The 203,665-nt window shown below is 37.5% G+C and overlaps 4 protein-coding genes, 2 long non-coding RNA genes and 1 pseudogene across 19 annotated transcripts; 3 read left to right on the top strand and 4 right to left on the bottom strand.

Moving 5' to 3' along the window:
- Positions 1-805: 805 nt before the first annotated feature.
- On the bottom strand, positions 806-23,985 carry COPS2 (COP9 signalosome subunit 2). Of its 2 annotated transcripts, none has more exons than XM_061446897.1 (13): positions 23,758-23,985; positions 13,718-13,831; positions 12,596-12,673; positions 11,919-12,044; positions 10,367-10,477; positions 10,150-10,227; positions 9,099-9,273; positions 7,878-8,056; positions 7,707-7,759; positions 5,306-5,403; positions 3,509-3,591; positions 2,343-2,401; positions 806-1,562 (listed from the first exon to the last, which is right to left on the bottom strand). In XM_061446897.1, exons 1-13 carry the CDS (start codon positions 23,809-23,811, stop codon positions 1,418-1,420), a joined length of 1,353 nt encoding a protein of 450 aa, XP_061302881.1. In that variant the 5' UTR covers positions 23,812-23,985; the 3' UTR covers positions 806-1,417. The 2 variants fall into 2 exon arrangements, with proteins under 2 accessions (XP_061302881.1, XP_061302883.1); XM_061446899.1 differs by having other exon boundaries at positions 10,367-10,456; positions 23,758-23,983.
- Positions 23,986-24,843: 858 nt separating this feature from the next.
- Positions 24,844-73,988, top strand: GALK2 (galactokinase 2). Its single transcript, XM_061446896.1, has 10 exons — positions 24,844-25,520; positions 27,993-28,081; positions 29,419-29,542; positions 34,329-34,419; positions 37,270-37,416; positions 50,170-50,268; positions 52,952-53,104; positions 57,990-58,200; positions 67,332-67,533; positions 73,622-73,988. The coding sequence occupies exons 1-10, from the start codon at positions 25,213-25,215 to the stop codon at positions 73,824-73,826; spliced, it is 1,629 nt and encodes a 542-aa protein (XP_061302880.1). The 5' UTR covers positions 24,844-25,212; the 3' UTR covers positions 73,827-73,988.
- LOC133265956 (uncharacterized) lies at positions 34,441-154,102 on the bottom strand. Of its 8 annotated transcripts, XR_009742195.1 has the most exons (6): positions 152,318-154,102; positions 151,734-151,780; positions 149,133-149,232; positions 147,521-147,652; positions 51,312-51,366; positions 34,441-35,295 (listed from the first exon to the last, which is right to left on the bottom strand). It is a non-coding gene; the product is annotated as an uncharacterized LOC133265956 (long non-coding RNA). The 8 variants fall into 8 exon arrangements; XR_009742197.1 differs by lacking the exons at positions 34,441-35,295; positions 51,312-51,366 and adding an exon at positions 63,055-64,622 and having other exon boundaries at positions 151,734-154,102; XR_009742193.1 differs by lacking the exons at positions 34,441-35,295; positions 51,312-51,366 and adding an exon at positions 72,751-73,140 and having other exon boundaries at positions 151,734-154,102.
- Positions 107,215-139,821, top strand: FGF7 (fibroblast growth factor 7). Of its 4 annotated transcripts, none has more exons than XM_061446916.1 (4): positions 107,215-110,076; positions 110,983-111,177; positions 138,250-138,353; positions 138,736-139,821. In XM_061446916.1, the coding sequence occupies exons 1-4, from the start codon at positions 110,037-110,039 to the stop codon at positions 138,928-138,930; spliced, it is 534 nt and encodes a 177-aa protein (XP_061302900.1). In that variant the 5' UTR covers positions 107,215-110,036; the 3' UTR covers positions 138,931-139,821. The 4 variants fall into 4 exon arrangements, with proteins under 4 accessions (XP_061302900.1, XP_061302897.1, XP_061302899.1 ...); XM_061446913.1 differs by having other exon boundaries at positions 110,939-111,177; XM_061446915.1 differs by having other exon boundaries at positions 110,608-111,177.
- Positions 154,103-157,047: 2,945 nt separating the features above from the next.
- Positions 157,048-166,658, top strand: DTWD1 (DTW domain containing 1). 2 transcript variants are annotated; one of them, XM_061446912.1, is made up of 5 exons: positions 157,048-157,199; positions 159,557-159,838; positions 160,886-161,029; positions 162,217-162,493; positions 165,166-166,658. In XM_061446912.1, the coding sequence occupies exons 2-5, from the start codon at positions 159,563-159,565 to the stop codon at positions 165,393-165,395; spliced, it is 927 nt and encodes a 308-aa protein (XP_061302896.1). In that variant the 5' UTR covers positions 157,048-157,199; positions 159,557-159,562; the 3' UTR covers positions 165,396-166,658. The 2 variants fall into 2 exon arrangements, with proteins under 2 accessions (XP_061302896.1, XP_061302895.1); XM_061446911.1 differs by lacking the exon at positions 157,048-157,199 and adding an exon at positions 157,821-157,873.
- A 10,350-nt stretch (positions 166,659-177,008) lies between these two features.
- On the bottom strand, positions 177,009-183,817 carry LOC133265955 (uncharacterized). Of its 2 annotated transcripts, XR_009742190.1 has the most exons (4): positions 183,734-183,817; positions 183,260-183,384; positions 178,327-178,495; positions 177,009-177,153 (listed from the first exon to the last, which is right to left on the bottom strand). It is a non-coding gene; the product is annotated as an uncharacterized LOC133265955 (long non-coding RNA). The 2 variants fall into 2 exon arrangements; XR_009742191.1 differs by lacking the exon at positions 183,260-183,384.
- Positions 183,818-184,333: 516 nt separating this feature from the next.
- LOC133266217 (NAD(P) transhydrogenase, mitochondrial-like) lies at positions 184,334-202,250 on the bottom strand (annotated as a pseudogene).
- Between the last annotated feature and the right edge of the window lie 1,415 nt (positions 202,251-203,665).

The raw sequence follows: 203,665 nt of genomic DNA, 5'->3' as shown, positions 1-203,665 counted from the left end.
TTTTTTTCCTTCTACTGTACCAGTGACTGTGTGTGGCACTGCACTGTGCACCATTACACCATACCCTCAGCTTTAAAACGGAGTAGTTGCAGTTATGGAAGAAGTGACCCTAAAAAATTGCTTCTACATTTCTGAGACCTGCAGGAGAATTTCTGCCAGCTCCAGAAAACCTGCTACAGGAAGGTAAGTGTTGCTGGGGTCAACACTGCAGCTCTATATTTTAAATGGATCTGATGACCCCAAAAACCTTCGGACATGAAAGGCTTGTGCCTACTATGTGACAGGACTTCAGGACTTGAATAGCAGCTCTGAAGGGACTACATTACAATTAAGCATTTGACACAGATGTGTCTCCACACTATACACAGTGTCATTTTATATACACTGAATTTGGTCAAAACCACCACAGATTAGGGAAAAAGATAACAATCAGAGTCTGCATTTCTATTCCCAGGGTATTGCTTGGCAAACCTGTATTCTTGAAGTACTGAAATAAATACCAAGCATATTCCTGAGAAACACCAAATACCCACCAACATCATCTAGACAGGACTCATAATGGTTGGGTGTCTTGCAAGATACCTACCAGCTTTTAAACTCTTAAATATTTATGTTTAACTACTTCCAGGAGGGAAGGGGAGTGGAGAAAAAAAAAAATAACAATCAACAGCACACATACCAAGGTTTAGGCTTAAAAATCTCCATATTGTCCTTTGTAAGTGGGGTGAAGATGAAGTAATACCTATTTTCTTTTAAAAATAACAAAAGTAAAAAGTATAGCGAAAGCACATCAAGAAACAAACTGTACAATTTCTGAACTGCACTGTTTATTTTGCTGCTTGAAACCTAAGTGACAGTATGCCACTATAATTATGGGGTTTCTTCTAAACCTTTACTACACTGCAGGTACAGAAATATACGGACACATTTTTTGAGAATTGACATTTTGCAAAATGCAGCAAACATTTCAATTTATACATGAGAAAAGGAAGTGTTCCAAAGGGTATGCATTTCAAGTTATTGCAGGTTATTTCTGTGAGAGAATTTCTGTAGGTAAAACATGTTTAAAATTAACCAACGGTAATGTGTCAGTGTATTTAAAATCATGACAAAAATCTTCTCTCTGGTCATTAATTGCCCCTTTGACAAATTACTATGATGTTGTATGTTTAGGGCAAGATGTCAATACAGCATAAATCCCGTGGCATTTTGGTTTTCTTCTGGAGATTAAAGCTGTTTTTTTCTTGGGATAAATGCAGCAGCAAAACACAAACCAGCTGATCAAAAAAGCACTTCTGCCATAACTCCAATAATTTCAGGGCACACCAACCGACAGTAGTTTTGCCATTCCCAGTTCTTTTAAGGTTTACATCACTGCACTGTTGCCTTAAGTACGTTTGTGAAAGCTTGTTTTCTGTTAAGCCAGCTTGCTGACTACAGCCTGGTTGAGAGAATTTAGTTGGTTGGTCCATTTATCTAACGCAGTATACCGTGCACCACCTCTCTTCTGATGATCCAGTTCTAGGAGCTGGTTGACTTGATCAATTCGGCCATGTATAGTGCTGGAAGTAAGTAAGTAAATAAAATAAATCTCTAATGCACATGGAAATAGGAGCTAGCAATAAATCAGAAGTAAAATAAGAGGTCATCTTATGCAAGACAGACATAAAAGTCCATTTCAAAATCCAACACTTCTATAATATATTGACTTGGGTAGTCCTGCCTGTTTAGTTGTCATCATGACTGGAAATCAAATTAACTAATTCATTGGGCAATGCATATTTCATCTGCCAAGCTACAACCCACATAAGAGTCTGAAGCAATACAAGGTAAACAGTCCTTGAAAGTCAAGAAATCGTGGAAAATAGTGATTTATGTAAAAAGAAATTAAACCCACATATGGATTATATTTTCCTAGTAGCTATAACAAGTTATCCTCCAAAAAAAGACTTTATAAATTGTAATGAAGCTTTTAAAGTCAAACAGAGCAGACTGCTAATCTGTCAACCTGAAAACATACTCAAACATACATGGGTATAAGCAGCAATTACTAAGAATAATATTTTTTGTAATTTCATAATATTCAAGTAAACGATTATGTAAATCAAAATTAAAGTATGGACACACTGCTCAATCTCTCCGTTTAATTTTCTTGGCTCATGCCTTACAAATATGCTTTACTGGTTATAAGCCAAGCAAATCCAAAGTCAGCATCATTATCTTTTGGTTCTAGAATCAACTACTATTGTCATGACGACACAAAAATACTGTTTTGTTGCTTAGCATATGCTTTGATTATTTTAAAGTAATCAAATATCAGTGATCAAGAATAAAGTACATACTTATCCAATATGCACTGCACAAGCAAGCTTTCCACATCAGCTACATCTATGTTTAACTCCTAAAAGAAAAAGAAAACTCATTATGCTGCTACTTAGTTTTGCAACATTAAATCCTTCCAGTCTTTATTTTTATATACAGGATTTAATTTGTTTGTGTTCGAAAGAGTCAATTAAGTAATAAACTATTAAGCAAAGGAACTCCACCCAAAATATACAAAGCCAATGACCAAGAAGAGATCAGTAACTTCTCAGAAAAGGCTGAAAAGCCTAAAGCAAAACTCTTGCAAGCTCCAGAAATGAGTTCCTTTGCTGACTTACTGGAAAACAAAGAAACAAAAAACCACCACCATCACCACACCACCTCCCCTCCAAACCTCACACACACACAAGAAATAAAAACCCCAAAACCAAAATCCCTCCACCAAAACCCAGGAAATAAAAAGAAATGATTTTCAGAAAATAACTGGTTTGCACTCAAAACCATTTAAGGGGCTACTTGCATCTTCTAGCTCAGGCAGGTTCTACAAATCGTAGGTTATCTTAAAAAAAGGCATACAGAGTTCTAAAGAGAATTTAAGCATAAAACCCAGGCATCTCTAATACTTCATGACATATTGTGGAATGCTGTGAATTTTTGCAAGAAAAATCACGGACTCACAGGAGATGGAAATAGTCATCTATTGTCACTGGGTTTTGATTTTGTTCTTTCCAGATTAGGGAATGAAATCAGAGATTCTAGTATAATAGTTGGTTTGTTCTATTACCACAGTTCCGTAATTCATACAACACAGACATCTGATGATATCTTTTGAACAAAAGGAATTAAAATTTGGATTTTTATGTTCACAACATTTACATTCATAATTACATTTTGAGTTACACAAATTTCACTTTTTATGGTTCTCTTTGGAAAACTGCTTTTCTATACAAAGTACAACATGGTAATTGAGTATTTTAGAAATGTATCATAGTACCTATTATAAAAAACATTGGGATGACACTTGCAATTTACATATTCGCACTGCAAAGCTGCCAGCAGTGCTTCAGTATTACTTCATGGTTTATATTTTAGATGTTCTATTTCTGGAAGCACTGTATTTACTTAAGAGCTTTTATTCATAATTAATCATTTACTTAAGCAAATGAAAGGCTCCACTGACACATACCTTAGAAATAAAAGGAATATGTATTCTTGTGTAAGGCTTAATTAATTTTATAAGCACTTGTGTTCTGATGTTTCGTAAAAGCTCTGTAAGAGAAAATAAATACCGTAAAAACAACAGTACTGAAATAAAGATGCGATACAGATCCATAGAGAAAGATATCCTAAATACCATGATCTTTTAAGGTAGTAATTCATTGAGGAGGGGAAGATAACAAAGTAAAGGGACCCTTTTTTTCCAGGCAACATGTAATTCTGAAGATGGACAGGCAGAGTTGAAAACTGTTTAAACACTGAGCAACATATTCCCTAATAAAAGTTTGTATTATTCAAACTGGATAAATCCTACAGATTATTGCACAATATATCTGCCCCTGTAATTGATGGCTGGAAAGCTTGTCTTGTCCAGAAGTGAAAAGAGGTACTCTTAAGGCTCTGGAACTTAACGTCTGCGTGCACATAACTTCATGGGGAAAAGTCAGATTTTAAGTTAAAAGATCAGGGCATAATGGTATAATTTTGAGGTGGAATTGAAGTATAAGAGTCTCCATGAAGTGCCTGATTTTGCTTTGATAAGATAGTACAGCCATTGTTTTAGAAATTTCTACATTGTTAAATTTAGATAAAATGAAAGCATAAATTACAATTGTAAATTAACAGAAAAAGAGCTAGATCTATTTTTACCTAACTAGTTATACAAGCACTGTTTATATAATGAAAAATAACACTGAAGTCCAGCTCATGTATCTCAACAAAACTAAGGAGAGTAAAATAATGAGGCAAAGTATGTAAACATTATAACTGTGAATGTACATTCTGTATCATTACAGAGTGAAAACAATGAGAAATCACTAGGCATGTGAGGGGGGAAACTCAAATTCTCTTCAAACATTTGATTCAACTGTCCTCCATCACTTGCTTTCCAGTTCTGTTACACTTTCTTCCTTAAGCATCCGTCTCTGTAATCTTACAGAATCTCCCTGCAAGACTTTGAAGCTTACCAGTAGTCGACACGTAGCAGCAGTAGAGGGGTTATATTTAGTTTCCCCTGCTGTTTGCCATGTTCTCTTTTACAAACAAGAAGTGTAAGAAAACCACGTCTCTGCTCTTTTCTTTCATGTAAATATCCAGGTAAATGACCTTGCTATGCCACAGTAAGCCCTATTCTTGATGAAAACAGTAGTTATCTGAGAAACTGGACACTACATTCAAGTGAAGAGACTTAAATTATCAGATACATGGTAAATGCAGGGGTAACTGTATTTTCTTATGTTAATGGAATGAAAGAGCATTATAGTGTGTTCCCCTTGTATTTTAAGTACTAGAAAATCCAAACATTGTTTTCTATATTAGAATTATGTGTCTTGTTACCTATTTTATTACCACACATTTATTAATACAACCTTCATTACACTGTTTACATAATTTGTCTTTAATCTGAAGAAGAAAAATAACCTTATGAACTATTAAACATCTAACTGTTGAGACTGGCACAAACCACCTTTACAAGTAAGGCCTGCCCTTCTTTCATCGTTTCAATGGAAAAAAAAAGCCACTACTCAAAATATTTAGTGCATAACAGCACCGTAGATACTATCTTAGAATATCCACTCTTGCTAGAATTTTCCCATTCATTCCTGCAATTCTTCATGGTCATTCTACATGCCTGAATGCATGTTGGCCTTGATCAACTTCTAAAGAACTTGGAAACAGTAAAGGAACCATCCACAAGTAATTACAAAGAATTCTTATTCTACCAAGTAATGAAAACAAAAAGGATTAAAATAGCCTGCAAAAATACCTTCAATGTGCTCCCTTATGAAGGGATCGTCCATGATGTTGCTGTGATTTGTTTTCAGAATCTTCTCAAATTCCGTGATGTCGTTATTCTGATAGGCACTGCACGAAACCCAAGAGACTGAATTATTATTTTTAAAAGCTAAACAGACTCCTAAGAGTGTGCTCTATGCTTCTAAAAAACCCCTTGTAGGAAGTGTTGGTGGCAAATAATTTTATTTAGAACCTTTATAAGGAAAAGCTATTTCAACATGAGGTGCAACAGAAATGCTCTGTCTCCCATTTCCATTGGAGCAGTATTTACAAGAGTTCAGTACGAGCATTCGGTTATTCCACAAGTGCACACTAGTTTCAAAACCTCTGTAGTTTAAAAAGTTATTCTTTAAATAAGCCTAGGCCCTAAAAATAGCCAATTTTGAAAAGTATCACTACTTGAATTTTGGCTTCATGAAGCTATACTTTATATAACAAATGTGAGCTAAAAGGAGTCTAGAGGGTTGTTGCTGTTTGCAGAATGTCCATTTTAAGCTGATTTCTAAAAATATGAGAAAATGGAAGAAATCCTGACTGCTAGGATCAACCATCAGTAATTCTGGTGTAGTATTACTTTTTAGGTTTTTATTTACAGCTAATTTTTAGTTTATATATCATTAAACTAGTCAATCTTGTTATCTGAGAGCAGATTACGAAAAGGAGGTGGGTTCAGACACCTGTTGTTCAGTAGTGGCACCACAGCATTAGTTAAGAGCATTAGGGTAAAAGCTGTAACCACTGAAACAAGACTTTTTTCTTCAAATATATTGGTTTTACAATTCAAATCTATCATCTTTGCTTACAAGAACGATCAGCTATAATAGGAACTACCTACTAACTAATTAAACTTACACAGTAATTTAGTTATACTAAGCTACAGGCTATCAATGTTTAACCTGGAAGACACAGTGTCCAATGCACGCTTTCAACTTCTGTTTAATATTAAAATAAACATTTTAAGAACAACATTATTTTTCCTTCCTAGTCTCTGTATGTTTTTAAACTGGTTTTTAAGCTGGTTAAAAAAAATAAAAAATCATCCTTTAATATCAGTAAAACGGGCAAGAAAAAGGCCTGTTAAATTTAATGTGGAACTCGATGAGATTATAAAGAATTATATGAGTGGAATGGACATGAAACCAGTAAATTTTCCTCCATAATTAAAAGGAAATTCAGTCAAGTCTATTTCATTGCTTATTCCTCAAGTCTCTTTTTAACATACATAAAACATTCAAGTTCCCAAAGTAGAATATAGGAAGAATTAAAAACATAATTGTAATCTTTGGAATTCATTTTATCTTCTGCGTATTTCTTATCTACAGTGCTTTAATTGCATTATTAATTTTAAAGAAGTTACACTCAAATGTCAAGATAAAAGACATAAACAAGGAATATGAAGAAAATCAGATTGGGTAAGGCCATCTGGAGTTCCTTCTGCCTCAAATTCACATGGAACTATGACAGTGAAGTAGGAAAGACATGTCTAAAGTGCAGCTATTGGAAACAGTCTTGTAATAAGCTGCTAGATAATTTATTCATGATTATGTCAATAATGGATGAACAGTCTCACTTTCAGAAACAATTTGTATGCATACAGTAGTACACCACAGCAGTATCAGAGTAAGGGTTGTTCCAACACGAGATCAACGGTGTATTTCAAAGTGTGAGCAGACATTATTTCTTACGTAATGAAAAGGTGGGAAAAGTTTTCCTACATGTTGTTTTTACTTGTTCATAGTTTTTACTGATAAAGCAAAGGCAGGATGGGTGGATGGAACCGGTTGGCGTCAAAACACAGTATACAAAACCTGACTCAGTTCAATTTACTTTACCTAGTGATCTTAATATACTAAAGGTTCTCACATCACTGCTGCATCAAAGAGGTAATGAAGGCTTCTTTTGAATTTCACGTTTGAAAGACAGAGGGGATGACCTGACAGTTCAGCTTCATATTCCTAGATTATGAAACTCCTTTAGTAATCATGCCCATGCATCCAGTTAAGTCTGTTGGCTTTGGTATGAGAGGTCAATCTTACCTCAATTTCTCATCTATAACCAGCCAAACGCAAAGAACAGCTGCCATACAAGGTGGGACAATTTTTTTAAGGGAGAAATGAGGTTTTTGTCACTGCATAAGAAATGCAGCATAGTAGAAGATAACAGCACATTTCTGTATCCCTACCTGGTACAGTACATATATTCACTGGCATGTCACAGTAAATAAGTTTCTTAAGAAAAACAAACAGTGTACAAATATTTGCCCAATATTTATGAAATAACTATGGTAACTGCGTAGAGAAAAGCCAAATGCTCCATTTCTGGTTTGGACACTACATCTTATTTTTTGTTCTCCAGATAAATTAAAATCTTACCTTACTAAATTCGTCATTGCTAGAATTTCTGGATCATTTTTGTATGGTTTCGCCTAAGGAGAACAGAAAGCACAATATGCATGTTTACATTTTAAATATTTTTTGTCTTTTGAATAATTTCTCTCTCCACTGGGGGGGGGGGGGGGGGGAGATGAAAAATTTAAGAAATACCTCCTGAGAGTCAAATGGATTTATTCCAGACTTCATGAGCATGTTTGCTAAGACCAAGTATTTTAAGCAAGTGGTTCTTCTGGGGCTCCCTGATTCATCATAATTCTTGAACGCTTCAAAAAAATCAGTGTGTGCCTTTTCAAACTCTCCTTCTCTTAAGTGCATTTTGCCTCCACATTCTGAAAAGAAAAAACAGATTAAGAGCAAGGAACACTGTGTGCTTGCTGCTGACTACAATAATTGTATTCAGAAGTTCAATGCTATTTCTAAATAGATTACTAAAATATTTTCAGGAGTCTTTTCATTCTCTGAAATTGCTAGGGAAAAAAGAAAAGCATGAGGGCCTTCACATGCAGCATTGCCATTTGAATAAACCCATTCCACAGAAGAAAAAACAAAACCCAACCCACACCATAAATCTGAAAGAACACTAATCCTTACAGCCAATAATTAGTTTAACCTTATGTTAAAATACTAGAAAAACCAAAATGGAATTTATCTCCATTTCAGAGGTAACAGACTTCCTGTATTTATGGAACTCTTCCTATCTGTTGAGCAAAACCACACATTAAAAATGAGAAATTATCTGTCTCCTTTTATTTCTGAAGTACCCACTGCTGCCCAATTATCTATGCAAGTGCCTGCACCGGGGGAAGGGGAAAGGCACAGTATTCTGGAGAGTTTTTTTCAAGTCGAATGGCATGTTTCCACAATCATTCATCATTATGGTTAATAAATAATATTTTCAAGAACATCTTAAAGCCCTTCAGTTTCTGATTAATTTCACTGAGGTGAGACACCAAGCACAAATTTATGAAAGGGGACTGCAGAAATAGCTGTCCCTTCTGCTAGCAGTCCTGTCTAGCCTTTTTTTATCCTTTGCAAATGCCTTTGCATGTATCCTTTATTGCCTGCTGTGGTGTTAAACATTTAAGTTCAAGTCTTTTTGTTCTATTGCTTCTCTCCTACACTGTATGTAGCCACTGTCCTGCCCTTCTGACCTGTGCATCTGTTACTTAGGCACCAAGAACAGCAGAGCTGAAGTCCCACAAGAGGCTAACATTGAATAAGACTCTAGCCAATGCATGTGTAGTTTGTCTGCATCTCGACCTACAGCATCGCCTGTCTTTACAGCTGGAACTGGAAGGAACGTTAATTATCCAATTTTCATAAAACCCACCTATGCAACAGAAGTTAATGAAAAATTCAAGATTAACTTGCCTCTGATAACTCCCATGATCAGTGGATGAGGAATGGCTGACTTGATGTGCAATGACTGTTCATATAGTGCTTTAAGTTTTTTGTTATTTTTCTGTGCTGTATACATTTGAATTTCCAAAGCATAGATTTCCAGTAGCTGAGTACCTTTTTTTAGATCATCTTCCCCATCATCAGTCTAGGATAGATTAAGTAATAAATACTGTGAAATTTTAAGAGAACAGTGATTTCAGTTTTATACTAGTACCAAACACTCTCAGTAATTTCCTATAGAAATAAGGATATTCCTAAAGCTTAAAAAGTTTTGATATAGCAGTTAACACAAAGCGTAATGCTCAAAGAACTTATCACAGGCCCAGTTTTGAAGACTCTTATTTAAAAAGTCATTATTTTTATTTAATTAAATCTTTTCCTCAGAACTTTGCCCTTTATTTTCTGTTTTCCTTAAACCACACTCTCAGCATATAAATGCAATGACTGACACACATACATACATATATATATATATATATATATAAATACATACAACTCTCCTGCTGCCTATAACAGAACCATTTCCCAGATATTTGCAACCCATTTTTCATGCTGGAAGAAGAAAAGGGGACACAAACAGGCACAGCAGGCAGCATGGCAAATTTCCACCCCCCTTCCAAATGGAAAAGGGACAACTGTACTTTCAGTTTTTAGTAAAGCTCACTTGGAATCTGCAGTATATTTTAAAATAAGTGTCTGTGCATTACAGATTATTCATAATTATTCATATGTCCTTCTCATCCCTGCAGCTGACTAAAAAGAAACTTAATCAGCAATTGTGACTATCTTTAAAAAATCATCTTTAGGCAAGGCATAAAACATATCCTTTTCTTGTTCATGTTATCAAACAGATAAAATAAAGCAAGCACATTATTTCTTCCCTCTCTACTAAGGCCCAGCAACGGTGCCTCAAAGGCCAACAACAGATGTAAAAAAAACCCTAACAAACAAAACAAATAAAATACCCCTACAAACAACAATGCTGTTTACTAAGCTGCAGTGATTTGGAATATAAGCGTACCTGGCATGACTGATGCAGCTGACGCAAAATCTTTTGTAACTTTCCATATTCTTCTCGTTCTAAATATAATTTGCCAAGCTGTAATGAGAAAAAAAAACAACCAAAAAAAAAGCTGAAGTACTAAGGTCTACTAAGATTTCACAATTATAATTTATAAATAAGAGTCAGCTGAAGGTGTCACAAACAAAAGCGAAGAAGGGTAAGTTGTACATTTTACCTTTGTGTTTGTCTTAAACCACAATCTATCATTCTTAGCATCTTTCAGAGCTTCAAGTGTTGTTTCATAGAATTCCTGAAGCAAATCCATCTGACATAAAAAATCAGAATTCTATAATTGTAAACAGCAAATTTGTACCTGTTAATGAAGTTAATCTGAACAAACTAAAAATGCATGCTTGAACTTCAAAATAAGAAAGGTACCTGCATCTTACTGTCTGCTTTTAAATTATAAAGACCTTCTAAAGTAACAAAACTAAGTGCATTAGCTTCTCTCATATGAAATAGCTATCAATAAAGTATTCACATTTTAAGACTTTAACCATCTATCATCCTAGTGAAAATGAAAGCCAACTTATACAAGCCCATCTTATATAACCAAGCGATAACATTCTTATGTTGTGTAACAGAAGACTAACACTGGCAGCATTGCTCCTACTTAAAAGGAGAAAAACAAAAATAATTTCCATATCAAAAAGAAAATACAATTTACAAAGAGAGAAATGGTCAAAGGAAAAAAATGCTTTCTCCTTTCTACACTACCAATGCTGCATCAAAGAAAGCTTTTGAACACATCAATCATTTCTTTGCATAAAACCCCCAAAATGGAAATCAAGTTACTGAGTGTGACCTTTAACAAAGGTTCTACAGAAAATGCATTAGTATTGTTTATGGCTATTGTTCTGTGGGGGACAACAGATCTGTGCCTATACATCAGGTTCGGATTTTCGGACTGGCCCTCCAGGTCTGACTCCAACTGCATTTAAACCAAATACACTGACCTCTGCCAACAAGGTATAGTCTAAGACAATCCTTTAGACCTTAAGAGTAAACCATCATTCAACTATTAAACTTTCATTTACTAACAGTGGCAGGACAGGAAGGAATGTGATAATGACAGAGGAGTCATCACTAAAGACCGGTGGTCCTCCATATGCAGGTGCTACTTCACACAGTCAGTTAGGGGAGGTTTCTACTCTCCGTAAGGCTTCTACACCACCACAAAAGAGAAGGAGCTGGGCTGTATATCTATGAACATGTACCTAGCTTGCACAGTATACCCAAAGACAGGCAGTATTTAACACCAACAATTCATTGCAACATTCTTCTAAGGTTCCCTCCTCCCCTCAAAAGAAACAAAACAAAAAAACCCCACACACAACAAAAAAAAAAACACCCCCAAACCAAACAAAAAAAACCAGAAAAGGTATTGTTTAATTACAAATCATATTTCAGAAGGCACTTGCACGTGTAGATGCCTAAAAAACATGCTAAAAAAACAAAGCAGAAAACCCCACAAGAAACCACTAGCATTTACTTTACTTATTAGCATAAAGATACCAGGTAAATATTGCCAAAAAAACCTCAAATTTATGAAGAAGTTACTTGTGTTGACAGAATCCATAAAAGGGCACAGGACAGCAAATTAATACCGCAAATATTCCCTGTTAAGATCAAAAAACTCCAAACCAACAGAGCCCCATACACAAAAAAGTCCATAGTTAAAAAAACAAAATGGAAAACCACGAAGAAGAAAGAACTGATGATCTAACCTGCTTGGAAGTAGAGATATAATCAAGAATAGAATTGATGGATTTTTCAGAGTAATTCCTTGTAACTGCACTCCGTATGTAGGTCAATAGCTGTTTATATCTGTTCATCATTTCAGGAAAGTTAGTCTAAAAGAAAAACAAAACTATTTCACAGTTTTTGTTTTAATGATTAAAACCAGAATTATATCTTGCAAATAAACATACAAAAAAAAAAGCATAACAGAAAAGACTATGCAGCAATGGTTGCTATTAGGAGCTTTTACATCACCATTTTATTCATAAGCAGAATGACAAATAACCTCAGGAAGACTGCATAGAATAGGCATTTATCTCAATGAAGAATGCAGAATTGGCTATACAACTGTTTGGAATGGTTGCATACGTAGCATATAAATTTTTCACTGATTTGTTTTGGTGAAGTACACATATATAGAAACATTACTGGTTTCAGTGGTATGATATCTCAGAAGAGCAAGAACTACAGCAGCTATTTTGCATCCATTTTGTGTTCTGTCCTGGTTTAAGCACTACCTGTCTGTAGTAGCCATTAACAGATGCAGAATACAGGTTCTAGCAGATTCAGTTGTCACAGCCATAAATTATAGTAACTATATAAGATCTCTGGGTCAAATACATATTTATGCCATTTACTCTCAAGTGATAACTGTAATTCTTACCAATTTAAAGTTTATTTTAATCATCTGTTTCAGAGCTTTGAATCCCCATTCTCCTTTTTCACCTTCAAGCTCCAAAACCTGAAATAGAAGAATTTTTTAAATAATATTTATAAAAGCTTTATTCAAACCTAAATTGATTTGCAGCTTGTTTAAAATGCACATGTCGCATACATGCCTTTTCCCCCTCGGTTTGTTCCTTTCAAAGTAATGTTTCACTCTGCCCTGCTTTTCAATTTTACTCTTCCCTGATATTGAGAAAGCTAGTGAGAGGTATGTACCTTATTAGTTTTCACAAGCTGGCTCATACAGGGAGAGTCAATTGTTATTTATAGGCAACAGCAACAAAAACAAGTCTAACAGCAAACATTAAACTTAAATGCCACTCCATAAATGCACATACACAAGAAAGTTGGAACATCCCCTGCAACACTGACTCAACCCACCCCCCTGACTAAATTAATCACAAATTTACACTTCTGGGTTTCTCTATTTTCTTCACATATCAGAAAGGCACCTGGGCTTTAAAGTAACATAATTAAGGGAATGTCTTGTAAGTAAAAATTTTAGCAAGTTTTTGTTTAAGTCATGTATATAATATTGTTAGACACCATGAATAAGCCAAGAGATGCAAAGATCTACTTTTTGCTTTAAGAAGTTACATATAACATATTGCTTTCTGGTGACAGTGTGCAAACATTAAAAACTTCAAACTGACATGAAGGAAAGAAAACTCTGTGTCACTTAGTGTCTATACATTTAAAGCTTTGGAATTAGATAGCAAACTAAATATAATACATAAGACACTGGGGAAACACCATGTCATTTTAAAAAATAAATGTATCTGGCCTTCTATAGCTGACACATGAAAACACACTTAGGACTGTTTATTTAACTTAGTAAATCTTGAAGACTAAAAACTCAGTTCTTTGATAAAATAGGACTATTCCATGTCCTATTTATGCTCCCTAAGAATGATCCTGAAAGGCAGTCAGCCAGGAGTCTAAATTGTCAAGTGGTAAACTGAGCACATAGTAAGCTAAAATTGCAGAAAATAACCCAAATGATAACAAATATTTCTAAAATGTGAATTGTTATAAGAAAGAGAATATAAAGAAAGAAAACCTTCTGAAAACTGCTTAATGCTGCTTTGGGATCATCTTCCTTCAAAGCTTTGGAATTGTAGTATTGATTTTCCAGATCCACATTTGGCTCCGAATTGCTGTCCTCAGAATATTCCTACATTTTAAAGAAAAAAAAAAAGAAAAAAAAATTAACAAGAAGAAAAAGTTCAGACCATTTAATATTCTGTAAAAAAATATAGTAAGCTATGTTCCTCAAAATGCTTGTATATTAACAGAAATCTTCCAGTTTAGAGCATGTTAACAGGTATGGACTCTTATGATGGTTTCGCCTCTCTCCTATTACTAGGGCAGCCTCATCATCCACCAACACTTACCTGTCAACAGATTTCTTTCTGGACTGACAAACTCATAGCTCTATAACTTCACTGTTATGACAAGTACAGGTTGTATTACTAAAATTCTGCCAATTTTGGATTTTAAGGACAGATGCCTAATAGCATACATGATTTCTGTATGTGGATGCGAACATGCTGGCCACCAGTCTTCTGAAAGGCACTCAGTTATACGACCTTTGCTATCCACAGAAAAGACTCTGGCTGAGCTGTCACACAAGTAATGATTCAGCTACAGAGGATATAAAATGCTGCCATGAATCTCTCTCTAATCTGCCTTTTTATGCCGTAACAATTCATACTTGTCTAAGGAAATTTAAAAAAAAGAAAAAGAATAATGATGGTAACAGCAGCTGCTTCTGTGCTGAGAAGCAGGAGATGATTGAGAAAATGCTACAGATAGTGCCAAAGAGGGTGGGGTAGGGCATAGGCACAATAATTTAATCAAATAATTACTCATCATGTACCCCAGTGCCAAACAAATGGAATAATTTACTTCTACCAATTATTACTTCATTAAAAAAAGAAAGTACTCAGAGGCTTTTTCTGATTAAAAAAACCCTAAATAATTTAACTTCTTTTGCTGAAGGACAGTGTTGCATGTCTGAATGACAAAACACTAGCTAAGCTCAAATAATAATTTCATTTGAGGTTTACACGATTCAAAACCATTTCATACCTCTGCATTTTCTGAACAGATTGCTTAGCTATCAGGAGACAAACTGTTTTAACAGAATCTCTTAAATCTCAAAAGTTACTGTTGTCAGAGTAACCTCCCCTTTTAACAATTTAAACTGCATAGTCAGGTGCCCTTCTTTAAGTTTGAATTTCTTCTTTTACTGTCCTCCTTCACCATGCACTTCATTTATTTTTATTCATTCACGTATTTCTAGTATTAATGGACTCCTTCAAAACCATGAGAAGGAATGAAAAGGAGATGAGGCAAAAAAGCTCTTTTAAATTTAAACTAGCTCTCTCCTCCCTACAGTGTAAGCAAATCTTTCATAAGTTTAATTATTTTTTTAATTTCCAATGGAAAAACGAACTATGGGAGCTTACAGTTGGCTCAAATTTTATTAAAAGTGGTCCTTGAAATATTTATCCTTCAACCTGATAATATTTCTATTTGTTACAGGCAGGGAAGTTGCTCATGTATGTATGTATTTATACTCAGATGACATATCAGTATTTAGCGATAATGAAATGGACTTTCAAGCCTAGTGTGAATCCCGCAAACCAGTCTTCTAAATTCCCAGAGAACTACAAAGCTTGGTATTGAAAATTGCAAACAAAACGGGAAGCAAGTGTCTTATTCCATTGGGCAAACTTTAATTCTGGTTAGGCTGGTTTCAGTAATTCTTTACCCTATTGATCCAACACTGATGGAGCTGCTACAAAACCATGCACATGATGTTAACAGCTGTAAGCACACCAGGCACCTGAAGAAAATCCAGGCTGTCAAAGCTTAAACAACACAGCATTTAAGATACATGTAATCAGCTGATGTCTTGTTTATACTGAACTTGAGCAACAGGGAGTATTTTTGGCTTAAGTATCTATTTGTAAAGATAAAAGGAGAGCAAACTAAATTAATTCCTTTTAGGAAGCAATGTGCTCTGTTAGTCTAAAGCCAGAAACATCTGGATTTTCATCTTAGCTCTGGCAGTGATTCTGGAAGCCTTTTCTCAGATAATTTTTCTCAATGGTACTTAAATATCCCATAAAGCTATTTTTATAATAGTATTAATACATACTAGTGTTAAGTCTAGATACCTTGATTTTCTAATGGACACCCTTCAAAATGCATCAAAGGTAGTGTTCTATGTTCCCACAGCTGTATTTTTCCACCACTTGATGCCTATTTGCCTTACATCTAATTTAGAATGTTGATACAGACTCATGACTCTAAGGGAGACAGGGCTTTCCTACTTCCAGAAAATGTAATGTAAGGTGCTTACTTTAAAAGACATGTTTAGACTTAATGGCTGTGAAAAAAAATTCAACTACGAACTAAATAGGATATGATGCTGTGAATCTTTAAACAATTAAAAAAAACTCCAAACCTGCTATGTAGTAGATACTGCATCTTAATTTAAGCACCAGTGCTAACGATGCCGATGCTGATTGATTCAGAAGGACCAGCACTCCATCTTCTTTTGATGCAGAGATGGCTTAGTGCAGTATGATACAGATGTGAGATAATTCACAGAATCATAGAATAGTTAGGGTTGGAAAGGACCTTAAGATCATCTAGCTCCAAAGGAGGAAAGGAAAAGTGTGAAGCTGTATCCTCAAAGTTCAGACTAAGAAAAAGATGCATCTCCTTCCCACTACTGAAAACAGGAAAGTTCTTTTAACAATAAATTCAGATACCAAACACCTGACCTTTCTGCACCCTGTTTAACACCCATGCTTCCTTCCTGAACAACTTCCCTGGCTCAACCCTTTTAGGTGAGAAACTTTCTTGCATCAAACAATGCAGTAAAAGTGCACAGAAATTAGGCAGAATATCAGGTTTACAAAAAGGATTTCTACATTAGTCTAAGCATCTCTACTGTACCATCTAGACCTAATATTCTGCATAGTGAAGAGCACCCTTAATTATTAATGTATAAAAGCACCTGTGTGATATAATTTAGCTCCAGCTGACGTAAAAAAGCAAAAGGCCTAAGAACTTTCTTTAATAAGATGGTGGTGATATTTTTAAATGGACATCAACACTACCAGTTCAAATGAAAACAACAGAAGTCTGAGTACATAGAACTGATCTTTGAAACTCATTTAGATCTCCCTTCCTGAGAGGATCAAAACAAACAAGTGTTTTTTTTTATCATTACTCATTACATTAGAAAGCCCTGATACAGCTTTTTAAATATGTAGTTAAAAGACAGGTTAAATATTATTTAAACACTGCGCCACTGAAAATCTGAGTGTTCTAAATGCAGTCAGTTATAAACAATCCAATCCTACCACATAACTTTTGAAGGAAGAAAAACTACCATAGTAGCTAAACTGCAATGGAGACAGAACCTCTGATGTAGCTTACTCTGCCTGGAACACAGCTCTTTCAAATAATGTTAATAAGAGATAAATCAGTACCAAGGAACCAATTTAAGTCTTTATTATACTATGGATTATGTTTTCACAAAATTCATTTCAACTAGTAAACAGCTTTGAGACATTAAGCCTCAGCTTCTAAAATGAACATGCGCAGAAGACAACTCGCCCCAGTCAGCTTTAGTCATCCTTTTTATGGCACGGATCCATTTGCAGATCCTCCACTAGCAAAGGCAGGTTAAAGGCATCCAGTACTTCCTGACCCTCTAGTCCTAGCATCCTCTTTCCCCTTCACTGCAGCAATTCAACATTTTATGCTGTACGAGTCCTTCAGGATGGCGGATCCTGCTGGGGCTGAGAAAAGAGGCCTGCCAACGCTTACCCAAAGTCCTAAGGCTGGTGAGCAATGGAGCGGGCAACCAGGAAGGGTAAGAAAACCAGCTGTGGTTTTCTGTAGCAGGAGTCTTAGTCAATGTGGTCTTGAGATTATATTGTGCTCTTGAAGTATGGCAGAATAAGGTACATGAACTTGGAGACCGTTAACACTGTATCAGTGACATGTAACAGTAGATATGTGGCACTCTGGCAGATGACCAGGTTAATGTGCCACTCTAAAATTAAACATGTACGAAACCAAGATAAAACCATTTTGTGAAAACTATCCTTGTACTAACTTTCGTGTCCCCTCTCTTGCCTAAATCACTTCCCTAACCTCTATATGGAAAGTGGAGGGGTGGTCTGAACTTCTGCTTTACTCTATAGGAACCGAACTCCTATTCTGCAAACCTTTTTCCAAAGAAAGGAAAAGTAGCTAGAGAGAGGACAACTTTCAGACAAAAGACACAATAGAAAGGGTTCTATTTCTGTATAAATTTATCCTTCAAGGCCATTGTTAACAATACTTATTACTGTCCATTTTCAATTGCTGGTAGTTTTACCAAATTTCAACCGCTGGGGCTGATTCACACCATTCTTTTTTTGTTGAAGTGCAATTGTTTCTGAGAATAAGTCTGGTACAAATTTTATTTTACTTCAGGTAAGTTTGTTTCATAACCATGGCATTTAGGAGCTCTGCTAACTCTAAGATTTGGAGCAAAGACCTGGTATTTTGCAAAAACACTAGTGATGTGGGCTGGGGGAGAGGGGGCTCTTTGTTTGCTTTTAAAAACACAAAAATGCCCAAATGAGGCCAACAATAACAAAAGAAGACAGTAACTCCTCAAGATATTAATATACTAGCTTGCCAGATAAATTTCTTGAACATTTCACCTACAATAAACATGCACTATTTTCACATAGCTCATACGCACTGGCTGCCAAAGTAACCAACCAAACACCATCCCAGCAGCAAGTACAACTTGCATTTGCTCTTCCTGGACCATTGGCCCCAGGCACTCACACAAAAAGCAAGTAACAGTTTCTATGTGCATTTGCCACTGGTATTCAGGCACATGAATACAAAAAAAAGCAATCAGACTGGAATGCAAAAGAGCAAGGAGGAAAAGAACAGAGGCAAACCCTGAGAATAAAAACAAGAGTCTGATTTGTGTAAAAAGTCTGCAATCACTCAACCATGCACTGGGTATCCAGGTTTTCTTTTCCAACTTCCAGGTCTCTGCTCCTACTGACTAACACTACAAGTGATGTAGTGACTGCTGGCTCACACCAGGGCTGACACCAGGAATCAGTCTGTGAAGCCAGCAATCTGCAGTACAGTCCCGTGGAAGGCCATTGCTCTCTGCCTTTTATTTCTTTTAAATAGAAGTTGGAAGAGGCACATAAATGAGACAGAAAGCTGCAGAAATAAAACCTCTGGTATTATGACATGTGAGGAGTACTGCAAAGAAGTGCCTTTTCGTTCTACCTCTATCACACATATTGTTTGCTGTGTGCATCGTTTTCTACAAGTCAAGGTTTTAGCATACCTTAGATTAATTTACTTGTTTAACACCCAACTGTATATCAGATCTGGGGAACTCTGTTCTGAACACTCTCTCAAAATAACTCTCTCAAAAAAAACCCAAACCAACAAAAACCAGAACTTACTGATGCTTGTCAATATTCAGATGCAAAGAATTTACTAATTATTCTCATGCTTTTTGCCTCAATGCTTACTTCTTAGATGTTATTGTAATGAGCAAAATAAGCCCCAAATACATTAATGCCGTGTTTAAAAATGAGTCTGAAGAGAATGCACAAAATAAAATATCAGGACACACACTGAATCTATAAAAATATGAAGCAGTAATTAATTCACAGAACAAGATATCCTGTCCTCCTTAAGCTCACTTATTTATTTTTTAATCACATACCAGTGTAATTAAACCTAACAAAGAAACAGAAGAGGGTAAAGTGGATCTGCTCGACTTGGAATTGTTTGCAATATACATATATATGTATGCGGTTTTTTTAAATGATGGCAACACTAAAAGAGTTGGGAAAAGGTGACCATATCTGCATGAAACTTCAGTTCTACCTATTAAATGCATCCATATAATGTAGGAAAATCTCACTTACTATTGATGAGACTGCTTATCAAGATTGGTAACATACAGAAATTCCTTTTGAAATGGAGTGTATTTCTCCTTGTTGGAAAGAAAGAGTGAACCGATTCACATTTACTAAGCTACCACTCTGAGAGCTTGAAATAAAAAGTAACACTTTTTAAGTAAGAACTGCTATTTGTTAATATTAATGCAGCCTAAAAAAGGAAATCCTCAGTAATCTGAAGGCACGCTCCCATATTTGAGCTGTCTCCATGAACCTGTAGCCATCTCACTGGGGTGCAGACTGCTAGCTCTTCGCTGGAATTGCATACAGCTTTTCTACTGAAGTGACTGAAATAATACAACTCTGTAACATAAAAAGACAAGCTGCTCAGCAAACAAATTTGTCTATCCTCCGGAACACAATAAAATGTCTCATTAAGAGCACCACAGACAAATCCTCATTTATTTAAAACAAGGAAAAAAAAAGAATCAAGTAGATGTATTACAACAACTGTCAATGTGTTGTCATTGTGCCTGGAAGAATCAATTTCTGGAGAAAGGCCGAGTTTAGTCTCAAAGTCAATTCTAAACATAGCTTTTTGTTTGAGACTGAAAACAAAAGTGAAATTTACAATGGTCCTTCCCTTTCTCCTTCTCCACCCTTGAGCAGAAGCTAGTAAAAAGAACTTGGATGGAAACAAGGCACATACAAGGCACCTAACGGCACCAAACTAGAAATTAAAATTCAGTGGTTTTCATAATGACCAGTAAACATTACTCTGGTCATTGAAGCATAAAGTGGAATAATCCATATTATAATCAAGGCTGTCACTGTGCATTACCAGCAAATTGTGAATCTAGGTTCATCCACCCACAAATATAAATGGATTTTTTTCCTCATACCCAGATCTTACCAACTTCTATAGCAGTGGCTGAGGTCATTCACATGCAAAACCCTTGACTTTTAGCCCAATAAAAAAAAAAATAAACAGAAACAGTCAACCCTGATCATAGAACAGAATCATAGAATGGTTTGGGCTGGAAAGGACCTTAAGCTCATTCAGTTCCAATCCCCTCTGCCATGGGCAGAGACACCTTCCACTAGAGCAGGTTGCTCAAAGTCCCATCCAGCCAGATCTTGAACACTTCCAGGGATGGGGCAGCCACAGCTTCTCTGGGCAACCTTTGCCAGTGCCTCACCACCCTCACAATAAAGAATTTATTCCCTGTATCTAATCTAAATCTCCCATTTAAGTTTCATATGGGAGGTGTTCCAGCCCTCTAAGCATCCTCATGGCCCTATTGTATCTCATCTATAAAGTGGGTAGTCTTCAGCTGTTTAACAGTGTAGTAATTAATTATACAAAAATCTATGATGAAACTGGGAAAGAGCTGGGGCTTCAGAATATCTGTGCACATTTTGGTTCACGTGTAAAACATTTGCATACTTAAGGATATTTAACTGACTGGTTCTACATAATCAGCAGGTTCAAGAGCATGTTTAAAGAGGAACTGCTATAATCACCTTCCAGCAACAGCTGACAAAATGAAAACTTTTTGGGGAGTCTTCATTACTATCTTTATGCCAGTAGCTACCCTGAGAGACCTGAATCTAGTTTTGCCATGCTGTATTTTTAATAAATAGCTATATTTTCCTTTCATTATTTCTATAATTATTCGCTCTCCTCCAATCCAAAAGAAATATTCACTAACACTCAGATGTGCTCCTTTATTTTCAATTCTGTACTCACCTGGAGTACTTTGGTTTGTACTTTTTTTTTGTTGTTGTTGATTCAGACCCTTCTGCAGCAGCCTTTGACACTGAACTTGAGAACCACTGATCCCCTTATAGCCATTCCTTAATTTAACTAGATTTGTATCAACATGAAAGGAACAAATTGGGCCTTGTCTTCAGGGCCCCTAACTATTTTCCAAAACAATTTTGTGGTACACTGCTATTACAGTCTCAAGCACATTTGGAAACAACATCCAATCACGGCTGGTTTGTCCGAGAATGCTGAAACTAGTCTGGCTAGAATATTTTTATTCTTAAATTCTGTGTTATTTTGGGGTTTTTCCCCCCATCAGTTATAAACACAAATTAAATATAAATATCTTGTGTAAGTATTATTTGATGCTTTACAAAGAAATTACATACTGAAGAGAAAAAATTGACACACTTGTTATTACAAGCAGTATTTTTTTTCATTTTGGAAAGGTCTGGGCTAGTGGTAATTTATAACAATGAAAACGATCCAGGAAAAGTAACTTAGGAGCTGAAATTTGCCACAGGCAAGAAGTTTCAGAAAGGCTTTCCAATGAGGAAGAAAGCTCTTCAGAAAACAGATCCACAGGTAAAAGCATTAGACCAGTAATTATTCTAGGGGAAAACATTACAGACCATGAGCTGAGCTGCATCCTTACTCAGATTCATATGTAGAAAACTGCATTTAAAGACTGAAAAATGCAATTCCAAAGGTTTCTCTACATGTTCAGTTCTCATGCTGTGTATATTCACCATGAATTCATCTGTTTGTATTCTTTTGTATTGTATTCAATTGTATAACATGAAAAAATAAACACAGTATCTTAAATCACAACATGGATTTCAGTGTTAATGAAAGTGAATGGAAATTTACTGTGGAACAAACTGGATCAGTAACATATTTTTAATAGTCTCAGTGTATTTCCTCCAGAAACCTTGTTTCTAAAAGTTTGTGAATTCATTCATGGACTTAAGTAGGACACTTACAGTTCTTGTAATACTAACATAGGAAGCTCATAAGGTAAAGGTGATAATGCACATCAAACAAGCGCTCTTACATGAATTTCAGAAACTCAAAACCAGAGCTTTTATTCTATAGCCAATGTCATCAATGTCATCTAGCCCTTCTGGGCCGCTCTTAACAAGAATGGCTTGGAAATTATGTCAAAAAAAACCCAGACAAGTCTTTTAATTGAATCCTTAAATAACAGTGGTTATTAAGTGATCTGGTAGAAAGCAAATCTTCCAGAAGCAAGTGTCCAGGATTTTTCAGTGAAATTGCAGTACTGTACATGCAGGTTTAGCTGGAATGAATGAAATATCATTCAAAGCTCAACCAGACAGGTTTTTAAACATGCCTCTGTTAAAAAACCAAAACAACCCAAAACCCAACCAACTAAACCTCAAGCTCCAATATAAGATAATGGCAACAGAATTACAACTAATCAGAAAGCAGAGAAAACATTTTTTGTTTCAAAGATGACACCTACTTCGTTTACCAACATACCCCAAGATGGTTTTACTAATTGAAAAAAAATTTGGGGTTTAATAATTTAAAGGATACTCACTACATCAAAGCAATCCTATTACATTCCCAAATTCCCCCTGAAAAATTGGTCTGTTGCTAACGGCAAGCAGCGGGTTTTTTTTTTAACTGTAAAACCTCAGAGCAAAATCTGTTGTGAAAAATGTAACCCCGTACAACATGAAACCCCCAAAACACTGCAATTAACAAAAGAAGGGGGGTGGGGCGAGCAGCTTGCTAAGACTATAAAGACAAAAAGTTAAAACCGAGTGCACCCTTGGCATGTTGCATCAGAAACCGGCTGTGTGGCCATTTCCTCTCACTCTCCTTTCTCTTCCCCCCACTTTCCCCGCAGTTGGACGCTTAGGCAAGCACACGAATGACATCTACCCCCAAGGCCCCGCCGCAGCCACGGGCGGGGAGGAGGACAGACAACTTCGTGACTCCAGTTCGTGCCCGACACTCGGGCCAGAAGCAGGAGGAGAGAGGGAGGCAGGGGGTCGGTGCTTTCCCTTCCCCTGACTCCTGCGGAGGACAGCCGGGAGCCCAGGCTCTCCCGGGGCCTAGCTAGCTGTCCTGGGCCAAAGTTGGCCTTTTCTCTGCCAGAGGTGGCAGGGCGCCCTGCGGGGCGCGCTCCGAAAGCGGCACCCGTCCCTCACAGCCGCTGCCGGCTGCCACCCCCTCTCCTCCCCGGGAGGGAAGCTTCATCCTGTCAGTGCTCCTGCACGGGGCAGCACCCGGCGGGGCTGCGGCGAGCAGCGGACGCGCCGCGTTAACCCCGGCCCGGAGCCGCCACGCTCCCGCGAGACTCCTGTCCGCGCCGCTAAGCCGCCGCGCCTCCCCGCGCCCTACCAAGTCGTAGTCCTCCTCATCATCGCACATGAAATCATCCTCCATGTCAGACATCTTGGCCGGAGGACGGGCGGGGGGGGAGGAAGGAGGCACCGAAGACAACCCCTTCTCCCACAACCCCGCGCGGCGCTGCCCAATGTGGCTCCGCTTCGCCCGGAACCCGCAGCCGCCCGCCTCCCTCCCGCCCCCGTCCCGGAGCACACGGAACCCAATCCGCGCTGCACCACCGCCGGCTTCCTCTCCTTGCTAGCAACCAGCCCCTAGCAACCGCGGCCCGCTTCCCTCAATCCCTCCCGCCCTGTAGCGGATCCCTGCGGCTCCGCCTCGCCCCCTGACGCCAGAGGGGCCTCCCCGGCTGCGCCGCGCTTCGGTGGGGCGCTGGGCCTCGGCTCTGCCCGCCGCCCGCCGGGGCGGGCCGGAGCCGTGGGCGGGCCGCGATGGAGGGGCCGGTGTGTCCGTGTGTCCTGGTGCGAGCGGGCCGGGCCCGCAGCGAGTGCTGGGGCTGAGCGTCCCCGGGTGGCAAATTCAAACAGCCCGGCCGCGGGCCGATGCCGGCCGCGCTGCTCGGTCCTCAGGGCAGGCTGCGCGCCCCTTGGTGCCGCCGAACAACTTACCGGGACTGCGCTGCTATACACCAACAATACCGCAGCAGCAGTTTTGAACTGCCTAAATGTAAAAGCCACGGCCCTTACAAAACACCGGCTTTTACACAGTAATTTCTGCTGCCACCTTCAACTGGGGAAAAACACCCGGCAGACAAGCTCTGCCTCTCCACAAACACGAGGCCCCTGGTTCTTGTACGTTCACAGTGTTTTGTTGGGTGTTCAGATTGTTCTTTTGGTGGCCTTTTTATATTATTACAGGTTTTCTAATGGCGTGGGTTTTCTTTCGTCTTCCTGTGGCTACTAAGTTCTTTAAAAACCTGGTTTCTTCACCGTCAAACACACAAATCGGGAGAGGGTTTTACCTCAGAAAAACACATAAATCCACAGTGACATCTCAGTGTCACTATGCTTCTCTCAGTCCAAGCACTTAAAAGCTTCTTAAATTGAATTCTAGAGGCTTTAACATAGCAAAATACAATGAGCATTTGAAAAGCTTAGTTCTTCAGAGTAACTGCAGCCATTAACCTTGAGGGGTGAAGAGGAGCTGCGAGACTGCTTGTTTGAGGGAGGCTGGAAGAACCACGCACCAGAAAGATAAGAAAACCAAGGGGGTGGATACCGCCGCAGGGGACTGCACTGTCAGTTCATTGCTTCCATTATTATCGTGGTTTTCTGGGGAACAGACGCTGGTCGAGCGAGCGGCACTGAGGGCGATGCCAACCCGGGGCGGCTACACCTGGCCCCGCGCATCGGCTTTGAAGTCTCGCTGTTGCCTGCTGAATTCTGACAGGATTAAAGGAAAAACCCTTCCCTTCACGTGTCGAAGCGGCTTTCGTGTCACGCCTGGGCCATGGTGGGCGAGGAGCTGAAGGCTGAGCGGCCCCACAGCGTGTGCGCTGCGGGGTGCCGGTGTGCCTGCCAGCCGGGCCTGGGGCTGAGCGCTTCACCCGTGCCCTGCCACCGGCGCCGGGGCGGGGAGGAGGCCGGGCTGCCAGCTCTGCCGCCCGGAAGGACGGTGTCTGCCTGTCCCGTGACCGGGGTCCAGCCGGAGGCACCGCATCGTGCCGCTGCCCGCCTCAGCCGGGAGCCGGCGTGGGGAGCCGCCATGGCTGCGGAGGCTCCCGCCACCCTGCCGGTTCAGCTGGTGGAGCAGCCCAGGTGGGTGGGTCGCTACCCCGCGACCCCGGCCCCGCAGCGAGAGGCCACGTCTGCAGGCGGGACGCGGAAGTCCGCGGGTTTATGCCCGGGCGGGCGGTGTGCAGGCGGGCAGGGGAGGTGGAAGGGCAGGTGGGACGGTCCGTGCCCGTGCTCCTGGTCTGAGGTGACGGGGTTTTGACCTGTGCTGTTTTGTTTCGCCTCCACACAAACGGGGTGACGCTTGCATTCTGTGTGGCTCCGGGAGCATCCCTTCCGCAGCCACATTGGCCCGGGCGGACTTCGGTTTCTCGGCCGGCCGGGTCCTTTCTCCCGCCCCTTCCCCAGGGAACACGGCTCCCCGCAGCCCCTCGCACAGTGCCCCCGGGGCGGCAGGAGGCACGATTCACTCGGCTTTCCTTCGAGCATCTGTTATTTTTCCACATTTTTGGGGATACCGATTATCTTCTCAACCTGTTGGCTGTAAAAGAAATGTCCATGCCATTCCCTGGAACACCGTAGGTCTGCTTCTGCGTTGATACGCCCACAGCACGTGCCAACGCATGCACTTTCGCCATGGAGCTGCACTGGGTGCGTGGAAGTAGGATGCACAGATGGTTCAAATGAACCTTTTTACCTGTGTTAACACTGGTGATTTTTCCATTTGTGTCACTTCAGTGTGATTGCACGGTGACAGTCGCGAGGCAAGGATGAGTCCGGTAATTCCAGACGTGGATGTGTGAAGTTGGGAAGGATGCCTGCCATTGCTTAACACTTCTGATAATGATCTTTGATGTAGGTGCTTAAAATGCAGCGTGCCAGTTGCAGCATCAAGGCCAAAGTCTGTAAATAGCCTTTCATCAGGCCTGCTTGTAAAACCCACATTCAAAAGAGATCAATCGGCACTTAGATAAACATGCCCCTACGACTGCACTGTTTGTTCTTGGTCTCTTGGTACCAACACCACTATAAAAATATCTGTGAAACAAGGAAGTGTTCTAAATACTGACACAAAAAGGAATAAAGTTAACACCTAAAATTCTGCCAACAGATTTCCCCCTTGGACTATAATAGTATTAATGTGATCTAGAAAAGAGATTGTACAATGAAATGGCAGAAACTGCTTCTGCTAATTGGAATAGGGATAAACCAGTCAATACTAGGGGGGATTATAAGAAGGGGAAATTATAAAGGGACCTAATGCAGCTTTGTTACTGGGCACCACAATGGAAAAGTACTGAAAGATCTGTTGGAAAAAAAAATCACAACAAATAATATTTTGTAGTTTTCCATCTAACCCACCCCCCAAAAATACCCATTCAGATATATGCAGTTGGACAATAACACAGCTTTTACAAAGAAGTACAACTAAATAATTGACTGTGAAATGTTGTAACATCTGTTTCTTGTTGCTGTTTACTTACACTTTGCATTAACTAGACTTCCAGTTCAAGTTTTAGACTAAACGTAGAAACCTTAGCACGGTTCCTGTTACTAGATTCTTGTTCATAGCCTAAAACCCAAAAAAATAAATTTAGTTGGCTACATGCTTGAAAGCCAACAGCGTTTGCCAGTGAAATGTTGTAAGTCCCATTCTAAAGATTATTTTTCTTGTATTCTTAGTGCTTTTTCATCATTTTAGTCTGCTGCTTACAGTAATGAAAGTTAATGGGTTAGTGCGCAACCTAAATTGCTTTAAGGTAGTTTTGAAGTGAATCGCTATCGAATTTCTTATGCTTCACAAAGATAATGGCTCAGTCTCTTCCAGGTCTTTGTTCATCCCTGTTCCTGCATGACACACTAAACCATCCCAACTTTGCCAACACAGGGTGGAAGCTAGATACCTTTACAGTCTTAGGAAATACAGCAATATGCCGTGTTTTACTTTGCATTGGAACTTTTAGTTCACAGCATGTCCAGCACTTCCGAATGGAAAACCTGAAGAACTTTCTGGGAACTGCTGCTGTAAACCTGTAGAGTAAATACTAAGTAGCAGGGTTAATCTGAGGTTTGGAACTTTAGTTCTCTGTATACGCAGTTGTACAAAAACAGGGTAGTGTCTAATGTGGAAATTGATAAAAGTTAAAACTTAGAGGAAAATGAGTTTGCGCTGGCCTGGTACAGTCAGCTCTGACTCTGAAGGGAGTATTTGTGTGTGTGTGTGACAAATCCCAGTGCCACAGAGGAGCCACTGGTCCACACTGACAAATTCTTCCTCAATGGCTAACAGATTTACAGAGCTGAAGAGTTTTAAATAAGTCACCTTCCATCCTTTTCAAGTGAACATACATATTTCTTATTAATCTGAATATTCTAGTCTTCTTGGTCACAGTTAATGTAATCGAAGAGCAAAAATAAAGAGCTTAATGTAGCTCCTGATGTAACAGAAAACTGTGTATTTCAAAAAGTTAATTTGAATTTACTTTGAGAAACATTGAAACTTCCTGACTTTTATGCAAATACAGTCTTTCTAAATGTCTCTAATCCCTCTTTCAGATTGCAGAAGCTGAAGGAGATGTTTATATCAAAATTTGGATCAGCTCCCAAGTTTTATGTTCGTGCGCCAGGGCGAGTCAACTTAATAGGTAAAAGGGAAAAATTACTCTTATTTTATCTGCCATCATGGAAGTCTAGTAGTTAAAAACGTAGAATTCAAATATTATTAGGCTTAATTTTATAAGGTAAGATAAATGGAAAATACAATACTTCACTGGCTTTTACTACACCTTGTTATGAGCAACTGCACACTCAAATATCAGTTTTGGAAAAAAAATTATAGACAGTAGTGACAGTTTTGAAAATTGAAGTGACTTCTTGCCAGCTGATGGTTGGATACCTTTTTTTTTAAAGGCTTTGGAAATGTAACCTAAAGTAGTTGCTGAACAGGGCATCCACGAATGAACTTAGTACATTTTTTTTTTGTCCATTTAAGTTACCAAATATAACCAGCCACACAGCAATGCATATGATAAAGCATGGAATGATTCTATCATAATCTCTTCCTGACTCTTCTATAGAGATGTATCTACAGAACTTAGAATAGTTGGTTGTGATTCACTGGCAGACTAGAGAAACACAATTATTTTGTATTTAGGACTTGTATTTCTGTGGTAACCTTATTTTTGAGATTTCTCTATCCATGTTAGGACTGTGCTGTCCCTAGGGCTCAATTTCTTGTATACTCTTAAAGTAACCCTACGCATTTGAAGACATTTTAAGTAAAAGGATCCTGCAAAACAGAGTTTTAAAAATTAATTAGTCCATTGTGCAATTAATGATAATTTTTACCTTGGTGTTATGTGAACATACCATATAAGTAGACAGCATGTGCTAAGTGGGAATTATTCCCAAGAGGGAGGATGTTTACTACAATCCATGTGTGTTGTATGCACTTATATTAATGATTTTTTAAATATAATTTTTTTGGATAAAGGTCTAGAAATTCAATGGGGGTGGGAAAAATTCAGCCACAAACCTTATCTAGTGACTGGGGAATCATCCACATGAGCAGAGATCACATGAGGAGTCATATGCTGCCTTTATCTCTTCCAGTCATCAGTTAAATGCAATTGATTTGACTGAATTTTTGTACTGTCACAACAGTGCACAAATAATGTGTCTGTTCTCTTTACGGGACAATAATTTATGTAGTGTTGTTTGAGGGTTTCATTTTTTATTAGCCAGTATTAAAACATGCAGATCTACAAACAGATGCAGTAGATAAAATCACTAAAGCAAGAACCAAAGTTTTGTGCAATACTATGAAATAGGGGAAATACACTCCAATAAATAATAAAGAGTTGAGCCTCTACTCAAAAATTGTCTCATACAGCAACCAACACCGAAGCTCTGGAGCAGCCTTGTTACTGCTATTCTAGGAAGAATTATTCCAAAATATTTTAATTGTCTGTTTCTTTGGTAGGAGAACATATAGACTACTGTGGTTATGCTGTGCTCCCTATGGCTATAGAACAAGATATACTGATTGCAGTAGAGCCTGTAAAAACTCAAGTTGTGCACCTGGCAAATACCAATTCTCTTTATTTGTAAGTAATTACTTTGTTTATTCACTAATCCTGATGGATCTTCTTATGCAATTGAGATCTGACAAGCTTCCATTGCAATATAGAGTTTAATTGTGTAAAATGAACGATACAAGCAGATGGAATCCCACTGACTCTATGCTGTGCATATTAGTTTAGAGCAATAGGTTTGCTAGTTTTGTCTCTCACCTGTTCAGATTTCTCTTGTGAGGCCTCTGATTTTTCAGTCTTTGTAAAAGTGCAATCCTGTCTTCCCTTCTTTTAGCTCATCTTTCTTGATGTAATTCCTATAACTGGCACCAGTTCAGTTTCTCTTGGAGAAGGGATTGAAATGTTCTGTAATCAATTAGGGCATATGTAAGCTAACACTCCCCTGCTCTGGAGAACCTGGGGCTGTATTTTCACAATACAACAGCTTTAGCAACAGTCCTGGCTAAAAACCTCTGTATTCCATCTTTTCCACTTCCTCCACAGCTGCTTGTTTGCAGAATTGTAGACTAATTTAGGTTGGAAGGGACCTTTGGAGATCCTTTGTAACTGTCTTGATCGCCTTCTGCTGGACTCCCTGCAGTTTGCCGTGTCTTTCTTGTATTGGGAAACTCCAAAACTGGATGCAGTATTCCAGCTATGGTCTCACAAGTGCAGAACATAGGGAAATAATCCCACCATTCTTTTCAACTTCAGCCGCATTCTTCTGCCTCCTTCCTTGTAACAGACTGTTATTTGTGTAGTTGCATGGCAGTTCTGATGAGTTCACTCATCCACATGAACTTTTGTGGGCATTTTACAAAAATCAGAATCAGCATAAACATAGTTGAAGCTATTTTTCTTAAGCCAACTATTTGAGCATGTATTCCTGCTTAAAGCTCAATTTGTTATAAGAACATGTTCTGAGCTGCTGCCTGTGGCTAAGGCAGCTGATTTTTTACTTCTGTGATAAGTATAAATACTCAAATATTTTTCAATTACTTTGTGGTGTATGTTTTCCCATTATAGCTGGGCTGACTTCAGAGTTTGTCACTGCAAAAAGGCTTGCTTCTTTTACCCGTGGTCTCCCTTTCCCTGCTTCTAACACTGATTCACCCTTTGCCTTTTACCACATGTAGTACTTGTTTGATCTTACAGTAAAGTGCACTATTCACACTGTTTTTTTTTTGCCTGGTTAATTTCGTGTCATTTTAATGAATTGAATTGCCATGCACTCAGCACTAAAGCTGACTTAGGGTAAACAGTGGGAACATGCAGTGGTGAAATCGGGGAAAGGAATTGTAAGATGTGAGTGGGACCTTCCCCTTTCTTCAATAGCAGCTTCTCAACAGGCTTAAGCTGTATTGCAAAACCATTCTGCAAGAACAGTTCCAGAATTATAATAGCTTTGATTAGGAAAGGTTGTCATAATGGATACTAAATAAAGCAGTAACCAGTAATAAAGGTGAACATTTTTAGTTGAACTTTGAGCTCTGGCACACTACATTGCAATTGAAATGGCATTCTCCTAAGGTACATAGTTCATACTAGATCTAGAATTACAGCCTTTGAATTCAGGCTGCAGGCGTAGTCACTGTATTTTTGTATCTGCCCTTGTTTTCAGTTTGAAATCATATGTTTTAAACCATAAACCAAGCAGAGGTCTCAGAATACAGCATTAAGCATTTCTGTTTTGTTGAGACACTATTGCTTAAAAACAAAGCTGAAACATTCCCATAATTTCATAACAAAGAATATTTTTCAACACTTTGAATGCTACACCACATAACAATACTGTTGACAGTGTGTCTTCTTTCCGATCATGTTGCACTGGTAGATTTATGCTTGTGGTGAATGCATATATATAAGCCTTTGGTGACCAAGAACTATAAGCCTCCACAGAATCACTATTTCTTATTTCATTCATGTTTTGTGAACTGGTAAAATGTTTAACAGTTCTGTAGCCTTCTTCCACCTCAATAGTTTATATTAACTTTTACAAAAACCAGGACAGAGAACAGGTTGCAAGGAAAAGCACCCATGTGTTTTTCATGATAAATCACCCCAACTGATCAGATGCCTTTTATGTTATTTGGGCTAAAATGGTATTCAGAAGTTAGTCTTTTGAAGTTCCTGATACCTCTCCTTCACATGACATTTCTGTAATTGAGAAATACTTGTACAGAGAATATCAGACATGATACTTCTCAAAATACCTTCAGAAATACCAGAGGCTGGTAATGACCAATCAGTTTCCATCTTGTGGCAAAATAGGAAAATCTTTTTTTAAAAACCTCAGATTTATTTTATTTTTCCCCAGAGGACTTGAGCAGAGAAACCAAGTTGGAAAGACAATGAGGTTCTGTGAGAAAGAACCAAACTGTTCTCTCAAAAATAAGGAGCAGTGAATACCACCTCAGCCAGGTGGTTTTTCTTACACTACTCAAAAACGAATCTAATCATGGAGAATTGGAATGCTTACACCTAGCCTTAAAACAGGGGCAAGCTTTCCCAAGAATCCTTTAGAACAGTAAGGCTGGAACAGACAATATCTGAGATTTTTACTTTATGGATATGTTTTCCACAATTTTTTATTTTAGTATGAAGTCCTGAGAGCAAACTATCTACTTTCCAGTGGGAGGATTGAAGGCAAGCCTGAACATTTACAGATTAAGCATAAAGATCTGGGGATCTTGACAATTCCACAGTCTGTGCTTGTGTGAATGATGTCCATATGAAACATGCCAAAATCAAAGGCAATTTTTCTTTGATGTTCTACCAGAAGATTGCAGAAATGAGCAAATTGCATTTTAAGAAGTCATTATTTTATCTTGAGAACCAGCAAATACAATCGTAGTATACGTCCTCTTGTTCATTGCGGTTTTAGTTTGTCTGATCATACAAAAAGAATGACAAAGATAATATATTTTAGAACTTTCCTGGGGGAAAGGGGACTTCAAATTTGATTTGTATTAAGCACTTTTATGTATTGATTTCCATCAACCTTCCTTTTTTAAAATAATATAGAATTGTTGAAGAAAACAGTTGTAAGCAAACATAGGGTTTTTAAAATCTTTGTTACTTTTGACAAGTATTTTACAAGTACTTCCATGGGGTTTTGTTAATATTATATTTAAAAGCCATAAGCAAAATGTTGGTTTATTCTCTGGGATATTGTTCTAAATACACATGAATTTCCAATAGGTAGAATTTACAGCTATTCTCAAAACTTTCCTTGTACTGTAATCTCAAAACTCCCTTTCATATCTTTTGTGTTACTCTAAAAACCCCAGTAATGCCTGACACCAACTTTGCACAATTCTTTGATGCTGCATTGCCGATAAAATCTTGTAAGTGACATTATTTTGAACAGTTCAGATTGAAAGACAGCAATCTCTGCTATTTCTGCACAATATTGAATGTTGAAATTGAATGTATAACTGACAGAATGGTCATACTGAGTTGATACTTAGAGTGTATGATCTGTCACATAACACTGAGCTAGGAATACGTTATAGACTGGTAGTACAAGCGGAGTAACTCACTACAGCATAGCTAGCATTAGACCATAGGAAGAGGATGCAGGATTGTGGGGCTGTTTTTACAATGGTTGTTAGGTTTGGGGGTTGCATAACACAAAAATTTCAGCCTTTAATTGCACCAGAATAAAGTGAAGTTTTCACCCATAATTTGAAGACAATTATATTATTGTGAAGTTGCTTTATATATTATAATAAATAACTATTTCTTCATACCAATAAAAACATCCCACTAGTATTCATTACAGGTATTGACTTGCAATATTGCTTTGGATAAACATAAACCCACCACATTATTTACAGATATAGACTGGGACTAGCCAAAACCCGAAAAATTCCATCCTCTTACAAGTTGTAGACCGCCTAATTTCTTGAAAGTTTTTTATTCCCATTACACCTAAATATTCCCAGGGAATTCACCTGCCTCTGTTCATGCTGTTTGGCAGACCTTGCCTTGTAAAGCACAGCTTAGCCTGTAATTCTTAAATATTTTTTGTTAGCTTTTCTTGACTTTCTCAGTGCCTCTCCTCTTTGTGTGTTGAGCATCTGCTATAATGACATCAGGCAGATACAGTTATTGGGCATTCAACTATATAGACTTCTGAACAATCTACACTTCTTGGTGATGAACTCTTCAGAGGCCACTGTGCATCACTCCATTTTGGCAGCACCTGTCTTACCATTAGCTTTGTTAATAACACTCAGGCTTACCATTTTCGTAGTTTTGAAATGAAGATGGAGTAGAAAGAACACTATCAGAATTATCCTGAAAGAAGTAAACTATTTTAAACTAAATTATTTTATCATGTAACATAAATAATACAATTTTGCAGCATTAGGCCTGTTCTAGCGAAGTGCCATGCAGAGCAAAGGTAATAAAGATGAATTCCTGAGCAGGGATTACCAGAGAGCCTGAAGTGTATTTATCTCTTTCTAGGTTTGACAAATAGGATTATTTAGATACTCACTTCTCTTAAGGGATCAAGAGAACATACACACATGATGGAAAGCATGCTGCCTTAATTAAGGTTGCCAAAGGTAGCTGTCTTTCTGAATTTATTTAATTTTGCTTAATAGCTTAAGCAAAAAATTCTTATGCTTCCAGCTAAGATATCCTTACTGATTTGATTCATAAAGATCTGTAAAAAACCCTTGAAAAACATGGCACAGAAAAAATGCACATCGGAATGCTTTTGTTCATCAGCAGGTGGCAGTAATAAGCCATGTTTTTTAAACTAAATTTACTGACAAGTTAAAGCCTCAAGGTTTTTCTGTTTTTGCAGGGATTTCAGTACTAGTGTTAATAACATTCAGATTAACAAAACCAAACCTCAGTGGCATAACTACTTCCTGTGTGGACTGAAGGGTATTCAGGTAAGCCAAATCCATTTCACTTATGAAATTATGTGGAAGTAAAATACAACAAGCCTACCTATTCACCTTCAAAGTACTTCCCTGCATTCTATAGCTTTTCATGACATACAGTTAAGTATTTTAATGTTAACATTTGAAGAGGAACTATGAGTGGCTTTGTATTACAATATCTGCAGAGCACTATTTTTATTACATAAATTGCAATAACAATTATTTAGTACAGTCATTACCAAACTCATTATCAAGATGGTATTTTTGTAGTTTGAAGTTAAAAAGGATGCTTTCCAATTGAATCATTTAACTAGAATTTGTATTCAAAAAGGTTTGGGGGCTTAGTCTGTCCGGATACAAAGATCCTGTTTTAGTCTTTTTCTTCCTATGGAAGCATTTTAAAAAGCATAAATCTCCATTAATTTTGGAAATCTACAACTTGGGCACAACAACAGAGTGAAGGTGGTTCATACAGTAGGCAAAAGAAAGTGTAAAAAGTAGGTAAACAGCATAGAGAAGAAATATTCCAGTAAGAATCATTACTCATCCAGCATTTCAGTGTGTGGAATTTGAATGGGATTTTCAAAATTTCCTGAGTTAAGAGTGCAGCTATGCAGGAAACAGCACACTTACGGTAAGGGCAGGAACACTGAACAGACATTTTCCTGAGCTTTATCTTCTCCTTTATGAGCTAGCCTGTCTCCAGACTGACTTGAAAACTGAATGGCTTGTGAAAACCAAGTGCTGATGTTGCTGTTGTCCTGGGAGGCAGCCTGAACTCAATTGAGGCTTCCTATAAATCTCACCTGCTGTTTGCAGGTGATTCATGGCTCTTTGAGGAAAAATATGATGACTTCTGAGCTCCATGGCAATCCAGTGATTTTTCTGGAAGGGCAGTTGGGATAAACAGTGTGGGCTAGGTCAGGAACAGGTCACCATAGCCAGCCAAAATTGTGGGTAAATGTGCTTTTTAAAGCACATGAAGCTTGCCTGAGGATAGGCCATCTAGGTCACCTCACAGGGTGATACCACAGATAAGGACTGCGGGCAACCAACAAAGCCTGCCTCAAACCTGCCACAGGAGTCTTCAAAATACAATATGTGGAACAATCAGTGCCACAAATCACTTTATTACAATCCACAGTTCCTAAAGAGACCATCATCCATGTGTTTAGACCCCAGTAAATTACTTAGGTTTGCAGTAACATAAGTATTTTCAATTTTGTATTGCTCAGTAACACAGGCATTTAAATTGCATTGACTGTAGAGATATAGATTAGGTCTCTTTACAGTATATCCTTTCTTACATTAAGGCTAGCATGACCAATTGACTTTATTTATTTTGCAGTCTGCTACTGAGATTTGTTTCCTAAGGACAAGCTTTCATACTTGAAGGTTAATTTGCAGAGCAGGTTTGCAAACTCTAGCACTGGCAGAAAAGCAGCATAAATGTTACAGACTTAAGAAACACTGAAATACAAGTACTCAGAGGGTCCAGCGGGATAATCTGTTTATATTAAGTTGAACATGCTATCCTTTTGGGACAGAACTATTGCAGAAGTTGGCAAAGTCCATTTTCATTTTTGAAACTGAAGTACGTTTTCTATTTAAACATTGCGTGATAAGCTTGCAAGCCTGATTCACATTCAAGACGATCCAGAAACTGTGGATCAGTTTCTGGTTACTCAAGCATTTTCTGTTTTTGAACAAGCCTGTCTAGTGTTCTTCATGAAGGGGCATGGGCAGCAATAGTATTTTAGGTATGAATTCCCTTATACTTGGAGAAACGGAAATTTAAAATAATTCTAAATGATGGCAAAAGACTTTAAAGGAGGCTCTTTGTGTTTGCTGATCTCTACCATTGGTATTTACAGTTGAAGCTTTTCAGGGAAAGTAGTAGGAATTTTTTGGAAGGCAGGCATTTCTTTATGGAAGTACTGCTGACTTTTATGATTATTCACATTGCACATAGTTTATTGACATACAAATCTGTATCAGAATGTAGCTATTCATATACCCCCCATATACATTCAATGAGTTTCTAATAAGTACTGCATGTTTATTTCAAACTAACAACAGAGAGAAATTTATATTAAAGTGATTCTAAATACAAGGACAGAGCAACAAAAGAGTAATTAAAAGAGTATGTACACTAGGATTTATGACTTCAGATTAAATGTGTAATCTTTGATATCCATTATTATGTAAAAATATTTTCAACTTTATTCTAAAAATAGCACAACAGAGACCACTGCTGCTGGTAGGTATGTCTTTGTGCTTCCTAAGGCATAGTGTCCTTCAAGTACCATTGTGGTTTTCTCATTGTCAGTCCTGTGGGTGCTTCGTGAGATCAGAGGATCTGGATTTCAGTACAGCTGCATAGCTACTAGTTCCTCATCACTGTGATACGGCTCCCTGATACCACTAAGTGAAGCATAAAGTGGCCCTTCAGCTCTTTAGGATGCCTTAAGTGAAGAGCTGTGGAGAACAGGACAAAAGTAGGGTAGAAAGTGATTGGTAACCTCAGGTACTGTCACCATGGCAGTTTAGAGCAGAGCCCACCCACAAAGCTTCGTAAATTCTTGGGCGTTTAGCCCATACTGAATTCTGCTTGGGGTACAGTTCTGTTAGCTCATATATGTTTGTGTACAGGAATTGCAGACATATATTTGGCAAAGCCCTATCACTGGGTTTGCTCTTAAGGAATAGAATGAAAATTTTGCTTTATTTTGCTTATACCAGAAGCAGGTCCTTGGTTCCAGCAGCTCAGCTGAACGATTCTCTTTCTAAGTATCAGATAATTGCAAGCCTGAGCCTGTCTGTTCTTGAAACTGAGATTGTTTATTTTTTCATTGTTAGGAACATTTTGGTCTTAATAACCCAACTGGAATGAATTGTCTGCTAGATGGAACCATCCCTCCAAGTTCTGGTCTCTCTAGCTCCAGTGCTTTGGTGTGCTGTGCAGGACTCGTGACACTAAGAGCTAATGGAAAAACCCTCTCTAAGGTAATTTACTGTAAAACACGAGAGTGTCAGCAGTAAAATTCTACTTTAAATATTGTTAATGCCTGTAAACATTAAAAACACGATACAATTGTTTTTGCAAAGAGTTGTTGGATATAAACTTAAGATATTGCACAATTGAGCAAACATCTTTGGCTAAATTTTGGCAGGATTTGAATTTGGCAAGAAAACAGGCTTACATTAAAGCTGAAAAAAGGAGCATTATTGTAAGCCTGTATTTTGGCCAACCATCAGGTCCATGCCTAGACCAGATGTGCTATCTTGCAGGCCAGGACTGAGGATATATGTGCTGAAGCATGTGGACCACACCCCCGAGGCCTTTACCCTCTCCCTGAATGACTTTTCATGGCTTTAACAGCAGAGCATCTGCTGGAGGCCTGTGGAGCAATTTCTTGATAAATTATATAATCAGCACAAAGTAGAGTTAAAATTCTTCCATCTGACTCTCCTTATTCTCTTCACTTTTTGTTGTGTTTTTTTTTTTTTTCTGGATGAACATATTTACAATCCAAAATGTATTCCTCACTTTTTTAAACAAACATTAGTCTAAACACAGACCCCAAGTATGTGACCTGTTAGCAGTACAACTGTGAGGAGAATTTGGCTTGTGTAATACAAATTTCTGGAGGAGTCATGGTCCTTGAAGGTGCCACATGGGAGTGAAGTTCTCTCCAGTAAAAATATCTGGTTAAGTGAAACTAGGATCTTAAATTAGAACACTGTCAGGAAGAGAAAAGAACAGATCTAAATAGGACTGTTACACATACTTGTGCCTATTGTTTAAGGCAGACATTCCCCAGTTGTGGTAGAAGGCCAACTTAAAGTGGTACATGATGATGGCAGCTGTTAACTGGGCTTGTATACAAGCACTTATCTGAGCAATGAGGTAAACAGATCCACACAGAAAGTTTTTGCTGATCAGTTTGTGACTTGCTTCTCTATGTAGCTGCAGCAATCCGCTCATGAGTAAGTGCTCCATCTCACATTGTGCAGCTCACAGTGCTTGCTTCAGGAAGTTACCAAGCAGGGTTAAGACAGAAGGAAGCAGGGCTGGTGAGGCAGGGCACCATTTTTATGTAGGGGGATGTGGCTACAGTCACCGTCACACTGCTTTGTGTTGGTGTGGTACATGATCACAAGGTAAGTAAGGGACTGGACACTTAACAGAGGCTCTAGTTTGTGAGGTGAGACATATAGTGCAATGGTAGATTAAAACATGGAGTGGAGGATCCCACTTTGATGAATGAGGCTTTGCAGTAAGATGGTTGGAAGTGGCAGATGTGCTTTTTTATACATGTGTACCTGGCCTGGCAAGAAGTGTCTGGTTCTGCACGGATGATCTTACCACAGGTCACCACCATCTCTGATGGTGGTAACCAAATGAGCTAAGCTTGAGAACTACTGATCCAAATCACTGGAGTGCATGTGATCAGAAACTGGGTATCTGCAAGATACTTAAAACTGATAGAGGTCAGAAAGCCCAAATTTTACTAGATAGTAGAAATCTGTATTTGGAAAACCAGAAGCCAGGTTTTCATTATTCCAAGAAGTGCTGCACAGCTTTCTTCAGAGAATAAGTGATACAGCATGTATCTTGAGCTGAATATACACATGGCTTGGGAGTGCTGGCCAGCATTATGCCAGACCTGTTTAAAGAAAGGTGCAAAACTCCTTTTGGCATTTTCATAGAAACTTGTGGAGGAACAGAAGGAAGACAGAGACTCCACTGAATGTCTTTCCTTCTCATGTGTCCTGTTCAATCAGCCCAAAATCTCTTTTGCTTGCTGGTTGAAATGTGCTGAAAGTTAATCTTGTGTCTCAAATATACCCGGACAAATACAAGAGACACAGTTGCACATTTGTGTCAGGAAATCCTGCTGTCTGCAGCCAAATATTTTGCACTTGTGAAAAAAAAAAAAGAGCAATTAATGTACAGATGAGAATTTCCAATAGCCAATGTAGGAGCTGGTAAGAACACACCCGAGGATTTGTGTGCTTGCACAGATGGAGAGACCTGTTCGCGGTAGTTAAGACAAAGAATGACAGCTCCGAAGAGCAATTACTTTTGTCCAGGCTCTTAAATTTCCCCAAATCTTACAGGACAGTAAAACCAAGTTCAGTGTTCTTGGCTAATTTATGATTTAGCATTAGAGACCTCTTACATCTAGCTAAATCCAGATTCTCTGTTGCACTGAATTTATGCTTAGCCTTGCAGAACTGCCTCGGATAAGGCAGTGCTAGTCTGAGTATAAATTAGAACAATCTAGGCATGTGAGGCCTCAGAAGTATAAAACGTGCTCTGGCCACTTCTTTGCAGCTCCTAATGCATCCTGTGCTGGTGTCAAATGGTATCTGTGCAGGATCCAGTAATGCTGGCCGTGTATCAGCTGGGAGCTCCCGCATGGCAGGGGAATTCTTAGCTGACTAGAAATAGGGACTTTCCAGATCCTTTCTACTAGAAAGCAAATCAGGACCTTGCATTTTTAGGGCTCTGAATATTTATGTGTTTATTCTTAAGAAAGAAATACCGCTTTACGTCACCCCTCTGCCTTTTTTCTTCCCGAAATGTTTTAGTGTTGCAAAAACTGCACATGGTGGTATTTATAAGTAACAATATTTGGTCATAGTGGCAATTTTATGAGAAAAGAGATGCCCCTCATTAGTCTGATGGACTTTGCAAAATCTTAATGTGATGGTTTGTAGCAGCAAGACACAAACTTTTGGCTCTGGAATCAAATTTGGCTGAATTGTAGGGCTTCTGTAGCCAAAGTTATGAAAAAATGACCTTTCACTGAATAGAACATTTATCTGTTTTGTTTCTGTGAAACTATTTTTATGAGAATATTTTAGTTATATGCTCTTTTTCCTGATAAATGTAAGTTTAAAATAGTAGCTGTAGAGTACAAGTTTCTGAAATTCAGAGCTTTTATGAGATAACACTTCCAGTGTGAAGTTCGGGCCTATGAGATTAAGAGCCAAAACCAATAAAAATGAACAATATTGTAAAAGGATAGCTAGAATTTCTTGGTGGCTTACTTTAAAAATAGTATCTTTTTTGATGTTGAAAACAAAATCAGGAAAAAAACTGTGCTCTCACTAATTGCTGTGTGCAGCAGCCTGCAATGGGGCATTGTTTCAGTGTGCATACAGTCTTTTTTTCTAAAAACCCATCACACACATACACAATAGTTTAGGGAAAATACCAGTCCAAGACAATTCAGCCAGATGTGCAGTGCTAACTAGTTGCAGCAGTGCAATAGCATTCAAGTAACAAGATGGAAAATTTAGAATGCAGTCTTTAAAAAGAATCCATTTTTCTCCTCCAGAGTGGATGCCAGTCTAACACTGTGTTGGCACCACTCAAAGAACAGCAATGCTGAGTATTAGCTTTTGATTTTAAAATGATTTTTTATTTTGCTGTTACAAAATCAATCTTTTGTAGAACTTTTCATCAGGAGAAGATACATTTTGTAAAGGAAATATAATAATGTTCTAAATTGTCCCAGCTTTGTGTTTCATGGTAGGAATTAATGAGTACAGAAAATCACTTAGTACTTTTGAATAACTAGATTTACTTGAAAGATGTGATGATAGTGTTGCTGTCCAAATGTTAAATCTTGTGGTACTAAGTTATCTCCAGCCACCCTAACTTTTTTTTCTGTTGCTCAAAGGCAACTGTGCACACACTGGGAAAAATAGATCAAAGGCTAATAAGGTTTATTTAATTTAATGTGAATAGGAAGTTGAATTATATTTGGCTCTATCTAGACTAAGAAAAAATCTTAGGCAGAATGATAAAGGAGCCAAATCTAATCTGTAATGGCAGAGTGTCCATTGGCTTCAATTTTCTCAGAATATGGCTCAAATGAATTTGAGTGTGAGATTTGGAACTAGATGATCTTAAGGTCCTTTCCAACTCTAACTATTCTATGATTCTATGATTTAAACATTTAAACAGTTACGGTACCTGGTAATGTCACTGATTTCAGTGGGAGAACAGATAGGCTAACTGGGGCCCTTTCAGCTGAAGCCTGTATATAATAAGGAAAGAACTTTAATTGAATACTTTACCATTTTCTAATAATTTTTCTGCTGTGTAGTAGGACTTTAATATCTAGCTTTCCGGCAAGAAAATCTGTGAGTATTCATAATGATAGTATGACATTGAAATTAACAGTGCATGCTGGTAATGCAAGTTAGGATTGTTTTATAATATTGCTGCATCAAAAATGTTTGATAGATGCATGCTCAGGTTATGTATGTGCGAAACTCAAACTGCTTACACAAAAATTGGTACATAGATACTGTACGTTAAAGTACTGTTAATATTGAGAAATGTTAAAGTTCCTTTCTCCCTGTGGAATTAAAACCCAGGGGGTTTTAACTTGGTAAATTTGACTCTGTGTGTTTGTAATCAAGAAGAAACAGAGTACTTTGGAGCAGTGGTAATCAAAGACCATAATCTCTCATCAACCAAATTGATAACCTTCTATTTGAACATGTTAGAGGGCAGACAAAGTCAAGCTAAGATTGCTGTGCTTATGAGGACATCCAGATACTATCTGACAAATATTTTCCCATTTTGGAAAAAAGTAAGCATAATTACCTTGCAAAACATATATGAAGTTCAGCTAATTGGGATTTTGTATGCAAACTGGAAGCAGATGGCAACTTCCAGCAGTCTATTCCTAGTCAAGACCAGATATTAAAAATAAGGACATTCCTGGTGGTAAAAAATAACCTCAAAATTTGGGCATCATTTTATACTTTAATAAATAAAACACAGTGCCTTATAGTTCAGAAGTTATTTTTGCATGTCTATACATATGTATAAAATGTGCACAAATTGAAAAAAAAAATTACCATCTAACTAGACTCTAAATATTCCCTAAGTGATGGAGAATGTTTTCTTCTGAATGTCAAATGCACATCCTTATCTATAAATGTTTCTTCCCTGTGTGCTGTGAACCAAACCCTGTAGAATTTCGTAGAAAATCTACACTAAATTTGCCATAAAATGACCAACATTATTTGTTGTAAAGGGAAACAGTAGACTGAACCTGACTTTTTAGACTAAACTGGCCAGAATGTTCATGAATGTGCACTGGGAACCATTACTGTGTTGCTGTAGAGTGAACGTATGCATAGGACTTACGGCTCAGTAGATATTTAACTACTCCAGTTACTTAAATTTGCATACTGAAGAGACTTTTGGAGCACTGAAAATGACAGTCTAAAATTAGTTTGTATTTACAAATATGTTTTCTTCATGGAGCTTCCCTTCACAAACAACAAAACTTAAAACAGGAAGAAAATTGTGTTGTTTTTTTTTATTTTAAAGATTAGCTCCCACTACTTCTGCATTATTCCATACAGAAAATATAGCATGTTTAACTTGGGCCCAGATGAGCTTACATAAAACCACCAAGGCCGATGTAATTTAATACTATCATTTTATAGAGAAGGTTGCTTTATTTTGGCTGCTGTCATTACAGATTTGTATATATCAAGTTACTGGGTAATGCAGGGTGAACTGTTCCAAAAAAGTACTAAGCAACACTAATTCTGTTTTACTAACAGATATTTGCCTGTCTCCTACTCACTAATTGTCTTACTCTTTTAAGGGGTTTAATCTTACACAAGTTTACTTCTTTAAAGGTCTGTGTGAGATTGAAAGGGATTGATCACTGGGACAGAATATATTGACAGTGACAGTTATATAGGGACAAATTCTGTCACAGTTTACATACTGTCCAGACCCATTGCAGGAGTGAAAATCAGAACAGTTGGCCCTTGGCCTCTTAGTGAGCAAGGGGACTATTAAAGGTGAAACTCCTTTATCTGTTCTCACTCAGATAAATCTTCAGGTTTACATTTTTAGGATTTTTTTTTGTAAGTAACTGATCATCTGTTCACTGTCATTATTCCTCAGATACCTAAATACCTTTGTACATTTAGGCCTTCATATTCATTTTCAATACCATTAAACAGAGAGAAACTGAAATAAATGATGGGGCAACAGAGAATCAGACCTGTATTGGGCGGTTCATAATTTATCATGCTGCTGAAGTATTAGGGTATAGATGGCCAATTTAACAGAATCCTGGATTGTGCCTGGAAACAGTCAGAAAAATATTCTTTTATCAGTTCTTCAACATTTTTGGAAAGCCAAAAATACTTGGTTGAAAATCACAGCCTGAATTTTAGACATTTCATATTGAAGCATAAACAAGCAGAAAAACAATACATACTAGTGAAAAGTATCAATTTTCTGAAAACCCACTTTTTCCATTAAAAATCCCAAACAAGGTAACTTGATGCAGAGCTATTGATGAGTTCATATTACAAGAAATCTCTCCATCTAGAATAACTACACATAAGGCAACTAATAATAAAACATCACAACCCTTCTTTGTCAGACTAAATTGTATCTCCACTAATATGATTTCCCAGATTAGACTTTCTGCATGCTGGATAGGAAATCTTGTGGCTCAAAGATAAAACAGATTTAAGTGGTAGTAATTTCTTTCTTTGTAACCCAAGATTGACTTGCTCCTTATCAGGAAGAACCTTAAATTGCTTCAAACAAAAAGCAGAGGTAGTTAGTAGAGCTCTTAGATCAAAGGCTAGCCTAGGTCTGCACATGGGGGCCTGTTCCCTGGTAGAAAAACTGGTAGGTGCTGCCTCCTGCAATAGGGTACATTCAGAATCAAACTTCTGACAAGGAGCAGTCTGAAAACAAAACCATTTTGTACATTGCTTCAGATTTTTCCAAATGCTCCAACTAAAATTACCTAAACCTGAGAGTTCTGTTTTGAAATTTTGAGAGACAGCAGCTTCCTTAATCAATTACTTCACATAAATTTCTTAATGCTTCATTGCTTATAGGGCATGTGAGTGAATTGTATGCACTGAGATTTTACTCCTAATGTTGATGCTTTGTATTGTTTTCATTACAGATACTCTCATTTAATGTGTTGCATCTTCTCTTGCTGGATAAACAACAAAAACCCCTAATCATGCAACTTACTGATACTGAATATGTCCCAGTGAAGCACAGCCAACCTGGCCTGTGTACTTGCCAACAGCTATAAAAGTACTGTTTGCATTTGTACGTATCATATTGGGTATGGCATTCAAGAGCTGCAATATTTAGTATTTCTTGACAGATCACCAGAGAGACATCAAGGTTTAACTCACCTACCAGCTACTACTGCTGTCATGTTAAGCTTGTCCCTCTCCCATGTTCAGAGGCTGAACTGATTAATTGTACAAAATAGCTCAGGGTATTGCTAGATTAGGTTTAGATACTTAACTTTCCATCCCAGCTTCTCTGCTTACTATTGCTTATGTTTGCAGACCTCACTACAGTCAGCAGAAAGGAACAGTTTGTTTTAGCCATGCCACTGCAAAGCAGGTTTAAACAAAGGGACTTTGCACAAGGGTGGCCAACATGGTCACGTAATCTTTCCTGTTGACTGAATGTGGTGTCAGGACGGTAACCTCAATGAAACACATGGAATACTAGTGCTGAACTGGTTGAGATGTCATCACCATATGTCTATATCAACACTAATTAACACACATTTTATGTGGCTCATTTGCCACATAAAAATAGCAAAAGATACAGTGACATTTTCTCTAAGGTAGTTTTAAGAAAGGATGTAAGTCTGCCTCTCTTCTTTCTGATCAACCGAGATAGTTAAACTGGGAAAGATTCAGGGAAAAGCCATGTGGATGATCAAAGGTACAGAATGACCTCTATAAGTCAGCTAGGACTCTTTGGAAAAAGGCACTTGAAGGAGGAAGTGATAGCGGCTCATAAAATGATGAATGGAGTGGATGGAGTGGATAGGAATCAATTCTTCATTGCCCTCACATTATAAAAACTAAAAAGTATTAAATGAAGCTAGTCAGGTGCATGGTAGTAATCAACAAAAGGAGATGATTCTTCACCTGATGAGTTGTAGAAGTCCTTATTGCTGGATGTTCTACTCGTTAAAAGTTTGAATGAGTTGAAAGGGAGTCTGGACAAGTTCATACATAAGAAATCCATTGTTGAGAACTAAGTGTGCAAAATTTGCATTCAGCTCAGGAAAGCTCTTTTATCAAAAAATAACGTTCTGGGGAAATACCCCGAATACTTGTCCTTTGGTCCATACTAAGCCCACTTTCAGGTACAAGATGCAGAACTAGAATTTGCATTGGTCTGACCCACAAAGGCTGCTTTTATCTTAATCTATATTTTTATTCTAACCCAAGTCTTTTAATAAATTTTAGCTAGGTGACACCCCCTTACTAACAGGCATTATATGCACTTCCCTTCTTGGGTAGGGTTTATTTTTTTGCCAGGGTGGGCAAAATCCAAGGAAACATCTCCTGATGTTTGAGCTTTACTTTTTTAATAACTACATTAAATACATAACTTTGATTACTTAATAGTGTAGGTGACAGCTCTGGACTTACTGTCTACATGATAGTTTTTATTAACAAACGATGACCTGATCTAGCCAGTCCTGTTGGAACAACTTTGTGAAACAATAATATAGAAATGCAGAGGGCAGCAGCATATGTGGATCACAGAACAGTAGGATAAGGAAATTTGTGCTTCATCTGGTTAAGTAATTTTTTTCCGGAGTCATAATGCTACTGTTCAGACCCATTTTTACTTTGATTTTAGTATCTTTTTGTTTCCACTTTTCATTACCATCATCTTAAAAAGACCTTAAACTCTCCCTGCAAAGGTTTCCCTGAGACCAAATATTCTTTAGAGAAATAAGCCTCAATATGGGAAATAGGGAGGATTCTGAATTCTCAGTTCAGCTTTATGACTAATTCATGTGACTTTGAACAAATCATGTAGATATCTGTGCTATCTCTAAATTGAAGGTAACAGCAGCCTTATAGGAATGCTTTTAAAGTATGTTTAAATTATGATTTATTAGCATTTCTGAAATACTGCTTTAGGGATGGAAAAACATGCTGATGAATCTTGGGTGTGAAGAACTAGTTATATTTTGTGGTTGGCTTGAAGTGATCTCTCCACAGATCGGAGTACATGGGATGAAGTGTAGTCTGTGTGCACATGGGGTTTATTCTTGCTACATATTTCTCATGGTGCTTCATGAAGAGCAAATGTCTATTTTCACCTAGCTGTACAAGAAAGCCTGTTTAAGGCTCCTGCAGAAGAACTCAGTAGGGGTGACATTGTTTATTTGATATGCATAACAGTTTACTTTGGACCCTACCAAGGAGGGGCTGGCCCCCTCTGACCTGCCTGCCTGGCAGGTGCTGTATCTCCTGCAGCATGGTCCCCCTAAATGTGGCTGTGAGAATGCTCGAAGTTACTTTGCTGCAGGAACTGCAGTGCAGCCAGGAGGAAGGTGGGGATGTAGGAATCGTTTAGACATACATTTGAGATGTTGCCAAATTGTGCAGTGAAATCTGGGCTCTGGGAAGCTCTGTATTTTTACAGGTGAGACATACACTAGGGATCGAGATAAATAACAGATGATTCAAACAGTCCCTGCCCTAAAGAGCTTCTGAGTGTTGCAAGCTGAACGGAAATAAGGCGTTTCTCTGGAATAGGCAGAAGTTACTTCCTTTGCCTACATGGTTCTAACAGTTTTCTTCCTTACAGATATTTTCTGTGAAAGCCTAAAGTCAGAGAACTTGTGTAGCAAAGTAAGTTTTTTCCCGTCCCGAGTAATGAAGTCACACATATTTATAGCACTGTCTTCTAAGAACCCCAAGTAGGAATTAATAATTACAGAGGGGGAGGATACTCATTTTACTGAGGAAATGGAGCCATGGTGAATTAAAGGGAATTTCCCAGAATCACAGGAAACAATGTAGAGCTAGAAATGGATTCAATTCGGTTCACTGTTTCAGTCACAGGACCATCCTTTTCCGAGTACGAGATACGTACACAATGCTCTCCAGTTTAGTCTTCACATTAGTTTCCAGTGCTACAATTCAGTTCCTCTGAACTTTGCCCTTTCACTCGTTTTAGCAAAAAGGCAAACATCTGCCCATTTGTCTCAATAGTAAGTAGAAACTGCTTGCTATACAGATGACGATTTCCTCTCCATTCACATGCTTCTAATCCTAGTATTGGAAGGCCAGCCTGTGTCAGCCAGGGCCTGTTTAAATTAGAAACCAAATAATGTTTCAGGGATGCCTTGGGCTGTCTTGTGGAGAGGGCTCTTCTCAACCCTTGCCAGTTACTACTTGGTGGTCCTGCCAATCCTTGCTAAGTTTCAAAACAAAAGTTGCTCAAGCTCGAACAGCGCTGTTAGCCCAGCATACGCAGCTGGACGGCTGGTGAGCTGGGACGCAGCGAGGCCCAGTGCTTAACCAGGCACAATTCACCACACCATGTAAAGGGACTGGGGAGTGGCACTGTCCTAATTGTTAACATTCCTCCTCTGCAAGACTTCTCCTGATATTTATTTAATAAGCCCAGGATCATAAAATCTCAACGATTTAAGCAGTCAAGTGGTAGCTGATGTGTATATGGAGATGACATGCAGCCAGACTAAGTGAAGGGTGAAATGCTTGATTTCGGACTTTGCAAAGCTTTATCTGGCCATTGCAGATGAAGTAATACCTCAGGCATCTGTGTCCAGGAGTGCGGTATACACTGTGAGTACCTCAGGAACTGTACTTCGGGCCAGGTTTGCACAGCCACAGCTCCTATTTAAGTGTGCATGACCAGTGTGCTGGCATAGTCTTCTCAGTCAGTGTAGAGAAGTTTCTGCTGCTGCCAGTGAGTAATATTCATGAACTCCAGTCTGATGTCTTCTGCCAATGGATACAAAAGTCAGGGATGTGGTATTGCTCTGTTCTCTGAGGGGTGAAAGGCAGGTTCAGCAGAACTGGGTGAAACATGCCAGCACTTCCACATCCCAGCAACAGATGTTTGTAAATAGTAACGCCTTCACATGTAGAAAGGAGGTGTGGAGGTTTGTGCTTTCTCTTCTTTGGAGCTGTTGCTGAGTATTTAGCATTAAATGGGTGAAAGAAAGGCATCACTACATTCATTAGCATTTCATTCAGAATCATTTTCAGCTTGTAATGGAGCAGGGACATACGGTGATTGGACGTTAAACACGGGACCAAGAGGCCTAAGGTTCAAATTGGAAATCGGACTGCTTGGAGTGGACATGGGGCAAAGGAAGAAAAATGAATTTTGGTGAACCTGATCTTCAGGGAAAGTCAGGCACTAGGAGATGGTTTTTATTCAAAAGAAGGAACACCAAAATGTGTGATGTTCCTGTATTTTCTCAAGAAAAAATAAAAGAAGCTTTATCTCTATTTCAGCTCATCTTTAAAATGCACAAAGGGAAAGCAGTGCAGAAAGGGAGAGTCCTTTTGCTGATTGTACTTTCTGTGTTCTCTCATTAACGGTCTTTTTCTTGGGAGTGGTCATTTACCATGTTTGATTCAAAGAGATCCAGTCTGCATAGTTTTGGAGTAACTTTGTTAATGTTCTTTTGGTAATGTCTGGTTATCAGCCTGAGGCTTATTGGCTTTAAATGCATTGTGAGCTGAGTAAATTGGTTGTTAGTGCATTTGCAAACAGTTCAGCCTGATTATATTGATCTAAGCACCAATTTTACAGCTTTGCCTGTGGTGCCATTACAGAAATTGAGGAGGAAGCAGGCAGGCACCCTGCACATACCTCTCTCTTAGCATGGTGATTTACTGCCTCTGTCTGCTGCCTTTTACAGCTGTGTGCTGGCTAATGTCCCTGTCTTGCTGGTTAGTTTGTTTCAGTCCTCTGATGCTACATCCTTAAGTGTGGAATCTGAATCTGACTTCGCCACCAGACACCAGGACTATGGCTTTTCTAAAGTACTTCTCCCATCTTGCCTGTGGTTACCTTGTCTTATAAAAAATAGTAGGGGTCACAGTAGGTGGACACGGATGCTTTCCTTTTGACTTTTTTTTTTTACTAGCCTGTGTTCTTTGACCATTTTCCAAGGCTTCTCTTGTGTATGTTTTGACATGGCTTGATGGCTGAAAGCATTACTGTAAATTATTGGTTTTGACAGTTACATAGTGATATTCCACCCTCCCATAGTATCCTCTGACCTGCTGATATCAGAATGCACAAAGATATGCCTAAAATGTCACAAAAGAATTCAAATCACATCTAGTTACAAATTAGTTCAGATAAACAGTGTAAGCAGAGTACGATATCTCAAGCAGAAATGACAAGCACCACTGATTAGAGTATTTATATTGAGAAAGGGTTTCTGAGTTAGGTTTAATAGGTGAATTCTGATTATGGAGCCAGTGCAGTTAAACAGTAAAATGTTAACAACTTGTTGTTATTCTGTAAGCTACCAAGGTGCATATATAGATGGATTCAACTAATACATCAACAAAATAATGGCTATTGGGATGGAAGGGTGTGAAGGGAATGAGGAAGGTGGGAAGAGGACAGCTGCAAGAGTTCAGCGTCTAAACAGAGATCCCCTGAAAAGCATCTGGCTATGGTGGGTCCAGTGCAGGCTGAATAGTGAATTCTTTTTTGCTTCACAACAAAAGGAAAAAGGGGCCATGTGGCATCCTGGTTGATACCAGCTTACACTAGTTGGTGTGTGGGAGACAGTGGTTTCAGAGCTGTATCATCATCTCCTTTGTTTTCTCACTAGTTCATATGTAAGCAGTATAAAAATACCATCTTTAACCTTGGCTGAAGGTTTATGTTAATGTTTTTTTTTTCAGGTGGAACTTGCAGAAATTTGCACAAAGAGTGAACGTTATATTGGCACAGAAGGTGGAGGAATGGACCAGTCAATCTCTTTCCTGGCAGAAGAAGGAACTGTATGTGGATCTTTGTAATCTAAACTAACAACGTAATATTAATTTATGTTCACAAAAATACCGTCATATGTATCTGGCAGAAAGACAAGAAACTGGAATACCTCAGTATTGGTATGTGAATGAAACAGGAATTGTATAAACTTGTGTACAATGGAATATGACAAGTTTGAGAGAGTAAGGTGATGAAAATGAAAAAAGACAAGAAGGAGGAAAGAAAAGCTGTGGGGAAAGCTGTACTCAAGAAGACCACTAGGCTCCACACTATTTGGCTGATTGATCACTGAACTTAGAATGTTTGAGATGTAATGAAGTCTGAATGGTCGGTATGTCTTGTATTCAGTGCAAATGGGATAATTATTACAAAAATGCTTTCTTGAAATGTCTTATAACCAAGAAGTTCTAGGAAGTTTTGCCAGGTTCAGTTGCAAAGACAATGGGGATTTTTTTTCCCCAGTTTTGCTAATTCCAGACAATTCTGTGGCTGGATTCTGATGTAGAAGGCATTTAGCTGTCTTAAACGTGGTGACAGAAGGTGGACTAGCAATGATAAACAGGACCTGCCAAGTTATGCATGAGTGCTTGCAGTGGAATTTACCATGGAGTTCATCCACTGTCCCAGAAGGTGCACAGGACTGTGACTGTTCAAACCTAAAACTTGCCAAAATAATTGTATTGAAATCAGTGTAGCGTTTCATGACAACATTTACTTACTTTCCTTATAACTGTGCCATTCAACATCTACAGCTTTCATTCCTTAATGCCAGATCTTATATGAAATAAGCTATTTCCCAGATTTACACCAAACATTTAATTCTATCACGAGACATACGTTGTATTCAGTTTCACATCTCCTGTACCTACTTTAGACCTTTCCTTCGTACTTTATACTGTTAATAGTAGACACACAGCTACATAAAACCTGAAGGAAGCAGTGTGTTTTCCTGGCATACACAGAGTTGATCATAAAGTGGAGGCTTTTCTGATATATCGAGGTGGGGATCAAAAAGGCAAAGAAAATGTTAGAAAAGAAATTGTGAACACACCTGAAAGTGTCCTTGTTCCAGTATACTTGCAGCTGAATTACTTCTGGCCTCCCATCTGAAAAATAAAAGGAAAAGAATGTGAAAAGTACATTCAAGGACACTGAGCTTGATCAAAGCTGGTTTTTTATATGAGCATTGACTAAATAATTTAAAACTTTTCAGCTTGGAAAGCAAGTATCGTTGCAGGTGATATTCTGAAGCTCTATAAAACCCCTGAATGGTCAAGAGAAGGTAAATTGAGAATTCAGTGTTTTTCGTAGTGGAAGAACTAATAGAAACACAATGACATTAGCAAACAGCTTGTTAAAAACAAACAAGGAAGTTTGGGTTTTTTTTCCCCAAAAGCATTCATTGTTAAATTGGGAAATACTGTATATCATGGAAAGCAAAAGGGTTCAAAAAAGACCTTTCTGGATACTCTGGTAGAGTTCTAGCCTCTTTGTAGCTGCTAAACAGAAGTCTGATGTTTCTTCCAGTGTGAGTGTAACCACCATAATCTTTACTTATGGGAAGCTGGAAAAATATACCTCAAGAAAAAGATTGCTTTGTATCTGTCCCATTTTTATATTCCCCCTAAATATCCATTTATGGCTTCTGTCAGAAACAGGACACTTGACCAGCTTAGTGGTACATTCTGATCTAATGTAGCAATTCTTAAAGGGTATATTTAAATGTAAGCAAGCTTGTCTGTCTTGATAGTAGTTTTGTGACGTGGTCCAGAATCTCAGTGGCAGGGACTAACACACATGCTGTACATAATGTACAAGCGGATTTGTCATTGTTTATTTAGCACTCTAGCTGCTCAAGGAACTCTCTGGGGGTGAACAATGCCAAAACCAGTAAGACATCCGTGCTTGCAGAGTTACAGTCTATTCTAAGAAGCCAAAGCAGGGCACATGATTTACAATTTATCCCAATGAAAAACCAGATGTGAATTTAATCTCTTGATTACATTACATCCTGAAATATTTAATTAATGGATGCCTAGCTTATTCCATGAAAAGGTCGCAAATGTTGGGAACATCTTACGCAGCCATTGTAAGGCATCTGTGAGGCAAGGCAGTCTCATGTCAGAAGGAAGGAGACTAACTACAGTTTGCTATATAGTTTTATTTCACTTCTCTGTTTGACTGCCCATATGTAACATGATTACTGTCTCCAGTCAGTCTTAAAATTTTGGTACTGTACTGTACCTCAGTGGCCTAATCTTGATTTAGTGGAAAGCCAGAAAGCTAAGGGGAAGATGGACATTGGGAAAGGGAATGTGAAGCCCCGTGTTTCTAGTGGCATGCACATTAGCTTCAGCCAGGCCTGGTACTCTTCTGTAGATCAAAGAAAAACTGTTGTCTTGAACAGGCAAGAAAAATAGGTTGGGTGGGGTTCTGTGAAATGCTGAAAAAACCCAAAGACTTAATGGAAACATTTTAAAATCCAGCTACGAGGGGAAGGTTTGAAATGTATGTGTAACTTGGCCAGTGAGGTTAGAGCTCTTTTCTCACTGTTTCATGTCAGTTTTCTTGCCTTAACTGTCCCTGGATTCTCAAGAGAAAAAACATGCAAATTTGCATTTGATTTATAGAACTAAGTGCACTGTTAGCTAGTACTAAATTAAAACTAACCATTCATTTTTCTTTCAATAGGCCAAGTTGATAAAGTTCAGTCCTCTGAGGGCAACTGATGTTAGACTTCCAAGTGGAGCAGCGTTTGTTATTGCTAACAGTTGTGTTGAAATGAACAAAGCAGCAACTTCTCATTACAATATTAGGGTAATGGAGTGTCGTCTGGCTACAAAGGTAACATATGGTTTATGTCAAACTCTAATGAAACCTTCATCTAAAAAGCGCCTTTTTTCACTTCTGACCGATCATATCTTTAACACCTGGCTAGGTGCTACTTTAAGTAGCATTTTTCTTTCCAGAACCAGACATGTCCATCTCTGCAGAAACAGAACTCCTGCTGAGTTTAATGGAAGTGTAGAGACTGTGCCCTTATATAGAAGATTATGCAATTTAGCTCTATTAAATATATTTTGTATTATATGTCAATGGACAAAGTAAGTCTATTTTTCAGCAAAAAATATTCTCAGTTAAGAAGATAGACTGTTTCTAATTAAAGCTGAATAATGACAAATAATGGAAAGCAACCAGTGTGGTCACACGTTTATATATGGCAATAGATGTGTATTTTCTAGGATTTAGAAGACATCAAAGCTGCTAGTTGGAGGCCTGGAAGTAATATTGGAAATACTGAATAGCAGCATGTATGTCAGTGCAAACTTTAAAACCCGGCTTGAATCAAACCCCAACATTTAGATTGTGCTGCCAGTTTACAGCTTGCAATTAGCTCTAAAATGAACGGAATTTGAACATGAAAAATTTAAGTTCCACTTTATTCTGTAGATTCTGTAGACCATACTGTTAGGAATATGCAGATGTAGTGTTTATTTGAATTTGTTACAGGAATATGGTGGATTTTCCTTTGATTAGATTAAGTGAGGAGCAAGCATAAAGATTCAGTGCAGTTATACCCAAAATAGAACAGGATTGGGTCACAAAGTCTAGATTAAAGTTTTAAACACTGCAGCTTGGCACTCCTTGCCACAAAACACTTGGCCAAAATTGAAGCAATACTCAAAAGTACTTTGAGCATCTGGTGGCATCATAATTCTATGAAAAATTACTGGAGTTAATGCTAAAAGAAAAGAGTTAAGGTGCTCAGATACTGACAAAATGTAATATAAAATATCATGTTGAGGTATTTTTTGAGGATGGAAGCTAAACTTCAGATGACTTTTTAAATGGGCTTTAAGAACAAGTATAAAGAACGTAGCTGCATTGTAGGTGTATGTAAGATACAACACAAATAATAGCACCAGTGACCAGAGTTAAAGCTGTCACTGAAGTTCATAAAAAGATTCTTACACCATTAAGAAAGATAAGGACGTGTCTGTGTGTTGGTTCTGGTGTAACTGATAAGCCTCTAATTTAGGAGAGTTAATTGACTAAGTAGGTATTTTAGCAAGAGCTTCTTTTGGAAGTTTTTTTTTTACATAAGAACTACAGAGCCTTCACGGAAGATTTATTCTAAACAAAAAAGCAAACTAGAACAATACATGGAGCTGGAAAACGTTTTGAAGTATTGCTCCATAGGCCACACTTTGTGAATTGAATCAGTTTTCTAAATTGCTTGAAATGATTGGTTCCATGCAATAAACTGAAAAGGTGGTATGGAAAGATAATTGGTTTTTAACATTCCTGCTAGCTATGATGCAATCTCCAAAGAAGTGCCTTTAGCAGATGCTTGATTTTAAGGAAACTAACAACATACACCTGCCTATTTTTATACATATGCTACCCAGATGGAAAGCTGCACACACTATAAAAATACATTGAGCCAGGAAAAAACCCTCTGTTTAGGAACAGGTCACAGTGGGGTGAAAGAGGGCAGGTATGTAAGTGGAAGCAGGGAAGTTTTTTAAGCACCATTAAGTTAATGGAACTATGAAATAACCTGCTGGGCCTCGCAGTAATGCTTTAAAAGAAATTCTCATTGGTAAGTGGACTTTTTTCCCCTTTCTGCTTTAGGTCATTCTAGAATTTCATACTGTTTGCAGGAAGCTCCATGTAAGTAAAGATGCCAGCCAACACAACATATCCCTGCTGGCATTAATGTAGAATATTTTGATGTTACTCTGCCCTAGAGCAAGTAAGCTCTTGATCATCCTCACAGAATTATCTTTCTCCGGTTCTATTCCTTCCCCTTCCCTTCTGGATAATCATTCTTTTCATTATTAGGATTTGTTTCTTTCTCTGTTGTTGTAGCCTCCAAGTGCTTTCGTGTGCTTAAAGGAAACAGTGCGTTTAAAGACATTTATGTTCTGCAGAACACTCACTATTCCAAAGGAAATTAACTTGTACTTCAGAAAACTCTCACAGTAGGTGCTGCAGGATGAACACGAACATTAGCGAACGCTGTGCTCTCCCCTGCTTCACTGTGTGTGGTTCGCTTCACTGTCAGCTACAGAGTAGTGCCAAGAATGTCTGCAACTGCAATGCCATATTGTTAATCAACTTACGTTTGTTAAATGCAGAAAGATGCTCTTATGTAGAAATGTCAAGTGTAAGAAAGATGTTGCTATATAAGTATTCCTATACGTACTTCTAGTCAAATTTTATTTATATTTGTCCCATCATTTATGAGGCTTGTTTTCCTCTCAGCTACTAACAGTTCTACAGTGTGCCTGTGTTGAACAACAAAGCATACAGATGCTATATTCTGGCAGTTAAGAGCCAGCTGCATGATGTCCACGTCTTTAATCTACATGGTCAGAGATCATCAAGAAAATATCCATCTGTGGGATCAGTATTGGGATTACTCCTGTTCATTAAATAGATGGGATTTTTTCCCATTTCTGATCTGTGTCCATTACAATTTGAGCCACTGCAGCTAGACTGTTTTCACAAACCATTTCTGTTTGCCCGTAACACTTTTCCAGGTGCTGCTATAAGCAGGATAGACCTTTCCAGCTAAGCCCTGTCCACTGGCCTGATGGGGTCAGTTTCCATTTGGAACATTTGGCCTGTAAATGCCCAGCATAGTTACTTCATCTAAGATAACAGCATCTCCCTTGAAATACAGAAACAGGAACAGATGTGACAATACCTGTGACAGATTTCTACATGGGATTATTTATTTTAAGAAGTATAAAAATTTTTCTTGACTTATAAACCAGTTTATTTGTAAATTCTTAGTTATGTCTTACTACTGGTAATAATGTCTACAGGATGCTGAGTATTAGGATTAAAGTATGAGGAAAAAAAAAATCCATTCATTTAGCACCTTGAAGCAGATTTAAGAGCATGTCACAAACATGCATCAACATAAGAGATAGTATTTAAGTAAAACAAAAAAAGCTGTAATTGTTATTCTAACTTACCAGTAAGTAAGCTAAAATACAATTACATAAAGGCTATGGAAGTTACTCAAAGCCTTTAAAAAGCAGACCAGAAGTGACTTAAGCAGTCTTTACAAGAATATTTTCTCCCCCTGCTTTCTGCATTTGCCACTAGTGCTTCTTCCTCTACCACTGAATATACAAAACTGTGTTTTAGATGGCGACAGAGTCATATGATTAGGATTTTGATTGGATTTTGTTTGTTCTGCTCTAAGCCTCACATAAATCTTAGCAAGTCACTAGATGGCACCAAAAGTAGTTAATTTTTATATACTGTAGTAAAGCAAAACTGGAAGAGCTCCTTCAAAAGCACCATTGGAGGACAGCAGGAGAGTGAGAACCATAGCAGATAGTTGGGCAGCAGATCTTCTTAAGTTTCACGCTTTAACTTTGCACAAAGCCAAGCAAAACCTTTTCAGATGTGTAAATCACATGAGGTTTTTTAACCTAGGGAGTTAAGTAGCTTTGCTGAATTCAGATGTAAGTTATTTCAAACCAATCTCAAAACCAGTGTTTATTGGAAAGAATAACAAAACACACTGGATGAAATATTGGCCCTGTTGATGAGAGGTTTTAAAACCGCCTTGAACAGAAAAGGATTGCCTTCATGGGTATTAGTGCTCTGGTTTAAACTGTCTGCAATCATACAGCCTGATCTGGCACATTTGGAGGCTTTAATCTCAAACGGTGCGGAACTGGAGGTACGTCATGTGCCTATGAATACACTAAAACCACATTGGCCTATCTGGGTCTTACTTTGTAGTGATCTGTTACAATTAAAGGTGGATCCCACAATGACCACTTAATATGTAAGTCATAGCATTAAAAATATTCCACATTATGAGGAAAACTACTTTACTCAACCATTTTCATTAGGCACATGAGAGCATCAAGATATGGAACACCCTTCCAGAATAAAGCCTATTTGACATATTTCCTTTTAGGATTCTAGTGTGTTGAAGTAACTGCTGTCAATTGCCAAAACACCACAAATATACACAAAGCATAACATAGTTGTCTGGAGTGGGAAAAACAGATACAGCTATAACCAGTTGGCATCATAGCAATCACATAGGAACAGAGCAGACTCCAACTAACACATCATAACCTTCCTGCAAGGCTCACAACTTCCTTTAAGTTGGATGTTAAAAGAACGTACTCTAAAGACTGAGAAAAGCTACAGTTTATTCACACCCTTACAGCCTTAATCCCACACAAAACGTATGCCTGTTTTCATATTTTTAAGGCTATTATGAGAAAGGATTTTAATGACAACCTTGAATGTTCATCAGAAAACTCCAGGAGCATATTGGAAAGGTTGAACTGAGTTTTAAATGTTAGCGCAAACTCTTAACAGTACAGAAACAGACTTCGTAGGGACTTCTAGTGTTACAGTATCATAGCATTTGCATAAGCAATTGTCTGTGGTTGCAAAAGGTTTGTAAGTAAGTGCTCTGACATCCATGGAAAAGGATAAATCGCTGATTTGATACCACACAAATAATACCAAGTAGGGCTTTCACAGACAACACCTGATCTGGGAGAAGAATTTCTGTCATTCACAGACCTTTTATAAATAATGATTATCTGCTGTGTACTTACAGCAGGTAGCTTCTGATGGTTCCCAAGTAAGGAGTGAAAAGAGCAAATGGGTCTTAATGGTGCTGATGGACAATTAAATAAACAGGAAGGCTCAATATTTTCTTTTATTTTCTGAATTTTAGCTTCTTTCAAAGTCTAAAGGCTTGGACTGGGAAAAAACGTTGAGACTCCACGACGTGCAAACCAGGCTAGGAGTTAGCCTGGAGGAAATGCTGACCATTGTCGAGGAGGTATTACATCCTGAGCCTTACAGCACAGAGGAAATTTGTAAATGCCTGGGAATTAGCCTGGAGGAGCTCCGCTCTCAGATCCTGAGTCAAAACACGCAAGACGGTAAGCACATATGAAATGGTGGGGTTTAGTGCGCGACGTGTGTGTTACATAAAAAGTTTATGTATTAATAAGTAGTGCAAGCGGAAGTCTTGCCAGAATACTTCCCCAAAATTTTGGGTGGCCAGTGACAGAGACTTGACATCATGATTTTCATTCTAGTTTTTAACTTGGTGCAAAACTGGGATTTTGATTGAACTGTTTCTAAAATAGCAGAAGTAGCATCACTTACTGTTTCAGATGAGCCTGTGCTGACTGAGAGTTGTCTCTAAATAACCCAGGTTTTATTCTAGGGAAAGGTCTAAATTAGGCTTCCTTTTTTAGGTGATAGCTCTAATAGAGCCAAACATTTTGGATAGTTACAGCGTCGTTAAAATGACTCCTGTTTGTTCTCCCTTAACTGGTGTTAGAAACCAGCATAGATGGGCTTGTGTTTCTGTTTTTGAATTGATAACTACATGATCACTTCATAAGCCATGCTCTGGGTAGCAAGTCTCTCCTAGAGAGAGAAGTTCCTGTCACTCTCTGTATTGTTTCTTCTTTAAGAAAGACACTGGTGGAGATGAACAACTTACTATTTAAAAAGTATTTCCCATGGATTACTGCTTATGATTATACCATGCATTGGTATGGAATAATCATGAGCATTGGCACATGTGGAATGGATCCTGGATGCATATAGTAGGGTTGCTAAGATTACTGAATAATAGAGCATTTATGAAATAATTAATTTACATTCGCAACAGGTTTCCAGTTCTGACCAGAATCTTTCTTTAAGAATTTAAAATAACCCTTACTTCCTTGTTTCCATTCTGTAACCTTAATACCTCCACTGTTTTGCAGGTGAATTATATCCTTGCCAGTCCTTCCCAAGACCACTTTCAGGGACACATGTTTTTTGAAGCATATAAATCAGTAACATATCTATGTGTACTTGTGTTTATATTTAAATAATCTGTATATCTGGAACAATTGTAAACTACATATAGACCAAGACCAGGTCCTGAATCTAAAATGCATTTTGGATCTTGGTGGTATCAGAGAGTATCAAACTATCTTAATGGCCTAATTACACTGCCAGAGGGTACCAGGATAGAAAATGATGTCTTAATCCAGCCTTTTATCTCTGTAGAAAGAGTTACGGTAACTCTGTGCTGCATGTACATGAGGAATATACTGAACCATGTACCTGCATGCTGCAGTGTTTTCATGGGAAGCTACAAGGTTGTATATCTTTTACGCTGTCCCCTTACACTCCCCTTCACGAATCAGTGCGAGACTATTAACTTACAGTTGTTTATAATCCTTATACCTGGTTTATAAAACAAAATTCTACAGTTCTGTAGAATTGAATTGTTTATATAGGTGGGTTTTTTTGTTTTTTTCCCAAAACCCAAAGTCTGGATAAAAAATTTAAACATAAAAGCTATAGGAGAAACTCAAACGGAATTTCATACTGTGGCTCTGAATAGCATTTGCAGATGTTTGCTGAATGGAATTTCTTAAACCTGCATGACGCTGATTCCAGTTGATAAGACCAATTAAAATGGGTTATGCCAAAGTCTCTTTGCATGTACAATATAGAATTAAGTACCAGATTTCTGTAAAACTATATGCAAAAAAGAAACAAGACACAGAAAGGAGGACTCTAGATCCAGTGTTTTTGTTACACACCAAACCAATTACACGTTATGTTGTCTTTGGGAAACTAGAGGCTGTCTGACGAAAATATTTTTCCTATTTCCCCTCTACTTTCCCACTATATTTTAATGACAATGCCTGGCTGCTTCATGTGAGAGAAACATACTGACAACTAGAGAATCTCTGCAGAGAATTTCGGAATGCTGTTGAACCGCTTTGTTCAACATGAAGAAAGAACCATAACATTTAGAGTATCTTTCTTCCTTTGTATACCTTTTATCACCTTTTGTTACCATTTTATCAACTTTTCTGATAAAATATTATAACATTAAGGGTAAAGTGTTTGCATGAGAATTACTGTTTAGATGATTTACTGGATTCTCAGTGGCTGAATATAAATTGTCAGTAGGTTTAATTTTTTGTATTATTGAAAGCTCAATGATAGCTACAGATAATGTTTTGTACTGGTATTGTCTCACGTTTAAGGATCTGAAAATGCTACATAAATACTATTTTAGCCTTAAGTCTAGCTTCCCTTCGTCTATTCCTCCAGTCATGGTACTGTACACTTATATTTTATAAATGTATAAGGCTAAAACTCCCCATCCCAAGGAAAAATGGCATGGACAGGCTTTGGGTAAGTCTCAGGCCAGCTCTGTATCCCTTTTATAGACAAGTACTTGAGGATTTCTGCAGTTCCCTACTGTACAGGCCACTTGTTCCCCAGGTCTGGAGAAGTACAGATAGTGCATAAAGCCTCTCTAAACTTTGTGCAGTTGTTCCTTGGCCAACTCAAAATCCTGAGTTTCAATCTCCATTGAAAATGTTTACACATGGATTGCACTTGTGGCTTCTGAACATCTCTAGAAAAATAATATTTATTACTTTCTAAGGTGCACTGTGCCATAATTTTGGCTTGGACTTGAGTGCTTCACAGAACATTTAGTGTGTGGTGACTGTGGGACATTAAGTATTTATAAGCTTCACCGCAAAAGGATATTCTTCTGTAAAACACTGTATTCCTTTAACCATGAAGTGGTTTTTTTCCTTCTTAAATGAGATATTTTTAAACCCATTTTTCCTTTTCATGTATAAAACTGTAATCTAATTTTTGACATTTGAACCTGGGAATGAAATCGCCATGGGAGGAGCAGGCATCCATTTGCTGTGCGGATTTGGCTGTTTAACTGCTCTCCTATCTCTGCCCTGGAAAAAGAACTCTAAATCTCTGCTGTAGCCTCAGTGAGTGGTGCTTGAGTAGCCTTTCATTCCCACTGCCAAGTAATTTGTATTAATGGTGAGCTCAGGGCAAGAACAGTTTCCACTCTGTTTGCACAGACAGGCATACATGAAGGTGGACTCTCAAATGTTCTGTCAGGCTGCTCGGTGATACATAAAGCTCTGTTGTGTGCATTAGTAGAGTGTCCTTGTCTTACATAAACAGAAGTTACCTTCAAACTATTAGACCTTAGAGCACTTCCCAGCTTGAAGGTCTAGGTGCCTACTCCAGCCTCAACCATGCCCTTCCATAACAACATGGTTTACTAGGGATAAGCCCCAGAGAGGTGGCTGCTCTAAGCAGATCCCGTACAGCTACCTGAAGGCTGCCTGCCACAGGTGGGTGAGCCACAGGTTAGGCATAGGCACTGACTGGTTTAGGTTAGTTGCAAAAGTCTTGCTGGAGCTAGGATTCCTCTGGATGAAAAATCACTTTAAACCAGTAGTTACCATAATCTCAAAGCAGGTGTCTGCTAAATGGGTCACTGAATCCAGCAATGACTCGTCTCCTGGTTTATTTTCAGAAAGCCAGATTGCAAACAGTTACTTGAGCAGTCCCAGCAGAGTAACTGTTCCCCACTTCAAGTAGGGGGTTCACAATCTGGCTCAAATTAAAGCCATCTGGCAGCATTTTCTTATATACGTTATGAGCCAGAAACCTTCACCCTCATCATGTTCAATCAGCAGGATGCCTAACAGAGAAGGGTACTATTCCACATGAGTAATGGTGGTAGAAACTGTCCCCTACATGATTTTGCGTCGGTGAGTTTTTCCTGTTGTAAATTTCTAACAGTCCCATCAGCCATGTGTAGCTCATTAATCTACAGTGAAACACATCTTTAGCTGCCAAAGCAACTAGAAAACAAAATATATAGCCTGAAGAGGTTGGTCTTTAGCTAAAGGTCAGATAGAATTGTACAGGAAGCCTCTAAAGAAAGGAATCTGCTGAAGTTGAAGTTGTAACAAATAGTATGAGTTGCTGAGAAGCCACAATGCTTAATTATAAAGAAAAAAGTCCCTGTAAATGGAGTGGACAGGTTTGCACATTTTTTGTAAAGCTAAAATTAAAAATATGACCATACATTTGAAAACCCACAGTAAAACTTGTCTGTAATATTTAATTAACCCACAGTTACTTAGGACTAATGGCACAGGATTTTTGTTTGTTTTTGAGAGATTTTTATACAGATTTTGGACAAACTTTCATTAATTTTAGCCTGCTGTATCTTAGCAACTTGGAAAGCTCTTGCTACAATGTGAGCTATTAGGGCACTAGAAAATGTCACCGTTTCTTTTAAGGGCATGTGGTGGTTTGTAAGTGAACTGAATCTGCCTGTCTGTGGATGACATTACAGACCCTCTGCAGAACAGCAAAGCTAGGCAAAGGGTCAGCAAGAGTTACCGACATGCTCTGAAAAATAGGTGAGAACTGGTAATACAAAGCAGTTAACAGTGGAGGAGATTCCTTGTAGAAGATTCATTGTGTCCTCTTTGAAACTTCAGAAACACAGTTATTGAGGCTGTGACCTGGAAGGTGGATTAGATGCTCCTGAATAGAATCATAGAATCATAGAATAGTTAAGGTTGGAAAGGACCTTAAGATCATCTAGTTCCAACCCCCCTGCCATGGGCAGGGACACCTCACACTAAACCATCTCACCCAAGGCTTTGTCTAACCTGGCCTTGAACACTGCCAGGGATGGAGCATTCACAACCTCCCTGGGCAACCCATTCCAGTGCCTCACCACCCAAACAGGAAAGAATTTCCTCCTTATATCCAACCTAAACTTCCCCTGTTTAAGTTTTAACCCGTTACCCTTTGTCCTGTCACTACAGTCCCTAATGAAGAGTCCCTCCCCAACATCCCTATAGGCCCCCTTCAGATACTGGAAGGCTGCTCTGAGGTCACCACGCAGCCTTCTCTTCCCCAGGCTGAATACAGGTGAAACATGTTAAAACCCAGTGATATAATGTCAGTAAGAGCAGGTCCAGGTATAGGATTCCTTGTTCTCCTTAAAATTTTCTTTGGTCTCATTTTGACTTTTCAGGTTGACTTTAATTTCTTCTGATCTGTGTCTGTTTCAATCCATAAATGGTGTTACTCACTATCACTTGAGTACATAAGAAACTTTTTCTGTGTGCAGCTGATACCATACAAAATAAATTCCTATCTCCCTACCTTCTTTTGGGGAGGGGACAAAAGAGACCCTGAGATTCTGACTGTGTGTGTCTAGGTCTAAAGTTAAAGGGTTTATTCCTGCATGGCAGTGAGCTGTGCAGAACATGGCAGAGAGGAAATGCATAATGATTTTCAAAGAACAGTTTTTGAGAGCGTGATTCTGGTCAGAGACCAGATCCTAGCTAATACAACTCTCCACGAGTCCAAATAGCACTACATCATTTTAAACAAGCAGAGCACCTCCACTGGGTATCACATGGATCCACTTAGAGAGGAAACAATACTTCAGCCATGCCCTAGAACAACTGCTCTTACCTCAGTGTGGCAGCCAGCTACTTTCATTACACCAGAGCTTTTAGGTTCCTCTCTAATCACCAGAGCAATCTAGGTCTCATGAGGGATAAATGGTTCCCTAGTCTACCCTTTTCACTGACAGAAGATGGATTTGAGGGTACCTATACCCCCTAATTCAGAAATAAATTTAAGGGGGAGAAACCAAGCCTTTAAAGTTTACTGGATTAGGAAAGTATATTTTATTGCCCAGAGAAGCTGTGGCTACCCCATCCCTGGCAGTATTCAAGGCCAGGCTGGACAGGGCTTGGAGCAACCTGATCTAGTGAAACCAAAGTTTCAACCCCCAGGTGCCCATGGCAGGGAGTTGGAATTAGATGATCCCTAAGGTCCCTTCCAACCCAAACCATTCTTTGACTCACATTTTCAGATGGATTAAGTACCTAATTTACATACACTACAATAGGTTTAAGGATTGACATGCTTTTAAGAATCTGGCATTAGTTCCCTACACCCTGCTTTTTTCGCTCCTTTGAATACCACAGAGGGTTGACACCATATAACCCAGTCCTGTGCAACACTGGAAAGTTTACTTTGAGGGCTTCAGTTTGCTTCTTTCAGCGCACTCCTGCCCTAGCTCAGATATAAACTAATCAGTTGTGTGCACTTTGGTTTTGTTTCTTTTAACTGTGACAAAGTATGGCTTAAGAATTCAGTCCTTTTTACTTGTATGCTCTTTGGCATGTTCTATTAGTTCAGATTTTACTTATGTGGAGCTAATATACAGGCTGTGATGTAGCAAGGAGATTCCAATATAGGTGTAATTCTTGGAAATACAATGCTATCTTTTATTATATAGAGATGGTTAACTGGACTTCTCGTCCAAACAGAAGAGATAAAAGAAGGTTTTTCTATTACCAGAGACATTTAAGCATTGAAAGCCAAAAACATGTGAACCATTTCATTATTTTAGAATAGTACTTAGAGAGTACAGAGGTGTTTGCTGTCCTGACAGTAATTTTGCCTCAAGAGTCTACTGCCAGAGAGGAAAAGCTAGCTATAAAAAAGGCTTTTTAAACACAAATGGAATTTCCTGAAATAATACACAGCTGATAACCAACCAATAGCTAAGGTATGGATACCAGCCTTTAACTGATACATATTCGGTGAACATCCACAAAGGAGTCTGGAAATAACGTACAGCTTCACTTTCTTGCTCAAGAGCTGCCTGAAAGGATTGTTAGCCAGAGAAAGCTGGCGTCAAGGTAGCATGTTCTCCCCTCCACAGGGCGCTCTCCAGGGAGCTAGTGCCATCAAGGACATGGCTCAGATCTTCTGGCTCGCAGCCAGTCACTGGAGCGCCCTTTCGGGTTGCCAGTTCCCAGCATGACGAGCACAACACAACCCCAGCAGTTTTTAAGGTAATCTGGCCAGTGGAGCATTGCTTTACCAAAGGGTGGTCTCCGAATCAATCACAGCCTTTGGCAAGTCTGTTGCCTGACAATTGAAACCAGACATGTTTTCAGTTCATTCTTTGGGTTACTACTGTTCAATGGTGATTTACAAGAGAGTGTGAGCTATGGCAATCTCTCACGCAACGTTAGATATTCCCTAAACGAATGCACATTTAGAAATCTCCTTGCTCTAAAACAATGGCTTATAAGAAAAGAAAATTTAAAGAGAAACCATCCTTAAAAATAGGCCAAGCTGCCTTTCTTCAACATTCAAAAACAGCAAAGCGGTGCTCTGCAAAACAGAGTGCAAATGGCTGCAGCAGAAACACATTCAGTGGAGTAAAACAGACCTCTAAATGGGAACTGAAGTCTGCTCTTCCCGTGTGATACTCTCACGGCGATGTTTCTTGAGGGCACTCAGTTTTCCCTTTTCCGTCCTAGTTTGAAATGCACTCAGAAGGCCTGCTCAAAGACAGCAACACAGGGCTTCTCAGTAGCAGGCTGTATCAGATTACAAAATAAATATCACCAGTAGCAGAACACTGCTATGTTCAGTGTTTATCATTTTAGACTGCTTGTGTCTCAGCACTGTATTTTCAGCATTTACAGCTGTGAATTACACTTGATAATGGAGAAATAAAAAGGGATTATACAGGTGCTGATGAAGTTTTAGTTTTTGGGTTGCAGTCTGGAGTACACATATGAGAGACTTGGTACTGGACACAGTTTTATTTCCAGTGTCTCAAGGAAGATTTCTGCATACACTTGCAATTGTAGATTGCTGAAGTCATCAGAAGTGGTTCCAGAACTTTGCTGTCTCCACAAAGCAATCAAGTAGGAACTCCATGTGTCTGGGTCAGATCATGAGCTCTGTTTTGGATACAGGGCTCGTCTCTCTTCTTTTACCTCTATGCGAGTGTTTCATCTGCCATTTCAGAAAGCAAAAGAGAACAGAAACTGAAATGAGGAGAGAAACCTCGATCTAAAGGAGAATTTGTGTGTAGAAAGAAAATGAGAGATGCTCTGTGCTGTGATGAAATAAGGCAACATACTGCAATGGGTGTCCCCATAGAGAATAAAGCGCTCTTATCTAATATTTACGGCCCAAACAGCTCAAGCAAATCAATTTAATCATAAATTATGTCACACATGCTTCTGGTGAACAGTACTTCCTCAATAGTAGCCATGGTACTAAACCAAACAGAACTATATTGGGAGAACATAAACAATGAACTGCAACATGAGCTTGAGAAAGGCACATCAGTTCTTGGGTCACAAACCAAACCCTCCTGTAAATAGGAGCAGCTGGAGGAGCCTTTAACCACAGCCATCCCCTTCCTACTGTTCAGGCTTGGTGGAGGGGTCTCTACCCCTGATGGGCATGTAGGTTCAGGTACACCCTATGGTATCCCTATGCTCACTCTTCCCAGACGAATTACTTTTTCATGACACAACTGAAGTATTTTTGCCCAAATCCTTGCACTAGGATTTGATCTCAGCAGGTAAATACTAAGCAATACCTGTGCGGGCTCAACATCTCTTCACCTCCACACAGGCAGCGCTGACACTCCGGCTGGTAATACACACCAAAAATAAACCCTGAAAACCAACCTGAAAGCACCTGTGCTCTGCACTGTACCTGTAATCTCGTGTTATTTACAGTCAGGGTGAGCCTGCATCATTGTGAAAATATTTGAGAGGGCTTCCTTATGAATGCCCCAGGAAACAGGGATAATAGCAGTTTTGTTAACCTCGGCTTCAAGAAACAAAGAAAGAAGTGTTTGATGTTTCTGTGGTTTGGTGGTTGATTTTTCAAGAAAAGGTCCATTGGCACAGTTACATAATTGATGTAGACTTGGCCTGGAGCAGTCACACACAGCACCCTGGTGCTGGGGGCCTTTCTGGTGATCTCATGACTCAGTTTTGCTGGTATTTGGAAACCTGAAAGCTTTAGATTAATGCCCCAGTGCATGTCACTGCTAAGTCGAACTTGTGGCTTGCCTCTGCAAAATCAGAGGAGAGACTGGGTCTCTTTGATGATTCAGCAAGTAACACAAGCGTGTGCATGAAGTTATGAACATGCAAAAAAATGTGTACAGTGTATTTAGATGACCTCTAAAGGGCTTTGAAAGAAGATGTAGGTGAGCTTTTGCAGAAGACTTTCAGCCCAGAGAGTTCTAATATAGAGTACGAATTACTAAAAAAATACAATTCTGCTATGCTTTTGTATGTTCCTTTTGTAGAGAATATTAACGGATAACTGTGATACTTTGTGTTTTCATTTTGCTTAGTTTCCCCCTTTAAGTTGTACCAGCGTGCAAAGCATGTGTACAGCGAGGCTGCGAGAGTGCTGGAATTCAAGAAGATATGCAGCGAAGCACCTGCCAATGCGCTCCAGCTGCTGGGAGAATTAATGAATCAGAGCTATATCAGCTGCAGGGAGATGTATGAGTGCAGCTGTCCTGAACTGGATCGCCTGGTAGACATCTGCCTGTAAGTTCTGACCACAAGGAAGAGTAATCGCCTATTGAGAATATTGTTTGAACTGATGAGAAAACATGACATCGCTGGCTATTGCAATTTTAAAATGAAAGTATTCTTGTCTCTTATTACAAAATTAATCTCCTGCAGGGACATTACATGGTCAATTGTTTCCTTACTGACATGTGTGTAATATTTTCAGATGAAAGCTGCAGTTTATGGCTTTATTACAGACTCTGCTTTTGGGCTGACTCATCGTCACAAGTGTTACGTTAGACTGTTGGCTCTTCTTTTTTTAAGCTGTAGAAGTCATGACTGGTTTTCTTAAAACATTATCTTAGTTGTTCTATTTGAACACTGGTACTTTCGGGGTATTTCTTAACCATTTCAGAACTGTCACCATGGGAAGAGCAGAAACTGTTCCACATTCTGAGGTTGCCTTGAACTCATATTGTGAAATGCTATTGCATTTTTTTTCTATTAGAAACATACGTTGTCCAGGGTATCAGGTTGGACAGTATTTCACCATTCAAAAGGTGTATGAGCTGTTGTAATGGCCAACACTCTACTTCTGCTTTCCACATTGTGTGTCTGAGCTTTCCCCACATTATTCAGCCTCCACCTCTGCACAAACCTCATTCTTTTAGCTGGGTACCTTAACTCTGTTCATAGCAAAACAAGCCCTCTAAACTCCCAAACACATTCACTGGGTGTCATTTTCTCCCTTCTCTTCTGCCTGTATTCCTCCTCAGTTTCATATCCTCTAGCCAGAATCAGCTGAGTTTGAGAAATGGCATGAGGTGAGCTTGAAGTCACAGGTGGTTGTGTGTAGCTCCTCATGATTCCAGTTTCATACTTCAGCTTATCTGCTACAATTCCTGCTTCTCCTTGGAGAAGAGTGCACTTGGTTTAGGAAGCTCTGCCCCAAGCAAGAGCGTTACTGCCCTGCCAGAAGGGAAACACAGGGTGCCAGAAGTGTTTTCAGGCCTGAGGTCAAAAGACATTGTTTCACTGTCTTTTAGAAGCAAATATCCCATCCTCTATCTTTCAGTCTTGACCAAAACAGAAACTGTTTTGACTTGAAGCTGAAAAAAATGAATACCTTACCCCCTGAAAATGAAAGTTACAAAATACTCGTTCTTTACCAGCAACTGGCTTTTCTTTTTTTATAAACTATAAGTGTGGATTGTTATGAAAATAGGAATTTAACAATTATGCCATTTGCCATGTGCTTCTTACTTCTGTACTGCTGTGGATTTTGTAAGCTGTAACTCCCATTTACCAGGTTTGTAAATTGGTAAGAGTATGATACAAATGATTATTTAGGTTAGTCTGATTTCTTCAGCAGGCAAGACAGAATGGCCTCTGAGCCAGAAAACTACAAACTTAAAATCCAAACAGGAGACTTTTGGACATCTACAGATTATCTTGCGTATGGGAAACACATGCTGTTTCTAAGATAACACACAGAGGACCTCTGACAGCCATTGGACACCCTGATAGTAATTTAGCAATACAGGTTTTTTTCCTTCTCTTGGTAACCAATCCCATAGGTAACTCACAGGCTATGTTCAGCTTATTGTATCACATAATGATCACATAGCAGAACAAGCTATGATGGTCACTCAGCAGGGCAATTCCACCATGGTCATCCCAGCTACTGACTGCGTGTGAGAAGTGAGAACTGTCCCCACAGTCTCAGCTGAAGACAGAAACTATAGTCCACTGAATTATCAAAACTATTGGGCTACAAATTCGTGATCCAGTGCAAGGTATCAGCACTGCCTGTTCTGTGACACCACTGACAGAGGAAGAGCCTTGAAACTTCCCATCTGCGTTATTTTTAGGTACAGTAACTACCCAGTGTTGGGTGTTGTCAGTCAATAGCGCCTGGTGACTGACCTTTGCAGAAGTAACTAGTGTCTTCACTCAGGGTATCCAGCTTGAATCGCATTGATGGGGGCTGTTCTCAGATATGCTGGGAGAAAACTATCCTGTTCCAAATCAGGAGAAACAAGTAAAAAAAGGGGAGAACCGGTAAGATCTGCACTGCAGCATGGAGGTACCTGTGCTACATTGAAATAAAACTACCATGGATGCTAGCAACTGCCTATTGCAGCACGAAGCTCGACATGGAGATGGAAATTCTGTTTCTCATTTCTGCTGAGCTCTGTGCTTTCACGGCTAGACAGCTGCTGCTCTTGGAGCTAGCTTGGGTATCGTGACACTGGCTTGCAGGCAGTAGCATAGACCCAGCCACAGAACCCAAAAGAAAGGAGTACGCAGTTAGGATTTTACCAAATTAAATTAAAATTAATCAGAGCATTTCAGTTCCAGGGACCAAAATAGCGAAGGAAAAAAATTGATGCATTTGCCCATGTTACATCAGATTTGTAACTTACCAACAGAAGAGCCCACAGCTAGTATGATGGGCATAGCTAAGCACCACAGCAGTGTCATTTGTGTGAAATGATTTCTAACTGGCATATTAAAATTACTTAATCTGGGATTTTTTTTTATTACGTTCATTGCACAGAAACAAGTAAATTATTTGTTCATTATAATTTAGGCTTATTCCACCAAGAGAATTTCCACAGAAATGTATCTTTCTCCTTTAGAATTTTGATATCCTTCAGTGCTTTTCTGATTCTGTAAGTATGAGCTTAAGGTTCTTTCCAACCCTAACTATTCTGTGATTAACTCTCTAAAAGTGTATCGCTGTTCTAGATGAATACAGCTAAAGCCAGAATCTAACTTTTGGAGACTACTGGAAAAAGCCTTAATTTTTCTCAAGTTGTACATTAAAAAAAAGGACATACAATCACTAGTCACTCTAGGAAGGCTTGGCTGATGTGATTATAGAAATGGCCAGGAACTACATAAATTACATTCTTTACTTACGATGCTATACAGCTGCCCTGTAACTTTAAAAAGCCTTTCCAAAAATACATTCCACAGAATTGCCTGAGTCTACTGCTGCTCTCTCCTTACAAGGTTTAAACTGTGAAGAATAATCTGCATATCCAGATGTTTTCTGTTTTGCCTAGATCTTTATGTCTTACTCTACAACTTCTGCCAAGAAAGGGATCCATACTTGCTGTGGTTTGTAGTGCTGAAAACTGTAACCACGAGCTGGTCAGTTGTTTTTTTCCCTTTTGCAAAGACAGAAGACTTGTACTTTCTCTAACCTATGTCATGCTGTTAAAAGCTGTTTTACCTGTTAGACTTAAAGTAAGCAACACAAAAAATTTACAAAACAAATAAAGAACAAAAACTTGGATCTGAGCTCCTGAGCTCAGTAGATACTTCTGAAAATCCCTCAGAATCCTTGAGTGCTGCAGATGAGTTACTTTCATTCTCTTATTCTCCATCTTTTGGTGGTATAAATCCTGATAATTTTGGTGTTATCAGCCATCCCCCTTGCAGCTGAAGACGTGATCAGAGAGGATTTGGCTAAAAGATACAATTTTTACATTACATCAAATGCCTTATGGTAGCCAAAACACCTCTGCATTTTATCAAGACTCTTACCACTGATGATTCTCCTAGTACTGCAAAGCCTGCATTCATGGCACAGTGTGGAAATTCAACAAAACAAACAGAACACCCTACAGAAAGAAGCTGGCAGCTCTTTCAGAGCCGGAAAGGCCCAGAGACGCTATTCAAATGCACACTAAGCTCATTTACACACCACACCCCTTTCCTTGTAAGATAATTCTCTGTTTATCCAGTGAATACTGGGAGCTGAGTGCCTCAGACTTCTGGGCTACAGACATGTTCTCTTCCTCACATGCTCTGACTCTTCCTCCATTACTTATCCGGACGGCTGCAGCACAGCCCAGGCAGTGCACAGGGCACTTCCTCACATGTTAAATCCACATCATCTGCTGAGTGGGGGAGCACTCCATCCACAAGATTATTGTCCGTTCATATTCCTCTTCATAAACACATGATTTGGATGCTAGTGAACAAGAAGAGTTGGCTCTCAAATCCCACTTCACCAGAGGGGTCTAGCATAGGACTGAACTGATGAAGACTTGAAAGAGAATTTCAGGCCTGTTCCAAAGTTAACTTCCTTGTGTTTGATGTTTAACATTGCACCCATGAACCACATCTCCACTTGACGTGGAATGAGGTGCTCCCTTCTGAACTCATGTGGTATCAGATACCTGGGTTTCAGATGTTGCAGCACTGCCCATCAAAACACCAAGTTCCTCAGCATTAAGCCCCAAGTGTCTCATCACATCCCCACATTTGAAACTGTTAGCCACAGTATTTTGAAACACAGTGACTTCAGCTCTGAGACAGGCATATTTTCTGTCTACATTATGTTTTATTTCAGCTAAGTATTTTAAAATGACTCAGTAAAAATGAGGCATGAGCATGACCACAGAGAATTATGAAATCAATAAAAGGTTCAGAAAAATTCTGAAGGGATTTCAGTTGCCTACCAAAATAAAAGCCAGACACTATCTGCAATACAAAGTTCTGATTGAGGTAACAGACCAAGTGAGTACAGACAGTTGATTCAGCTAACTCTGGAAAGTGGATTGGGCCTTATGAGGTCGATGGGAATTTCCCTATTGATTGCAATCAAGACTGAATTGGCTCCTGCACATTTTAGGAGGTTGCTCCATTGACCAGAAACTACAAAAATTGCATCAGAGGATGAGTGGCTTACAGGAATAACAATAAGTAAAATAAAACACCAACAGGAAATAAAGAATGAACATAAAATCGAGTCAATATGAAGGGTGGCACCACACAGACACACTGAAGAAAGTGTTTCTGTTCAAGAAGAGATGCAAGCATGTTGAGAATCAAGCACATATGTAAGTACTTGCTTGAAATATGACCTAAACCTCTATTAACCCAGCAGTATACCAGATTCATTTAACATAAAATGCACATATGAAAAACCACCACAGCCTACTCAGAATGAGCTGTCATTTTCCAGTGTTACTCAAATGATGCTGTCTCCCCTCTAACACATTTGAAGACTGGTAAATCTCCGTGCCTGGCTATTGGAAATGTATCAAAAGTATCTGTTTGCAAATCAGATTAGATCTCTCCTGCAAATAAGGTTTTAAATGAGTTTTCTAAGTCATCCTGTTCTGACTGAGTTAAAAAAGCCCCAAAGAAGGTTATTACACAGTATTTTCCTACTTTTTCTTAATTTAGGTAAAGTTCAGGAACACAGATAAGCAAACTAATGAAATTCCACTACATGATACTGAGAGGGTACCTGAATCTTGCAGAGTAATGGTGTGGGGTTTGCTGTAGAACACTCCTAGCAGGCCAGCATCTTCAGGCTGGGAATGGTTTATATTTTGGATGTCATTTATTTGTCATTGTTCTTTCTATTCACCCTCCTCAGTAAGAGCTTTTTTTTTTGTCTTTTGGAACTAAACTTGTTTTACCTCTACTGCTGAAAATCTGTGAAGTTCATGAGGTTCCTCTGGAGAGAGAAGCCCAGCTCTGTCCATTGGGCATGAACAGATGTTTGAGTGCAATGGCTCTGTAGGACTTTTGAAGGGTTTCTGAACTCTCCTTTTCTTGACTGGCATGCTCGGCAGCCTTGTAGAAGCCTGTGAATCTTCAGCGTGTTTTAGATCTGTCCTGGAAGAATAGAGCTATTTGTCTTTGCCACATTAGAAAATGGCTTGCATGCCTACATCCTGTGCAATTAGTTTATGAACCCTCTTTTGTTATTTTTGTCATGTATTTCTGTTTTCACTTCTGATGCCTTATGAATGTTGCTAACGCAATTCCTTTCTTCTCCTGCTTTCTTCATCTTGGCTGTGCTGTGATCCTCCAAACAGCTGATGCTGAAGCATTATAAAAGAGGGTGACTCCCAGAATTGACAGAAATGACTAATGACGATAGTACAGTTTAAAGAGTCAGCATGGGTTTTTTTCCTCCAAAATGGTAACTTCAAATTGCTGTAATGTCACATATAACCAAGTATACTTCAGAAAAATCAGATGATGTAGATGTGTTTTAAGTATGCACGTTTCCTATAGGGATTTGCTATATGACAAATTACCCCTTTATGGTTTATTTTACACGATTTTTTTTCTTCTTGTTATTTCATTTTAGGCAATCTGGGGCCATTGGGTCACGTCTGACTGGAGCTGGATGGGGTGGCTGCACTGTGTCAATGGTGCCTACTGACAAGCTGAACGCTTTCCTAAAAGATGTAAAAAAAGCTTATTACCAAAGTGATGTCCAAAGGTTAGCACTGGAGAACAGTCTGTTTGCCACCAAACCTGGAAGAGGAGCTTTGGTTTTTGTTGAGGCCTGAAGAACGTAGAAACTCTGAAAGCATGTAGGGCATTTGGAACTGGCAGTACTTCCCATGCCACAGCAAATGAATGCTTTTGCTAGTTTTTATTGTAACGAGCAGTTTCTATTATCAAAGTATATTCCTAAAGAAGCTATTAAACAAACACTCTTTGATTATGAAGTCTTTTCTTTTTTCTTCCATACTAAAACTATCTTTCAGTATAAACTTTGATTTGCCAAAACCTATTGATAAGGAAAACTGAAACTGAAATAAAGATGATATTTGGTTACAGTGGATCTCTTCTCCATTTACTGTCACAAAAGTAAGACCAGGGGGAGCAATGAGCTTTTTCATTGCAGGGCAGGAGCCCTGCAACGCCTGCAGGCCTGTGCGGTGCTAATTCTCTTTGGGTGCCGGGTATTCTTTTGTTCAGAGGCCTGTAAAAATGGAAGATTAAACTGAAGCATTCAAAAAACTGGGAGGACTTTGCTAAACATGAGAAGTTTTATACTCTCCTCAAATAGGATTATTAATGTTGCAATTAAGTATAATACTGGAAGAACACCTACAGGCCAAGGAAAACATTAGGAATACATTATTCTAAGCGAGAAAACTTTCCTTCCAGCTACATGTCTGACGTATCTTTGTGCAAGGGTGACTTGTTAGGAAAGTTTCAACAAAAACAAATGCTGTGAACTGTGCAGGATGAGAACATATTCCCCTAAGTGAATGAACAAATAATGAGGTGGAGTTTGCTTTTGAGTTCTCCAGACACAGTGTTCTGATGGTTGCGCCCTAGCTGTGCTTGTACAGGGTAGAGCATTTGCATTTTCATGAAGAATTTACAAAGGACTAATATAACCCACTGAGGATCTAAAGAAGCAACTAAAATCAGTAAGGAATAATTAAGGAGATAATTCAGTTGCACCAAGCAAAAGTAAATAGGCAAGACCAAGAGCAAATGTCATTGACACGTTACTGACAAGTCTCAATCCCACTTCACACTCCTTAATCTCAAGGTTGTAGCTGCAGAGCACTGGAATTCAGTGCCTGCAATTCATGACACATCTCTTCAGCAGGGGGAATGATGGTGATTACAGAAAGGTGACTGTACCTCAAGATACCCAGCAATGCCCAAACCCTGTTTCCAAGGGGAAGGTTAGGGACCTGTGCCCTCTCCCACAGCCAAACAATTTCCACTTCTCTGATATCCAACATGAAAACCAAAGAGAAGTTGTACGAGTGTCACAACCCTTGCAGTCATTAAAGACACAGCAAAATTTGTCCCTCTGCACATTTTTGTGATGCTAAGCACAAGCTAATGTTCAGAAGTCTGCATCAAATTAGAGATCTCTCAGCAGAGATCTTCTGTACATTACCCACGCTCATACCGGCCAAAACCAAATTCTTAGAGGCTACTAATTCTGCAAGAGGACTCTGCCAAATCTGAGCACAGCAGATGAACAACAGCCAACACAAACTGCCAGATCTTTTCAGGAACCTCAGAGGGGACATGTAATGGCAACACTATCACTAGAGAAGATTCCTGTTGTCTGACAGCCAGGAAAAGTGGAACAGTGAGTGCTGTAGATAAGCAAATCAAGTCCTCAGGAGAGGAAAAGTATAGGGTCTAGGCATAGACACAGGGAGAGATGAGAAGGATTTGGAGGGGAGACAGTTAAAGGATGCATTTGAGAAGGGGAAAGCAAAGGATAAGCAAGACAGTTAAGAACAAGAGGTGTAATTATAGGAAGGTTTACTCTCAGATCATTCATTATTGCTATCTGTGGAAACTCAACATCTTGTGACCCTTTTGTAACGTATAGTAGATATGCCGCAAGTTCAAATAAACCTGTAATCACAGAACTCTAACAAAATCAAACAAGAAGAAGTAAATATTTTCAACAATCTCAAAGATAACATTAGAGATTGTAAGTAAAATAATGCCATGGTTTTGTTACAAATGGCCTTATTAAATATAATCTTCAGCTTAATTGAGTTCCTGTTTATTACCAGAACACACAGCCATGGAATCTTCCCCAGCACATGCAGGCTGCAGTACCTTTCCGAATTTTTCTGTCAATAAATGTTATAAATAGATAATTCTCATACACAAAGAAAAGGAAAACAGAAAACTGGCACAGTGTAAAAGAATCATACAGAACATTCTAAATGTCTGATTAATTTCTTTCCTTTTTTATTGCTTGAATGCCTTCAATGTCTCTTGTATTGCTTCAATTAAATGAATCTGTGTTAGTTTTTTGTTTGGTTGGTTTGTTTGCTTTTTAAACCTTTGAAGAAGTTTTCTACATAATGGTAAAATCCCTGATAATCAGAGCATGAGAAAAACACACCAACAGTGTGTAAGGTAAGCAGCAAGGCTATTAGTAGTACTCCTAACAATAAAGCAAGATGACCTTGGTTTGGATGAAAACTTCTGTGTGTAAAGCAGGAACTCCTAAGTGTATTTCCTGAGGTAGTCTTTGCAGATCTGTATTTTTAATAGCTTTCTCTAACTATATTTTCAAACTTTCTTCTGTAGCTAAAATAATGCTAATTGGTATATAGAACCATAGATAGCATTGTTTAGGTTGGAAAAGACCTTTAAGATCATTAAGCCCAACCACTAACCCAGCACTGCCAAGTCCACAACTAAACCATGTCCCTAAGCATCACATCTACATAATCTTTTATGTATCTTCAATACTTCCAGGGATGGCGACTTTACCACTTCCCTGGGCAGCCTGTTCCAATGCTTGACAGCGCTTCTGGTGAGGAAATGTTTCCTAATCTCCAGTCTAAACCTCCCCTGGCACAAGCTGAGGCCATTTCCTCTTCACTTGTTACTTGGGAGAACAGAACAACACTCCCCTCACTACAGCCTTCTTCCAGGTAGTTGTAGAAAGCAACAAAGTCTCACCTAAGCCTCCTTTCTCCAGACTCAACACCCCCAGTTTTCCCTCAGGTGCTCCTCAAGAGAATTCTTCTCTAGACCCTTCACCAGCTTCACTGTCCTCTGAACACAGTCCAGCATCTTCGTGCCTTTCTTGGAGCGAGGGGCCCTTGTTACTTCTCCGAGAATCAAAAGCTCTTACCATTTTGTGATTGCTATGCCCAAGACAGCCTCCAGCCATCACGACACCCACAAGCCCTTCTCTGTTCATAAAGAACAGGTCCCATCCCTAGTTGGCTCTCTTGCCAGCAATGTCAGGGGTTCTCTGGCATGCTTCAGGAACCTCCTGGACTGTTTCCCCACTGCTGTATTGTATTTCCAGCAGGCAGCTGGTAAAGTGAAGTCCCCCATGAGAGCACGGGCTAGCGATTGAGAGACTTCTCCCAGCTGCTTATAGAATATTTCATCTGCCTCGTCATCCTGGTTGGGTGGTCTGTGACAGCCCCACCATGATACCTGCCTTGTCGGCCTTCCCCTGATTCTTATGCATAACTCAATCCTATCATCATCTTCATTGAGCTCCAGACAGCCAAAACACTCCCTAATACACAGTGCAGACCCACCGCTTCTCCCTCCTTGCCTATCCCTCCACAAAAGTTTACAGCCATCCATTGCAGCACATGCACACACATGTATATTTGGAAAACTAACAACATTAAATGTCAGAACATATGCAGAGGCAATGCATCCAGTCAGCATGACCTATTATCATCAGTGGAGTGTGATTTTATCTTACTATAATGTCTGATCGTAAGTCATTCAATCATGATTTTAATCTTATTGTGCAGTAAATGGGTTCTAAATCTTTCCAAAAGGTATTTGGAATGGAGATACTGTTAGACATCTAAGTGCAGCAACATCGCCTGGTGCCATATTAATACTCTGTATTATCTTAATCCCATTGACATGTAGTCTTCATCACTGTACTTGATGACTGTGTATCTTGTACGCAGGAACATGCTCATACTCCAAAATAGAATGAGAGTAATTTTACCATTCACCTGACAGAAGAGGATCACTACTGTATATTTGACATTTGCTGTCTTGGACACAGTGCACATACACACACAGACACACACATATGGCAACCTAATATATAGTAGTTACTTACATAACATCTTCAGGAATATGGGTTTCTCATTCATATGATCTGAATGCCAGATTTTATTTTAGTAACTGCTGTGCACTTACTCAGTATAAACCTTCTGAAATTCCTCTCTGAGTCCATGTGTCTCTTCAATAACATTTTGATATGTTGGAGCAACTGCTGTGCCACAGATCCAGGCAAGTGAAAGATTTGTGTCTTCAGCTAACTACAGTTTATTTGTGTCCTAAATCCCAATCAGATACAGTTAAACAAAGATAGATGCAGAGTAAGATTCACAAAAAGCTATCTAGGTGGTTCTAAAAAAACGATACTTTGTAAACCATAGCTGTTATGGGCAGGACTGAATTAGTGCTTTCTGAGTCTTGTGATTGTATGCTTCATCCAGAAAAATGAACTCTGTAAAATGACTTACACTGCAAAGTAACAATAGCATGAAAACAGACTGGTAAGGCTTAACATTGTGAAACCTGTGAATCATGCCTCATATGAAATTATATTTTAAATGCTAATTTCGAGATGGAAGGCTAGCTATTGGTAACAGACCAGTTCACAATGTAGAAAGGAGCACACTGGGGAACATAAAACTGTAACTGAAAATCACTCCCTGTGATACAGCCTTGTTTGACAGATTTTTCCCAGCGCACACAAGATTGGCAGAGGAAGCGCTGCCAAGCAATATTGCTGTCAATCTGTCCTACCTCAGCTCTTCAGTTTGGCCAGCTTTTTCATTGAGCACTCTTCTGATAGTCAATATCCCATAAAATAGAGACAAAAGATTAATTCTGTTCTTGATCTTATCTCTTATTCTCTGCCCTCTGCTTTTAGACTTGTGTCAGAAGTAATTAACTATGAGATTCTGCAAGATACCACATCATAGCCTCCAAAAACAAAACCGTGTTTACCAGGAGACAGAATCTGCCAAGGTGCTGATGGTGGAGAGAACCTAACCTCCTCTGTAATCTCTCATACTTCAGTAGGACTGCAATACTCAGTCTAACTAAGGTAGTGGGACCAAGCTGTAATTAATGAACAGCTTTTGGAGCCCCTACATCCTCTGCAGATTTGGTCACCAAGTTGATCAGAACACGGAGTTACCTTGAGTGAGAGTTTGCACATAAAACTGATGCACCCAAAATCTCACACATAATTAAAGCACTCATGCCAAGTTTGTCATAAGGTAAGATCTAGTAATGGAAAAACTACAGAGGAGTAAAAAATACTGAAGCTAATCAGATGAGAAGACACTAAGGAGCTTTCAGAATTAATTAACCTATAAAATGTTTGAGATTGTTTTCCAACAGCAATGATTCTGCAGAACTGGATGAGGATCTATACAAAAGGGTTTAGTATATTCACTGGATTTTAAGTGTAATGCATTTTGAGAATTGCAATTGTCTCCTAAGCACTGCACTGTTGGCCAAAATCACACATTAATATTAAAAGGAAAAAAATATAAAACTCCTCTCCCACAAAAGCACGTCTTTCTGCACCTGGCACATGAGACTCAAATAACTCAGCAAAGATTAGATGTACTTCAAACTGAAACACAGCAGTGCCCAGGCAGCTGTCTCCCTTCCAGCCAAGCTGTGTGTGATTTGGGGTGGGAATAAAAATATGTTCTACTAGCAAATGATCAAGCCAAATGTGCGGGATGGTGGGGTTTTTAATTCAAATTAATTTCTGAAGGGACACTGAAGCAGGTTTGAATGAAACTCTTACAGCAGTTCCTGAGGATTATTATTAAATGCCTTACTTTGCCAAATTTCATATAATGGAGGGTTTTACTCGTGTTGTTCTATGTTTTCTGGTTTCTTATCTGTCCCTCGTGTGACAAATATATATATTTATTTTTGTTGGCTAAGCTGTTCCAACTTAAAAGAACAAGTGGGATTTTTGCTCATGTTTCTATTGATCAATTATCAGCAGAATTAAATTGTACTCACTAATGCTGAAGGGTTTTCTGCTGGCTTTCTCCCAGTGAACATCTTTTCTTGTAACTGTGTCCTTCCTGTCCAGACTTCTGTCTAGGGAAGAGTTAAGACAAGAAGACCCTGTCCTTGAGGAAAAACTCACTGAGAAACTTTTAAGCAGCAGTAACAGCTGCAGGAATAATCAGGTTTTTTGATGAAGGTCTGAACCTAATTATATGCTAGAAACATAAAGCTCTAACTTTCATGACTGAATTTAAAACTCTAACAAAGAGGAGCTAAAAGCAGAACCAAAAGAGTGTAGCAAGGATTTACAGAACTTCTGTCAGATGAAGTTAAAGCTTTACAGTAGAATTATAAATTTAATCAGAGCCAAATACCAACACTGAATGGAAAGATTTGAGGATAAAGGGTTAAAGATCAAGGGAAAAAAATACCTATTGTGCTGTTTTTATAGGCAGTTATTGTCAGGCAGTGACCTTAAGATTCTATCCAGTTAAACTGCTGTGCAATGCTTTCTACAGCCAATCCAAGGCTATCAGCAGCAAAACAGATGCTGAACTTTCACAAGCCTTGACTTTTTAAAATTTCTTTTCAGGATACCATTTGCAAGAATGAGAGGAGGCCTGGACAGCTTTTGTTTCTGAAGATCTATAACTTGATGATGGCGAACGGGGAGAGAGTGGGACACTCTTACAAATGATTTTCAGTATTTCCTCTAGAGGGAATACATGGCTAGTGTAAGCTGCTTCAACAGATGACTTACAGGCCACTTGCTATTGTTGAAAAACTCCAAAATTTGTCTTGTCTGAAATTCATAAAATATTTACCTTTCTTGGTTATGAGATTTCGGGGGTTTGCCTTCACAAAGCTTATTTTTGGTAAAACAAATTAAATGGTTAAAGGAGTAAAATTTTATTAACAGAAAAAATAGAGTGATTTGTGTGATTTCTTGGTATTGTACTAAACTAGCAGCCTCTTGTACACAACGTGCTGTCAGTGACCTTGTTTCTCCCTGTCTTAGCTGTGCTCATTTAGCAAGAAAAATCTGGTCAGATCCTTGAAAAGTGAGGGCACGACCATGCCAAGGAATGCACATCAACTCCTGCAGCACCCCTGAGTTCAGGGCACTGAGATGCTGCTGCACATTTTATACTTCTGTTCCATCACTAAGAAAGTGGCAGCGACTGTAGACTCTTTCAAGCAAGCCTAAGGGGCTCAGTTAAGAGTCTGAATCTCAACTTCAGCTCCACTAATGAGATTTATTTTATTTCTATGTAGGTGGCCTCTTATTTCTTAAATGCAATTAGCATACAGTTGTTGCCTGATGGTTTTATTTATTTTTTGAAAGTGCCGACTACTGGACTTGCTTTCATAGTTCTGGAGTTTCCAGAACTGACTTTTGTGCTCCACAAGCCTATTTTCAGGAAATATTTTGTAAGAGGCATGATATTTTGACCTCTACTTTTATGGCTGCGAAGGCTTCTCCTTTTTATGTTTCCTTTGTCTGTTCATTAGGGGCCATCTTTAATTCCTAGATGTGTTTTTGGAGACAAATTCCTTTCCTTTGAAATACATACCATTAAAACAAAACATTAAAATACTTAAAGTCTCTAGACAAATTTATGTGTTTATTTTATGAGGTTCTATTCTGTGTGATGGCCTGAGCAGCGCACTGAAATTTACATATTTGTCCATTTTTAGGTTCTCCCTAGACATTTCCTGACATGTTAATTAGATTCCTTTTGCTCATTATATAATTGCACAAAACCCCATCCATCTCACCCTGTCTTAGCTATAAAATGAATAGAAGGTTTTAGGCTTTTAATCAAACTATGAAAAATTTCAACATCCTGTTTTTTGAGGGTGACATAGATGAGTGCTATGGAGTGTTTCTAACTTTTAAGCTTTATTACAGCTTTGCTTTCTCTAATTCATGAATTTATAATTCATACTCTCAAAAAAGGGAACACTTCTGAAACTCAACATCATGCACGTTGCGCATTACAATAAACATGTCAGCAAAAGTGCACATACTAACAGTTCCTGGCAGCTAATTTGTTAATTTATTCTTTTTATATAAATGGACAAATTACAACTGCCCATTGTGGTTACATTAAAGGGAGAATGGTGTGGAAATTTCTGTTCTCAATAAACCCATAAAGAAGTGGACACAACTTATTTTTAGACAGAATTCTGCTCATAATGTGAACAATCACCTAAAATCTGCTGAGAAAATCATAATCAGTTTCACAAGAAGTCTGAAGTTTTCTTTTTATCCCATTAGTCAGCCTAACAACAAGTTTTACAATTTTTCCTTGTAAAGTTCATAAAAACAATATGACAAATAAAAATACCACACTGAAAGCTGAAAAAAAAGAGTTTTCCACTCTTCTATATGATGTTGCGAAACTTGTTGAAGCCGCTGAAGTTAAACTACCATAACACAGAATCTGACACTTAAATATACTGAGTAAGAGTTGCCCTGTTGTAACAAGAGCTGCCGAGATTTGACAGTTTTCCTTACCAGTCAGCAGTCCGTCCCTATGCTGAGTACTCTACATCAAAAGCCAGTTACAATCTAGTTTGTCTTTAATGTGTTGTGTGCAAACACTTCAATAAACAGAAGATCAAAATTCTACTTTCCATCAGAAAATGTTTCAGGGGAACTCCAAAGCCAGCCTAGCTAGAGCAATTTTATATATATCAGGAAAAGAACAGAATTAAGTAGGAAATACTACCTTCTGAAACCCTTTTAAGATATAAACAGAAAGGGCTCCGAATATCTGTCCTACAAAACAAATAAATCCTCCCTACATTCAGAAAGGTACATGTCAGGCAGAAATACATGTCCAAATTCAGAAAATACTCTAAAGCTCTTCAAGATTTATAGGTGTTTGGATTGGAAGAGTATAGTTCAGAGCCGCAGTAGAACCAAGTCAATATATAAAGCTAGAATCCAAAAACGATAGGAGTTTCATTACATTTTGTGAGGTTTGATTTACATTTCTCATTCAGCCTTATTCCCCCAAAATCTAACAGAACTAAAGTAACCAAGCTGAAGTGCAGCCTTACTTAAGACATCTTAAGTCATGTGTTAGGTTAAAGGATAACAAGATGAAGGACCAATCAAATCTTTCTTTCTGTATTTCGAAGTTTCTCTCTTTTAGGCAAACCACTTGCTGAGATTGTCTGCATTACTGTGGTCTGTCTCAGTCTAGAAAAGAGAAAACCGTCCCAACTATTGTGGATCATAGCAGAAAAAGGAAACAAAGTAAATGGGTGAGACTTTAGCAATGCATTCTTCTCCCTGCCCCGGCTGGTTTAAACCACCTAGGCAAAAAGTTTTGAATAAAAAAGGTTTTAAACACAACACAGGTTGGGGCTCAAAAAGGATATGGCTGTTTGGAAACCTCAGTACAATTAGTCCTACAATTCATGAATATGACACAGCATTATCTATTTAATGTGCCTTAAGACAGGAGACCAAATGGCTTTGGCCACAGAAGTCTGAAGAGCACACACTTGCATTCTGGATCTGAACTGATACAAGAGGACTGTACAAATGGAAGCAGTGTCAATAAAGGATATTATCAAATTAACTGCCTGAAAATAGTAACAGAACAGACAGGGAACTTTTACATACATATTATTAAAAAATATTTATGCTCAGATTTTACTTTTTTTTTAACTAAGTTCTACCCCTCCCTCCCCCCAAAACAAAGAACAAAAACCAAAGCACTGTACTGCATAATGGTGAGAGGAGTATAAGAAGGGATCAGAATTTCTGACAAAGACTGATGGCAGTGATCTAGTAATACAGGAGACCATTCTCCATTGCAAGCAGGAAAACTGCAGACTGTAATAGATATAAATCCAAGTCTTTGGCGTGGAATACAAACACCTGCAAGTAAGCAGGAGTGAATTTAAAAATCAATGCAGTATTTTATGCAGAGTAAATTAAAAGAAAAAGAAAAAAAAAGAAAAGGTGTGTGATAAATTAAAGTTTTATAAAGAAAGAAGCTGCTGAATCCCATTCTAAACTGCAGTTTATCAGAATCATGCTCTTACCTTAATCTAAATCTAGGTCTAAAGCACTTTCCTTTTCTCAACATCGAAAGCATTAAAATACAGTATAGAGGACCACTGGAAAAAAATCGTAAAAACCATATGAGAACAACCACTACAAGTACAGGTTATAAATATCTAACTTAAATGCAGTACTATTCAAAACCACTGAGCGTAATTTACACAATAAACACACAGATTACATTTATGTCTTTTTTGTCTACTTGAAAAGTCCCCCCACACCTAAAATTACTGCACCTGCAGATCACTAGAGTTTTTTTCAGTTTATTTTCTCCAATTACATGGGTCGCTCTTTTCTCACCATAATCCTCTATATTCTACTATGTAGAAAACTTTGCTCTGCAGAGCATTTCAGTACCATAGTTTATAAATATTAACAGAAGCATGGCTTTTGTTCCTGAGCTACGCACAGTATGCTCCTTTTAATATCAGTACATAAAGCAAACTTCTGTTATGGTTTCGGATTCCTTTGGCATATATATTATATTCATAATCTTCACCTATTTCTTCATCTGCTATATATTTCTTATCTTCAAGTAGATTTTTGCAAATTTTATGCTAACAAAAATATAAAGATCATACAGTTTCTCTTACATGCAATACACAAACTTTGCCATAAATGATCTGTTGATTCACTGGAAACTAGACATCATCTTGCTAATACTAGTGATAAAATACAGATCCTTGGCTCTGTGTATCTCGGATGTTTTTAAAAGGCTGCTATTAATAATCCTAGATTCCTAGGGTGGTAGAAAGTAGAGGGTAAATATCCAGTCTCACAGGACTGGCATCTTTCTGCCTGCCTGTCCCATCCCACCTGTCTACAGAAGAGAAAAATAAACTGTAAAACACATGCAAGTATCCAACTTTGTGCAGTCTGAGCAGGAAGCAGGCTGATGGGATTTTGCCTGTGTGCCACACAGAAACATTACACTTTATGCAGTGCACACATCCATGCATGCGTTGTCCAAGTGCAAGCCTTATGTTCTACGAGGCTCCCCCTGTAACTCTGTTACTGTAACAAATGAATAAAGTGATTACTGGACAGAGGGAGTATGCAAGCATGACATGCTGCTTTTTTAGACAGATCTTTGGTAACCTCATGTCCATTCCGAAAAACTGTAAAAGAAAGTTGTTCCCTTCTTGAAACAAACAAGCGAGAGTTCCAACTTGCAGTTTTATGGTAACTTGTCAGGCATCCATGAAAACAAAGCCAGATCTTAACTGGGCAAGTGCATCTTAGCCACAGGTTATAAAGCAGACACAGATGTACAAAAGTATCGAGACAGGAAAACAAAACTTTGGAAGAACAGTGAAAAAAGCTTTACATTTCTGCATAACAGGAAATCCACTGGAAAAAAAAAAAATAATTACAAATAACCACTAACATGCCTCATTTGCCTTAAAGAAATAGAAGAGCTCCTAAAATGAGAAATAACATCACTGAAAAAGAACCACAAAGTGAAGACTTTATTTCAAAAAATGCCTTTGAACACAGCGGCTCAGTGCACAGAGAAGATGATGAAGTGGAAGACAAAGAACTGCTAAAATAGAACTGAAATGGAAGCCAAGATGAAATAACCTCCTCAAGTTCTGATGCTGGCAGACAAACGCCATTCAAAAGAAGTTTTCCAGCAATGACATCCCATAGGACTTCAAAATAATTTATATACTCACAAGAAGAATGTGTGAGAATGTTTCAGAATGCTGAAAACTAGTGAAAAGGGTAAGGAGGTACCAAGCACTTCCAGATCAGTTAATTTGAATTCTTAGAAAGATGTTAGAATAAAAGTAGGAAGAAAGGTTACTTAATACTGAAATGTGCTCGTTCAGAGCAAACATCTACGCCAGCAGCCTGCATCTCACAACTTTTCCTTTTGCCTTAGCAGCACACACAGGTTACGCAGTCATCAATTTTTTTCAAGCCCTGCTATGTGCACAGTCAAAGGGATATGCAGTTCTTCACAGTTTCAGAAGCATTTAAGAAAAGAGAAGGATCTGTGACAGTGAACATACGTTTGGGCAACATATATAAATTACGCAGTCACTGGAAAGCACTCTTCCTTGTTTTCACTTGTCCTTTTGTTTACACTGTAACTGCGAAGGCAGTACTCCCCTCCAGAAGCTCAATAATAACGTCAAAGTGTGTCTGAGAGTTTTCTTAGCAAAGCAATGACTCAAGGAGCACAAATAAGGTATTTTATTCAAGCACAGAGCTTCAGAAAAACGATGTGTGTAGTCACATGTCTCCGCAATAAAACCAAACGAAGACAGCATTAAAGAGACTTGGTTTTTCAGACATAGCTCATGACTTTGTGAAATCAAGGAGCATGGAAACTCTTTAGCCCTAAGAAAACAAAGACAAAGCAATGTCCCAACTCGAACTGTATTATAATCTAGCCTTGTTCACAATGTGGTGCTTAGAAACCTGCTGTCTGAAAGTAATGCCCTTTTTGAACGGAAAGGTGTGGGGCAGCAAGCAGGTGGACAAGGACCTGAAAAGCTGATCAACAGGAATAACAAGTTTAGATGTCACTGGTGCAAAACAGAGAAGATGGAGAGCACCTCTGCTAGGGTATTGAAGGCAGAAATGATATTGCCTGTTAAAATCAGGAGTGGTCTCAAATCCTTGAAGTGCTTTCCTGCTGTAGAGTTCCCACTGGAAAGAAGAAAATGGACAGTAGAGCAGAATTGGTAACCAACAACAGGGCTAAAGAAAACCTAATGTCAAAGATGGTGCCAGATAATCAGAGGGAGGAGGGGGGAGGAGAAAAGAATCCCAAAGAACATGAACACTTTCTCTTCCTCCTTCATTTCCCAAAGGATCTTAATATCCCAGGGCTGAGCAAGACGGGGAGAGGCAGCATCCAGCCCAGTTGGCCAGCCTAGTGAAAATATCAATGGAGAAGTCACCTCTCAGAACACGGCTGAGGCCTGCAGCCTGACAAGTCAGTAACGAGGTCTTGATGAGATCTGAGGGCAACTTGCATCACTGAATATCTGTCAAAGCGAAGGGATGCAGGATTAACACTGATATCCCTTCTTTTACTGAAACCACCAAGCTCAGTGGCGCTGCCATAAAAGCACTGTCAGAGGCCATACATCAGTGCATCTCAACATTTCCTCAATTGCTGGCTCTGTCTCTGGTAACATGATTACAATTGGATCTAAAGAAGGACCTGAATGTCTGAAAGCTGACGTTTTCCAAATTGCATCATTTGGTTTAATTAAAACACTACTTCTTCCCACAGATTTCTCATTTGTATTACACATGAACACTAGATACTCAAATCCTCAAAGAAATTTAAACTTAGCAAGATGGTCAGTATCTCAACAGGACTTCTTTTATAACTCCTATGACCTCACCCATCAATCCTCATGAGCAAGGCAAAAATAATAGCTCTGAGGTTTATTCCTCTTCCTCTCGCATTCCTCCACAGTAGGTAAGTCCAGAAACTATTTAAACAGACATAAGTGTTTAAAAAGAGTTAATAAGACTTCATTAATAAAGACTTAATCAATAATAACCAGGACTTGACAAATCCTTACTTTGACGAGCTTCTCATCAACAGAATTAACATTCATTTACAGTCCACTGATGGACAGTTTAACAAAAGACACAATATACCCCAAAGAACCTTTTTACTGCTGACAGTAATACTTGGATTAAAATTAACACAGCATGATTTTTAAATCCCAAATTGAGTCTGCAGAGAAGGCAGTTAAAAAAAGGGTTGTTTTTTTTACTTGTGAACTGAGCAAACTTGATCTGGAAGTCATTAACAGATAATAAACATAACCTTCCCTCACTCACTCCCAAGATGCCATCTCTACAGTCACATTTTAGAATACAGTTGTATTTTTACAACATGTCATCCTACAGAAAAGAGCCTCACAGGCTTTCATTTTATCCAGTTTCTCCCTTACTGCTAAGGAATTAGTGCCTTCTCTTCAACAGAACTCAGCTCCTCATTAGGAGAAAGAAGTGGAGTGAAAGAAGGAAAAGCTGGTTTGCTTGGTGAAATATGTTACTAAATTCAGACTGGCTTTTGTCATCCTAAAGAGAAAAGAGAGCAAGAAATTACAGCAGCTCAACTTTAAAGTGTGCTGCAACAATCTGCCTCAAACAGATACCCAATATACCTAAGCCCATTATCAAACAGACTCAACAATAAGCAAAGAGACCAGCCGCTACTTCTCATAAAACCTTTTCTTAAAGACATGCTTAAAAGTAGCTTTGGAGATTTTTAAACTGTTCTTGTCACGTGATGTATCTGCACCCTTTTGGTGTTTAAAATCAGCTAGCTTATTTTTCATGACATCTTGCAATCTAAGTTGCAATCTGTTTTTCTGCACAGCCTACTGTCACCAGACTAGGCTGAGATGCACATTTTTCGATCCTTGCTTTTCAAATATAAGAATAGTTTAAAAACACCAGCATTGGTGAGCTAATTAGAGATATTTACAATTAAAATCTAGGATTACTCTGTTAACCACTGCAAGAAATCTAATTTAGTGTCTCAAATCTGTGTGACTTCTTTACAGCCAAGGCAACGTGGGAAAAGGCTAAAGCAACCTTTGTCACTAAAATGAGAAATGCTACCTCTGATTACCTGAACAGAGCATTGCTGTATAAAGTGCTGTAACTTCTAACTTTTGAAATTTCATTTTGCAGATATACAAGAATTATGAAAATGCTTTTCAAAATAGGACCTCGATGTTAAAAGAAAGAAACAGGAGATCTTTATCTGAGTGGTGCTATTGCCATCTTATTCCAGAGACATGAGGAAAGGTTTCTATGGAGGCGAATCTACTTTAGCACATTAAGATCCATGAAGTTTTATTTTGACATCGAAGACTGATGAACAGCTTATCCTCCTTCCTCACTGTGTAAGGGACTCAAAATTAGACATGGTGCAAACATCATGTCACCTGCTTCTCCAATTTGAAAATATCTACATTACAAGTCCTACGAGTCTTGGAGAAAAAGGGATTTGCTAAAAGAAGTAAGAATCAGTGACCCAAGCAAGATTAAAGGGAAAGACATTCAGTACTAGAACGACTAAGTTCAGGGTAAGTAAACCACAAAACCAGATGTCAGAGACTGGACATTCCAAGTTTTATGTTCAAGAACAGGTCAGGGATAGATATGTCAAAATGTGACCAACATATCATTCTAACAACAAAGCGTAAGAACAACCTTGACAACCATCAGATACCACTTAATTCTTCTGAATCTTCTCAAAATCTTGGGGAGGGGAGTAAGAGAAGGAAAGAGATGGCTTTTTAAGCAAGCCTGTGGAGCTAAGGTGTGCAGGCTCTGAGTAAGAGTGAAATGAAGTAATCTAAAAATATCAAGACTTGCCATCAGTTCCATGCTATCTAAATATAGAATCTATAGATTAGGTTCTCTCCTCATCTGGATGAGAAGACTTTAAAAATCAAAATGAACACACTGAGAGTTTCTGGGACTAAAAGTCACCAGAGCTATATGCTGCATCTGCTTCACTATACTTGACAAATCTGACTTCTCTCCATAGGAAAAACCACGGCATATCTGGATTGTTTCCTGTTAAAACCAAAGAATACAAGAATAGCTGTACTCAATCAAACCAAAGGTACATACAGCACAGTATCCAATTTCCAGCTCTGACCAATGTCAGATGCCTAAGGAAGACTAAACCCGTGGCAAGCACATAGTGACATTTCCACAGAAATCTCTCTTGGCCACAAGCATTTTGTGGCTCAGTAACCAGAGGTAGCCACTCCAACAGCTTTGTACAAGTTTCTTCTAGCTAGTTCAGTAATCTTTGGAACTTTAAAAAATATAGCATTCTTTGGTGCTTAACAATATTGTATGAATAGCTATTTCTATTTTATTTTAGTTCAATCTGATATTCTAATAGTCTCATTTGTGTTAGAATTAGGAAATAATCAGAGAACTCGCAACATGAAATCCGCAGTAGACAGTGAAGATTTTATATATTAAGACATCTTGCAAACAAAAAGCTCTTCTCCCAAAATGTCCTCTGGCAGAAGGAACTGAGATTCCTTTTCCTGATTCTGCCCATTTAATATTCCCAAACTACTGGATAAGATTTTCTATTTTCTGAATTCAGTATTTTCAACTTCTTATAGCATAACCAAAAATTTAATAGCAGTTTTGTAAAGCATTCTAACATTAGACTGTTTTTCTGGCAGATTATTTTACACCACTATTTTTCCAGATGCAGATCAGTTATTCTCTCTTTTTATAAATGACGTTGTCCTCAGACCAAGACACAAAGATGCACAGTTGTTAAAGTGTACCTCGCTTATCTCAGTCCTTAAACAAAGCTATCACACCTCACTTAACTCAGTCCTTAAGCAAAACAAATAGCTTAAACGTTAAAGTAAACAGCTTTTCCCAGTAGCTATTCACTAAGGCACTGTCAGTACATAGCAATTTAAATTCTAGTCTTCTGAACAGCCTTAGTGGAAGGAAAAGAGGCAGAAAGAGCAAACTCGATGAGAAGAGCGGAGTAGCTCTGCTCTACAGCGATTTTTCAGGATTCACCAGGATTCGCTCCTAGCAGAACTCTTCCTTTATTGGAATTGTTAGCTTTATGCAGACGTTCTTTCAAGAAAATGTCGGACATTCACAATTCTGTCTAGGAAAACTAGACAATATATTCTGTATACTAACTTACACAGAAATGCACTAACCTGAAAACAAAGCCCACATAACGGAGTGACAAACTAGTTTGCTGCCCAAGGTGTTGCCAAGGATTTATTCCCTTCCTCCCCCCCCCCCCCCCCCCCTTTTTTTTTTAGTTAGTTTCTAGAAGCAAATTTTCCTGTACAAGATACAATGAACTCATAAAAAACACTTGGAGATAAGTGATCACCTTGATCCTTGAAAAAATTTCTGCTTCCCAGCAAGTATAGGAAATCTTTCACACCGAGCTATTTTAGATGTGGCACATCATAGTGAAACAGCTATCGCATTGCTCCCAAGTTCTGTAAGCTTAAAGCCTTCAGAGACCACTGCAAATTAAATAGTGCAGATGAGCAAATTATATCAGATCAGCAATCTATACAACTTATCTCTTTTATGAATGTCTAAGTAGATACATATCTATCATGGTCCTTTCATCACACCGGAAGTATGAGCAATAGTTAGAAGCACATACAAAGTCTGCAGTTAGCATCCAGTACTTTGAATCAGCTGCATCTGGTGAACAACTGGGTGTTCGTGCACTTTCAACATTATTACTTTTATATCGCCTTTAGTGTTATCTCCCATAGACAATTAGGAAATAGTATGGAAACTCGCCAAACAGCTATTTATGCCCTAACCAAATAAAGCACTAAAAAAATTAAAACAAATCTGACTGTATTAGCCTTTCTTGAGATCTTACCCACATTTTATTTCACCAAAATCTTAACATGCGGTGGGAAGGAATGAAAAGTGTTGCTAGCTGATTGACCTGAAAGTGTCTTCAGTAATATTCAGAATAGATGACTTGAAGAGAAGACAAGCAGGCCACCCAGAAAACCAAATGTCACGACTGGCCTACAGGATATCTTTCCTCTCTTGCAGTGCAAGGTAGTACTAAACCAGAGTTCAGCTTTAACATCTGCTGCTGGTTGATATCTCTGACTGGCTTTTCCAGCTTCTATACGAGATACAGTTTGAACATTATTAATTCCCATGACCCAGTGTCAAAGTCTGATGGAGAAAGTGATCTGGTTGCGTTATCTTCCAGTATTTAATATCAGTTCTGGGTAGAAACAGCTGGAAACAATATCATATTTGCTACAATAAATTTTCAGAAGAATTTGTTGAATATCTCTCATATCTACAAAGAGCTGATTTAGAAAATAGACTTACAAGTTGAAGGTGTGTAGAGGAAAAGCCACATGAGCAAATTGCTCAAGATGAGTCCCTAATAAGGTTATAGAGGACATACTCAGAAAACAGTCAATAAACTCACATGGAAGTCTGGGTATAATTTTATCCCAAATTCTGAATACACATTTTTTCAATTAACATGAAGAAGAGTCAGATTATCTCATATTTACTATTCAGTAATAATACCTGTGGAATGGGTTCTGCAATACCTCTTGTGCAGCTGCCATGGAGAAACTCAGAATGAACTCTGAGCTTGTTGAAGCATCATACAGAAATTGAACTACTTAAGCTTTTATGGTGCTGGGGTTTTTCCATCTTAAATGAAATAATTTAACTCTTAAAAATGTTTTCTATTATTTTTGCTTAAAAAACCAGAGTATCTAGACTGTCATTCGTTGTTGTAGCATGACATGTAATACCCATAAATGAAAAGGACATGAAGAACAGTTAACAACTGAAAATAAGGCTTTATTGATAATTACCTAATCAACGAAAGTATGACACGAGATCTCCTCTCCCCTGTTTTACGAGATGAGGCCAATGACTGTTGCACATGTATCTAAGAAAGTGTTTGCACATATATCTAAGCAGTATTTGTGCTGTCAGGGAGATTACATAGGGATGAATGCTTCCAGAACCTCTCTGAGTAGTATTTGCATGCTGGAAGAAAAAGATGTATCTCTATTTTCAGCTAGGGAAACACTAACAAAACATTTCAACCATCTAGAGCAGCAGATTTTAGGGTAAAGTGGACTCAGTCCATAATTAAAAAAATTTGCTGTCTTTTTTATATTTATTGGCCACAAAATAATCTATATAAAGGGGTTTGCATATTTTGTCATGAGAGAAGAATAAGAGGAGTAGAAATATGGATATGCTTTCTTTCTGATTAAGAACTGCACGTAACCCTGTGACTAACAGCAGGAACCGTATTAGGAAGAAAAAGCTGATGCATTTTTATCATGGCAGCAAACTTTTATATGCAAGTCTTGAAAAACAGCCATTCAAATCTGCATGCACACAAAAGATACCACCCCAAAAAACAGGCACAGAAGTTCTGTTCCCCAGTACTGCCATTCAGATTTCATGATACTTTTGACTAAAAAAGCAACCTCCAACAGCCTTTAGGAATTCAGCTTGGTTCTATTTTTTCAGTAAATGTTGAAACACTCCAAGGCCGTTCTATTCTCTGAGGCTATTTGAGGCTTAGAAAGAGGAAGGAGCTAAGATTCTGGTTCTAATTATTATTGTAATTTTGAATGAACAACTATCAGGTGATGAGAACCTGGTAGCACTTTAATACATTCCCTGATTTTTGAGATGGTGCTGTAGGTGGAACCCAAATGTTTGGGGTCTATTTTTTATAGTGTAAATACCTAAAAACTGTTCCTTTCCTGAAAGTGTTTATGTAAGCCTAGAGATTTTGATCTTTTATATAATTTCCTCTTTTACACTAATGGAAATCCTGCTTTTATTAATTTTTGTCTTCTTGACATTATAAGATATTAGAAGATATAATTCCTAATTAATTAATTACTCCCACTTATACAGTAATCCAAGTGCTTTTAGATCCCCATCAGAGAAAAAAATTATTAAAAATATGCACCCTTAGGATGCCTCCAAGTTGAACACTACAAATTTATTCATATTTTGAGGGTCTGACACTTCAGTTCATACGTAATTATTTCTTGAGTACAGACATCAACATTTGAGCAATATAATTCTGTATCTGTACTACTGTGTCTCATGACTGAAAATAGCGTTAGGTGTCAAATATTGATCATGCTTGTCTTCAGCGTCAAAGTATATGAAAAACATTGTGATAAACTTGAAAGATTTATATTCTTACAAATGACAGCATCTCTGGCTCTGACAATTAGCAGTTTCATTAGTGCAGTTATTGCTGCTTCTCAGTTGAGTGGAAACCTAGAGTTGCTCTCGCCCCAAAGATGGACAAGAAACCACAGACCACCTTTTTCTTTTTTTTTTTTTCATGTAAAACTGCATCTCACTTTTAATCACCTAAAATACAGAAAGCTGGGTCTGGCTAGGAAAAATTAGTATCTAAAATGAGGGTTATGAATGAGAAATCATTTAAGCTTTGCTCCTTATCTCTAGTACTGCTCACTAAACTGCACTATCAATTTATAGATTAGAACATCTGAACACCCAAATCCTTTTAGGCTGAAACGGTAATAACAGTGAAGGGAAGAATGACTGACTTTTATTTTAATCATGACTGGGAAAGCACCATGCTATCCAAGTCTCTGAATGCTGTTGCCCAGAAGGCACTAGAAATGCATCTCCATTTAAAAAGCAGACTAGTTGCCACACACACAGATGTATTCTCAGAATAGCAAAAAGCCTGAACAGGTGCAGCTGGGCAGGGAACTGCATGTGTACACAGGCATGTGGCAGAGGATCTATCAGGAGTCCAGCTCTATGACATCAGGCACTCTCTGACAGTTTGAAACTTTATCTCCAAATATTTAATTTACACATTTATCTGTTTGCAATTAACAAAATAATAATAAAAAAAAGAAAAAAGCGAGAGAGACTAGGTCAAAGTCCCAAACTGACTCATCGCTTCAAGAAGGTGCCAGAATAATTTATCTCGGAAAGCAATACAACTGACAGAATCCATACCAGCCCTGATTCATTTGTCACCCTTGTGATTAGATTAAAACCACCAGAAAAAAAAAGAAACAGAAAAGCCGCATTACATAGTCCTTACACTGTGATCAAAGACAAAAATCAGCTTTTTGACTTGGATTACAAACAATTTCTCATATTATGAAATGAATGGGATGAAATATATATATCTATATATGGGATGAAATATACAACGAATTCTGAATTAGCTTACAGGTCCTTAGACCAAGCATGAAAACAATACACTGATGTTAGGACCTCATTCTGTGATAGTGTTTAATTTAAAAAATAAAATTAATAAAAAAAACCCTGGCCTACTCCAAGGGCAGTTAATCACAAGGGACTGATTTCTGACAGCTGTTCTTGCTTGAAAAGTTAGTATCTAGGAATTTTGTATTAGTTTGAAAAGGCATCTGTTTCTAGAACGTGTAAAGCTTTGATAAAGTAGAGATAATTTATCTGCTTTCATTTTGCACAATAAAGCTGCTCTTAATATTCTTATCTTATAATATTGGATGTTGACTAGAGTGACTTTATCATGCCATCAGTTTTTAACCAAAATGATTGAAGTCAGGTGGGTTTTCTGTTCCAAAATACAGGAATGATATGATCCAGTATCATCTTACTTGTAGTGAGAAAGTGAAAGAAAACTAATGACGTTTAATCGTATAAAATGAAACAGAAGAGGCTTGGGTGACATGGTTTAGTGTGAGGTGTCCCTGCCCATGGCAGGGGGGTTGGAACGTGATGATCTTAAAGTCCTTTCCAACCCTAACTATTCAATGATTTTATATTATGCCACTGATTTATAAATAGTTTGACCATTGAAAAAATAACACATTTTACTTTATAAACTATACCTACATTTATATTTCATTCTATCAAAGATTTATGAAAATTTTTTTACTTGCTTGACTAACCTCTTGAAGAAAGACAGTTCATGTCAAATATTTTTCAGCCTCTCTCCTGCCCATCCTGCACCTTATTTTCTCACTTACTCAGCAAAAAACCAAACTGGCACTATGTACACAGAAAAAATTATTTTAGCAAACCAGCTGTTTCTCAGGACAAAAGATAAAAAAATATCAAACTCACTCCCATAATCAAGACAGCAGCATCTTCCAGAATAGATGGGAAGGTGATGATTTTTAGTGGGGAGAGAGGGAGGGGAAGTGTTCAGATAAAGTCTGGGGAAAAGAGCATCTATTCTGGTAGTGAAGATAAGGGGAGAGTTGTGAAAAACTACATGCTTGAGCTGCAACTAGCTCAGGAATATGTGGCGTAGGGGGGGCATGGAAAAATATTTCTCCAAAGTCACAGATGTTGCATGACTTCATCATTTACCAAACCTTTATCCCATTCTGGGAAAACTAGAAAGCAAAATGCATACACCAAGATAAAGCCCCCCAGGTGGTTGCTCTCCTTCTGATAGCTCCTGCATTGTGGCTCCCTCATTTCATAGCCTCAGAAAATGTACGTCTCTTCTTTACACCTCACTTTCCCCAGCTTTGATCCCAAGTTACAAGGACTGACTCTCTTCTTTCTTCATATGACTGCTGCTTCCATGTGCCTCCTGGGATGGAGTTTGCAAACCTTTTTCTGAAGAAAGTTGCCAGGTTTCAGAAATCATACCTATTGGGAAGCTTTTTTTCCTTTTTATTATTTATTATTTTATTTTTATTATATAGTATTTTATTATTTACATAGTGCTCCCCAAGTATCCTGAAAGCATTTATACAACTCATGTGGAAGTTAAATTGTGATACATATGAGAAAAATATGAGAGGAAATGATTTGAAGTTAGACCACAGAGATCTAGAAATTAAACCAAGGATCTGGAAAAACAAATCTGGGTTGTAATCAGGGCTTAATCTGAACATCAGAAACATTAGCCAATGTACAGCATCTCTGACTTGAGAAGCATCCCAGGCTGGAAACTTTTTTCAGCACCCACAGCTTGAAATTTGCTGCTAGGGAAATTAAAAGTGCCAAATGGACTTTGAGTGATTCTCCTCCCCCTTCTTCAGTAGAAAAATTTTTTGACTTATTAAAGTCCTTTCAAAGCAGAACACTCTAAAGATGAGAACGATTTATAAAATACAGCTGAAATTACATAGTGTCAAAATAGGAATAAAAGTCAAATAACAAAATTCAGTTCACCGAAGTAACTTTTAAGACTCTTCCATCTTTCCATTCTTTTTGATTCTATAATTCCCTCAAGCAAAGTATTTCTTGAAGCTTTCTATAACATCTGGTAGAGAAATATATTATCTCCACAATATGATGAGGGTTCCAAAGTACTTTTGCACATAGTAGGTAGTAATATTTCCATGTATGTACCACTGAAGTGCATCTGTGTCTACTAGGAATGTAGCACAATCTTATGGAGATACTTTCTTGTATATGGGTTGTTGAAAACACAACATTTCACCAATTTAACCAACTCCATGTTTCAAGATGATGGAACAAAGCTATTCAAGATATTTCCTCTGCCTACATAGGGCTGTGATACTATATACACCATGCACTTGTTCCTGGTTTATTTAAAAATGCAAAATAAAAACTTTAGTGATGAGAGAGATTGTGGCTCCCCTGCTTTAACATGGAGTCATTGGATATCCCTGACCTGATATTCTGACCTCAAGAAGAGATTATTTACAGAAGTTCAGACACAGCATTTCCAAAGCTTAGATTCCCTAACATTTGCATTGCTTTGCTCTGACATTTTATAAAATTCACTGTTAGAGCTGTGAGAAAGAATAGCTTATTTTATTCCAAAGAACAAAATCATGAAGTGCTAAGATATTAATCCATTAATTGGTTGTCTCAAGATAGGAAAGTGAGCTAATAATACAAATGAAACCTACTGCTGCATTTAATTTCTGTACCTCCTTCATGCTCTCCTGCCAAGAACACAGACCTTTAGGAGAATTCCACTAATGGCGACTGCAGTTTCAGTGCTCTAAAACACCACCATTCCTGTCTAAAAACTGCACTTTCAAAATTTTAATTTTTCTTTTTATTTCAGACTTTAGTTTTTCCTAAAAAAGATATTGGAGTCTGTTGCTTTTCTGGACTACTGCAAACTCACATGAAAATTGCAGAGATCTCATGTTTCAATTTTACATAATTGCTGGAGTACGTATGTATGCATTAGTCAGAGAAATGATAGCAGTCTTTCCTCTATTGCTGGCTCAAACCAAGACAAGAAATGTAAGTCCTATCACTTAAGGTGGTTTGGTAACCTATTTGAAATGGCAGGTCTCGGTTTAGCTGCTAGCACAGAGTTTTGTAATAAAATAACCCTTGTTGCTTTCTGGCAGTCTTGGCGTATATGCCAAGTACTGAACCAGCTAACGAAGTAAAGAAAAACAAGAGAAAGACCTCCAGCCCTATCACCTCTAGGTGCAGGACTGGAACAAATAAAAGGCAGAACATGTAAACTAGCACCAGGGCTGCTTTACCCAATCTCCGTCAACTGATTACTTTGGCTTCCACAACTATGAGTTTTGCACCTTCCGTAAGTACTAAAATGCTCAGACACTTCAGAAAAAAAAAAAAAAAAAAAAAAAAGGAATTCCTCACAGTTCAAGGGATTTGCCTATGTGGATGTCAGCTATTTCTCTATTATAAGGACCCAGAGTGAGTTTAATCTACAAAGAGATCAGTTGGCCTACATCAACACGCTTCTACAAACAGTGGATAAAACAGTTTTAAATTACCAGAAGTTGCATCATTATGGATTATTATTTTAGCATTGTTAGCCTTCTATAATATGATGTTGCTCCCACTGGAATACTGATTAAAATAGGAACCAGATGTGCTTTTCACGACCAGATTGAAAAAGATAAACAACCAGAAAATCAATTCAAATAAAAAGGATGCCCTGGGGGTGTTTCTCAAAACTGAAGAGGGAGAGTGTATGTATCTTTTAGAAGGGTGGGATAGGAACTGAAACACACACAAATCCATAATTCTCACAAAAAAAAAAAATCCTAAGAAACACAAAACAACCTAGTTCTTCAGACACCTATTTTGAGTATACTCCAGTGCACCATTACCTTAAAATTGGGTGCACCAGCCAACACCATAATGAAGAAAAATCACTACTTTCAGCTTTGCTTATAAATCCACAAGAGATAAAGCTCATAGGAAAAAAACCCTAATTTACATTTCGACCTCAGCATTTTACAGGAATACCACTTTGGATTACTGGCCTGTAAGCATGATACAAAGGTTCCAAAAAAATTATCTATCTTCACCTCCAGAAAGCCAGTAAATGGAAGCCTTATCTTCAAGTCAACCCTTATGGCAGCTCTTTTTGTGCTAATTGCAGACTAGTATCTGCAATCTTGAAGACTGAGTATAACTTAATGGTGCCATTTCACAAAGTAGAACAACTGTGTTTTTACAAGCATTAGAAAATAGCAGCATTTCCATCCACAAAGGAACAAATCATAAAAGAAATTACAGGACCAATCCTCAACACCACAGCTTCTTCTGCAGATATCAGTGCGGCCCACCTGAGGCCATACGTTTTCCCCTGCACCTTCACATCTAGGCCAAGAAGCAGAGACCACTGAGGAGGGTGGCAGTCTCCTCTGACAAGCTTTAGAAGAACGGATTTCTTCACTTGCAGAGAAAAACTACCAATTTAAAAAAAACAAACAAACCAATCAATCAAAAAAAAAAAAAGCCAACTTTCTCACCCACTTGACTTAATTTCATAAGACCTAGAAGAAAGAAGCAGGGTTGGCCCTGCTGAGCACCAACTGTAATGATTACTGTCCCACTTGCACCAGGTCACCAGATCATTTTGCTACAGCTGTCACCTCCAGTGGGAGAGGCATAAGCCACACAATCACGCCTGCAAAATTTGACTTGAAATAGCACACCATATAAAGGTAGAAGAGAGAACTTAGTTCTAGTTTTCATGAACATGACCTAGTTTTCATGAACAAACTCTTTTGGGTATCGGCATCTTATTTTTTGTCACCGTGTGGTAAAGTACTCCATCCCTAGAAGTCCTTCACTGCAGATTACCAAAACTAAAATACACTGAATACGAAATATATTTACGCAGAACTCAAAAATGGAAAATTCCGTGCCATACAGCCTAACACACATTGATGTTACTTCTCTTAGATACGTTTTGAAAAAGCATCAGAGAGAAGAAGAGGGAATTTATATGAGAAATTCCTTGATCTCTCCCTGCACCTTCCTAGAATGACCCCAGGATGACACAGTTTACCTCTGTGGGCTCTCCTATTTTCCAATTCCTATTTCCTCTGACATACTTCATAGATTAGGACCTCATTAGTCTCCTCTGTTCCTCCCCAGGTCTCATACGTGTCTTCCTTTTTCTGGGCATTCCCCAAATGTTTCAGCTATTTCTCCTCTTTCAAGGTTTTTAATGTTCCTAATTTCCCTTGTCCCATAGCTGGTTCTCCACTCTCTTCCACATGCCAGCACCTGCCTGCACATTAACAGGCTCCTTGGGCCAACCATCACTACCCTCATGCAAAGGTTTATCAAGCCTGCATACCCAGGCAATAGCCACCATGAGAAGCAGTATTTGTGGATGTTCAAAGACCGTTATTGAATCGAAGTTCCATTCTCTCAGACATCTTCCTCTATGTTTGAGATACTGGTGCTTAAAATTGTAACAATGAACCTTAGAAGAGTATTAAGTAAAATTCTTCGCCCCTTGCATTGAAAAAAAGAGGCAGAAGTACCTTGAGTTGACATTGCAAGCATTCCTCTGGAGGAGTAAGAAACAGTATGTCCACAGAGCAAAACATCTCTAATGGAATTTGTAATGGAAGCTTTGGGGTTCTTGTATAAATTCTGTGATCCTATACTTCCTCCTCCTCATGCTACAAACTGCGCAAATCAACAACTATAATTAACAACTATCCCAATATAAGAATGTCCTGCGTTCAGCAGTAGCAGTCATTTTTTCTCCTTAGTAGCTGGTGCAGCGCTGTGCTTTTGACTTTCAGCCTGGAAACAGAGCTGATAACACCGATGTTTTTAGTTACTGCTCAAATGTTTAGTCTGACCAAGGATTTTCTGAGCCTCATGCTCTGCCAGGGAGGAGGAGAAGCCGGGAGGAAGCAGAGACAGGACACCTAACCCAAACTAGCCAAAGAGGTATTCCATACCACAGCACATCAAGCCCAGGATGTAACTGAGAGTTACCCGGTAACTGCCAGAGTCGGGCTGGGTATTATCAGTTGGTGGGTGGTATTGTAGTCTCCTCCAAGCTAAAGAGTCCCAGCTCCCTCAGCCTCTCCTCATAAGGGAAATGTTCCACTCCCTTAATCACCTTTGTGGCTCTGCGCTGGACTCTTTCAAGCAATTCCCTGTCCTTCTTGAACTGAGGGGCCCAGAACTGGACACAATAATCCAGATGCGGCCTCACCAAGGCAGAGTAGAAGGGGAGGAAAACCTCTCTTGACCTACTAACCACACTCTTTCTAATGCACCCTAGGTTGCCATTGGCCTTCTTGGCCACAAGGGCACATTGCTGGCTCATGGTCATCCTCCTATCCACCAGGACCCCCCAGGTCCCTTTCCCCTTCACTACTGTCCAGCAGGTCAGCCCCCAACCTGTACTGGTACATGGGGTTGTTCTTCCCCAGGTGCAAATGCAAGACTCTACACTTGCCCTTGTTGAATTTCATCAAATCCTCATAGAAGAGTCAGAATTGTAACAAGCCCCCAGTTTTCAGGATAATTTAAGACAGCTGTCTTGTCTCTTCCAAAGGCTTCTCAATCAAGAGAAGATACTGAAAGTTTTAGTCACCAGCAGGAACAATCAGAAAGGGCAAAGCCCATTTTTTCAAGCAGGAAAACTAATCTGCAACTCCAGATTATGGAATACATGTTAAGTTTGATAAACTATTCACTAGAGACTTTTTAGAGACTCAGAATTTGTACCAGGCACTGCCAATGTATTGTTCATGTCTAACAATGCTATGAAACAAACAAATAAACAGCATGCTCTTCAGAGAGGAATTATATTGAAATGTGGTTAATGAGCAAAAACCTGCATATCAGAATTCCCAGTAACTTTTCTTAGATATTTATACCTTCTTATTCTGTGGCTTTCAGTCAACTGGATTAAAAAAAATTAAAATTAAATAAAATCGCTTCCCCCAAAAATCCAAAAAACAAAAACCAAACCAAACAAACAAAAAAAACCCAAACCCAAACCAACAACAAAAACCAAAACCAGCAAAAAGCCCCAAAAAAACACCCCCAAACCCCAAATTTGTTCAGTTGACTGCCATGTTAAGGGACTGCCACATTCTGCACCTCAGCATGATGTAGTTCAGTATGTTAACTTCAGCACTCCAGCTGATACACTCCTACTCTCTGTGAAAAAAAGTTTTCACAAAACGTTTTGTTTCTAGGGAAGAAAAAGGGTGGGCTTTATTTTCATTTAGAAAGTATCTGGAAAAATCAACGTGGTGTATGTATATTTATGGAACAGATCTGAAAAGCAATTTTCAGAGTATTAGTTATTTATGAATTGTTTTATGGACTTGTTATTTGTGGTCAAAAGCCTCCAAAATCACATTATTTCTACTGCCTAAGTGAATACCTAACATTCTTACGACACCTATTCCTCAGAATTGTTTTTCACGTACCTGCCGCAGTTTTTCACCCATAAGGTACAGGGACAGGCAATCTGTACCATTTAAATCTTTGAAGCAAGAGGGTTGACAAAGTAAGATCAAAAAAGTTTTTCTCTCTCCTACAGAAAAGGTCTCTGTTGCACTATCAAGTATGGCCGAGCCAACAGAGATGCAAAAGATACAAACTAGACAGATGCTGCAAATGCATTTAACCCAGTATCATAAAAAGGTGATAAGGAGAAATTACCACTACACTAGACAAATTCCTATCAGGCGATCAAGTTTTCCCTCCTTTTTTATAGGATTAAAAAGCTGTCTCCCATGGGGAGAAAGAAATACGCAAATCCCTTATTGTCCTAGCTTGTCCCTCTCTCCTCCTCCCCCCCCCCCCCCCCCCCCCCAAATATTCTGCATTCCAGCTTCACATAACAGCAATATTTAGGTTTGGGTGGAGAATATTTTAGATGCAACAGATAGACTTTGTCAAAAGTAAGTGTGAAAAACCAGCAACTGGAATTAATGTTAAAAGGGTAAAAATTATTTTAGTAATGTGATAGTCATGATAAGCAAAGTAAGCCAGGAGTAAAGAGGCACATCAGTACAACATCAATTCTGATTAAGATCTGTTTCAAAGCCTGACCTTCATCAGTTGCTGACAAAACTCAATCCTTGCTGATGCCACAAGCTAGACAAATAACCATCTAACAGAGCAACAGCTGCAGCAGGAGACATTTAAACTCTTGGAAGTACAGCTGTTCACAGACAGAAGAGATCACTCCTTCGATCTACAAAGCTACATGTACAGAGGAGAACGATGGTGCTTTTTTACTCACAATATCAACTATCTGGTAATTCTCAGTGTAGGCATCTTTAAATTACAGTCAATTTGAAATCAAGTGTCATATGTTGCTTAATTCTCTTGCATGAGCTCTGAAAAAAACTCTGCAGTTTTGGCAGTCTCAATTTTACCCTGCTACTTTGAATGCAAAGGTACTTCAACACTTTCTTTTTTTCTTTTTATAATTAGAAAATCTGTCTCACCAGTCCATGCTCACACTAGGTACCTCAGGAATAATGCTGACATGCTTGTTCTAACCATGCACTTGATATGAACTCAGATCCCTAGCACTTTACCTCCTCCTTTCACACCCTTACTAGATTATCAAATTATTATTCTGGCCTGAATTCACACAGATTTATTAGGAGATCATGGACTTCATTACCAGTAAGTGAGGAAACATGGTGGAGCTCATCATAGTAATTGCAAACTAATTACAAATGCAGATTCTCTAGTAAAGACACTTTTATTGGATTTCCTCAATTCAGCAAATGCTTATCTATAATTAAAATAGTAAACAACTGGAAAACCTTACACTTTTGTGACTAAGTGGTGTTTCTGTCAGATGGGTAATAAATAATGTAGTCATTACAGAGAATTGTTCTTTTTCTGAATCTGCTGGTGAATTTTTAACTCTCTGAAAACTGCACAGCTTTGGACAGGAACAGGGCATTTTTTCCCTATGTTATTTTGCTTTTAGAACACGTGTAATAGTAGACCATACAATTAGCTGAAGGTTAGGAAAGGTCTTACTCCAGCTGCTTCCTAAAACCAAGTATTAAGTACACTGTAGAAATCCAGTAGCACTTCTGCCGCATACAGTCTCTCATTCTGTTATTTTATATTTGTTTGTACTGACTGTACCAACCTGCTTTATTGCCTACTTTATATAGAAAAGAGCCAGTCACTGAAAAAAACGTCTAGGTAAATCTCAAGACCTAAACTACTTGCAAATAACAGAATCATAAAGAAGAAATTCATGCTAAAGCTCACATGAAATCCTGGACTTGTTGAAGTAGATGGCAATGCCAGAAGCTTACTTTGGTAACGCTGGTTTGGTTGTGTCCGAGTATGCATAGACTAATTTTTGTCATCATCATTTTCTTCACAAGTTCCCTCCCTGATTTAATGGACGAGATTGAAAACTTGCATTTTGTGCTGTTGGAGTATTTTACATCACAGCATTAATAAATTTTCAACATAGAGCATACATATGTGTGAGCTTAGATTTTTAAAATTCCTTCACAGGAGCATTTTTACAGTGAGAGTATGCAATAGGGGCAGTATGTATTGCATCTATCACACCTGTTTAATTGGAGAAACTCACAGCTGTAGAAAGCAGCTGTAAGTATACAGAGGCACATAACATTTGGGGCCATGGCAAAAGATTTGCAATGTAGGCCCAAGGGCAGCTGAAGAAACTGCTTTTCTGCAAAGCTTCATTTCACTTAAGGATTTTGGAAGTGTTCCTGTTTTTTTTCCTTGTCTACTGACTCACAACCTCCATACTGAGGTCCCTGTCCTTTCCTCACATTTTCCCCGTTCCCTTTCTGAACTTTCTCCCTTCAGTGCTGGCTTTTCTCTTCCTCTGCACATTCCTGGGAGTGCTCAGTCCCAATCTTCTCATGAAATCCTAGTGCACTTCCAGCCAAAACATTTTCCCCCAAATTCTGAGCAATTACTATCTCTTTGCCCACCCAGCTCACTCTCAAATGAGTCATAGACTACCTTACACAGACACATGTAAGGTTACCTACTACTAGGTGATACTCCAAGTCTTTTCATCATGTACAGGTCTATATCTATATAAGATGTTAAGCCATGTGCCATTATACTTGCTGTACTTTTTTACTAATCCTTTTAACAGTTTTTTATTTCTTACTTTAACTGGTAGCATCTTTGTATCAGAAAATGCAGTGCTTCATGCACAGCCATCTAACTAGATGCCAACAGGTAGTTACTGGAAGCCTGCTAGTAATTTCAGCTTTATTGTGGATTAATCAAAGAGTGCAACCTGTGGTGCAGGTCAAAGAGAGGACTGTGTAATTTGCACAGTCTAGCTATTTTCCATGACTAGGTTTTAATTAGAGATATAAACAAATATTTGAATAAGAGAATATTTTTTCACTCTCAATCAACGTTTGTTTAACAAGATTTCAAAACAATTAACAAAAAAGCTGAAATCTGTCCTCCAATATCTGCCTTCAGGTGGGCTCCCATTAGAAAAAACTGAAACAGTTTTCTAGGATTAAAAGAACAGCAGACAGGCATGGTAATAATGGATATATATTTTCATGGCAATAAAGCTTAATTCTTGACTTAGAGGTTATTAGTAAATTGTTTTTATATGGTCCATAAAATGTTTAGCCACCAAGTTACACTTCTAGTTATGCTTTATATGGACCTAGGTGAAGGGTTAAAAGTGGCTAAATTAAAAAAAAACAACACATAAATAATTCAAGATTTGATTGTGCAAATTACATGCCATACTTGTACCTATATATAGCTACACTCTGAATTAGAAACTAAATATGAATACCTTATATTTATTGCTACTAATATAAAATTTAATGATTGCATGGAAAGTCATAGTTTTCTGCAAAGTTTCACAGATCTAGGGCTTAAAGCTGATACTGATCCAACCATCTGTGTATATAAAAAGATGCTGCACATTTGGGCTCTGGGTTTTCGGTCTGGTTTTGTTTTTTTGGTGTTTTGTTTTTTTTTTTAATCTCCACCAAAAATGCACAGTTACAATTCAATTCTGTGGCATTTTAGGTTAGGATAACCACAGTCTGAGTGCCCCAATATCACCACAAATAGGATTACCTGAAGTTGAGGGTTATCAAACTATGAAAAATAAGGACACTTATCATAGCCCCACACTGTACAAGCTCCATTCTGAAAGGAAGGATTCATCCGACTGCCCCTGCATTCTTTTTTTATTCTTCTTCAAAAAATCACTATCATGATACTCCATTGTCCTAGTGAAAAAAGCCTGCATGGCTTTAACCTTTTAAGTTTCTTACTGACTGAGCTACAGTATTCCCAGCCTTTGTTTATCTAAAATAAGCTGTATAAAACACATTTGCTATCACTAACTAACAAAAAAATAGGAAGCTGCTACATAGATGTCAACTATTTGATAGTTTAGTGGGTTTTTTCTTGGAGTTTTTTTTTAGTATCTATTGTATCCCATTCCAATTTTCCTGTAGATTTAAATCAGCTCAATATGATCTGGATGAATAGGAGGAAACAAAGAAATGAATGATGTTTCAGGGATCTTTTTTGAAAATTGCAAGGAAAAACTTATTTTTGTCTTTTCAATATGATTTTAATAACCCATTACCAGTTACCAAAACCAGAAAGACATTCTTATAGCCAGGCAGACAAAGGATTCATAACTACATTTTTTTAATCTGAAATTTACTTTTAAGTTTACAACCTGAAAAGACAAACCTGAACCGAAGTGCCATATTATTCATCTCTCTTGTTTTTACCGCCTTGTTATACAAGTTTATTTTGGACATGTGTTGCAGTGTTTTTCACAGATCAATGTTGACAGAAGAAATGCACAAGCAGTAGCACTGTTTTGTATCTTTTGCATGCAGCAAAGATCAACCTTGATCTAAGCCTGATTTCCGAGATCAGTGAACTAAGGATAAGGATTTAACCATGGGAACATTTAGCATCATCACATCTGCGGAATTTTTTCCATAGGACCTTCCAATCCCATTTTAGCTATTGCCACGGGGCAATAAAACCCAACATCTCAGGTTTAAGGTCCAATACAGAGAGTTTTATCTTCCTACTGTCTTAAATTCTGGAAGTTCTGAAAGATGTTCTAAAGCAAATTTGAACTGGATCAGGGAACAAGGAGCAACAGAATGAGTTTCTTAGCAGATATGTGTTGCCCTGAGGGCAAGCTAGACAAAATGTTTGGTTTTTTTTTAAGGTTGCATTCATGACACAATGCCAGACTTGGGCTGTACTTATCTCAACAGGCCTGCCTTGAGATGAGGAAAGCATGGATCCCTATAGTCCTGTTTCCATCTAAAAGGACAAAAACTCATTTCCTATGTGAGGGAAAAGGGAACAGATTTTATTAAGCTGTTTCTATTTGAACTGGAGGCCTATGCATAATCTTCATAACTGGAAGAAAAGTGCTTGCAATTAATTTCTATTTTTTTCTTTTCAGGAAGTTCACTGTAGCAATGCTGTGGACAACTGTCTATTAACTAGGGAGCAGGAACCGATGCATGGGTTAACGTAAGAGAAGCAGCTTTAAATATTAAAGCATGTGTACTTTGCACGTTTCATCTGGTCCTGATAGCTTAGCACAAATCTTCAAATACAATTGTGACAAAGAAATGCAAAATCATTAGAATTTTAGGTGGACAACTTCTACATATCATTAAAGACTTGCTTGGGATTGGATTTGCAGAGCCTTGGGCATGTATAGTTGTAAGAAGATAAGAGGAAGACATACCAGTCAAGCTAAATCTTCCATAAAACTAAACCAGTTCAATTTGTGAAGATATCAGTTATGCTTGGGTTTAAACAGAAGTGGGTTGGATCATTCAAGGGATCAGGGATTTATGCAAAGAATCCTGACTTGTATATGCAGATCAAGATGGCATTTAATTAAAAAATACACAGCTGTACTTGTTGTATAGCCCAATATAAAACTTTGTGATTAAACAAAACTGCAGTTAAAGCATTGTGAAAAAAGTTATTCTATAATTACAAAATGTGAGGTTATGAATGTAATCAGCAGTAATTAAAGATTGACTTCATTGTTCACTGACTAAGAGCTAGAGCCTTATTTAAATTGATTTTCATTTATTCTAAATATAAAATTTCTTAAAGATCTGAACTGAGTCACCGCTTAAAAAACACACAGCAAGTGATTTTTTTTTTTCCAGAGCCAAGAGAAATACATGCCTATGCCTGGACCACGAGTAGCTCCAGCTTTCTGGAGCCAAATCCTCAGGTATGTATTTTTTCTCCTGTTACTAACTGTCAGAAACAATAAGTTAGCAATGAAAAAGAAAAATTAAAACCAGTGTGGACTGAAAGTGAAAGTTGGTATTGCACATTAAAGACCCAGAATATTTACAGTAACATTTCTACTTGCATCCCACTTTGCCGAGTAAAACACAGATCACTTTTCATCCTTGGTTGCTTTCTTTGTAATATACAACAGATAAGCCTTTTGAATACCAAGAATTTTTTTCATTGCTATCATTCTGAATTCTGACTGTGGAATGGATCAGAGAGCACTGAAATAAAGCCAGTACATGTACTGGCAAAATCCACAACTGGGATAAATCACTTCAGTCCCCAGTTTTTGTCAGGATAGTGGTCATGGGTTGACAAGATACAAGTCAAACTGGAAATAGCTGGAATCACAGTTTACAAGAGTTAACTTCATAAAAGCTGCTTCTCTGTGTGGCTACTGCAGCCTTTGAGAGCTGAAGCGCCATACCTTCCATATCAGGAAGGTGCATATATTGAGCCTTTTGCTGAGCTAGGAAAAGTAGGCTGAGCCACAAATTATATGGAACAGCCCAATATGCTGAAATAGAGACAATCATAAGAAAAGTTTATCAACTTTGGACTTTGAGAGAAAATGGTAAAAAGATGAATGCAAAGTGAGTGACAAATGGGATTAATCCAAGTGAGAGCTGAGAATGAAGTTGAGAATGTTAAGGAAGGACATGATGCATTCTGTGTTTGTGTATAAGAAAGGCTGAGTAATAAAAGGTTGCCTGGTGCCGTACACCTTCATGCTCATTTTGGATCCTTCCTGTGAAAAAGCCCGATTCACCTATGTCCTCCTCACCACAAGGTGGCACATATGTACTCCCTATGATTTTTAACTGTCTCTACAGTTTACTTCATTCTTACATTACTTCAATTTTTACACAGAGGAAGGAGTGAGAGAATAAATGCAGGGAATGATAAACTGCATTATATTATCAAGCACAGACTACTAAAGGTAAGCAAACTACTCTTAATATGTGGGTTAATTCCAAACTTTCCTTGTTGCTATTATTTACAAAAGGGTCTGAGGTGTATGCACATCAAAAATGTGGGAAACAAACAGGATAAGGAGGTACTGAAAAATTAGCTCCATTGTGTTTTATAAATACATTCACTGGAAATTCAACAGAATTTAAGGGTGAAATGGACCATAGACTTTGGGTAGCAGACTGGTGCCAAAGATCGAAATAAGCGTATAGAAGCAGAAAATCAGGAATATCTACCCATTATTTTGATTCCCTGTATTTTAAGTCTGCAGCTCAGCCAGTGGTTGATATACAGCATAAGAGTTTTTCTTGCATTGTGGCCACTTCTAGGGAACTAGACTGTTACGTAGAAGTAATTTTTCCTTCATGCTGATAAAGACTGTGTTTGAACAGGTCTTTGAACATCCAAATATACAGTCTCATTTTCACCTAGTGGCTGATGAAATAAAAATCTCATGCTATAAAGATCTATTGCATGATCTATAAATGGCCCCAGCACACCCTTTTCCACAGTACATAATGGACCCACATGCTTCATATCCATCAGAAAGGCACTAAGCAGACTATGAATCCACCGAACTGCAGAAGGGATTTGAAAGCAAATGGAGATAAATGTGTGAGTACAAAAGAGAGGAAGGAGGAATTTCTTAAGGACAGATAACTGCTGACCTAAACCAAGCACAGAAACACTGGCTAGTATGTGAAGCAGTTCTGTCCACATACCACAGAATATATGTTTTTAGAAAGTAGATTCTTGGAGATTTAAAGTATAAACTATGTACACAGCTCCCTCTGATGACCACTGGACACGATACAATGCGAGTCTCCTTTTATTTTTGTTCGTGCATTCAACTGACAGCTGACTGGTTAAATTCTAATTGCTTCCAAGTGAGGTCAGCAAAGGTATTTATCGAAAAGGACTGAACAACAGGCTCAACACACACATGCACGCGCACGCATAAGCACATACACACCATCGCTCCAGCGTGTTGATTTATGGAAACAATTATAATTCTGGTGGAGTCTTTCTGAGCTGAGAAAGTTTGTAGCTACAGTAGAGTGTCTCATGTTGCAAAAAGCAGACAACAGAAATGGAGTACTTGTGTATCCAGCTCTTATCAACAGGAACAAGTAAGTTATCTGTCCTTTACAAGAACGTTTAACAGTTTCTAAAGGCTAATAACTTTTATCTTCATCTGTATATGCTAGATGTTAAAAAAGCATTCAGAAAACTGTTTCTATTAATAAGCTGAAAAGGGTAGGAATAAAAAAAATCCAGAGCTAAGACTATGAGGTCTGTTGAAATTTGAACTAGAGAAAAGTTAAGTGATAAATTGTGCTAATAGTGAATATATAGGTATGAAGTAATCAGCAGAATTATACCATGCATGAGAAAGTAGTTCAACTGCATTAATAGCGGACTTTTGCAAGGACTTAAAACTGAAGGCAGAACTATGTTTACAATCAGTTTAAATGTCTGTTTATGTAAAAATTTGTGTGAGATATCTATTGTATAGACATCTGCATATTTTTAAAGTCAGCTCAGCATGTCATACATTTATGTATAGTAACTTTCAGTAGCATAATGTATCCTTGCAAGTTTGTAACAATTGAGCATAAAACTTATACATGCACCTTTTCTCACAGATCTTTTACTTTCAGTGCAAGCAGCAAATTCAAGTAGTACAGAAGGTCACGACAACAAAGGTTTTTATAACTTGTGTCTTTAAAGGATATTCTGACTGAAGAGATATTTAAGAAGCTCTTCTATTTCACCACTAACTATTAAGGAATAACGATCAGAATTCTAGAAGAGGGAACAATCTCATTTAAGTGAATCTGTAACTCGTAAAGACAGAAGGCAGGTCGGTGACCTAAGAGCAACAGTCTACTTGAGATTTAATTTTCATTATGTTGTTCATGAACACCCAGAACACTGCACTATAATGCACAAATGGATACTGACATGGATCCTGCCAATTTTGCTCTACAGATCATACTTTTACATTATCTTTCTAATGGGCACTATATCTTTAGCTTGCAATGACATGACTCCAGAGCAAATGGCTACAAATGTGAACTGTTCCAGCCCTGAGCGACACACCAGAAGCTATGATTATATGGAAGGGGGGGATGTAAGAGTGAGAAGACTTTTCTGTCGAACTCAGTGGTATATGAGGATTGATAAGCGAGGCAAAGTAAAAGGGACAAGAGAAGCAAACAACAACTACAGTAAGTAATATTTTTGCTTTTCCTATATCTAAGTTTTTAGAAAGTTATACATCATTTTCTCCTATTCCTTGATTTATCCTAATTTCAAAAGAATTTTGTACAGTGTACTGAGCATTGTATAAGACAAGTTTTCCAATTGGTCCTACAGCAGGACATTTGTTATTGATTTTGAAATGCGTCATTTTAAATACTACATTGTAGATCTGCTAATGTATTAGTTACAGCTGGTAACTATTAGCAAACACAGAGCCTATTTTAACAAGTGAATTAAGGTTGTAAGTATGAAAATGTATAACCACAAATTCTGCTTATAAAATACTTATGAAACATTAAATCACGTTTATATAGTCTACAAACTACCTTGGTGTGTTAGAGTTAACAATTAAAACATATGCAATACTAGAAAGTTAAATGGAAAGAATTATGTAAACTCTCTTGCAAAATCTTTTAGATAGTTTGCCAAGCCAGGAACAAAATCTATTATAGTTTCTGCAGTTCATTATTACAATGATCATGATGCTGAAAAAAATATTCTTTCCCCTTTCTTCCAAAACCATGACTCATCTAGAGAGAATGGACATACAATAGTTTGCAAAGCTTTACCAAATACAAGTTTTGAACTGGTACAAGAATTGTTGTACTGATCTGTGTTTTTCACACAAACATTTATCTTCCATTTTAAGGCATCAATTCTACAGTCACTTTTTTTGCCACTTTGGCTTTCATGTTATTACAAATATAATGTTTACTTAGAAAACATGACATCCACTTGAAATATCATTATTAAGATACAACAGGAAAATATATAGGATTATATTGCATATTTCAAAACAAAATTGTAAGGAAAAGGAGGCAGAGACATGCTGGTCTAGTGTTTACAGCCAACTGAAAAGACAAGTATATTTCCAAGGATGCTATTAAAACCAGTTTTCGTGTAGGTTGTATGTATTATTTGTCTTTTGTAACAGCAGCAGCAAAAAGAATCAATAAATCAAACTTCAATAACTGTTAGTGTAATTCAGCTTTCAACTGAAGCTGACTGATTATTTTCTGTAAGAACAGCACTTTTGCATGCTAAACGTCTGACTAGTGGTCTTCATAATTTATTTCTTGCCTTCATGACTACATTAAGTGCTTGGCAACTTGCATGGCTAAAACCTCATTGACTGATGTTACTGTTTCTTTTAAAATTTATTTCCATATGTCTCCTTTCTTCCTGCACTATTACGTAGTGAATAACCATATTCCTCTGAAAGAAAACACATGGCCAGCAGCCAAATAATTTATTTGGTCCATATTCAAGAAGACTCCCATTGAGTTTCAGGACATTGCTACAATAGAGATCTATAGGGCTAGTTGTGAAGTGAAATGTTGTTCCCATAAAAATCACTGGGAAAACAGATGCTAACTATTGAAATTGTTTCTTCTAAATTTTTAGAGATAAATGAATACCAACAGTACCTTTTTTTTTGTTGTTTCTGTTATTATTTACAAACACTTCACAGAGATATGACAGCACAGGGGAATGAATAAGTACAAATTTGCTTTTTTTTAGTTCCATGATGCTGAAGTAAAAGCATTGTTAGTAAAGTAAAGGTTCTCAGTTCTCTGTAGGATGCTGGAGCACACTAATGACACCATGAAATGTTCTGTAGTGAAACCGTTAGAGGATATCAGATTATCTTGTGCTAATGGCAATCCATTTTCCTGTATTTTTCTGAACAGTTTATGAATATTTAGTCATGGTAATTAACTATTACAAATTACAGAAAGACAACCTAGTGTTGTTAAACCTTTCCATTTATATTGCAGTGAAAACAGTTTTGAATTCTTTTTCTGATAAATGCAACAAGTATCAGGAGAAAAAACAATCAATACTTGCATGGTTTATCTGGTAACTGATGTGTGCTATGATGATTTGCCTCCACTACATTTAGCTAAAGTATGTGGGAAGTCTCCCACCATCTTAAGTTTATGTCTCTTGATGTAATTTATCTATTGTATACTAGGAAATAATATCCAAATGATTTTTGTTGGACAAGTAGAATAGGAAAATCTAGACAAGGAGGACTGGAAAAATGTGAACACTGATAACTTGGATTTTCTGAGAAACTAAAAAAACAAATAGTGTTCTGAGAAACATTTTTTGTCATACTCTCTATTCAAAAGGGCATGTGAGCAACCTGCCTGAAGATGTGTTTATGGCTTTCTACTAAAATACTTATAAAGAAAATAATTTATTCTGTAAGGGAAAAACCAAAACAAAACTAAAACACACACACCCCCCCCAACCCACCTGGAATGATACACTCTCCCTAAGCAGAATTTTTAACGTTAGAAGACTAAACAGGATACTTGTATCCAGGGGCTCTGAAAAGCATGATTTAAAAATCATAACCTTTACAAAGATGTATTAACCTGGGTGTTCAAATGTTCTTGTTCTCTAATTTCTAGTTCTGAAAGTTAGTAAAAGGGAAATCATACCTGTTTCCCAGGATGGAATCCTAGAACAGTTGCAGTCAAATTAATCAATGGGTACAAAAAGTGTTGCTCCAAGAAGTGTCTTCTTATTTTGCCCTCATTTTCCACTTACATAATAAACAAAATGAATCCTTTTCCCTTCTGTATCACTAACATGTGATACTAACAAGAAAAAAAATTAAAATCATATTTTTAACTATCATAACTTAGCTTCATAAAGGAAGCTCCATTGACAGCTTTGCAGGCAGAGTCAACTACTTGTTTTCAGCCCATGAATTGTGAACATGAATAATGTGAAGAGCAATCTTCACATTGAGAAATGTCTGTAGAATATCATCATCATAATTCTAGCAAGTGCCAGAATTCACAGAGCTTCTCTCATCAGTCAAGACTATAAATGTGAGACTGCCAAGATGGTGAGGAATTAGGGTCTTTGTATTTCAAACTTCTCTAGCAAGTTACAGAACATATATACACATCCTATGAAAGGAGAAGCAAAAATAAAGTGTTAAAATTTCTTAAGATTTTAATTCAAAAGCTGGTGTATTATATATATGTAGCCTGAAATTCCGTGACAAAATTAAACATTGAACCAAATCCTCACTCACCAATTGCAATTACTCTGTATTTATAATTCACTTGTTTCAAAATGCATTAGAAGTTAACTGCTTAATCCAATGTACAGTTTCAGTGAAAGCAAGTTGTTGAATTCCATTTACAACAGTGATGCCCTTGTTAGGCATCCAAAGAATATTTTTCTGGGCACATTTCAGAGAGCAGTAGAGCCTTATGGTGTACATAAAGGTGGTAACTCAGGAGAAAGGTAAGCAAATTAGAGCACAGTGCTCTCCACTAAGCAGAGGAAATCACTTTGTACCTGACAGCTTTGCTTTCATTCTGAACACTAAAAGGCAGAGTGAGAACTGAGAATCACATACTGAGAAACTAAAGCAAGAATTAAGAAGCTCCCAAGAGAATAGGTCACCCCAAAAAAAAACCTGTCTGCCATTATTCATAAATAGTTTTCTCTCTGACAATCACTTACTATCCTCTGTCCAAGCCTAAACTACATGCTTTTTATTAAAAAACAAGAAAAAAATTATCTTGTTCATGTAAAATATTCTAACACACAAAACAGACTTCTTGAATTCATGATTATAAAAAGTGAGAGTGACTGAACAAATCTTGGGAGATAATGAAGCAATTTGTTAACTCCATCTTTGAGAGAAAATAAATCTCTCCTTATTACTGCTTGCTTACTCCTTTCAGTTTGTGCTTATGAATTTTGACAGATTTTATTTAATTTTGTTCAGAAAAAAAAAGGGCAGCAAAAAATCAGAGTTTGTTTTGACTCTATCAAGAGGATTTACAACTAGCACTAGATGATGCTTTAGGACTTTCCACGCTCTGCTGCCTTTGGAATCTCATTTTAAAGACTTCAAAGAGTCTCTAAGTTACTAGAAAAGCCTTCCTGGAACCTGAATCCTAAGATGTCTGATCCTATCACGATCCATGTGTGCTCTAAAGGCAGAAAGTGCCTATTTCCTCTTCTTTTCAGTGGATAAAACCAACCATAAAAAAAAAGGGGGGGGGGGGGGAGGGGGTGAAGGGAGGGGAAGAGAGAGAAAAAAAAAACAAGTCTACTGACATCTTGGGCAAAATCTTGATTTCAATTTTTTTCTCTGGGCAAAATACTTCTACTTTGATCAAAATCCAACAAGTCAGTTTTCAGCAATACTAAAGCAACTGTTTTATTCAAACCTAAACTCTAAATCATGACAAAATAAACTTTATATGCATCTTAGTAGTTGAATACTCAAACTTGCTTAGAAATCAAAATTATTTCCAGGAGCATTTTATACATACTTCTTCGAGTAAAACAGATATTGGACTATGCATGCTATGCCACTATATAAATTTTTATTTCTGTTGCTTAAATATATATTACTTAGAGGAGCAAAAATATTCAGTATCTGAAAATCAGCTATTTCAAGGCAGGTATTGATATTCAGTTAGGGATTCAGTTAGGGTGTGTTCCAACCAAACAGGAAGTCTGCCTTTGCAACTGCATTCTTGATTTTTCAAGAGGCTGCTGGTTCAACCAATACGGTGGCTCCAGAAGAAAACCTTCACTAATGTGAAAGTGCCTTTGCTTCACATTAGTATTCTGCTAATCTTTTCAATTATAAGGGATTTAATTCTCTGGCAATTTATGTGTAACCTCTCAAAACTTAGCCTACAGTGCCAAGGATTACTTTCTCTCTATAGTGATTAATTAGATCTAAATATAACAGATCTCTCTAGCTCTTTGTCCAGCACTGGTTGCAGATCTAGCACTCCTCAAGATTCAGCACAAGAGACTCTCTGCCTATATTTTAATCACAAATCCCAGCCTTTCACCATCAACTGCTGACAAAGATGGGTTTTAGCAAAGATACAGACAACAGAAGCAGCTGAGTTGTACCTGTCTTACAGCTTCTGTTGACTTTTTCAATAAGGGTACTCTCTGGGAGAAGTGCGGAAAAGAACCAAGTGAGTAAAGTCTTGAACCGCTGCAGCAAGACTCTTCAGATCTCACACATCAATGTCCAGATCAGTGCTCAACTGACACAGTCTGACAGGGGTACCACAAAACACAATTAAAACTATTCATCACTTTGTCTGTTCCATGGCATTTACCAACTGAAAAATATGTGTAAAGTCAGAACAGTAGCAGTTTATACTTTCTTTCTTCTCACCATGAATACAAAATGATTGCGTAAGCTCTGTGAGGGGAGAATCAAACCTCTGGGCACAGGCAGCAGACTCACAACATACACCAACAGGGTATGTCATCTTCCTGTCTGTGCTTCAAAACTGGGGTAAGAGCTAAACTCAATACGAGCTGTGAAAAACATTGAGATTGATCAGAAATGAGAAAGGGAACCATCAATCAAGTTCAGCAGTCAACTGCAAAAGCAGTTACAGGATACATTAAAAAAGATAAATTGCAGCCCCTTCTCCCGCACAGCTTTTTCTTCCCCCCATTGTTTAGAACTTCTGAATGTAAGAAAAACAAAAATAAAAAAAATCAGTATTGTATCATTAAGCAGTTATTGCTCCATCCTGAAGAAATGTGCTGAAGTGGTCCTGACCTGAGACTCAAGAGATTTGAGGCTAATCCAAAGTTTTAAGCAATTTGCTTACAGACTTTGGGAAAATTCTTCAAACTCTCTGTGCATCTATGAAAAATAATTATTCAGCTCTGGGTAAAAAGCTTTAAAAATTGTTAGTGAAAAAGCTTCCAAACCTACAAAAGAACTGTGTGCTAATGTTGAAGATATTAGATACTTTTATCATAGAATATCAATTGACTAATAGAATATAACTAATATAACTGACGTCAGTAGCAAGGAAAAGAAAAAAAGAAAAACTAAACACAGAGCTCAGACGAAATTTAAAGCAGCGACTTTTCATAGAGGCACACAGTTTGGCAAAAAAAACCCTAATTCCTTATACAGTCTTGCAAAACAAAACCAATATCTCCCTTTCCAGCTTCCAGCTTTCTGTATTGTTTGAGTATCTGAAAGTGATTCTTTCAGATTTCTAGAATCCCAGAGTACAAACAAACCTGGTTTTCCTCTCTATGTTCCTTAATGCTTAGATGACAAAGACATCTTAATGCATATAATTATACTTTTCCACACTACAAGATGTATCAACTAGTAGTATATTTTGGAGCACTTTCCTCATCAAAACAGAGTAAGTTTAGGCAAATGAAGGCTGTTACTCTTCTTGGGTGGCACACGGCTTTCATTGCATAATTGACTGTCTATGACTATATTTGGCAAATGCATTTCAATTGTCTTTTTCGACCTTTGACTTTATTTTTAATTTTTATTCTGAATAGGAGCTGATGGAAAGGTCAAGTTAGCCTTCTGGTGTATGTAATTTAGAAACGTCAGTAAGAAAAAGTTAACAGTGAAAATTCCTATGGCAATAACATAATAGAGGTTAACAATCATAGCACTGAATTGTCACACTTTAAAACTTTCATAACACATGACATCATTTATACAAACGGAAAAAATCTTCTGTAACAATTGGTGCTGAAAAGTTGGACGTGAATATTCACAGCTGTGGCCCACAACTTCAAGCAAACACACCAAAACCCTATAAAAATACCAATGCAATCAATACGCTGTCTTGACTGTTATTTAGCTTTTGAAACAAAGTACAAAATGAGGATTTTACGTTAATCTAGTACCTGCACAGTTTATTAACAGAAGACTAATATTCTAAACGGGCTGAATCAGACAATCAACTAAATTTCAGTTAACATCAGCAAAGCTACATCAACTTATTCCAACTGAGCATTTGTTCTTTTAAATTTATAATGGGAATCTGGCAATTCAAAACCGGGGTGAAATGATTAAAAGGTCTAGATATTCTGTTAATACCAGTAAATTTTTCCTTCACTATGCAGTCTTTCAAAATTAAGCACAGTCAGAACACTGATAAATCAATGTAAAGGAAAGCACAGAAACATGAACCCTTTCATAGCATTTATAACCACAATAACTTCAACAGGGGACTAACAAACACCGCTTGTCTCCGTCACTTGAATCAAAACACTTCTGAGTGCCCACGTTACCTGTGGGGTTTTCTTCTGAAGGAGCTTCCTAGCATTAGCACTTCTACCTTTAATAGCATACATGCCTTATCTCCCCTTTTTTGTAAGCTGGCTTGCTTTCCTTTAAACGTGTTAATAGACACTGGGAGGTGCTATAGACTATAAAAAGAAACTGATCGGACTTGTCCTTAGCCATTTTGATACCTCAGAATTTTGATATTTTTCTAACTAGAAGGTAATGTATTTTAAAACAGAAAACCCCCACACCTGCTAACAAGCAGCATATTTTCATTAATAGCCTGTGCTAATTTTAGAAGTTTTTATTATGACCTTTATATGTCAAGTGGAATTTGATATTTCAATTAGAAGTAACTGTTTGAAGCAAAATAAAATAACAAAATAAACAACTTTTTTATTGTTAAAGACAGAAACTATTCTAGATGAACATACTTATTATCTAGAGCTGAAGATACTGGGGTTGAGAGGTATTTTGAAAGGCTGCGACTCTGCAGAACTTCCAGAGCTGCTTAAGTGACTTGATCTTGTAGTTCTGTGGGCTGTTTGTGTGCACAGCAGCTGTAACCAATGTAGTGGCAAATGTGAAGTTTTAGATGCTTGCCAGGTGTGTGAAGATGCTTGCTGCAAGAGCCTTCTAGCTTCTTCCAGAACACATGCACTGCATCGCATTGTAATGACAGATCTTCCCTTTGCGTGGTCCACATGAACTCCTGAGGTGGCAACGTTCAGGCTCCCCAGCTAGCCACTAAGAGGATGGATTTGGGAAAGCCATGGCTCTAGCTAAGTGCTTACATAGTTTCTGCAGAAAAGCCATTGTGAAAAGAAGAGTTGTACTCCCTGACAGAATTCTGAAGTAAAGTAGGAAGGATAGCTGAATCCTAGAGAGTGCAGCCAGTACTAGTACAATTGGAAAGTGCAGCTCTCACCAGCAAAAGCAACTTCAATTCTACCATGCTGATTTATTTCCTTTGGAATAGCCTACGCAGCTGAGGGACTGCACATAATGTGTAAGATAATACAAAGAAATCCAAGCAGTTCTTGAGAGCTTATTGGTGAGATCTTACAAGGATTTAGACAACTAGCTATGTATACGCAGCACAAAATTATTCAAATAACAAGACTTGCTTATTATGGCCACCTTGCAACAAGAAACTGATTTCTGCTGTGGGAAAAGCCAGTACAAGATCTTCCTTTACATTTGCTTATGCAGGGAAACTGCATCTGAGAATCCTTGAAGTCATCACAGCCATATCACTTTCCAATGCTACAGCAAAAAAATTGTTATATTACCTTTACATAAGGACAGGAATAAATACCTGTGCCTAAAGTGAGATTCCTCCCAACCGAATTCCCCACCCAGCACTATTGCCTGTATTGGTTTAGCACCATCTTACCAAAACCACATTCTACCAGTACAAAACAAAATCTCTGCCATGTACTAAGCGCATCTCTGACAACATATTGGAACTACAAGTATGACAAATACTAAACCAGTACTCTGATTATAAATGTTGTTTGTAATCAAAAGCTAAATTAGTTACAACTTCAAGGGACTATTTTTAAACTAAGTAGGTATAAAATGCCATTCTTCCAATTAAAGTTAAGATCCATTCTTCTAACGTAACCTTTCATAATTTTTACTGAGCATGAAGATCCTGGTGAATATTTCCAACAAGGACGGAAACCCCAAACCAAATAAAAAGGTACATAACTTCCAGGGCAAGTTAGTTTTCTTTAGAGCACTCTCAACCACTGTATACAAGTTAGAACAAAGAAATAAACTTTTTTATACCTTATGTCCAAATTATGATTCCAAGAAGACAATTCATCCACTCAGGAAACAAATTCTACCACCTACCTCATGAGGTAAGTGACATGATAGAAAATGTGGAGAAAATCACAGTGGGGGAAACAGATGGAGAGCCTCTTCCCTCTAATGAACCCTCTGCTCTCACTGCTAGCCAGCTACAAGGGGCTGTGCCCTTCTTCCTCCCACTTACTAATGTAATCAACTACACAGGTGTGCCAAACTTCTCGCTCTCTTTTACATCCTACAGTACCACTACAGTACAGGGATTACATTTTGAAGTGCTGAGCACTCTGTCTAAGCATCTGTTTCAGCAGTCAGGAAGGAAGTTTTCTTATTGAGGCTGTAAAAGACAAACAGTCTGGCATGTTTTCTTACATTACCAACAGTGCAACAGCCATATATTTGGGTGAATTGGTACTGGCGTTTGTAGTAGTTAATATTTATTAATTCAAAGAAAGTCAAACGTTTCATGAATTTTGAGAGTAGCCTTAGGAGAGCGGGGTCAAATTATACAGTAAATGGCAAGAGTCCTAGGCCTCACGCTTACCCCTTTAAATGCGTTTGGAGTTAAGGAATGAAAATAATACAGCTATTAATAAACCCAATCTTTTAAATTCTTATACACCAATTTCAATCAGAACATTCTAATTAACAAAGTGGTACTCAGGCTAGTTGATTGTAAATACCAAGCTAAAATTACTTAATATACCTTCATTTCTGACTGCATCTTTGTGTGACTTGAGAAATTCAATCTATATTACTAAACGTAAGAAAATTAAAAGGAAAAAGAAAAAAAGATTACCACATCTTTCTAGGAAACTATTACCACATCTTTTGAGGAAATCATGCTCTGCAATTTTTTTTCTTTAGCTAAGTAATGCAGAGTTTTGAATTTGAATTCCTGTATTTTAATCATACTGTTCTAAGAAAGACACGTTCTGAATGATGATCTTAAGGTCCTTTCCAACCCTAACTATTCTATGATTCTATGATTCTATGAATTATTTAATAAGAATTCTTGAACTGCTGGTTTCCTCCAGAAGGAACACTGGAAGCAAAACTGGTCTATTCCAAAATCCTAAAACTAACATTAGAGCAAACTAGACCAAAAGTAGGATTTTTCAGGTGATTCATAACATATGAACTCCCTAATTTAGTAAGGTGGTGAATAGCCAAGCTCTGATCTATCCAGATTATATAAGCAAGTTCCAATGGCTATAGCATTTAAGCAGAAAATGATCTAGTGATAGAAGATATATTTACTATAATTATTGGGAGGAAATTATTGGAGGAATTATTCTGAACTGTTTAACATTTGCAATGCAACAAACACCTCTATTTGCCAAAATAACACGAAATATTAATCCCGCTTTTTCTTCTTAGAGAACAAAATATTCCATAAACACGAGTACGTATTCTGTGCACTGTTCTTTCCACACAGGATCTGTAGACATCCCAGACACAATTTTCTAGAAGTGCTGACAAGTACTCTAGGGACGTTTCAAGAGACATTTCAAAAAGCACTACTTAAGGCTAAACCCCATTGCATATATATGGTACTCTCATTTCGAAATCCCTTCAGATGATATTTTAAAAATGTGCAAGTAGCCACTGTTATGCAACTGTGTGAGACAAAATAAATAATAGAAACCATATTTCCTGACTTTCTCCTAATCACTTGCAAGTGATCATCTTGTATCCATAAGATACACAATTTTTTCTTTCCTGCTAGGGCTAAGTTAAAATGCATGACTTCCATTACAGAAATCTTTTTTCCTTTTCTCCCTCTTCACATTACCTATTCACTTTTTTCTGTCTGTGTTACCATTTTATTTGGGGTTTCCTTACCCATATATGACAAAATTCAACAAACTTTAGTTTTGTACAAATTGCACATGAAAGAATCCTCCTTATTTCCTGAATTACATGCGCAGATTCCAAAACTGAAATGCAGGTGATCACCCCTTTGTGGGTGATGCAGGAAAATGCAGGATATTTCTGCCTGTATACAGCACTGTAAATATTGAAGATTTTGGATCACAGCTTGTTATAGTGTCTGCTTGTTCATACTTCAACAGTGCAGCTATGGGCACTTTCAGTTTAACTCAGCTTAGCAAAGTAGAACTGCTAGTTATAGCTCCTGTTTTGAGAGTTAAAGACCCATCCAGACCCATCACAGTGGGATGGTTTCTTTCTTTGATTTCCTCCTAACAGCTATCTGACAGCTGCATCCCAAACTAGCCTCTATTAGTGGATCCCTAAAGAAGTAATATATATCATCCTCTGTAATCACATGTGCTGCAATTCACCTCACAGGTGGTGGTGTACAAAAAAGTCCAATTTGAGCCCTGTCAGACTGTGCCATATTTATTTCATTAATACAGATCTCTATAGGAAAAAAATATTTCTTTTTCTGTGAGCATGGTGTCTGATTCAAACTTTCTCAATAGCACAGAGATGTAAGGAACATAAGAAAGTAATTATTAAGAAGTACAGCATTAGCTCTCTTCAACAGTAAAAATATGACTGCTCTATTCATATTGACTTACTGATGAACTATAGAGAACTATCAGTAATAGTCTAAATAGTTGCTGTTGAAAGTAAAAAATATTGCCCAGCTGTGGAGGAGTTAAGTTACTGACTAGTGGAAAAGATATCTAACCCTGTGATTCATTAGGAAAAGTTTGCTCAAGAGCTGAAAGACCCATATTAGGAAAGGGACAAATACATGCCTTTTGTAAAAGCCTGGCTCTACTAAAATAAGTTATTTTGTTACTGATGCCTATCAATAGCTTGAGGAGTTAATTTAAAAAGATGCCAAATAATAACTATTGCTTCTGCAAATCCATGTGCTTTTACTTTAAGATATGGTTTTACAACATCAATAATACAGACTGGGCACAAATTCCTGATCCACTATTAATGTCTTCCTGAATTTCAAGTCAGAATGATTTATCTGTATCTTACCAATATCTGTCTAGTAGTAATGTTGCTCTCTATTTATTGTACTGAAGATACAGGATTAAGAGCGCAAACACATCAAAATATCCCAATTTAAGGTATCCAACTTAGTTATTACTTTTCAAGTATAAGTGAAAATTCATATTTTGTATGGAATAAATAATTGGAATGGTTTTTGAGCTATATTAAAACCACAGATCCACATTTCTATACTCAAAAGAAGCTAATTGCATTATTTACATTAAATAGATAATTTCATTGGAGAAATATATTTTTGCATCTTCTGTTCTAACAAAAACATTTGCATTCATATATGAATCAAGAATACATTGATAGTCACAGAGGAATTAAGGCAGCAGAAAAAGACCAAGTTAGGAACAGCAGAAGCACTTTGTTTTGGTTTGTGTGGTAAAAAACAATCATCTTCTCAGTCAACTTTGGTACTTTCTCTCCAGTTTCTGTTGCAGTACAGCTGACGTCACAAGTATTTTATGCAAAGAAAAGATTTCTTCACCACTTTAGCCTTAATTGTTTCAGTCAGAGCAAAAAAACATAGCAAATTCTTTACTAAGATCAGGGGGTTTGTATGTATTTTAGAACATACCATTATGGGTACAGCCAATCTTGGTGCTGTTCTAACTTCATGATCTTCAAGGCAGTTCTAAAATTTCCTGCTGAGTTCAATGTTCCACAGTAACTTTTATGTTACAAATATTAAGAGAGAACAGCACCATCAAGAGTAGAAATTATCATAAACTCAATGCAGAATAAAAAAAAAAAAAGGCTTGCAAACTGAGTCTGCCTATCACAATATTACACAACCTAATGTAAAGCCTCCACAAAAATAAAAAAGAGCTGCAAACCCTTTATTTGCACATACAGCTTCTGCTACCCAGCCCATAGTCTAATATTAAAACCCCCACTAATCTTTATCTGAGTGCCCTACCTCTATGAACCTATAGAAGAAATCTCTACCTTGGTACTCTGCCTCCTTACAGGGAACACTATTCTTCCGTAAACAAGGTCATTGTTTAAGCCCATTAGATGATATACATGTTTTCAAACATCTATAAATCACAGACTAGCTGTTTCCAGATTTTGAAGGGGTCCACATATTCTGCTATAGGTTGCTGATGTATTTTACTTCTATGGAGCTCATCAAAACCTCATGACACCAATACGTATAAAAGCGAAATAAGAATTATGTGAACTGTAGCAGAGAAATTGGAAAGTGAAGCATTCCCAAAGGCCCCTATCTGATGCTGTTATCAAATACTTAAGTGGTATGAAATCTTCCATTTGTCTCAAGATCAAGAGAAAAGTATGACTTTATGCTTATGCCAGTGCAATGCACTGTAGTCTATCAAACAGGTTGTTGAATTACTGTCACAGATGGAAATTTAGAACTGTGCCAATATAATAATTTGCCAGGATGGATCTGAATTTGAGATATTAAATCTTTGAATGGACTGGTCACAGACAACCTTATTATAAACAGTCACCATATAGTGATATAATAGTACCTGTGTGCTCTGGGAGCCAAGAAAACTAACTACTGCAATTTTACAGGCACAGGAGAGCTCACATACTCCCTTATGCAGTTCACGGCCGCAGGAAGCTTTCCTTATCTGGTAAAGGACGTGAAGTAGTTTCTATCAGATTTTAAATACTTTCCTCCAGTTAGTTGAGGGATGAGTATTATGGCATACCAATTTTACTAATATGTTACAATTTACTTTAATTCTTTGAGGGCAATTTCTATCAAAGTGATTAAAGAATCTTTTTAAGAGACTTCTTCTAAGTTACTAAGGGCTAGGTTTTTAAGAATGTTTCGGTAACTAAAGGTGGAATTAAGCAGCACTGGATATATATGAAAATCCTTCTTTTAAACTAGCCTGTCGGTGGGGTTATTGGTAATACTCATAGAATCATAGAATGGTTTGGATTAGAAAGGACCTTCAGCTCATCAAGTTCCAACCCCCCTGCCATGGGCAGGGACACCTCACACTAAACCATGTTGCCCAAGGCTCTGTCCAACCTGGCCTTGAACAATGCCAGGGATGCAGTATTTGCCACTTCTTTGGGCAACCTGTTCCAGTGCCTCACCACCCTCGCATTAAAGAATTTCTTCCTTATGTCTAACCTGAACTTCCCAGTGGGTAACAACCCAAGGCAGCTTTGTAACTTCATAGTTTCCCTTTTATATGTCCCCTGTATATTTCTTCAGCTGATATAAACAATGATAATTTAACTGAAATAAACTTAACTGCTATGATTCACACATGGGGATATAAAAATGAGAACAAAGGCGATGGGAAATTGGGTTTTGTACAAACCAATAACACATAATAAAAACGTGTTAAAGTGAATAAAAAAGTTGAAAGAAACCTTTCACGCTATTTGGCTAGTCCTTTGCTCTGTTAACTTTTCAGTACTGCTACCTTTATTCTATGACTTTTTACATTTTAGCTATGACTGATAACTTCTCTTTGAAAGATAACATCTTCTCTTTGAAAGATAACATCAGAATAGTAATTCTATCACAACACACCAGAATATGTGCAGCCCTTAGTTCTAGAGTCCTTCTTTCTACTTTTAGGGTGCAAGTAACTTTCCCTAAAAAGCTCTGACACCATTTCTATGTAAAGCTTGAGAAAAGCAAAGCCCAGAAATGCTGTGGCCTCTAGACAATATTTACATGACACCAGTTACAGTAGTTTTCTCACTGACTTCCTGATATTATGCACGTGGGCAAAACTCAGTGTGTGCATGGATATTTATACCATCAGACTCAAAATCATTTATACCTTATTTCCCTACATCCTAGCATTTGAAGTTCAATCAGAAAAAAAACACCACAAAACATGATTTTCAAACTGAGTAATTCAGCTCAATTTTAAAAGGCAGATTAAAAAATTACAGAAATAAATACAAACATAAAAGAGAAATGTGGCTACAGCTTCCATAATACATTTGCTCTGGTAATAGCAACTGGTCCTGAATCAGAGGGATAATTTTCTCCACTGCTGCTGCTGCTGCTGTTTTTCTCAGTTTTGCTATGGAATTGTAAAGCCAGAAGACAATTACAGATTAAGTGGACGACAGTCAGACATTTATAAGTATCTGATCATGTAAAGAAAGAGACAGATTTTGAAGTGCTGCCTGTGTGTAATGGCATATATTCTACTGCCAAAATCTAAAGCCTGATTTCCCTAAAGTCAGGCTTTCATCTTAGGCAAAAATTTTAGACTGGTAAAACCAGTATGTAGTTACAAGTAAATGAATGAGATTATGCAAAATTAAAACAATGAAGTATTAAGCTACTTGGGGAAGGAGGAGGAAGATTGTTGGGTAATTGACATATTTTGCTCCATATCCTGAGCAAGATAGGATAAATATCAGGTACAAAAATCCTGATTTATTTATCATAATTGGATTAAATTTTTAGATTGGTTAGATTGAGGGGTTTTAATTTTCTCCTTCTATTAGTTTGTATTTCAGTGTTTGGTCTAATATAGATCTTGAAAGTTCAACTAAATATAAATTATTTGTCAGCAGCAAAACAGAACAATTTGAGAGACCATATCATATAAATACGTCCAGTAATGTTTTGAAGGCAGAAAGAGTGAGCCAGATGGTTTCTATCAATTCCCACTCTGCGGTGCAGCAAGGGGTTAGGATGATTTTCTTAGCAGCTTCTTGCATTTTGTACCTTGGAAGGAATTACGCGTTGCCTGCTTGTGTTCTTGTAGACGCTGTAATTGATATATTTAGACGTCTGGATTGAGCTGTTCCTGTACCAAGTAGCAGATCTGATTTGGAAATGGCACTAAAATATATTTAGTTGGCTAGTGCTTGCCCTGCTTTTTATATTACTACTTAGAGTGAGTAAAGATCTCTCTCTCGCAACAGAGATTGCAGTGTTTATGAATGAAGTGCTCTCTTAACTGTGTGAAACAAAATGTCACTGTCCAAAATTTCAAACCATTTACAAGTATTTGGTGCTATGCCAGAGGCCCCTAAGTATACATTCAAGTTCTGGAACACTGCACAGCCTTCTTTCTTATGTGTCCAGTTTCTGAATTTTACTTATTTCAATTAAGTAAGCTACATCTGGGAACATTTTTACTATTAAAAATGCATTTTAATTTATATTTAAATTGATAATACAGTTTTCAGCACCAAGAATGTCATTATGATCATTCTACAAGCATGTAGTAACAGCTTTTAGTAATGTTTCTCAATAATGTATAATTCTGAATTATCCTGAAAGAACAGGAACACAGTTCTCAGATTCAGTTTTCAGAATATGGCTTTCCTATTCCTTCTGTCAAGCCTGTTTCAGGGACCAGAAAAGCTGCTACAGGAATGGCTGAAGACAGTACAATACACAGGACAAAACAGCTAGACCTTGAGGGTGCTGGAATACTTCCTATAAACCCCCCCCAGGTTCTTGAATGTGCTTTTACTCCTTTAACTAAGTCCAGCATACAGTACCATGTTATATTTATGCCACCCTTGCAACCGTTTGCAGATTATACAGGTGATAAGCCATAACAGCACACAAAATGCTCCTGGAACTGAAATTCTTCAGAAAACCATTCAGATAATGAATCATTTGATTTCTTATACACAGAAAAGGTATGTGAATATGCACTCCTGTTTTCCATACAAAAATGGAAAAAAAAGTCTTCCATAGAAATGACATGGCTAATTTTATGTCAGCTACGATTACTAATTCTACCCAGGAAAGGGGAAGGAAATCTAATCCACAGTGATGCTGGGGCAAGACACCACCAGCTCTTTACTAGATGAAAAGACAACATAGCATAGTAAGAAATATCAAAGAACAAATACGTATATTTAAAGATTTTTGCATAATGGAAGAATTTGGAGAAACAAGAGGCTCTGGTCCTATGTGGAACTTTCCAAGCTTCAAATAAAATAGCATTAGACACTGAAACTCTAAATTTGGGAAGTTTTGCACCACTGAACAGATGTATCTCATTTTGCTGTGAGAAGATTAATTAGCAGTGGTTTACATTTACTTTTGCTATTCTGAAGCTAGATCCTAAAAGTCTGCAAAGCTTGAAAAGATCATTTATTCTAGTGAAATCAGCACAAAAGATTTGAATACTAGAAATATCCTTCATCTGAGCTGTGGAAAAGTATTTGTTGTACAGGTTTAACTCTAAACTATTAAATCATTAATTTTCTTACTGCTTGGAAACAATTATATTTTGCAAATGCTCATTCCACCCTTTTTTTCCATTTTTCATATCAGTACATTATTAATGTTGTAATAAGAGAGTACTTTTTCAGACTGAGAATTAAGACTTGGCTTTTACATGACACTATTAATTCTAAAAAATAATATTATTTTTTATTATAACCACATGTTTAGCTCCAAGGCAATTTTTATTGGAAATGTAGTTTCCTGCAAAAATGAGAAATGACTACGTGCTGTGTAAGAGGCTGAACAAGAAAATACTTATATGAAATGCAGACTGAAGTTCAGCAAAGTGAAGGGTTTTTACAAGTTTAATGAGAAGTTCAACTTCACATCTTAAGGTCCTTTCCAACCCTAACTATTCTTTGATTCTATGATTTTATGATTCACAAGTGAATTACTGCCTTAGGCAGCATGTTGTTACTCAGTTGTTACTATATACTGCTGTTTGCAAGTCAGACCTCTAAATTGAGAAATACTTTCATAATCTACTTCAGTGAAAACTGTCAAACCCTCTTGGTTCTGAAGATCAAATCAAGAGAAATATTGGAGAGACAGTGGTTCAAAATGCTAAAGTTCCAGATTCATATACAGAAGGAGAAAAGGCAATTTAGAGCCAGAATATCCTAGACTAAATCCTATTACGCTACCATTTTCAATGAAGAATGAAACATTTGATTTACAAATCTAACTCATCAACATTAGCAAAGAGTTTATATAAAACTGAGGCCAAACATGTTGTACAATAAGGAAGGATACTGAGAAATTCAAAGCTATTTCTCTTCAGCAGTAATTCATTGCAATACGGTCACTGAAATCCTGACTACTATAATTTGTGGAGGTGCGCTTTACTGAGTGTTGTAAACTGATGAACACTGCTTTACATCTATTCACTTCGAAAAATAACTAGAAAAGGTATTATAGCTTTTAATGTTTCCCAGTGCAGATCAAATATGATAAGTTTGTAAGTAAAAAAGTGTGTTTCCTAGACATCAATCTGGAAGATTCAAACCAGACTCTCCTTTCCATGCTGTGGTACCAGGAACACATATTCAGAAAGCCAGATTATACATTTGATGATGCATGTGAGACTGTGTACATACTTCGAACAATGCAGACTTAAGAGTGGAACTCAACTTACTCCTTCTTTTCTGTCATAAAGGAAAACATCCACAAGTCCAAGTACACATGCAAAGAATAGATCTTGTAAGTAAAATAACAGCATTTCTAAAGAATCATTTTAGTTCCCTGTTGTATCTTCTCTCTTCTGTTCGGTTCTCATCTTGTGGTTTTTTATGCTATCTTCACACAATTATTCAGTTAGCAGTTTCTTTCAGAAACCTTGAATTGGCTCGGATTCTGTAACTAACTTATCTGTCAGCTATCGAATACCACCTGGAGAGTGCTTTATTATAAAGTTATTCTACCTAGCAATGCATGTATTAATCAGTTTGTAGAACTGGCAGAGTGGAGAAATGTATGGGTAATGTAATGTCAACTAAGGAATCTTCTAAATTATCAATAAATTAAAATCCTCAGAAGCACAAAAAATACTTTGCTGGACTTCTGGTTAGCAATTAGTTGATTTTTTAAAATTCAGCATGCCTACTGGTTTGTGCCAGTGAATTGCAAAAGGTAATTAAACATCAGCTACTTATGCCTAATCAAACATGTTCTGCTCACAGACTAAATCTTACAAGCAAATTCTGCTACTTGAGGATGCTTGAACAATATACTGCATCAAGCCCTCAAGGAATATCCCTCTATCATTAATCATGTTTCCTCAGACAGCTACCATTTTTCCTGCTTGGAAATTACACACTGGACAAGCCCCGGAGTTTTGCGTGCTTTGAATATTTGTCCATGGTATCCAGATGTCTGGCACCTCACTGAAGCAGTAGCTTCAACTGCTCTATGCAAAATCCTTGACAGATCTGTTGTTTATGTGTAGATCATTTTTGCAGTCATATTCATATCTGGAGTGCTTCAGATTGTCTACACAGGCACAGCAAATGCACGCATGGATATAGCACAAAGCCTCCAAATAAAAGCTTGTTTAGCCTTTTGCATTGGCCTGTGCTGTAAATAACAATATATTTTGTATGGTTTTATGCTATAAATCAAAATTCTGAGTACCACAAGGAGAAGCAATATATGACAGTTTAGAAAAGAAAGTGACAGTGAATCTCTGAACCAGCTTGTTTTCTGTTACCATAATTACCGTGTTTATGAAAATCATATCCATAGACAGAAAATTCCTGGGGTGGAAACAATCTCATGTCTGCTTTGAAAACCATTATAGCATGTAGTTGTATATCTATTTGTACTTACACACCTTATGAAAATGATTTCTATGAGGTACAACCTGGGAAACTCTTCCAATCTCTTGCTAAGGAAAGTACAAAATACAAATGCAAATTCTACTTTCTGTCAAATGTAATTTAATAATGGGGAAAGGTTAAAAAAAAAAATATTAAAATATCTGTTTAATTAAAATTTTTTATTTACTCCTTACCATTAGAGTATATCTGAGAGAGAATGAGCACAGAAATTACTCTACCTGAAAATGAGCTTTAGGCCGCATCCATTTAAGAATCTTATTAAGAATCACAATAACTTCAGCACAAGCAAATACTTCACGATATACACACTGTGCTTTTAAAAGAGATATAAAGGGGTAATGCTTCCTGAAACCAGTGACTTAGAAAACTATCCAATGAAAGTATTTATTTACTTTCAGGAAACAAATACTGACAGACTCCTTTGCAAAAACATTTAAGTCTAACAAGCCAGCTAACGAATGTATTCACTGTGCTAGCTTACCAGTGCCCTGATGTGCTAATAACACTGTGGAGGTCTCCAAAATACTGTATGATTGAGCATCGCAGTTTGCATTTTCTTGCTTTAAACAGCACAAACATTAACTTACTAAATCCCAGAACAAAAGAACAAATTACACTAAATACTGTTAAACACTGTTTTGTAATCAACTACAATGAGAGCATTCCTCTTGGCTTTGAATCGTCTGCAAAGGTCATTTGAATTCATAAATACGTGCTCCAAATTTAATTACTTAGAAATACAAGTTAGAGAAATTCAGAAGTTTCAGTTCGTTTTGATAATTCTCCATCCAAGTATTTTCTGCCCCCTCTTTCACTATTTGAGATTCTACATATTTCATCTCAAACCAACTCTGCCAAAAAAAGGGTGTTTCACAAACGTTTCTCACAAGTGCTTAACTGTCATTGCCAGCCTCCCTACCCCTAAAAATCAGCAACAGACTGTTTTTTTAACTTCAGTGCACAGAGGGGCCTCAAGCAATAAAGTGCTGTAAATATCACATAAAAGTTGGTATTGTAAAGCATTTAAATTTTTTTTAAAAGCAGCATTAAATATATTATCTATTAGCTATTTTTAAAAAACTTAAATAATGAGAATGCAACATAACAATTAGCTTCATAACATTTGCTTTTCTTCTCTTAAAACCCATATTTTTCCTTCTTCTTCCCTTCTTTCCTGCATTTAGAAGACTACAGAATTCTTCTTAGCAGTTTTCATGTTACCCTTAAACATATTCTCATAATGTATGTTCCTAACAGAACTGAAAAAAATGGGATGAAATTGCTGTCGGCCTTGCTGAAAAAATGCAATGGATGCCAAAATTTTCCTTTGAATTAATGTCTACAGAAACTCTGATACTAAGAAATCAAGAAGTGACCAGAAACATCATATGATAGATATTGATGGGATATTGGCAACATATGAAATGTTTGGAAAAAGAGCCAGCTTATGAGGCACTGAGCACAATGCGTACTTTAAAACTTCTTCCAAAGTCTTCCTGAACAATCTTATAACCTGATCTATTTGGGCAGTTTCTAGCATTTAAAAAGCTATGTAGCTCCACGGTTCTGTTCTCATCTTCCAAAGACCTATGAGACAGGTCATTACCACTTGCTGGATCTTCAATAATGTGCTGCACTTACTAGCTTTCTTGCAGCTCTCAGGAGCAAGAATCACAACCGCTGTTTCAGCCTCTTGGCTGCAAAATGATTAAAGAGAAAAAGCACTAATTTTGCTAAAATGCAAAGCTCTCACTACTTTGTTAAAGATAGGATATTATTATTTGAGGATGTTATGGACTAGCACTATACACTAAACTGCCTATACAGCTATGACTGCACACAGTTAGAAATCAGTTCAATATAATCTGGAAACAGATTGTGTAGCGATAAAAGCAAAGATTTGTTAAAACAAATAGAATTTCACAGTGTAATTTGTTGTAAAAGCAAAACAGTTTAACAAAAAAGAAGAGAAATATGTGAAAATATTTACTAAATCAGATAAAGATTCTTCGTATCAGGTGATTAAAACCAAAATTCTCAAATACCACTTGCCAAGAATGAATTCTCTCACATGAGAATGCCCAATTTTGTATCACCAATGTAGCTATTTGCCATTTTTTTCTACGTAAACTTGCAGCCTGAGGTACCGTTCTGTCTTCCAGGCCACAGTCATGGATTAAGGCCAGACATAAAGTGTCTGCTTGTAAGGAACTGAGCAACTGTCATTCTAGACCAGAATGCCAGGAAACCCACCTCATTTATTATGTAAATTGTCTCCAAAATCTAATACATATTTCACCCACTAAAATTGTTTTGATTCTTTGCGTTTTTTTTTTTTCTACTTAATTTTATTTCAACTTTCTCTTACCTAATTTGCACCAAGTGGTTAAAAAGACTGCTGCCAGCATCCATGGTCATCTTCTGCCAAAGAGAACCTATAGCCCATCTTAGCTTAGCGTCTTTTATGTACAGAGGACGGAATTTCAGCTCCTAAGGAAACTTCATTCACTACAGAAATTTTAAGCTATGCTTGATACACTGACCATGCGACCATATAAAATTGTTTGGAATTTCATGCTGATTTTATAGAAATTACAGTTGTTTTCAATTTTGCATTCTCATTTTCAGTTGTTTGGTTTTTTCTTTTTCTCTCTCTTTCTGGCTTTAATTTGATTTCTTTCCCCGTTACTTTGTGGTATATTCAAGTTTTCTTTTAAAACTCCTTTGAACTTTTATGGGGATGCTTAGATAAAGTAGCTGAAAAACATAGTTTACATTTTCATTTTTAAACTGAGGACATTTAAGTCCTCTTTGAAGTCTGGCCTTCTGAACTTACCATCATCATCATCTTATTAATTTAAGCATGTCTTTAAAGTAATTTTGGTTATTAGAGTATTAAAAGACTATTTAAATTAAACAACCTACATATGAGAATTTTCTCTTTCCCATCCTACCTTGGTGGCTTTCTCCTTTCCATGAATAGACATTGAAAGGATTAGAGCTTTTTACTTCAAAAGCAAGCACGTAAGAATAGACTTACTAATATATGACATGGAATGGTCTACTTTTAGGCTGAGGACAACATTCTTTCCTTAGTAGAATTTTTAACTGTAGATTTTAGTCCTTTCTAACCTCTCTGAAGTATCTGGTGCTACATAAACTAACAATTAAAAAGTGGCAAATGTCACATGTGTGCCTGTTCTGGATTCCTCTATTTCTGTGTGGTTTTTGTGTGAAAAGATTTTAGCTTACTACGCCTCTCCTGCCTCACTGAAGGAACTAACCGATAAAATTCTGGCTCTACTGAGTCAGCAGAAATCCTACTGTTGTCTTTAGTGAGGACAGAATCATTGCCTTTATTGCCTTTTTGTATAAAATGGCCTACAAACATAACACAACATAGTAGGGTTACTTCTATTACAACTTTTCTACGGATGTAGAGGTTTACCTCCTTCCAATGAATCAGCTAACAAGAATTAGCATGAACACTGAAGCCCAGCTAGACTTAGGTTCCCAGTAGAGGAGCAATGAAACTGAAACATTTTAATTCAGTTCATGTCTTAAAAGGCAGTCAAAAATGGTATAATGGAAAAGACACTCTTTAGCTTTTGCTGATTTTTGCTTAACTCAAGTTACCATCCTTACAAAGCTAATCTTTAGAGTATATTACTGTTTATCGGGTTATTTTCCAGTACACCAAATGTCCCTGGCTAGCCTATTAAAGACACTGCAACAGTGCAGAATTTCAAAATGAAAGAGCAGAGAAAAAAAAAAAGGGGGTTTGAGTTTTGGCTTTTGTTTGTTTTTTTTTAGAAATGAACAAACTAAAAAGATCACATTCACAGACTTGGATGAATTTACCAGTCACAACTGTATAACAGACCATATACACTAACACCATAAGGATAACCAGCTCAGATCCAAATTTAAGTCAGCCAGCATCCTGTTGGCAAGAATCACCAGTAGTAGATCAGTACAGAAAGTATAGAAGAAATAGGAAATAGCTGCAGTTGGTGAAAATTTTGGTTGAACAGTTTTATTATCTCTTGACACCTACTGATGGATTAGATTCCTATGTGCAACAACCTTACAGTGACTGAATACCAAGAGCACATACACAGTAAAGACAGACCAATATGACTATAATATCATATAGTGTAATATAATGTTATAACTTAGTAGAGATGCTGACAGGAAACAGAAAAAACAGGGAAAAATACAACTTATTTTCTCTATTTTATGGATTTGATATTTTCTTCTTTTGGATATCCTTTAGAAATGTCCTGCTTTTGTAGTTAAGAAAACGAGTTCCATACAAAAGCCTATGTACTGAAAGATCATTAATCAAATTCTCAGCTAAAATTAGCTGAGATCACAATTCTAACTACACAGTGAAGTGTTACTTTTCCCAGCTTGCTAAAAATCATGCTTCCATTTCCTCAAAATTTATGTCATTTAAAGAAAAAAAATATGCAATGATTTGCAGCAGTACTACATTTCTGAGATGAGCAGAAAAATCATTAAGGCACAGCCACCAGGAGAGGAAAAGAGAGCTTACAGGGTGCTTACTGCTTAAGGAACTTGTGTCATGTGCCTTAAAATAGAGGAACTCAGTAATGAATCACTGGCACATCAAATAGAAAAGTGCACATGAGATGCTGCTTCAGAGTTCTAAATCACATAGATTTCAGCAAAGGGAAAAAATCATGCTTTGTTTTCCCTTCAGGGATATATTAAGACACATCAGAAGAGATAAGACATTATCTAGAACTGGGAACAGAAAAACAAGCACATTCAGTTGATGATAGGCCGTTTAATTCTGATGTTCTGAGCAAAGAATCAAGAATACACAAGTTACTTCCACTGAATTCTCTGTGGTCTTTTTCCTTCTTTTTAACATTGCTAATACTGCAATATTTTTAATGTGACATAGTTATTGGAGAGTTCATGTGCTGTTCACTCACTAACCTTTATGGAGAGTATCTTTAGGAAAGTGCCATTCAAAGATCTGAAACATTCTTTGGATTTCATATCACCTCTGAGTCAGGGTTTCAAAAGTTATTTATGCAAGTGCTAGCCCTAATTTGGAGAGTACATAATTGCTTAAAATTGTGTAAGCTACATAATAACATAGAAAATAGCACTGAATATGTGTAACAATATATGAATATAAATCTCAAATTATCTGTCTTTAATTAAAATGCACTGATCTTTATGCACAATGGGGTTTTAACAAATAATATGGAAAACCATGTAAAGACCTAAACATAATAAATCTGTCTCACACAGCAGAATAAAACTTTGAGACCTAACTTTTTATTCTGCCATTCCAATTTTGCTATACAGGAGGCTTATGAAATATTTTTACAACCCAAATTTCTATTTTATAACAAATTCTGTATGAATAGTGTAAAATTCCAAATGAAAAATATTTATGTCTCCACTGAGAATAAAACAGAAAAACAAGTATCCAAACCCAAATAAAATAATTCCTACAAGTTGGAATGAATGTCACCATCTACGTCAGAAAAACAAACAAACTAAAAAATAATGTAAAAATTCCAATAATAATATCTCTTTGGACTAAAGCTTTTGGCATTTCCTTTTTAAAAGTAGTAGTATTTCTTACTACTCTAACCTCAGCCAGCATCAGCTTACTTAAGGAAATCTCAATTCCTATTAGCATGCCTTGTTTTAAAAAGTCATTTTGAATCTTTCATTTTTCAAATTCTGTATAAATAGAAAACTCAAACATAGATTTTGAGAAAAGCTCTCCTTAAGTTACTGGCCAGCACAGGCAAAAGAACAACTGGATATAAGCTGTCGCTGAAAAAATGCAGATTGCATGTTACTACAGAGTCTTTGGCCATTAAAATAAATCAAATTGGAACAGCCTTTGGCAGAAACACTGGGGGCAAAGAAGTAACAACTCCAATTTAGCACTGGCAGAGTTTATGAAAAAAGAATGATCTGATGCAAATCCCAGGCTAGCAGAGCACTGGACTTGATGACCCAGAGATCCCTTACACTGCTATGTTCTTTGTTTGGCTAGATGCAGATGTTACTCTGTTTTTCAGTTTCCCTGTGGTTTTTCTAAAGTGAAATTTAAATGAAAGTTAATACAACTTTTGTAAGTTTCGGTTATAAATTACCCTTTGTAAGAATTGTCACAAGGCCTGCAGCAGTGTGGAACTTGTCAAAGAATTCTAAAAGCTTTACTTAAAGTTGGCTCAGCATTATACAGAAGTACAAAAGTGTAAGTGTTCCGAGATGACTGCCCACCAGGGCACACACCATGAGAAGATGTAACTGGGAAGATGTAAATGGTAGGGAAAATAGGAAGAAAAATTAAGCAATACATGCTAGGACTGACACATCGGTAATATCAAGGAAGAAAGCAAAACAGAACAGTACAGCAAAGAACATCAGAATATTAAAAGAAAAGTACAGGGAAGGTGAAATATCCTAAATATGTAGTATCTTTCTAAAAAAGAAAAAAGAAAGGAAGAAGAAATTAATGAAAAATTCCTATTGTGTGGTGCCTGTGAAGAGTCAACACAAACTTGAAGGAGAAAATGAGGAAATGTTTTGCTCAAGAGGAAGGTCACCTTTTAAGTGACATTCTAACACAAACTGCTCTCTCCCCCTCCCTCCCTTGTTTCCCCCACGCTCAGCTGCTGAAATTTGCCTAGAGTTAGCTGGCTTTGAAAGACCCCGTATGGAAAGCCAGAGTCACAGTATTAGATGCTACTGCGCAGTTCTATAGGTGACTCAATATGGAAGAAAAAGCTCAAACTCAGAAGCAGAACTCTAAACTATTGCTTAAATCAACAACAATAATATGTAAACTTGAAAACAACCTGGTGTTCCTTGATAATGTGCACCATCCTCCTGCCTTTGCTCAGATATTTTTTAATTAACATAAGAATATTTTTTATGTCACAGGTAACTTAAATGTATCATAGCAACTACAGCAAGTTATTGCAGACATACATCAGTGAGATTAAGTATAAGTAGTTTATAGGAAACAACTCTAAATGTTTTCTGGTTTTGAAAAATAACTTATCAGCGCAGTTTTTAATGATTCTCAAATACACGTATCTTTACAGCTTCGATCAGCCATAAAAGCATGCAAAGGTCAAGCAAATACTTTATCTTATTTAAGACACTGTGGTCTGCTTTCTGTCACTCACAAGTTCTAAGGTTTACACTCTTTCAAGGAGATGATACTGCTCCATAGGTCTTCAAAATAAAGGCTTTACACAAATTCTGTGAACCTCAATGGCTACATACATAATTCTTCTAAATGAAACCCTGAGCCTGATAAATTCTAATACATGCTGATTCTTTGAAAGCAGAAATATTATTTCTACTAACATCGTAACTTCAGCATACACTTAAAAATCATCACCATACAATTTTCAAGTGGCTTTGTGCAGACACGATCACATGCAGATGATTTTTAAATTCTACCCCTTTCTTCACGTGAATAGATATGCAATTTTCCTGCAATTTTCAATAAACAGAGAAGTATTACAGAATGCAAGTTCAACTAAACCTTCTAAATTGACTGGAGAACAAACAACCATTTTACAGCCCTTACTGTGTGCCTTTGCAGGTATTCTAGAAATCCGAACAGTGGCAGTTGGAATAGTGGCAATCAAAGGAGTGGAAAGTGAATACTTTCTGGCAATGAACAAGTCAGGAAGACTCTATGGAAAGGTATGGATGCAAACTTCTCTTGTGTGTACAATCATCACATGATAGATACATATCTGTGCATGTACCATCTTTACAGTTTATATAAAGCAGATTCTTAACAAATTAAAATGTCACCTGTATTTATCTCATACATCCCATACTAGACTTTTATGTCCATGTAATAAATTCAGTGATTAGAGCTTAGATACTTTTTAAAAATGTGGAATACTCTGTGGGAATAGACAAAGCTAAATATTCAATACTCAGATTTCAGAAGTCAAATTAGTTATTAAAATATTAATATGTGGGGTTTATAATTCATATTCTTTTCCCATCATTCCTAATCTATATTCAAAAGACACTTGTACTTATTTTACTCTACTTTATTATTTCCTGTCAACAGAAAGTATGCAATGAGGACTGCAACTTCATAGAACTGATTGAAGAAAACCATTATAACACATATGCTTCTGCAAAATGGACACACAAAGGAAAGGAGATGTTTGTTACATTAAACCACAAAGGGGTCCCCATGAAAGGTAAAAAAACAAAGAAAGAACACAGAGCATCCCACTTTCTTCCACTGGCAATATCCTAATCACAAATGATCTATACAAAAACTAGTTCCAGCAGGAAGATTATTTTTAAGAAGACTATTTGACAAGTTACCAAGAGAGGCTGGAATACTACTGAGAAACTGAACAAGCTGGACTTGCGCATTTATCTTTATTTTTAAAAGACTACATGAAAAAGATTTGAAAATATACACAAAACCAGATTTACTAACTAAAAGTTGTAAAAAATTCTAAAGAGTTGTACAATCATTATCTTAGTCATTGTAACTGGGTAGTTTCTTAAATTAATTTACCCTGAAGAATAAGTCATTACTTGATTATCTGATAATATTTTATTTAAAAAACCCTATCTGCTTCTTAAATATGGCTGCTATAATAATAATAAGCAGATGATAATGTTGTGTAAAATATGTCAGACTTTAAGGCTGCTGGAATGAGTTGTCAGATTATCAAGTCAATAGTAAATGTGGAGGCTGAGCAGTATTTTAAATACTTCCCCAAGAAACTGATATCCTATACATAAACTATATGATCAGAAAAAAAATATAATCTTGTAAATGTTTATTGTTGTATTCAGATAAAAGAGTTAGTTTGGAAAAATTATGTTTACTCTAACACAAAATGTTCCTATCTATTAATGAAACAAATACCTAATGCTGCTCTAAAAGATGTTTCAAATAGTGTATGTAAAATAAGAATAGGATTAAATAATGTACTTCATCTCACTTTTCACAAATTAACATTTTATATAACGATGAAGCAAAAATTCAGACATATTAAGGTTTTTTATGTAACATATCCTATCTTTTGTATAATTCCTGTTAGGGCATACAGCTTTCAATATTGTTTTTCCATCCTTATACATGCTTTTTCTGTTGTTACAGCATTAAACTTTATTTTAAGTTGTATTTGAACTTTATTGTTCTAAGTTATTTAAATGTTATTTATAAAAAAAAAATCCTTATTAAGATGCATCTGTTTCATATGCTTTTAATTCTAAAGGAATAACAAAACAGTCTGGCTGAGATGCATGAATTTGTTTCTGTGACCAGACACAAAGACTAGTACACAACCCTCTTGCCAACATACATTGGAGAGCAGACAAAAATGACAGCCTGCAGCAAATCACACAACAGACATCTGAAAAGAAACAATGCAAAAATGTAAAAAATCTTTGCTGCATACTCTTGCTAATCAAATTACCAGCAGGCTCAGAGTTACAGCAGGTAAAAGAAGGTTACAGCTTGTCGTGGTTTCAACACAGCTCCAGCAGGTACTGGAACTAATCCGTCAGAGGGTAGAACCTGTACTCACAGATAAAGAAATACGTAAAAGCCTATATGACTAGTTTGAAACTTCAGCTAAAATCAGTATGACCTGATGAAGAAAAGACATCTCCATTTTCTAGCTACTGAAGTGCTCAGCTAATCCCTACACAACTAATGCATTATATAATTTCATTTTGCTCAGATTGCCTGCAAGTTTTCTAGGTATTATGGTAACCATGAACTTAAAGATCACAAAAAAAAATTAGCTAAAACAGCTGCTAGATGCCCGAAACGGAGTCAAGCTAATTACTAGCAGTATAAAATGGTTTACTTTTCATTGCAAGTGTCTAGAGTCAACCATTTTTTCTGACATGAGAACCTTTTTTTGTAATAGCACTCACTGAAAATGGTAAAAATTCTCTTTATCAATAATTCTTAAAAACAAAACCAAAACTTGTTTAACAAGTACTATACTTTGGAAACCATTCATGATTTTTGACTTGCTAATATCAAACATCAAAGTGAAGATATAAATGGGTCTATGTAGAAAAAAATCTGTCAATACAGCTACGTCAGTAAACATTCACTGTGCTTTTTTTATCTATTACCTGTTCACTGAAAACAATAGACTATACTATCAAAGAAACTGTTTTGCAAATCACTGTCTGCACCTTTCTGTGAATATATAAACACTGAAAGAAAGTTCACACTCATGATCAACATTAACATACTGGTGGAAGTTTCTAGACCTACACTAGGTTAGTTGAAGCTTTGAAATAAAAAATAAAAGAACAAAATCTCATTAAGATTTGAAGTTTGAATTCAAACATGAATATGCAAATTAATACATTAATATATATGCAAAAAGCACTTAAAATGAAATCCAGATACAGACAAGCTCTTCTAAAGATCTTTTGGTTATGTAATTCAAGAATATAGGGATGCAGCCAAACAAAATTCATAGTGGTGAACTACAATAGCAAGCTATTATAGGATAAAAGATAAAAGAATCTATTAGATTTTAACAGGTATTATTCAAATAGATGTCAGAAACCCTCACAAAAGCTTCTATACCAATTACATCACAATCCAATCTTAACATCAGTCATGCGATATCCCATCTGGGAGGAAAATATGTTCATATGAAACGAAACAGATATACCTGCCTGGATACAACTCATTACTAACCTTTATGATACTAAAGATTCAAGAAAACCCAAAGTCAGCTATAATAGCCACTCTCAATTGTTATTTCTTTGTTTTTCCTTCAGAAGCATTGGTTTTCATCTAGCTTTCTTCTTTGTTTACCACAGATACTACAAAGCATAAATAGACTGTGGTTTAGAACTGAAATATAAGCTCCTGTGGTTTAAATAGCCATTCTATTTAGCCACCTTCAATAACCATTCACATTTCCCAGAAACTGTTCCATTACGCAGGCTCTTTAAATTTAATTAACAAGGTTCTACTTACTTATCTTTTGTATTAGTGCCGATAAACACTCTGTGACACAAAAATGAGCTAATCTCATCTGGGGAATCTCACACAAGACTGCAGAATCTCCATTCTTGTTGGTTTTAAAGATCTGACTGGACAAAGTCCTGTGCAAATTAGTCTAAAATCAGTGTGGGCCCTACTTTGAGCAGGGGACTGGACAAGACACCTGCAGCACCCTTCCAACCCAAAAGAGTCTGTAATTCCAAGTTATTTTTCTTAAAAAAAACATTTAGAGTTCAGTTCAACCTCTTGAACAGCTACACAAAAAGCATTTTCCATGTTGGGGGATAACTACACATTTGCCTCATAGCTTATCTAAAATACCTTGTGTGTCACTAAAGGTATGCAAAATGGTGTAAATACATTTTATAACACAATAAAAAATGACAATTGGACAATTTCCATGACCTTTAAAAGACATTGTACAATATGGTCTCACTTTTAATTCTGTTGCAAGTACTTTAAAACAACTCTGTGCATAGCATCTGTAATCAGATTACTAAATGATTAATCGACTGAGTAATTATTAAAATACACTTGTCTGTGTTTTAAATAAGAAAATATGTATATTTTTGAATGAGCCAAACCAAAATGTAAGTTAACATTAAATCAATAAAGTAGTAAGAGATTAACAGTATTTCCCTGCATTTGACAACCAGTATCTGAGTAGTCTAAATCCTTCACAGGCCTCCACAATCTAATTCCTCAATACTAACTTCCTAAAAACCAGGAAAATTTCATAACATTTAACATAGGTAGAAAATGAAACTGACAGGTTAGATAATTTCCCCAAATTAGGGGAAGTTATCATCAGAGTTGGGATCCATACTTAGAACGAATAATATACTTTTTTCAACTAACATTAAATAAAAAAATAAAAAGGAAAGAAATCAACTGTTTACATCACTGGACAAGTAACAGCAATTTGCATCACATCTTCCCTTAAAACAGAAAAAAAGGTAACTTCTCTGTGCTGTCAGGAGAATTTGAAGATTTCGAAGATTAGGAGTCCTTAAAGCAGAAACTCAGATGGGAAAATATTCAAGGAGTTGTATGAAGTTTTTAACATGACATTTATATTAATTTAAATGATACTCACACAGCAAAGTTTCCAGAAAAAACTTTTTAACACCATGCACTTAAATTCACAGTCTTACACAAAATACAATGTAGTATCCATATAGTATTAAAACTACCAAGCGTTAAAACTTGAGCTCTGTAAATAACCTCACCTGGCTGAGGAAAGCTAGATTGTAAATCTCAGCCATTATAGACACTGAAATGCTTACCGTGCAGACCTAAAAAGGGAAATTTTCTTCAATTGTGTTTGGAAGGCACATCCTAGCTTACCAAGATTGGTTGTTTCACTAAGAAAACTCTTTTACTTAAAGGCCTGGCACTTTAAAAGGCTGACTCTTAACAAAGAGAGGAGAACAAGAACTCAATTTAGAGGAAATTATTTCCTCATGAGAATAAACTGTTTTCCTTCAGCACTAACCAGAAAAGCAGAGCAATTAGAATGAAGATGCATAAACTTGTCACATAAATGTTACAGTGTTTTCAGACTGAAGTCCAGTAACAGATAAAACTCTTCACTTTGAAGGTAATTTCTAAAACTGTGTTTTAACAAAGATGGCTAAAGATCTGAACACTGAGCATTCTTCAGTGAAGTACAGATCTCAAAGGATACCAAGTTGCTAAAAGGTGGATATTGGTACCTCGTGAGAATCTGAAGGTATCAGGTTAAGTAGGCTGCCAAAGTCCAGCAGATTTTATAGGAATTATATATACATTTATACATATATGTATACATATACACGCACACACATATATATGCACACACAGGAACTAGATATCTAGTGTGCTCAGCTACATGGAGAAAGTAGATATCTGGCTTACCTAGTACCCAGGTAGCTCTGTGAAACTGATTACAAGTTCACTTCACATAGACCAACAGCTTCCCCGTCTTTGAGAAGTCACAGACAATTTAAGGGCTTTGTCCTCTGCAGGCTAAGCTCTCTCTGGAGTTAATAGAGTCTGTTCATTGTGCCACTTGGATGTTCAGAATTTTGTAAGACTAAAACACAAAAAAGCCTTTTTCTAGCGTTGCCAGGTAAACACTGAAAAGAGCTCATTCTACAATGAGTCTTCATTGGTCTGTGCCTATGTTTTCTGACCATACACCAACAACGAACTGACGTATCTATGGTGTTATGTTAATTGAACAACTCATGCAAATCCATGTATGTTTTATTTATGCATTTCTGGTTTTATACAGCATCAAAGGAACTACTCCTAGCCTGTACTCCCCTCTCTGAAGGGAAGAACCTGAACCAAAGATGTGTCACTGTCCCACCTTTATTTAACGGACCCTGCGTTGCACTTTATTCACAGAATTACAGCATGGTTGATGTTGGAAAGGACCTCTGGAGGTCTTCTGGTCCAGACCCCCTACTCAAGCAGGGCCACCTAGAGGCAGTTGCCCAAGACCATGTCCAGACATTTTTTTTAATATCTCCAAGGAGTGACACTCCTCAGCCTCTCTCCACAACCTGTGGCACTGCTCAGTCACCCTCACAGTAAAAAAGTGTTTCCTGACATTCAGAAGGAATCTCCTGTCCGTCAGCTGGTGCCCACTGCCTCTTGTCCTGTCACTGGGAACCACTGAAAAGAGCTTGGCTCAGTCCTTTTTGCACCCGCCCTTCAGGTATTTACATACATTGATAAGCCCAGAGCCTTCTCTCCTTGAAGAGAACAACAGTCCCAGCTCTCCCAGCCTTTCCTCATGGGAGACATGCATCAGGCCACTCATTATCTCTGTGCCCTTTATTACTCTCTCCAGTATGTCCATGTTTCTCTTGTACTAAGAAGCCCAGAACTGAACACAGTACTCCAAGTGTGGCATTGACAGTGCTGACTAGACCGGAATCACTCCCTTATTCTTCGAACTAACTCAGTAATATCTTTATCACCACTAGAAATGTTTTTATAATAATAATGTTATATGGTATGATTTTAATCAGAATTCAGGGCCGACTCCCTTTACAATTACTATCTCCTGTCTAAGCATAAACATAATTTACTATTACCTTGGACAGCACCAGTTTTGATGGACAAGAATCAAGTCATCAGCTGGTGACTGCTGAGTTTTCATGGTTCATCTACTGCCGTTTGAAACCTGGTTCCACTAAAGATTTCTTATATAACTTTACACTAGCCACTTTCAGTGTGCTATTTGATAGGTAAATTTGAGTCTGGTACATGCTGCTAAAGCACTAAACATAGCCCCACACTAGCTTTAAACTGCCAGACTAATCACAACAGATCACAGGGACAACAGAGGAGATGTAGCTGTTTCTACCCACACTCAGAGGGACTTCTGTTGCTACACAGGATACCATACCCTCAAAGTTATATGGTTTTCTCTGTTCAAGCTAGCTAACAGGGTAGCCTGTTTATGTCTATATGAGTTGCTGTGATATTATTCTCACCACAGGAACACTGGATGAGACCTTTAGAGGAAAAGCAACATTTGGAAACCATGGACAGTCAATTCTTGTGTAAGACACAACATGTTAATACGACTAACTTGTCTGTACACGCTATCCCTTTTGGTTTCACTGAAAACTAGGCACTAAAGTAGATCTGGACAAGCAACAACTTTTCAGTGGTCATAAGAGAGAACAAATGATTATTGGACAAAACCATGAGCATCCTGCAAGCCTAAAGCAATAAGGTAGACCACAGGATAGCACACTAACAGGAAGAGCTAAAATAGTAGGGCTTCTCCTGTTTGTTTTACTGTCATAAGAAAGAACATGCCATTATATCTTGGAAAGAAACATCAAGATAACAATAGCTTCAGAGACTTTAGAGATTACTGTCATTAAAACAGACTCCGTTAAGTAAGCAGTGTTCTAATGAGCAGCTGAGGTAATTTACTGAACCAACCTCATAAATAATCACTTTTTACTCAGTTTCATACTCTTGTTTTTGTATACTAGTAAAGTACTACAGTGACCATGATCCAAGAGGAAATATGATTATAACAGAATAAAACCTTTGGAATTCATAAAAAACATGCAAATGTTTCCACTGGTTTTAGGTTTTGTAAAAGCATATTATTTTTAAACCCAAATGTTCTTCTGTTCAAAAACATAGTTACATTTCTGTTTCTAAAAACTGTCCTGCAAACTGAGCAATACACACAAAATTGATTCTGTAAACAAGAATTTCCTTTCAAGACTGTAACCTGATGAGAGTAACACTGACTTTCAACTTTAAATAAACCACATTTCATTTTTTAATTGTGCTTGAAAAGAAATACTAAAGTAAAAAAGGAAAATTCTTCAGGAAAGCTAAAAGGCAACACATAACGACAGTAAGATAGGTCACTTTTTTAAGACACAGATGTGCATAGCCAATCCATACAAAGGTTCGACAAAGCTATATTCATCTACAGAGACCAAATCCTTCAGCTAGGCCTCAAAAGCAGCTCTCCTTGTTGCTGAGATAGTCTGTTTCATTGGGGAAAACCCACGCAATTCTCTCACATCTACATTCCAAGAGAAAGCTTTGTGGGAATCATGGCACATGAGAGAATACTTCCTTTCCTCTGATATGTCTGCAGTACTGCACTAATTCAGGATTTCCTGAGTACAGCACGTTCCAAACCTTCTCTCCTTAACACATACAAGAGGCAACCCTCTATCTTTTCCTAAGCACTTAACCATAGAGAAAACATGTCAGTGATAGCATGGAAAATGGTAGAGGCTGGGGAGTGGGAAGACTGCTACCAACAGAGCAGGGTGAGGAGCCCTGAAAAACTGCACAAAGATATCTTCTTCCATTCAAGTAGGTTCCATCACTAAAGAATTTCTAAAATAATTCTCCAGCTTATCTTTAAGACTGGCAATGAATAACCCTATATTATACAGCCAACTATACACTAGAAAATGGAAAATCAAAGAATTACAGACCTCACTGCCTTAAATGACACCTATGATACAAATTTATGAGTTTTCTCCTGAATTATTTTGCAAAAATAAGGTTTTCGTACCTTGATGACTGGGAAATTATCTAAATAGAGAAAAACATATGAGCTCATGGAAAAAAAAGATGGGAGAAAAAAAGGCAGGGATGGGAAAAGTTGTTTGGTTATGGTTGAGGCAGAAGGAAGTTAAAAAGGAGCAAGAGAAGATTGGAAGCATAAAATTATGGCTGTAGTTGTTAGAAGGAAAACAGTAATTTCAGGCAGGGAAAAGAGAAAAGAAGCTGGCTAGCTTGAAGAAACAAAATGTTGCAAAACAGAGCAAGCTAGAAGCAACATCAGCACAAACAGCTTGAGAAGTGGTTAAAACAGCAGCATTGAGAAAGCACAGCAGGCTGGTATGGAAGAATAAAAGTTAAGATCTGATCCATCAGGACAGGGAAGACAAAGGGGTAGAAGTTAGAGGGAAGAATGCAAGACATACTGAAAATGGGAACCAGGTGCCAGAGAAAGGAGTAGAAAAAAATAATAGCTGTCATTAGTATGAGAGGAACTGACAAAATCAAAACCGTGAGATTTTACTAGCTAGAGTATCAGTACCTTCTTTAAATACTTTGTAATATTGCTTACGGCTTAATCAAATGGAAGTATCAGTATTTGGGAGGATGCATGTTTAGAGTAGATCAAAATCATCAATTCATGTTTAATTGCTATAACATTTTGATTTTGTGCAAAACAAACTGAAAATATTGCTAATAATTTATGTTGACAATTAGATTTTGCAATATACTCTAGATTTCCTTCCAAAATGCGTGGAGTGACATGCATTGTGTGTTTAGAAATATTTACAAGACTTACGGGTTGCTGTAGAACTGGCAGGTGCACTAGCTTGTATTTTAACAGTAGCATCTTTACTAGTATAATTTACTGTGGCAGCCTTCAAGCTTTCAACATTCCATTGCTTCCATACACCTTTCCTTGAGTTTACACCTGAAAATCAAAAATTTAATTTATAAGAATATTGATGTTAATTTTGAAAATCACCCTATGAATATTCCTGAGTGAAAGCTGCTTTATTTCCTGTCTCCAATGTGCAAATTTTTATGACCATGGTCAACCTCATCCTTGGGGTCCAATCCTGTTAACTGAAATAATTATAGCCATATACTTAAAGTCAAACAGGACAGTTTTTACCATCTCCTTTCTGCTTCTGCTTAGTTTTGCACATGAGTGAATATCCTTACTTTGTGTTGTTCCAATTCTGGTAATTTAATATATTTGTTTATGTTTTGTTGAGGTTGTGAATTATTCTGGCAGCAATACATAATTTACTTTATTCAGTGGTTTTCCATATTCACTCCAGTAGTACTTTGCAGAGCTCCATACCATAGGTTTTATACAGATACAGAATCTATGGCGTAGCAGTGGTCTCCCAGTTTCTTGGGATTTTTCTCTGGTCTGACTAAATTTCAGTTAATTCTATCTATTATCTATTTATAGTAGTTACAGAGTACACTGTGGGTTTACCCAGCTCATCCAAGTTAAAGGCCCATTTGGAGTTTGGTGCACACATAACTTTGAAGTATGCAAGCCTTCTCAAATTTAATTTTTCAGGATGATTTTTTTCTACATACAATTTTCTGTGTCTGTAACTAAAAAGAAAATTCTGCCCAACAGTGACTGACACAGAGAAGGGTTTTGAGAAATTATTTTGGTATTTTATATCTACTTCAAAAACATATTTCTATTGCATTTGTCAATCGGCTTCAACATACAAGATAATGAAATCCACATTGGCATGAAGTCTAAATAAATGAGCACAAAAGATAGAAATGTGCTCTAAATCTTTTTAAATGGATATTAAAATACATATACAACCTAAAAATCATAAACTGTTACTGTCAAAACATTCAGAATGGCAATATAATACTACTTCCAATAGGACAGGCATAGTCTGAATCCTGTAAGAATATTTATACAAAGTGACCATTTTTTACAGAGATACCTTCAAAGCCACCTACAAATAGTTACTGGGGAAGTTCTCCTAGTCTGCTGTTACAACACTCTGTTCAGCAGCTTTTCCAGGAATTAGTATAGTTTTACCTAGGGCTTGAATTTTTAAGGCTTCCTTCCTGACTGCATTTATGTGCTTACCATAGATTCTTCCAGAATAATTCTCCTACACAGTAGCACAAAGAAAGCAGTGAAATGAAATCGGCATTCATCATTTGAATTATAAGTTATGTCTCTGGGTATGATTATATCCTTGCTGGCTAATTCTGCAATAGTTAAATAATTTCACAGCTAAAAGAGCTCCTACAGAACAGAGTCACTGCAATAAGGCAATGATTGGACTGGACCAGAGCCTACGTATTACCTTAAAAATACAATACTTTCTTTTTGATATCATTATACTTTTATGAGCTGAATCTAACCCATACATCACTGAAAATGCTAATTGTACTATTACCTGAAAAAAAATATCTTCAGCATCCCTGGGAACAAGAAGAAAAATGTGCCACAAAATCTCCAATTCTGTCAAACAATTGGTCTTGATCTTCCTGGTTAGGCTGCAAAGGGAAAAAATTGGGAAAAAGGTATCATCATAAATTCAGATACAGGTGCATGCTAATATACTGATTAATAAACCTCATGTCTATCCTCTAATACTAGCAAGGTCTACAGCCATTCTCTGAGTGCCAAGACATTATGTTTATGCAAAAAAACAAAATAAATTGTAGGACAACCGATTAGTTCTGTATATCAATCACTGTTAACTTCCAAGAGCAGGCTTCTGTTTGTATATAAACACTTTATGTCAAAAATGTTACATTTGTGCACACATTTTGCAGCAAGTACTATCAACAGGTCACTGCTTAGACATAGAATTTATCTAGGCTGCTCAACTATCTGAATTTTATATCTGTCCTTCACTCTGCACAACTTGTTTTTATCAACTTGACAGTATTTGGACTTGGACAAGTAACAGGAATTAACAGTTTTCTTCATTTCTAAGCCAAAAGAAGTCAAAATTCACTCAGAAAAATGCAGTAAATGACATAACATTTATAATATTCTTCAATCTATCAGTCACTGTTTTAACACAGATTGTGAAAGTCTGCATAATACTATACAATAGGTTAATACGTGAAAAAGTAGTAAAATAATCTTTGCTTTATTAGTAACAACCCAATATGCAAAATGGATCAAAAGTCAGGGTTTCAGATTGTTTGATACTAGGAACAAAGTAGTGATTGTTTTATGTTGGTGATAACTATTATCACATGACTATTAGAAATCTGTTCCTCTTATTTCTATGTACTTCTGCAGCAATGCAATCCTACTGATCCTAAAGAATAAAGGATTTTTGGATAGCTGCTTACCAAATTTTTAAGATGTTTCTATAGTGAGAATTCAAATTTGTTCTTAAATTAGTTTTACTCATGTACAAATTTATACTCTCAAGTATGTATACCCACCTAATCTGTACCTTAGTACTTTAAGCATTTAAATTTTAAAGATATAAATTAGGAAAAGCTTACACATTTCCACGTCAAGTGGAAGTTATAAAAAAATCTAACATACTTTATCTTGGCCTTTCACAGTGCCATGGATTCTGATTCTGCCCAAACTGACTTTCCCAAGTAGAAAGCTACCATAAATCACAGCAGCATGCCTGAAGCAGATCACAAAGACAGGAGAGGCTTAGTTCTAAAATCAGCCCTAGTTTTTCAACTGTTACTTAAAAAACTGAATTCACAGGAAGAAATACTTCATACTTAAAAAACCTGAGCTTTTACAACTAGATCCCAAAGTTTTGGAGTTCCCAAATGTCTTGGTAATTCTGAAAGTTGTTTTACCTTGAAACCAGGTAAAACAACTCTAAAAAGAAAATAAAATCATTTAGCAACTAAGTTAATTATTATGTTCCTTTTGCATTAAATAGCTGCTCCAACGAGAAAACTAAAGTAAAATTTAAGCAGTATTCTACAATAGAGGTGTTCAATTGCTGGTGACCCCATTCGATAAAAATACTTTCTTTAACAGTTGCTTTCTTTTATTACCCTTAAGAGTCTGTTAAAGTACATGAAATAACCACTTCAGTCTTTGTTGAGGTTTATTTCTCATAGGATCACAGAGCCATTTAGGTTGGAAAAGACTTTTCAGGTCATCAAGTCCAACCTAACCTAACCATAAACTTAACATTACCAAGTCCTTGTGAGTTTCTTCTTTCTCAAAACTTTTTCATTACAATGTTAATAAACCCATGACAAATTTTCAAGCTGTTTCAAAAGAATCTAACAAAGAATTTGTTATTTTTATATATCTCTCTATTTACTTCAACAGAAACTTTAATTGGCCTTTAATAGTCAAACCAACATCCAAGAAATACCATGTAGTGTAAACAATCTCTTACCTCTATATTTCTACCTTTTGACTCCTCAACAATGTATTTGGCAAGGTGAGAAATGTTTAAATACTTAATTCATAAATAATGCTATTTCAAACAATGCTAGAAATGATATTTTCATCTAAGACAACTTATACTATGAACTGTCAATATACTTCAGAAAAGGAGCAATGGTCTAAAACTGAGACTTTTGGTGACTACAAAACACCTTTGGAGATACAAAGAAAAAATAGAGTTTTTTCAGATTGTTTTGGTGTCATCAACATGGCCCAGCTTCTCCCCTAGCAAACATTCAGAGAATGATGTAATTCCACTTCTGGATCCAAGGAAAATACCTTGAACATTTAGTCTTTATTGTCTAATCTATTAAAAGAAATAAAAATCTATACTATACCTTTGCTTTCCCCATCTCACTTGTCTGAGTCAGAATTTCTTCTGCACCAATTTCCTCAGTAGCAATGTCTTAAAAAAATTAGCAAGGTTTATCTAGAAATAGAGGTTGGATTGATGATTTTACTGGCTACCAGCTGTAATCAGGCAGACTTTTTATATGTCCAGGTCTACAATTAAATGTGTATGTGCACAAAACTTAACACACAACATACATGCAGTAGTATACTTCTACTGCACCATTGGAATTATTGGAAGGCTTAAAACCACCTTTTTGGTCTTTCAGTACTCTCATCTTTCCTTTATAATACCAAGGTCTGTGAAGAACAACATGTTTTCATAGCCTTTTGCTTGCACTTTGTTTAGGCTTGACACAAAATGTTTCTAAAACCCAGGCAGAACTGGGACTTCAGCTTATCAGCATTTTTTAATTTATAAACTTGACACTTCACACTTGCAAACTGAGGCAAAGCTATAACACTTATCTGAGACAATGCCTGTCAGTTTGTCTGTTCAAGGTCATGAGATATTCCTCTAGATATGCCGGTTCACATCATAATGAGAATATTTTTTCAGTGGGTTTCTCCAGTTCGATACTTGTGTTTATTCCCTTCTCCAAATCTGAGTGTGGATGACCATTGATGGTCAATGGAACATACTCATACAGATATTTACATACAGCCCTGAAAGAATAATCGTTTTAGAACAAGGCTCACTGAGAGATGCACAATTTGGCCATTCCTTCGGCACTCAGTACATGGTAAAAATAGTTATTTCTGAAAATGATACAAAAGTAATGAACTTTACTTTGCGAAAAGAATTGTAATACCAGTATAAATGCATTTTACATATACCTTGTAAGACTATAATTTTGGCAACATTGTTAACGTCAACTGCAATTTCCTCCTCTCCCATGTGCTGCATTCAGAGCTGATTACATCATCTCAAAAAGACAAAAACAGAAATAGGACAGGAAAGGGAGGCCCATTAGAGCAGACACCGAGTAATTAAAAAGACTGTAACCTTTTAGTTACAGAAGGAGATAACTCAAGGAAAAAAAAAGTTACTATGTTTCTAAAGAGACAAATAAAATCGTGTGCACTTTAAGTTCTCAGAAAGGACAGTAACGCCTTCCATCTGTTGAGAACAGAAGTGGAAACACAGGAGGAAACTCTGTTCCTTGATCTAGCAAAGAATTTAAACTAACAGCTTAAATATTTGAGCAAATTGTTGAAACCAAGGGTAGTCACTTGAAGTTAATCATCAAACTCATCACTTTTGGAAAATAACTTACTAAGTGCTAATACAGAGTAATTAATGTGGTCTTAAACCCTCTAGTAGAGCTGAAAGACAATGACATGTTCTTTCTTAATAGCAGGGCAGTAAGACAAATTACTGCTTTAAAAAAAAAATGCAAACTATTAATACACAAATGTTTATTTTAGGGTAAAAAGAGAGTAAAACCAATTAGAACACTAAAACATAGTAATATTTTGTTTTGACATGATGCCAAATGAAAATGTCTCCACTTTTATGTCCAATTGCTCCTCCTAAAAATATACGTTTTAAAGAGACAAAAAACTTATTATGGAATGTTCTGTCCACTGAAATTCTTTTTATCATTTTTTATTTCTTTGTTCCTGTGATAGAAGAAGTTCTGGTTCATAGCAAAAGAGTAATTTTTCCCATAGCTCTGTAGTTAAAGGCTTTGAGTGAATCAATACTTGAAAATAATGTAGGCAGGTCAAAAGGAAAGTTCTGTTTTCTCTAAAAAGAATGTAATTTCAATGAACCATTGGTAACCACATTATATTAAGTTCTTTAAGAAAAGAAACACATATTCAAGGATTTCCCCAGCAGCCTTATCAATACAAGAAAAGAAAGCAACTCATTAAAAAGCAAAACTAGCTATTCCCCTTTTCATACTCATCAGAGCTTTTTGCCTCAGGGTTCAGGACTTTCTGTTATGTTAGTAATACTGTGGACTGACCAAATATTTTAAACACGCTTGATCCAGTGTCATCACTCAAGCATACTTTAACAACAGCAGAAAATCACTGTACAACAAACAGAAATTTTCCTCCATGGGTTAGCTTTAAAAAAAAAGGCAGTTAACAGAGAGACTGCTCTCTTAAAGGTTTGCCATTTCTACAAACCTCTTAGTTTCCAGTGCCTGAGGGTCCTGGAAATACAATCTACGCTCAAACTCAATTCTCAGTATTTACATTCACATGGCTTTGCTCAGGACCTGCCTCCTGCTTCTTCAATTCACCATATACATGGGTAGTTAAAATAATAAGCAGTTGGACTCACCAAATCTTCAGAACATAAGAATTCTTCATAAGTAAAAGGAGGCTCTTGCATTTCCTGCAGACATATAGTAAGAATTGTTTGCACCAGAAAACCCTAAAATAACCTACATTAACAAATATTTAAACTTCAGATAACTAAACATGACAATCAAAAGTTATCACAACAGCACACATAGAGCACCTGCACTGTCATTTCTTCCAATAAGCAGAATACTAGCACACATTCTTAGATGCCAAGAAACATGCTAAAGATGTGGAAAATACGTAAGGACCATTAATCATAAAGGCAGAACTTCCATCATCTTCTCAGTACCTCCATACAAAACATTTACATTGTGTACTACTAAAAAATACTGGAAAAAAAAGCAGCACTGTTCTTACATAAAGGTTTCGAAGTTGGAAGAATGTCAGAGTTGCAGGTTAACCAAAGTCTCACTGAAATCCATCACCTGATATCTTCCAAGCTCAGAATAATTAAAACCTCAAAACTACACCATCATATCTGAGCAGAAACCATGTGTGAGAAATACTGGTTTGAAAAGAGTAATAATTTTAGCCAACTGTGAAATTAAGAACCTCAAGCAAAAACGATACAGCAACCATTCCTAAAATCAGTTTTGTTAATATCACAGCTTTTGTGCAAGTAACTGTATAGAATAAAAGTATACAAAGAAGTAATTCAGATTTCAGAGCCTGCTCTTAAGTATTGAGCAGGCTGCTTGCTCCTAGACAAGAAGTACCCAAAGAGATCATTCAAACAAAGTGCATTTAGTAAAACCTACTGAAATTAAATGCAGCAAGAAAGAATTTAGGAACTATTATAGAAGTCTTCTTTGTGTTCAGTAAACATTTTTTATTTTGACATAATTAACTACATCAAGATGCATAGGCACAGCATAAGGAGATAAAAACTATGGTGAAATGTCAACATTTTTTGTACTACCGCAATGCATTTCATAGTGCTGGCATGAAAAACTGAGCAAGTCAAAACAAAACAAACAACAACAGAATGCTGGTAGAAATCCTCTGCTCCAAATGTAAAACCACTGAAGTCAGTGAGGTTTTGGGGGTGTAATTGAGATCAAAGTTTGGCATAAAGTCTCCCTACAATGTCAACTTTCCCCCCTAAGGCTATTACAACTAATATATCACAGACTTCAATTCACTGAGTTGAGAGAAATATTCTCTATACCAAAATTACTGGTTTAGTTTAGCTACTTCAACCTAAAAATGGAGTTACTGAACACTGAATATTGGGTAAATGCTACCGTAGAGCAGCATCCTCAGGCAGGCCAAGGAATTCTGCAGGAAAGATCCCACGCACTATTTAGGGAGAGCTGCAAAACAAGAAAGGAATATACTAACACAATATACTAACAGCTCCTGAAGTCAGCCATAACTATGCAGCAAGAATACTAATAGGCACGGGGAAAAAATACAGGTAAAGAAATCCTACCTAGCTTCCCCAGAGTTAACAAGGGCATGAAGCAAACCTCTCAGATCCCAGCACAGCAGGTTCCAGGTGCTTCTACAAGGCAGACAGACCCGCAGGGTGCTGCCACCGCCCAGAGGAAACGCCTGAGGAGACGTTTCACACGGGCTGAGAAAACCTGGGAGGGAACAGGGGGGATTTCAACCTTCAGGCAACGGGATGTGCTCTCTGTTCAGATTTTTGTCACACAACACGTGAAAGAGCCGGTTCGGGGCCAGATGCCCTCAAATAAACATAAAATCCAACACCAGAGCAGGTCCCTAAGGAGGGAGTCCCTGCCTCGGGGTGCTCTGACATGTCCTTCATCTATCGGGGTCACTCCGAGCTGTCGCCAGACCGCTGGCCACGGAGGCGTGTGGGGGGAGGACATCCTGCAGTGGAGAAGGGCCCTGGGACCCCTCAGTCAGTCTGTCAGTGTCAGTCAGTCAGTCAATGTCAGTCTGTCAGTGTCAGTCAGTCAATGTCAGTCAGTCAATGTCAGTCAGTGTCAATCAGTGTCAGTCAGTGTCAGCCAGTCAGTATCAGTCAGTCAATGTCAGTCAGTCTGTCAATGTCAGTCAGTTAGTGTCAGTCAGGCAATGCCAGTCTGTCAGTGTCAGTCAGTGTTAGTGTCAATCAGTGTCAGTCAGTCAGTGTCAGTCAGTCAAAGTCAATGTCAGTCAGTCAGTGTCAATCAGTGTCAGTCAGTCAGTGTCAGTCAGTCTGTATCAGTCAGTCAATGTCAGTCTGTCAGTGTCACTCAGTCAAAGTCAGTCAGTGTCAGTCAATGTCAGTCTGTCAGTGTCAGTGTCAGTCTGTCAGTGTCTGTCAGTCAGTCAGTGTCAGTCAGTCTGTCAGTGTCAGTCAGGGTCAGTCAGTCAGTGTCAGTCAGTGTCAGTCTGTCAGTGTCTGTCAGTGTCAGTCTGTCAGTGTCAGTCATTCAGTGTCAGTCAGTCTGTCAGTGTCAGTCAGTGCCAGTCAGTGTCAGTCTGTCAGTGTCAGTCAATGCCAGTCAGTCTGTCAGTGTCAGTGTCAGTCTGTCAGTGTCAATGTCAGTCAGTCTGTGTCAGTCAGTGTCAGTCAATGTCAATGTCAGTCAGTGTCAGTCTGTCAGGGTCAGTGTCAGTCAATGTCAGTGTCAGTCAATGTCAGTCAGTGTCAGTGCCAGTCAATGTCAATGTCAGTCAATGTCAGTCAGTCAGTGTCAGTCAGTCAGTGTCAGTCAGTCAATGTCAGTCAATGTCAGTCAGTCAGTCAGTCAGTGTCAGCCAGTCAGTCAATGTCAGTCAGTGCCAGTCAGTCAGTCAGTGTCAATGTCGGTCAGTCAATGTCAGTCAGTGTCAGTCAGTGTCAGTCAGTGCCAGTCAGTGTCAATGTCGGTCAGTCAATGTCAGTCAGTGTCAGTCAGTGTCAATGTCAGTCAGTCAATGTCAGTCAGTCAATGTCAGTCAGTCAGTGCCAGTCAGTCAGTCAATGTCAGTCAGTGTCAGTGTCAGTCAGTGAGTCAATGTCAGTGTCAGTCAGTGTCAGTCAGTGAGTCAATGTCAGTCAGTGTCAGTGTCAGTCAGTGAGTCAATGTCAGTCAGTGTCAGTCAGTGTCAGTCAGTGTCAGTCAATGTCAGTCAGTGTCAGTCAGTGTCAGTCAATGTCAGTCAATGTCAGTCAGTGTCAGTCAGTGAACGCCTGCCTGCCTGTCGCGTGGGCACGCCACGCGCCTCCTCAGCGGCCGCAGCCGGCACGCGCTGCCTCCCGCGCCGCACGCGCTGTCACTAAGGGCCCCTAGCAACTGTTCCCGCCGAACAGCGCTCCTCCGCGCCCGCTCTTCCGGTCCCCTCCTTCCCGCGCTGGCCGAGCCCAACACTTTCGTTCCGGGGGCTGCGAGGGCCGCGGAAGAGCTGGGCAGTCCTCTGCGGCGAGCGCCGGCCCGCGGAGGGGCCGGACCAGAGGGAGCGGGTGAGGAGCGGAGCCTGAGCGGGTGCGGAGCTCTCCCGCCCCACCGCGAGGGCGGCGAGGCCACGGCGGGGAGGAGAGCCGAGGGAGCGCATCGCGGAGGCACCGCCGCTTTGGCGGGCGGGGCCCCGAGGCGGCCTGGCCGCTCTCTGCGCGGGGTGAAGCGGCCCCACACTGCCACTGTGGCCTCCACTGGGCCCACAAAGGCCTTGGTGCCTCTGGGAGACAGGGACAGGGCCATGCAGGCGTGCCGGGGCAGAAGTGCTTTGTTGTTTCCGGGAGAAATCCCAGCAGCGGAGGGCTGCGCTCTTCAGAGTACCGGTGCATTTCCTACTGCCTGTTTTATGCAGCTCCGCCGCTTCCTTGCTGCAGAAAGCCCCAGTCCTGTATGTTGTCGGAACCCCTGGGTCAGTGTTGAGGGCATGGGCGGTGTGCCCCAGAAGCTGTCTACCCACAGCCGGACCTAACCGTGCTGCTTCCGCAGTGCTCAGCAGACAGGAGCGAGCAGAGGTGCGTGAGCACCCGGCAGTAACCGGGATGAGCGTTTTCTGGCACTTCATGAGCTTGACACAAAATCACTTTGTCCCGGCTGAGATTTTTAAGTTGTTTTAGGATTGCAGTTGGAATGCAGAGGGCCCTGTGCAGCGGCAGTGATGTGTTGGGGTTTCGGAGATCAGGTGTAGATGTTATTTACAGTCTTAAAATTGTAAACTCCATTGTTGTCTTCTTTTGAAAAGTAAACTGAACATACGCTGCTGTAACTGTGAACAGCTGCTCTTTTGAGACTATAAAAGTTTTCTTGTGCCGTTAGTGCAGCATACCTCCTCAGTATCAATAAAGTGCTTTGGGGTGTCATAGTTGAACACAGTGCCTTAAGACATTATACAGAAAAGAAGCAGGCTGGGAATGCATGCCAAATTACAGGGCCTCTCACTGTCTTTGCTCTGTGTGGAACCATGAGATGTTGGGTATATTTGCTTTATCTAAGAGATATGTGAGAGCAAGTTGCACTATAAAAGTTGTATGCATATTAGATTTTATGCTAATTTGAACGGACACCCCTGACCTTTCAAAAGTTAGAGTTGGCAGCAGAGGAGAGGAAGGTATCATAGCATGCATGAGTATTTAATTTTACAAGAAAAAAACAACTTAATATTTCTGGGATTAATTTTAAATTTTTATTGGAAAGTTAGTGTGTTTTGGTTTTGTTATTTCTCAATTAAATTACACTTGGTTTTATTTAAACACTTAATTTTGGATCACATCTCAGAAATTATTGTTTGTTTGTTTTTGTAAAACATGACTGGTTTGTTACATCATTTCACAAGTGTGATCCCTGACATGAAAAAGTAAACCTAAATTAGCTGAAAGTAAATACTGAGAATGACTTCTTTCATTTCAAGTGATGCAGCACAGAGTGCAAAAGGCAGTTTATAACTACTGCAGGCTGTGCAGGCTCCTGCCTGGGAACTGCTTTTAAGACCAGAGAGTGATCTAGTCAGAAGGGTTCTGCTAAAACTATGCCTGTGAGCTTCTGCACACAGCAGTGCTAATTCTGGCTGGATCGGGTATGGGCATACAGTCAGGTTTCCAAAACATTACTGAGAGTACACAGTGAAAATTTTATGCCAGCTACAAAGGATGAGACAACATCTGTCCTGCAGAAAGCCTGAAATAAAAAACGTTACTCAATAAATACGAAGTTGCAGAATGAGCCTAGACTGGGTCAGCACTTACTTTCTGGTATATGGAGCACCAAAGCAGTGTTTTAGCTCTTAAGACTTAATTTTTCAGCCTCAAGCCTTGCTCCTGGAAGATTTCTTTTATCTCACAAAGTTCTGTCATCAGGGATTTCATTCAGGTAGTTTGATTTGCCCACACACACTAAAATTCAGGACAGAAATCTGATTTTGTGCAATTATCTCTTACAAATTTCTATCCTGTAGACATTTAATTCATTGTCAGTAGTCATGCTGAAGACTAATGGGACTATTCATCCAGGTAAATGGTGTCTACCAGTGTTTTCACAAGCTTTTAGACAGTGATCCTACTAAAGGAAAAAAGTAGTTCTGCACAGGTTGAGTGGGAGAATTTGCCTCAGTGAAATGATGAATGTGCACATATGTGCATTAAGAATACAGATCTCGAGTTCCTTCTAGCCATTTATCTCATACTCTCCTGAAATCTGTTTGGAGTTCTTGTGCTATAACAGCTGAATCAGATGATTTTGTGTTTCTTTCTGTTAACAGGAAATACCTTCTTTGATGAGTATTTTTTGCTAAATTGGATCATACAGAATCATTTCTAATAAATTAGTTCACAGATTTTATTTAACAGCAGCAGCATACTGTCTGTTTCAGCTAACCATGTCTTTAAATTCACCTACACTGGTAAATGAAGAAAACTCTCAAGAACCAAGAAGAAATTCTGAATGTTTGAAAAGTGTAGAACCGCAGGCTCCATCATCGTTTCAAGATAACCCACTTCAACAGCTACAGCTTGCATCGCAGGAAGTACTTGAAAAGGCAAAGAAGAGTGGGAGATCAAAATGTCCTCGATGCAGTAGCTCAAGGATGTTTTATTGTTATACATGCTTTGTTCCTGTTGAAACTGTCCCTACCAAAGAAATTCCAACTGTGAAGGTTAATATTTCATACAGATTTTTTATAATGTTCTTGTGCCTTTTAGTTACTAGGAATGGAGAACAGTCTGTCTGTGGATGTTTCATTTCTGATTAATTCAGTAAGGATGTCCATCCTGAACACAGCTATTAAGTACAGCTATAAGATACAGTTAGGTAAAATTCTTCTTATGTGAGGAATTATGTGTACAAACACTGACAGTGTTCCAATCCTCATTTACATATCTGCTGGATGGGAAGGTATGCTGAATCACTCAGCTTCTTGTGCAAATGGTTGTTTTCACTTAGTTCTTAAAAGTTTCTGTACAGTGCTCTTACCTTCATTCTTCAGTGTCTAAGAACTCTGGCCAGAACAGAGCACATTGGGAACAAAAAATGATTTGTCCATAATTTCTGTCCATAGAAATTTTACATAAAATGGAAATGTGAGCTAAAAGGCATTCCTAAATGTCATGGTTGTATAATTCAGATAACACAAATAAAGACTAAAAAGCCTAATGCCTTTCAGCTAAAGTACTTGGATAAATCATCAGAGGACTGATATTTTGCAGAATCACCTAGGAACTAAAATGCATTTTGAAGACACTCTGTAGTTTGAATGCATCATGAAAATACATATTTTAGGAGCACTTTGGAAATTTGACCTAGTGTATTTAAGTAAGTGCATTTTCATTGAAACTGCCATTTTTGCAATGAGGTGAATATCTAACACAGATAAGCATTCGTATTTACAACCATTATATTGATCAAATCAAGACCACATATTATTTACCTTAGAGATACTATTCCTAAATGTTTTATCACACTAGTGCTGCAGCATTCCAAATTGCATTAATTGCTTGCTCAAGTATCTAGATGAACTGAATGTAACAGGTGCTTCATGTCACTTGTCTCTGGTTTAGTTCTAAACCTGTTAAAAACATTGTCAGAAATTGTCAAATATTTCTTAATTACATGTCCATAGGGATTTCTGCTGGATCTTGCATAAAAGTTTGTACCTGCATATATGGTCATAAATAATTGCTTATTTATTTTCTTTTTACTGTAGTTACCTTTGAAGATTGACATCATTAAACACCCAAATGAAACAGATGGCAAAAGCACTGCTGTGCATGCTAAGCTCCTGGCACCTGATGATGTTACAATATATAAATACCCCTGCATTCCAGAATACGAAGAAAAAAGACATGAAGTAAGAAATTCCATATAGATATCTGGGCTTTGTGCTGGGGAGATGCAGAGGAATCTTCTGAACTTCCTCCTGTAGTGGTACTGGACTGTGCTGGATAGAAGTGGGAGGGAAGCACTGTTCTGTTAATCCAGTCCACTCTTATCTTGCACTCTCTCAAAATATACAGTGGTTATGGAGTGTCTTACAAAGCTTATAAAAACCGTAGTACTACTTAACCACCTTGAATGTCCTGTATTTGCCACCTTAGATAACATATAGTTTGATTCACTGTGTACCATAAGAAATACTTTGCCCAAACATATTTTCACAAACACATGAAAGTATTCAACTTAGAGCCAGTTGAATAGCAGTTACTTGTTGTGCTCACCCTATTCAGCAGCTGCAGTATTTAAATTTCTTTTAAATTTTTAACATTCCCTATTTCAGAGAAAACCTAAAATGCCTACTTCAGTCAGGACAGAGCCTGAAAATTTGAGCTATGCTCATTTAAATAGTGTGATTAATCTGAAATTTACACATTTGATGTAATTATAATGTTTGACTACATGAAGAAGAAAAGATATGTATCTCATATACACATTATTTTCTTCAAGGAAAGCAGAGGTGGCAAAGAGGTAGGAAGCTAAAAAGGCAGAATAAGGAACAGGGAAGATACTGCAGTAACTTTGTATTGTCCAGCCTTTCCAAGTCACAGATTCTGAACGCTGCAGTAAGCAACTGAAAAAAACACTAAGGCCATCACTGGTCTTTTTCATACAAGATACTTGTGGGACCTGCAATAGACACAAGGGCAGAAGAGATTTTTTTCTTCTTAACCAAGACTCATGAATAAAATGTGAAACTATTTTTTATGGCCTTCCTGCCCCACACATGGCAATGACAGGTGAAATCTGAATTTTCTCAGGGCTGACACCATTATCTAGGATGAAAAAGCTGTTATTTACAAAGTATTAGAATTGGTAGTAGAAGCATGGAGGTGATATCCAAAGATCTCTAACAAGTATTCATTGTTTTAACATAGTCTTTTATCCTTTTAGACAATAGAATATTTTTTATGAGATACTTTTTCATCTTGTCCTGACTTAAATGTTCGTGGATGAGGGTAGAAAATCTCTGTTCTTTAATGAAACAATTCCTGGTGTTTCATTAGATCTTGCTAACATTCACATTTCTTTTTCTTTGTTTAGATAGCACTTATATTTCCTGGTCCCAATTCAATTTCAGTAAAAGATATTGCTTTCCATCTCCAAAAGTATGTTAAGAAAGGCACTTGTGCTAATGATAATGACTGTTCCAGAGAACCATTTCTTAAGCAAGCAAAACTAGAACCTAAAGAAGAAGGAAAAAATCTAAATGAATGCATCTCAACCAATGGGAATGAAGGCACTAGACTGAAGAAAATAATATTTATCGACAGTACCTGGAATCAAACTAACAAAATAATAACTGATGAACGACTTCAAGGTAAAAAAAAAAAAAAAAGTTGATATTGAGATGTTTTTGCTACAGAAACAATTAAGGGAAATACACATCTCTAACAGACCTGAATATGATAAGCATATGCCTAACCTTGTATCTGAATATATGTGAGAGCTTCAACAGCCTATTTCAGTGCTGTAGCCAAAGATTCAGTTATTTTTGGTGTCCTATAATTTGTTTCACACAATGGTAAGACTAGTATTAAGAGAGCATTTACACTGATTTTCTCACTTCTCCATTGAAACAAGTTTCCTCAGTCTGACAGAATGGAAGGTGTCATCTTAGACAACAGAACAGTAGTTTGAATGGCCTCTGAAGGAAGCCAGAAAGATTTCCTTTGCAGATGGCTATCTGCTTTCTCAGGAGACCCAGGAAACATTTCTATACACATTAGGGGCAGGCAGGCCACTAGAAGGTGAATGAGGGATCTAGGGTGCAAGTATGTTGTAGAATGGTTTGGGTTGAAAGGAACCTTAAAGAACACTTGTTCCAACCCCCCTGCCATGGGCAGGGACACCTTCCACTGGACCAGGTTGCTGAAAGCCCTGTTATGCATGGCTTGGTTACTTTTTCTAGTAGAGTTCTTTGTCCCATGGTAATTTCAAAGACCTCATCACTTTCCAGACAAAAAGGGAATGCCTGCTTGCCCTCCACACCCTCCCATCGCTGAAAGCTAAACTTGTAATTCTGCAAAGGATTTTCGTCTTAGGTTCATTACAAGAAGTTTACATTTAAGTATTCTAAATAAAACCACAAAAGATAAAACAATTTAGCAAGAGCCAGGAGTTTAAAGTATGTAGGAGTTTGAAATTACTTTCATTAGTGAAAAAGGTGCACTTAGCTGGGAGGCAGGCTATCAAGTTTATATGTAATACATAAACCCTGCTTGACAGGCTTAGATGCAGGATGAATGTTGCTTTGCTGTCTAGTCAGCTTATTAAAGAACCCCACATGTTAGTATAATGTATTGGCTAATTAAAATCCTGTTACCAAATATCTCCCTAATAAGCTTTGATATGAATGATCAGTATTTGTAATAAAGCATTGCCTTTGGCTATATAGATACAGTACAGATGATGGAAACATGCTCAGTAAAACTGTAACCCTTAAGCCCCTTTGATTTTTTTTTTTTTGTTGTTAAAAAAAAGAATCCTAAAATTCTGTGTTTGAAATGAACTGATCCTGCATTTGCAGTAAGCTCAGCAGTGTCAGCAGTCTTGCCTTCAGTGGACTGTTGTTTGTATTCAAACCACACGTAGGTGGGAGTTTACATTGGAGGAATTATCCCCTAAATTCAGTTCACTGCTGTTAAGGTGGGAACATTGCTGAATTTGATGAAGATTTCACTTTGGTGTTAGTTCTGAGAATTCAAGTATTGAAACCTCTTCAGGAAAACATGAAGTTTCCTGTTACTATTTAGGATACTTATGTAAGCATTATCAGAGGTAATAATTAGCCTTTGTTACTTTGAATTTTTAGTTCCAAAATGACAACAATAACATTTAAATTCAATGATGGAATCTCCTGTTTAGGTTGTTCTTTTTTTTCCTAAATGCTGTTGGAGAAATTTCTTTTACTATGCAAGATATCATACATTCCTAACTGCAAAGGAAACAACTAAATCCATCTTGCAATTACACTAGAAAGAATTAAATGTAGTTTGAAGGTAAAAAGTACAGAATTACAAGTGCTGGGCTATAGGCCAGTTTGCACTCCTGAATTTGGATCTTACTGAAACTTCTTTGTAACTTCCAAGCAATCCTAAAACCATAGTTACTTTTACTTTTACTAAACCATCCCATGACGCACACTTAGTATCTGATTTTAACAGTTCAGAAAGAAATAATTTTACAAGCTGATGCTGGTATACACCTTGATGGGTGTATAAACTGTTTCTTATAATGCAGCTGTCCATCCTGTTTACAAAGTGATTACACATTAAGGTGAATTTAAATGTGTGCTTCTTAAGGAACATAAAAAACAAGATAGACATTTAAAATCCATCGGAATAATAAAACAGTTAAGAGACTATAGTAGATAAAAGATTTCCATGTGCCATACAGAGACCAAATTTCGTTCTTTCATCTCAAGTGGGAATGCTTTTAGTTTCTAATAAAATTAATGACCAGATTCTCTTATACTTACTCCCGAGTAATCCCTGTGAGATTTCAGTCACTTAAACAAATGAAAAGTGTCTAGTTCTTACAAAATATTCCTCAGTTCAGCAAAACTGAGGCATTCTGTTTTCCACTGAAAGCTATTAGCTTTGCAAACAGTAAAGTTTATTAATTTTATGAACACTGATGAGACTTTGTATATGTGGTTTTCACTCTTCCCATCTGAACAGACCACGCAGTTTGCTGAAGGCTATGAACCTGTATGAATGAGAGGATTAACCTACAAATTTAATTGGAGATGAGGACTGTAAACTAGCCTTTACAGCACCTTCGCATCAAATTTCGAAGTGGTACACAAAGGAAAATAAAATTACTGCCTCCATTTCACAGAAAAGAAATTGAGGTACTGGAAGAGAAGTTATATGCATGCAGGCATCGAGCAGGCTCACAGCAAAGTCAGAAAACAAAACTTAAAACTTGTTTGGCATCCCATCCACCAATCCACATTGTCTAATCTATGTCATCTTTTTTTCTTGACAGGGTTGCTGCAAATTGAGTTGAAGACAAGGAAAACTTGCTTTTGGCGTCATCAGAAGGGGAAGCCAGATACATACCTTTCCACAATAGAAGCAATTTATTATTTCCTTGTAGACTATCATCAGGAGATTTTGAAAGAGAACTACAAAGGACAATATGATAATCTGCTTTTTTTCTTTTCATTTATGTACACATTGATTAAAAATGCCAAGTGTTGTGCAGGAAAAGAGTAAGATGTCTTATCTATAGGTAAGTTACATTATATTTGATTTCTTTTATGATTATAAACTGCACAAACGTAATCTGGAAATAGACTGTACTCTTAATAATGGTTAAGCGTTTGTCCGAAAGTAAGCTACAGATTTTATGTCCTTTACACTTGAGATTGTAGAACTACTCTGATGAGCAGTCTGATAAGAATTACTCCTTTGAAACCAGTCAGGCTTTGCTAAGTGTTGTGTCATCACAGTGAGATTATTTCCTGAGGTGGGGATAGGAGGACTTGGCCCCTCTTGCCATAAGGAGTCATGTCTCTTAACTGTGAAAAGCAATTAGCATGGTAGCTTTTTATTGTTATTAATACTTTATTTCCGGTATTTTCATTGTGTTTTATGCAGTAAAACTGATTTCACTTTCATGACATGAAAAGCTGAGTGAAATTGTTAGGATAGTATTTAACTGGGGGTGTGCCAATACAAAATGAAAAACCACATTAAGTGACTAGAATATAAATTATGTATTTTCGAGACTAACTCTGGAAAATTGTCCTAGTAATAGAAAAGAATGCTCTCTTTAAACATTATATAGTGTATGATTTCTGTAGTACCATTCACATACTTTCTGGATAATTTTTTCGTTACTATCATTTTGTGCAACATTAACTTAAATGTCACAGTGGCATATCATGAACAGTAAAATTTTATAGATGCCACATACTTTTGTCTGGAAACAGATATTTTTGCAGGACTCAAGACAAATTAATTTGCAGAGACAAAATATAGGGAAGATACTTGTTCTGCCTACAACAATTCCGACAAGACGTCCTTAATTTAGGCAGACTATCCATCTGCTGTGTTTTTCTTTTGCAGTAATAGTGCAAATTTGAACAGCTAAATAAGACATTGTCTGATGCTGATGGAAGTTTTGATGGTATATGTAGCACTGCTGGCAGAGTCATCACATGTGAATGTAATTATAGAAGGGTGACTTTGCCAAGCTATACCATGCAGCTGATGCTGGCAGAGGTAATAGTCCTAAGCTGTATCTTTACAAGCAGTTATACGAATATATTTGTATCACGCTAGGATGTTCTGCCAGAAAAAATCAAGTTGGTAAAAATCACAGTCTTAAGACAAAAAAAGAATGTTTCATTAGAGGTACAATGTAAGATGGATAAATATTTATGAATATTCTCAGAAGCACGTTCCTTAAGAAAACACTAAATCTTGTCAAAGTGACACAGAAAAATGATAATAGATAATGCCTTAAACAAGAAATTTGAAGTTTGTTGCATATTTTCCTCAAAAAATTGCCCTAACTTATCAGCTGTACCCCAAGAGGGCCCTGTCACACCCTTGTGATTATAGAAACAATGCCTTGAAAAATAGCACCAGAAAATCTTATGCTGACACAGCTATATACAGGCTCAAACAAAAGATTTGTAGGAGATTTTTTAATGCTTCAAGATACTGAAATCAAAGTTAATACTGCAGTATTAACAGTTGGGCAGCTTAGTCTAGTTGAAGATGTCCATGCTTATTGCAGGGGGGTTGAACTAGATGACCTTTGAATAATGTCCCTTCCAACCCATGCTATTCTAGGATTCTTTAATTGTTTAAAACAGAACATACAAATACACTCTCTGCAAGTCATACCTATCTTCACGAATGCATATAAAAATGCATTTCAGTGGACAACCAAAACACAGTTCCATTTACAAAAAGAAACGCTAGTTAAGTTACACATACGTGTGTGAAATGTGTGGAAACTGTAACAGCATCATGAGAAACACAGGCTTGAAGTCAGAATGAGAAACATCATTTTAAAATATACATACATATTGAGTTCATGTGCCAGGCAATGAGAAAAATCATCAGTCCTGTCTCAGTATTATTGAAGCAACACATTTCTTATTCATTTGGTTCTTATTGCTATTGAGAGGCTATTTTAGCTTTCTACAATGATTAATGCTATTTCCTTTGGTATGAATTTTGATAGTCTTTTGACATTTCCATCTGTTCTTGTATTTCTTAAACAAAGATTGTTGTATTTTTTTTTTTAAGTCATACAAGTACAATAGCTTGAGAAGGAAACTTTCACCCACTTTAAACAAACAAAAATAAAATGAACCCACTGACCTAACGTTTTACAAGAACCAGAGAGAAAAATCTGGGGAGGAGGGGGAGTTACTTCCAAGACACATTTCCCTGAAAACATGTTTTTTTATTTAAGAGGCAGAGGTCAGATAAAAGCTTATATAAGCTGTTCTTTGTTACTTTTGGAAAATAGTTTCACAAGGTTAAGAATGGTTTCCAAATTTAAGTTTTGCGTCTCTCACTTTATTTGAACAATGGGAATTAAGAATCTATCCCAAAAGTAAATTAGTCTTAATTCTCAGGTGAAATCAACGTACAGAAAAGATTGTAAATCTGGAACACTGTGTCCCAGAATTGGGTTCAGATTCTTCTTCTTCCAGTGCAACTGCGGTGTAATGCAAGAGTCATTCTTACACAAGTGACAGAGGCACATCTAATATCTGTCATTAATTATTGTCTGTTGATATTCCTCTGATAACCTTTTGTGAGGGCGGGAAGGAGGTTATTGTCACTTTTGCTGCAGATCTGCTCTGAGCAGATGTAGCTCTCCCTCCTCTCCCATATGTAAAAATGTTTAAACCCTCTATTTAATTTCAGTATTGGTATAAGCAGCCAAACTAGCCAAGTCCTCCACCTCACACTGAAAATGTCTCAAAACTGTTGATACATTTTTCCAGCTTTGAGATTGAAGAATAATTTTGTTCCACCAAATGAAAGCGATCAAGTGGTTAATCCTTTCAAGTGCAATTAGCAGCACTGACCTCACTGTTCTTTAAAATGAAGGTCATGGGGAGGTAAAGGCCAGTTCTGGGCCTTCTCTTTTATATCAGAATACCCCTGCACTAACTATCTCTTCTGTTTCCAAAAACATCAGAGAGCAAGGAGGTAAACAGGCTTCTACTTCCATTAGCAGTAACTTAAACAGCCATAAGTTAAAGGGGGAGGAAAAGGAAGAGCATCTCTATCTATCTCCTTTCACAACAGAAGACATCTGGCCTCCTGTGGGGAGGCCCCAGATAACAAAGAACCTGTCATTACAAAGCTCCGCAGTGTGCTCAGAGAACTATTTTACCTGCAGTCTGGCTCATTCATTTCCTGCCACTGAAGCCATCTGCTTTTGCTTATTGTGGGTATTTTTGTTCTTTGTTTGGCCAGGAGCATGAAGTGGCTTCACTTCAGCATGCCTGTATGTTTGGTCAGAGGCACTATTTAATCCTTTTCTCAAAAGGAGTAAGAGGGAGCTGCAAAAAACAATTCTCTTCCTGGAAGGTAGCACAAATGTTCCAAGCCTAGGTTGAATAGAGGATCATATCAGTGCATGGGTGGGGTAAAGATATACTGAGACTGAAAAGAGATGGCAACTTGGAATCTACAGAAGCAGCTTCCAAAGCACTTGTAATCGCACCTGATTCAAATCCTTTACTACTTCTCCTTGCCTTTTTTATTTATTTTTAATAGTTTGAGTCCAACTGGTTTTCCACAGAGGCTCCTCCAGGCCCAACTGTAGAATTAACGCAGCAATCTGTTCTTGTCTCACTGACTTTCAGTATTTTGCCAGAATGCTTTAAAAATCAGTCTATATTCATAAACTAAGTCGTAGCATACTTACAGAAAAGGATGCAAAAATCTATTCCACCTATACATGTCTTTGAAAATACCAAAATAAGGGGAGGCATGTGTGTGTGAAAAACTTCCTACTACTTTCCTATCATTTACTATAATGCCATTAATACACACCATTAACTTGTCTCAAAGAATTCCAAAATGCTGAGCATCAGCTGAATTCAAACTTGGTTTGTGACACAAAACTTAATGGTGACTGCAGCAATGTTAAAACAGGAAAGCTTTCCCACTAAGATGAAGAGATCATGTGGCAGTAAATTACTGATCTATTGATACCAGATTATGAGATCACCCATCAATGTACTGAACAATTCACCATAGTTCCTGAACTGTTATCCCTTGTCTTGAGACACATTATTTGAGTAAAATTCCAATGCTGTTGTAAGTTAGAACGTTGATTTTGACTGGTGACACTTAGTAATGCCACCATTCAAAGTAAGCATTCATATGAAAAATTTACTACATTCTTCCTGTACGCCTGTTGAGAAAGTTAAGATATTGCTGCCATTTTATGGATTCTGAAGAGAAGTCAGACGCTGTAGAATTTTAAAAGTAATGTATCACATTAAACTTTAAAATTATGGTGTGGTTTCTTCACCAGTACCTGTCAGAAAAAAAAATACAAGTATTTCATGAGTCCCATAGCAAGAAGTGGGAACTACTTCTCTAACACAAAACAGACTTTGTATTTTCACTTCACTGGAAAAGGGAATTTTTGTATAACTTTAGCACTACTGGTGGTGTTCTCCCATTCAAATCAACTCATTTTACTGCTGACTTTTCAGACCACTGGTATTGTAATAGGATGTTTAGAAACATACCACCGAAGAGCAAACAGAAGAGAATGCTCCACACCGGTATACCCAAGTGGTGCTCACCCTATCATCATGTGTGCTTCACTTCCCTTACCTACAAAGTTAATTTCCGACTAACATCTCTACACAGTTGAACTCAGCATGAAATCTAAAGGTTGAATATTATTACTTCAACAGTTCTCATGGTAAAATTTTCCAACAATAGGGCTAGAAGAGCTGTATAGAAGTACATGTGTATGTGTAAGTATCAGTAACATACCTTCATCATAGCAGTAAGTGCATTAGGGCAGAAGCCAAAGATTTTCTCTTATGCTGTTTCTATCTTACGGAACATACAAAGAAAATCAAAGCATGGTATCAGAGTTTACAAAATTAAAGATTAAACTGTTATATGTACAGATCAAATGTATATTTTAATTAGATACAGCCATACAGCTGAGCCTGTATGCAGACATACAGCTGTGCCTTTGAATGTACACAGATGAATACTTTGACTAGAAATTGTTTTGTTACGTTTGGATCCACTAACCAGCACAACTGCTGTATTATCCCTCCAAACAATACACTGGAAAAAACAAATAGTATTTCATACCTTTTCACCACTCCCAGTATTGTTGCTAATGAGTCTAGTGTAGTTCCCTGCTGCTGTCTGAAAGTATCATGTTTTCTCTGCATTTCCAAGCAGCACCAAAATATTATTTGTTAAAACAGTTTAGCACATCTTCATCCATCTATCCAGGCTTAACAGGGCATGCCAAAAGAGGCCAAAGGGGTAAACAGATTATTCCAAAACAACTACAATTGTAAAACCGCAAAGACAATTCCAGAGCATGTTGAACTACACAGAAATTCTGACTCACCTGCGCAGAGGAAGTGCTGTGGATCATGCTCCACCATTAGTTCAGCAGAGAAGGGGAGAAAGGAGCAAGAGTGCAGCCTCCCTGGTACGAAGGAAAATGTATTTGCCCCAAGTAATTGTGGGCAGGAACACCTACAGTGAACATACGTAGATACAACCCTTGATGGAAAATTCATACTGTATATCATGCAACATGATGATTTCTTTGTTGTCTTTTGATTATTTACTAGAGAATAACCAAACCAGAGACAAGTGTTTCTCTGATATTTTGGGGTTTTATTAATAATATGCAATTAGTTTATAAATTCCTCAGTTTATGCTAGTGTTTATTACATTGTATTTTTCTGGCAAACAACAGCATGTAAACCTATTAATCTGTGAATTTTATACCTTCTGTACTACCGAAGTGAGGCTAGACCTGGCCTTTATTCCGTAAGAATACTTTTTTGTGCATATGATCTGGAATAACGTGTAACTTTTATTAAAGAAGTTGTCTGTGAGGTAAATAATATTAACTCTTCATTTTTTGGTGGCATTTTATGTCTCAGTATCATCTTCAACAGACATGGTATTAACAATGATTGCATATAATCTCTACCCATATCAATGTCTATCTGTTAATGTCTACCAGTCCTGGTTTCCGAACAAACTTAGGACTCTTGAGGCTTTCATCATCATGAGTCAGGCTGGCTTCCATATGGAAAACCTTGCTTCTACTCTACTAAAAATTGAATTCTAAAAAACATTCCTAGGATGCACTCAATTTTGGAGGGTCTTTTTCTTAAACCATACTTGAATGCCACCCTCAGAGCCTAAAGGTCTGCTATAGTACAATTCCTGGAACTATTTGCTTTGGAGACAGATGCTAATGAATTGAACAGAATCAGACTCTTTCTAAGTCTAAATATAATCTATCCTTAGTGCCTTTTCTACAGAACAACAATACTTTGGTTCCAGCAAAAAAGTTTGCTCAAGCTACAGACTTAATTTCAAAGATTGCTGCTTAATGCTACATAGAAATTACATATTTCAAAAACGTCATGAATATTTTATTTCTTCCAAAATTGGGGGGGGGGGGGGGGGGGTAGGTGGGGCTTTCAGTTTCATGACTAAATTGTTTGCCAAATGCAGCATGAATTCCATTTGACCTGAACCTGCATTTTCTAGTGATTAGGCTATGCAGCTGAAACATTCTATCTCATTTTCTCTGTTCACAGTCTTCATTTGGGCCATATCAATGCTGCAGAGCCTGATTTGGGGTTTCGGGGTTGATTTGTTTGGGGTGTTTTTTTTTTTATATTTACAGCAGACAAGGAAGTAACTTGATACAGCTTCGATCATCAGAAACATGTAAAGCACCTCAGTGTACTTAAAACAGTTGGATTGCTTTACTAGCTCTTTTAACCTCAAAACATATTTAAGTGTGGTTACAATACTGGCTTCGACCTGCATACCTATGCAGTTCAGAGTACAAAAAATGCTTGCATTCTGTTTGTCATGACTACGTTGGCAAAAGACCTTTACATTGCCAAAGGCTTCAACTTTTCCTTGAATGTGGCTGACTTGATCTGGGGAGCTGGTTTAAAACCAATGCCTGAAGCAGTTGCCAGGAAATTTGCCAGCAAAACTATACTGTCAAACTCTTATATGCAGAATAATCTCTAACATAGGCATAGCCTGATTTTTTTTTTTTTTTCATTTTAAAAGGAGAATCCACTGGGGAGGGGGGAATATAATGGGGTAAGAAACAAGAAATCTTGAAACTTTTGAAGTCCATACAAACTAACATGGTAGATTCAAGCAGGCAAGGTAATGTTCAATACTGTAGCTGTTTGACATATGTATGGTCCTACGGAAATGGCCAGGATTCCTCTTTGTAGGTCCCTGCAAAGTTCTACCCTCTTTATAGGCAGTGGCCATTTTCAGTTACACAGGTGCCTATGTGTATTCATCTTTAGAAGCATCAGTTTAGATGTTTCCATGTTGGCACTTGCAAGAAATCAACGTAAGTAACACTGTACTGATCTCTGCCATTGGTTTTTGTACCTTTTTGGCTTTCCAGAGTTCCAATATTGGCATGCTAGCAATAACAGAATCAGGGTTTTCCTCTGCTGCTGAGTTCACTATGTCATTTGCACCAGTGACCCGAGCCAAGTCTGTATCTGAAACAAAAAGGAACTATATTAAAAAATGTGTTACTATGAAAGGAAAAGCCACTGCTTCAAGTTATCAAGACAACACCAAAGCGCATTAATCAAGCATACAATAAATGATGACAATTTGTTGTTTCATCTGAATTAAAAGAATTAGGTCCATCTGTTGATCTTCAAACCTAGAATCAAATCTTGGCAGTGACATGTGCTAACAAAAACTATTAAAAAAATTTTGTGCATTCTCTGTGTAAGATACCATGAAAATAAATACTCCTATAATTTAGAGGCAGTCTTACGCAAGGCCCTAGTGAGGTCACTAAATACAGCACAAATGTGGAATCTGAGGATGATATCCACTATGTTGTACCACGTAGTTTATTTCAACACTGCTCACTTACAGTCCAAATCTACAATCTCTGTTTGGTTCAGTTCCAGTTCCATAGCTGCATGCAAGGAGCATTCCATTTACAGACAGTCCATTGTAGGTCCAGGAATTAGCCTTGCAGTAGAGCAAGCAATTGCACAGCTTAGGTTAAGATGGTAGAACATACCTCTAAAAATTGTCAATAGTTCCTTCTAGTCAGTGCTGGCGAATGGTGAACTACTGGAGAAACTACTGTGACATCTAAATGTGACATCTGCAAAAGCAGCAGTGACTCATCTGCCAAACACACCCATGTGCCTAGCAATTTTCGTTCTTTTTTTTAAGAGTTGCTCACAGTTTGCCCAGAGAAGTCAAGTTTAATGGTCTGTACATCTGTTCGGTCTCCTAGAGTCCTTATTAAAATCAGCATTACATTCCAGCTCCCATTCCTGTTAACCTTTTTAACAACAGGGCTGGCTATGCCTCCCAGGAGCCTGGCAACCAGAGAAGGCAAGGATGTCCTGGCTGTAACAGAACTGATTTTTATATCTTCTGCAACAGGCCTCCAAGTAACTGAGAGGCATGAGCCAAAGGAATTTAGTGTACTGTTACATAGAGAACAGCCTCCAAGTGAAAGACAACCAACCATAGGTCTACTTTGAGAAAAGGGGAATAAAAGCAGTCTAATACAGAAACATTAGTTTTCCCTGCCAAGTTCCTATAATACGTGGAAATGTAATGTCAACAAACTATCAGATACAACAATGCAAGCAGATCAGCCTCATTACAGCAATGAAGCTACTGCTATTTCAGTCATTTATGAAAGGTGGATACATCATCTTACCTTCCCAGACTGAGTTTACAGGATGGACAGTGAGTGAGAAACATTTTAAGACTGTCAGCTGAAAAGATTTGAGATGGAATCTTCTCAAAGGTAGTAAATTCAAGATCCCATGATATTCAATTTAGCTTGTAAATCTTCCTTCACAAGCTATCATCTGCATATTTGCTTGGAACAAAATAATCTCATTTGACTCCCACCTGTTAAGCTGGGTCCAGAAATGCAGAGCAGCTCTAAAACAGATAAAGCAGTGAAGATTTTTATGCAAAAGAAATACAGCCAGTGCAAGGTGATACAAAAATCTGAGGAGGTGCTGTTGAAATTAAAAGATCCCTATCTGTCAGTGGCCTACATAGGCTCTGGTTTAATAGTTGGCTGCCTCAGGAGAGGGAAGCCTAGAGGCAGTATAGAGCCATTTTTTGCCTTTCTTCCTGATGCTACAGATCATACACATCTCCAGAGAAATAATCACAGCTGTTACAGCCTTCGTTACTTATGCAGTATGGAATATATTAGGAAAGATTTGCCGTACTCCCAAACTTAGAACCTATACAGAAAAAAGTGAAAATTAAAACCACAAATCATTAACACTCTGAACACTGATATGTGTATGTGTATGTGTGTGTGTGTGTGTGTGTGTCTGTCTGTGGGTGCTTTTAACACTGCTGCATTCTATTTGGAATTCAGTATTTTACAGCAAATAAAGTCTCTGACCCTTTTAAAAATAATTTCTTTAATCTTCAGGGGAAGAGTATATAAACATCTTGACTAACAATGAATTTCCAGGACTTTGAGTGTTTTCTGTTGGATTTTTTTAATGTGACTACACAAAAACAACAGCACTTAACATTGCTCTGTACAGCAGCCTGCTTTGCTGGGGGAGGCACTTTGGCAGTTCTCTCCCTCTTTTTCCATATCCCTCTCCTTTCAGAGGCCCCTCATCATGATGACCCATCCATTTGGCTAAGGGCTTCATGCAGCTGCATCTGAAAGAAGCCAACTGTATTCTTGGGTCAGCTGGAGAAGTCTGCCTGATTACAACTGTAGGTATATACAGTGCTTGTAACACCCACAAGTTGGGGAGAAAAGGCCTAGGCTCACCTGAGCTTCCAGCAGAGTGCAAGACATACCAACCACCTACACAGCAAGTTCTCAATAGCTTCAGGCAATCAGTGCATAAAAATTGTTTTCTTTAAGGATTTTTGCCTGCATACTTGGAACCATAATCTTTTGCTCACATGCATTCATAAAACACTATAACTTCTTGCAATTTGTTGCAGATTGTTTGCAAAATGAAAGAAGAATGATTTAGCGGACACATTTCAACTCAGTGGCTCTGATGTCCTGTAGATGGGATGTGTGAAAACTGAATGTTTCCTCATCTCTGTTAGTGTTTTCCATTTATAGTTATCCTACAGAAATTAAACTCTTCTAAAATAGCGTGGCACAACCTTTTTGGTTATTGTTGCAAACTGAAAATGAACATTTGCCAAAGCTTGCCATTCTTAGGGGAATCTGAGTGAACTACCCTGCATAAACCTCAGCAGTGCTGGGTTACGCATTTTTAGGAAGAGCAAGATATTTTTTATTTTATGAGAATTAACACAACGAGGGACTAACTTCAGTGACTTCACCTCATATTTATTTGTTGTAAACTAAGATTTGCACCCAAATGCGCTGTATCCTCAGCTCTGTGCTAGAGACCTTCGCTAGTTTTTAATATGAAAAAATTCCAAGCAGGGTTCACAGATAATAAAGTGAGGCTCATTGAGGGCTAATCATAAACAGCAAGTCTGACATCATAGCTGGAATATATATCAACAGTAAAGCTTCAAAATTCTAGGATATGACCAGTGTCATAAGCGTGATGAAAGGAAGAGCAGTGCAGTTTTAGGTCTAGGGTCTTGATCAGCCCTTGTGCCCTGTGCTGTATCATCACACACATGGCATAGTCCTGCCAATATCTATGCTGTGTTACCAGGTGTGACACTTGTAGTTAAGCAGCTTTTTTCATTAGAACTGTAATTATGGTTGTAGATCACTACATCACAATCAGTATTCAGCTTTCACTAATGTTGCATACTTCCAGGACACCGAATTAAATGGGTTTACAGGTGACAAGTAGGCACTAAGTCACAAAAATGTTATGCTTTTTAAATACATCTGAACAAACGGTTTCACTGCAAACACTGGAAAGAAGAAATAAAGCCTTGTGTTTTGTGACCAAACATTTGTTACAATCCCTTCTTAGCTTTTATTGTATTTTGAGTGTCCATAATGCATATTTCCAAGTCTCTTGCATATTTGTACATCACTAAAATAACAGTTAGTACTTAGCACTAGTCTGCAACAGACAAGAAAGCAAAATCTGTGCCCTGTAACACTTAAAATCAAGGATAAAATCTGGCATCAAAGAAGAGTAGACTTGTCAAGGTGAAGCTCAGCAATGCTTTAATAGTGTGCACTCAGGTAGTCTGCAAGTAAGTGACTTGGCAGGCTTAGGATTTCACAATAAAGAAAGCTGGTACTCTTCTGGGAAGCTCGGGATACTCCAGCTTCCACAGAAGCAGACCATATACATAGGAACAGAGATGATTAGGCATGATCTTAGAGGTCTGTATTTATGGGCAAAGCCCAGGATGGTATAAACTGCTAACATCAGATGAGACACAGGTCGCATATAAGGAGGGAAGAGGTATTTAACAATTTTAGTATTTACATAACAAGCACGAACTGGATAGATTCAAATTAAGTCGAAACAAGAGTCTGGCGTGGTTAAAGGAAGAGTGAAATGTTATGCAAGACCCCAGGTAAGTTGAAAACCCTACTACTGAGTAACTGAACCACAAATACCTCAACTCTCATCTGCATAACAATAGAATTGGTCTCCTTTATCATTTCAATAGCTTGGTCTAACCCAGTTTCAATGCAAGTTCCAAAATTCCACACGTTTCCTTCCTGCTGTAGATGCTGTGACATATCCCCCCAAAACACGACATTTGGCAAAGATCTGATCATGGCCTAAAGGTGAACATATTAAATGAGCATATTGGTCAAAACAGCAGTTCCAAGTCCATGAAAAGAATACCAAAATAAATAGTTCATTTGCTGTTAGTTCCCATGTAGTTTGTTTGAGAAGGCAGACTGCATATTCTTCAGCTCATTAAAGTTTACTTTAACAAGCTGTGAAGCTGATACAGCAATGGTTCAACAGTTCAGTACTGCATGGCCTTTTCCTTTTTTTTTAAAGAAAAAAAAGCTTCAGCATCCCACTTGGCATAAAAATCACATATTTCAAACAGATTTTCAGATACACCTTTGAGAAAATACTGTTTTCCAGCCCTTTTAAAACTATTTTTCTTCTCCTCCCTAAACTACCTTAACATGTTTCCCTAGCAAAACAAAGATGTTCTTTGTTTAAATAACATCTCCTGTCTTGCTTGTTATGAAACAGCACATTTAACATTTCCCATTTCCTCAAAGTCAGTTGCTGGGTGAGATCCTTCAGTGAAAGCCATGCAGCATTTTATAATATATTACCTTACATTGTTGGTTTTATGAGTAAATCACATTGCTGCTATTGCTTTTCCTAGTTGTTTTTAAAGTTCAAGTGACAGATTCAGTGTACTAGGAACTGTTTATACACAGAACAGCTAGAACTTGGGCAAACCTATGCAAGTTCTCTTAGGGTGTAAGACCACCACTCTGATATGAAGGAATCAACCCTCCCAAGGCCAATTTAATCCTCATGCTGATGTACAAGTGCCAGTCAATACCCAGTCCACCATGCCTGTGACCAGCCACAACTGTACTTGTTAGCATGCTTACACTGTTCAGTGATGTGCCACGTGGAACTGCTTGAGCTCTTCGAGCACACACATACTGCTTGCAATCCTTGAGTTGGCTGGATATCTCTATACAGCTCCACATCATGCAACCCAGACATGCTCTCGTTTCTTTGCTGTTCTTGGCATTTAAGGAGTTCATTGCCAAACCCTAATTCTAGAAAACCCACCAGACATCTATCCAGTTGTAACTTTTCATTATTTACTACCATTATGAGCAAAATTGTCAGGGAGCCAGTCCAGTCATCCAATCTCCTGCAACATCTTATTTATTTTTGAAAGTTTCCAGAGTAGACGCCCTGGTTTTATTTCACACAGAAAAGGGGACAAACTAGTGGTATGTCCTTACCACACACACAGCACATGACAGAATAGCTCCATCCAGAGGAACAAGTCAAGAAACCCACAGTTGTCAAGACTGTTGTCAAGAAGTTCTGCTGCACCCAAGGTTCAGCCAGAGTAACTGGTATTTTAGTAACAGGCATATTTGCTCCACCTACAGCTGTCAGTGTCAGGCCCTGGAATTTACTAAACACAAAAGGGGAAAAAGATAAATTAACATTTCAAGAAATTATAATTCCTGAAGAATTAAATAAGTGAAACAAAAGCTAATAAAAGTTCATTCAAGCACCCAGTTAGCAGAAGATTGTCACCTTTGATCATTATTGGGTTTGGTCATGTAAGCAGATATGCCTTTTGAACTTTTGATGAAAGATTATACAGCCTTAATAGGAGCTGAAATCATTTGTTATTTTGCAGGACAAGACCTTATTCTTTCCAAAACTAGTCCACAGTTACAGCAATGGCTAGGATTACATATACATCTGACTAGATAAACATCCACAGCTTATTTTACAGCACTGCTGCTGGCTAAAAAGTTTTGGATCCCTGCAGTGTGGTTTGTGGGATCCTGAAGGGTCTTGCAGACTTGTTATGGAATTTCTATAGGGCTAGATAAACATTCTGCAGAGTACTTTGTTGATTCCTCATAATTTATGCCAAATTTTTCAGCTAATGTGCAAGGCTACATTGTGGCTAGCATTCAGCAAGCACTGGATGTGCGTGCAAAAACCTTACATTTATTTGCAATGAAGAGGTCCAAAAATTGCTCTCTTGATACTATTGCCATTATCAAGGGGAGTCCTCTAACACCAAGATCACACACTAATGCAGGGGTGCAGCACGGATCCAATGTAGCAATCATCATACTAGCCATGGATGCTGTGATCAAGCCAGCATTCAACTGATGGTGCCTAAGTAGAAATGGTGCCATGTTCAGCTGGAAGTGAGCATGGCTACTCTAATGCTGTACTGACTTCAGTACTAAAATACTTCAATGCTAAAGTGCTGGAATTTAAGATAGACTACAGACACAGAATAAAAATATCAAAGATACTGGGCTCCTTGGAAATTAGTTTAGCTGGAAGACGAAAGATCCACTTATTGCAGATACAAGACAAGAACTTAGTAATTTTTTTGGAAGGAATTGTCAGAAGTGGAAGTGTATCAGTTCCTATCGTTCTGAGTGACTCCTACTGCAGCCTATTAATTATAGGAAACAAAAACAGTTTGATATACGATTGCTTTGTAGTAGAAAATAGGACAAATTATTCATAACAAAAAGCTTCAATAGCTGTATGTCATCACAGTAGAAAATAATTGATACAGAGGGACCTAAAAGATCTTACTATAATTCCTCTAGCCATTAGTTGTTCACATAGGAATCTTAGGAGTAATGCTGTACGGAATCTAAGTCAGACTCTTAGTTAAACAAACACCCTCTAGACAATCCAGCAAACTAAATCCTTGAGACCAACATCAGCTTCTCTCCTAATCAACACAGAAGTCAGTCACCAACTTTCTTCTCCTTGTGTTCCAGTTCTACCAAATTTGTTAAGCTAAGTTGTATAAGGCTACTTCCCTACCCTTGCAAAGGAGCTAAATTAGCCCTTACCTCCTCCTAGGATTCAACTGTATTTTGAGGAAAGCAAAACAAGGCCTCTGATTCACCCTAATTTCATGTGACAGACTAAAGAGTACCCAGCAGTTTTCCAGAAGCCACTAAAACAGCACTGAATGCTACATCTCCATACAGTGGCCAGATATGCCACAGTTTTGAGAACCTTGGCAGAAGGGTAAACATCAAGGTGTGGATATTCCATCGCATACTTGGCAATACACATAAGAGCTGTTGCTGCCAAACCAACTAGACTGTGAAATGCAGATACAAGCTGAGGAAGGTCAGAGATTTCAATTCATTTTGCAATGGTAAGACCTGCAAAATTAAATGATTTAGATCCAAAACAAAATATTACACTGTGTTTCATACTCAAAGCATAAACAGACCATTGAGCAAGAAAAGGCTGTTTACTTTTTAATGCTGTTTTCCTTTTAGTACAATTAAATAGAAATATAATAGTTATAGGAAATTTTAACCTAATTTAAGTCTTTTCCAAAAATACATCGCTAGAACATTTTGAGATGACAGCTTGTAAGAAACAGAGCCAGAACAGCTCTTTTGAAGCCACTGTTTCTTACATATGGGAGAAAGTTGTGCAGATGCATCCGCCAGTTTCCAAATACATTTTGCCTACAGAGAACCAAGGCAGGCAAAATGGCTCTGAACACAATAGAAGACTGCTACAATCTAAGTGACAAACTGGCAAAGAAGTAGTACCTTCCCCTCTTCTCTCTTACCAAGTTACAGCCTCAACCTTTGAGAATGTCTGCTGGCCTCCATAGCATCAGATACAAAATCCTCAGAGATGCAGCATTAAAACTACATGCAATTTTAAAAATATTTATTTTCCTTCAAATTGATAAAACTCTAATTCAGATCAACTGTGGCAGTTCATAGATTCAAAACAAAAATAGCACAGCACACAACTGAACCAAAACACATCATCTGAAAACAAAACCAAAGGAAAAAAAAAATAAGAACATGTATCATTGCTGTACAAAGCTTTACTCTTTGTAAAAGAATACAAAGGCATTGGAAGGGTTTTAAAATCTGGAGGAGGAAGAAGAACCAATAGTTTATTTCAAAGATGAGAAAGGTTTCTTCTCAGTTTATTAATGCAAGTACCCATTTCTGATTGTAAGGCTCCTGCACATTCCTCCTTCCACATTTTCTGGTTTCTGTATTTCTTTGACATCAATCCACCAAGCGACCATGAAACTAATTAGCATCCCAGCAGCTCAGTTGCAGGATCCATTGACATATATTGGAGTACATGTTTTCAATTACCATCAACACTGTCATATTGTTTTCTAATATTAGTCTACTATGTCTCAACTACTGCCTCATTCTTTATTATTTTTCAGGCTTATTTCTTAATCCTCTGTATCAAGAGAAAAATACTTATCACATTAGTTCAAGATGAAAGATATTACACCTTTCCTAGGTTTGTCCAGTACCGGACAAATTTAAAACTGTTTTAGACACTATAATCCTCATGGGCAAAAGCAGTATATTTTATCAAATTAAATATGAAGTACACATTGTCTCTTATTTTGATTTTAGATGTTTTGATATTAAAAATGTTCTGAAATTCCTACATGACTTCATTTAGTAATCATGCAGACTTCCTTTGGTGTTTTAAAGAGCACATGGTGACAATTTTAAATAATAAATTGTCTGTTAACCTGCATCACTGAATGATTATAAAGTATGGTCAAAAATGATCAGAAAAACCCATGATGCTCAAATCGTAACTATCAGACAAATATAGCCATTGAACATTCTTGGAACATTGTAAAGGCCAAAGACCATGTGTTGGCTGGTATCCTCAAGAAATATTTATGGGCTTTTCAGAAGTCTAAATCCAAAAACGTAAATCTGACAGAAGGGAAACTGTCATATAAGGACATTAACAATGCTGAGATGAAGCAAGTTTTTATATATACTGTATCCTGAGAACACCTGAGGTTAAACAGACTAGCTGTATGATTGTATTGATGTGGCTTGTACTATGGCTTATGGAAAAGATGCAACATAACAAGCAGCAAGAAGTAACAAAATCAACTTCCCAGAACACATCTCAAGTATTCATACGTAAGACATCTAGGAAAAAAAAAAGTTAGCTTCAGGGATTTCACACCTTATCTCTAAGAAGCAACAATGCAGCATATAATTTTGATCCAGTGTTTAATTATTAGCCTGGTCCTCACAATTAATCAGGTCAAAATCTAAGTGTAAGAATGAAAGGCTCCTTTATTTGTTTGCAGAATATAAACTGAAAATACCTGTTACAGCTTTTAGTTCAGTCTGATCTCTGTCAGTCTTAAATATTTATTACTTTTTAAGATTTTATTCATCTATTCCCTCCATGCATTATAGCACAAAGCAAAATGCTTTACTTTATTCTTTTAATATACATGAGCTATTCTGGCATGGCAGTACAATATCATTTCAAAGAATGGGGTTCTAACATAAAACTAACTGTGAAATAACCGTTTGGAAAATAGCCTTTATTACTTTCTATATTGACTGCCATGTAACCTTCTAGTAAGTTCCAGGACATGCATCAGATTTCCCTCCAGCAATGGTACTGTTTGAAAAACTTTGAAGAATTAATGAAGTCCAACACCTCATTTCTTCCAGATTTAGTGCTGAAATATACCTCCTTTATCTGTCTTCTTTTAGTGCAAAATACCACCTTTCTCTGTCTATACTAAAGATAATTGCCAATTAGAATCTACCCCTAGGAAGAAATTGCTCAGTTTTAATAAGTTTTGAACACCACATGCATCAGGATGTAGATTTAAAAAAGAGCAGATAAAAGTAAATATTGTCTCTCTCCTGATGCACTTATAAACTAAACTAAATACAGATTGGTACTTCTGCAAATGAATTAAATCCTTTGATGAATGCTGCTTTGTAACTAACTGAACATTATGGAACTGGCAATGAAAGGCTGTTTTCTCTTGAATGAAACAGTACAGTCAAAGGAATATGCTCAAATAAGGACAGTAGAAAACAAAAAGGCTGTAAAATTGTCTCCCTGGCCCTAGGGATAACAAATTCCATGATCTAATGAAGAAGGGTGGCAAATATTTGCCCATATAAGTGAATGGTTTTCCTGCAGGGCCTAATTCTGCACATATCCCTTGTTCCTCACTGCTCGTAGCATTAATATTTCAGGCAGGATTAGGTTCTTTGCTTGCTCGTATGGCTAGGTTTGCTAGCACAGACCACTCTCCTAGTTTTGAATTACTTAACAGAAGAATGCTGAACATTGAATAACCTGTTCAATGTTATGTTAAATGGCATAGAAGGGTACCATATCCTCCTTTAAATGCTGCTTTAGGAAGAAGGCAGAGATAATCATATTCTGGAGTAAGTTATTGAAAAACATCCAGCATTCTGAATAATTAAGAAATCACCTGTTCAGAAATTAAATTTCACCTGTAAGATTAAAAAAAAAAAAATCAAAATTGTTAAAATTTTTATTCAGACAGAGCTCTGAGCAACCTGACCTAGCGGAAGATGCCCTTACTCATTGCAGAGGGGTTGGATTAGACAGCCTTTGAAGGTTCCTTCCAACCCAAACCGTTCTATGATTCTAAGAGAAGTTTCCAGCTGGAAACCCTACCTGTGGATGGGTAGTCTCAGTGTAAGAGTGGTCAGACTAAAATATGAAAGTGCATCTTGACTGCAGCTATTTCCAGTGAGTCTCTTGAATCAATTTACCTTAATCTATCCCTCTCTTCTATGCACATCTCTGCAAATATTTTTAGCTACAGGTTTTCCACACCTGAATAGTCAGTCTTACGATCCAGAAGTCCGTAATTATTTTTCACCTTCATGGTCAGCAAGAAGAGACTTCAGGGGCTGTCCTTTTTTAAAAAAAATAAATCAGGTTACTGATTTTGATACCTGATTATTAACAGAAACCTAGCATTAGACATACTGAACTTCAGAGATAAGTATGCTATCGGGAAAATAAGTCTATTATTATTCCCACATGCAGTTTTGCACTTCTATATCATGGCAAAGGCATGTGGTATCTCAATTAGACAAAGTAACCTAGCTACTTGTGTACCAAACAAAGATACTTGTGTATCTTTGGGAAACTTAACCTAGTAGTTTCATGACCTGAAGAAGCATTCTTCTTTTTTTAGAAACATCCTATTTGTCAGACAAAAAGGGTATTATGCAGATCCTGTGCAGATGAAAAAGCAAAGAATATAGACAGATATACCTGAGATGACATCAAAGTTCTCATCATGTCTTCTCACTATTCCCATTAATTCTCTTAAACATTTTTCTTCTTTAGTCATCTTGTCACTCACAGAAATATGTATATTTACTGTTGAGACAATGGGTATAAAGTTGATGCTTATATGTCAGTATTCCTGTATTTACAAGCAGTTATCATTATTTGGCAACTTTGGCTGCCAGTAAAATTTCTGTGTAGGAACACACACCATGGATCTAAGTAATATGAAAACAATATTATTTAGTGCCTGGAGTAAAAGTTTTGAGGCAGGAACTTAAATTGTAATTTCATTTGTAATTCACTTTGGGTAAGTCATTAATCTTGTTTTGATTTCTTGTAAGTCCCTCCTAATGAAATTGAAATAAAATCTCTCATAATGAAGTACACAACGTAAAAAAGCAGCAGACAATACACTCAGCAATAATAAATGCAATTTCTGGCATCAGAGGCAAATGGAGGCCAGGTGTGACTTCCTGGGTATTGTGATAACCACCATTCCAAGCAAGAACAAATCTCGTCACTATTTGAATAAAAGAAGGATTAGGATAAACAAGAGTCAGTCCTAAAATACATGCCAAACCTATAAAGAAAAAAGAGTATGCACTCAGAAGACTAAACCAGCACTTTTCTTTATTAATCATAAAACAAGGCACTGAACCCAAACCCTACTTCCACTGAAATGTCACTGACACCCATGACAGCAGAAGGCATTTCCTGCACGTGACTTTAAACATGCATAACTTGTAGACATTGTTTTTGCCAGAAAACTAACTTTGGAATAATGGAATCTTTGTCAAACTGAGGATGAATTGGGGACCCCAGGATCCAGCAGATGCATAGGGGACTGCCAAACTAGATTTCTTTAAAAAATATTCCACTTGGGCAAATATGGAGAAATAGTTTATTAAAAAAAAATAAATAAATATGTCAAATTCCCCAATGACTTCTCACAACCTTTACTGCTTTAGTAGGAATACAGACCACAGTGTAGCATCTGAACATTGTTAAAAGATGCAAGACCACACAAAGAGTTCAACAATACTTCCTTGGGAGAAAATATTATTGCTCCCAGTACTAGTTTCTTTGACCATATGTGTTAGTGGTTTAAGGAAATGTTTTTCCCTCTTTAGGAAAAGACTAGATCATTTAATCAATCCAAGATAATATAATATTTTAGAGACATATTTTGTCATCACTTGCACAATGTTTTGTTAAATATACCCAAGTATATTTACTGAGCAAATCATTGTACAAATATCTCAGATGAAGACAAAGCTCAGGGTAGAAACGTATCACAATCTCAATCTTGGAGATCGCATGAATTTAATTTTCAATTGGATTATCATTTTAGGAGGATTTTAATAAAAAAATTAAAACTTGCACGCAAATTGCCCAATATTAATCAAAGAGAACAGATCTTCAAACAAGGATGGTACTTTGGACAAAACATTTTAAGTCCATGACCCTGGGAGGAGGCAGTAAGAAAGGTCTTTCAGATGCTGTACAAAGCTTGGTTATGGAATGGTTTGTTAAGTGAAACAGACTTCTCTTTTTTTTTTTTTTCTTCCTCTAAGAAGGAAGAAAACTTTCTGTGCCACCAAAAATTGCTTTCCTTGAGTTCATAGATATTTCTATTGTTACTCATTTACCTTCAACAGGAGCTTTGAAGGTAGTGAACCCTTGAAAAGGTGTGCTGCATGTATCCTTCACTTCACCATTTGCATTATTCTTTTTTTCATTCTATCATTATTTTTAAAGACATTTAACACAAAGACTGTAACAATCTTGTTTATGAGAAAAATCTGATTCAACATAATCAAAACCTTGCTATATGATTCATTTTCCATTTCCTACATATATTTCAACACAGATAATGACATCTGGAGTTCTGCAGTATATACAGGCCCTAATCCAAAAGCTTTTGAGAACAGTCTATGTTAATTTTAATTGGCCCTGGATTGGGTCCCTAACCTATATGTTGGCTCTTTATTTCATACAAAATTAATATCAGAAGAAGTTTCTTGGTAACAAAAGGTATACAGTGATTCACCAAAGATCCCAAAAAGTTTAAATTTTAGCCTTCACTTGGAAAGCAACATGATGTTAGAAACCCTGATTTACCACCACCTGCTGCTTTTCAGTGTTAATCCACACTACCTTTCAGGATCTCATTTTATTTTTACATAATTATTCCTAGCATTGCTCATCATTTAAATGCCAAACTGGCAAGAAGAAACATGTATAAGTTAATTCCCTTGTACCTTTTATATAAATTCCAGTTGTGTCAACAATTTTCCTAGATTGTAAGAGTATGCCTCTTCCTATTCTTGTGCTTTTTTTTTTAATAGAAAGGGATACTATACTTGGGAAAGGTTATTGAAATAACACTTTACACCTCCTATTGCAGAACAAAACAATTAGGATGAATTCCTATTGTATCTTACCTTTCATTATGTTATGGAGGTACCCTTCAGAAAAAGTTCTGTCATGGTTACTTGTTTGTCCTTCTGAAACTAGTGGAATTACTCACATGAGCAGACAGAATGGGATTTGGTCTTGACCTTATACTGGTTACGAAAACCCTTTGTCTGTAAAATAGCACTAACCACTGAATTCAGTCAGCTGGAAAAACCATCTTTGTGTTCTTACTGCACCAGATTTGGCCTGATATATTTCATATGTGATACACCTAATACTGGAGAGCGGAAAAAAAAACCAACAAAAATACTCTCCCCTCAAAGTCAAAACCACACAGAAACACATAAAGCCCAGAAAACAAATGTTAAACAAGAAAACCTACCTAAATCCTAGATTACATTCCTTAAAAGCTGAACATGAATATGCTTCTTTACAAACACTTTCTTCGGAAACAGTAATTCCTGTCTGCCAATATTTAAATGTTTAGCATGGCTGTACTTTGGTTTAATGCTACCTGGAGGCAAATATGGATTCCTGTCAATCTCCAACTCACCGTGACTGCAGAAATTAAGCCTTCCTCTTTACTACATCCAAAATAAACTTAATTGAAAAAAAAAAAAAACCAAACAACAGTCTTGCATAAAGAAAATTGCAGCCAACATACAGGTAATATCAGTTCTCACAAATCTCCTGATTTAACTGCATACCTAGTTCCTTTTCTCTTCCCAGAATAAAGATCCAAAGGATGTAGAAAGATATGAGAGCTACTGCTATTACAACAGAGACTATGCAAGATATAGCCTAATGATGTCGTATCAGGGTTCAAGTACGTTTCATATTTTGAGGATAAATTCCTGCTTGTTCCACTCTACCTCTCCTGACCTTGGCACAAAGACATACTGAGTGTTGTCAAACCATTTGGGGTTGGAAGGACTTGCATTTCTTGAAGTCCTTTTGAGCTCACCTATTCCTACTTGTCAGCACTTTAGTTCAAAGCATATGAATTTGAGTCCATAAACTATCTTGCACTTGAAGTCATATTACTTAAGGCACAATTCAGTAGCCCAGGAGATAGGCTGATTCTTAGTAAGACATTCTTTAAAAACACAAGTTTACAGTACAACAGTAATTTTACAGATCAAACATTCTATAAATGTCTTTTTGCCCCATATTTTTGTGCTTGAAAGATGGAAGAAACTCCCACACATTATCATGTAGACATTGAATGATAATGTTTCCTTGGAATGACTAAACTAACAATCATAGCTTTCATACAACACAATTTATATGTTTTTATAAAAAAATTAAGTGGTGTTGAAACTCACCTTCATTACCAAAATTCCTTTAATGACATGATCAATAGCCCCATAATCTAAATCATCCTGTTGTTCAAAGCGAAAATATTCTTTCTTTCTTGGGAGAAACAGCTTTAATAATTTCAAGATGTTACTGGAATAAAGGCTACTGGCTTGAGTAGCCATTCTGTTTGGCAAGTCCTTGTAACCAGTGTTCACCACACCCTGATGAGAAAGAAAAGAAATAGTTGTCAAAGCTTTCACGTATTGGAAACTTTTCACATGTTCTCCACAGATCTGAAGCCTGTTTTATACATGCTAGTAAATCAAATTTGCATATTACTGCAGACATGAGTTACTAAAGCTTTCTTTTACAAGTTAAGGATTCTGTTTAAAACTAATAGCTTTCTCTGATGCATGACCAAAGAGAGTCAGCAGTTTTGTCAGGAAGCCAGAGACTAAATGAGCTGAGAGGCCAGTCAGGGAACTGGTTACAAACCATATGGTGCTTATTTTTGAGAATAAGAAATCCACTACTTCTTCAAATTCGAAAACACCTCATGATTGTCTGATAAGAATCACATTGCACAATGTGTTTCACAGATCAATTGCACTCCAGTCAATCCCAAGGAAGAAGATACAGATACCTTCAAAACTTAAATTCTTTGCAAATACATCTGGATAAAGATCATGTTTCTTTAACATCCCTTCATATTATTATGAAGGCAGAACATCAAAAAAACCCATAAGAAAATTCTAATGCCATGCTCTGAAAACTAGTTGCACTGAATTCTGATCTTGAACACTGCACTCTAAGTTATTGTTTCTTTCTTTCTTTCATTGCATCATTGCAGGATAGCCATCTGGACATTGCAGTTGCCAGTTCATCCCATATGCAGCCACACATCGACTTCAATACACATCCTGGAGTAAGTCATGTCATGATAGTCAAGTATGGGAGCCACAGAAGTCAATAGAAGGTAAATGAAATTACTTTAAGAAGGACTGTTCATTTCAGCTAGCTTTCCAGAAAAAAACAATGCTTATATCTACTATCTGGAAGACAGTGAGGGGTGCAAGGAATAGCAGTGAATTCTGATAATCCTTTATAGCCCACTTCCCAAATTGATCCTGATGAGAGACTTCTCCTCAGGTAAATTCCCACAAACAAATGATAGCATTTTTTATTGTTTCAAATAATGATCTTTACAAAGAAAACCAAATGACACTACTAGAAAGAGCAGGGGAAATGCAGCATTATAGTTATTACTGAAGAGAGTAAGGTAGAGAATAGCAGTTGCATAGAGGATTTCTCCCACACATGAGTATTTGAAGTGTTTTTGCACTACAGGACTCTCACAATTTAGATAAGTTTTTCACTATGCAAGCTGGGTATTTAAAATCAATAGATTGAACATACCTTTGAGCCCCATGGCATATGTGCAAGTCTTCTGTGTGCCTAAAAGCCCACTGCTGCACCAAGCATAGGGCAACATGGGACATGCAGTCTAGACAGCACACGTGAGGAGAGGCAGCCAATACCCAAATGGCTGATTGTATGTGACATGAGACCAGAATACTTGGAAACAATTCAGTATAGGAAGTATTTAAATTTGCAAGATCTAAATAAAATCTAAGTATTTCAGTTCATAGTTTCCACAGAAAATCAGCAGAAATATTTGTTCTTCACAGAAAAAAAAAGCATAACTGGAATTTTCCTGTTTCCTGTTAAGATGAGGATAGCAAATTTCTTCTCAGCTCTGCTAAATGTGCAGTTGGGAATTATGCAGACTTTACTATCTTTATTCAAGCTCCAACATTACAAAATTGAGAGTAATTTGGACAAATAATTTAGCACATACCTGGAGATAAAAAAAAGTAAAGAAGCAAAGCTGGGCCCTCCTAGAAGAACAGCATAGGCCAGCAAGTCTACAAACAATTGATACCAGTTTTTGATGCCTGACATTGAGTTTTAACTGCTAGAACCAGTTCATTACATGAAAATAATCTTCCATTTGAAAACTATCCTTATAACTAAAAATGTAAGTTGGAAATGTGACCCCGAGAAAATACAAAAGAAAAAGTTAAGATTAATTACATCTTCATGCATTTTAAAAATGGTCCCTCATCTTCTTGTGTGTAACACCACTTAGGACTGCACTATTCTGAAAAAAATAAAAAACCCAAACAAGAACAAACAAAAACCCCAAACACACCACAGAATAACTGGTAAAACTCAAACTCTTTAGACAATACTCTAACATATGCTCTGGCAGCAGACATGTAATTGCACCTTTATATCATCTTATCTTCACACACTGTATGACTTTTCCATATCACACCTGAGTTTAGCCTTCATCTAAAAATGTTAATTCTTTTAATGGCAACCTGGTAATATCTACCATTCATATTGTACAACAACACAGAACACTAATATTGAAATTAAATCTCTAAATTTATTTTTCTCTTTTTCTATATTTGGAATTGGACACTAAAAATCCTTTTTAATAAAGCTCTAAGGATGACTATAAGAGCATTTATGGATATCATTGTAAAAAATGTTACCATTCTTAGAAAAGTCACAACGCATAAAACATTCAATGACAGAATGGTGTCTGGATAATATTCTAGTTTGTGGTTTCATTACTTGTGAAAGATTTTATTACACCACAACACACTGGTAACAATTCCATGACAGACTGGCAGTGGTTTCAAGGAAAGACAGTCTTCATTACTATAATAGCTACTACTTTTTAATTTGTTAGGGAAACACTGTATAGTCTACACACCTTACAAATGTAAAGTTCTACAGGATGAGTCATTTCTACTTCACTTCCAGCCTCACATCTGTAATTACTGATCATTCTTTCATTGAGTCCATCATATACTTAGTGATTAGAATTAGAGCTTTCTTCCCCAATTTCATGTATAAGAAAGCAAACCAAACAAATTTAATAATTCTTACTAAAGAGGGTAAATGGGAAAACATGCAATACACATAGGTGCTTTCAGAAGTAAATGTAAAATATTAATCACATTAAGTCTGAAATAAACACTACTAGGAAAGAGAAGGAAATACTCTAAACCATTGAATTAAAATGAAATTAAACCTAATCCTGAAGCCTTTACTCATTACTAGTTTTTAGCACATACCCAGATACATGCATATCCAGATACATGCATATTTCAATAAGCAGGTTATACTAACAGGGACAGATGTTTAAGTTCTCCAGTAGTTATAAGCAATATCTTACCTGGAATAAGAGCTGTACTAATATCAATACCACCACTTTACACTGTTTGGCAAATACCAGGTTTGCTTCAATATATTCTCATGACATGTCCTTTGCCTGGCCTCCAACACCCTTTCCTCTTCCAGCAGTTACCTCCTTCTAGAGGTTCTGCTCCAAGAGATTTAAGCTGTCCTAAACAGAAACAATGGAGAAGACAGATATAGGATTAAAATTTTTTTCTGTTTGTATAAACAACAACCATTGCAATGTTAGCAGAAGCAAGACAATAGCAGTTAACAGACTCTCTCCTCATAACTCTATTTGTTAAGAAAAGGCACAATATTCAGTTTTTCATAAGCAGTAGGCAAACCAGGCTGTGCTAACTTATTTATCAGCTTTATATTTTTTATTTCAAACAAATTCCAAAAACAAACTGATGATTAAAATTAGTTTCATACATGTGAAAATACTTACCTGGCTGTTTATTTTAATAAAGAAAAACTGAAGTTTTGCTAGATAGTTGCTGCTAATTGATGCTGTTTCTAACACACTTAATAACTTCACTGGGAAAAAGCTAACTGCCTTCTTAAGTAATGAGAATTGCTGATCCCTTAGACACACAATTAATTTACCCAAGGACACCCAATTAGTACATGCATGAGTGCCTAATAAGATCATGGGTGAGCACTCTAGTGGGCATAAATTACAAGGTTTGGTAGCAGGGGCTGCAGAGGTGACCTGAGCAAAATATGGCCATGAACTGTCCTGTGCTATCCATTTCCTGCTGGCTCTGAAACCCATATAAACACCCTCACACACCCCAAAAGCTGCCAGAGCATCACACAGCAAACCTTCCTCACACATGTAAGCAGTTATCTGCTAGGGTAAGAGTTGTGAAGACACACATAGACACATGGAGTGTTGAGGAGACAAGCATCTAATGAGACATTCTTTGAAGCAGGCATTCTATACCAAAAGGAATTCCATATCTGAGGACATGCACTCAGGGATGACCCAATGCTGGAGTAGGAGCAGCCATGAGGGGTGGGTCAGACACAACTGAACACAACCCCACACTCAAAGGAATTGGGATGGACTAAGTGTAACATGCAGGAAAAATTAGGAAAGTTGAGACTAGGAAGGTGCAAAGATGATGATTTTTGCCTTAAGCTGGGCCTGGGAAGTAAGAAAAAAGAATATTTAAGTGTTTTTTAAATTATGTTCTCTTTTCCTGAATACACATATCAGTAATTTGAAGTTTGTGTTAATTAGCAATAAAGTAAAAATTCTGCAAGTTGTAACTCTTTTTCCTGTGACAAAGAAACCTGGCAGATGGCTTTTGAGAGATATCCTTCAGTAAAAGCAGAGAAGAACTTTGACCAGAGTATATGATAAAGCACTAAGCAGTGTTCCAGATTCTAGGCCATATTTTCTTACTCTACCTGATATCAAATCCCCGGAGAGTAACTCTCATCCCTGCAGCCAGCCCAGCTATGCCACCACCAATTATCAGCATCTTGAGAGATCAAACAGATAGTGAAGTGCATTCTATGTTCACTTATTCCATCACATGCTGTGTCTGCAATATGCCTTATCTTCAAAAGCACTTGAACTTTAAAGAGCAGAGGCTAAAAACTAAGTACTTCAGGGAAGTAAAGGAAAAATCTTATCTCAACAATCCAGTATAGTTAAACAGCTGGTTTAGGCTATAGGAGCAGGTGGTCATCTGTATGAAAGGTGCCATATGTAGAAAATAAGATAGAAATAAGTTAGGAAGAATTAAGTTAAACAAAACATGACTAGAGCCACTTTTTTCTGTTCCACAGGATATTGGACTTAACTTGGACTTCGATAACAAAGAATGCTAACCCTATTTGCCCAGCTATGCAAATATTTTCCTTTAATAGAGCTCTTCTCAGGATGAATTCTGACAGGTATACTGAAATTAGTATCAGAAGGCAACTTCAGAATGAAAAAAAAGACTGTTTTAAGATCCTTTAAAAAAAAAAAAAGTGACTGGCCTTCTGAGGCATAATGTGATTTAATGTATATTTTAAAATATACATTTAAAATAATTGCAATTGATCAAGCATTTGCCAAAAAGAGATGAGAAGCCCAAGGCAAAACTAAGACATAGGTAATACATTCACCTACAAGCTTCAGTTACCCTTGGCTGCACTGGATTTTAGGCAGGTGAGAACAAACAGGAGTCCCTGACGTTGGTGTCCTGCCAAGCAAAAGCAGATCTAGTACATCTTTTGGGAACCATCCTGTGAACAGTCCAATCCTGACCCCTTGGGGAAGTCTTAAGAGGTTTTGATCCAGAAACCTGCATTCAGAGATGCTCAAATGCAGTTAAATCAGCTTCCACAAGACAGCTCACATGTCTAAAGCTAGTGTGATCCGGCAAACCCAAAAACAATCACAAGAAATCAAGCACTATTAGTTATCTCTTAGAAGGATCATGTGGGAGAGCTGAACTGCCTTATCACACTAGTAGTCCAGCTTTCTAGTATGCACTTCTACTCTGTAAATATCAGTTGTAGCAACTGTATCTTCAGGGGAGACACTTGTCCTGCTCTATCTAACCAGCAAAAACCTTGCCAAAAGAGCCAGCACCACTGATTTGGACCTATAACATGTAACCAGATAACATTATAGGGAGGTAGTGGCACCCTCAGATGAGGAAGTATTCAAGTATCCATGCCAAAAATATGCATTGAAATATCATACTTCCTAAAGTTCAGATGTCAGTTTACAAATTACAGAAGCAGAGCCAAAACCTTCAGACAAATACACAAGCCAAATTAATAAGATAATTAATAGAAGCCTCATAACAATAGCATAACGGACATCTTAAAGCAATAAATTTTGAAACAGTACATTCAAATGTCATTTCAGTTTATACCAGTGGCTTGAAAACTAAATGTTTGATGGAAGACAAATGCTAGGAAAAGAATGCATACCAAAGGTGCTGACTCACAGCATAAAGTGCTTCTTGCAACTGCAGTATTTGAGTTATTTAATTTTGGGGCTCAGCTGACATACCTATACTTAAGTGTCATCCCTCTTGCATAGAATGTGGACAGTGCACAGGACTGCTCATAGCTATTCCAGGAATTTACAGCACAGGTTCCCTTGCTAAAGTAATGAGTTGATGATTATATAAACTTTACATGAACTGGAAAAATCAGGCAAACTTTTCAGTTGCGTTCACAGTTACATGCTGCTTAAGCTTTTACAATTTATCTCTCCCAATCAGATATTGTTCAAAAATCTTCTCAATTTATTGTTCTTTGTTCAGAGAACAAGAGGTGGCCCAAAAATATACACCAAAATGCTGTCTTGTCTTAACATTTTGTAGCAATATGGATCTTTGTTACAGCAAACTTTTTTGTTAGAAACATCTAATAGTTGGGGGAGTGGTTTTGTCTGTTTGGTTTGGGTGTTTTTTTTTAGTTATTAGGGAATTAAAAATTGCTGATTTCTTCAGAAGAGCTTCAGGTATGCAGTAATTTGGGGATGGAGGACTGCTGTTGTTGGCTGATTTTGCCAAAGAATGCTTTTCAGGACAGTTAACTATGGGTTTCTCAATGCTATTTTTTTTTTTTTGCTTATCAAAACTGAGCAATTGAAAACCTTTTTCCACCTCCAGTCCTCTTAAAACCTTTTCCTCCTTCTTTCAAAGCTTAAAATAAAATTAAACTGGGCATGGGAGTAGAATGCCCTTTATCCTAGAAGTGTAACAAAATACAAAACCAATCTAACATCAGTGATATAAATGCTGAAGCAGGAGGCATCCAGTGCAACTCTCTTGATTTCTTGGATAAAGATGACAGAGAAGCTGGTCCACTGTAAGTACTGAAGGGTAAGATAGGCAATCATTCTGGAAATTCTTATATTCTATAAAAATCAGTATTCTGTAGCTAATGGTGAGTGAGAGTTTAGAATCACAGAGCGATTACAATTGGAACAGACCTTAAGATGATCTAGTTTCGACCCTCTGCCATAGGCAGGGACACCTCACACTAGATCAGGTTGCTCAAGGCTCTGTGCAACCTGGCCTTGAACAGTGCTAGGGACAGGCAGCCATCACTCTCATACTAAAGAATTTCTTCCTTATATCAAACATAAATTTTGCCTGTTTAAGTTTGAACTCTTACTTCTCATCTTGTCATTACACCCTGATGAAGGGTTCCTTTCCTGCATCCCTGTAGGCCCCCTTCAGACACTGGAAGGCAGCCTTCTCTTCTCCAGGCTGAACAGCCCCAATTTTCTCAGTCTGTATGGGAGGTGCTTGAGCCCCTTTATCACCCTCATGGCTCTCCTCTGGACTTACTCCAGCAGCGCCATGTCTTTTTTATGCTGGCAACATCAGAACTCTACACAGTACTCCAAGCTGAGTCTCGCAAGAGCAGAGAGGCAGGATCACCTTCAGCTTGATGGCCACACTCATTTTGATGCAGCCCAGGATATGGTTGGTTTCTGGGCTGCAAGTGCACACTGCTGGCTCACGTTCAATTTCTCATTGTCCAACGTCCCCACATCCTTCTCCACAGGGCTGCTCTGAATCACTTCTCCACCCAACCTGTAGCTGTGCCTGGGAGTGCCCCTGACCCTTGTACTTTGCTTTGTTGAACTTCATAAGGTTGGCATTGGCCCACCTCTCAAGCATGTCAAGGTCCCTCTGGATCCCATTCTTTCCCTCCAGCATGTACACTGCACCACACAGATTGGTGTCATTGGCAAACTTGCTGAGGGTGCATCAATCCCACTGTCCATGTCTTCAACAAAGATACTGAACAGGATCATTCCCAACACTGACCCCTGAAGAACACCACTTGTCACTGGTCTACACGTGGACACACTGACCACAATTCTGTGTGCCACTATCCAGCCAACTCCTTATCCACCAGGTGGTCCATCCATCAAATCCATGCCTCCACAGTTTAGAGACAAGGATGTCACGTGGGACAGTGTCAAATGCTTTGCACAAGTCCATGTAGACGATATCAACTGCTCTGCCCCTATCCATCAGTTCTGTAGCCCTGTCACAGAAGGCCACCAAATTGATCAGGCATGATTTGCCCTTAAATGAAGCCATGGTGGCTGTCACCAACCACTTCATTTTTTCCTTACTGAAGGCAAGGTAAAATTTCTACTGGCTTCACTGAATTGAAATTTCACCCAGTAGAAGGAAATGAAAGACTAACAAAAATGGGAATTGCTAATACCAAGTCAAGCCAGGGCAAGACAGTCATTGTATACACATGCTTTCTGTATTAGTCAAAAAACTGTTTTTCTTCTGTGGGTACCATCTGCTTCACTGTCATAACCATACAATCCTGAGGTAATAATTTATTCTGGTACACAGACAAATAAAAGGATAAATGTTAAAAACAAGTATTTCAAGAGAAGTTAGTATTTAAAAAAAAATAAAAATCAACATTGTTTAGGGCTCTGTGTTAGAACATTGGAGAGAAATCAGAGAGTTTGACACTAGGTTAATTAGATTTAAAGAGCTTCAGAGTGAGAGAATGTGCAACAGGAAAATACCATTCATCTTTGTAACCAGATTGCTTAAATTTACCAGAGCTGTCATCAAGACCTTTTAGAGACTAGTTTCATGATTTTGTTTATGGTTCTGCAAAGAGAAACAATATTGACTGCTGACATTATCATGGCTTGTCGTTTTTTGCCCCTTAACTTCACTGTGGCTGACTGCATGAAGTTATTCGTTTAGCTTCATCTCTTTATGCAAAAGTGAAGGATACCCCTTTTAAGAAGATAAAAAGATGCAACTAAAGGGCCCAATCTAGGTCATGAGGTCCCATCTCCTTCAATTGCAAACACCACACATAATCCCCGTCATAAACATAACTTGGCTTTGGAAAAGTTAAGTAGAAAATGTTTCCTATTAAAAGCATTTTGAACTGTGAGGTCATAGTCATAATATCCTTACAGATACACAAACGAAGGCGCAAATCTACTGAACCAAACTTAAGCTGTAGATGAAGGCCTTTCTCCGTATCTGATACACTTCAAACCTTACTGAAATCAGATGAAAAAACTGGACCGAGCTGGAAAGAAAAGCAGACCATCAGGTTTTTTTTCTAGGTGCAGCACAAGATCTTGTTCTGTATCCCTAGAGACATGGGAAGGTTATACGCATCACAAGAAAGCTTGTCATTTAGGTTATTTGCATAGAAGTGCATCAGATATTTATTAGTTCTCTGGAAGTTTTACTTTGTTCTTCAGCACAGATGTGATACAGTTAAAAGTTTTCTATCTTTCCATGCTGTTACTCCTGATGGCACTGAAATAACATCACTTTTCTGTGGGAAAAAAAAAAATTGCTAATCCCCATTTGCTGTCAATGAACTCCCAGCTTGTCTCCATCAACACACCTTACTACTCATCAGCTTGTATTGCCTTGCTTTTTTCATTCTCAGATATGAACAGAAAGTGAAAAGATAATTTCTGGCTTGTAAAATATGCTTCAGTTTAGTCTGACTGAAAAAGTCTGGTTTGAAAACACCAGGGAATGAAAATGCCACATCAAAGCTCTCCAAATACCAGCATACGAGTTTTTTGTTCTCTTTTCCTTCTTTAGTAATCATTACTGAATCCTATTTTGTGGATTCTTTGCTATTGAGGGAGTAACAAGGCCATAAGCTTACTTTTTTCCTGTTTTATAATGTTTGTTAATGAATAGTTTGCTCATCTCCAACTCTATAACAGCCAGACACTAATTCAGATCATACTGAAATTAACTGCTTACTTCTGTACAGTTTTGTTCATCAGCCACTTCTTTGTTTTCTCTCAAAGACATAAAAGACCCTGATAATTTATATTTTGCAAGTGAGAATAGTAAAAAGGTCTGGAAGGACTCAAGCAGTAGCAGAACACACACCCCATCCCACCCCTTCCTTTTTTTTTTTTTTAAATCATAAACAGGGGGATCTCACTTTAGTTTTCACTTGCTCCCACCATACTGATCAGTTAACTCATCCTACATATGCTCACTGCCAGAAGGGAAGATATGGTGAATCTGAATACTGGTATTTTACAATATTTGATATATTTAAAGATCCATAGACTGTATTGATTCAGAAGGTATGGCAATTAAGAAATACTTGGAGATGGACCGCTCTACTGGGTCAGTATTATTCTAAGAGGGGAAAAAATACTGATGATTTCCTGAAAATGTGGAGGGCTGAAACAGGGAGGATACATAATAAAGCAACCTCTTTCCATCCAGGAAAAGGGGTCACAGAAAATAACTGCTTTGCATCATTGTGCTAAGCCTGCCAAACAGAGTCAGAGTTGGTACTTGAAAAGATGCCAGTGTCACCATTTGTTTAGAGCTGGTTCTATCAGAACCAGAATGAGGTTCCTTACTGGGATGATGTCACAAACCTTGACATCAGAAAACTTAAAACCACAAGAAAATAATCCTGACTCTTCTTAGCTTCTACAGTCTTAAAACAGCATCCCAACATAGTTCCAGCTCCTTCAGTGTAGGATGTGAGGCTGAGGATAGAGAAAAATGCTGGCAACTGAATGAACTTCATTGGAAACCAGTGGTGACAGCACTGTGATAGTAAAAGAGGAAATAGAGTATCAGTGAAAGGACTGAATTTCTCTCCTTGTTGAATCTAAGCCTGCATATACATGGTACAGTGCATAAAAATTCACAGGATGAACAGTTATAATGGAATTGAGGCAGCATTTGGGTGAAAGCTAATGTGATCTCAAAGCACTTACAGGGCACTCCAAGGAGCAAAAGCACGAAAACACAGGTATCAGAGTGAACAAGTTCTCTCCCTTCACAACAGCAGCTTAGTGTTCACCTCTAGTGAGGGAAAGAAGGGAGGAAAAAATTCTGCTCTGCAAACTGCAGTAAGTGACAAGTCTTTTTGCTAAATAAGTCTTCTTTAAAGCAACATGAAGTCTTGCTTGAATTGTTCGGATTCAAAGAAAAGCAACTACTTATTGTTTGATTCAGCTTAACTCCCTACATGTCCCACTGCTGTTTTGTTAGACATACTATTATAAGGGCATTAGCATCTGAGTCCATCAGACCAGCTGTACTTTATTCATACGATTAGTAAAGATTTAAATGAAGTCTTGCATAAAAATATAGATTTTGTACAATTTAATACTAAACATTAAGCTTATTGTTTACTGATTTTCAAGACACTTCCTTAGATACTTGAGTCCTGGATGGGTTTTGCAGAAATAAAAATCCCAGGAAAGTGTGTTTTCTCTTCTGCATATGGGACATTAAAAGCTAAACAGAAGTGGCCCAAGGATGGGCCCAAACATCTTTCTTGCTGTGAAAGAGCACTTAATATTTTTGGATATACAGAGAGCAGAAAAGAAATGCATAAAATTACTTTGCTACAGCATGTTATGCATGACATGGAAAACAGAGGACCACATTCACTCTCTACCTCCAGAGTATGTTATCATAAGTAGTGATATGAAAAACTGTTTTCATATGATGCCTGAACAAAATATCAGTGGCAAGGCAGCAAGTGGCAGGGAAAATGCTTTGTTCAATGAAGCACCTATATGTGTTTGATATCTTTACCAAATTGATTCTGCTTGAGATCAACTGATTCAAACTTTAAACCATTTCAATATGTAGCCTATGTACATAAATAATTGATTCAGTATTTAAACTAGTTATATGTGGGGGTTTTCTAATGAGTTCCTTATAGAAATCTAAATGGCTTTGAAATCAGTTCCAAATCTGAATTGTTTCAAAATGTGTCTTATACTGAATGACAACTGGTCTTCACTGTTTGGCCACTAATGCAATGTGATCCTATGTGGGGAACCAGAGTTCAAAACTAGCAGGGAGGATTTTGCACCTTTAGTTGTGAGAGGCTGCAAGTTTAGGAAGAGTAAGAGATTGTTTTACCCAATTCAAACTGTCTCCAGGGCCAGGCCTCAAAATAAACACAGCATCTTCAGAGACAGTATTACAGGTTCCACTCCAACCTAAAGACAATCCTGTTCGCATGTCATGAGCAGATCACACTTTCCTTTGCAAGCAATCTTATATTACACTCTTAGTTATGTGAAAGATTATAATGGAAAAATAATAAAAAGTGGTATGTTAAAGCTATGCCAAGTATAAGACACATTTATCATGCTGTCAATGGAATTTCTTACCATATGTCTCAATGGATTTACTAACATTAGTTTTGTTTTTATACCTATAATAGCTATTGTTCTTAGAAAGGGCATGTATAATGTATTTTACAAAAAGAGTGATGCTAAAGCACCAAAAACCAAAACAAAACAAAACAAACACCCACCATGATACATGAGCCCTAAAAAAATGTTGAACCTTTTAATAACGTGGTCAAAACTATTTCTTTAGGTCTGCTTGTGAAAGCTGAAGCCAAAAAGCAGGGGAGTATTCCTAAAGCTCAAATTGCTCTAGTTTCTAAATTGAAGATCACATTTAGCTGAGACAGATTAGCTTAATTCAGGTTTTTCAGTCCTTCCTTTGGGTTGTGCCTGGTAAGGAAAACCATCATTTGATAGCTCAGGTTTTGCTTTATCTAGGCAATATTTCAGCTGTCTCTTCCTTGCCCAGTGCCCATCTGGAAATCAGGCTCTGGAAACTGCCAGCATTGCTCTAGCTTCCCTTCTGAAATAACTCTGCCTGTGTGGAAAAGCCCACAGCAGGACAAACAAGCCAGTGTGATCTGGGATGCAAGATTAACAGTAGTGCACTAATGTTATTACCTGCAGTGCTCTGCAGATGTTGGCCATCATGCTAAGGACATCATATCCTTGAGTAACTTAGTCTGTTACTAGAACTGTAGCTTTGCGTTCAGTAAGTTTGGCAGGACTGGGTTCTGAGCTGGGTAGACAAGGCTGACAAGCACAGCATTTTTCTTGGGCAAAGCTGCTGCATGTACTCCTAGATCTTCATTTAAGTTTGGATACAAAACATATCATGCTTATTTGATTAAACATATTAATAATAGTAGTATAGGCTAGTATTAAGTCTAATTTAAGATTCAGCTTTAAATAATTACATGGAATCATATCCCTCATGCAGTCCTCCACTATGCTCTAAATATGTTCCCTATAGTAAGTACAGCTGTAACAGACCCTGGCACAAGATTGAGGCTTTAGGACCAGCAATAAAAAAATGGAAGCAGACTAAACTAATTTGCATTCAGTGATCAGAATTCTACCAGTTTGGCAGGTAACTTACCTGGCTAAAGGTTACACAAGCTGAGATCACTAACAGAATCCTCTGGGATACACCTAAAACAAGATCTCTAATGCAAAAGAAATTTAATAGACGTCTACAGCACTGGCATACAAAATATCCATTCCTTTACTGCAAATATATAAAGCAACATCTGCTTACTGAATGATGTCATACAGGCAGTTCAACTAATTTGGTACAAATATGAAAGGAAACTTTAGGTCTTCAGAAGAAATAGGGTCACATTATTTATATCAAATGTGAAACTTACCTTTAAAACAGTATCCGAACCAAATATATTTTTCACAACATTAATTACTGCTTGAGCTTGTTTGCATTGCTCAGATAACTTCACTTCTTTGTCAGCTTTATGTTGCACTTGCACTTTCAATCCTTCTTTTAACAAGGACTGAAAACCAGTGGGAGGGTCTGGAACTTGTTTCTCACCTTTACATTTCTTTTGAATTCCTACAACCAGTTCCTTATAGTGAACACCTATAAAATAAAAAAAGACACAACTAAATGTAAAAACTTCCTTCCTCCTTCTCCTTCCCCATCAGCTCATACCAGTTTAGTTTTTAATTCCAAAGGCACAGATTGCATTTCAACATCCAGCGGATGCGAGCAGACACAGTTTATCTAATTCTCTTACAAAGTTTGAAAATTCCATCTATACATCAAATCCAGTGAAGTTTTACGTGCATAAGTCATCCTTAAAGAAATATAATCACTGGCTGACCTTAGCAGGATGGTTAGCGTGAGAGAAGGTGGCAGGATTGGGCCCCAAGTTTTCATAAATAACAGAGCATCTCCAGATGAACATTCCACTTAGTTTTTATAGTACGTCTTCCACAGCCAGCCCACATGGTCTCACACACACATTCATAGATGCCAAAACAATAACAAATTAAGGCTTGGTTTATAAAAATGGCCTTGGCTCAGATGCTGCTTATACAAGTTTGCATGCTGTTTACCCTGAAAAAAGGTGTGGAACTGACCACAATGAGGTGACAACCTCAATTCCACTCACACATGAGGTGGGAAAACCAATAACAAAGTGCAGGATGAGGAAAGGACACTTTGTTTTTCCTGGCTTGTGTATGAATAAACTGTGTTTTGTTAATAAAAAAATTAAAGTCATTTTGTGAAGCAGAATAAGGAACATCTCTCTTCCCCCTTAGCACATATTTGCATGTAAACATTTTTACATATATATATATAAAAGAAATATACAAAAATATTTACATGTGTGATTGTACACACACATTCATACTAAATATGACAGTCCACACAACTATGAAGTCCTAGATTATTGTTCTCCTAGCTTGCTATCCCTTGCAGGCAGTGGAAGATTTTCACTGACTTCAGGTAAATTGGATTTCCAAGCATTACACTCCCCCCTATGCTGAGCAGTAATTCAAGGACTACATTGTCACCTAAATTCTGCCTGTGCTTTTGAAACAGAGTTTAAAGGATAGAAGGGGTACATACTGGTTCCCTAAACCATTTAGATTTATAGTTATGGCTCGATCCTCCAGAATACATCAAAAACTAATGCTGTCAAACTAGTACACACAGAGAACTAGGGAGATGCCTTGGAAGATGAATCAGTTTTATCAAAGTATTGTTCCTGTCCAAATCAACAGAAGGGCTCTCAACAAACATCTTGTAGGCCTGATATTTAGCCCAAAACCAGACCAATTAAAAAAGGGGATTAAATGTTTCACCACACCCATAGCCACATCATTTCACAAAAGTTTTTCTGCAAATAACATTTTTCTTACCTATTATCCACAGTCAAATGCCTGATTGTATACATCTCATTAAAATTTGGTCTTCCCCACAATTAATTGAGGATACCCCAAGCTATACATTAATTACTAGCAGAGATGCAAAAAACTAAAACAAGCTTGCTTAAGCATACACTGTCAGTTCAATGCCAGAAAACATTCTACAAGAGATTACACAGACCAAGCAGATGCATGTGGCAGGGACATTACTATTAGAAACACTTTAAACAAAGCCATTTAGTACGGAGCACATTTTGCTTAAAAGATATACACATGCCATTAGAGCAAACCTGGGAACAACTATAAGAATTTTAATTGACACTAAGGAAGTAACTGCCAGTATTTATAATTCTACAAAGTGTCATAATGAGTTCACTGGAAAAATCTCACTTCCACCCTGCACATGTGTGCATGATATTTTCAGGCCATTAAGATAACAAAAGCTAAAAGGAAACACTTCTTATTAAAAAGTAAAACTTTTATACATGAAG

The sequence above is a fragment of the Pezoporus flaviventris genome, unplaced genomic scaffold, assembly GCF_033815535.1.
Source record: "Pezoporus flaviventris isolate CSIRO_AGI_PZ_B2104156 unplaced genomic scaffold, CSIRO_AGI_Pfla_v1 ptg000006l, whole genome shotgun sequence".
In the NCBI taxonomy this organism is placed as follows: domain Eukaryota; kingdom Metazoa; phylum Chordata; class Aves; order Psittaciformes; family Psittacidae; genus Pezoporus; species Pezoporus flaviventris.
This window is presented reverse-complemented; position numbering and strand designations above follow the sequence as displayed.

Coding starts and splice junctions, on each gene's coding strand:
- COPS2 (XM_061446897.1), bottom strand. CDS start 23,811: ATGTCTGACATGGAGGATGATTTCATGTGCGATGATGAGGAGGACTAC. Junction 13,832..23,757: donor ATGAGGAGGACTACGACTTG/GTAGGGCGCGGG, acceptor TTTAAAATGTAG/GAATATTCTGAGGACAGCAA. Junction 5,404..7,706: donor GCAATGACGAATTTAGTAAG/GTAAGATTTTAA, acceptor GGTTTCGTGCAG/TGCCTATCAGAATAACGACA.
- GALK2 (XM_061446896.1), top strand. CDS start 25,213: ATGGTGGGCGAGGAGCTGAAGGCTGAGCGGCCCCACAGCGTGTGCGCT. Junction 29,543..34,328: donor AATACCAATTCTCTTTATTT/GTAAGTAATTAC, acceptor CTGTTTTTGCAG/GGATTTCAGTACTAGTGTTA. Junction 37,417..50,169: donor ATGGAAAAACCCTCTCTAAG/GTAATTTACTGT, acceptor TTTTTTTTTCAG/GTGGAACTTGCAGAAATTTG.
- FGF7 (XM_061446913.1), top strand. CDS start 110,012: ATGTTGCAAAAAGCAGACAACAGAAATGGAGTACTTGTGTATCCAGCT. Junction 110,077..110,938: donor GCTCTTATCAACAGGAACAA/GTAAGTTATCTG, acceptor TTTGCTCTACAG/ATCATACTTTTACATTATCT. Junction 138,354..138,735: donor CAGGAAGACTCTATGGAAAG/GTATGGATGCAA, acceptor TCCTGTCAACAG/AAAGTATGCAATGAGGACTG.
- DTWD1 (XM_061446911.1), top strand. CDS start 157,850: ATGTGTTGGGGTTTCGGAGATCAG. Junction 157,874..159,556: donor GTTGGGGTTTCGGAGATCAG/GTGTAGATGTTA, acceptor TGTCTGTTTCAG/CTAACCATGTCTTTAAATTC. Junction 162,494..165,165: donor AACTGATGAACGACTTCAAG/GTAAAAAAAAAA, acceptor TTTTCTTGACAG/GGTTGCTGCAAATTGAGTTG.